Here is a 288,358-nt window from a genome sequence, read left to right on the forward strand (position 1 = left end):
TGTAGGGGAAGGGGACGGGACTGAGGATGGGGGGAAATGGAACTTTACTGTAATACTTGGTTTCTTTTTAATGAAAATAACACTTGAAGCAAATATGCCAGTTCCAGGTAATGGGTATATGGGTGTTATATTTGTCCATATACTTCTCTATATTTTTAAAGTTTGGCAAAAACCTTTTTTGAAGAATGGTGTGCTATGGAAATGGTTTTCAAACTCGACTGGAATTATATGTGGAACCTTAAAAATGTTAGAGATTCCTGGCCTGGGCACACCAAACCTATATTCAGCCCCCAGGAATGGGACCCAGAAATTGGGTTTTCTTTTTTTTTTTGAGACAGAGTCTTGCTCTGTTGCCCAGGCTAGAGCGCCGTGGCATCAGCCTAGCTCACAGCAACCTCAAACTCCTGTGCTCAAGCAATCCTACCGCCCCAGCCTCCTGAGTAGCTGGGACTACAGGCATGCACCACCATGCCTGGCTAATTTTTTCTATATATTTTTAGTTGTCCAGCTAATTGCTTTCTATTTTTAATAGAGATGGGGTCTCGCTCTTGCTCAGGCTGGTGTCGAACTCCTGAGCTGAAACGATCCACCCGCCTCGGCCTCCCAGAGTGCTAGGATTACAGGCGTGAGCCACCGCGCCTGGCCTCAGAAATTGGGTTTTCAAAAGAGCACCCACATGTTCCTCACATGCTGGCATTTGGACCAGCTTTGAAGCACTACTGCCTTCCAAGGTCATTAACTCTATACAACACCAAAAAGCCTGTTAGCTCCCTCCTGTGGAGATCCAATCCTTTCAACCCGGCACAAATAGTTACTACTATAACCACAACAAAAAGATCACCAGTCTTAACTCTCTGTATGTGTGAACTGGAACAAAACTCCTTTGACAACGTATGGACGAGGATCCTTTGTGCAGTTTTAAAGCTAAACTTTTTAGTTTTAATAGCTTAGATAACGAAATCAGTTAGTGGCATTTCAATAGAAATTGGATTTCCTCAGATAATGTGGCTCTCTGACTATGTTTCTTCTATCATATCCAATCAAAATTATTTTTTATATTTCAAAGGCAATGAGTCTAAGCCTACCATATGCACACTTAAACTGCTCACAGAAAAGCACTTCTTGGCACTGACGACCCAGTTGCACACTTGAAGCCTCTCACTTAGCCCTTGCTTCCTTTTTGTTGTTTTGCTATCACCCCGTCTTCCATCAGATGGTCAACAGGCAAATGAGAAGGCGAAATTAAATAGTCCTCTCTGCTGCCTGACAGCAGCTTCGTACCAGGTAGCTAACCGCAATACATAAAAACCAGGAAAATGTTACGACCACCTCCAGCTTTCTATCAAGTATATTGTATGGCTTGCTTTCATCATGACACCTAAGAATGGGCTGTATTTTTCTTCTTTTAAAACTTTAAGATCAATTCTGTACACAGGTCAGAACTTCCAAGCTTGAAAGGAGCCCTGTAGCCCCAGCTTTCGGGACCACATTCAGAACGAGTGTCAGTGAGGTCCTCTTGGGCAGGTTCTTGAGTCAACTCAGCAGTAGTCATCAGGTATTCCTGTCATGCCCCAGTGTCACATGTACATATTCCCAGGACACCTGTCATGTGTCCAACAGTGTCAAAATTTAGTAAATAGCCCAAATTGACAAGATCCCCCTTCTCGATTTAAAATCTCTTATGACATGTTTACAGCATCTTCGATATGGAAAGGCTTATCGTAAGAGCAGTGCCGGAGACCCAGTGGCTGCTGGTACTCCTGTGATGTGCCCCTTTTTGTCTGGCTCTAGTCCTTAAGGGCCACTGCAGCCCTTGCTGAGTCTTTCACTTTATAACGTGAGAAAAAAGAGAGCAAGTTCAAGTCTAAAGGAGCATTGCAATGGCAAAGAATCCAATCATTTTCAATGAAAATCAATTTGAACAAAGAAAAGTAACCAAAGTTGGATAATATTCCTTAAATTTGTGTATGCTCAAAATCTGAATAAAATATTAAATAAAAGAGTAAATATAATACAAGCAAGCCAACAACACAAACCAACCACTTTGGGTTGTATCAACCTATCCAGGTAACCGGCAATCCTAAACTTACCAATTTTTTCAATTTTAATTCTTAGATAAGAGATTTTATTGGTTGACTTTTTTTTAAACTGCGAGAGACCTTTTTAAACTGCATCAACTATCAAGAAAGCTGCCTTTTCTTACAAAAAGACAGAGTATGTCTGAAAAACCCCAGTACGGATATGCCTGACACTAGGGTTTCTCTGGACTGAATACAAATTACTTTACATGTGGTTAATTACAGTGACCTGGAGTGATGAGCTCTCCAGAGACCGAGTTGAGACTCAATCCCCCACATTCATATTAAGAGAGCGACTGGGACAGAATATAATTTAAGGCATTAGCAAAAGAACTTGAGTTTGAGAGAGACGTGCACTTCACACATGCAGACTCTGCTTCAGTTCTGATAGCCACCTTCACAGCTTTCTTCAGCCCCGTAACGTGTTTGCAGTATTATTCCTGACTGAGAAAGCAAAATGAACTTCTGATGAAGAGAACACTTCTTTTAGCAGAGACTAGAGTTTTTCCAAAGCAAATGAGAAAAATTCCTGCCTCGCAGACTTGACAAACGGCTACCAATATGCACAGTCTAAATTCAGCCATTTCCAAAAGCTATAAAGGAGGTGCATCTTTAATCAAAATCACCACGGTAGGGTTTAACATGAATGAACAAGCTTTTTATTTTTTAATGGGAGGAAAACATTCAGAGTTGAGACCAGACTTGAGAAGAACCATACACAGACTGCTTTCTTAAGGATAGGCATTGCCCCTTTGGGCGAAAACACAGAGCTCACAGGCCTGCCCTGTTTGGTGTTGTACTGAAGTCACCACTGGGGTCTGTGACACACTTTAAAGCTGCTGAGGAACCTGGATAGATTGGTGTTGAGTCAGGGTACATCCTGTCGTCACTTGAAAATATGAGCTTTCATTTTCTTTTCCTCCTGGGACCTGTGTTTTTTGAACAGCACATTAGCTTCTCATTGCAAATAGTGGCCACGAGAAATCCCTCATCTGAGCTACCGGAAATGTTTCAGTATAACTCTTTAATGTACTTATTTTCAAATGAGGTTCAAAATCAGAGCTATAAAAAAGTAAAAGGCATATTTCCATTTTCAAAGTTGTAATCCCACATCAAATTTGTTACAATAGCTGCTCAATGGGAGTTCACGCTAAATGCATTGCAAAGAACTACTGCAATTGATGTCTTACATGATTTAAAATATGGGATATTTTAGGCAGTTGTATTTCCTCTTCTAGACACAAAATATAACACTACATTTCAGACTTTATATATTCAAACGAAGTCAGAATACAAACCAACCTTGACTTTCTCCCCCATTCACTAGCCAAACTTAGAAGGCCAAGTTTTAAAAACTGTTTTTAAACCAACCTAATGTCAAACTTCAGTATTTAGTAAGAGATTCAAGTATGACATTATATGTTTTCTTTTGGTTCTAGCCTTTTATTTTCAGTTCATTCTTGACTTTAAAAAAAAAAGCATTTAAATGTAAAACTTCCAGAGTTAAACCAGCCTCCCTATAAGTTATTACTCTTCTTTCTTTACAGCCCCAAACTGATTTTGTAATGACTACTGCCCATTACATTGCAGCGTAGCAGAACGGCAATTAAAAGCTTAAATGTGGATTGAATATTGATAAATTACTACTCCAGCACCTGAAACTGTTAAGTGTCGCTCTTGGTTACAGTCTGCCTGCCTTCCAAAATAGGGTGTTATTTCCCCTGTAAGAATAAAGTATCTGCTAACATCAGTGTAAGAAGCATACTTCAAGTGCCTAATGCTAAACAATAACCCAAAATCCAGCTTATCTAGCACTTACCTTACTGAGTTACTAAAGCAAACTTCAGTGGCTATTAGAAAGGCAAACCTGTTAACATTTTAGTGCAAGTCTGAGCCTTTGGTTTTTGCTTTTCTATTAGTTAAAAATTCCACCTTGAAGCAACAGAGAAAGCAAACTACAACCTAACAGCTTGGTATTTAAAACCAACTTAATACTTTTAGCTTTTAAATCTCTTTAAGTATATTCATGGTCTTAATCTTTGACTAAGTCAGACTTCCTAAAGAAGGTACGTTTAACATTATGGTTTGGGAATCTGCATAAAGCCCATTTTGCTAGAAAAGATTCACAATAAATGCTTAAGACAACATCCTGAAAGCAGATGGCTGAAAGAATTACTAGTACTACTGATTAGTATTTTCCGTAGAGAAGGTACTAACTCGCCACATTTAAGGAGTCACTATGTAGGTTTCTGGTTTTAAATACAGCTTGAAAAATTTTCCTAATCACCCAACAGAACATGCTAGTTTTCATCAAGAAATATTATCAGGGACAAATCCCAAACATATAGACGCCTTAGGGAAATGGATTAGGAAAAGTCAACACACATTGTGTTCTAGATGTTGACCCATTTCCTTGGCCCCTTCCAAATGCTTCCTCTTGCTAATAGCCATCGTGCAGGCAGCATTTAGGTGGGTCAGAAGGGGAAGCAATTCTGAACCTCCATGAGGCAAATGCTTCCCTTCTCTGTGGTCCCACCTAAAGCACTGGATTTAAGGATTTAAGACCCGGCCCAAATTATCCTTACTTGTGAACTCCAAAGTGTACCCAATGTTCTAATGGGTGGGGAAGAACTAGATGAGAACACGACAAAAGTCATGGCAGTGATTTAAGATGATCTAAGTAACACAGCAACACTGTTAATACATTTCTATCCCTCATGCCAAGTGAATTGCTCCAAGAGACTCCACGAAAAAACTCTTTCCAAATGTCCAAAGTATCCATTTTGAATACTTTTTGACATCTATACAGTTGAAAATAGAAAAAGAATACAAATCTGTTTTGCAAGGTGGTCCCCACCAGGTTACCTTGCAGAAGGGAGGATAGCGGTGTGGCGCAAAGGCCAAGTAAGCCAGTTAGGTAGGGCGTGCTTTGCCAGGGCAGCTGAACAGTGCCGGGAAAGCCAGGAAGTCTGCTTGGTGACACAAAACTATCTCAACAGGACCAGTTATATAGGGCGCTTCATTAATAATTTGATGACTCCTCAAAGGTTCAATTCCATCAAGCCTTTTCTTCATAAACTTCTAAATTGGCCAGTTTTGTTAGCAACTACACATAAAAATAGGATTTCTAAATTCCACTAATAGAAAAATAAGCAATGTGAGAAAAGCCCACCACAATAAAAACCTTTTATTTCCAGATGTAGAAAGATTTTTGCCATGACATGGATTACTACCAGATGGGCTTTCCCACTTTTTAATACCCCTTAAAGTCAGTGATTTTGCTTACTGGTGCACCTTGTAACCAATGGCATCTTTGATTTGATGGAATATTTGAGAGAAATATACCCTCTCTAGTGTTAATGGAGCAGAATCAGACAACCAATTTTATTTCAGATAACGGGTAAAACGATTCATTGTTCTCTTGAATTTTACCCATTTAAATGGAATGCTTTTAAAATATCAACTGTTAAAAATACGGGTCTGAAATTTGTTGTACAAAGTTTCTTACTGTGGTTTAAGAACATTTCCCTTGAGATTCTGCATCCCTAAAGATAAGTTATTAAAACCTTTTATGTAACCCTAACTTTAGTAAGAAGTTTAAACTTTGGGGTATACAGATAAACTCAATTTTTTGCCCACCTGTAAATTATCTGATTACAATGAAGCAGTTTAAAACATTGGCAGCTATGTAGATTTTCAGTTAGGTATATTTGTGCAGCTAAAAATACTTAAAATCCAAATTGTCTAATTCAACTACAAGGAATTTTCTAAACTGCAGAAAACAGTTAAATACTAGTCTATTTAAAAAAAAATTATCAGCAGAACTAAATCTAATGAAAATTTGGGATATTTCTTTAGTAGTTCTTGAAGTAACCCAACTTTAGGAAAGCACCACAGGTTTCTGTGGAAGTCTTATTTCCTTGGAACATAACAGAGCTATTTTTTAGATACTAAAAACAGAGCAGATGGAATGTACTATAATTAGCTGAATATTTGCTTCTGTAACTCTCCTTAAAACATGACCCACTTTATTTCAGATTTACAGTAACTTTGAAACACCAGACTGTCGAATCTTGGCTTTAACTATTAAGACAGCAATTAGATCACAACTCAATTTTCCAACGTAGATGTGAATACACTTTGGATATACACAATGACGGCTGAATTTCTTTCATTAACATTTCCCTTTTAAAAATTCCCTATTACACCTCTACTTTATCTTCTGTTTAGAAATCTAAGTAAATAAAAGGGAAAACCAAAATTTAATTTATAAAGTTTTATTTTTGTATATGTGCTAAATCTTAGGAACTGTGAACAATCTTCATGTCAGTCTGTTGGCTTGTAAAAGGCTAAGAAGTGTGTGATTTGGGTGGTGAAATTTTCTTTTGGGAATCTGGATTTCAAAATAAAATTTCACTCATTTGCAACTTTAATATGTGGTACACCTTTCCCCCCCTTTTTTTATACCTACAAATTTGGAGGTTAAGTGCTACATTTATGCAAACATAAAATAATTGTTATAAATACAATCGGCAAGTTCTTAATACATTTAGCACTTTTATAGTGATTTACCACACTTAAAATCTTATTTTTAAATACTAAACACTCACGTAGGTGCACAACCAATTCTGGTTGAACTCTACCATGAAACCAGTACTGAATGGTTTATTTTCTTGGTAACACAAAAACTGGGGTGAGGGGAACATTGTTTTCCTTTATCGGCAGTATGTAGTACCTTTAAACTAGAACTCAAAACTGGGCACTTATAATGAAAAGGCAATTTTCTTAGCCAGTTATAATGCTAAATAAGGCAGGATATATCCACCAAATTAACCACAAAATTCAGCAAACTAGTAGTTCATGGGAGAACATAAGCTGGAAAAATACTAATAAAAAACTGAAGGACTACTTTGAAGTAGTCATTTGAATATTCACAGACTGTTGCTTTCATTTACAAATGTAATTCAAATAAAAAAGGCTCTTCATCTTTTTAACCACTACTAGGATTAAAGACTTAAGCTACCATTCACTAATAAAAGTTAATCATGAAAAAAATAGAAAACATTTTAATAATTCTAAATTTGTATACATAACAGCTAAAAGACACAAGGCTGGGAAATTATCACTGAGAGGAAAATCAAGGAAAAAATCCTAAGTACGATTATGTTCTTATTTCTGCCTCTACAATGACGAAAATGAAAAATCAGTTGGTGGAGGGCCTAGGAAACAGCAGCAATATGGTTTTTACCAAGTTGTGCACTGAAATACTTAGATCCAATACAGTTTTAGCAACTAAAATATCTTCAGTCTTTATGTTAACATATTGTATCGTCTTCTATAAAGTAATCATGCCACTTAGAATTCTGGTGGGTGTTTCTTTGAAAGGAAGACTAGTGATTCCGGAAACATTTTAAGTAGGAAATATATGGCTCAAAAAATTAGTTGAGGGAGAATCTAATCTTTAGGCACTTCGAAGACTTGAAATTTAAAATGTGCCATTTATGTTCAGAAAAAGACCTCAGAATCACCATTATGTTGCTCTTATAACACGCATCTTAAAACTTCTGGTTATACATTAATGCTTAAGAGTCAAATATAGAAAATAATTTGCACAAACAAAAATAACTCCGTTTACTTTCCCTTGCTCCTGGTCACAACACAGACTGTTCTTCCTCAAATGGAGGGACAAATGATCCAGAAGCCCTCATGTGGAATAAAGGGGCTTGTAAATTTAAACGAATCAAAGTTGGGATCTCCCTCCAAGGAGAAAAATTCACAGCCTTTTAAAATGTCAAGTTTTTTCTTATCTAGGAAGTCATTGAAGTTTTTAAATTAAGTACATTACATTTTGTTAAGGAGGAAATATAAAAAGTGCCCCTCAGATGGTGAGCTGGTGCATTTAACAGTAAGTAACTTGTCCAAATACAGTTAAACTATTTCACTCAATGAGGAAAACTTATAATCAAGGAACTTTTAAATGAAGACTACCAATTGGAATCGCAAGTATTGTGTATGACTTTCGTTCAAACTTAAATTCAGATGTAATATACTTAAAGTAAAAACAGAATCTATCTGGTGTCAGAATTTCCTAATATTACAGAAAATCTAGAAGCACAGATTGACTACAGAGTACTGCAAATAAGATACCCAAAGCTTTATCTTAAATACCTGCCCCTTTTAATCACAAAATAATGCAATGCTCAATTTTGTTTCTGCTTTGTTCAGTTCCAACTATAGCCTTTTGACAAAACATTTTCCTATTAACTGAATTGTAAAAAATACAACCAAGCTTGTGCTCATTAAATATACATGTATATAAAAAACATACAAAAAGTACAAGATTATGTTAGGAAACTTTTACAGTGTCAACATCCTGGTTTCTCTAAATCTTTAGTAAAGGGCCAAAGGTCAAATCCTTCTGTGCACAAAAACCGAATGCAACTGAAATCCTGAATTCAGTGTCATGCCTAGGCATGCTATGCACAGAATTAATTTTAATGTGCAGTCCTTAAAAAAAGAAAAGGACAAAAAAGTAACCAAAAAAACCAAAACACCACAGGACAAAAAGTTCTTCTTAAATCAAATTCTATTTGTGAATTCAGCAAAATAATTTCTATAAAATAAAACAGCAAAATATTTAAATAGAATAGGGTGGGCTGTATTTGTTTGTAGGGGTATTTGGTTTTTAGACAGTTCCAAAAAATTACACACATTCAAGTTACCAATTCTCTTTTAAATACAGTATTAACTGATGAGTTCCTTATTTTTAATCAAATGTTTATTCTGAAATTGTGATACCTCAATTATATCAACTAACCAGTAGTTTCTTTTTTAATTAGACCCTGCTTTGAATGTTAAACTTTTTGGAATAGTGGAAAGGAGCTAGGACAATTCTTGCTTTCAAGTAAAATTGTGACCGAACAGAAAGTCAGCCAGACATCTTGGTGCAGAGGTACTCCAAGTACTGTGGGATTCTGATGACTTCCATGTCCCTGGGATCCAGCAGAAGGAAAGTTTTAGAACATTAACCTAATAAGCTCTACCAAAGAAACAAAACAAGCACACCAAATACAATCTTCTATTATGCTCCAGCATCTTGGCATAACAAATTTTTGCATATTTGTTTTAAACCTTTTAAAATTCCCATTACTGATACTTAAGTGTTCTTTATCCCACCCAGAGATTGAACTGTCAAACATTATTAAGGAACATATGTGCAACTGAAAACAGCCTGTTTGTCACATTCCTCCCATTGTTTTATATTTTATATTCTAGGTTTGAGAAGGAAAAGCTCTGAGCAATACAGCTGTCACTTTGGGACAACTGCTGTCATTATGGTAATTTTTTCCTCATTGGCTACACTAACTTGGTGTGAAGCCATGCTAAATGTTACAGCGTAACTATAGCTTCAAAGTCATTAACCTAATATCAGAATAGAAAGGCAACGAAAAAGATCTAGAAACAATGTTACATCACCAATTTTCCACATCAACCAAATAATTTAAAGGTTACCAGCCTTACATTGCTCATAGTAAAATTGACTCCAGTGGCAAAGAATTAACATGAAACTATTGGTGTGGCTGACATGGATGGGCTCTGTTTTGTTGCTGTTGGTTTATTTTTTGTTTCTGTAAATGAGTTGATCCAACTGCCATGAGGCAGGCAACACTGGTTGCAGAGTGCAGTGGGTATAACAAGAAAATTAACTTTTGTAGTTTTTGTAGATCTGTGAGTCTCATCAAGAAAAAAGTTTCTTGCTTAAGAATTAACAGTCAAACATTAATATACTATATACACCTTTGCCATTTACACATTAGCATCAGGCCATTTATTACAAAACACTATACACTTTCCACTGCAGGCGGGTTATATATTGACAGCAAATTTCTGCAGATAAGACAGTGAATAAACTCTCCACTCCATGTTGATTAGGAATAGTTTTTTCTAGTTTTAAATATTAGCCAGACACAGAAAAAAGTTGGACTGTAAGGCCTGGGTGCACGGTCTTGATGGAACCAGTTAATTATGTGCATTTCACTGATCCTTGGTTTGAGGTGGGGATACTTCTTCACTGCCTTCATAATTTTCTTGTGCTCGTTGGCCAGTTCTCTGAGGGTTGTTCATGTGATGTGCTGCTGGGCCTGTATATGGCTGTCCATGCACATGGTTATTCTGGGAGGGGAGAAGAGATCTGCATGTTAAAACTTTTCACATAATAAACAACTTCAAAATCATGGGCTGAAGTCTGTAGAAATGTAAACTTTACTCTTTAAATACACTTGGATTAATACAGGAAAAAAAAGGGGGGGGGGGGCTTTAAAGAGAAAAACCTAGTGAACATGCAAACCTCAAAGCCCTAAATAAGAGCAGTGATTATTGTGTAGGTCTATAGAAATCTTTGGCCAAAGTGATTTTTTTTTTTTTTTTTTTGGAGACAAGAGTCTCACTCTGTTGCCCGGGCTAAAGTGCCATGGTATCAGCCTAGCTCACAGCAACCTCAAACTCCTGGGCTCAAGCAATCCTCCTGCCTCAGCCTCCCAAGTAGCTGGGACTACAGGCATGTGCCACCATGCCTGGCTAATTTTTCTATGTATATTTTAGCTGTCCATATAATTTCTTTCTATTTTTAGTAGAGACGGGGTCTCACTCTTGCTCAGGCTGGTCTCGAACTCTTGAGCTCAAACGATCCACCCGCCTCGGCCTCCCAGAGTGCTAGGATTACAGGCATGAGCCACCACGCTGGGCCCCAAAGTGATTTTTAGTGCCAAAAATTATTTAGACTCAAGTCCAGCAAATAAGGGATTAGCTCATTGCTGCTCATGGTCAAACATCTTCACAAAGAATGATCTGTGAGCTAGAACATATCATATCAATTCTGACTTCCATGTGATAAATTATGACTGACCATGATGTAAGATCTGCAGAAGCAATAACCCTGAACACAGAATAACGTGAATGAAAAACAAGACAATGTTCAAGATGATAAAGTAACCAGGCATGATTAACATGAACTTTCTCAGGGCTGAGGAAAGTTAACTTTCCTGCTCGTGATTTGCCTCCTTACCCTTTTAAAATGCCTGAACCCTACAGTGCTCTCATTTTTCTGCACGTGCCCACCAGCCAAGCCAAGATGATTTCAGGCTTTATTTTCTATAATTTGTATGATCAAAATTAACATGTTGAACATGCACTTCCTAACTATTCAGCATGCTTCTATCTATACCCTGAAATATAAGAAAGAATGCCTTAAATAATGTTTCTCAGTATGGTCCCCAGACCACTAGCTGTAGCAGCAGCATCTGGGAACTTGTCAGAAATACAGATTTTCCAGCCCCACGCAGACCTATGGACTCAGAGCCTCTGGGGTGGGAACGAGCACTCTGCTGCAATATGCCCTCCAGGGGACCCCAATGCCCATTCAAGTTTGAGTACCACTGTCTCAAAGGATCTGATTTAGTCACATCCAGGTTTTAGAAAGAAAAGTTCTCATGTTTCTTCATCTAATTTCTTTTGTTATTTATTTATTTACTTGTTTATTTACTTTACAGTTAGTCACCTATGGAAATGTGCTAAATCCGTTTTTTCCCAATAATTTTTACTGTCACTGAAAACTGTAGCTAAGTAATCAAGGATCTCTTACTTCACTGCCATATCTTGATGTCTTTGGAATCCATCTGCAGACTTAGCCTAACAGGAAACACCATCATAATCCTTTGCACTAAGCAACAATTATCATTTTATGTTGACATGAATTATCACACAGTTTTACTAACCGTAACTACTAGCACAAGAGGGACACCTACTTGACAAGGAAAACACCACAGAGGGGCAAGATCAAACATGCTGCACCAGGACCCCACTCCAACCACTCCTCTTCTGATTATGGCCCCAAAGCTAGTCTAGATAGTCCCTCTATTACTTTGTAGTTACAACAAAAAATTCAGCCATCCTCTCAAATCAAGCATAAAACTTGGTTCTAGGGGATAACCACCACAAACCGACTCCTGCTTACCTGTTGATACTGAGATCCAGGTGAATGGGGGTACAATGGGGCATCTTCAGGTGGAGGTGACTCATGCTCATCTGGGGCATCTTGGTCATCTGGCTCCTAATTTTTAATATTTAAAGATAAAGAATTATGTAGGAAATTCAAATTTATTTGTAACTTTCTACTTGACATACATCTTAAAAATACATAAAACTGACCCCTTGATAACTTTACTGCAGATAAAGTAATTTAAAAAAAAAACAAACCTGATTTGGATTCTCTCAGAAATATATTTCAAGCAATTTCACAGAAATTAATACATTTCAAGCAATTTCACAGAAATTTCTCCAGAAGAAGGCTCCCTCATTATCTTAAGATGACACATTGTAAACATTTTTAAAAAAACCCTTAAACATAATTTTTTAAATACTATCATTAATACATAAACACTGGCCTACAAAGTAAAGAATTATTTTGCTTTCTTCCATTTCTATCTGCTGCACACTGGTGGCTTTTTTTTTTTTTTTTTTTTTACCTCCTCTGGACAGAGTTCACAAGCTTTTGCAAGTGTCATCCTAGCACTATGTGACCTCTCCAAGAAGTAACCATTTGATGTTTCGTTGCTTTGCACTGGCGGAGACCAATTGTTGTAAGTGTACTGAGGATTGCCAGTATATGGTCTTCTTTCCAGTTCATCTCCAAGCCATTCCACCGCCCAGGTCCACTTTCTTTTAAGATCTCCATTGCCCTTCAAAAGAAAATAAAACCATATATGTAAGAAGATTTAGAATACTTTAAAGTTAACTTAAAACAACCACCTTGAATCCTCATGATTTCCTTCTTTTAAAACAGAATCCTCAATTCTGATTCAGATTCCTATAAAATTATAAAAATCCTCACCTGCAGGATTTGATAAGCAACAGGACAATTACTAAACAGAGCTACCATACATTTTATACACTGGTATGCTCTTTTTTGATAGTGATTTTTAGAGCGCTGGATTGTGTCAAACAGCCCATCTCGGTCATCTGGAATTCCTTTCAGTGCATTATGAATCCTGAAAGAGAACCAGATATAAAACAAAAATCTATAAAATATAACAGCAGCTAATATTTGAGTGCCCATTATGTGTCATTCAATAAATGTCTTTCATTTAGTCATTTAATCTAACACTAGATAGTAGGTACTATTATAAAACCCTTGAACAGAACAGAAAATGGCTACGGAGAATTGAACAGTGTGCCCCAGGTCACACAGATGCCTAGCAGTCTGACTCCAGTCTGTGCTCTTAATGACTTATTACCAATCCAAAATGATCTTGCTATATATATAATTTAAATACATTACCAGAAGTGAATTCAGGACAGAGTAATATAAACTTTAAAAAAGTTAACTAATAACTAAGTTTATGACTGCTGCAATTGAGAACAATTTATATTAGTTCCTTTAATAAAAACTGCATTGCTGAAGGTAAATTAGGATCCAGTGATATAATCTGGACGTACAGAATTAATCTGAATTCTGATAATGAGAATACGTGGCAGGCAAAGCAATTTTCACAGGCAATGGTACCACTTGGCTGATTTGCCAATAATATAGGATCTCATCTCAGCTCCTGCCGTACTACAACACAGTAACATATAGCCAACTATTTCCTGTTTTTTCCCCCAAAAGACTCAACTTAAAAAATGACTGTAGGGGTAAAAAAAATTGCCTTGTTTCTCTTGTGTTAAAAACATTACCTGCCAATAAATGAAATGTGGTAGGTATGTCCATACAATGGAATAGCATTTAGTCATAAAAAAGAATGAAGTACTGATAAATGCATGGATGAACCTTGACAAATTTAAGTGAAGTGAAAGAAGCCAGGCATAAAAGGACATATACTGTATGATTTCATTTCAGAATAGGCAAATCCATGGAGATTATAGAAAGCATATTAGTGCTTGCCAGGGCCTGAAAGGAACTGGGAGTGACTGCTTAACTGGCTAGGGGATTTCCTTTTGGGATAATGAAAATATTCTGGAATTAGACAGTGGTAATGGCTGCACAATATTATGCATATATTAAAAAGTCACTAAACTGTATACTTTAAAGTGGTTGAAATGGTCAATTTTATGTTATGTGAATTTTACCTCAATAAAAAAAACATAACCTAGATAAGTCAGAATTTAAAAATTCTTACGTACAACTATGTATTTTACTCAATAGAATGTTCCAATTCAAAAAGCAAAGATTTTTTCCCATTACATGCATTCATCAAATCTATTTTGCTTGGAAATCATTACTTCACCAATTTTGCAAAGTTTAATCATTTCAGAAAAATCAAATACAGAACTCTTGCTGTTTAATCTGAAATACTCCATGTCAATTTTGTTTTTATCTTGACTTTTGACAAGTGATAATGAAGTGTTAAATCTATTTCTCCCATATCACATTTTCTTTCCATTAGTATAAACTGGCTTCAAATGCCATTTTTATCAATGCTATCTTTGCTTGCCTTGTTACCGGATGCCTAGCAGTGCCGGGCACGTGGTAGATACTCCATAAATATCTGAACACTGTTGACTGAATGAACTAAAAGCTCACTATGACAAAATTATTTTCCAGCTTGGGACAGTGATTCATATAACACCACCTTACTAATCTGATTACACAAAAAGTCCATTTCCCACATTTAATCCAGCACGTCTTTGCCATTATCACTTGATCTAAAGAAAAAAGAGAGCTAAGATATGACTAAGTGGTTTAAAGTTATAAATGCTTATAGTATTTAAAAAAAGAAAATAGTGAAAGTTAGAGTTCATTAAGATCAACTTTGAAGAAAAGTTTTAAGTCCTTTGATTGCATTGAGAAGGGCAATGAATACTGCCTGAAATAAATGGCTATAGTTTGGAGCTACTAAATTTTGTCTCATGAAAATTGATTTTTGGCTTAATGCTATTTTTATAGTATTAATTTGTTTGAAATCTATAATAGTAAATTGGGAGATAATTTGAAAATACTAACCTATGAATTCTGATTCATGATTGCATTTGAAATCCCCACCGAAACGCCAGATTATAACTTCTGTCAGTATTTTGTTCTTGAGTTTCTGTTTTATTATATTGACAGATGGGAGGCAATCTGCTATATAGATTCTGAATTATTTCCCCAAATAAACTATTATACTATCTTCCATGTGGGAAGGGAAGTTATACAACCTGAGAGAGTTGTCGTCAAATTCCATAATTTATCAGCAACTATATAACTCTTGGAATTAAAGATAATATATTAAGCTTTTATTACAAAAAACCAAACAGAAGAATTCTGGGGGAAGCTTGAGGGCCAGTTAAACTGGATAACCTTAATTCCTAGGCGGAAAAAAGTTAACACACTAAAACTTCTCATATACTAAAAATCTAATTATAATTGAGCCTCATTATTTGCAAATTCTGTTATTTATGAATTTGCCTATTTCCTAACCTAAACTTTATTCATAATTGCAAAACTAATACTCAAGGTGCTTTCTTGGACATTTCTGGACACATGCAGAGCAGCAAAAAATTCAAGTTGTCCAATATGAATGTTCCTAGCTGAAGTTCAACAAAGTGACACTTTGTCTTGTTTCAGCTTAAGATGTAAAAAGTGTTCTTCTTTGTGGTCTATTTAGTGCCACATTTTCCACATAATTGTGCTTTTGTTGGTGATTTCATGTTTAAGATGGCCCCCAAGTGTGTAATGCCGAAGTGCCATCTAATGCTCCTAAGTATAAGGTGGCTGTGATGTACCACACAGAGATCGTGTGTTAATAAGCTTGGTTCAGGCTTAAGTTACAGAGCTGTTGGCTGTGAGCATAACGTTATCGAGTGAACAATATATATTAAATAAGATGACTTTAAACAAAAACACAAATAAAACAAGGTTATGTATTGATCGGTTGATAAAAATGCAAACAGAGGCTTGCAGAAACCTAACTCTGTATTTCCTCCTAGGAGTAATGGTTCACTATTTGCTAATTCATTGTTTGCGGTAACTTTATATAATATAACTACCATGAATAATGGGAATTGACTGTACTTTCCCAGGGACTATTTTTAGATAACCTTACTACTTAATATAACTAAAGACTACTTCGTGTTACTTCATGTGACTAATTCTAATGTAACTAATGTAATATAATCCCAAAATAATCCTAGGGAATCACTAACAAAATTCAAATACTTAACCAAAAGCCTATGCTAGTTTTCCCCAATTAAAAAAAAATCATCTGAAACAAAAAAAATATATAAGTATAAAACTCTGGCAATGAAAGAATAAAAAATGAAATAAATGTGAGGGAAGGGGAAAACTTATTATTCACATTGGTGCTAAGCCTTTAAAGATAAAACATTCACTAGAACTCCAGGAGGTTTAAAAAAAAAAAAAAAAAAAGTGTGGTGACTGTCAGTTTTAGTTAAACTTATCTAATACCTGGGTAAGTCTAATTATTTCTAGTAACAAAAAAAGAGTATCCACCTGTGAGTCTGCCAGGAGTCCTCAATCAGTAAGATTTGCAAAAGCAGATCCAAATAGGGCCGGAGTTCATAAGTATAAGAATATGCAACCTATAAACAGGTAAGACATTGTGAGTAACTTAAAGGAACAACCAATCAAATTATAGAGACATATAAATACTTATTTCCTTTAACCTGCCAGAGAAGTTCACTGAGGACAGTAGATGAGAACTGAGGATTCTCCCAGCAGCAAAAACGAAGCAATTTGACAGTTTCCTCTGAGTTACTGCAGTCTTCAATGATTTTCTTCACATAACTTGTTCTCACAAATAAAATGTCAGCCACATTCTGCTGAATTGGCATTATAGGTTGTGATAAATTAGGATCACCAAAAGGATTGGGAAGAGGAGGATTACCTAGAATACAGATTTGTCTTAAATGAAGAACGAATACATTTATCTACAATAAGAATACAAAGCTTTCACCATAGAAAATAGCCTATGAATTTTTTGTTTTAGGAAAAAAACATTTTAAAACAACTTTCCTAAGCACAATGAATAAAGTAATATTAGGCATTACAATGATCAGATACACCAAGATATCAAATGCAAAATTTAAATAGCAACACTGGCATTTAACTATATAAAAAGTTAATTTTTACACTACTTCATAAATATGGTGTCAATCTCAATAACAAGCAGACAGAAAAAAGATCCCCACTAAATGTGTGAAAAAGGTATTAGGACTCAAAATATAAAATATTCCAAAGCAGAAACCTTCCTTTAGACTCTTATTTTACATTTAAATATCTTCAGAATTACATTTAATCAAGTACTATATACGCCCACCAGTATTTTGAAAGAACGGAGCATTCAATTTTACCATTGATTGAAGACTGCATTCTTGATGAGACATTGCAACATCGGATCAGCTGTGACACTACTGAGTATAATTTGCCTAATTCAGCATACTGGTATTTGATTGGAGGACCTGGACCTTCATCTAAAGACACAAGCATAAAGGTAGCAGGTACATTCAATTTCAGAAGCTGTGTCTTCTCTGCCACACCTATAATGAAGAACCAAGAGGGGAGAAGCAGGGAGGAGGGAAAAAATACAAGAGGAAAACATTTAGGATGGCAAGGGCTTCTTGAGTAAAAAAAAAAAAAAAAAAAAAAAAACAAAACCAAAAAAAAGTAGTTATCCAAAATATGTCTATGATTTTTATGATCAGAGGGATAACACTTGTACTTAGCATTCAGAGAATTATTTAACTAGAATAGAAAACTAATCCATTGAGTATAATTAGATTTAAGTATTAAAATTGTTAAATAGTGACCATGACTGACATTCCAATATGTCATAGTCTATGGCCTGAAGAATGTAAAGGGACCAACCTAGACTACAATCCTCATTGTAAGGAGGACAAAACAAAAACAACTAAATTAAATGAGAAATAAGATTTTTTTTAATGAATTGCCTGCCTCTCTTTCCTCCACAGCCAAATTTCTTAAAAAAGATACCTATATTTGGTCTACTTTCTCATTTTCTATTCCTCAACCCATGCCAATTTGGTTTCTGTTCCACAGTTCTCAAGCCATAGCCACTTCCTTCTTGGATTCCTCTCATTTTTTCCTACCTCTTCTTCTTGGTCTTATTTGAGAGTCCTTCTTCCAGTGTCTCTTAAAAATTGATGTTTCTCAAAGTTCCCATGCCAGACTATCTTCTCACACTGTGTGCTTTCCCTAGACAATCGAGCCTACTCTCACTGCTTTAAGTTCTAGCTATTTCCATTCAGATGATTCCATAATTATTTCCAAGTATCTTCCATTCTACTGGTTTATCTCCATTTGGTTGTCACACAGGGGTCAAACTTAAGCTGCCAAAATTGAACTCATCTTTCTCCCCATACATGGTTATCCTGTGCTTCCCCTCAGTAAATGGCACCACTACACGCTCAGTTGTTCAAGTTGGAATCCTGGGCATAATGCTTCACATCTCTTCCTTGCCTCCTCTACTGAATATATAATTACCAAATCCACTGATTCTACCTCTTATAAAAAGCACATAATTTGTCCACTTATATCCCATCACTGCCAGTTCCCTAGTACAGGCCACAATGATCTTCTACCTAGAAATCATTTTAACAACCCTCTAGTGTTACTCCATTGTAATCTATTCCCACTATAGCCAGAGAGATCTTTCTAGAAGGTATGTCGGTTCAAAACCCTACAACAGCACATCAATGCCTCAGGGTAAAGTCCAGACTTGCTCACAAGGCTGCCCAGAACAATATGATCAGAGACTCCTGCCATCTCCATCTTATATCAATTCTAGTCAAACTGCATAACTTTCATTTTCTCCAAGGAGCCATGCCAAGTCTTTGCATTTGCTCTTTACTCTGGATAGAAAACTCAACTAACCAATTCCCACATCAAACTCACCACTAAGTCTTCTGGGCTTCCCAAATCTGTCAAGTCTAGCCCTCTAACCCCCCACTCCATGAACACTTCCACAGCACTTTGTATTTGTCCTACTATAGCCATTAACATACTTTATGGCAACCACCTTTTTGTTTGCTTCCATATCCCATTAGACAGTAGACTGTCTTATTGCCATTTTCCCAGAAGCATAATAAACACAGGTCTACAACCACTTGATTTCAAAAGCTCTTACTATAAAGTTTTTTCATAAAGTTGGTGTCATAATGTGTTTGGTGGGAAAACCTAGACTGAACTGACAAGAGGATATTTATAGTCTTTATTTCTCCCACCAGTGTGAATATTCATGTTTTACTGTAGAAATAGTAATGTATTTGATTATAAGGTGCTTAGACCTTGCTACAGAGATGTTGGTATATGCACTGCCCTACCTTTCTTTAAACAATTCTGAATCTCAATGCATATCTAGTCTTAAGGATTTCATATGAGGGTTTATAGACCTGTACAGTATTTGCTTTTTTTAGCAGGCAAATGTTACAAGTAGGACCAATGATGTATGCTTTACGAACAGGCAATATTTAAAAGAATTGAACAGCACAGGACTTTTGTGAATGCCTAAATGTGGCACTTCTAAGTTTGAAATGCAGATTCCACTTATGCTTGTTTGTGTAATACATATCCTCTTATTCCTCAGCTACAAATACCCAAATATCTCTGGTATGGAATAGTAAGGGAAAAGTAGACGAACTACAGAGACAAACGGAAAGCATAATGTTCCTTATGTTAAAAGTGATTAGTAAAGGTCACACAGAAAAAAACTGAAATGACGGAGATGCTTGGATATAGAACTTGATTCTGGATATAAGATATACATATTTTTACTTTTAAAATAGTTATTAAGGCTGGCCACAGTGGCTCATGCCTGTAATCCTAGCACTCAGGGAGGCCAAGGCGGGAGGATCACTCGAGGTCAGGAGTTTCAGACCAGCCTGAGCAAGAGGGAGATCCTGTCTCTACTAAAAATAGAAAACATTAGCTGGGCATGGTGGTGAACCTGTAGTCCCAGCTACTCAGGAGGCTGAGGCAGGAGGATCACTTGAGCCCAGGAGTTTGAGGTTGCTGTGAGCTAGGCTGACGCCACAGCACTCTAGCTGGGGCAACAAAAAAGTTATTAAAAACTATCTGCTTCTGCTGAGTCCATGAATCAGTTCCTAATCTGGCCTAATATATATTATTACCATTAAGATTTTAACTGGAATGCCTCAATAAATTAGTCATTTTAGGATCAGTGCACTAACACTTGATTGACTGATAGGGAATTTTTATAATTTCAATCACAGGAAATTTACTTCCCCCAAACCAACTTAAAAAACACCAAAACAACAATGGAAGAATTTTTGATGATATTCCTAACTATTCATCTACTCATTCAACAAACATTTACTGAGTGCTACTGTGGAAAGCTCTGATTTTTGTAATTTAGTTGGGGGGAAACAACACAAAAATCTGAATGCTATCAAAACACAACAGAATAAGTTTAAGACAGTGCAGTGTAATTTTTAGGTAAGTATTAGTAATCGCTGGAAAGAAATCATCAGATGATGTTAGCAAAAGCAGGCTACGTTGAGAAGGAGAGTGTTATGTTGTCATACAGAGGTGACATTATCAACAAGGTGATTTAGGTGCATCCCTAAGTGAATATTTTTAAGTGACTATTTATATTATCCTTAATTTTAGTTTACTTCAATAAAAACTTACGTATAGACTAAGGTCCTCTACCCAAATTTGGTATCACAACCACCTGAGGACTTTTTGAAAATATAAATTTCTTACACTACCTTTGGGAATTCTTCAATCAGTGTGAGATGGGGCCTAGGACAATCAGTTATTTTCAAAAAAGCAGCCAGATTTGGCACTACTGCTTTAGGAGATAAAAACATGATTAAGACCCAGATTCTGATCTGTGTCTACTGCAGAGATAAGACAAATGCATGAATAATTATATAGTACAAGGTGAAAGTGCCACGTTTGGATAAAATTCACAACAGGCTTTATGGGAAATTGTTATTTTAGTCCAGGTTATATTTTATCACTTGAACGAAATGACTTCACCATTTAATATTATACATTAAAACAGAATTATGAGAACTTAAAATTCTTACCTAAATTGGCATACATTACGAACAGGTTGAAATACTGCTGTAAATGACGCCCGTGCTCTGAAACTTCCCTTCTTAAGAGATTTAGTACTGCTCTTAGTAAGTGATCACTCAAGCTTAAGTTGTCATAAGCCTGTAAAAGATAAAACATTACCTGTGCTTCAGTAACAAGGTGCAAGTAAAATTCTATTTGCATAAAAAGGGTACATGCACATATATATGTTGAATACAGGCATAAATTTCTGGAAGGACTGACCACACAAACGATTAAAAAGGGTTGCTTCTTGGGAAAGGGAAAGAAGGTCTGAGGTGTATTTCATTATAAATTCTTCACACTAATTTATTAAAAATGCTCAGTCAATTAAAATTTTAAAATAAAAATCTACTTAACAGTAAGTTTATATTTAAGCTACTGAACGGGGAAAATTTCCTATTTTTTAAAGAGCCAATAATTACTATTCATTGCTATGCAGTAATTTTAATGGAACTCAGACATTAGATTGTAATTGTGTTAGGTAGATATCAAACAGATGCACATATGTGTGTGGTTTCAACTTTTAGGAAATGGAATTTATTTGTAAGCATTTAATCATTAGAAAGAAAGCTATGCAATTACCTGACTAGAAGGTCCAGGAGATGCAAAAGGTGAAGGACATGGCCCATCTTGCAAGGAAAAATGTGCAATAAAAACTATAAGTTTTGCAAATGCTCCCCTTACTTCTGCACTAGGGCATTCCAAAAGGTATTCGGAAAAGCGATTTGAAACATTAAAAAGGACATTATGAGCAAACCAAAAACGTACATTCTTGCTGTGACGAAGGAGAATACACAATGCATCATACCTAAAACAGAAGAAAAAAATCTATGAATATCAATTCAGTAACTGGTTTCCTATAGCAAAGGGATGGGTGTCTATGAACCAAAAAAGGGGCAAAGTACCTTTTACTGCTGGAGAGAGAACCAGCAATGGTTGCTTCCAGTACTAACATTAAAATGATAGATAAATACTATGATGGTTTATTCTCACAGTTACAAAATAGGTGAAAATTTGTATTGTCCTCTAAAAATCCATTACCAAACTCTTCCTAGGTTCAATGACAATATATGGCCCCCCTTCCCTTATCCTGACATGCTCTGAATGAATGTGTAAAAATTATTAAATCAAAGTATTATAATGTCCTCTATATTTTTATAACTAGAAACTTAAGAAAACCGTTTTAATTTTTTACCCTTTTAATCTATGTCAGAATTCAATCCAGGGAAGCTAAAGTCTAATAATTTCATGATTACATACCTAGACTTTTCAGTCTCATCTTGTAATCTTTGGTACAGGGATGTCAAAGATACGATACAAAGTAATAGAAACAGAAGGCAGCTTCTGAATAACAAAAGGCCATACATATTTAGACTAAATCACTATTTTAATATAATTTCTTCCGCTAACTGCTACCAGGATTTTCTTTTTTTTTTAATTCTGCATTCCAAATTTGAAACAAGAGTTTCATGGTTTGGAAAAAATAGTCTATTAAAGAACCAAATCAAATATTAGAAGGAATGAAAATCCAAAGCAACGTACCAATCACTGGCAGAGCCACGGACTATTTTCTTTGTGTGAAATCCTGTAGTAAAGAGGAACCTAGCAGCAAGCTGAATACTAATCATAGTGATTTCTTCTGCTTCAGGCAACAGGTGGTCTTGCCCTATAAATAATATGTAGAAATTAAAAGAAAAAAATCAAATTTCTATTTTCAAGCCCCATTTTTAAACAAGTCTCCACTGCTACTAATTGAGAAGTCTTTTCAAGTTACTTAAATAATTCTTACACCTGATTTTAGCAGCTCATATAGCACGTTTTCAAACTAATGCACGAGTTAAATTGCTAAAATAAATAAAAGTTCCTGTTTCTGAAGAGTATACTGCTCACAGTTAACAGTCATCTTAAATACGACTTTAAAATAATCAAAAGCAAAAATTTAGACCCTTTACAGTGAAAACATTAATTTTATGAACTTAAAACATTCGATGCCTACTAAAAAATCCTGTAAGAATTATTCTTTAATACTAAGCAGCTAAACTCTTGTACTTACCTGGAGGAGGGGTTAAGTAAACACCATTACATGTAAGCAGTTTTTTCATAAACTGAAAATACTCCAAACTGTACTGCATTCGGTTATGCATGAATTGTACATTCTGCTTCCGTACACTTCTCTCAATGGCTGATGGCATAATAATCCGATGGGGTCTTGTGGTGATAGCAAGCTCTGATATGTATCTTACCAACTCATCTTCTTGGTCTATTGTGTCCATGCGTTCATAAAAAAGTATATAGGCATTCCACCACCTTTTCTGGCGCCTGTATGACATGCGCTTCATCATGTGATCAAACACTTCTCCCATGTACTCTCCACCGAAACACTGGTTTTTCATTTCTTCATCATCATCCATTTTACACTCTGTTACATCTCCATCATCAAATTTATACCAGCGATTTCTCTCACCATCTCCACCATTCCTTTGGATGATGTACGAATAATAATGTCCCCCACTTGCTTGACCACTGTGTACAAGCACACCCACAAGTCTGTATTTTGTGCTTCCTGCTGTCTCACTTTCAGACTGCTCATTCTGTTGTATCAACTGACTCTCTGGGTTTACATTATCTCCTTCCAGCTTTGCAACACCCGCAACTGTGTAAGGTTCCATGTCTAGCTCTCGAGGAAATTCAAAATAGTCATTGAATTTGATTGCACATTCTCTTTCCCAGTCATAGTCAAATCGTTTTAATTGGATAGCAAGAACAGGAGGTAATTTTTTAATCAGCAAGCGCTTTACAGTATCAACCTAAAACAGAGAAAGTTACTAGATGTTTTCTTATAATTACTTAACTGCAAAAAAAAGAAAAAAAAAAAAAGCAAACAAAAAAAAACATAACCAAAAATACCCAAACTTTTTCCTTTTTTTTTTTTTTTTAATAGAGACGGTCACACTCTGCCACCCAGGTTGGAACTATAGGCACGAGCCACTGTGTTCTGATAATTTTTTTTTTTTTTTGGGGGGGGAGGGTGGTTAAAGATGGCGTCTCACTATGTTGCCATGGCTGGTCTCCAACTCCTGGCCTCAAATGAGCCTCCCACCTTAGCTTGGCCCTGCAAGCAAACTTTCAAATGATTTTATTAAATTATCTTAAGACTTATCTGGATTTTTAAGTATAAATACATGATAATGAACATAATCAAGGCAATTCAGTCATAGTTGATTTAAATTAACAAAAACTAATAATATGGAAATAGCCTATGCCATTTGCTATAAATGGCAACTTTTATCCCTGGTTTCTGTCATTGCTACCTAGCCATTATTAATTGTGTGATGTTTACTGTCATTCCAATGAAGGTGGTTTGCTGTGAGCAAACTGAAGAAATATAGTAACAACAATAAAAGCAGCTAATATTTCTTGGGCAATTAGATGCCAGGTAATATACTAAGCGCTACAGTAGTAGTAACATTTGATCCTTATAGTAACCTTTTCAAGCAGGTACGACTGAACCTTAAAGATGAGGATCAGGAGTCAGGTTAAGTAACTCGCCTCAAGTCTCAGAGCTGTGGGTGGCAGGCAATATGGTTTTCAGCCCACAATCTCAATCTCTAGACTTGAATACTTCAAAGTGGCGCATAAGGTCAAAACACCACAAGTGATTTGGAGGTGAGAGGGCCTGGGAGCTCAAAAAGATATACCTTATTTACTAGAGTGTGTGAATCATCTCTCCCAAAGAGCTGCTAATAAGTTCCCACAAATATAAATCAATCAAGTAGGTCTAAAAAGTTGATCTAAATGGTTTAATAACACAGGTGATAAAAGAAATCTTACATGGCTACATAAAGTAATTAACAGTTTCAGCAAATTGTTTGGCCTTGACAAGTAACCCTAGATATGAGAGGAGAAATGTTTTCTTCAATCAGCTCAGTGCCTTTGAGGAGTTCAATAGCAATGTGTTTCTTAGTAGAGAAAGTGTCTATATAACTTAAGAGAATGAGGTGTCAAGCTAGTATGGCTTCTGAAATTATTCATTTTATGTTTTCCCTAGCCCCTCTGGCATTACTTTTTAATCATTTTTCCCTGACAAAGCTTAATCAGTTTTATTGTCTTGACTACCTCTCTGCTACCACTATAACAAAGTAGGGAAGAGAATAAAAACAGGGTAAATTTTGAGGATGAACAAAACCAACCAATTTCTTCCAAATCCATTAAACGTAATCATATTTTAAATAAAACTGGGTAATCCGTACCTTTTTATTGCATTTTTCACAATGATATGCATTTGCACCTTCTAGTAAATCTCCTTTGACATACTGTTCCAAAGAATCAAGAAGATTTTGGTGGTTTCTAATGTCTACGTTTAGAGTCGTAAAAGATTCTTCACATTCGTACCTAAAGATATTATTTAAGAAACGATAAAGGATTTATTCCTTAGTTTTCTAAACATTTTATTTAGTTATGGACTTAGTGAAAACTACATTTGCAATATTTATTATATAATCCGAAACCCCTAAGTCATAGAATGTTAATGTTACCAATAAATGATAGTTAACTTGGTCAAGGTCATTACACGAAATGGTATTTAAAGATGGGCCTGTCTGGGCTCACAGTTTAAACTCTTTGTAGTCTGCCATGCTGCTTCCAGAGCTATCTGTTTAAGATAGTAATTCATGCCGAGGCCAAAGCATGAATTTATCAAGTTCTGATAAGGATATTTTAAACCATTAATGGGCTGAATTTTTAAATGTTCTTCCTTTCTGCAATGGAAATCTTACTAAAGCACAAGTCTGAATACACAAATGAGTAAGGGACAAGCAATCTGAGTAGGAGCCAGAATCCTAGATTATGGTAATTTTCTATCAAAGGAACTTTCAGATTTCTGATGAGATATATTCATAAATTCAGAACATGGGATGTGGGGAATATATTCTCAACCATTAAATTCATTCATTCAACAAATATATTGAGAGTGTCTTCCATATGTTAAGTAATGTGGGATATTCATGTTTAAGACAGTCCCTCATTTAAGGAATTTAAAATTTAGTTAGGAAAAAAAAATAGGCAAAGGCATTTATAAATGACATGAAGTATTAAGCAAATTGCTACTATATAACCAGGGAACAGCCCACAGAGGGAAAAAAACAAGTTAGATATTAGCTCTACCTAAAAAGTTGGATATTTGAAGACTAGAGGGCAGCAAAGTCTTTCTGTAAAGAACCAGATAGTAAATATTTTAGGTTTTACAGGTCTCTGTGGCAACTACAGATGTTCTGGTTTATGATGGGGTTACATCCCGATACTCTTATCATAAGGTGAAAATATTGTAAACCAAAAATGTATTTAATTCATCTAATGTACTGAACATCATAGCTTGGCCTAGCCTACCTTAAACGTGCTCAGAACACTTACATTAGCCTACAGTTAGGCAAGATCATCTAACACAAAGCCTCTTTTATAATAAAATGTTGACTATCTCATGTAATTTACTGACTACTATATTTTGGAAGGGAAAAATAGAATGGTTGAATGGGTACCTGAAGTAAGGTTTCTAATGAACGCATATTGCTTTTGTACCATCAGAAAAGAAAAAGACTGTAAACTGAACCATCATAAGTCAGGGCCATCTGTGCTCAATTCTGCTGTTGTAGCAAAAGTAGCCAGATAGTATGTAAACAAACGGGCATGTTCTCCAATAAAACTTTACAAAAACAGGCAATGGGCTTGATTTGGCTCATGGTATGGAGTTTATTGACCCCTGTTCTAGACAAACGATGCCCTATAACAGACTTGGGACTCTGTATGTAACTTTATGGCATGCAATAAGAACAAGACCAATTTAGTTGTTGATCAGGTATTAGGGATCTGACTTCAAAGACCATAATCTCTTGACATTTTCACTTGCCAAAGAAAACCAATAATTTCCAAGTAATTTGGAAAACCATCTAAAAGAAACTGAGAAGAACTGACAGGAACAGATGAGCAAAAAGTTGGCTATTTTACCAATAATTAAAAACAAGAGGTTAAAATTTTATTTTGTTTACCTAATGTAAAAAGGTCTTTTAAAAGGACCAAAAGTTGCCCAGGCTAAGTGAACAAGTATATATGTCCTAATTCTGAATGAGTGGTAAGATTGTAACTTGACAGAAATTTCTCATTTATATAGTATTACATCTCCCCCAATCATTCCCTCATAACCAAAAACAAAGCACTTCCACCAACCACTTACATACTCAAACTCATGGCTATATTTAATACAGTTTGGCTTGTAGAAAATAACTAACTATATTACTGTGATATTTTGGTGAGAAGGGATTGCAACCAACATCAAGTACCAAAACAAGTCTCAAGGTAAAACTTCCACGTGACAGGCATAAATGTGTGTTTACTTGTATGTAACGAACTGATTATTTTGCTATTTCCGACAGGAGCCCTTAATCTGTTTTAAGTCAAACAATTTGTCAACTCTTGCTATAAATGTTTTATATGCAAACATACCTTAAAGATAATGACAATACTGATGCTATTCTAAAAGTCAGTATTTCACTTGTATGGAAATATTATTCCAGGTCTCTCACCTTCTAAACTTAATGTATTTATAATATGATAATTACTCAAATTCTAAGATAAAGGGCAAAATTTAAAAGTAACACCTGTAGGTGTATGTAAAAAGCCATTTCCCCAGGAATAACAATATGTAAAAGAATGGAAGAATACAAAATAGTAAGACAATTAGGCAGAGCAAAAGAAAACAAAAGTTATTTGACAAAAAACTAAAAAAACCCCTAAGAGTAGTAAGGTATGCACAGTATATAATCCATTCAGTTTCAGGCATTTAGTAATCAGTGGCATACTCTACTTTTGTACGTAAGTACTACTAAAAACTTTATTTTTGTTAGTATATACATAGTACAACATACACTTTCAATATGTAATTAGCACTTACCTATGTGGGCAGCCTTGGCAAATCTTTTGATCAGCAAAGGAACCACCTAAGACTTTACTTAGCATAGCTGGATGTCCTAAGGCTTTTAAAGCTTCGTCTAAACTATCTACCAATGAATTAAAAAATTCTAAAGCATCATGTTGTTCACGTAGATTAACAGGCTCACCCCAAAGCCTAAGAAACAAATGGAATAAAACATGTAACATGTGACATTCACAAAGCAATATGTACACTGTATTTCTTAGGGGGGGAAAAAAGCAACACAATCACAAATCGCAGTATATAAACTGAATTCACTTTACATGTAGAGTGTAGTGGAGAGAGAGTGAGGCTCATAGTAAAACTGGTACTCCAATGGCAAAGAATTGCCACGAAACTACTGGCTATAAGACAGGTGGTTGTTTCAGGTAATGTAATACATGAGTGTATTTTGAATCCTGAGGATGCTATTAAGATGGGGTGGTGGATCTCACTCTCATGTGAATGTTGTAATTACAGTTCTCTTTCATTTGACTTAAATTTTGGATTACAGATAGTCAGAGATCAGATGTATTTACTTTTAATTGATTTTTCCAAGTGCAAAAAAAAAGGTTTGACTTGTTCTAGAGTTAATGTCTTTTGCATAATCTGAGAAAACAATCCATCACTTCTGTGTACTACAAAATGAGAGGTGATACTGCTAAAGCCCAAGCAATGCTGGAAACTGTCAATGACATCTGATTTTGTATTCACAGAGTAATAAACAGAGAATATAAGTGTATTTCTTCCAAGCAAGAAATACAACAAATATATTTTAAATATGTCAGAACTATCTTTTGATAAATACTTTTGCAAAATCTCCTCTATGTAGCAAATAATCTCAATTATATTTTAGATAAAAATTTGCATATAGTAAGTTTAAAATCAGATACATCATTTGTTAAAATCAATTTGTTTCATTATTGGAAATAATACCAGTTCATTCTATTTACTTTCAAATTGTATTCCACTCCCCATACTTTCAAATATGTAATCAACTTATTAATTACAAAAGGGAAAAGGTATCCTTTACAATGGAGAGATAAGACATCAAGGAATCAATGTTAATATCACTAATAGCTAAACAAACAAATACCATGTGCCTCCCAATGCAATGTAGCGAGAAGCACATAATATCACTTGCGTAGTTTTCTTGCCCTGCCCCCCCCAATGCCCTGTGTTTAACCTCAATCTTATGAAGAAACAATCACAAAAATCAAGACAGACATTCTATAAGACAACTGGTCTGAACTCCTAAAAAAAATGTCAGTGCCATCAGGCCACGCGAGGTGGCTCACACCTGTAATCCTAACACTCTGGGAGGCTGAGGTGGAAGGACTGCTTGAGGCCAAGACTTCAAGACCAGCCTGAGCAAGAGCGAGACATCCACCCCCCCCCCCATCTCTACAAAAAATAGAAAAATTAGCTGGATGTGGTGGTGCCTGCCTGTAGTCCCAGCCACTTGGGAGGCTGAGGCAGGAGGACTGCTTGAGCTCAAGAGTTTGAGGCTGCAGTGAGCTATGATAATGCCATTGCACTCTGCCCAGGGCAACTGAGACAGACTGTCTCCAAAATAAATAAAATAAAATAAAAAAATTAATTTCAGTGCCATGAAAGTCATGACAAGTTAGGGGGATTATTTTATATTGAGACTAAAGAGGTAACAACCAAATTCTTGATTCTTTCCTAGATACCAGATTGAGATTAAAAGTACTAGTCTACACAAAGTGTGAGCTCCACTAGCACAGGGAATAACTGAAAAGTCAAAAAAGCAATGGCATTATAAGAGAGAAAACTATAAATGACAAATTTTAAGATGAAAGCTTATAAAGTGTGAGAGTAATTCAGAGGAGCAGAAATAGAAATGCTAAAAGCCTATATGGCGGAGATGGAATAAGCTAGGGAAAGAAAAAGAACCAGAATAGTGAGAGAGGAGGGCGAGGGGTACGCTGGGTAATGGCACCAAAAGAGCAAAAGCACAGCTCAGAGGCAAAGTGGTGTATGCAAGCCACTAGTAGAGATGAATTTAGGGCCCTAGTTAGGGAATAAAAGGATTTATATGGTGAGTCAAGGGTGGTAGGGGTCACTGGACCATAAAACAGAGGTTTCAAAATGAATCTAAGTACTATAGTATACTTATACATAAAAAGGGAGCCACTCTGCCAGAAGGAGGGAAAGTGGACCAGACTGCCAGTGTCAGGTGACCGTTTGCTTCCCCTCTTCTCAGCTGGCTGGGAGGTACCTTGAAAGGATTCTAAGGAGCATTATTTAAAAATAAAACAAAAACCCACTGCTATGAAGGATTATAGCTCTATTCATATATAGTAAAGAGTTATGTGGTGGTACTGCAGTATTTTAGCACAGTGCATGACATGTTAAGTGTTGATTTAAAAAAAAAAATCAGTGAAATAAATGAAGTCAAAGAAACAAGATCAAGATGTAACTGAAGGTTTTTTGTTTAAAAAAACAAAAACCATTTATCCCACCTTTCCATAAAATCATACATTAGGGTAGCTAAATAGTTGGTGAGGGAAAGTTTATTCTAGCTAATAAATGAAAGAATAAAATTACAATACTGCTATTTTGTAACCCTAAAGAAATACTACATTAAGACAACAATGATCAATGGCTGTTAACATCATAGGAGAGACATTATGTGCTACTCTCCATGGAGATAAACATTACCACCTATGAAGTAGCCTTGCCTATCTATTCCACAGGAAGAAAAATAATACCTCAATCTGATAAAGCCTCTAGATCCCACTAGGCATTTGCAGGAAATGCAGGGGACCATAGGGATTCCATCAATAAAAATTCAGACTGCGAGAAAATTTACGGGTATACTACACTACCTGGTTCACGCCCCTTCCCTGCCCCAACAAATAACTGTAAAGGGGGAAAAAGAACTAAAAGAGACTCAAAAGTCACCATCAACCATTTGTGGTACATGGATCTTATTTGGATCCTAATTTTAAAAAATACCAGTAAAAAACAATTATGGGATAATTGGGTAAATTCAAATACTGACAGAGATATTTGGCATTAAGGAATTTTTAAAAAAAAAACAATAGTATCATGGTTGTTTTGAAACAGACATCAGAGAGACATACTGAAGTATTTATGGATGAAACTATAATATATATCTAGAATTTGCTTCAAAGCGATCTGGAAAGAAGTAGGTAGGAATATAGATTAAACAAAATTGGCAATGAGTTGACAACTTTTGAAGTCAGGTGATGAGTACATAAAGGTTCATACTGTTCTACTTCTGTATTAGATGTTTTCCTAATAAAAAAAAGTTATCTTAAGAGACTAAAAAACCCTGCCCCTCCTCCCTTACTATGACAGTTCCTACCTCCTCCTATGGCTACAATAAGAAAGAAAAAAACCTAAGAACAGTTTCAATATTATTACTGCTTAAATATTAAACCTAAATATGCCTTCCAACATATATTTTAGAGGTTTAAGGTTAGTATATTGAGACTCCTTATCATTATCCACCTATAGTTTACCTGAACTGTTTCCAAAATCCTCTGGGCACGTAGTATTGTAGTCGAGAAGCAGCTAAATGACCAAAGATGACCTGAAGGTGTCTTAGGACACCGATATTGTACTCTTTCCTATCTTCAGTTTTACTTAATGCTGGTTTATCTTCAAATTGTTGAGGATATCCAAATACATCATCCCTGGGATCAACATTGCTCTAGGAACCAAAAATTATCATTAATGAGCTAATGTAAGGTATAGTAAAATATGTGGATACAAATGCCAGTTAGTGAACAAATGATTTGTACTTTTAATTTTCAATTTATAAATTTAAATTTACAATATTAGTATTTATCCCCACCATTTCACATGAGTTATCATAACTGAATAACCCTTACTGTGTGTCAGAGAGGAAGATAATAATATAATATAGCAAAGTAGAATTAGTGTGGTGATCAAGGTAGACTGCACTGGACACAAATGCGGACTCTATCACTTATAAGCTACGTAACGTTGAGCAAGTAAAAGTTATTTAAACTTTTAAAGCTTCAGTTTCCTTGTGTGGCAATGGAGATAATACATTCTTCATGTAGATGTTGTGAGGATTGAGATAATGCATATAAAATGATCAGAACTGTTAACATTCTATAAAATACACATATTAAGTACAACCATGCTCTGCTTAACGATGGAGATACATTCTGAGAAATGTGTTGTTAGGTGATTTCATCGTGCAACCATCACAGAATATACACATACAAACCTAGATGGTACAGACTGTTACATACCTAGGTTGTATGGTATAGCCAGCCTATTTTTCCTAGGCTATAAATTTGTACAGCATGTTACTGTACTATATACTGTAGGCAAAAGTAACACAATGGTGAGTATTTGTGTACCTAAACATATACGAACATAGAAAAGGTACAGTAAAAATACAGTATTATAATCTTATTGGACAACCATCATGTATGTGGTCCATAGTTGACAAAAACGTTGCTATATGGCACATGACTGTAGCATTCTTCAACAAATGGTGCTGGGTAAACTGGATAGCCACATGCAAAAATATGAAGTTGGACTCTTATCTAACATTATATATACAAATTAAATAAAAATGGATCAAAATCCTAAATGTAAGAACCCAAATCACAAAACTCTTAAAACATGGTTAAAAGCAAAGGCACAGGCAACAAAAGAAGAAAACAGATAAACTGGACCTTAAGAAAACTAAAAACTTCTATACAAAGAGACTATCGACAGAGTAAAAAGGCAACCCCCAAAATGGGAGAAAATATCTGCAAATCACATTATCTGATAAGAGACTTAAATATTCAGAATATATAGAGAACCTCTAAAACTCAACAACAACAGGCTAGAAAGTGGTGGCTCACGCCTGTAATCCTAGCACTTTGGGAGGGTGAGGCAGGAGGATCACTTGAGGCCAGGAATTTGAGACCAGTTTGGGCAACACAGGGAGACCTCATCTCTAAAAAATAAATAAATAAAAATAAAAAAGAAAGAAAGAAAGACCGATCCAGCTACTCAGGGGCTGAGGCAGGAGGATCACATGAGCCCAGCAGTTTGAGGTTGCAGTGAGCTATGATGACCGCACTACACTCTAGCCTGGACAAAAGAGCAAGACTATGTCAAAGAAAAGAGAGGGGAGGGGAAGGGGGAGAGAGGAGGGGAAAGGGACAGAGGGGGCAGGGGCAGAGGTGGAAGAGAAAGAAAATGAAAGGAAAAGCAAAGCCAAGCCCCCAGGAACAACACAACTTGATTTAAAAATGGATAAAGGATTTGAAGAGATATTTCTAAAAAGAAGTGGCTAATAGGCCGGGCGCGGTGGCTCACGCCTGTAATCCTAGCACTCTGGGAGTCCGAGGCGGGTGGATCGCTTGAGGTCAGGAGTTCGAGACCAGCCTGAGCAAGAGTGAGACCCCCCATCTCTACTAAAAATAGAAAGAAATTATCTGGACAGCCAAAAACATATATAGAAAAAATTAGCCGGGCATGGTGGCGCATGCCTGTAGTCCCAGCTACTCGGGAGGCTGAGGCAGTAGGATCGATTAAGCCCAGGAGTTTGAGGTTGCTGTGAGCTAGGCTGATGCCATGGCACTCACTCTAGCCCGGGCAACAAAGCGAGACTTTGTCTCACAAAAAAAAAAAAGAAGTGGCTAATAAGTACAGGAAAAGATGCTCAAAATCACTAAACATTAGGGAAATACAAACAGAAAACACAATGAGATACTACTTCATATCCATTCAGGATGGCTACTATCAAAAGAATGCAACAAGCGTTCACATGAATGTGGAAAAATTGGAACCCTTGTGTACTGTTGCTGGGAATGTAAAATGGTGCAGTTGCTGTAGAAAACAGTTCCTCAAAAAATTAAAAATAGAATCACCATATGATCCAGCACTTTCACTTCTGGGCATGTACCTAAAAGAACTGAAAGCAGGGTCTCAAAGAAATATTTGTATATGCTTGTCATGACAGCCTGATTCACAACAGCGCAAATGGGGAAGCAACCCAAGTGCCCACTCACGAATGGATAAGCAAAATGTGGTATATACATACAATGAAATATTATTTGGTCTTTAAAAAGAGGAAATTCTGACACATGCTACAACATGGAACCTCAAGGACATTATGCTAAGTGAAATAAGCCAGCCATAAAAAGGCAAACACTGTATGATTCCACTTAAATGAGGTTACTTAGAGTAGTCAGAATCATAGAGACAGAAAGAATGGTGGTTGCCAGGGGCTGGGGGGAGGGGGAGATGGGGAGTTGTTTAATGGGTACAGAGTTTCAGTTTTGCAAGATGAAAAGTTCTGGAAGATGGACAGTAAGACTCTTACCATTACACAAACTCCAGATTACACTGAATACTCTATACAAAAAAGTCCATCAACTGTTGCTTTAAAGACATAAACTATCCTGAAAATTAACTGCAGTTTAAAGTCTGATAGATAGTGAACACTATACTACACCAACAGGCAGTATTCCATGCTGGGAGAAGTTCACCCTGACTTTCAAATATACTTTAACAAACCCGGTAAAAGTACAATGCTCCCTTAAGAGAGAAGAGTATCTGGTATCACAATTTCAAACAGAAAACAGAGATGATAATTAAAATTTACCTCATTGTCTTGCTTCTCATCCCCAGACATATCATCATCTATATCACTACCTGTGCCTTCAATTGCAAGAATACCATTCCTGATGGAGGGAATCATGTAGAGTTGCTGAATCACAGAATTCATGTAGCAAGTAGCACCAGCATTTTTCAGCCCCACAAATCCTTTTGGTGGGCGGGGTCCAACAGGTGGCAGGTATTCCCACTCAGTAAGTGCTTCACAAGCTGAGAAAGAAAAGATTCTTATAACATGAACACAACCATTGTTCTTCCAAGCTCTATTAAGCTCAAAAAGTAACACTAGCAACAATTCTACTAACCCTACAGCCACCTGAAGCAGTGCTCTAAGTTTAGATTTCATCTGCAAACAATCTGATATATTGCAACATGCACCACTGTGCAGATTCTTACCTGATCATTCACAAACTCATGTTTTATTTAATGTTGCTTCTATGGCAGTCTCAGAAATAGTCATACAAGATGGCATAATGCTAACATCTACATGCTAACTTAATTTTTATTGTTTAGTCATTAACTTTCTTAATATTTCATACTTTTGCATGTTTTAAAAAATGCCTTAAAACTCACTGTGGCATGAAGTGTTATATAAACATACCAACACATTATAGCTTGCTCAGTTTTAAATAATCCTAAGACCACCTGCATTCACACTCTGGTTCTAACGCTTACCAACTCTTTTTCCCCACCTTCAGGTGGGCTTCTGTTTCTGCCTAGTAAATGTAACAGTAGGAGTAATACTTGCTTTGCCTATATCCACAATGCTATTGTGAGGGGCAAACAAGATAGTGGATTTGCAAGTTCTGTGAGAATTGTAAATAACTGTACAGCTTCCCATCTCCCTCACCTAGTATAAACCTGGGAATAATGTAAATATCATCACTGTCTAGGGGACTGGTCAAATATCATGTTGAACTGAAAGGCATATAGTCAATAAATTAAATTAGATAAATATGTGTTGATAGGGAATAATGACAGATACATTTTTAAGTGGGAAACAAAGTGAAGAACATTGTACTATATTCCAATCTATGGTTAAAAGCTAAATAAAAAAAGATCTTGTATGTAGACCTTGTATACACACACATGCTGGGAAGAGACATGAACCGATGACAATGGTTGTAGCTATCAAAGTGAAATGGGGGAAGGGATGGGCGGAAACATACTTTTTAGTATGTTCCAAGTACCCTCTTTAGTAATGAAATTTTTACCACATCAATGTACTATTTAAAAACAAAAATAAGCAAACTAAAACCCATTAAGTTAAAAAAAAACCCAAAACAAAAAAACATCTCACTATATATAGATTTGGTAGAATACCCAAAGGTCTAATTGTTTAAGCAGTCAGTTTAACTAGAAATTCCTAAGATGTAAATAAAAACTTCCTTATATTCTGAAACACAATATATCAAAAAAGAATGACATGTTCTTAAAGATTTACTATAATCAGTTATATTCTTAAATGTTGCAGCTAAACAGTGGCTTTCTCTTAAAACATAATAGCCTCAGTTGTTTCAGTGATTTCTGCCTTTTCTGCTATTTTATATTGCCCACAGCCCTATTGAGCTTCAGTTCCTTATCTGTAAGATCTGGTGTCTGCAGTCTATTTCATGGGCTTGAGGTGGGAGAACATGAAGTTCACTACCATGGCTATCTTCGTACATTCTAATCTTCAAAAACCTAGATTTTCTTAGAATTCATATAAAAATAACATTAAAGAACTTCTAAGTGAGGGCCTGAAAGGTTTTCTAAAGTATGCAATTTAAAGCTTTAAGTTTGAACTCTATGGCATTTACTTCGGCTACTTATTACTCTACAGTTGGGTTTTATTTCAGATTTGATGACATGAAATTTATTTTGCCAAATACTTGAACCACTTACAGGAAGACATTTAACAAACATTTGAAAATTTTTCTATATAAAGGCTCTCTGCTTATAATGGTCTTAATTATACATTCATTTGCTAAGTGTTAAACTAGTTGGTGAAAGAACAAAAACATGAGTTGAAAATGTTTCTAAAATAAAAATAGGAAAATAGAATTTAAAACATTAGCATTATCAATTGTTAACTTTATGTTTTAAAATACTTACTAGTTATTGCTGTGCCAATGTAGTACATTTCAGTCAAACAATCTACTATCTGTTTCAGATTCCTCACACAGCCAACAGCTAACGCTACAAGTAATTCAAAACCAGCATTAATTGTAGCTGGTGAACTACAGACTGGAATAGCCTGTTCAGCTGGGAGCTCTCCATTTCTCATATACTGTAGGTAAACATTGGATGCAGGAAAGATGAAATCATCTATCAATTCCTAAAAAGTTGAAAAAGGGATTACGTATTACCAATGATGTATGTTTTTGGGAAAAGAAAGAAATGTCTCTTGTAAGGAAATAATTTTAAAATTGTATGTCAGAATTTAAAATCTTGTATCAGAAAATTTTCTTAGATTTTCTAACAAAAAGATCCTAGTTCAAAATACTATTTATAATTAACATACCTAATTTCCTAAATTAAAAAATCTTTAAGTATTAAAAACTAACTATAGTATTTAAAATTTACATTTAATAAGTTTACTCCTTTGATCAAATGTATACCAAAATAAACCCATTTTGAATAAAATGTACTAAAATGATACTTTCTGTTTACTTGACTTACCACTTACATGAAGAAACTCATTTAAACAAATTTAATATACAAGATGCATTCTTACAAAACAGAGGTTTCCTTCATTTAAATAGCCTGATGGAATGATTAAGATTTTCCAAATAGAAAAATTGGATACTATTTATTTAATACTAAAATTTTATTTACATACAAAATTTGGAAACATCTCTTGAATAAAACAGGCACAACTACAAATTTAAAAATTATTAGAACCTTGGTAGAAATTTTTAAAGAGGGCAAGATAACACACCAAAAACATAACTATAAATTAATCAGACAGATTTGATAACCATTTAGAAGGTAATGATATCTAGTTTAGGACCAAGAACATAGAACTTACTTTAATGAGATTAGCACCTCCTTTTTCACAACCAATATGAAACTTTTTCTCAGCAGTTTGAAAGGCCAGTAACTCCTTTGTCACCCCAAGATGGCCCTCCAAGATGGTCTCTTCAACACCCGTTTCACCTGTTCTTTTAACATCATCCTGCCAAAGAAAAAAAATATCAAATGCTTAATTTATAAAAGGGAGGTAGAGGGAGAGAGGAGCCAGAACAAGACAGAGCTGGAGGGACATGAGATAATTCCTCTAAAGCTTTCCATTCAAGTTAGTTTAAGTTTTCTTCTTCAAAACTTCCTAGAAATAGGCTTTATGAACTACTAAGAGAAATGCTAATTTGAAGGCTGAAAACCATAAATCTCTTCAGAAATAAATTGTCATACATTTCTGCCTAAGTAAAAAGTACAGGTATTATGAGCTTTTGCTAGTCTATCAGATTCATTTTTGATGGAAAACAATTGAAGAATACTTTCTTAAAAAATGAGAATTGGTAAAAATGTCCAAAATAATTAAAATGGAAGAAGCTAAACATCAGTATTCCAAGTTTCAAGTAAGCAAAACATTTACAAAACTAGTTATATATTCATTTTGTGAATCATGAGTTACTAACATCCACCAATGCAGAGTATATTCTTTGGTCCTTTTTGTTATTCTTTGGAGTTTTCCATTTAACCAAAACACTCCAAACTAAGCCATCTATTAATAAAGCACTCTATTTACTAATAATGGTAAACATAAACAATATTAACTGCAACTTACCCTAATTCTCTTAAGCCAATCAATTTCATTATTGAGAAGAACTTCAGCATTGGGTACATTAATATTACTATTATAAGCATAGTTAAGAAGGTGCCTCAAAAGAGTGAAATAGTCGCCTGAATGTTTAGCTCTCTCTCTGGCTGTGCTCTGAAAACAATGAAGAAGAATGTCAATTTACATGTCCATGCTCAGAATCCACTTTTTAAAAACCCAGAGTTAACTATAGGAAATGACTAAAATAATATGGGAAATTACTATAATTTATTAAATACAGACTGATTTAACATTAATGCTAGCTAAACCCATAGATTTCTGAATGTTCCTTGTTTAAAGAATGAATCACATTGATAAGCATACTAAAAAATGTCTCACCCCCAAAACGGTAAAGAGTAGAGTAATGAAGAAAAGAAGAGGCCGATGTCCCATGCAACATCTGGTGCACATTAAAAAGAACTGCTCCTGTGCCACCTGACGAACAGTTCTGAAATAAAAATGGTTCACATTTAATCTATCATTTTCATAAAAAAAAAAAAAAAGATTCTAACAACATTCTCTCCTGACAGGGAGAGTGTAAAGGGGGATAAATTAAGGACTCAAGCCAACAGCACGTAATAGGTGAACTTAAGCTGTATGTCTAGGACTATATCCTTAAATTGTCACTAAGAGTTTAAGGGACACCTTGTAAACATCTCTTCCTTGAAACAGGCTGGAAATGTTCCTCTAGATACAAAATGCTCTACAGTAAGCCTTATGCATCTTTGTGGCCTTCTACGGAATTTTCATTTAATTGTGTTTTGGAACAGCAGCTCTGTGGGAATTCTGCAGCAATCACAGTAAGGACATTGCAGCAGATGTCCATTATATCATACTAGTGATTCCAAAAGCACAGCCCCCAGAATCAACAACATCAGCATCATCTGGGAACCTGTCAGAAATGTTAATTCTCAGGCTCCACCCCAGACCTCCTGAATGAGAAATACTGGGGATGGGGCCCAGCAATGTGTTAATAAACCCTTCAGGTGATTCTGATGTGTACTAAAGATTGAGAACCACTGTATTATACAATATTCTCTATGATGACCCATGGGAAAAACTTGTCTCTGGGCCCATACTGAGAATTTTACCTGATCATTATGGATCTTTTAAAAAATTATATTATATATTACATGGATCTCACTAGAAAAAAATGCTTCCAGAGGGCAGAAACACCATCTATTTAGTTAACACCGTACCTCTAGAACCTACAATAGTGTCTGGCATATAGTAGGCACTCAAGAACCAGTTAACAAATACATAAATACTATTTGTTTACAAGATGGTGCTCTATCTCCATTAGAAAGTAAGTTCTTTCAGGGTAGAGGCTTTGCTCTGTTGATGACAGAGTTTCCTGGCACCTAGAAAAATGTCTGATGCATGGGAGATCCTCAACAAGTATCTCCTAAGCATTTATGTATCTTATAGACTCCATAAACTACATTTCATGAATATACGTTTCTGCCTTTGTGCCAGCTACTAGAGAGCTCAGAACCTAATTTATAGTTCAAGTGTAAATGATTTGACTACATACATTCTCTGTTACCACCATCCCTCTTGGACATTTTTTTTAGGAGATTTCTGAAAACAATCCACAAGGCCTATAAACCAGAGGGACTCAGAAGCCCCTAAAATTTTTGTGGGTAGAGTTGGGGTGTGTGGGGGGGCGGGAAATCCAAGTAAACTGAAGTCAGGAATACCTATTTTTGGGGGGAGTTCCATAACTTTTATCACATTTTCAAAGGTGTATGTCAGTCCCACTGCCTTGGTTTATTAATTTTTAAAGAGGTTAGGTATGCAACCCAAATAGAGCAGGGGTCCATAAAGAGTTGGTGCTTGTCAATTCCTGATCAAACTCCCCTGAGCATATGCAGACTTCCATAGTGCTTCAAAACAAACACATTTCTGTCAACGAATACTGTAGAATCTGATCATTTATTACCACTTCTACTACTGCCATACTTCCAGCCACTGTCATCTTTTATTTGAATTAATGAAATAGTCTAACTGCTTTTCCTTTTACTCTATGCCCTACTCTCAACCAGAATAAACTTACAATGTTAAGTCAAAGCACATCATTTCTCTGCTCAAAACCCTCCAATGGATTCCCATCTCATTTAGGGTCAAAGTTAATGTCTTCACAATGACCTATAAAATCCTTACAGGGCTAGGTACAGTGGCTCATGCCTGTAATCCTAGCACTTTGGGAGGCCAAGGTGGGAGGATCACTTGAGTCCAGGAGTTCCAGACCAGCCTGGGCAACATGGCGAGATCCTGCCTCTACAAAAAGTAAAACTAGTTGGGTGTGGTGGCAGGCATGCACCTGTGGTCCCAGCTACTAAGGAGGCTGAGGCAGTAGGATCACTTGAGTCCAGGATTTTGAGGCTGCAGTGAGCTATGATTGCACCACCAAACCCAGCCTGGGTGAACGCTGTCTCTTTTCTTAGGGGGGAAAAAAAAATTCTTACAAACTGTTTGTTACACGCTCCGACATTAGCCCCTACCATCCCCCCCACCCCACTCTGCTTCAGCCATACTGGTTTCCCTGCTGTTCTTTTATGTTTCAGGCATGTTCCTGCCTCAGGACATTTATCCCTGTTGTTCTTTCTGATTAAAACACACCTACCCCATTATTCACATAGATCATTACCTTACTCTTTCAGAGCTTTGTTTAGGTCACCTTCTTAGTGAAGCCTTCTCTTACTACCCTATATAAAACTGAACTCCACTGACCACCCACCCAACTCCTTATCCCCCTTTCCTGCTTTCTTTCTCTCCTTAGCATTTATTATTATCTATACCATATATAATATTTTCCTGTATTTCTTCCCTTCCCACACCCCCTTTGCCATGTAAGCTCCAAAAAGGCCAAGATTTTGTCCATTTGTTCCCAGTGGCTAGAATACAGTCTGATAAAATAGGTACCTGATCAATATTTACCAAATAAATAAGACTGTCTACCATATTGAAATCAGCATCCTAGGCCTTCTGTCAAACTGACTCCCACTAACCTCCTTTACAGTATTATCCATCCTTTACTCCTTTTCTACAAATCAAACCAGAATACTCAGCTGTACTATGAAAGCACTATCCCAGGACTGGCAAAGTCAAATACTTTTAAGGATCAGAGAGGTAACATAAATGAGTAGGCAGGGTATAAAGCAACAGGCCCTGAAGAGGGCTGGAAAAACATATATACCTAAGGGAACTGAAATTCAATTGCAACTAATTGCAATAAAATAAGGTGAGTGTTATGATGTGGAAGTAGACTAAGCTAACAGGAACAGAGGTCTAGGGAAACTTCCTAGCCTAGGGATAAGGAAAATTTATTGGAAAATGTGGCATTTAAGTTAATACTTCTGAGTGAGCAGAAGCAGAGACCAAATCATGGAGTGCTTATAAGCCAAATTTAAATGTTCAGACTTAATCCAAAAGGTAATGGGAAGACATGGAAAGTTTTTTAAGCAGGAAAGCAATACAATCACGTTTTGCAGAGATCATTCCACCTGCAGTGTGGTCAACAGATTAAAGGGGTACAACACTAGGGGATGGAAGGTCAAGGATACTGCACTTGTCCAGGCAATCAGTGCTGATCACTTAGATGAGGGTAGAAGCAGTATGAGAAGGATATGTATGAAGCCCAAAGATGCACTGAAGTAAAAACGACATAACTGGGAATGAGGGGAGAGTGAGGGGGAGCACAGGCAATGCACATCTTCCATTTTTATGCATGTATAAACCCTACCCAAACATGAGTTTGCATGGTACATCCTGCACAAAATTTTCACTCCTGCTACTTCCAGGGAGAAAGTAACTTACTCCTCTCTCCCAATTCCCCAAATACTTTACCATCTATGGCACCAATTTCTGTCTCAAAGTTCCCTGACTATAAGAACTGCCTTGTTTGACTTTTAATTGCCAAGCACACAGTGGGGACTCACATATTTGCTGGTGGATTATTAATTATACCCAGAGCCAAACTTGTGTGGCAGAAATAATTCAGAACTCAAGAGGAAGAAAACCTTGTTTGAATCTTATTGTGGGCAGTTAGTGATAGTATGACCTTGTCAGTCCTTTAATTTCAACAGTCTTAGTCTCTCCATCAACGAAGTCTACTTCCAAGTTGCTATAGGGACTGAGAAGTGCTTTGTAAATAGCTATGCTTAACCATTAGTATATGAGTATAACCTCCACCTGAGGAGCACACTCATGTATACAGGCTCACAAGCCCTTATCTGAAACCCCTGTGGGCTCCTATATATTTGGGAATTCAGATTTTAGAAAGTTAACGCCAACAACTAATGTTCAGGTCAGGTTTGCCGTCAAATTCTTACAAACTAGAAATAAGGGATTTTGAATCTACAGTAGGTACTCAGATATTTATAAAATGATTGAAAACCAAATGGCAGAGAGAATCTTGATACTAGAGAAAAAAATCAGATACCTAAAGCTCAAAAAGATCTTAATTTTGAACACCTCTTTTATTATTGCGGACAACACAGACATAATGAGATGGCATGCTTTCTATAGTACTTTACCCCATTGTGTGCAAGTTTCAGGAAGACAGAGGTGAAATGGTTCTAACTTATGTAAGGGGAATTTTCATAAAAGACAGAGGGCAGAAAACCTGTTAAACCAAGTTCCTTAATTCTTTTTAAAAATTAAAAAAAAAAATTAACACAGAATAAGAAACTTGCTACCTCCCTGTCTGACTTCATTAAAACTGTTGGCTAATCATCTTTCCTCTTCTCACTACCCCCACACAAATGCATTATTAAATGGAACTAGACTTATTCAACCTATTTATCTTTTTCAATGTGTACAGTTGTCCAATGACGAAGTCTTCTCAAGGAGGTAGCAACTCCAACCTGATTTGTGGGGAGCATGTTAAAGGAGTTTCTGGATAGGCTGGACTGGATGTCTTCAAGGAAATTACCTGAGGACCTACTTAAAATAGTAGACATTCCCACTTGAGACCCACTAAAACCACTTTACAGCATCCTCTGGAGTGGGCGAGTTGAACCTACCCCATTACATCATGTACATTTTTAAAACTTTATCACTAGGCTTCATTTGAGCAAATTACTTATTTTGACTTTACACTAACCTTTCATCAGTGAATTTTGCCACTGGTGAATGGTATGTGACAGAATGATAAGCAAAGTGAACATTTTCTGTCTTTTCACAAAATGCATATAAGATATATTAATCATATATATCGGTGACACTAACTTGAGCTCATGTTTAACGAATTACCTTATGGTCAGGATCAGATTGACATGAGAGGATGGAAATCAACGTTTTTTAAAAATCTGACTGACTAGCACAAAAATCCAGAAAAAATTTCATATCAAATTAATAATTTGATTTAAAAAACCCTGGTGTATAGGAATCCAAAGGTAAGAGGTTAATGTCCTATTTAATTTAAATCTTGCAAACTAAATTTTTAAAAACAGGCTAATATACATTCATCTCTTAGGTGAAGCTGAATTCTGAAATTTAAAAAAATTACTTAGTACTTTGAAAATACTGGCATTTTGCAGAGACTAAAACCAAACAAAGTTAGCTTAAGCAAAACACTTAAATAAAATTTTCCTCACCAGCAACATGCTATAGAGACAGTAAATACTTGATTTCTGGGACCTATTTTGCCAGCATAAATTAATTCATTTCTGTTGATAAAAATAAGATCAAGTTTCTTACAATTAAAAAAGACACTTACTTGCTGTGGCAATGCAATAGTAAGTCAATGATAAATGTCTGCCAAGCCTTTTCTTTACTAAGAGCATCTAAGGCTGTCGGAATCAAGGCAAAACATAATGTCATCACTTCCAATGCTTCACAGCAAACTTGTTCATCTTCCATGTCCGGCTCATTGCCTGCATTGGTCTGTAAAATTATAATTGGGAACAAATTACCTAGAGAAACATTTAAGAAAAATCTCACACAACTTCAAGTTAGTGCTAAAAACTTACATACTCACATGAGCCACTTCACCTCAGCCTCCCTAAGGCTGCATGCCACTCCCGAGGTCCCTCTGGCATAGTCTAGAAATGACTATAATAGAAAATGAAGTCTAATTCCAATATTCAGCTATATCCCAAGGAGGGCTGAAGGAGCACACTGAGCATACCACTTACTTTCGTTCTTCAGGCTCCTAGAGGCCTTTTGAGTTGTGTACTTCTACACCAACAACCATTCCTTTCTCAAGAACCACTCTGGCATGGCAGTTAGGCACTTTTAACTAGTTCCGTTATCTAGCTTACCTATTGAGCCATTGTATTCAAAATCATTGTCTTGGACAACTGTTCAGGAAGAGTTTGAAAGACTTTTACAGCCTAAAATATGCTTGGGGAGGTACCTAATCAATTCTAATCTGACTTTATTTATCAGAAAGTAATAACTATAGTAGTACATGCCTGAAGCAGAACAGTCAGTCAATTATTTGCTGAAAGAATACCCAGGACTGTACCAGACTGATACTATGAACACCAACATATATCCTGGACAAATCAGGGTTATGTTGGCCATAAAAGGGAAGCTCTAATGAGTTAGAGAAGTTTCTATAGCTCAATTTCTCATTCTAAATACACAGTAGTAACTATCAGGGGCAGGTACGTATGACAGGAAATCAAAGAGCCAATCACAGCCTCTCTTCTGTAGGTAATTTGCTTAATTCAACAGAAGGTCAAGAATGAGATGATACCTAAGTGGCTGATACTCTTCCTACATTTGACTGCTTTAAGAGAATTGAAAATACTTAAATGCCGTGATACCATAATTGACGGTTAGTTAAATAAAAATTTACACAGGACAGAAAAATGCAAGAAGAAAGAGAATGGGAGAAAGCAAATTCAATATGAAACAATTATATCTGACCCCAGTGAGAAGCATAAAAAGGCAGTTTCATTTAAAAAGCAGCCTCAATCATGGCAGGATTCCTAAGTACTTTATTTTAAAAGTAAAATTTTACTCCATTCTCAACTATAGTTATCAGTTAATTTTTAACCATTAAGATACAAGTGACTGGATTTTTTTTTTTTTTTTTTTTTTTTGAGACAGAGTCTCACTCTGTTGCCCAGGCTAGAGTGAGTGCCGTGGCGTTAGCCTAGCTCACAGCAACCTCAAACTCCTGAGCTCAAGCGATCGTCCTGTCTCAGCCTCCCGAGTAGCTGGGACTACAGGCATGTGCCACCATGCCCGGCTAATTTTTTCTATATATATATTTTTAGCTGTCCATATAATTTCTTTCTATTTTTAGTAGAGATGGGGTCTCGCTCTTGCTCAGGCTGGTCTCGAACTCCTGAGCTCAAACGATCCGCCCACCTCGGCCTCCCAGAGTGCTAGGATTACAGGCGTGAGCCACCGCGCCCGGCCTGGATTTTTAAAGATAGCAAACATAATAAAAATTTAGCCACACGCACAGGTAAGCAATATTTGTGTACAAGGAATATATTTCTGTGATAATTCTTACCTTCTCATAAATTTTAGTGATTTCTTCATTTGGGCTAAACACTAGCTGTAATGCCCCACATCCTGATGCCCAGATAATTTTCTGTATAGCTCTAATTACACAAATATCAGGCATGTATCTTGAAGCCTGCAAGATAATGAGTTAATTAAAACTGGTGACAGAATATGAGAGTGGAATAATCACTAGAAAAACAAAATTTTTTCTCTTTGTAAAGGAAATAGGAATCGCTGGAAAGTAGTACCATTGTCTTTAGGTTTCCAAGTATTCTTTGTCCTATTTTATTTTTTTTAAACAGCAATAACGAAAAGTATGTTCTCCAAGTTGGTATCTGGCCCTGTACTATTTTAAGACAACAAAGATGACAACCATTCCACTCTTAGTTTCTTATTCAAGAAAAATGAAAACCTACGTCCATACAAATAGTTGCACACAATGTTCACAGCAGCTTTAGTCATAGTCAAGAAAGGGAAACAAACCAAGCCTCCTTTGCCAAGTATATGGATAAACAAAATGTGGAATGGTCATAATGGGAAAATACTCAGCAGTAAAGAGGAATGAACTACTGATCCACACAATATAGATAATTCTCAAAGTCTTTATTCTTAGTGAATTAAGCCTGACACAAAAGAACACACACTGTATAATCGATCTGTATAAAATTACAGAAAATGAAAAATACTCTGGGGACAAAAAGATCAGTGGTTACCTGGGGCCAGGATGGAGGGAAGAAAAGACTGCAAAGGGGCATTAATGAAAGACTGATGGAAATACTCTGTGTCTTGATTATGGCAGTGCTTTCACAAATACATGCATCTGTAAAAATTCACTGAATCTGTATACTTTAAAAGAATGCTGCTTACTGTTCACAAAGTTGATTAAAAACAAAATACTAATAATAGATAAAAATGTTGTTAGAGAAACTTTCTCTAGACTGAGACAGTGATTAAAATGAGTGCCCAGGCAAATTAACATTATGTTAAGTGTCCTTATAATAAGCCTTATATATAGCATAATATCACATAAGTTACATATAATAATATATAACACTAACCTCATCAGATATCTGCTGAGCAAGACGAACTGACACATTTCTAAGCATGCACTCAGATGAGGGATTAGGAATGCTCTGAAGGGCACTTTGTAGCACCACTGCTTGATCATGAGTAACTTGGTTGATCTGAAAAAAGTTATCCATTTTATTTGGAATAAATAATTTGTACATACCCAAATCCAACAATTTGCTCCTCCATCCATCACTACTGCCTCACAATGACCTATATACACTATAGAACCTGTGGAAATCCACACTTAAAAAGCATTGCCAACAAGATGGGCTTCCTCACTTTCTCATGCATTGGAGTGCCATGATCTCTCTGCAAACCCCCGTCTAGATCAATCCAACTTGTGCCTCTGTATCTGGGCTTCAGTTTAACTTGCAGGGAATAATTACAAACTGAACAGACTGGTTCCAACTTCACCTAGAGACTCAGTAAAGTATTGCACATCTTTTACACACATGTCCCTGAGCACACCCTGCTTGTATTCCCCACTGTCATACAATTCTGCTTTGAAAAAAAGAAAAATTAAGGAATATTGAAAAAACACGAAGAGGACTAATATATGAAAGGTATCAGAGTTTTTACTTAGTAGTATAACAAGTTTTTAAATCCATGAGAAAAAGATTAATTTTATTAAGTAGCTGTTAGCAAAGCAATTCTGACTGCCTTCAAGTTGTAATTCCCTTTCTACATACCATAAATATCTCTACAACATTATTTAAGATATCTCTGTATTACGAACTTTTTGCATTTAACTCCCTACTGCGAGGTCCTTGAGAATATAGGCCATTATGTACCTTTACATCCACAGTGGCACATTCTCCAAATAAATACTGGAGAAAGGTAAAAAGGGAAGCATGTAATTGTTTTCTGTGTAATTCATTAAATGCCTGTATCAGGGATCATGATAAAAATCTGTTTCTACCCTAACAAGAATCTGTTTTTTTAACCTAATAAGAACTACTTTGTTTTTTATCCTAACAATGATGGGACCTGTAATACAAAACAATATAAAATTTAAGCCACTTTAATTTTTACAGAAAATTTCTAACATACATGAAAGAGGTGAGAATAATATAACGAATTTCCCTGTACCCATTATTTAGCTTCCGTAATTATCACCAGTGGACCAAATTGTTTGATGTCATTACCACCCCCACCCTTTGGCTTTCCATCCCTTCTCTAACTCCAGGACTATTTTCAAGCAAATCCTCGATATAACTTCATCTGTTAACAATTCTGCTATTATTTCAAATATATAGGGGCCCTTCCTTTTAAACATAAACATGATATTACACTTAAAAAATTATATGTGATATAATAATTATCAATGTTCCAACCTCCTGGATTAAGAACTAAGCCAAATTTAAAGAAGAAAATCTTTATCCTCTATCATTAATTTAGTAAAACTATCACTTATGAAGGATATAAAAGAAATAAAATTTTACATAGAATTAAATGCATAGTTTGACCTCTTATAAATTTTTGGTAGCATGGATCAAGTATGCCACCAAGGCAAAGAAAGAGTTAGAATAAGCTCAAAACTGGGGTTTAAGCCCAAGGTGGGAAGGGAAGCTGGCAACAGGCTAAATCAATTACATCTCTTATTACCACCTGTGTCTTTATATCTCTGCCAGGCACAAGTTAAGAGATTCATATGGGGTTTTTGTTAAGGTTTTATGTTTTGTTTTGTTTTATTCTTATTTCAGCATATTGTGGGGGTACAAAAGTTCAGGTTGTGTATATTGCCCTTCCCCCCCCCCCCCCCCCCCGAGTCAGAACTTCAAACGTGTCCATCCCCTAGACAGTGCGCATTGTACTCATTGTGTTTGTATACACCCATAGACTGGGCTCTCACTCTGTCACCCAGGCTACAGTGCAGTGGTGTAATTTTGGCTCACTGTAATCTCAAAGTCCTGGGCTCCCGAAATGGTGCGACTGTGCCCGGCATTTGTAGGTTAAGATAATCGAAAGTCAAGCAAGATTTAAGTGGGCAGAGAGGAACTGCTCTTCAAATTGGTAGCATAGTCAGTGAAGAGCATTTGTACTTTTAATACAAATATAATTTAATAGAGGAAAGCCTCTGAAATAAGATACTCTCAACTTATTTCTTTTTTTTTTAATTTCAGCATATTATGGCGCTACAAAAGTTTAGGTTACGTATATTGCCCTTGCCCCTGAATCAGAGCTTCAAGCGTGTCCATCCCCTAGACGGTGAGCATTGCACTCATGTATGTATATACCCATCCCCTCCCCTCTCAACTTTTTATTTCTTATTTCTTTTTTAAAATTTAATTTGTTTCCTCTGACCAGATACAAGACAAATACCCAGTGTGCCTGAGTTTTAAAAGGGTATTTCCTTTGCCACACTTGAATGACCAATAAAGACATAAGTCCAACTGACAAAGTGAAAAGGGGATAACTTTCAACTTTTTTTTTTTTTTTTTTTTTTGAGACAGAGTTTCACTCTGTTGCCCTGAGTAGAGTGCCGTGGCGTCAGCATAGCTCACAGCAACCTCAAATTCCTGGGCCCAAGCAATCCTCCTGCCTCAGCCTTCCAAGTAGCTTGGGACTACAGGCATATGCCACCATGCCCGGTTCATTTTTTTTTTTTTTCTCTATATATTTTTAGCTGTCCATATAATTTCTTTCTATTTTTAGTAGAGACGGGGTCTCGCTCTTGCTCAGGCTGGTCTCGAACTCCTGAGCTCAAACAATCTGCCCGCCTTGGCCTCCCAGAGTGCTAGGATTATAGGCGTGAGCCAGCGCGCCCGGCCGACTTTCAACATTTTGAGTCAACTTTGAACTTCACACTTAAAAGTTGCTGAGAATTTTAACTTTAAAAATTGCTACCTACTATTATATAAGGATTTTTAAAAAGTCTGTATTACCGATGTCATGGGATTCACCCCTTCTACACCTGGCTGACAAGCTTCTGCCACAGCTCGAACGTGGCCATAGCCAATGGCAGTTAGCAACAGTTTGGCTATTTTAAGAGCATTGAGGTAGGCACCCCTTCGAGTTTCCATATCTGCATTTGGTAGGAAGTTATTTCTGGTTAGCATACTCAGGACAAGGGGTAGGCCACCACTTTTCAAGAAGTGAAACTGAAAATCAGAGGAATCATCAGCCAGAGGTGCACCAGCAGGCATTAACAAGGCATAGACTACCTGGAAAAAAAAAAGAAGCGGAGAGGGGAATTGTTATTAAAAGGTTTTAAAAAAAAAGTTTAATAACTTTAATTTACCCTATTATGACTACTAAGAGATTCTTGACTATTTCAAAAATATTTCATTACAACTTACCCATGTTCTTTGCATTACCATAAAAAAGGTCAAGTTTAAATAACATGGAATAAATTCAAAAGGAAAAAACCAACCTCTGTTAGGTATAGCACTTGTGAGGCTGAAGGACCAAAGAAAAGTGAGTCAAGAGATGGACTAAGGCTGCTTTCTCCAAGTTTGGCGTGGTCTAAACAAATAGCTCTTAATTTTTCTATTGTTGTGCTATCTGTAAGAAAAAGAGACACGGTCTGAAGCAAAACAGTTCATATGTTCATAATATTTCACTCTTGGCAACTTGATGATCATTTTAATATGGAATAACAATCCATTCCATTGGGATACAGGCTTAAACTTCATAAGGCATAACCAGACCTGGATTAAAACAACGACGACAACAACAACAAAAACCCCGGGGCTCCTTAGTCAATCTAAACACAAAGGGAGCAGCATGCTACTCAGAGACCTCAAATCAACATGCCCTGTTCAGCCACTGGAGACTGGGGGAAAAAAAAAAACACTTTAAAAGAAGTAGCTCTGATTGGAAATAACAAAAAAGAAAAAAATTACAAGACCCTCCCTCCATTTCTGTATTGTTTATCCCCATAACACTATGTATTAACTAGCTCGCTTCACTCAAAGAGATTCTGTGGTACCTAATGAACCCTAAAAAGAAAACATAAAAACAAAACAAAACAAAAAAACCCTCCCAGGAATAGTGCTTCATGTTCACTTCAAAGCAAGCAGAACTTTGATTTTTTCTTTTGTCATTATATTAAAACATGAGTTTCTTTTAAATTACAGTTAAAAATTGCAGTGAAAAAAAAGATAATCCCACAATGCAATTAAGGATTAACTACCAAATACTCAAATTTCAGAATAGTCAATCAACTTTAGAAAGTACTTTGATAACCAAGTTATTTCTAAGGTAACTGCGCTATGATTAAAAAACTACTTAATAAAATTGCTTTTTTTAAAGTAAAAGCTTCCTTAGAAGAAATTATCTTTTCATTTCTATAATAATGAAAATTACTATAGTTTTCTTAGGGTAAACTAATTTTTATAGGCTTGGAAATAGCTGCCGTATCTTATCAAAAATTCTTCAATCTGTGTTGAAATTGTTAGTTCTCCCTATTCTAAAGGGATAGTGACATATAATGTAACGAACTGAAATAGTAAATTTTTCTAATAAAATATTTGTGAATACCATCCCATGTCATCAAATATTCATTTCCTACTTCATTTTATTGATGATTAAAATGAAAATGCCATTTTACCAGTTTAATCCCTATTATTTGGCATTTAGGTTTTTCCTTTTTCCTCCCCCTCCCATTTTACACTAAAGATCCTAGCAGCTGAATCTTTGTATTTCATTATGAAAAACCCTGCAAGCATAAAAAATTTGGACATAAATGTCCAAGACTTTGCCTATATTGCCAAATTATTACCAAAATCGAAACCAATTCATATGCTTAACTTTAACACTGTATCTGAGAATATCATGCTTGGTTTAAAAGTATTTTAAGGGAAGGATGCAGGCAAAAGGGAGTAGGAAAAAAGATACAAGAGCTCAAGAAAAGAAAGTAGTGAATTCTAAGTAAATCATTTAATGATGTTGGGTTAGTTTATTCATCTCAGGGGTCTGAATCAAATGATTGTTTAGTCATCACTCAAGCACTTGCATTTGTGAACCTAAACGATTTTAGGTCCCCGATTATATACATGCGTACTTTATATAATATGGAAGACAGAGAAAAATTTAAACCACTCATAATCCTGTCATCCAGAGATAGTTACAATTTTAGTTTCTTTCTTTCCAGGCTTTTAAAAAGATAACTAAATCTAAGTGCATTAACAGTACAAAACTTTTGAATACTAGAACTGCCATTTAAGCTATGTGTCCCAGATCAATTAACAATCTGTGTCTCAGTTTCCTCATCTTTAAAATATAGATGAGAACTGTAATCCCCTTACAGGGATGTTGTGAGGTAAAAGTGAGTTAATCAGCACAAAGAGCTTACAGACTTCAGTGTATTTTTTAAGATACTAGTTACACCAAACTCCTGTAAAAAGGAAGCTCTTAAGATGAAAAGCAACTCATTCTGCTCAGTAAAGCAGTATACATTTTAACCATTCAGTATGAAGCAATAGTCTGTTTCCCTGACATGTGTAGAGAAAGAACACAGGAGCTCTGAAGTATAGTCTAGGTTATCAGGAGATTAAATTACCTACAGGAAAAGACTGCAGAATGAACTGAGGTAAACTTAATGACTAGGAAAAAAGCTGCCGATTCTATCTCCCCACCCCCCAATACATGCACATGTACACAAACACTAAGCACTTAACCAAATGTTGTACAGCTAGAAACAGAATTTATAACCCCCTTCCTTTTCTTAGAGCTCCTGCTTCCTTTCTTATTCAAGAGTTTATGTATGTATGACAATCACAGAGAGTGGGTTAATGTTTGTTGAATAGTAAGTGCCTGTCACTAGGCTAGGGATTTATAATACATCACGTCATTTAATCTCCATGATCATACAAAAAAGTTATTAGCCCAGTTCTACAGATAAAGAAGCTCTGAAAAACTAAGAAAATCAAGGCCACAAAGTAGCAACTGAAATAAGCAACATTTGAACTCAAGTCCATTTGAGTCCAAAGCCTATGATTTTTACACTGCAATAGATCATTACTGTTTTTTTCAAAAGTTGGATGTTTCAAATTTAGGTACCATACTTTGATTATATAAAATATGAAACAAGCACCTTCTCAACTTTCCTGTCCAAAACACCTGGTAAGAGCTCACTGTCGCCATCTGGTGGCACTAAGCTCAAATCACAAGATCAAGGATTCAGAGATGGGTGTTTTAAAATACGTTGTGAGGTTGAATCTTTATATATACAGCAAAAACTATTACTGAGATCCTAGTAAATGATACAACACAAATTCTAAACAATTTAACAGATAAGGATTAAATAAAAATTTTGAGAGAAACCCTAGCTAAGAATCTACTATGTGAACTGATTTTGTTCCACAGCAATCAGAAAGCAAGATGAACAGGCCAATAAGGTGTTTACTTTAGAAAAAGGTGATAATAAAAGCACAGTACAGTTTAAGAAATTATCTGGGCCAATTAAATACAGTGTATTGAACTGTATTTATCAGCTATGCATTCCCAAACCCCACTAAAATGTGAATAAATATAAAAACATATAAACTCAAGAGGACATACAACAGAAGAGGAAGTAACACTAGAGAGCTGTCAACAAATTATTGAAGGTGTAGAGGGGATGAAAGACTAGATACTTGGGTTAGCTGAACCAAGAAGTGCCTATAAGAGGGAAGAGGAGAGGGTACCTATAAATTAGTGCCCCACTGAATCCTAGAAAAGCTAAGGATTTGAAAAAAACACACACTTGGGAAAGTATAGATGAATCAAAGGCCTAAAAACAGATGTTGAAGTCTATAAAGAAGCAAATTTGCAACCCTTCCAAATAGATTTATGAAGTTGGGAAGCAGATTTTTCACTGCTGTAGAGATATAAGCGTGGAATGGAAGAAGACTAGGAAGCTGGATTGGTACCAATACGAACCCATGTTTGTTCATTGCAGGATACAAAAATCAACATACAAAACTCAGTAGTATTTCTACAGCCAATAGCAAACTATCTGGGGGAAAAAAAAATCAAGAAAGCAATCCCATTTATAATAGCTACCAAAAATAAACCCACAAAGAAGCAAAAAACCTAGGAATAAATTTAACCAAGAAGGTAAAAGGTCTCTGCGATGAAAACTATAAAACATTGATGAAAGAAATTAAAGAAGGCATAAATAAATGGAAATATGTTCCATGTTCATGGACTGGAAGATTATTAAAATGTCCACACTTCCCAAGGCAATCTACAGATTCAATGCAATCCCCTACCAAAATAACAATTACATTCTTTACAGAAATAGAAAAAACAATCCTAAAATTCATATGGACCCCAAAAGACCAAAAATTGCCAAAACAATCTTGAGCAAAAGGAACAAAGCCAGAGACATCACAGTACCTAACTTGAAAACTTACTACAAAACTACAGTAATCAAATCAACATGATGCTGGCATAAAAAGACACATAGACTAATAGAATAAAACAGAGAATCCAGAAATACATTCATACATTTACAGGCACCTAATTTTCAATAAAGGTGCCAAGAACACACACTGGGGAAAGGACAATATCTCTGATAAAAATGGTGCTGGGAAAACTGAATATCCACATGTGGAAGAATGAAACTAGATATCTCTCACCACACACAAAAATCAACTCAAAATGGATTAAAGATCTGCGACTATGAAATTACTAGAATAAAATATAGAGAAAATGCTTCATAACACTGGTCTGGCCAAGGACTTTTTGGATAAGAACTCAAAAGCACAGGCAACAAAAGCAAAAATAGATAAATGGGCTTACATCAAACTAAAAAGCTTCTGCACAGCAAAGGAAACAATCAACAGAGTGAAGAGACAACCTACGGAATGGGAGAAGTATTTGCAAACCATGCATCTGACAAAGGGTTAATAACTCAACAGCAAAAAAGCAAATAATCCAACTACAAAATGAGCAAAGGACTCGAACAGGCATTTCTCAAAAGATATACAGATGGCCAACAGGTATATGAAAAAATGCTCATCATCACTAATCATCAAGGAAATGCAAATCAATGAGATATCACCTTACCATAATCAGAATGGCTATTATCATAAAGACAAAAAAATATCAAATGCTGGTGTGGATGTGAAGAAGGGAACCCTTGTACACTGTTGGTGGGAATGTAAATCGGTACAACCATTATGGTAAACAGTATGGAGGCTCCTCAGAAAACTAACAGTAGAACTACTATATGATCCAGCAATATCACTTCTGGATATTTATCCAAAGATAATAAAATCAGTATGTTGAAGAGATATCTGTACTCCCATGTTTGTCATCACTGCACTATTCACGTAGCCAAGATATGGAATCAACCTAAGTGTCTGTTATTGAGCAAATGGATAAAGAAAATGTGGTACATACACACAATGGAATACTATTCATCCATAAAAAGAATGCACCTGTCATTTGTGACAACATAGATGAACCCGGAGGACATTATGTTAAGTGAAATAACTCAGGCACAGAAAGACAAATACCACACGACCTCAGTCATCTGTGGAATCCAAAAAAGCCAATCCTACAAAAGTACAGAGTAGAATAGTGGTTATCAGAGGTTGGGGTGAGTGGGGGGGAGGCGATAATAAGGAAAGATTGATCAACAGGTACAAAATTACAGTTAGAAGAAATAATTTCTGGTGTTCTATAGCACAGTAGCATGACTACAAAAAATAATATTATAGTGTATATTTCAAAATAACTAGAAGAGACGATTCTGAATGTTCTTATCACAAAGAAATGATAAATATTTAAGGTGACATATATACTAAATACCATAATTTGATCATCACACAATGCATATGTGTATCAAAACATCACACTGTAGCCCCATAAATATGTACAATTATTATATGTCAAACTTTTTAAAAAGAAGAGAAATAGATATAGACGTATGTGTGTGTATTCCCTGCTAGGTCCAATGAAAGAATGGAGAAACAAGGACACCTCAGTAGTAATAAGCACAACTTAGCCCTTGGATTTTAATTTCTAAATACCAGCCCCCTCCCCCCTCACTAAAAGGAGAAATGGCTGATTCCAGAGCTAGGGCAGAGAAAGTACCTACTTAGATGAGCTTTAAACATCTTGTACCAGAAAGTAATAAAGTACTTAAAAAAAATTGAGGAGGTTATGTAAAAAAGACATTGGATCCACTTTATAGGGACTTCCACTGACCACACACACCTAGGACAACTGAGCATCAAAATAAATAATGATTATAATGGTTATAACCCAATGAATAAAATAAGAATCCATGAGTAAAGAGTACGTACCAAATAGGGTAGAAGACAAAACATTATCTTATAGGAGAATGTCAACTAATAAATGTATAAGGGATGATGAAGTTAAAACAAAATCACCATTTTGTAACCATTTTAATAAAAACTGATTTAGGCAATCAATAATCACAATAAATGATAAAATGAGTAAGTAAAAGTTTGATGAGGAAAAAGGTAGTTACAAAGTCTTAGAGTATCTGCCTATAAAAGAAAAATGACTTGAGAGAGGAGAAAAATGGCAGATTATCAACTAAGTGATCTGGGTTAATGTCGCCAAGAAAGGATCCAGCGACATATGTCCCCTGATGTGATTCCCTGAAAAAGACACATCACACAAGTAGCATTCTAGCAAAAAACCTACAACTTGTAAATATCCATCAGGAAACATGAAACCCAATGACAGATTCAATACGACAAATGATCTATGTTTATCAAAAAGACCAAAGTCATGAAAGACAAAGATGAGGAACTATTGCAGATTAAACACGACTAAAAAGACACACCAAGTAATTATGCAATGTATGAACTTGGATTAGATTCTCAACCAGAAAAATATTGTATAAAGGGAAAGTGGCAAAATATGAAGTAAGTCTTATAGTATTTTATCTGCTTAGATTATTAACCAAAATTTTCTGATTTTGGTTAATACTATGGTAATGTAAGAGAATGTCCTTGGTTTTAGAAGACACATAGTATTTATGGATGAAAAGAAACATCTACAACTTGCTCTCCAAAGCTTAGACCAAAAAAAATCATAGAGCAAATGACATAACTATGGCAAAATGTTAAAGAGCTCTTTGTACTATTCTTCATAAGTTTGAAATTACTTCATTTTTTTTTTTTTTTTTTTTTTTGAGACAGAGTCTCACTCTGTTGCCCAGGCTAGAATGAGTGCCGTGGTGTCAGCCTAGCTCACAGCAACCTCAAACTCCTGAGCTCAAGGAATCCTCCTGTCTCAGCCTCCCGAGTAGCTGGGACTACAGGCATGCACCACCATGCCCGGCTAATTTTTTCTATATATATTTTTAGCTGTCCATATAATTTCTTTCTATTTTTAGTAGAGATGGGGTCTCGCTCTTGCTCAGGCTGGTCTCGAACTCCTGAGCTCAAACGATCCGCCCACCTCGGCCTCCCAGAGTGCTAGGATTACAGGCATGAGCCACCGCGCCCGGCCGAAATTACTTCAATATAAGAAGTTTTTTTTAAAAAAAGGAACTCAAAGAAAACAAGAGACAATGCTGGGAACAGAAGAAAACAAATGAAACATCAGTAACAGCATAGAGTGAATTAATACAATCTATTATGCTATACCATGTGTTTCTACAACCCTAATTAGCTCCCATTGAACTGGCAAACACAATGTCAGTATGATGTGGAAAGTGAGTTTGTTCATATGTGATTTCTCCCAGGCTACAGGAGCCAGAAGAACAGAAAAACTGTTAATGTTCAACAACAAAAATTAAAATTAGCAAGCAAAAAAATCTCCTCAGCCTGGCAGCTACATAGGTAAGAAGTCTGTTAAATTCCTTAAGGAATATAAAAAGTGAACACTTGCACCCACGGCTCATCCTGGGAGGTGTACTCCCAGATTTTCATGACCCTTGGCAAATTTTACTTGCTCCTGTGCCCACCTTAACGCCCATCTGTCTCAGAGCTCCACGTCCATCTGTCAGCAGTGTCAAGTCAGCATTTCCTTTTTATTGGTTTCATGTCAAAAACAAAAAACAAAAAACAAACAAACAAAAACTCTTGCTCTGTCACCTCGCGTAGAGTGTCATCATGGCTCACTGCAACCTCAAACTCCTGGGCTCAAGCGATGCCCCCAATTAGCTGGGACTACAGTCCCGTCACTGTGCCCAGCTAATTTTTCTATTTTTAGTAGAGACAGGGTCTCACTCTTCCTCAGGCTGGTCTCAAACTCCTAAGCTCAAGCAATCCTCCCGCCTCAGCCTCCCAGAGTGGTAGGATTACAGGCATGAGCCACCAAGCCTGGCCGAATTTCATGTCTTTTTACCATCTCCTGAGGGAGCCTTCAGCCACACCGAACTACCTGCCTGGGCTGTCCAAGTTATCTTTGTATATACAAACTATTATTTTTATTAGTGCTGTGTTTAAACTCTGTGTGGAAGGGAAGGGGCAGTCCTATGTGGGGAGTTAGAGACCATGCAAAAGGAGGAGGGAGTCCACACAACGGGGTAGCTCAGAATAAAGATTCAACTCAAGCAGTGTGAGGAGGGTGTTCATGGGTTCCACTGAGGCCCAACATTGAGAAACAGAGTCCTTCTGCACAAAGGGGAGATTGTGGAGAGATGACTGAATACATGAGGAGGATTGGATAAATAGGAAAATATGTTAAAGGACAATGGAAGCCAAGTTTTTCACTGTTAGAGAAGGGAGTTATAAATATGGAAAGGGGAGAACTAAAATGAATTGATGATAGGCTGGAATTAGAGGAACTGGTATGATCCCTATGGTTTTTTTTTACAAACACACGTGAACACATATATTCATGTATGTATGTAGTAATATAGATATAAATGTGGATGTACATATATATATATTCCTTAGTTCTATTCACTGAGAGAGCCTGGGAGCAACAACACACCAATAGCAATGAACACAATTAGTGTCTAGATTTTGGTTTCTACTAAATACCATTCTCCAGGAAAAGGAACCAGGGCTCCTTGGAGAAATGGCCGATTCCAGGACTGGGGCAGAGTATACAAGTTGTTAGCCTGGAATATCTTAAGCCAAAAAGCACACAAATGCTCAACGAATAATGGGAACATGTGAAAATAACACAGAAACCAGCCTGAAGGGGCTCCAGCTGGCCAAATTAGAGATAATTTGAGTATCAAAATAAAACCATAATTTTATACAAAATGAATAAAAAGCCTGATGAGGAATAGTATAGTTTCAAAGTACCTTTGCACAAAATACTTAATTCCAAAGGGAAAAGAGTAATTTTATAATGGAGAAACAAGACAAAAACTCAAGTGATCACAGTGATCATAAGTAATGGGAAAAATTGAAATTACACACTGACAGGATGCCTTGAGAAGAACAAAATATCACTTCAGTGGTATTTCCACAAAAGATGCATAACCTGAATCTAATCATAATAAAACAGACAAATCTAAACTAAAGGATAGTCTACAAATTAACTGGCTATAATCTTCAGAAGAGTCAAGGTCATTAAAGTCAAAGACAGAATGAGGAACTATTCCAGAAGGAAACTATGTCAACTAAATGTACTACAGTTACTTCCTCAGTATCCATAGAGGATTGGTTCCAGGATTCCCCTCACAGATACCAAAATCCAAGGATGCTCAAAAGTCCCTTATGCAAAATGGTACAGTATTTCCCTACAACCTATGCATATCTTCCTGTATACTTTAAATCATCTCAAGATTAGTCACGTATCACACGACAATGGGAATATGGTCTGAGAAATGCATCGTTCTGTGAGTTTGTTGTTGTATGTACATCCTTCAGTATACTTACACAAACCTAGATGGTATAGCCTACTACACACCTAGGCTATATGGTATAGCCGACTGCTCCTACACCACAAACCTGTACAGCATGCTACTGTACTGAATACTGTGGGCAACTGTAACACAATGGTATGTATTCATACATTTAAACATAGGAAAGGTAAAGTAAAAATATGGTATTATAATCTTATGGAACCACCACTGTACATGCGATCTATTGACCAAAGCATCATTATACAGCACATGACTGTACTTATAATACCTAACAGAATGCCTACACATCATTTCATTTTTGTGGATTTAACATAGTACTTGGCCTGTGGCAAATTCAAGTTGTTTTTGTTTTGTTTGTTTGTTTGTTTTTTGAGACAGAATCTCACTCTGTCACCCTGGGTAGAGTGCAGTGGCGTCATCACAGCTCACTCCTGGGCTCAAGCAATCCTCCTGCTCCAGCATCCCCAGCATAGCTGGGACTACAGGTGCGTGCCCCTGTACCTGGCTGATTCTTGTGTTTTCAGTAGAGATGAGGTCTCACTCTTGTTCAGGCTGTTCTTGAACTCCTGAGCTCAAGCAATCCTCCTGCCTCAGCCTCCCAGAGTGCTAGGATTACAGGCATGAGCCATTGTGCCCAGCCGTAAATTCAAGTTTTGTTTTTGGAAGTTGGTTGAATTCACAGATGTGGGACCCATGGATACAGAGGGCTGACTGTATTTGATTTTGAACTAAATCTTCTTGCTTCTCAACAGAGAACACTGGATGGGGTCTGCTAAGTAATGAATCAATGTTAACTTTCTGGTAAAGATTGTTGTGTTTTGGTTATTATATAGACAAATATTCTTATTTGTAGCAAATACATGATAAAGTATTTGGGGGGTGATGGGACAACAGACCAGCAAATTACTCTCAAATTATTCCCCCCAAAAGTTCTTGAATTGTACTTTTAACATTTCTGCAAGCTTGCAAATATTTCCAAAAAATACACTGAAAAAATTTTTAAAGTTGTATAGGATTCAGTGATCTGCCCCAACTCTTTTCCCCGTAAGCCCTGGTATTTTTAGTGTAGAATTTTGCAGAACATTAGGTTTTAGAGGAACACACATATATTAGAGCAGAAACACAGGAATCTGCTCAGGAAAACCAAAATCCTCTGTATGGAAAAGGGTCACTAGGAGAAAGGTCTTGAAAATTTAACACTAGAATACCTTGGGGAAAAAAGTTAACAGAAGAGCCGGAAAGATTTAAGGAAATCATGCCAAAGGTGGAATAAAATTAATGAGAGAAAGGAAGAAAGAAAAGGCAAGAGGTCAGGCGTGGTGGCTCACGCCTGTAATCCTAGCACTCTGGGAGGCTGAGGCGGGAGGATCGTTCGAGGTCAGGAATTCAAGACCAGCCTGAGCAAGAGCAATACCCCGTCTCTACTAAAAATACAAAGAAATTAGTTGGACAACTAAAAATATATAGAAAAAAATTAGCGGGGCATGGTGGCGCATGCCTGTAGTACCAGCTACTCGGGAGGCTGAGGCAGAAGAATTGCCTGAGCCCAGGAGTTTGAGGTTGCTGTGAGCTAGGCTGCCGCCTCAAAAAATAAAAAAAAGAAAAGGCAAGAAAATCAGATCTAGTAGATTCAACAGCACATGTACAGATATTTCAAAGACAGACAAAAGGCAAAATGCTTGCAAGAAAACTATGAAACAATACAAATCTATCATAACTGAGGAAATCTCCAGGCCCACAGAATACTCAACACAATGCATACCATCATGAAATTTCAAAACTCAAGGATAAAACCAGCACTTCCAGAAACAAAGATCACATACAAAGGAATAGAAAATGAGATGACTTTGGTCTTTTCACCAGCTGGAAGGAGTAAATTTTCAACCTAGCGTTCTATACTCAAATTACTATCAAATATGAAGGTTTGACTGCATTCAGATAGGTAATGTTTCAAAAAACAACAACAACAACAACAAACAAACAAACAAAAAAACACCTCCCACAAGTCCTTTCAAACCATAGGAAAACGTACTTTAATAAAATGAGGGAGCACCTCAAGAATGGCCTAAGACATAGGAACCGGTGAATTTGGATCTGACATAGGAAAAGTTTTAGAAATAAGTCCCCCCAAAATAGCTGCGTAGCCAACAAAGAACAATTAGAGAAGAAAAAGTTCCAGGACAATAGTGGAGCTGATTGACTATATAATGCACATAATGGAAAATTATTTTGAGAGGTTATTAGAAAGTATGTGGTAAAAATAACTGAGAGGTATATAGAAAATCAAGAAAAAGGGAAAATTATTAAATCCAGGGTACAAGTTATCAATAATCTAGAGGTCCATAATTCAGAGTCTTGAAAAGGAAAATATTAAATATTTATTGATTTAAGCCAATATTAGGGGGATATGGGGTGTGCAGACGTTTTCCGCACAGTGGCTCATGCCTGTAATCCCAACACTCTGGGAGGCTGAAGGGGGAGGTTCGCTCAAGGTCAGGAATTCGAGACCAGCCTGAGCAAGAGGGAGACCCCATCTCTACTAAAAATAGAAAGAAATTAGCTGGACAACTAAAAATATATATAGAAAAAAATTAGCCGGGCATGGTGGCACATGTCTGTAGTTTCAGCTACTCAGGAGGACGAGGCAGAAGGATTGCTTAAGCCAAGGAGTCTGAGGTTGTTGTGAGCTAATGCTGATACCACTGCACGCTAGCCCGGGGGCAACAGAGTGAGACTGTCTCAAAAAAAAAAAAAAAAAAAAAAAGTTTTCATCTGTACAGTAGAAAATCAGTATATATCTAAAAGTAGCAGCTGTACAAGGATACTACTTACAGATATAATGGTACATATGTATATGAAAATAAAAGCTAAAAGTTGAAAGTGGCTGTCTCTAAGGAATAAAAAAGGAACAATGCTGTGGATGACACATGACCCATATTATAGTACAGGTGTAGGTAAACAACTTCTGTAAAGGGCCAGAGAGTAAGTATCTTAGGCTTGCAGGCCATATGGTCTCTGTCACAAATACTGAGCTCTGTTGTTTTAAGACAAAAGCAGCCATAGACAGTATATAAGTGAATGAGCATGGCTGCGTATTAATAAAACTTTGGTTATGAACACTAAAACTTAAGCTTCATATACTTTTTGTATGTCACAAAATCTTACTCTTTTGATTTGTTTTTTAAACCATTTAAAAACACAGAAACCATCCCTAGTTCTGGAGTTGTACAAAAATAGGCAGTAGGCTGGATTTGGCCTACAGGCTGTAATTTGCCAACCCTTGTTGTAGTCTATACTACAAAGCACGGTCCATTCAGAAACACAATTTGTCAATATCCGCCTTTATTGTCCAGCACATACTTTATTGTCATTAAAAAATTCTTACCTGGTGGCATAAGTTTCATAAGTACTCTTGCTCCATCTCTAAGAGGTGGCATATTTAGGCTGCTACCTAAGTCTGCAACTTGCCAAAGAAAAGAGATGTATCTGGGATGCAGTGACATTATCTAGAACATAAAATACACAAAATAATTACCTATAAATTAGCCCCCCACCAAAGATTGTTAATCTTCATACTTTTTGCTTATGTCATTTCTACTCTTTGAGATGGTCTCCCTTCCCCATCTTCTCATCTTTACAAATCCTTCATGATGCAGAGTGAATCCATCATCCAAGTCACCCGTAGTCATTTCTTTGTAACAGAGAAATAGTTTAAGAGAACAGTAAAGGAGCTGTTACAATTAAACTATTTCTTTCATACATAAAATTTAGCCTCTGAACATACAAAAGGCTGCCATGTCCACTAACAAATTCCTAATCCAATTGTTGTACGGAGTCAAATCCTTCTGATACTAGAGTGGTTGGTATTTAACTATTAAAATTCTTTGTGGGGTGGGGCGGTGAAAGAAGAGGGTAAGAATGAGGGGAGTCACTGTTTCTTTGGATATAGATTACTGACAATCTGATAAAGATTATAGATATTTTCCTACATAAATAGTTTTAAAAGACTGATCCACTTTGTGGTACAAATACAAAAAGACAGTGATACAGCTGACCCTTGAACAACACGGGCTTGAACTGTGCGGATCCATTTATATGAGGATTCCCGCCCCACCAACCAAATTGTGGATTGAACATACATTCCTGGGATGGAAAATCCAAGTATACCTGGGTTCCACAAGGTTGACTGCAGGACTCGAGTAATAAGCAATTTGGGTATACATGGAGGTCATGGAACCAATCCTACACATATACAGAGGGATGACTGCATTCTTCTAAATTTATATATCCAATAGTGTTAAAATTACTTTTCAGAGGGATCAATTCTGAAGTTGGTGGTTAACTGTAGTTATTTGTTATTTTGCCTCATTAAACTGTAAACTCAAGACAAAAAGAACTATATACTTCTTTATTCTAAAAGACTCTAGCATAATGCCTTGCATACAGTAGTTCAAAACTGTATCCACTCACCACTCCAGGCAAACAACTTTCCACTTCTGGATTTGGACCATCACTGTAATGATTACCATGGTTTCCAGGAGATCCAGTTGAGGAATCAGAGGAGCTATCAGGGCTTGAAGGCATATTGGAACTTATTTGTGTAAGTTTGGCTGTAATTAGCTAAAAATGATATACTATGTTAGTATCAAAGCAAAGAAAAAATACACAAAACACAGAACCAAAAAAATCTCCCCAAATCTACATGCTATTTTAGAAATACATTTTACAAGAATATAATTGCTTAACTAGTTTTGATTTTAGAAATCCTTTCTTCCATCATATTGTAAATGTCATGCCAGTTTTATTTAGTGTTATAAACTAAATACCTAACACAGAGCCCCACACATGACAAATGCTCAATTAACGAATGAATAATAGCCTCAGGTTTGATTTTATTGGAAAATTCGGTAACTACACATACGTACCGATTTATCTTTTAAGTTTAATTGTCCAATCAACTTTCTATCATCTGCAGGATCTATCAGCTCACCGCCCACAAACAGCTCAATTTTTGTATGGGCTATGTTGGCTTTAATACGATTGAGAATACATCGTCGTACTGAACCAATTGTGTCATTTGTATGAGACCATACCTCCAAGTCATCAACCTGTCTGCCCTGGTTTGGAAATCGAACTATAAAAGACAGGTGTTTACCGCGGAATGCTCTGGGATGGGGGAGGGAGGGTGGAAAAAAAGAAAAACATCATATTCAACAGACTTTCAAATCTTGTTGCCAAGAAAATAAAGCTGAGAGAATTCAACATTGGGTATTTTCTTATTAAACAAGAGGAAGTAAATTAAAGACACTTAATATAGGTTGAGTATCCCTTATCTGAAATGCATGAGACCAGAAGTATTTTGGATGTTTTCAGATTAGGGACACTCAACCTGTATTATTTTCAGTATCTTGAAAATAAAAATTTATTGCTCCTTTTAACTACAAATACAGGATGTCCCAACAGTCACCATACACAGGGAAAATGGAACACTGTAGCAAAATGAACCTTTATTCACAAAATATTCATTACAAAATTTTACAATATTCTTCCTTTGTATGGACACTTTTGGGACAGCCTGTATTATAAGTAATCAAAACACAATCATATTCCATTGCTTGTATCTATGGTTATAGAAAAATGAGGTGTCCACTTATAGGAAATTAAGAGACTTGAGTAACATTTATTTTTATGCTATAAAAGCCCAACTCAGTAAGGCTATTTTTAAAATGTAAAAGATAAATTCATTCAATAATTTCATGATTAACAAATAGAACTCTTAAAAAAAACCTGATGGCACTCACCTTAGAAACATTCCTAAACCATAAATACCATTTGAATTACTAAAGGGTGAGATCTTAAAAGAAATGTTACTAGACCATTTGAAAATATTATTTTTGCTATATTGACAATCTGTCAAGGTAGCTTTTAAGAGTTCTTTCCAGTTACTCTCCAACCTGACTATTGTATTATTTTTAACAATCTAAATGAATGACATCAAAATAATACTTCAACTGCAAAATATCACTGCAATACTTCATGGACAATAATGTCAATGGCAAAAAAATAAATAAGAGGAGGAAACTGGACTTAATGAGAATGCCGTTATCAAAAAACCAAAACAAAATAAAACCAGATTGGGAGGTGGTGAGAAAGTCAACTATTTAAAAAAATGTTCTGTAAGATGCAAATGTTTTTAATGGATAAGATACTAACATTTAAAAAAAAATCCTCACTCTCCTTTTACCTGTACATCATCATTAATTTAACAAGTGGCTAGGAAACTACCAAATAATTAGGAATTAGCACCAGATCAGTTATTCACAAACCTTGACATAGGTAGAATTGTTCTTTCCTCATGATAATCACTGTCACATTCATTTATATATTCCCTTAAAACAGTTAATACTCGAACCATTCTAACAGCTTCCTGTCTTGCACAATTAATGCTATCTTTGTCACCATCCAAAACACACAATGTATCATAGGAGGCTTTCAAACGATCAAAGCAAGACTGAATGAAGTCTTCATGGATCACCACCTACAAATAATGGGCCAAACAAAGATAATTCAAATTACTTTGAAATGCAAAAATTAACTATGTAACATTAATCCAATTAAAGATGGCAATGGCTAATTTAAATGAGTCATATTTAAGCAGAGTCAAAATTGATAATAAAATACGTTATGTTTCTTAAAAGGAAACTAGCATTGCATAAGTTAACAAATATAAACTAGTCAAAAACGAACTTCAGGATTACGTATTAGTCTCAACACAAATTTAGTATACTCTCTTTGCCATTTCACCATGTAATACTTATATTCAAAATAACCCCAGTCACTTCAAGATAATTATCAAGACAAGATTCATTTAGATAGTATTTTTTATAAGAGAAATATGGACTCAATTTTTTCCTCACCTGATTGACCTGTAGCCTTGGACCAAGGTTTGTGTATATCTCTTTAAGGAGATCTATAGCTCTGCTGGCAATATCATCATTACTCTGAATCACCACCTAGGGTCAAGAAGATTAAAGTGTTAATCCCTTTCAAGAAATATTTTTGTTGGGCATGTAAATTCAAACCATATCGCTGGCTATTTTTAATATATTATTCAATAATTGATGTTGCTGACATTGATAATCAAGTAAAATTAAGTGAGAAAAACAGATCAAATGAGAGGATAATAAATGCAAAGTACAAGTCTTTGAATAAAGCAATTTGCTTAAGAATGAAAGGCATATTTTACCGAGGATAAAATATGCTTTGACCAGTATTAGTTAACCCTCTAATTTAACATCTTGATAACAAAGTTACAAACTTGTGAGACATTCAAGGAAAAACTCAAATTAGTTGAAAAGAAATAAGAGATTATATGAAACACAGTTTAGCATAAAGGACCACCCTTCTCCTTCTCTACCCCCAGTTTTGAAAAATTTTTACTATTCATCTAATTACATTAGTGGTTTTCAAACTATGTTTAGAACTCTAGGGCTTTGAGGAAGTGTTTCAGGGCTGACCCCTATATAAAAGGGTTGGGGAAGGAAAGGGGGATGAAGCACGGGGAGACTGAACAAAACACAAGCTTTCCTTGTTCAATTAGGTTTACTTTTTGTAGTATTCTCTACATTGTGGTTTTTAAGATGGGTTTCTGCTGTTTAAAAATGTTGAAAATCCCAGCCTGAGCAAGATCGACACCCCCATCTCAACAAATAGGAAAAATTAGCTGGGGGTGGCGGTGTGCACCTGTAGTCCCAGCTACTTGGAAGGCTGAGACAAGAGGATCGCTCAAGTCCAAGAATTGCAGTGAGCTATGATGATGCCACTGCACTCTAGCCTGGGAGACGGAGCAAGACTCTGTCTCCAAAAAAATAAAAAGAAAGAAAACCACTTACCTAAATGAAAAGGTTTTAAATATTCAAAAACCACAGTAAACATCTTAGTCTATTTATGGTTTGCAGAAAAATGTTCCATAGAAATCAAAAAAATAATATAGATGGCTGTAAAATAGGTCAGACTTTTAAAGATAGAAATAATATATTGATACTATAAAGATGGAAAGATTAGCCTTAAGAAGATATTTTACTCCCCCAAGTATTTAAAAATATCACAAGTTAAACAGTGCCGATAAACACTCATAATCTCTTCTAAATAAAGGTCTTTTCTTCTGTCCTCTATTTATTTCAGTGTTAAACACTGAAGAGGAAACAGATCTACACTGAATGAAAATGGGGCCAGGGAGGCACATTAATTTCCATGGGGGAGGCATGAAAGATTTGTATGGTTAATGCATTTCTCAACACATCTGGAACACAAAGATTCTAAGACAAGACGATAAGAACATCAGTGACAGGGGAGTGTGGGAGAAGGAAAGAGAGAGAGAAGGAAAAACCCTGTGACAAATGACATAGTAATAAGATAAAGATGAACAATTAATAGCCCAGACTTTTGGGACAAGCATCAGAGAATACATAATTTATATGAAGATTGCAATTCCTTATTTGAAAAACTATATCAGACAGAGTTCCTACTTTTGACTTACCCTCCAAAGGTAATCTAATCCTATTAACTCCAAATCATCCATCATATAGGCTCTCCTTTTTGCTACTAGTTTTCCTTCTCGACAATTCACAGCTTTGAAGAATCGCTCAAAACATTTCATTCCATTTTCAGTTAATAGGGAAGGATCAAGCTGAAGCACATTACTTTCAAAGAAGTCCTTATTAATATCAGGATCTAAGTCTGGTTCATCCCCCATCAATTTGGAATACCACTTAAAACAGGCTTCACGATCACAAAGGTAAACTGCATTCTCAGCTAAGCATTTCCATATTTGTTTTGCCTGAGGAGCACATAGCCACAGTTGGCCATCCTTCAATAAAAATCTTGGAAAAACAAAAAAATTGGCAATTAGATTTATGTAATTTTTATCCTGAGAGGCAACCTATCTGTATATGTATGAAATAATACATTTATCACAATTTTATCTATAGATAAAAAGATGTTAGTTCTTTCAAAAAGCCTATTTCTCAACTTTCACCTATTAAAAAAATCCTAGAAATTCATTCATTCAACAAGCATATACTGGGCACCTACTATGTGCCTGGAACGAGGCTAGCCGATTATGAATAAAATACTCGTTCCCTGAACTCTAACCATTTAGTCTTTGAAACTAGTCATTCTTAAAACATTTTTAATAGGTTATTTGAGTTTAAAATAAAAAATTTAGCATTTTGTTTATATGGTAATATTGGAAAATGAAGTACTCAAGGGACTTTCATTCCGGTTCCACGTGTTGGTTGGGAAAAAATTTTTTTTTAATTAAGTGACTTTTACAGATAACTAATCCATTGATATTGATGAATTAAAATTGGTTGACTTTTCAGTTTTTTCATTTTTAAAAGATAGAAGAAATCTTTCTTCAAATGAAAATCCCATTTGGAAATCTGATGTATGAAATAAAGGCACAGCTGCTCTAATTGTTGGGAGGGGAAAAAGAAAGGAGAAATGAGTATAAAACTTCCCACTGCTTATTCAGAAATGTTCAAGGAACTTAGAAGCCCTACAGCTCTTAGGTAAGTTTGAAAAATTACTAGTCTAACAGGAACAGCATAGACTTAAGTCACATAGACCTAGCTGAGTAGTGCAATTCCATCACATACTGACTGTGAGATTTCAAACAAACTACTTTAAGTCATATGAATCTTGTTTTCTTATTGATCAAATGGGAATAACACCTGCCTCACTGCATTGTCATAAGGAGTAAATGTAAAGTGTTTGACACAGGCCGAATACACAGCAGGCATTGAAGTTAGGTTCCCTTCCCTTGAGTCAGTTGCTGTAATTCACACATATAGGTGCTAACAGAGTAGGGACTACAATAGGTCCTCTGACTCTAAACTTTAATATGGCAAAAGGGCTTGCAACCACTTTTCTGTTCTAGTAAACCTAAAGGGATGCAACATATGCTAATCAGTACAATGGCTCACTATGGCAGTGATTCTCAATGTTGAGAGGCCAGTCCTCCTATTCAGGTGGTTGAAAAACAAAACACGGGAAAAAAATATTTCACTTTAAAAACAAATGCCAAATTTCTTAAAATCTGGTGGATGGTGTTTTTCTCAAATTAAAATTATATAACTACTTACTTTTTTTCCATAAATAAGCATAGAGTTCAATAAACAAAAGCCTGTAATTAACAGAGCCCAGCAGAAAACTCCCTAGCACATGTATCAAAATGGAATAGATTTTATGAAGTATTCATAATCTGGGCACTTCTGTTAGAACACTTTTGATCGGAGTAAGCTCTTCTGCTAGCTATATGGTTTTTTAATTCATGAGAAACTTATCAAAAACTTTTAACAAAGGTATTTTCCAAATCTTTAAGTGTATATTTATTAGAAGCTAAACAGCACACAAGAAATTCCTGCCTTGGACTATATTTCGCTTTGATTTAATGGAATAAATCTCTTTCCCTCATGCCCATCAGAAATGATATTAACACACAACTTCAGGTTGCCTTTGTCAGCCATTGTTAGGATAAATAAGGCACCAGAGGACTCAAATCACTCTTTTGAGGTGCTGGTTCAAAAGCCTTTTGTCCCCATTTCCTTAGAGTCTATGATATCCTTAAAGTCAGTATAGTTCTCCATCTGGTTGTGTCAACATATGGAAATTTATCTTTTTAAATAAATATTTCCAGCATAAACAAATATGAAGAACTACCTAAAGTTTAAACCACCCTAAAGTTAAAAAATAAAAAGTGGGAAGCAAGGGGGAAAGTCCACCCAACAAAGACCTAACTTAGCTATACAGCACATTCACTCTGCATTCCTTATCTGTGTCTTAAAGAGAGCAACACTAATTGTAAAAAAACAAACCTAAGGAAGTTAAGCCGTTCTTGGACTTCTTGAACGTGACTATATCTACTTCCCAGCCTCACAGTTTGTGGGTCATAGTCTTCATGGTCTGCAAATTGAGAAAAATCATGCATTATACACACAGATACCCACATCACTGCTGACTTCAATCAAAGAAATTAAGTTAGTTAAAAAGTCATATTAATCCTTTATCATTAAAAGGCAACCTAAAATATGTTATTCTACATGGCCAGCTTACACCATTGTCACCATCACCATGTTAATGTCTAGAACATGTCAGAGTTCCCTTCAGCATTACTGATATTTCCATAACAGATCTTAGACCTTATGGTATGTATACCCTACTGTGAAAGAATTCCAATTATACGATCCCCTTTGGAAACAGTACAGGTAATCAAAGACTTCAAAAACATTGAGGTTTATTCTCTGAACAATCTTGACATGTTGTAAAGATGGGACATTTATAACACTTGAAAACATTTGTTTTTGATGTTTTGGTGAAGAAAGAAGCCCCACGTATTATGACCAACTGTTTTCTATTCTATGTATATTAGCACCTGCCAACAGTCCTAAATACATAGTCTACTTTCATGAAAATAAATTTCATCAGGGTTTAGGACTTGAAGCACTGCTATTTCTCAACAGGTTTTCTTAAGAAACTAGATAGAAAATCAAGTTTAAAAAAAAGAATTACCTTATAATCTTTGCCCATATTCACCAATTATTTACATTTTGCTTCATTTGTTTCATTAGTTGCCACATGTATAAATTTATAGTTTTTCTAAACCATTTGAGAGTTGGACACATGTCCCTTTACCCTTAAGTAACAAGGAAACTACACAATACTATTATCTAATCCAGAGCTTAGCAACTGCGCACTACTGACATTTGGGCCAGATGAGCCCTTGTCCTGCAAGACTGTCCTGTGCACTACAGATGTTTAGTAATGTCCCAGGCCTTTACCCAACTAGATTCCAGTAGTATCCTCTTCCCTGCCCCAACCACCAGCCCCAGTTAAGACAACCAGAAATAGCACCAGACATTATCAATATCCACCTCCACTCCCTTGGAGAACTACTGATTTAATTTATGGTCCATATTCAAGTATCATCAATTTCAATTTTTCTCCCAATGTCTTTTTACACCTTTTCCTCCAAGTCCAAGATTAAACACACATTGCACTTAATGGGCATGACTTTTTATTCCTCTTTAATCTGGAGAATTTATCATCCTTTGTGTTTCCTGACTTTTCTGAACTAGAAACCAGTTTTGCTCAATGTCACTCAATGTGGGCTTCTATGGTGCTTCCACGTGGTAAGATTCACGCTATGCATTTTGGCAAACAATAACACAGTTGTGACACTATGTCCTCCTCAGTATATCATTTTCAGGAGGCACATCTTGTCACTCCTGAATGCCTTGGCAATAGGCATAATGCTAACTTTATGTGGTCAAGGTGGTGTCCACCAGGTTTTGCAACTGAAAAGTTACTATTTTTCTTTTTAATTAATAATTTGTGGGGAAATACTTTGAGACTATGTAAATATCTTGCTTATCAAACCTTTATTCCCTAGTTTTAACAACCAACCAACCCTCCTTTTTTATTTATGTGCCAACACTTTATCAAGAACTGGCGCCCCAGACAAAGAGAACTTTGGAAATATTCAATGACAGCCAAACAATAAACAATAAATAAGAAGACCCCCCTCTATGCTAAATAGGAATGAAGAGGCCCTCTCACTACAGGGAAGCTTCCAGGCTGTCAAAACAAAAAACCCAACATGACTGGTAGTTTTCAGTGTAAACATCAATTCAAAACAGAAACCTAAATTTGTTAGCAGTTAAATGAGGATTATCCATTTTTATTCATGTTGTCTAGGTGACAGATATCCCACTGGAAACCGGAGGAATTAGATGACACTAAATTACCTCAGGTGTCTATCAAAATGGGTAGGAAGAGATAGTGAATCATGGGTGACACTAACACAAATTGGTTCTTGTCAGTATAAACAAGAAGTTTCCTAGGGTCTATTTCAGAACTCATTATAAAAAAGGAGGTTCGCTTAAAAAAAAGATCTTCACTGAGGACATCATTAAAATACCATAAAATCCACCCATTTAGAGCATACAATTTTTTTAACCAGAGTTGTGTAACTGCTACCACAATATGTCTACATTTTTCATCACTTCAAAAAGAAACCTTGTACAAATCATTCCCCATTCTCACCTGCCTCTAGCCCTTAAGTTTATTCAAGACATTTCATATAAATGGAATCATGGCCTTTTCTGAGTGGCTTTTCTCCCACTTAGCATGTTTTCAAGATTCATTCATATTGTAGCACCTATCATTCTTTTTATGCTAAATAGTATCTCATTGTATGGGTATACATTTTATTTATTCAATTAATAGATATTTGAGTTATTTCCATTTTTTGGCTATTATGAACATTCATGTACAAGTTTTATGCATGGCATTATGTTTCTATTTCACTTGGGTATGTAACTGGGAATGAGTCATATCGTAAATTCTATATTTAACATTCTGCAAAGTGGCTGCACCACTTTACAATCCCACAAAGATGTATGAAGGCTCCAATTCCTCCAAATTCTCACCACCGCTTGCTGTTCTCTTGTCATCCTAATAGGTGTGAAGCAGTGTATCTCACTGTAGTTTTGATTTGCATTTCCTTAATAATTAATGACAGTGAGCATCCTTTCAAGTGCTTTTTGGACATCTGTACACCATTCTGGAGGAATTTCTATTCAAATCTGTCGTGGGAGTTCTTTGTATATTCTGGATACAAGCCTCTCAACAGATATATAATGTGCAAATATTTTCTCCCATTCTTGTGTTGTCTCTTCACTTTCTTGATGGCATCATTTGTAGCAAACACATTTTAAATTTCGATATATTCCCACTTCCCCACTTTTATGGCCTGACTACATTACTTTCCCTAACCCAAGGTCATAAAGATTTATTCCTGTTTTCTACTTTTATACTTTTAGCTGTTACATTAAGGTCCAGGATCCATTTTGAGTTAATTTTTTTACATACAGTGTGAGGTAGCCGACCCAATTGCATTCCTTTAGATGTGGATATCCAGTTGTTCCAATAACAGTTGTGGAAAAGACCATTCATTTCCCACTGTATGTACTTGGCACCCTTGTAAAAATCAACTAATCATAAATGTAAGCATTTATTTATGGACTATCAGTTATATTCCATTAATATTGTACATCTATTTTTATACCAGGACCACACTGTCTTGATTACTGCTGCTTTGTAGTAAGTTTTGAAATGAAGAAGTATATGTCTGTCAACTTTGGTTTTCATCAAGATTGTTTTGGCTACTTGAGTCCTTTTTATTTCTACATCAGGTTTCTCAATTTCTGCAGGAAAAAAAAGATTGGGATTTTTATAGAATTGTGTTCAATCTGCGGATCAACTGGAGGAGTACTGTCACCTTAGCAATATTAAGTCTTCCACTCCATGGAGAACACAGAATGTCTTTGCATTTATTTAGACCTTTAATTTCTTTCAACAATATTTTGTAGTTTTCAATATACAAGTTTTGTGCTTCTTTTGTTCAATTCATTCCTAAGTACTTTATGCTTTTGGATGCTACTGTAAATGGAACTGTTTTCTTAACTTTATTTTTAGGTTGTTCATTGCTGGTATATAGAAATACAATTTATTTTTGTCTGTTAATTTTGTTTCCTGCAATTTAGCAGACATCATTCTTTATAATAGCTTTTTAGTGGATTCCTTAGGATTTTCTGAATACAAGATGGTGTTATCTGTGAATACAGTTTTAATTCTTCCTTTCCAATCTTGATGTCTTTTGTACTTCTGTTTCTTGCCTAGTTACCCTGGCTAGAACCTCAGGTAGAATGTTAAATAGAAATGGCTACAGTGAACAAACATCCTTGTCTCTTTCCTGATCCTAGGGGGAAGGCAATCGAACTGGTATTAAGTAGTATGACATTAGCTGTGGGTTTTTCAAGATGCCCTTGTTCAGGTTGAGGAAGTTCCCTTCTATTCCTAGTTTCTTCAGCATTTATATATTCAAAAGGCTTTGGATTTTGAGAAATGCTTTTTCTTCATCTATTGAGATGATCACAGTTTTGGTACTTTCTACTATTGTTGAGTGGAATGCTCTATAGATGTCTGTTAGGCCTAGTTGGTTTATAGCGTTCAAGTTTTCCAGTTCTTTTTTTTCCGGCAGATTTTAATCACTGTCTGATGTCACTTGCTTTTAGCCTAATTACTACTTCCATTAGGATTTTTGGTAAGACAAGTTTGATAGCAATGAATTCTCTCAGTTTTTTTTTTTATCTGAGAACATCTTTATTTCTCCTTCATTTCTGAAAAATAGTTTTGCTAAATGCAAGAATCTTGGTTGTCAGGTCTATCTCCCAACCATAGCACTTTGAGTATGTTGTCCTATTGCCTTCTGGCCTCCGGCATTTTTGATGAGAAGTCAGCTGTTAATTTTTACTGTGGTTTCCTTGTGCATGAGGAGTCACTTTCTCTTACTACCTTTAAGATTTTCTCCTCAGCTAAGACGTGTCCAAGTCTCGGTCTCTCTGCATTTATCCCACTTAGAATTCTTTAAACTTCTTGGACATATATGTTGGTGCACTTAATGGTGCCCCATATTTCCCTGAGAACCTATTCATTTTTCTTCCTTCTTTCTTCTGTTCTTCAGCTTGTATATCTCTACTGATTTGAGTTCACTGATTCTTCAGCCAGCTCAAAATGACTATTGAACCCATCTAGTGAATTGTTTTTAGTTATTATACTTTTCAAGTGCAGAATTTCTAAGTGGTTCTTTTTATCAAAAAATAATTTCACTCTGATATTTTCTATTTAAATTAGACATTGTAATCATACTTTAATTCTTTAGACATGGTTTCCTTCAGTTCTGAGTGTATTTGTCATTCAAGCTTTTGCTTTCTTTGCTTGCAAAGTCCACCATCTGGACCCCTTCAAAGGCAATTTGTCCGTCTACAGGTCATATATGTTTGCATGTCTCAATTTTGTCAAACTCTGGACATTTTAGGTATATTCCAGCAACTTGGATACTGATTCTGTTCCCCACTCCCGGCAGATGCTATCTGTTTGGTTGTTTAGTTAGACTGGGCTAACTCTTAAGTATATTTCCCCCACAGTGTACAGCCTCTGATAGCTCTACTCAGATTTTCCCCCCTTAATTTTGTCTTTTAACCTGGCTGCCTAGGGGTTGCCTCCTGGTCAGTATAAGCCCCTTATTGGTCAAAGGTTGTGCTTAAGCTTCCTTGAGTACACTTTCACACCCTTTACCACTAGATGTGTATATGGCTTGAAGGCTGCTATCACAGTTCAAAGAGTTTGTGTTTTTGTCCTATGTTCAGTCCAGGACTAGTAACTTGGATATTCCCTTTTCAATCACTCCAGTGAGGATGCAGTCTTGTGTATGCACATAGTCTTCCAGACTGCCAGGGATACATGCAATTTTTAAACCTGGACTCCTGGGAGTTGTCCCTGGGTCAGGGTAGCTTCTGTTTGGTCAGAAGCTGTATGTTAAAGTCCCCTATGCCAGTGAGGCTTTCATTCTTTGTTGATGGGTACATGTGCAGGTTGGGGAATGTTATTATCTTGCCCCATATCCTGCTCTGATTGCTTGTGAGTGGGGGCAGCCTAAGGCATACACACAGCATTCCTGATCCCCAGGACTGACTGTGATCACAGGAGGACTTGTCCTGGCTATCTCTTTATCCAGATCTATTAAACTTCTAGTTGCTCATCTGTTTAGCTTGTTGATACCAGTACAAGGGAGCCACAAGTACCCTCTCTCTCTTAATTGTTCTTCACCAAAATCTCCATTTTTTTAAAAACATAACATCCTTAGGTATGGCATGTTCTGATAAAAGTAAACCTAGTCCCTTTAAGTATGACTACTGAGCACTGTATCCTCACAGCTTCTCTATCCCTCTGGGAAGAACGTTAGTGCCCACTGTACAGGAGCTAGAGGTAGGACAGTGTCCAGCTTCTCCCAGAGTGATATCCCTGCCTTATAAACAAGTACTGGTGGTTTAGGGGAGGTAGAAGCCCCCTATATTCTCAGATTGCACCCTTGACATAGAACTTCCACACTATAAGCAAGCAAGGGTGGAGGTAATCAAGGCCCAGTATTTTCAGCCTGTCACGCCTGGAGTAAAGCTTCTGCCCCAAGACTAATGAGTGGGGTATGGGAGTCTCAGATCCCTTGGCCATGACTGCCTGGAATAGAGCTTCCTCAACAGAAGACTGAAGAAGGTAGGAAATGCTGGTAGCCTGCTTGTTCTGTGGTGAAACTGTAGCCCCAGACTGGCAGCTATGGGGAGAGAGAACCCCTGCTTCTTAGTCACACCTACCCAGAGTTGTTTCCACGTGACAAAACTGGAGCTAAACACAGGGAGAAGGGAGCAAGTTGTGGCTCAAATGCTACAGACCCTTGCTGGTTTTTTTCCCCTGAGATTTTTTTTGACATAGAATCTTACTCTATCACTCGGGCTGGAGTGCAGTGGTCTCACCCAGCAACCTCAAACTCCTGGGCTTAAGCGATTCTCCTGCCTCAGCCTCTTGAGCAGCTGGAATTACAGGTAAGCGCCCCTATGCCAGGCTAACTTTTCTATTTTTCATAGAGACGGGGTATCACTCTTGCTCAGGCTGGTCTTCAACTCCTAAGCTCAAGTGATCCTACCGCCTTGGCATCCCAGGCATGAGCCATGCCCGGCCTTCCCCTGAGATTTAATATTTAGGTCATTAAATATGAAATGTATGATTTCAAATCAAAAGTGTAGCTTATTATCTCAAACAAGAAGTAGTACAAAGTATGCACCTAAACTATTGACACAGCTCTGCCATCTTAACGGTAGCTTGTTTATGCCAGCAATGAAGAAGCTTGGAGAACCAGTGGCGATGAAATCACGAAAGGTGTTTTCCACAGCTTGTTGAGAATCGAGTATTTTTCCTTACAAGAAGTGGTCCAAACCCTGGAAGAAGTGGTAGTCAGTTGGCGCAACGTCTGGTGAATATGGTGGATAACAGTTTCCAAGTCTAGCTTCTGTAGTTTGAGCAGCCTTGGTTGTGTGACGCATGGTTGAGCACTGCAAGAGGATTGGCCTGTCTCTATTGACCAATCTCGGCTGCTTCATGGCAAGCATCCTCATCATTTCATCCAATTGGTTGCAGCAGACATCCGCTGTAATCGAATGACTAGGTTTCATGAAGCTGTAGTGGACTGATACCAGCGCTGGACCAGACACCATTAGCTTTTATTCATGAATATTCGGTTTTGGCCTGTGTTCTGGCACTTCATCTTTATCCAACCATTGTGCCCAATGCTTGTGACTGTCAAACAGAATATATTTTTCATCACACATAACAATACGGTGTAGAACTGGTTCGCCTTCATATCATGACAGCAAAGAAAGGCAAGCTTCAAGATGATTTCCCTTGTGACGCTCGTTTAATTCATTCGGAACCCATCTATCCAACTTCTTTATCTTACCGATTTGTTTCAAACAGTTTAGTATTATTCAAATAGTAATGTCAAACCTTACTGCTAATTCACATGTAGGTTGAGATGGATTTGCTTCCACTACAGCTTTCAGCTCATCATTACCCATCTTGGTCTCAGGTGGCACACGTGGCTGACATTCAAGATTAAAATCACCAGAACGGAACTTCTCAAACCACTGACACACTGTGCATTCATTAGCCACATCCTTCCCAAACAACTTCTTTGGCATTTCTGAGTTGTCTGTGATGCACTGGTTCCACAATGGAATTCATATTTGAAAATAACACCAATTTTTGACTTATCCATAGTTTCACAAAAATTGCTCTAATCACTTCTCAGCTTTTTCGCTAAGATCGAATGTAGTAAAAATTGCTCTAAAAAAATGTGAGAGATATTCACAAGCTGAAACGCACATTTGAAAGACTGAGGATGTACCTTCACAATAAATATGAAACAAGAAGTGTCAAAGTAAAATGTCAGAGATATCAACTGTCAAACTTAGTATTTCAGGAAATTGGACGTTTCATACTTACTTTTCTCTAATAAGTGTTTCCTCATTTGCTATACCCACTTAAGAAAATTTCTAGACACTTTAAATGATTATTTTCTGTATTTTTCTCCAGTTAAATGGTTGTTTTATTAAGATCTGGTGGGCATTTTACTGCATCATTCCAGAAGTTAAATCCCTCATTCCTTGGTTTATTTTCATCATATGACCTACATTTGTTAGTTGGTGTTTTCCTTTTTATCAGTATATCCATATTTTATTCAGCGAACCTACTATTTTCATCATTTGACTCAGTTATGGCCAGTGACAGCCAACTCCTGTATCCTTCTGACATGTCAATGTACTTCTATGAGAACTTTCTTATTTTCTGGAATGAGATATTCAAGGATCATCATCTACTTTCCCTGCTTCAGGCTTGGAAACAGCTATTTCTCCAGAGAGGTATAAACAATTTATAAAATAGATAATAGTAGCTTAATTTTTTTTTTTTAAATTACAGAGAACCCACAGAGACTTAATAGTACTTCATGGCTTATGTATAGGTTGAGTCAGAACTACTGAGAGAGTCTAGGCCAGGATCTGCATTCTAACAAAGCTCTGTTGGTGAATGACACTCACGAAGAAATCTTTGTGGAAAATATTCCTAAAAACTGTCAGCGCTGGTTGGAAGAGACTGGGGAGAAGTAATGGAAAGTAGCAGTCCTTAGAAAACAGAATGCAAAAATGTGACCTACAATAAAGATAAGGTATCCAACTCCATCCACAAACAAGGAGGAAATAATAAACTTTCAGTAAGTATTCAAAGTCACTACAGTGACTGGCCTATCAATGAGGTAAAACCTGAGTGAAAACTGAAAGGTGGTTTATACTTTGCTGCATGCATTTGAAAAACTTTTAAAGAATGATTTGATAAGTACCAATGCATGAAGACACACTGAGAACATAAATAAATACTAGAGATAATTTCAATAAGTTTATTCCTTTATCTAAATAACATTTGCAAGAGGTAGAATTAGCTAACCATGCTACTGAAGACACGATTTTTTCCCTCAAAGCTAAAGATGCTAGTAAAGATGAAATATGGACAGGACAAATAATACTGATAAAATGGTTGTAAGAAATTGAGAATATCAGTGAACTGTGCAAACCTGATGTTGTCTAAATGAATATTTCTCATATTTAATGGGATTCATGCAACATTTTTATTATAGAGAGGTAAAAACTATAATTTACTTTAGAACTGCAAATTCAGAAATAATGGTGGATTATGTTACCACAGAAGTGATTTAATGTTGTGAAAAGTTTATTTTAATAGAATTTTAGTAACTTTAAAAATTACTTTTACCCCCCATATTTTAGTATCTACAAACTGATCAGTACCAAAAGAGTAGTGTAATAAATTAGAGGAGGAAAAGGTATCAAGGTCAGGAGAAACGGAGGGTACAATGTTGATGAGGGAAATACCAATAGCAAAAAAATCAAGGGTTTACTATGTGCCAGGCATTGTTCTAGAATAACTCGCCCAAGGTCCTAACAGCTAATCTCTTAGTTTGTGGATATATCAGACAATATAAGCAGGAGAATTGAAGAATGTAAACATTCTTGTGACCAGGAAACGGAGATGAGGCAGTAACTCATGTAGAATTTGACTAATAAGGAACAGAAAGCTCTAGTGAGGCTGAACTGCACATGCACCATCTCCTAAGCACCCTGAGAGTAGAGTTCCCAACCACTGAAATTAAACACCACATGCAAATGAGGTAAATGAAAATTAGCACTGCAGCACATATGATTTGTATGGCTCCACTTTGGGGAAAGGCCTGCACTGGCAACTATGAGGACTTTGTACCGCCAGGAAGAGATGACATCAAAACAAAAACTCTAATTTATGTTAAACTGAACTGAAATGCTTGGGTATACTGGATACAAACCTCTTATTTCTCTCATTGCTTTTGGTTGCCTCTGATAAAGAACATAAATCATATAGTTGCATGCCTATGTTGCCTTGACTGTTCTATCAGGCTGCTTAAAAGGAACCTGGTACTGAAATGATAAAAGATCACTATCTGATGCTTAGACTGCTTGTTTAACTCTACAATTCTATTGCCTAGAAGGGCTCAGCTGGCCCAAAATCAGCAGGGGTGTATCTGCTTAATTTTTATCTGAATTTTATAAGCGTTAAGCAAAAAACCTAGTAATTTATAAGCATCCTAATTTTTAATATACACTGTTAGTTTCTGCAGATCCTACTATAACATGTTAAATGAGTGATATGTTAAGTAACTACACGTTCAGTTCTATCTCTAACACTGGTAATATAAAGTTTTCTTATTTATGGCTCTGGGAACAAACTTGAGCCTACAAGGCATCTATGTTTTTTCGGGGAGAGTGGGGCTATGAATTTGGCATAAGACAGAGGAGGAATATGTACTAAGAAGTCAGCTATACTCTAGCACACAGACTCTGACACAACTCTCAGAGGGCAAAAGAGCACTGAATATAGCAGGCACTTAAAATTGGTCTGTTGAACTCCCAGGAAACTTGACCCCAACACGTTCAAACAGTTTCACACCCTGAAAGTCAATGTAAACATTTGGATTATAGCCTCCTGTCTTTACTCTTGTGATTTTTTTAATTCATAACATCAGAAGCACTTAGAATTACAAAAGAACCATAATATATGCAAGAACAGATTTAGACGAAACAAGTTTTCCCGAAAAGCTAAAGGTGGTGGTAAAGGAAATAAAGGTTGAAAATGAGTCAAGTACATACCTAAGACGACAACAACCAATTGTAGTACAGGCAGGCAGGGAAGAAAAAGAAATCTATTTAACAAGGAAGAGTATGGAAGGCAAGCACTTAGTGAAGAGCCTTGAAATGCTGGCCTGGATTTTAGGTTGTAAAAGATTTGGGAGTAAAAGTGGATCATAAGCCCATAAAGGAACACAATTTATAAAACAACCAATTACCTTGTATCTTTTAAAATAAATTTGTCATTTCTAAGGTAACTAATAGAAAAAAACAAAAAAACAAAAAAAACACCATTGTTATTTCCCACAGTCCATTTGAACTTACCATACATACCTCTAGCATACAGTCTCATGCTCTCCATGTAAGTTGCAAGGTTTTCTGCTACCAAAGTAACTAGGGCATGATTGTGCTGAAGTTGATTGATTAAGTCATGGCGATAAAATACATGGGGACTTCGCTGAGTTTGACTGAAACGAGAAGAACTTAACAATATAATTAGGCAATTAAACTCTGTTGTAATCAAAAGAGTCTATACTAATCTAAATTCCTAGCTACTAATTTTAAAATTTAAAAATTTTACTTCTGTCTATTTATTTCCTTTAATGACTATATCAACCAACTTAAAAGAAAATAATTGCTAAAAAATAAGACATTTGTTCCGCTATTCTTATTATACATGAAAAGCATGCATGAGTATTCTTCAACTTCACCACATGGGAGTCTACTTCAATAACTAATTTCTATTCTTATACTCTAGTATTCCAAAGGACTTGTAATTAAGTAAATAATTATTTCTGTAACTATAAAATAGAAATATTCCTTGCAAGACTAGCATCACAAAATTTATGCTATAATTGTAGTGAGGAATTTAACCAAAGAAAATGCTTTTAGTAAAATTTTATTTATTAGCAATTCAAGGAACATTCTGGGATACTTGCTTATAGCCAAGTTTGCCCATAGCTGTCACCAGAAAGACATCTAGTTCCTTTCCACTCTTGTTTTGCAACCTTCATTGTTTCAATCTACTTTCACAGCCATTACTACTATTCTAGTGTCACTGTTCCTTAGGAGACATGTGAACTACTATGTCTATCTCCAACAGACAGACGCATTTGAGACAGGCCAAAAGGCATATGTACAGTAGGCCAAACATACTCAAAATAAAGCCTTGAAATAAATATTACTGTTAAGACATATGCCTAGATTTTATCCAGTTTATAGTTTTTCCAATTTCATATTATTTTTTCCAGTCTTGGGAGTTAAAAAAATGAGACAAAGTTCAACTGATAAAATAAAAACATATATATGACCTTTTCTACTTCTGTCTTAAGGCATAATCATAGTAATCTAGAGCTATTAAGGATATTGGCAATTACTGAATTTTATACATAAGGAAAATATAATTCTTTTAACAAGATTAAATTAATAGTTTGATACAAGGTTTATACCTAGGAATCCTGACTCCACTGTGAACAATATTCTTTCTACTATACCTTGCTCTCTTTCTCTCCACATAAATTTTTCTTTTCCTGTTATCAGTTCCAACTCTATTACCAGAAAATACAAATTATTTCAGTAACCAGAATTTGGCATCTAAGATAACATATTTAAAGATAGCTATTAAAAATAAATTTAGCTAAAATTTAAAAAATATTTAAACTCTATCATCTAAAATATTTAAACTCTATCATCTTGTCATCTTTCATCATTTAAATGTCCTTGCAATCTAATCTTTAAAATTAACTTTAAGAATTAATTATTAAAAAAGAGGAACATTTTGAAAACTATTCTATAGTATGTTTCAAAGTTAGTAAGGCAAGAAGGATAAGATTGAATAATGAGATTAATTTCCTGGCATACCTGCTGGAAATATAATTATATAATATATAAAAATTCCAAACCAAGAACCCAAAGGTAATATTATCATCTTGATTTCATACATATTACTTAATTGTGGCTTACTTTCTTATCAGTAAAACAAAGGAGGTATATATAATAGATTCTTTTTTTTTTTTTCCCAAACAAACCCTTCCTAGTCATCTTCTCACCCCACTAATTTTTGGGCTTTAAAGTTTGCTTTTACTAATAATTGACATGCTGGGTTTTTTTTTTTCTTTTCAATAAAATACATAAATAAAAATGTTGAAATTTTCTATGTCTTACCTCAAATTTTGAGGTGCTTCACCAAACAAACTACAAATTTCTCTAATTTGTTTCAGTGCGGGAATAACCCATTTGTCATTTGTGCGGAGTTCTTCTATAAAGCGATCTATCCACTGGATCTTTTGTGTGTCACGGTCCTTAAACAAACCATTTCATTGTTTTATATAGATTGATACTTAGGAGAATTCTACCTTCAAATTATTTTGAAAATTATAAAAGCTTTCTTTTAAGATTAGCATCACAAACATTATGCTGTAATTATAATAAGGAGTTTCATTTTTTTAAAAAAAAGCTTTAAATACATTCACATTTACTACCGGAAGTCCAAAAAACTAAGCACTACAATAAAAGCTCAGTATTACATGGACTCAAATATATCTATACAAAACCATAGATCCTATGTATTAGGCACAGTGACATAAAGTTTGATTTTAAAAGTTTGCCAAAAGGTAGGTATTTTTATCCAATGTTTTGAGAGATTCCACCATATCATAAAAGCTATAATTAGCATGTAACACCCCAGTTGTTACACTGAAAATTTATATTATACCAAGAAAATAATGGTATAGCCACTAAGTTAGTCTAAAAACAATTACCAAAATCAAACTAAAGACATATCCACATACATACAAGGAGAGAAAAGGGATAGAGACAGGCACAAGCAGTTAAAAATTAACAATGTTATAAACTCAAAAATTATTTCAATATGTAATTCCTTCCCAAGTCAACAGCAATCAGAAGTGCAGGTTTGTGTACCTAACAATTGTGTAAGTTTGGATTATATTACTTTTGCATGTGTATATAAGGAAAGGAAAACAAACTTGTGTGTTTTTTTAACACCTAATGTTTGGGGTTATTTTTGTAATACATAAATATTCCTTTTTTGGTAACAAAATTATGATCATACTCTAAGTGTTACGCATTAAACATTTTTTACAACCGTAAAAGTCTTTCTGAATCTATTGACCATTTTTAACGGCTGCACAATACAAAACTATTAGTAATCATTCAGGAGGCTTCCAAGAGTTCATGCCTATAGACACCAATGACATCCTTGGATGTGCCTCTCTTTATGTCCTTTTCCAATCACTTCTAAGAAATTTCTAGAAGTAGAATTACTGGGTTTAATAGTGTGTACATTTTTAAGGCCACAAAAACATTTGTACATGATCAAATGTATCATGCACTTGAAAGCAGGTTTTTGTTTTGTTTCGTTTTTTTGGCAAGTGAAGAAGACAAGGTGGGAGTTGGAGAACGACTTTAAAAATTTTTTTTTCCAAACAACAAATAAAAGTTAAAGTTGAAAAAGGTAACACTCTACTTAAGTCAGTGAAATCCAGTAACTACTTATGAATTAATGTGCCAGGCACTGATACTAATAGTTAATTAAACAAGAAACTACCAGTTAAATCCTTGCTAGCAAATGTACTACTTTAATTCAAGATTCCTCATAAGGCCTCTAGGTTTAATGAAATAATTTAAACCCAAGGCCCTTATTACTATTTAATAAGCTAAATACTTAAGGAACTGTCACAAGCAAGCATAGTAAAACTAATTAGTATCTGCATTAGATGCACCTACTTGAGCTTCTTTTCCTAGCTCTTATCTTAAGAGTTCATCAGCGTAGCAAATACAGGGCTCCCCAAAAGTCACCATACATAGGAAAAATGGAAAATTATAGCTAAATATATTATTTTTATATTATTTACAAAATATTTTATAAAATTTTTCCTTTGTATGGAGACTTTTGGGACACCCTGTAGTTTTATTAACATGTTGAGAAATTATTCAGCAATGGTCATTTCTATCACGTGTAAAAAATATGCATGCTGTAAGTTAAAATGCAGGGAAGTAGTTGTATGATTTGCTCATTGTGAAGGCCTTACATGTTTTAGTAATTAGGAAATTCTATTAATTTTTATTAACTTCTCTGTGAGCAAAGAAAACCTAATTATTCTTACCTCTAAAGTCCCTAAATTAGCTTTAATATTTTATTATCTATTTGCAATTGGTATTTCAGAACCATACATTTGAAAACAATACCACTATATAACCTGTTTTTGTTTAAACTGTCTTTCTCCCAAGGAGACTAAAATGCTTTTCAGAGGATTCACAAAACCTTGATAGAGAGACCTAAGTAAAAAGGAAGGCAGACTTACATGAACGAACCCAGTCAATTCTTGAAGATCATTTAAAAAATAAACTGGGAGCTACCCTGCAACTGAGTCATTCTAGCAGTGAAAGAGAATGGTCACAAAAAGTGAGCAAAGCAACACATCCTTACCTGGGAACAACTATAATCTAGAATTTTTATGTGGGCACTGAGAGCCAGGTCCATGATATCTACAGGTACATCATCACTGTGGGCCAGATTCCACAAAAGGTTCAATACTTTGTGTGCCATCACACCATCTTTATCGTCTTCTGCAAGACGACGTATCAGCTCAAGTAGCTTTTCACGCTGCTTTTTACTTGCATTTGTCCAACTGGCCTAGAAGAAAAAAAAATAAATGACATGAAAACAACATATATTTGGTCATTGCTTCTTAAGTGACACCAAGTTAACTATATTCAATTCATCAGAAAAACAGCATAGGCGAGCACAGAATTATTCAAGTGACATCTGAAAAATAACTCCAGGAGAAAAGAAAAACTATTTACAGTTAAATAGCTTAGACCAGGGTTTCCCAATCTCAGTATTACTGATATTTTGGGCTGGAAACTTCTTTGTTGGCTGTCCAGTGCATTACAGGATATTCAGCCACATCCCTGGCCTCTACGTAGGAAAAGCCAGTAGCAACCCCTCCCTCCAGTTGTGACAACTGAAAATGTCTCCAGACATTGCCAAATATCTCTGTGGGACAGAATCATTTCTCATTTATATGCCTTAGATTCAGTCTGTTACTTGTGACTTAAGCTGATTACACAGCAATGTACATTATACATTTTAAAACAAAATGGAGTCTGTGACAACATCTGTTATTAACCAAGAAAAATAAAAATAATCTCTAACTTAAATAGTAATGACACAATGTTATTTTGATTTAGAAGAAAGAAAGAATACTCACTTAAAAACTCTAAAATAAATTTAAAGAAAAACAACCAAACCTCTAAAAATGGTATTTTAGTACAACATGCTTATCACAACTTGGGGAGTGTTACTGGTGGCATTTAGTGGGTAGATGATGGGGATACCGTTAAAACAGTATGGGAAAAACTTAATGTATAAAGTTTCTGCTATGGTTTGAATGTACCATCCAAAACTCATGTTGAAATTTAACTGCCATGTGACAGTATTAAGAGGCAATTAGGTCATGAGGGTTTTGCCCTCATGGTCTTTATAAATTACCCAGTCTATGGTGTTCTATTATAGCAGCAGAAAATGGACTAAGACAGTTGTTAATCAACGTTTACTGGAAAATATGCTGAAATGAACCTCATGTCAAACGGGAAGAATGATTAGACAAGATCCTTTCAATGGAATTATTACACAGACATTTACAATGATAAATATGGTATGTCTTTGAAGACTTGAATGCATGGTTCTAATTAATCCTAGCCTGTTCAAAACAGCAAAGGGAATATGAAAACTATTAATACTATAAGACTGAAATATTAGATTACATTACAATTAAGAACATCTGGCTAACATTACAGGATGAGAGACAACTAGGTATTCCTCAAGGAGAACTAATCACCACGTATGTGTACTCTATTAAAGGAAAAAGAAAATCAAACTTCTGTATGAAACTGTTGATATACACCAAGGCAACAGTTTCTTCAACATATTGGAAGGAAAGAAAAAGGATAGAGAGAGAAACTAGTTTCAAAGAGACTTATAAGACATATGCAACCAATTACAATGTATAGAACATCCCAGGATCCTGATTTAAACACACCTCTAAAATAAAGTATGATCAGAGACAACTGGAAGTTTTAACACTATTCGATGATATTAAGGAATTATTAACTTTTTAGGTAGACAATGGTATTGTGAACTTTCTCATGTACTCATCTTTTAGAGATTCAGACTAAATTAATTGTATATGAAAAGGAGAAATCAAGAACATATGTTCATCCAAAGCAACCATAAAGTAAGTAAAACAGATAACCACAAACTGGGAGAAATTATTTGTAACTCCTGAACTGATGAGGACTAACACATTCAAATATGTCAAAAACTCCTACAAATTAGTATGAAAAAAATACAAATAATGCCATAGGGGGAGAAAAATAGGCAAAAAACTTGAACAGCCATTCACAAAAAAACAAATAGCTCAAAAATATATGAAAAGATGTTAAATCTCATTATCAATCAAGGATATTAAAAACTAGGTCAGGCACTGTGGCTCACACCTATAATCCCAGCACTGTGGGAGACTGAGGTGGGAGGATCGCTTAAGGCCAGGAGTTCGAGGCTACAGTGAGCTATGACTGAGCCACTGCACTCCACCCTGGGCAACAGAGATCATGTTTCTTAAAAAACAAAAAACTAACACCATGATGAGGTAACAGTTAACACACTATGTAGATTATCAAAAATTAGTAATCCTGACAAAAACAAGTGTTGACAAGGATATGAAACTCTTGATGAGACTGTAAATTGATATAACCACTTCAGAAAACAAAGACTTACTTAGAACTCAAACATTTAAAAACTAGACTCTGGACCAAGTATATAAAGTCAAGTCTAACCAAGAAGGTTGGGATCATTTGGTTGCAATCTGTAAAGAACTACAAAAATACTCAGAATTCATGCTTCCTTTTTTAAAATCATCTTTAGTAGAAACTTTCAAGACACAATTCATAAGAACTGCTAGATTTACCAACACTTCAAAAAAAAAAAAAAAAATAGTGTTTGTTGGGCCAGGCAGGGTGGCTCACACCTATAATCCTAGCACTTTTGGGAGACCGAAGCAGGAGGATCACTTGGGCCCAGGAGGCCTGAGCAACATAGCAACACCCTGTCTCTACAAAAAAATTTAAAAAAGAAAAAAAAATTAGCAGGGCATGGTGGTGTGAGCCTGTAGTCCTAGCTACTTGGGAGGCTGAGGCAGGAGAATTGCTTAAGCCCAGGAGTCTGAGGCTATAGTAAGCTATGATTGTGCCACTGTACTCCAGCCTGAGCAACAGAGTAAGACCATGTCTCAAAAAAAAAAAAAAAAAAAAAAGGCTTGTTACCAAATGACAACTGCTTAATAAACATTTGTTAAGCCAAAGGGGGAAAAACACAAAGGAATTTATTATTATATTTAGACGATCCTGAGGAGGATCCAGGAGATCTAATAATAATTGATCCCTTTCTTTCCTTCTCCTGTCATGGCCATCATTGGTCATGCACCACCATTTCAGAAGTCATCATAAGATTAAAAATGAATGGCAATTAACTTTAGAGTACTCATGATATCTGATTCTATTATTTCCTCAGCTGCCTTTGATGCCCTTTAATGGATTTTAAAAAATACATAGAAGTTTTACTTTTACATGCATAACATGTTTAAAAATAAAATATATAAAAAGCACCAAAGATTCACTCAGTACTTTGTTTCCTCCAAAGTAAATTTTCCATCAGGCTGTGATTTTTCCATAAAGCTTAACTTTACTGTGTTTAAGATTCATCTGAGAAATCTGCTTAAAATACAGACTCCCAGGCTTCATTCACACCTAGAGATTCTGAGTTAGCATGTCCAGGATGGAAGCCGGTAAATGTATTTTTTCCCCTTCTATTGTGAAATACACACCTAGAAAGGTGCACACATATGCCATTATTACAGTACATAATGTAAACACCTGGTAACTATTACCCAGGTCAAAAATACCACATGGTCAGCAGCACCCCAAAAGCCAGCTGGGCCCACTTTTCAAATTTATGTTAATGTGATCAAGGTATATGAATTCCTTTCTTCAACTTTCTATTAGACTCACTCATGTGGTTGAACTGCTATAATTTGCTTTCATCGATTGCTGTGTTCTATTATATGAACATTCCACAATTTATCCATTCTACATGGCAGTTTTTTGCTATTACAAATAATTCTGCCACAGGTGTTGTTGAATGAATGTGTATTTGGGTGCACATAAGCATGAGTTTCTCCCAAGTGTATATTCAGAAGTCAAACTGATGAGTCATGACAACTGTACACTTTACCAGAAATACCAAACTATTTTCCAAAGTGATCACAGTAACTTACGTTCCCAGGAGTCAGTATAATTGTTATATTTAACAAAAAACCTTGGTGATCTAATGATCTATGTTCTTTTTTTTTTTTTTTTTTTTTGAGACAGAGTCTCTCTCTATTGCCCAGGCTAGAGTGAGTGCCGTGGCGTCAGCCTAGCTCACAGCAACCTCAAACTCCTGAGCTCAAGGGATCCTCCTGTCTCAGCCTCCCAAGTAGCTGGGACTACAGGCATGTGCCACCATGCCCGGCTAATTTTTTCTATATATATTTTTAGCTGTCCATATAATTTCTTTCTATTTTTAGTAGAGATGAGGTCTCGCTCTTGCTCAGGCTGGTCTCGAACTCCTGAGCTCAAACGATCCGCCCAACTCGGCCTCCCAGAGTGCTAGGATTACAGGCGTGAGCCACCGCGCCCGGCCGATCTATGTTCTTAATCCACAAATTTACTCAACCATTTGAGCTTTTACAAACCCAGCCCTAACAACTTAAGAAAGATGCTACGCAATATGGCCTTAAAAAGCATATGATGGCACCAATGCAGATATGACTGCAGGGGCTCTTGGGCTACATTATGAATTACATTTCCACTGAGTCATGTTTTACCTGTGCATATAACCCCAGAATACCAAGGTATTGGTATTCTCTTGCTGTCATCTGTTTATTGGAACCAATCATCCTTCCCTTCAGTCCTAGAGTTTTGCTTAAACCTATAAAAAAAATACAAACTGCCAGGGGAAAGAAATCCAAAGCAATAACACGAGTTTTGGGGGGGAAAAAAAATTTCTTATTTATGAGGGCTATTAGAAAAACAAACAAAGTTCTTAGGCCAGGCGTGGTGGCTCACGCCTGTAATCCTAGCACTCTGGGAGGCTGAGGAGAGAGGATCGCTCGAGGTCAGGAGTTTGAGACCAGCCTGAGCAAGAGTGAGACCCCGTCTCTACTAAAAAATAGAAATTGACTGGACAACTAAAAATATACAGAAAAAATTAGCTGGGCATGGTGGTGCATGCCTATAGTCCCAGCTACTCGGGAGGCTGAGGCAGCAGGATTGCTTGAGCCCAAGAGTTTGAGGTTGCTGTGAGCGAGGCTGATGTCATGGCACTCTAGCCCGGGCAACAGAGTGAGACTCTGTCTCAAAAAAAAAAAAAAAGAAAAAGAAAACAAACCCCACAAAAACTTATTGGAAAAGAAAACAATTGCCAATTCCTTCACACCAGAGATTGTTTAATGAGATTTCTATTTAAGTATTTGTTGACTAAGAACAACTCACAGATCTAATGAATCAACTCTATTTAAAATAAAATGGTAATGCTTTACTTTGTTAACAATTACCTTAAAACAATCAAAAAGATGATCAAGCTGTTCAGGAGAAAAGTCCCACGCTAATTTTGCCAGTAGATCATGTACATTCTTCACAATGGCTTCATGTTTCCCCGCCTATTGAAAAACAAAAACAAGCTCAAAGCACACCAGAAATTTTAATGATAAGCAGTGTATACTGTTTGCTGACAACCATTAATAAAGTATCCTCATCTTTTTCAATTAACTGTGGTAACATAAGAAAATTTCTAACATTATAAAATGCTTTAGAACTTTCATTCAAAACCTGGCAACTCAATTTCTTGATATACACAGCTAATGTGTACTTTGGCAATGCACATGAACATTCATTACAGTTCATTGAATTTAACATGCCAATTTTAATATTGTAAGTAGGAGAAAAATAAGGCACACTAATGATATTGTTTCAAAACTGGAACCATAAGCAATCAAAGGTAAAACTATTTTCTTGGTTTCTGTAGACAAAAAAAAAAACAACCCCCCAAAGCCTTATAACCTAGAACTCAACAATGTTTTCCAGGCAATCCATAAGTAGAAAACTGTCATTAAGATAATCAAAGAAATTATACAGTTTCCAGCTCTGAAACCAAAAAGGTTATTAATCCTTCTGAAAGTTATAAATCCTTTGGAATTATATATTATGTATATATAATTAATCATTACAGGTCTTTATAAATAATCAAGTGATTTAACTTTCCTGACACTGAAGGTTTTTTCTATTAAGTCTATGAAGAAACCAATTATGGATGTCTTATATTCTTTCAATAGACACTGCTTATTATTTTTTTGCTGTTTGCCTCTTATTTAAAACCATCTACAAATTGCCAGCCTTTACCAAATATAGTAGATAATAGAATATTTTTATTTTTAAAATATCACTGGCTATTTCAAAAAGATTACTGGCAGGATTTCTGTAAATATAACAAGCATTTAAATGTACTAAAAGTCAAGTAATATAAGCCTGCCTCCCATTTCATAGCAGCTACTGTATTTCTTCAGTTTTTAGTATCTTTCTTTTAAAAACTAAGTAATCACTCTCTTAAATTCCTTACCTGTGCTGCCCAGATATTATCAAGATCCTGTAAGGTCAGAGCTTTTTCCTTGATGACAAAGCGAAGAATCTTCTCTAGCTTTTCTACATACTGTGGTTGATGCAGACTATCTCGCAAGACTATAGATAAGATATTGTTCTGCTGTATCCATTCCTAAATTTAATTCAAAAACTTGTTTCAAAGCAGAAAAACACAGAAGTTTTCTTATAAAAATACTCAGCTATAAGAAATAACGGTGATACGACATCTCTTTGGTTCTCCTGGAGAGAGTTGGAACCCATTATATTAAGTGAAGTATCCCAAGAATGGAAAAACAAGCATCACGTGTACTCACCAGAAAATTGGTTTCCCTGATCATCACCTAAATACACATCTGGGAACGATACCAATCGGATATCAGACTGAGGTGGGGATGGGGGTATAACTACATGATAAGTGCGATGCGCACTGTCTGGGGAATGGGTACGTTTGGAGCTCTGACTTGGGGGGGATGGGCGGTACATGGGGAACGTATGTAACCTGAACTTTTGTACCCCCATAAGCAGCTGGGGGGGAAAAAAAAAAAAAACCATGAAAAGCGTACGAGATGCAGGTAAAAAAAATATATATATTATTCACATTACTAAATGATATAAGTAGGAATTCAAAAACACATTTACAAAATATACTAATATGATTATGTACTGTTTTAATGGAAAATTATGAGAAAAATCACAATCTCATAGCACTTTAATTTTGCACACACAGAAATGCTCCTGTAAATTATCAATACTGAAATTATTAAAAAGATTCTACACTCCAGCATTTACTCAGGAAATTAATAATCACCATGGTTTTGGGGGGAGGGGTACAGGACCAATTTTAAAATCTCTTGATCCTTTATACCAGTTCTGCCACAGAATTATGTTTTGACCTTGGGTAAAAAGGCACTCTTTATTCTTGCCTTTATTTATTACCCGATTACCAAGTGCTAGCTAGACACTATTACTGCTTATCCATCAGCTCTTTAATCTTCCAAACAATCCTAGTAAAGGATTATCCTATTACAGAAAAGTAAACATGGTCGTAGTTGTTGGAACTGGAATCTGAATCAAGTCTGCATGCTTCCACGGTCTGTTTCTGTAACACTATGTCCGGATGCTTAACTAGCACTTATTTAATATCTATAGCAATAAAGTGCTAGCACATGATACAAAAAGGTAGTAACACACATTGTATGATTTTAAAGTATTCTGCTTGAAAATACAAAGTAGTTAGGCTCAAAATGTGCTAGAGAAGTACACTTCTCTGCTGATAAACAGTTTCTTACGTCTAATATGTTGCAGATATTTTTTGCAAAATACGGTAAAAATACAGCAATGTCAAATTTTGACAGAAGTTTCTAAACAATTAATGCCATTTTCTGTACTATGTAGGACTGGTAACAGTTCAAGAACCAGCACCAGTCCTCAGATCACACTTTGAGTAGTTTCTATGCTGGACTTTCGACAAGGCAGACAGGCACATCACATGGGCAAAACCCGATGTCTGCCACCTGACTCCCTAACCGGGGCCAATGTCTATGCCTTCTCCACATATCTTTTATCACACTCTAATCACTGTCTCTTCTTATTAACCTGAAGACTCCTTAAAGGCAAGGACAGTTCTTCTACAGGTATCTCCCTAGTAGTGTCATATAATCACTCAAAAAATACTGGTTCCATAACTTAAATGGCATGCTTATTCATTTAAAAACTACACTGTATGTGAAATATGTAAGGTTAAAATAGTTTCCTAAAATTTCAATGTCAAAATGATATAAGTGCTTTAAAACTGAAATTCTCAAAATCATGACAAAAACACTAATTTGTATAGATCTTATTGCAGTAATTTTATTTCCCATTTTAAAACCTTGAATTGGCAATGGTCAAACAGGCCACTTCATTCTTTAGGTACCAGACACTATCTGATCCATTCCCCAGATCACCTCTATCTATTCCATTTCAACCAACTCCCCACCCCTCAACAAGCTAATAATTACTTTGGAATATCACATTCAACAATAAGTTTATCAAAGATGTGCTAAGCTATCCATATCACAACCAAATAATAAACTATGTTATTATAAAAAGTTCTCAGGATTAACAGAGTCGTAAATCAAAACACTTCCCAATTTCAGGGTTTACTTTAAAATCTTATTACTAATTTTAACTAGAGCTATTCTAATTTTTGTCTTAAGTAGATTCTAATTCACACACACACAAAAAAAAGAACGAAAAGACTTACTGCCATTCGTTCAGCTGTGAGCCACTCTTCCTCCTCAGGATTACCATGTCGATGGGTATAGTATGACACACTAGATATCACCTTATTAACTTCATTCAGTGCATTCATCTTCCCATTGAAAGAAGAAATTTGCAATAATCTGTAAGAAAAATTCAGTGGTAAGTATGATTCTAAAAATTCACATAAATAATTAAAATTATTTCAAGAGATAAGTATCTTACCTAAGTATCATTTTTAACCTAAATATTTCTAAGTTTTTTACAGTTTCTTCTTGTCCTGGAACCCTTGAAGCTAAATTTTTCAAAGATTTAATAATCATTGAAAGAGCATCATTTTTGGCTTCATTCTTTGCTTCTTTTTTCAGTTCTTCATCAGTTAAGTTTTCTAAAAACTGTGGAACCATTTCTATTATTGGAAGAAAGTACTTTTTCACTGTATGAAGAGTGAGAAACTCATAGCATTGTCCAAATGGTCTGAAATAAGAAAGATACAAAACTCCTGTAATACTTAATTTCTCAAAATCAATTAGGACTAAATTATCAGACTATATCATACTTTTAAAAACCCAAGTAATAAGTTTAAGAGGAAATCACACTTGAAAAACTCAATTTTTATTACGCAAATAAAATAGCAATTTCTATAGTGTACTGAACATTGAATTTAAAATGTAACTTACTTAATAAGGGCTGCAATTATTTGAACATTTAATGCTGATCCATTAATAAAACGATCATGCAAAATCTGGAACCCATTTAAAGTGCCAAATTTGTTGAGAAGATCCACTAGCCAACCCTGCAATACAAATTAATGAAAAAAGTTAACTTCAATACTTTTTTTTTGGGGGGGGAGTACTATCTTGATTGAAACATACTAAAAATAATAAAATCAATAAAACAAATTAGTCAAATCATCTTTCAAAAGAGCACAAAATATTATGGCTTGTTCACAATAATCCCATCAGTGAGATAGAAGCAGCGTAAGTAGCAAGTATAGATTAGCTCACCAGGGCACAGCAGTTTCTCATACCAATATAGCTGGTGAACAGGAATCAGAAGCCATGCTTCTATTCTAGCAATACCACCATATGAGAATAAATACCTTCTAATTATCTAAAATTATTTTGTATTAAAATAACTTCAAGGAGGTGGAAAGACTATTCCAAAAAGTAAATTAGGAAAATTTGGTAACCTCATAATGAATTCTGAACCCATTTCTTGTTATAGTTGTAAATAATTAAAATTTCCATATAAATGCACTTATCTTAAAGCCTAAACATGAACCGTCAATTATAATAAAAACTAACCCCTGGTATTAGTTTCTGTTGTTCCTAACTAGAATATGCTAAAAATGCTCCTAACTAGAATAGGTTGATACTTTTGCTAACCTATATGAATGCCCCCAGTTCTCCTCATCTTAGAAGTAGCACCATGCAACCAGTATGGATTATCTTTCAACCTCCTCTTTAAGAAAAAGCAGTAACTCAAAGTACACTGCAGCTGGGACAGGCAATAGTTGTAATAGCTAAAAGCATGTCTATATGTAAAAACTTGAATTGAAAGGTTATACAGATAAAAGAGTCAAATATATCTAGGAATTAAGACAACCTTTTATACCTAGCCTTCTAAAAGGCCTCATTTTAGGAGCCACCGAGGTGAAAATAAGGGGGAGAAGAGGCAATTTCTCTAAGAAGTCTTAAGCAAAAATAATTTCTACAACTTGTAAAAAAAATGTCCAGGAAGAAGGGGAAATGCTCAATAAATGCTTTTAATGTTTGTTTAAAGAGAATATATGGTAGCTAATGGTAGCTTTGATATGGTTTTATGAGAATCAAAATTAACTAAACTCTCTAATAAGTCTTATTACCATATTTCAATACGGTCATTATAGTATTTTCCTACCTTTTTATTTGGTCTTAAAAGGCTAATTGAAAGTCATTAAGATTCTGAGTAGTTAACTCACCAGATCCCTTTTGAAATTCAGCAATTTTCAGAAAGTACATGCTTATTATTTAATACATTTTTATTCCTTCAGTAACTGAGATGAGATTATTGGACCCATAGATATACTCATTATGTATAATATATAAAATAGCATGTGTGAACACAGTAAAGAACGAGTCTAAAGTTAATCTTTCCATATTTCTTCTGGCGCTACATATGTTTAAACAATTAGGAATACTCAGAGTACTTCAAATTGAGGTGTAGTTAATAGACTAGCTTTAGCAGCTGCAAATTAAGAACCTTCCTTATCTGGCTCAAAGCTGTCAAGACTGGCAGAGAAAGACCAGCCACCCTAGAAAGAAAAATTCAAAATGATCACATGGCCTAGAATTTATCATAGTCTTTAAATGTAGTTTTACCTGTACTACATTTCATTATATCATGGTGTCTGCATCCAACTAGGAACATGGTTGAAAATTATGCCAAATATATCATTTTTTAATCACCTTTTTAAAAGTTTATAGAAGACTTACTTAGCAGTATGACAAAACATAAAATTTTCTCCGACTTCAGTAGGAAATAAATGACTAGGTAACTCCAGTGAATGATTCTCCTTGATTCACAACCAAAATTTGGGCTGTATTTTTAAAAACTATATTTTCAAAGGCTCTGAAAGACTAAGTACCTTTACGGTTGCCATATTTTATAAGTTTAACAGCAAGAAGAACTAGGCTTCAAAGATACAAAAATATCTTCAACCAGCAGTCTAAGAGTCTGTATTTAGCCATGTTAAATCAAGTTCTTCCTTGTGCGTCTCTTAAGTTACAGGTTATTATTGACACACAAAGCAAAAAATAAATAAAAAGGCAATATGGGTATAGATAAAAATTTTGATTTTGAAGATTGCCATTATTTAGATATTAATACGATCTACTAAAGCAAAAATAAGCCACCTAGTGGTAACAATATGAACTGAAAAGTATCAGAAAATCTGAGCTATAAGTTCAATACATTTTGATGATTTCAATTTCTAACAGAATAAATCAAGCATTGTATATATAACTTCAAATTTTTCTGGCTGGCTAGAAAGGAAAATTAAAAAAAAAAGAAAAAGGAAAATTTGTATAAGATCCACAATATTAAAAATGTCTCCCTAAATTCTGAAATTTAAAAGCTATGTAGTTCATTTAATACTTATTAAAAGAAGCATAGTTTAGGGGTATATTTTTTTAAATGTATGGTCTGTTTACATTGATATAGAAAACTTACATTTATATACAGAATATACATATTTAAGTGAGATTTGAAAGATATACTATTTTCCTTTCATTTACAGTTCCTGTAATTTTACTTTTATAATACACTACTAGGCATTTTTATGACACACTTGATTTTGGAGTCAAAATCTTATTTCAATAATGATCATGGCCTTACAGATCAACACTAGAGTCCCTGGTCAAAGGAAAAATATGGCTGGTTTCATACTAAACCAAATTATAACTATTTCCCAAAAAGTTGGGCAGGAGACAATGAGGACTGACTATACACGGAGAAAGCTTAAAAAAAAAAAAAAAAAAAGATAGCCATAAGCACTGAATTAAAATGACATGAAAAAGGCTCCCAGTTCTATATATTTTCATTTAAAGTCTGAAAAGCCAATTTCATTGTTAGACTTTAAATATTTAAACACAGAAAAACTTAACAGTAGAAACAAGACAAAACACAGCTTTGGTACAAAAATAAAGAATCCAAAAACAGAAATAAGGCAAAATCCCTTTAACAGTAATATGAAATTACTCTTCTCCCTTGTTAGGAGGTTCAGATCATGGCAGGTTCTGTGGCAGAGACAGTTTAATATTTAATTTTGAAATAACAAACCAACACACTTTTGGTGATCGAGGGTCTGGAGAACGAGCAAAGAGTTCATCTTCAGGCAACTGAACACTTGAGGATACTGATTCACATGGACGTGTACCATTGTAGATATGGAATTTGCAATGAGGATTTAAGGCCATGGCAAGAAGTTCTAGAAGTGGAAACCAGTCTTCGGACAACTTGGCCACACATAGCTCCACCAGGCGATGAGTATTGTTAATAATACATCTCTGTTATATAAGGGCAAAAGGTGACTTGAGATCAAAACATTCCAATTTCAAACAGAACTATGTTCCCATCTTAATTAGTCATACCCTAACTAATGATCTTTCAATTTTTCTATACTAATCATTTGAATTATATTGAATTTCACTAATGGGATCAAACTGATTATCAAAAGACAAACTAGCATTTATTTACTTCATAATTTATATGGTATGGCTTACAAAATGAAATGGGCACCATAATTTATCTATGCCTGCTCTATGTCCAAAGATGGCAAATTACATTTTTTGCCTCTTCGGAATTTGTATACTAGAGGTAGCAATTCTAAAATCTAAACAATAGGTCAATTATCCAGGATGGAGTAGATCTGCTATCTAAACCTCAATGCAAAACTCTGTCACCACTTCCTAAAGTTTGCATTTTGAAACCTATAAAACTACATACCAAATCAGAAGATGCTAGGATTGTTACGCTATGGTCATATTTGGGAAATAGTTTGCAGACCACAAAAATAGTTGCTTTACAACTTATGACCATTTCCATAGTATAAACAAGGAACAGAGAGTTAATTACAGAATGTTATCAGTCTAAGACACATTTTTTTTTTTTTTTTGCTTTAAGATCCCTGGAATCTGATTCTATCTTATAATCAATGAATGAATTACTATTTTCCTAAACTGAAGGTGTAGAAAGGATTTGTGTTTGCCTCTGCTAGTCACTTGGGGACACTACTGACCTGAGAATACTTTAAATTCTCATTTACCTCTACATTGACCCTTTGTTGTCCCAGATATATGAGATTCTCCATCTTAGGTGTTTTTCTTTCCTTAATGGTCCATAAAATAGTGGTACATCTTACAATGGATAGCCTCATATTTTCAATGAAGTGGTGTGACTTGCCTAGGTCACAGGCCACTAGAGAACCCAGGAGATAGAGTAAACCAAAGTTTTCTAACTCCAAATATCATGTTCATTCTAAATGACCATGCTGCCTTCAACAGAGACCATAATTTACAAAAATTATTTTTAAAAGTTTTTCATTTTTAGACTCTTTAATTAATGAACCAAATGTATACCCAAATATACTACACACACACCCCCACCCATAGGCATCACTATGTAAGTCTGATTTTTTAAAGTCAAATGCAAGACTCACATGAATTTCAAACTTCCAGCCACTCACTGCTTCATCTGTAAGGATTTTAGTGAATGATATTGTTAGCCCATCTCGAAAAAATCGCTGACATGCTTCACTTTTAACATCAAGGCCTAAGACAAGGGGAGAAAAATCAGTGTAAACTAATATTTCTCTGATTGTCTTACAATGTCCAATATATGATAAAAGTTAATAAATAATTGGAAACTGTTCACTGACAGCTAAACAAATGCAGAATAGCTTTGGAAAAAACCAGAATTATGGTAACAGGTCAAAAAAGTAACTTGATTCAGAAAGAAAAGAATCATCATCTTAATAAATTTTCAAAAACACTTAATTGTATAAAAGTACATTAAACCTAGTAACATTAAGACTAATTAAAAATGTTACAAATTATGACAATGGACCTCAAACACAAAATGGTTACCAGATAGATATGGAATCTAAATACGTCATAATAAATTACTCCCTAAAAATAAGCCTTAAAACTTAAAAACATTTCATGACTATTTTAAAAATCATCTGTTCATAAGTCATCCATTTAGCAGCAATGTATACTATAAGTGTTTGATCAAATAAGATGAATTCTGTCTTGTCTTTCCTATTAGTTTCTTTCAATGTCTCAGTATCTATTTCTTTACATTTTTGCTTAGTTTCGTATTTCAAAAAGGCAACAGAACCATGTGCCTCCAAACACAAAGAATATCCTTTTGTCTGAATGACAAGACAAAAAACTATTCAATTTGTATAAAAGTATTACTGCATTCTGATTGTACAAGAGATGACATTTAAATTTTTAAAAATTTGAACCTTGTCTAAAATAACTATTGTCTCAGAAAATATAGGGGAAGAAAGGATACACATCCACGGAATGTCAGTGCTATTAAATGAAATACCATTATCTGTTTTTACCTATCATTTTACAGTCAGGACTTAACATGCCTAGAACAAAGTTTTCACAAATTTGCTGAATTGGTGAATAAATGTGTAAATGAACAAAAGACACTGGAGTGGTGGAAAATAACTGTAATCTGATAATGTATTTTCATAGTTTATTAGATATTTTTACAAGATTAATAAGCCATAAGGACATGTTCTTTAAACAAAAGAGAGGTAATTACTGTAAGATAAATGAAATTTTCCCTTGCCATAGAGTTAGACAGACTTAAGGTACTGAACATGTTAATCTTGACAATAATCAATTTCAATTGTGATAGTGCCTATTGTTAGTTTGACACATCCATGGCTACCCTATTTCTGAAAATGAAATGTTACTGCTTCTTACTTTAATCTCCAATGCCTTAAAAAAAATGAATTGAGAGTTATTACAATAGTAGTTCTCTGCTAAGAGAATTCAACTGCACCTAAAGTAGACCAAAATCACTGAAAACAAAAAAAAATTCCAATATTAAGCTTTACTTCTGGATAACTGAGTAAAACCACCAGATTTCTTTTTACTGGCTTAAAAAAAAAAAAAACGAACCTTATCTTTCTAGTCTTTCATTTAGAGAAAAAATCATAATTTTCTGTTTATCAACAAAACAAACATATATAAGCCAGACAGTTTATTTTTAAAACATATTATTAATAAAATGGTAATTTTCATCCAAAGGGATGATAGAAGAAGATTCTACTAGGCACAAAGATCCACATGTCCTGCTTCACTGTCGTTTCAATAAAGCAGTCAAAGGGCAAGTATAAATGATTTGTAGATTTACATACAACATATGGCTCAAGGTAAATATCAAAGGGGGGAAGTAGGGGGCAGATATATCTGAGGTCCACCCATCACCTATAAAGCACTTACTTGTAAAATATTCTTTCATGTATTTATTTTCTGTAACAGATCAGACCCTAGGTTAAAAATGTTTTTTGACCTTTCAGTGACAACTCCTTTGCAAATGTGACTAAACAATGGATCTTCTCCTTAGAAATATGAATATAATAAATTTTATGTCTAACTTCCGAGAGTTCACTAACACCCTTGAAGGCTGTCCTAAGGATATCACAGCCCTGCTTGTAAGCCATAGCAAGTGTTTATAATGGAGGAAACAAACCCACTTCATCCACTTCAGAGATAAAGTGAAAGCATATCTAGCAGAATACATTATGGAAAGCATCAACAACTTCTAAGCTTACCTTTTTTACTAAGATCAATAGCAGCTTCTAAAAGCACTTCTAATTCCCCTTTCGGCAAAACTGGAACCACCCATCGAGGCCTAAGAGTTTTAATAAAATAAAAAGATGCTTATTGGTTGTGCACTGAAACAAGGACTATAAGTGAGTTAACTAATAATTATAATTACTTACCTCTATGAAAATATTAAATATTAATTATTAAAACATCATCAGGCCGGGCGCGGTGGCTCACGCCTGTAATCCTAGCACTCTGGGAGGCCGAGGCGGGTGGATCGCTCAAGGTCAGGAGTTCGAGACCAGCCTGAGCAAGAGCGAGACCCCGTTTCTACTAAAAATAGAAAAAAATTATATGGACAACTAAAAATATATATATAGAAAAATTAGCCGGGCATAGTGGCGCATGCCTGTAGTCCCAGCTACTCGGGAGGCTGAGGCAGGAGGATCGCTTGAGCCCAGGAGTTTGAGGTTGCTGTGAGCTAGGCTGACGCCACGGCACTCACTCTAGCCTGGGCAACAAAGTGAGACTCTGTCTCAAAAAAAAAAAAAAAAAAAAAAAATCATCAAAATATTAAAACAAGGTTGGCAGAATATCTGCTTTGTGGGTTTTAAGCACCATCTGTTGTCTCTACAAACAGAATTTTTAAAAAATACTATCTAAAGATACAGAAATGAGAGAGAGAAGAAAACAAAATTATTTTAATAACTAAGAATATAAAACTATTATAATAATCAAATATTAATTAGGTATCATGGATACTTATTGTTAACGTTCATGGGAAAGTGACCTTTCAGGATTCAGATTAGAAGAGAGACTATGATGAACCTCTTAGTTGCCTTGAATTTCCTCACAAAGAAGTAAAAACTTAGGAAGCAAAGGACTGATTTCTGCCTCAGTTCATCATAACTCATCAACTTTTAGTGAAGGGTAAGGGAGCCTTGGGTCTCTAAGTCTCCACAGGTGCCCTCCACAGGTGCCCTCCACATTCAAACAGGACGCAGCAACCACCCAGGTGGTGCTTTCTCTGGTCCCAGTGGCAGCTCCACCATCTAGGCATCCATTTTTTTCTAGCCCTTCTTCCTTACCACCACCCAACTCACGCAATGCTCCCCAGAAGAGTGAGCCTTCTTCTAATATCCCTTAAACTCTATATTAAGAGCTGGCAAAATCCCCAAATATCCAGCCATGTTTTGATAAAGACACTCCATTACCAGATAACCTATTAGAAACAAATGTATAACACCTTTGTCATTCTTTTTACTTACGTTAAAAAAAAACATCATTTGTATCCCCCCCACCACCGCTGAGGACTTGCTAATATACAACTTTAGTCCTTTAGTCAGCCTAAAAAGTACTTTACCAACAATCACCAACCACCTGACAAAAATCAAAAAGCAACAATACAACCTTTGGGTGTGATATTTCTGCTCAACTCTATACAATTTTTGTTTGACTGTAAGTCACTGTACACCATTACTATTGGCCAGAATCACACTTATATATTTTCAAGAGACAGGGTCTTGCTATGTTGTCCAGGCTGTGCTCAAACAATCCTCCTGCCTTAGCTGAGACCACCGCGCCCAGCTTTATATTCTTTTAAGTACACCATTAAAAATAATAAATATATTAATAAGGAAAACACTCAAGATGAAGAAAGCAAGTTACAAAATTATAGTAAGAATCCATATTTGTAGAAAAATCAATACATATATGATAGTAAACACAAAGATAATCTGGAAGAATGTACTTATGATTGCTTACAGTAATTTTTGGTTAGAACATATGCACGTAAGGAGGAAATTTATAGAGAAATTTGCCTACGTATTTCTATGTTTAACAATGCATACGTATTACTTATGTATTCAGATTTTTTTATGCAAAGCATTTCTATATCCCCTGACATTATGCACTTCTTAACAGTGCATAATGCACTTAACAGTACTGACTTATTTTTAGAAAGTGAAATACAACAAAATAAACTCAGTAAGGCAAGTGCCTATAAAAGTGTGTGTTTTTGTTACTCTCCTTTTCAGGAGTGAGGGGGAAATGTGTCATACTTCCCTAGCACTCACTTGTTGAGCCCACAGCCTGGTGAAGACCACAGCTATATGAATGGGGTTTCCTTGACATGCTCTTCCTTTAGCCTCTTGGAATTTTTTTCTTCCTCTGCAAAGAACCTTAAAGCTTCACTCTCTTAGAGTCTTACTCTAAATAACTGAAGCGTGCAAGGGTGAGATGGGGATAGGGGAGAAGGATTATTTGTACTACAACTATGAAAAATTATACTGTGAATCGCTCCCTGAGATGAAAGTCAATAAAAACAAATAGCTAAGATAGTTAAATGGCTCAGACTAGTCAAGAGTTCACAAGGGGCAGCCTCTGCGGAACTCAATCTCCTCATGATTTGGTTTACCTCAGGGTATTCCAAAATTATTAAAGTCATCCAACAACCAACATACCAATGACAAAAAAGTTTCATAAATTCTCAAAAAGGGAAACTGAATGTATAGTTTTACTTCAGAAACACACCAGCTAGGGTCATCATCATTATTAATCTGAAAATTTAATTAACATTGTCACTCCCTTTCATTTATTAAATCCATTAAGAACTATGGGTTACAAAGTACTCTGCAGTTACCAAGATATGAAGACTCTTAAGGAGGCAGTGGGGTTACTGTGCCATTTCTGTCCACTCTTTCTTTCTTCTTATCCACTACCAGAAACAATACTGAGAAACTTGGTTGGTTTTCATGTGATACACACATTAAAAAAACAAAACAAAACCAACTTACCTGTTGATCATGTCATCCAATTTTGCCAGGTCAGTATGTGGAAATGCAGGTTCCTCATCTTCAAGCTGCGGTGGAGCATCACCTTGACCTTGTTCATCTGGGGGAGTTGCCGGGGAATTTTCATTGGAAGAATCAGGCGATGAAGTCTTAATTAAAAATTAAATATTACAGATTTAAGTTTCTATAACATATATACAAGAATTTAGTAATTCAAAACCAAAGATGAGTGTTATAATTTTTTTTAATTTTGTAAATACAGTTGGCTCTCTGTATGCATGAGTTCCGCACCCATGGATTCAACCAACTTCAGATGGAAAATATTTGGAAAAAAATTTCATCTGTACCAAACATGCACAGACTTCTTTGCTTATAATTACTCCCCTAAGTGATACAACATAAAAACTATTTACATAGAAGTTACATTGTATTAGGTATAAGTAATCTAGAGATGACAAAGTATATAGGAGGATGTGTGTAGGTTATATGCAAATACTACACCATTTTATACCAGGGACTTGAGTATCTGCTTATTTTCCTATTGCAGAGAGGCTCCTGGAACCCATCCCCCAGGGATACCAAGTTTTATAAAAACTTTCATAATTTTTTGGCCAGGTGCGTGGCTCACGCCTGTAATCCTAGCACTCTGGGAGGCCAAGGCGGGAGGATCGTTTGAGCTCAGGAGTTCAAGACCAGCCTGAGCAAGTGCAAGACCCCATCTCTACTAAAAAAAATAGAAAGAAATTAGCTGGACAACTAAAAATATATACATAAAAAAAAAAAATCAGCCGGGCATGGTGACGCATGCCTGTAGTCCCAGCTACTCAGGAGGATCACGTGAGCCGAGAAGTTTGAGGTTGCTGTGAGCGAGGCTGATGCCAGGCACTCTAGCCCAGGCAACAGAGTGAGACTCTGTCTCAAACAAACAAACAAAAAACTTTTTGTAAGTTTTTACAGAAGATAAAAGTATTGAAAGTTTATGTTGTTTCAGACAATCTCTGTGCTATTGTGCTTTAAAATAATTTAATCCTCAACAACCTAATTAAGTTTCTGCCATTTTAAAAGATGAGAAAACAAACTCAGACAGTAAGTAGTCCAAGGTCACACAGATTAAACTCTGTAGTAAGGATTTGAAACCAAGTCTATGCTAAAGTTTGTGACAACTAAATGGTGAACTTTTACCTGAGATGGAGAACACTGTGCAGGTGCCCACAGAGCTAGTCTCAAGGCAAAGGAATCTACAGAATTCAAGTGTCACAAGTCAAATGGAAATATCTGATTTGAATTATGTAACTTTGAAAGCCTGCCCCTGCCCCCGCCCCCCCACCTTTTTTTTTTGGAGACAGTCTTGCTCTGTCGCCCTGGGTAGCATGCAGTGGCGTCATCATAGCTCAGTTCAACCTCAAAGGATTCTCCTGCCTCAGCCTCCTGAGTGGCTGGGACTATTAGCCTCATGCCACAATGCCTGGTTAATTTTTCTATTTTTAGTAGAGATGGGGCCTCCCTCTTCCTCAGGCTGGTCTCGAACTCCTGAGCTCAAGCAATCCTCCCGTCTCAGCTTCCCAGAATGCCAGGATTATAGGTATGAGCCATGGCGCCTGGCCCCTGTCTTATTGTTTTTTAAACTCCCCTTCCTCTAGTATATATTATTTTACACATGCTCATAAAAATAAAGACAAAAATAAAATTCAAAATACCTGTAATACCATACCAACAGATAAGCACCACCACTGACATTTCCTTGCAATCTTTATTTTATGAGCCAAATAAAAACTGTCCATATATACATACAAATTTTCAATAAATTGGGATTATACCCGCATGTGCTCTTTTCCATTCAATATCTGAGTATTCAATTTTTTAAATTAAGTATCTTAAAGAAAAAAAGTCAATGGCCAGATACCATTACACAAATTAAAATTAAGGGACTTTGAGTGTTTTGTAATTTTTACTGCTAACAAACATAAAATATGGCTGTAATGAATCTTTTCATATATAAATCTTGGAGTTGCAGTTCAATTTTTCCTTAGGATAGGATCTTGGAAATATAATTACTAGAACAGTACAAACAATTTCTTTTAAGGCCACTGACGTACATATTGCCAAATTCCATTCCAGAAAATTTGCACCCTCCCACCAACCGCATCCAAGAGTGTTCAACCCACAGTGCCTTTGCTAAGGCTGTTTCACTTAGCATTGAGTTCTACTACATAATAGAGCCCAAAATTCTCTATGGGAGCACACTTTTTAAAAAATTAAGGGAAAAATCTGATTTTAGAAATTCTCTTTATGCCAACATGTAAAAAGCATATCCAAAAAGTGATTCACTTTGGTTGCTTCTTGGTCCAACAGTGTCAGATCTTGTAAAGTAACTAAAACCCTAACATTGCAAAGTAGAGAACAAAGTAATTTGTTTTCTTCCTTTGTTGTTTTAAATTACTAATCATCTTCAAAAACATAAAGAACTTGCAGAAGAATATAGGGTAGATATATAATATTAGGTTGTATATCACAAACCCAAGAGCTCTAAAACTCAAGTACACCTTAAAATAAGGTAAAAGAAAAGGTTTAATTTTCATCTAAAGATATGTAAGCCACAAACATTGCAAAAGTTCCATGCACAAGACAGGTATAAAATGGAAAAGAGACAGAGAAAGATACTGGAACTCTAGTTACTAGCTCCTGGTTTAAAATTAGAACTCTCTGGCAGCCAGCACAAACCTTTGACTACACTATGCTTTAAAGACACCTAAATATTGGCTAACAAATTTATGACACAGGGAAGACTTACCTCTGCCCTAGACCTGTAACCACACTTTAGTATTTTATGTCTTAAAAGTGAAAACTAGGGAAGAAAAAGAATTAATAAAGCTGACATATTTATTTGGGGGAGGAAAAAACCCTGACTTGCTCACTTCTCTAAATGGCACAGGGAGAAGGGAGGAGTAGCTCTTTTCTACCATACTTGTGAGATGGATAGAATCTAATCCATAACAGCTGGAAAATAAGAACTTATCCCCAAATAACAACTATAAGTATTCTTTTGCACTTAAAGTATACCTTAAAGTGTACTTCAGTACACTTTTGCCTAAAAACTTATCCATATAGGTTCTACATAAACACATACTTAACTGTAAGCAGCATGTTTGTGATTTACATAAACACACCTCAGCTATATTTACCCTTATGCACTGTTTGAGCTGCATATCACAAGTTTTAATGTTTGTCTTATTCAGTTTAATGTTTCCTAATACAAAACTGATATATTAGACAAGAAGGCCGAAATCAATTATCTAAACTTCCATTTCAAAAAATAAGGAGAACAGAAAACCCAATCCTAAGGAAGTAAAAGGAACAAAGAGACAAGGGTAAAAGCATACAAATGGGGAAGAAGGGAGAAATCAAAGCCAAACAAGCTGTTTTTTTTTTTAACAAGGTTTAATGAAATTGATAAATCCCTAGAAAGACAGATAAGGAGAGAACACAAATTAGCAGTATCAGAAATGAACAATGGGATATTAACCACAGACCTTATGACACTAAAAAGATTTAAAAATAAAAGATATTATAAACAATTTTACCTCAATAAATTTGACAATCTAGATGAAATGGACAAATTCCTTGAAAAACACTCACCAATAAACACTAAAAATCAGAAAATTCCCCTATTAAAAAAAAATGTTCCATCTGTAATTAAAACCTTTCTACAAATAAAATCCTAGGCCAGATGGTTCCACCAGTAGTCTTCCAAACGATTAATGAAGAAATAACAGAAACCTTACATAAATTCAGCCAGAGAACAGAAAAAGAATATTACCCTATCAGTTGTGGCCAGCATAAAACCTTGGTAACAAAATCTACATTAGGCCCTTTGCAAACAGTATTTCAACTGATTCTCGTAACAATTCAATGAAGTAGTTATACTATTATCCCCACTGTACAGATAAAGAAACTGAGGTCTAGAAGTTATATAACTCATCCAGAGTCATAAAGGTAACGTGCCATATTAGTATGAAGCTGAAATTTGAACATTAGCAACATGACTTGAGTTCATGCTTTTAAAAATTTTACTGTAAATTGATAATTTTATAATTATGTATGTTTATGGAATACAAAGTAATGTTATAGTTTCTGATGGGTCCATGCTCTTAACCATAGACTGAATAATTTAATGCTTTCCCTCAGAACTGACACAAGGCTTACATACTTAATTTTAATAAATGGCAGTATAAAACAAACACCAGAAAAAGATGGGCTACATAATCAAGGATCACTGTCTACAGCACTTGAGTTTTCTTATTACTGTGCAAGACCTATGTTCACTTTTCTTAAACAAAACTTAAAATAACAGTTTTATGGATGCTTCACAAATTATTGAGAACATGCTCCATCATTTAGTATCCCATAACAGACATATCCTAATGTAGCTAATTAGTATCTTCAAGGTCCTACCTGATTCTGTTGGAGGGGGGGCTGAGACTGTCCATCAGGAGCCTGGCCCTGGTTGTCATTCCCTCCGACTGGAGAGCCACGAGTCGTGGCTGTCATACTCGACACAGGGCAGATCTTTGCAATTTTGTCTGCTTATGTAGTTGTCTTGAGAAAAGAAATTATAGTCCACTTATAGAAGATGAAGTACCAGCATTTGTCAGTCTTAAAAAGCTCCAATTCAAGAATAAACCATCTTGCAGAGACCATTGCATAACCTATAAGTAGAAGGGAAAAAAGTACATTTGTTTTAGATATAAAAAACATGAATTAAGGAACTGTTCAAATTTAGTGTGACCAGTGAATCTAGTCCAGAGAAAGTGACTATATGAGAGGGGAAAAGTAAAAAGCTAAAGTTTCATTAATACTACATTCAACTTAAACTGATAACAGTACACCAGCCATTATGCCAAGAAAACATTCAAGTATAGCCTTATTGTGTATATAATATTTCAGTTTTCTCCTGGAACTGACTCCAAAGACAATTTATCAAGGCACTTACTTAGTTGTCATTTTGATTAAATTGTAGAATTGTGAAAGTCTTCAATTTGCTAATGCCTTAAACACAATGTTAAAACGTACATACTCAAGACATAAAAAACAAACTGCCAACACTTTGACATTGGACTTCCAGCCTCCACAATTGTGAGAAAACAAATGTCTGTGGTTTAAACCATCCCCACCCCACCCCCAAAAAAAACGAAAACCCAGAAGACTTCTTTCGGGGAGTTTTTCTTTGGAAAGGGTTCAAATTATATACTACTACTCCAATATAACCAAATTTGTCAAGCGATCTCAGCCCTCTATTTTGGCAAAGTTTGGAGCACAGGCACTCCTGGAGTCATGACAGGGCTACAAGCCACAACTGTTTAAGAATGGGAATTCTTCTTTGCAACCTGATTAGCAAAAGTGTATAGGAGAAGGCCACCAAATCCTCAATTCTATATTCATCAGACCTGTGGGCCTCATCTTTAGCTGCACAGTAACATCACCTGAAGTACTTTTAAGAACACTGGTGTCCAGGCTCCTCTTCAAATGGAATAAATTATAATGCTGAGTAAGGCCTGGGCATCAGTTCTTTTCAAAAATTCTCCCCCAGTGGTTGATTCTAATGTGCCACCAGATTAAAAAACTTAACTGATTGGTTATAGGTATTTAGTTACAAGTAGGGCAATGACCCCTTTCATTTTGCCCCAAAAGTTCATGTTTACCTAAAATTTAATCACTTAACCCACAGACAGGGTTCTAACTCATTGGCTCTCAGAGACTGAGATTTTCCACAAGCATTGCAAAGTTTCATTTCTAAGTTTTCTAATCATAACCTAGTTTAAGGCATTCAAGATCAAATTTACAAGGTAGTATTTAAAGTATACCTAGGGCTCATTTGCTTCAGTTAATATTAACACCCAAGTATTTATCACCAGATGCTCAGGTGAGCAAAGCATCACAAGAAGTTTCCAAGTGCTTTGCCAACAACTCATTTGATTCTCATACCCAGTCTATGCACTACATTCCCCGTTTTACGGAATCAAAAAAAAAGAGCCAGCAGAGGCTTGCCCAAGTTATGCAGAGACTACTCTAATTCAGATCTGACTCTAAGACTTCTTCCTCTTCAAGCTCTTTATATTTTCAAAAAGTAAAATGTACCTTTAACCACAGAAAAATAAATTATAAGTAGATTAATGAGGAAAATGCAAACACAACTATAGAAAGTATTGGAGGAATATGTTTAGAACTTGATTAAAACACATACACACACACTAATTTTAAGATACACCCTCTAGGCAAAATTCAGAGGCATGAGAGAGAAGCCTGACAGATTTGTCTACGTAAAAAATGAAAGGCAGAGAAGAAAATATCTGCACTATGTATGTCTAAAACATTGTAAAATAAGAAAAAGGAAATACTTCAGTAGAAAAACAGGCAAAGGATACAAACAGGAAAAGCCTCAGAACAATAAATGTAAGTGACCAATAAATATATTAAATAATATCTAGTTTTAAAAGAGAGCTTTTCACATGTTAGGCACTGTTTGAAGCACTTTAATCCTCAAAAATGTATGCAGTAGGAACTGTTATCATCCCTCCTTACAGATAAAGGAGGTAAAGAGCAAAAGTAAATTACCTGTATATCTGTACTAAGTGGCGAAATGGGATTCTAACCTAGGGAGTCCACAGCTCTTAAGGGCTAACAGTATTCTGCCTCTCAACCTCATTAGTAATTGCAAAAATGCAAAATACGAAGCCAAGATTTTGTTTCACTGACCAAACTGGAAAAATAAAAACAAAAAACTTAAGACTGATAACAAGTACTGGTGAGGCTAAGAATGAACATAGAAGCTCTTTAAGACATAAAGTGAAAAAACAATGAAAAGATATGATTAAGCAAGCAGCTCTTACTTTTGTTTTCCGTTTTATACACCTTAAATTACAAAAACTGTTATATGAAGTAGACAATTTTAAAAACCTCAAGAAATCTGTCGATCATTTTCCTTAGCCACTTAGGGTCTGCTGACAAATTATTTGAAATTTTTTTTTCCCTTAGCACTCAAAACATCAGCTAACCAACCATCAACTTCACTCTTCTCTGCTTCAAATTCTTTCCCATTTCTTCCTCTGGCCCAACCCCTCCCTCCCAACCTGTGCTGATGATCCCATTGTATACCCTCTCCAATAGATGTTTTATTTTATTTATCATCATCCTCCTCCCTCAATCTTTTCCTGGATGCCTTTCCCTAGACTATGCTTGAAAATCACCAATCTCTGCCCTTCCTTTTTCCCAAGTCTTAAGAATGTCTCCACCTCCCCGTTCACTTCAATCTCTCTCATGACCTGTGTCCAAACTACTAAAAAATTGCTGTAAGCCAGGAGGTTTTGAGGTTTATGGATAGATGTGAATAAGCTCTAGTGTCTAGTCCACAAATCAGTGCTCTGCTGACAAATCAAATGACTGCTTCTCAGTATTCATCCAGCTGCCCTCTTCTTAGCATTAGACACAGTTCCTACCCGCCCCCACTTCTTTAAACTCTGAACTTCCTTGGCTTATACAATCCTGGACTCCGGGTTTCCTTTCCACTTCTTTTCCAAGGGGAGGGGTAAGGTGACAGGTAGTAGAGATGATGGTGATGAGCACTGAAACTGAAGAGAAAACACCCACTGAAGAGTTGACTCTAAAAGTCTGGAATTCAGGCAAAACTTGAGGGTCTTGAACACAGAGCTAATTATTCACAAAAGGGTAGGAGGAAGCCAGATTCATTAGCATCACCCCAGGAGTCTTTTTGTAAAATCTCCACCTCCTCCTGAGAGTGAGGGGAGAAGCAGCACACTATATTCCCAAGTGTGGGGCAAGTTGGGGGGTGCTGAGGCACATAAAAATTAAAGTGGTATTCTTTAGGTAAATCTTTACAGTTTACACAGAATTTGTGGTATTTCTCTATAAATTAAAAAACCGATCACCTTGTCCACTAAACCAATGCTATATCCCCTTTAAAAGTCTTTCCAGGAAGTGTCCATCCATGAGGACATTATGCTAAGTGAAATAAGGCAGTCACAAAAGGACAATATTGCATGCTTCCACTTATTTGGGTACCTAGAGTAGTCACCCTCATAGAGACAGAAAATAGAATGGTGGTTGCCAGGAGCTAGGGGGACAAGCACCTGGGTAGTTACTGTTTAAGAGGTACAGAGTTTCAGTTTGTGAAGATGAAAAAGTTATGGAAATGGATGGTGGTAAGAAGTACACAATGCGAATGTACTTAATGCCATTGAACCACACACTTAAAAATGGGCAAAATGGTAAGTTTTATACACATTTTCTCACAGTAATATTTTATATATATATAGCAGTGACTGCTCCTGTACCTTGTTTTTTAGCACTTGGAGATCATTTGAGCTAACATCTTTTTTTTTTTTTTTGAGACAGAGTCTCACTCTGTTGCCCAGGCTAGAGTGAGTGCCGTGGCGTCAGCCTAGCTCACAGCAACCTCAAACTCCTGAGCTCAAGCGATCCTCCTGTCTCAGCCTCCCGAGTAGCTGGGACTACAGGCATGCGCCACCATGCCCGGCTAATTTTTTCTATATATATTTTTAGCTGTCCATATAATTTCTTTCTATTTTTAGTAGAGGTGGGGTCTCGCTCTTGCTCAGGCTGGTCTTGAACTCCTGAGCTCAAACGATCCGCCCACCTCGGCCTCCCAGAGTGCTAGGATTACAGGCGTGAGCCACCGCGCCCGGCCCTAACATCTTAAAATTATATTTTTTATGCACAATATCCTTCCATCTGTATGTATTCAAACAACCATCTATCTACAGACATATCAAAAATATCTGGCAGAAGTCAGGGGATAGATTATTCTAGGCAAAATAACTTTAGGATAAATGGAATCAGTGGCAGTGTGAAACCTCTGTCTCAAACAAAACACCTTTCTCTCCTACCACAAAACTAAATTATCTTCTGCTTCTTACAGGATATTCGATCAGCAAAGGCTCAAGCTGCTTGCCATCCCTATCTCACATAGCCTCACCTTTCTAGCTCTTGGTTTCTCTGCTGCTTCTACCTTTGCCAGGTTCTCCTCATTTCTAAATTTCCAGTATTGCTGAGCAGGTATGTCAAGTCTCCACATAGTATACTTTGCTCTTTTCTGCTATTTTTAACAGCCATCTCTAGCACATAAGAATTTCATACCTTTCCCTCAGCATGCTGGGATGGGAGATAAAGAGCAAGAAATAGGTAAGGAGCAATTAAAAATAATTTCTGGATTCAAACAGAACTCTTGTTCAAAATCCCACCTCTGCCACTTACAATCTGCCTATCTTAAATTTAGGCCAGCAACAATCTCTCTCACTCTTTTTCCAGGTCTTTAAAATTGAGATGGTCCCCTCAAAGAATGTCATGAGAACTACTTTAATAAAAGGCAAATACCTCTCAAATAATACAAATAATTCTCAAAAACTGTAATTTTCTTTTCCCTTTTTATAATTTACTGTGCAGAGTTCTCAAATATTTGAAGAATAAATGTGAAAATATTGTTTTCAGATATAATTTGGAAAGGTTTGAGCAGGGTGGAAAACATCACAGACATGTTACAACTATGTTATCCAAGAATAACTCTGCTACCTTTCTTAACATAAATCCCATTCAATACAAGTGGGGAAAACAGCTGGGAAATCACACTACTTTATTTGATTTCAAGCAGCAGTCTCACAGCTCTAACAGAGCTTTTGTTCTACATCACAGGGATTTAGGCATACCTAGCAGGGCTAAGAACAAGCTTTCTATGCAAAGTCAAAGCAGCAGTATCCTGAAACCAACTGAGCAACTCTAATTATTCAAGTCATTTAAAATTTGACACAGTAACAATCATTTCCTATAGGAATGCTCAAATTAAAATCACAATGTGAAAATTTACCACATGAAGTTTTAAGCTTTATTTCATAAAAACAAAATACTGTATGAACAGAATGTATCTTGAATTTTCTGCAATGCAAAATACAACCAAAATGGCAATTAGATTGCCTCTGTGACACACAGCATTTTTTCATATTCAAACTTAGCATTCCAACATCCTCCATAATGGGAAAAGCATCACCTTTACTTAGAAAGGTTGGACTATATTCTCTTAAATAATCTACTCCTCCATAAGCTGCAAACCACTCACATTTATTTTCAGCTTTGCAGACCTTAATTTTCCCAGCAGCTTTCAAGTTAGAGGGCCTTACTCCAGAGAAACCCTTCTGGACAAAGAATGGTCCTTTTTAACCCAGTCATGATTCCATCTCTGCTCAAACTTTCCCTATATCCCAGAGTCTCTCTCTCTCCTTTCATACAGCACACTGAAATCCTCTACAATTCTACACATGATCCTAGTATACTTTAAGATTTCCTTTTTTCCCCCTAAATTTCTCTCTTCATCCAAATAATAAAAAGATGTTTAAATAAAAATGCAAAGTTTAGTCATTCAAGAAATATGTACTGAGCATCTACAATGGGCAACATATTATTCTAAGCATAGGGGAATACAGAAGTACAAAGTACATCAAATATCTCTGCTCTTGTGGAACTAACATTACAGACTTAGGATAGAGACCATAAACAAGCAACACCCTACCAAATTATTTCCTTTACTGGACCTCAAAATGACTTGTGTTTTTCTTAGGAAACAATTTGACAAATCATCTTTAAACTCATACGTGGAAACTGACTTGTGAATTCTACGTATTCTGGCTTTATATGCCAAAATCAAGAATTACTTTTCTTCCTTCCAAATGTCTTTCTATGTTTAACTGACACCTATAACCCTTGTTTTTCCATCCTTAAGATACTTGACTCACCAGAGGCAAGAGACATCACTGTACAACACAAGCTGTACTTAGCCTTCACCATACACTACACCTCACTACTTTTAACATTTTAAACTTTAATTACAACTGTCTTAGGCAAACTCTGTAAATTATCTTGCAATTAATACATATAGAGGAAAGAAGGCAGAACTTAAATTACATCTGACCCTAGAACACGGGGGGGGGGGGGGGGGGGGAGGGGGTTGGCGCTCAGTAGGTACCAACCCCACTACCCAGTCAAAAAATTCCAGGTATACTTTTTGACTCTCCAAAAAACTTAACTACTGATAGCCCTACTGCTGACAGGAAGCCTTACTGGTAACAGCTGATTAACATTTGTTAATGTATATGTATTATGTAATATACACTGTATTCTTACAATAAAGCTAGAGAAAAGAAAATATTAGTTAAGTCATAAGGGGAACAAAATACATTTACAGCACTGTACTGCATTTATCTGTATGGTAAGTTTGCATCATCTGTTTACAAGATGAATTGTCTGAAGTGGTGGGCAACCACAGCTGCAGACCTCAATCTACGGTACACATCAAGCAATTCACCTTTTTCTTGTAATGTCGTGAATTTTTTCTGCTTCTTGGGAACACTTCCAGTAGCACTAGCAGCACTTTTGTATGGGTCCCATGGTGTTATTCAAAGGATTGTACAAAATACACGAGGACTGTGAGAGATCAGTTTTTACTTCAATATGCAATCTACTGGAGAGAGAAACTGCAACGCAGAGAGGATTAGCATCACATGGCATTTTAAGAGGATACTCACAATACTTGAGCTCACCACAATAACAGGAGACAGCTATGAAACTATTACAACAGTACAGTATGTACTAGTTAATTTTATGCAGTTACGATTTAATACTGCATCTTTATATTTGTTTACATTTCTCTTGACTGCAAATGGCACCATGTACTGTCTGTGTAAGTTTTGATAAATTTTAACCTTTTATAATAGATTTGTATATACTCTATGGTAGCAAATGATAAAATAGACTAGTATCTACATGTATTTTATGCATATTAATGACATACCTAACTTTACATTTTTTTTTTTTTTTTTTTTTTTTTTGGAGACAGAGTCTCACTCTGTTGCCCAGGCTAGAGTGAGTGCCGTGGCGTCAGCCTAGCTCACAGCAACCTCAAACTCCTGAGCTCAAGCGATCCTCCTGTCTCAGCCTCCCGAGTAGCTGGGACTACAGGCATGCACCACCATGCCCGGCTAATTTTTTCTATATATATTTTTAGCTGTCTATATAATTTCTTTCTATTTTTAGTAGAGATGGGGTCTCGCTCTTGCTCAGGCTGGTCTCGAACTCCTGAGCTCAAACGATCCGCCCACCTCGGCCTCCCAGAGTGCTAGGATTACAGGCGTGAGCCACCGCGCCCGGCCCCTAACTTTACATTTTTTTGCTATTTCTAGGCTATGTGGTTTGTCTGAGTTTTTTCAAATTGTCAAAATCTCCAAAACACTTTCCGATATATTTATTTAAAAAAAAAAAAATCCATGGATAAGTGGACCATACAGTTTGAACCCATGTTGTTCAAGGGTCAACAGTATACTGCTTTCAAATTTAAATGTATAAATAATTTCATCCTTATTATAATCCAATAAGAAACATCTTTTAAGTGACTACATTTTCTTTCAAAATAACTACCAAGTTAGAAAGTACGAAAATATTTTTAAACCAAGAGTACTTTGACCTTTTTAAATTTTTAATTGGAGCTTCCACTGCTATGGCAGATTCAATACACTTTTAAAGGCAAACATCTTCTGCATTGTTGTCTGGAAGAAAAAGTGTCCCATACAGCAGTAGTTTATCTACTATGACATGAGAAAGGACACTCAGGGTATTGCAGGCTTGACACACTTTTATGGATACATAGAGAAATTGTCAAAACCCAAGGAATGAATGAAGCAGAACACAAAATAAAAATAAATATTAATAGTTATTATGTGCAGTTAATTACCTAACAGCTAGACTTTAAGGTTTTTGTACCTTGTAAGAAAACATACTGAAATGTGAGTGAAAATAATTACTATGGGAATAATCTTGACTTTAGTTTTTCAGAAACTTCATTTGCAAACACTGCTATTAATTTTAACTATTTAACTACTTATTACTTATGACACACCCCACAATCAATTAAATTCAGACATAAAGGTCCATAACCACTCTTGTGGGCAAGGCAAAACAGGTCTCAGTATTTACACTAAGAAAGTTTTTCTTCTGTGGACTTGGTGCCATTCCATTCAAAGGTTCTCTGTGGCTCTTTGCCAGTTCTATCTTAATTTGAATGCTACTCTAGAAAAGTTATAAGCATTTGTGTACCAGGTACAATAGTAGGTGCTTTATTTGTATATCCTCATTTAATCATGATGATACCTATCCCATATAGCCATCAGTTCAATTTCACAAACATAAACAGAAGCCCAGAGATTAAGTAACCTGAACTTGTTCAAGATCACAGCAACATCTGTTAAAGCTCTTGGCTCTTCACTATACCATGAAGGTTCTCTATAGATCCCAAGATACTGATGTTCTCTTTAAATTCAAAGGGGGAGAATTAAGAGGAAAAAAAGGGGGGCAAGGCATCAAGCTTTCTCTTAAAAGCATGGTTAACGTCAGGCCTGCATCCCTACCTCCAATTATGTTTTATCTTTTTGGCATTAGAAATCATTACTATAAGTATTAATATTGCTGAAATGCAAAATATACCATATGTCACAGCACTGCTTAAAAAAATCTTCGAAGACCTGGATGAAGATCAAAATATTTCTCTAATGACCTACAAGGCCCTCAAACACCCAAGTCCAGCCTCATCTTGCAGCTACTCCACCCAAAGGTTATACAATATCTAGTTCAATTTGCCTTCTTGTTGCTCCTTCAAAAGGGGCTCCCTCATGCCATCTCTGGGACCTCTGCACAAGCAGTCTGCTTAGTTTTGGCCATACTGACTCACTAGCTCTCAATGCTCCTGACTCAGGATTCATCCTAGGCTCTCAGAGCCAGCTGCACGTTTCTTTTACAGCACTTGTGTAATCCTTCTCCCTACTGTAACATAAAAGCTCCACTAGAGCAGAAGCTGTGTGAGCTCTGCTCATCACTGAATCCCAAGGATTCACCGGCACATGGTGTTTGTCTTAGTCCGTGCAAGACATTGTTAACAAAAATACCATAGACTGAGTAGCTCAATTACATTTATTTCTCACAGTTCTGGCTGGCAGATTAAGTGTCTGGTGAAGGCCCACTTCCTGGTTGATAGACAGGGGCCTTCTCGCTGTATCCTCATATGGCCGAAGGAGCAAGGGAGCTCTCTGGGGTCTCTTTATAAGGGCACTAATACCACTCATGAGGGCTCCACTCTCATGACCCAATCGCCTCCCAAAGGTCCCACACCTCCTAATACCATCAATGGAGGTTAGGTTTCAACATATGAGTTTGGGGGTGGGACACAAACATTCAGTCTACAGCAGTGCTTAATACTAAAATGGTGGGTTATAAGGAAATTTAGTAAAAACAAAGTCAAACCTCTTCCTTTCCATCAATTCTTCTTTTATGATATGGAAATTTTCTCTTTCCACTCCCACTCATACCATTCTAGCCTAGACTCCTATTTTAACAGCATCCTAGTCTCCACATTACCATACCAATCTGTTCAGTATATTAATGGTAAATTAATCAACACTTTCAATCTCTGAAATCTTTAATGGCTTCTCCTCTCCACTTATTACATATACAAGGTCATTCACAATCAGCCTTTATTTTTCCAACTTTGTCTCTCATTCCCCAATTTCAATACTATTGCAGCCAGGATGACATATCTCAAATTTTAAATAAAGTTGTTCTTATTAATAGTGATAACAGCAGGTAACATTTGAGTGTTTGTGTCAGACACTACTCTAAGCAAGTTTTTTGTTTGTTTTTGTTTTGAGATAGGGTCTTGCTCTGTTGCTCAGACTGGAGTGCAACGGCACAATCATAGCTCACTGCAGCCTCAAACTCCTAGGCTCAAGGGATCCTCCTGCCTCAGTCTCCCAAGTAGCTGGGACTACAGGCACACACCAAAATGTCTCTAAGTAAGTTATTTAATCCTCAGAACAACATCATTATCAGCTCCACTTCATAAGTAAAGAAACTGGAGCAGAGAAAGCAGGCTGTCAAAGTTGTAGATCCAGAATTCAATCCCAGGCAGTACAAGCTCCAATGCCCTTTAGTTGTAACGATCATATCATACATCAATAATGTCAGAAAATAAGGGGAAAAACTTACCATTAATCTCACATTATCTTTTTTTTTTTTTTTTTTTTTTTTTTTTTGAGACAGAGTCTCACTCTGTTGCCCAGGCTAGAGTGAGTGCCGTGGCGTCAGCCTAGCTCACAGCAACCTCAAACTCCTGAGCTCAAGCGATCCTCCTGTCTCAGCCTCCCGAGTAGCTGGGACTACAGGCATGCGCCACCATGCCCGGCTAATTTTTTCTATATATATTTTTAGCTGTCCATATAATTTCTTTCTATTTTTAGTAGAGATGGGGTCTCGCTCTTGCTCAGGCTGGTCTCGAACTCCTGAGCTCAAACGATCCACCCACCTCGGCCTCCCAGAGTGCTAGGATTACAGGCATGAGCCACCGCGCCCGGCCAATCTCACATTATCTTTACCCAAGAAAAACTGCATCAAAACGTTTTCAATGCAGAAACATGTTTTACAAAATTGGATTTTTCACTTAATCCATAATTCCAAGTATTCTTCTGCATCATCATTAATGGCTACATATACCAAGGGATTTTCTAAGACACAATTAGCTACATACTTAAGAAATATGGCACAATCAAAAATCATGTTATAAAAATTAGTGGTGGCGTGAGCCTGTACTCCCAGCTCCTTGGGAAGCTGAGGCAGGAGGACTGCTTGAGCCTAGGGGTTCAAGGCCAGCCAGGGTAACATAGCAAGACCCCATCTCTTGGGGAAAATATTATTATTCAATGGGGAAAGTTCATGTTAAGGAGCTTGAAATACACCAAGTTATTTTTAAGAGCTGAGTCCACAGCTATAAACCTAAACATCCCTAAAGCAATTTTAAAAATGTAGCCTTTGCTCAAGGGTAAAGGCTTTTATTTTCCTAGCTCCACCAGCACTGCCATCATTAGCACGAACTTATCATTCTCATCACACATCATTATGATAAATTATATGCAAAGCCAGTCAAGGCAACTACATTAAGCACAGGCTCCCGCCCCCCCTTGATGCTAGCTCTAGATAGCTTTATATCCAATCAATAATTCAGGTCAATGCAAATGAAGATGTCCAAGTAATCTTTGTTAAATTCAAATATGGTACATTAGCTAAATGCTCATATTTTATTTTCAACACTATTAACATACACACACTCCCACAGACCCCTAATTTTTCACTAAATCATTATGTACATCGATGGCTACTTCCTGTAAATAACTTCCTAGAAGTCATCACAACAGAAGTGCATCCTGCATTCAAAATTCTTTGTAGCAGCAGAAATTTATTCGTTTAGAAATGCTCCATAATTGGCCAAACTCTCTTATTCAAATTTTCTCTATGTACACAATTATGGTACTGGAAGCTTTTATATGTACATAAAAGCTTCAGTAAACTTCAGTATCCTTTCCAAAGCATTCTCAAACATGAATATATTCTTTTCTTTCTTTTTTTTTTTTTTTGAGACAGAGTCTTATTCTGTCGCCCGGGCTAGAGTACAGTGGCATTATCATAGCTCACTGCAACCTCCAACTCCTGGGGGCTTAAGTGATCCTCTTGCCTCAGCCTCCTGGCGTAGCTGGGACTATAGGCACACACCACCACACCCAGCTACTTTTTTCTATTTTTAGTAGAAATGGGGCCTCACTCTTGCTCAGGCTGGTCTAGAACTCCTGAGCTCAAGCAATCCTCCCACCTCTGCCTACCAAAGTGCTAGGATTACAGGCGTGAGCCACCGGGGTGCCCAGTCTTATACACGAATTTTTAAGTGGCTGTGGGCAATTTGAGTGATTTTAAATTAAAAATGACTTCTGGAATGGTGCCCATCAGAAGCTCTGTAGATGTTCTCCCCAATGAAACAACCATAACTGGTGAAAATTATTTTTAACAAAAGCAAAAACACTTAAAGCTTCTGGAAATTGTCCTAAGGGCATGTAGCAAATGAAGAAACATTTATTCAAGAAAATCAGTAAGAATAGCCTGTGGCATCTGAGCCAGCTCAGCAGGAGAGGTTCCATTCCAGGTAAATACAGCCAAGAACACACCTCCCCTAACCCCCACCCAGCTTCCACAGTTGATAATATTTCCCCAGAAGGGGAAGGCAGCCAGTGTGGCTCATCACCCTCAACCCCCAAGTTCCAGTTGCAGAGGCTCTATCTATTGGCACTAGTGGCTAAGAAGTCTGGGGCTCTTTCCTTCCATCTAGGCCCCACTTATGGGGCAGAAACTCAAACCAAGGTGCCGCAGGCCAAGAATAGTGCAGTCCTAATGGCCCTCACCCCACCTCCCTCACAGGGTCAAGGTTCCAGGACAGGAGAAACAAGATGAGAAGAACAGAGGCTGCTGCCCCCACCCAGCACCCTGCTCAAGGAGGGGTGTCACTCAGAGAAGTGAGCCACTGCCCCACCCAGTTCTGAAGCAGTGCTGTCAATGTTTTACCCAGGGGGAAAGACAGGCCCTAAGAACAGAGAACACTAATGTTCTCTTAAAGTGAACAGACTTTATGTGCAACAGAATATGGGGAAGTTTGAGCCTGAGGGTGTGTTAGAAAACAATGGAGACCAGGAGAGACCAAGGCAATAAAAAAGAGGCTGGAACTCCCAGAAACAAGTTAAACCATTCGGCTAGTAGTTTACCAGAAAGAACCAGGGAAAGAGCTAAGAAGAACCTGACTGGGGTCAGAACAAACCTCAGATACTGGCCTCAAAGATTACCCCTGGAAAGCATGAGAATTTAATTGGATCAGACTGTGGGGCAATTTATATCCCAAGGCATCATCTAAAACAACAGAGCACTCAGCCAGCAATTAGTAGAAGCTAACATTTGCATGTGATACCAACTGAGAGAGCATACTTAAAAGGGAGAGCATAAAAACTCACAAAGCCTAGCTAAAACCACTGTTATCCCAGGGTGACTGTGTGCATGACTAAGGCTATGCCCTCTGAAGAGCAACACTGGGGGCGGGGAAGGCAAACAGACTTCACTGAAACAGTTCAGCCAGTCAGATAAATAAGCAAATAACAATAAAGCCACTAGGGGTGTGGGGTGGGTGAGGAATCAGTATCTAAAGTTACTACATTATATGAAAGGTCCAGTTTTAACCAAAAAATTACCAAGATGTGTAAAGATACAGGAATGTGTAACCCACATACAAGAAAAAAGTAGACAAAAGAAACTGGCTTTAATAAGGTCCAGATAACAGACATAGCACAGACCTCAAAACAGCTATGTTCAAAAAACTAAAGGAAACGATGCTTAAAGAAGTAAAGGGGCCGAGCATCATGGCTAGTGCTTGTAATCCAGCACTTTGGGATGCTGAGGCTGGAGGATAAAGGCAGGAGGATGACCCCACCCCAGGAGTTCAAGTTGCAGTGAGCTATGATCACACCACTGCACTCCAGCCCGGGCAACAGAATGAGACCCTGTCTCAAAAAAACAAACAAAAACCCATCAATAAAGAGATAAAAGAGACAGAAATTAACAAAAAAAGAACCAAATAGAAATTCTGGAGTTGAAAAGTACAATAACAAAAGAAAAATTCACTAAAGTGGTTCAACAGCAGATGAGCTGTCAGAACAAAGAATCAGCAAAATTGAAGACAGACTGTTAGATTAAGCAATCTGAAGAATACAGAGAAAAAGGTGAACAAAGCTGCTGAGAAATATGTGACACAAACAAGCATACCAACATATATGTAATGAGAGTCCCAGGAGGAGAGAGAAAGGAAAAGATATTTGAAGAAATTACGGTCTAAAAACTGACCCCAAATTCAATGAAAAACATTATTCCACACAGCCAAGAAGCTCAACAAACTCCAAGTAGGATAAATGTAGAGACCCAGACTGAGAAACATCATAATCAAACTGTCAAAAGCCAAATATAAAGAAAATCTTGAGAATAGCAAGAAGCAAACCACATACAAAGGATCTTCAATAAGACTAACAGCTGATTCGCATCAGAAAACATGGGAGGCCAGAAGACACTGGGATAGCATATTCAAAGTGCTGAAAGTGGGGGGTGGGGGGTGGGGAGGGGTGTCAACCAAACTCTTTCTGAAATGAAGTCAGAAATCAACTTCCGGCATGACAGCATGAGAAGTTTGGCAGACATGATCCCCAGTGAAAGAGCACTGGTAAATGCAAATATGTAACTATAAAAAAGAGTATGAATGCATATTTCTTCTCCTTTCTTAACTGATCTAAAATGCATTGTATAACACAATATGTATATAACGCATTGTCAGGCCTATTACATACAGAAATAAGCTTCCAAGTTAACAGCATGAATTAACTAAAAATGGATCAAAGGTAAGGTCAAAAGCTACAGAATTCACACAAGAAAGTGGGCAAATCTTAATGAACTATGACTTGGCAGTGGATTCTTATAACACCAAAAGCAGGAGCAACAAAAGAAATTGGACTTTATCAAAATTAACAACTTTTGTGCTTCAAGGGGTACTATGAACACAATGAAAAGACAACTCACAAAACAGAAGAAAAAATTTACAAATCATGTTATCTAATAAGGGACTTGAATCTAGAACATACAAAGAATTCATTCAATCCAAAAATCAAAAGATAAACCAACTAAAAAAGCAGTAAAGGATATGAATAAGCCTTTCTTTTTTTTTTTTTTTTTTTGAGACAGAGTCTCACTCTGTTGCCCAGGCTAGAGTGAGTGCCGTGGCGTCAGCCTAGCTCACAGCAACCTCAAACTCCTGAGCTCAAGCGATCCTCCTGTCTCAGCCTCCCGAGTAGCTGGGACTACAGGCATGCACCACCATGCCCGGCTAATTTTTTCTATATATATTTTTAGCTGTCCATATAATTTCTTTCTATTTTTAGTAGAGATGGGGTCTCGCTCTTGCTCAGGCTGGTCTCGAACTCCTGAGCTCAAACGATCCGCCCACCTCGGCCTCCCAGAGTGCTAGGATTACAGGCGTGAGCCACCGCGCCCGGCCATGAATAAGCCTTTCTCCAAAGATATGCAAATGGCCAATAATCAATATCACTAGCTGTCAGGGAAATGCAAATAAAAACCACAATGAATTACCACTTCACAACTACTAGGAGGGATATAATCAAAAAGGCAGAAAATATCAAGTGCTGCTGGGCATGCTGGCGTGCACCTGTATGTAGTTCCAGCTACTCTGGAGGCTGAGGCAGGAGGATCACTTGGGTCCAAGGAGTTCTGGGCTGTAGTGTGCTATGTCCATTGGGTACGAACTCACTTGGGCATCCTCCCACCTCAGCATCCCAAAGTGCTAGAATTACAGGTGTGAGCCCCTTTCCTTCTTTAAAGGTCGTTTCCTTTAGTTTTTTGAACACAGCTACTTTGAGGTCTTTGCTATGTCTCATATCTGGTCCACAACTTAAGGACCACCAGGTTGCTTAAGGAGGGGAGAACTGGCCCAAATTGGAAATGAAGCAGGTTGAAACTGTGCTGATCAGCAGTGGGATCGTGCCTAGGAACAGCCACTGTACTCCAGCCTGGGCAACATAGCAAGATCCCGTGTCTTTAAAAAAAAAAAAACACACACACACAAAGAAAGAAAATAACAAGTGTCCACAAGGATGGGGAGAAATTGGGACCCTTGTGCACTGCTGGTGGGAATGTAAAATGGTGCAGCTGTTGTGGAAAATGGTATGGAGATTCCTCAAAAATTTAACCATAGAATTTATCACATGATACAACAATTCCACTTCTGGGCATATACCCCAAAGAACCGAAAAAAGAGACTTGAACAAATATTTGCACACACAAGTTCATAAGCAGCATCATTCACAATAGCCAAAATGTGAAAGCAACTCAAATTTCCACTGACAAATGAATGGGTAAATAAAATGTGGTATACACAAACAACAGAATATTATTCAGCTTTAAAAAGAAATTCTGACATGCTACAACATGGATGAACCTTGAGGGCACTATGTTAACTGACATAAACCAGTAACAAACGGACAAACACTGTATGATTCCACATATATGAGGTACCTAGAGTCGTCAAATTTATAGAAAGTAGAACAGTGGTTGCCAGTTTTCCTCCAACACATTAACGTTTTGCACCCACAAGCAACAGAAGTTTAATACAGCATGGGGGTCGGGAGGGTTACAGATCTGGACCAGATGCCCATCACCCCCACATTATTCTTCTTGGCTTAGTCTGGCCAAATGCTCTATCTCAGAAGTATTTACGCAGTTCCACCTGATCTTTATGTATTGAAGCCTTGTCTGCTTAACTCAGTAACCTCAACCCTTCCTAATACCTTTCCCCTTCCATCAGGTTACCTTTTTTCAAGTCCTATATTTACTACAGTTTGTCAGGAATTTAGGATCTTTTTAACATGTTTATTTTACTAGAATTTCATTGTTTTGTTAATGCTCTAATTACAAAGTAGCATACTTGAGTGGTAAATTTGCTCTCAATCCCATTTTCCCTATAAATTGTTATTTTTTGGTACATGACTTTGTAAGAACATGAGGTTTTTCAACAATGCATGTACCACAATATAACTGGTTGACAACAGATGATGTCCAATTTCCCAAGTATCATTTTTTTCCCTCTCAAAATGGCTAATACCTCCAGAGATTGTTGGGAAGCTTTAATGGGAGAATGTATGTGAAGTGTCAGACACACAGAAAGGACCCAGTAAATAGTAGGTGTTTTAACAAGTGCTTGCCATTTCTTTTTTGAAATTCTGATTAGATTATTACTCATTCTTGACAATTCTTATTTTGAACTTTCAGGGGCTCCCTATGAATATGATCTCCAGACTAACCTAGAGGAAAATTATTCTTCCAACTATAAATTACCAGAATTTTCTGCTTCTGATATACACATCACATTGCTCAGAATGATTTTTAAAATAAACAAACAGCCTCAGTTTTACTGATATAGCTGTTTTTATTATTCTATTGCATTAACACAGAATCCTACCATATTTTAAAATTATTTTGTCCTACTTTTTAAAAAGTATGTTTCAAGTCGAAATCTTTTACCCTCTGTAAGACAATTCATAGCACAGTATCCCTATCAGAATTTGTGCTGCTCTAAAGAAAATGTGACAGATGAGACTAGTAACAAGATGATAAAATTGTGTGGTGCTCACATAACTTACTGAGTGAAAGAATGAACAAATGAAATACCCTTTTAAGTAGAAATTGTAAGTATCTCTCCTGTTTAATAAAGAGAAAAATAACCTAGTAAACGTGGAACTACAATCCCAGTTCCAGTTATCTGACTCCAAGTACCAGGTTTCTATCAACAATACTAATCTAGCTCAAGCTTGATAATTCTGGTTCTATCTTAATAGAATTTTTTAAAAAAACTAAGTACCTTCTATTTTAATGTTGCTTAAATATATGTAGAAATGAAATTAGGATTAAACTCCTTATGCTTATTGCTCTTATATAACTATAAAACCAAAATAAGTTTATAAACTAAATACAAATTAAACTACTGTTAGTATGTAACAGACGGCAGGGTATTACCAAATCTTGAGGTATGGGTTCCTTTGAGTTTTCCACGGCTATACCACTACCATCACATGCTATGTGAGGAGGCTTCGCTCTCCTACTTGAATTATTACACCACTCTGGACACATAGTGTGCTGTGACATCGCTTGCCCTTGGCACCAATAGATCATTCATGTGTTAAGTATGCATCTGTTGTTCTCATTATCTCACAAATCAAATGGTACAACTGAGCACCAAGACTAGAACCTTGCAGGGAAAGGAGGAGTGGGTGCTCAAAGAATATTAATAATTGGAAATTAACTGCTCCAAATGTAGGAAATGCAACATCTAATCTCTTGGATATTTTGTTACAACTTTGGGAAGCCCACTGCTGTCAGCAGAAAGGTCTTTTTCTTTTTTCTACTAAGTCAAAAATCTATTTCCCTTGTTAGTAATATCTACTGGTTATGGTTCTGCCTCTTGGAACAAAAGGTTAGTACTCACCATCTACTATATTTTAAGCCTTCAAACTACTGAAATTTATGGTGTTCATAACCCCCAAGTCCTTTTTAAGAGAAAAATATACTTTTGCTTAAGTATCTATTTATTAAATCCTTACAAAAGGTGTGAAGTCCCAGTAAATTCCAGTCCCCAAACAAATCAGCCAGTAAGTGAACAATGTTGATTTAAAATATTAGATTCAAGTCACATATCAAATGTCACAGAAGGTACGCCTACTTATCAGTTTACTCTTTGTTGAAATAACAGGTTAAGATAAACTCAAAGTTACCTGTTAGGAGCTTTTATCAATCTTTGCCAAAATTATTTAGAAGTTACTAATCCCATCACGAAATGCTGATCCAACAGTAAAAACAAAGACTTCATTTCATTTAGTCAACATTTTAGGCATGTAAATTATTAAAAATTAACTTTTTTAAGGAGACAGGGTCTTCCTCTGTCTCCCTGGCTAGAGTGCAGTGGCAGCATCGTGACAGGTTGAGCTCACTGCAACCTCAAACTCCTGGGCTTAAGTGACCCTCCCACCTCAGCCTCCAAAAGTGCTAGGATTACGGGCATGAGCCTAATTAACATTTTTTATGTGCCTCCAGTGGGTGCTCTTTTTGCCTGGATCTTCCACAACTAGATTGGTTAAATCACAAATGCAGGAGTAAAGAATCTGAAAAAAGAAACCAAAGAATTTCAAATTCCTTTTAGTCAATGAGATTATCTAAACTATATTTTAAATTATATGCAATGGTTTTTTATATAATAGCCTTGAGATCTAATTCACATGACATACAAATAGTCCATTTAAAGTGTACAGTTCAATGGTTTTTAGTATATTCACAGTTGTACAATTATCACCACAATCAATTTCACATTTTCCTTACCCCCAAAAGACACCCTATGCCCATTAATAGCAGTCACTCCCCATCCCCTCCACCCTCCCCTCAGCCCCAAGCTAATCTATTTTCAATCTCTATAGATTTGCCTATTTGGGACATTTCGTATAAATGGTATCACACAGGATGAAGTCTTTGGTTTCTTCCACTAAAGCATGTTTTCAAAGTCCATTCAAGTTGTAGCGTATATCAGTACTTCATTTCTTTCTACTGGCAAATAATTTTCCAATGTATGGTCTACATCTTATTTATGCATTCATCACTTGATGGACATTTGGGTTGTTTCTGTAATAGAATTTTATACACATAAATTTCATTAAGAGAGATCGAAGAGAAAAAGGATCCTGTAAAGTCTTTGTCTTTGTACAATAAATCCTAAAGGCTCAAACACTCAACACCATGAAGGCTCATACTCAAATCAAAAAAGAAAAATCAAAAGTGGAAGCTATACCATGTCTCTAAAAATGAATTTTTTAAAGAATGCAACGTTGAAGCAAAAATGAAAACTGAACATTAAAATTTTTAAGTGTAGTGTACAAAATAAAAAAATTTAAATTCAATTGTGGTACTTTCTCCCCCTATTATATTACACACAGACTATTATTGTTAGAGAGACCAGAAGTCAGCAAATTATTTTTGACAGACTATCACACATGAAATTAGAAGCAGAAAAGCTAAAGGCGTGGGATCCTCATCTTTTAAATGGGAGACTTGCATGCCAAGGGCCGTTCTAGCCATGTTTTATGAAAGAGCAAATAATGCCTGTGTGCCATTGGCAAATGCAAGGCAAAAGGAGGAAAAATTAATAAGGAAGAAAATGCAGAACAAACTAAGACACAAAGAGAAAAGATCGAAAGAGCTTGTACGTAGTACAGAGCTTATTCACTCAAGACATTATATAGTGTAGTGGTTAAGAATAAAGATTGAAAATAAACTGCCTTAGTTCGAATTCCTGCTCTGTCACTTAACTAGGTATACAAGCTACACAAGTTTCTCATCATCTGTGCCTTGGTTTCCTTATACATAAAATGGAGATAGTAGTATCTACCTTTTAGGATTGTTGTGAGAATATAAAGAATTTATACATGTGAAGCAATTTAATAGCTCCTCACACATAGGTGCTAAATATTAGCTATTGTTATCTGTAAGAGGTTTACAAAGTAGCATAAGAGAATTATCTAAGAAGTAAATTATTAATAAAAACCTATAATTTACAACAGGGGAACACAATGTGAGTACCAAGGAAAAAAACATCTAAATTAGGTTGGGATCTACTGGAATATTTAAGATGAAATGCTGTCTGGGATTTGCTTCAAAATGAAAGGGGTAGGTAAAAACGATTAGCCATGAGTTGAAGCTGGCTGATGGGCATATGAAGTTTACCTACATCAATGTATGCTTGATTTTTCCTTAATGAAAAGCTTGGAGAGCTGGGAGCAGTGGTTCACGCCTGTAATCCTAGCACTCTGCGAGGCCGAGGTGGGGGGAATTACTTGAACACAGGAGTTTGAGACCAGCCTGAGCAAGAGTGAGACCTCATCTCTACTAAACACAGAAAAATGCGCATGGTGGTACGCACCTGTAGTCCCTGCTACTTGGGAGGCTGAGGCAGGAGGGTGGCTTGAGCCCAGGAGTTTGAGGTTGCAGTGAGCTCTGATGACACCACTGCACTCTACCTAGGGCAACAGAGACTAGGTCTAAAAAAAAAAAAAAAAAAAAAAGCTTGGAAAAGGGTAAAATAAATTAGATAAGGGTGTACAGAGTATTTATTAAAGGCTTTTCAGAAGATGTAACATTTGAGCTGTATCTTGCAAAACAAGTAGTAGGCCAAGTAAATGTGTGTAGGGAATAGAGGAGAGAAAAGATGTAAGGAACAGTATGGAACAGCCTAATGCAATCAATGGAACAGTAGTTCCACACAGCTGTATCAAAAGACCAACACCAATCACCTCAAGTACCACTGACTGGCATATATAACCTGGTTTCTCCTATCTCTGCCCCTACATGTTACATTTTAAACAAAGAAAATTTGGCTTATACAAAAAGTTCACTGATAACTAAAACATGCAATCATTTTAAAACAAATCAAATATTCTTAAGGGTATTGAATGATATCTCTATTCTTACCCATTCCTTAAAACATTTACACAGGTAAAATCTGGCTAAGTAATTAGAGATTGTGGTGGGGAAAAAAAGATGAAAGAGATAATTTGTCTTGGTGACATTATTTAATACCCACTCTGTGCCAAGCTCTGAAAAGATAGAACAGTAAACAAGACTCAGTTTCTGCCCTTAAGAAATTTACAAACTAGGGTTTCCCCAAAAGAGCAGTATATCAAGTAAATTCTTTAAGATGCATTCCGCAAGTATAAATTTCACACAAAAAAGAATAATAGTTTAGACATTTACTGGGATGCAGAAAAAAGTTCTGAACAGTGGAACAGATGCAGAATTAAATAATTTCTACAAGGCCTTGTTTTAGTTTGAAGTATTGAATCTCTCAATAACAAAGATCTTCTCAAACATATCCTAAAGCTAAACATGCATAATTTTTTAAATTATCCTGAATTTTTAACCCCCTTGTCACTAATAAATCAATTAAGTTCATTTTTAAAAGTCTCTGGTTTCAGAGAATTCCCTCAACTAGTGATGCTGAGCTACAAGGGACTTTAAGCTGACTACTGGCCAAGCTTCAAATTTTGTACGTAAGTAAGGGTTAAACAGCCACATGACCAATAGGCATACGAAAATGTTCTGAACATCTTAAGATAGAGGCAAATACAAATTTAAGCCATCATTAGATATCCCTAATCCACCACCAAAATGGCTAAAATTAAAAGGACTGACAATACTTAGTGTCAATAAAGAGCGACACAATCTACATCGCCAGTAGGAGTTTAAACTGGTACAACTCATTACTTGGGAAATCTGTTTGGCACTATCTACTAAAGCTAAACACATATATACACTATAAATCAGCAATTCCACTCCTGGGTATGCACCAAAAGACCACAAAAATACATGTGCAAAAATATTCATGGCAATACTCTACATTGTTGAAAACACTGTGAACAATCTGTCTACCAATAGAATGGATAAATAAATCATGCTAAATTTCACACAACGTAATACTACACAGTAATAAAGAAATCAGTGAAATCATGTAGTGAGCAAAAGCAGACAGACACAAGAGTACATAGTATACTACTCCATTTATATGAAGTTCAAAATCGGGCATAACTAATTCATCGAAAGACAGTGGACAGAATATTTGTGTGGGGCAGGGAATGTTCCAGGTGCTGGAAATGTTCTATATCCTGATCTGAGTGGTGACCTGATAGATGTATATATGGGTTATACATCTAAGATTTGTGTATTTTACATATGCAAGTTATACATCACAAAGTAAAATACACAGCAGATAAGCCACTCCAAAGATGTCAAACTTGTCTTAGTAGTCTAAAACACTGGTTCTCAAAGTGTAGTTCAGAGACTCCTGGAGTCCCTGAGACCCTTTCAAGAAGTCACAGAGGTCAAAAACTGGGTGCAGTGGCTAGGACCTGTAATCCCAACTACTCTGGAGGCTGAGGTGGGAGGATGGCTTGAAGCCAGGAGTTTGAGACCAGCCTGGCAACATCATGAAACCCTTTCTCTAAAAAATATAAATAAATAAAATAATTAGCCAGGCATGGTGGCACATGCCTCTACTCCCAGCTACTTGGGAGGATGGCTTGAGGCCAGGAGCTAGAGATCAGCTTGGACAATAAAGCGAGACATCTCAAAAAGTCAAAGAGGTCAAAATTATTTTCATAATAGATGTGATTTGCCACTTTCACTGTCATTCTCTCAGGTATATGGTGGAGTTCTTCTAGAGATTACATCATACATTGTATCACAAGAGATTGAAGGCAGAAGCAGATAGAGAATCCGACTGTCTTATAAACATATTTACACTGACATGCAACGGGTTTTGTTACTTTTAAATCCATATTCTTAAAATGTCTCAGTTTTAATTTCTAGTACAGTAAATATCAATGTAACCCCACATAAACAAAAGCTCTCTGGGGTCTTCAATAATTTAAGAGTATAGAAAGGTCTCGAAACCAAAAAGTTGGAGAATGACTGGCCTAACAAATACAACAAAAAAAATAAGCTTCTTTCCCTAGTTCTCTTACAGTAATGAGAAACAAAGTATCAACATTTTCTCTGAAACCATCTGTGCCAGACAAAAATCACTGCTACTATATTTATCTGTGTACTTTCATCTTCAATTCAGAAAAACTAATTTCCCCCTAAATATTATTTTCCCAGGCAGGCTACATCACTTCTTAGCAGCAATGTTCTTAAAGCTTAAAGCAGACTTCAAATGAAAACTTAACCAAACTTTACACTGCTCTGCCAACAAAGAAATTATACCCTTGGCTACCAAGTCTACGGTCCCTAAATTCACACTAGGAGCTGTTGACCAAGAGCAATCAACCCAAAGGATTCTAAATAAAATAAGGCCTTCCAGACACCACCACCCACCCACACACACACACACAGAAACAAGGGGGAGATGTTCAAGTTGTTATATTAATTCCTCCATTTACTTCTCAATCCAACAACTCCTAAACCATTAACCCCTTTTTACCTTTCTATTTTCCTTTACTTGAAAAATTGTTTCTAGATTACAGTTTTTTCCCTATCTTGACAGATGAAGATAAAATTTAAGAACTTCAAAGAAAAGATAGCTTAAGTCATCTCTTGTCCAACACCTTGGTTTTATAGATAAGAATCATGAGGTCCCAAGGTTAGTTAAGTGATTTAACAGACTGGAATAACTGAAACTAAAATGCAGCCCTTCTGACTCCAGATCTAGTACCCTTCTGCTGACTAGCCCATTCTCACTTAAAATATGAACACTGCTTTTAAAACAAACCAAACCACCTCCAAAATATTAATAGGAAGCAATGAAATTACTGCAACTATTTAAACAGTAAGAATATGCACCTATTTTTGTGTATCAAACGATCCCCCCCCCCCCCCCCCCGACAGAGTCTCACTCTGCTGCCTGGGCTAGAGTGCTGTGGCATCAGCCTAGCTCACAACAACCTCAAACTCCTGGGCTCAAGCAATCCTCCTGCCTCAGCCTCCCGAGTAGCTGGGACTACAGGCATGTGCAACCATGCCCGGCTCATTTTTTCTATATATTTTTAGTTGTCTAGCTAATTTCAATTTTTAATAGAGACGGGGTCTCGCTCTTGCTCAGGCTGGTGTCGAACTCCTGAGCTCAAAGGATCCACCCACCTCAGCCTCCCAGAGTGCTAGGATTACAGGCGCGAGTCACCCTGTCCGGCCTCAAATGATTTTAAAAGTTGCAGGCCGGGCGCGGTGGCTCATGCCTGTAATCCTAGCACTCTGGGAGGCCGAGGTGGGTGGATGGTTTGAGCTCAGGAGTTCGAGACCAGCCTGAGCAAGAGCGAGACCCCATCTCTACTGAAAATAGAAAGAAATTATATGGACAGCTAAAAATATATATAGAAAAAATTAGCCGGGCATGGTGGTGCATGCCTGTAGTCCCAGCTACTCGGGAGGCTGAGACAGGAGGATCCCTTGAGCTCAGGAGTTTGAGGTTGCTGTGAGCTAGGCTGACGCCACGGCACTCACTCTAGCCTGGGCAACAGAGTGAGACTCTGTCTCAAAAAAAAAAAAAAAAGTTGCAAGATAACACCTACACAAACCAAAGAGAACCTACAGTTATCCCTCTCTGGATGCCAGATTCTAGTCCCTACACTAGAGGAGGGGGGGTGAGAAACATATGCTTTGATAATCCACTGTTTAAGTAAAGGAGAGTACAGTCATTCTATAACCCGATTCCTTTCTCTCCATGACCTTTCAATAGATCTCAACAGGCAGCAGCTCTCAGTAAGGAGCGGAATTGGGGTAGAAGAAAGATGAAAAACAGAGGTGTTTTGCTTTTTAGCTCAGTACTCCATTCTGTGACAGTCAAATTAGCAGCACTTCCTTCATACAATGAATGGGAGCCCCATGGACCTCATTCCTTTATTCCATTCCCTAAATCATTATTTATCATCTCTCTGCACAATTGTTAAAATACTGTCTCAATATCCCTATTACCCAACTCTCCTCCAACAGATCCACCATGATGCCATGAGAATTATCTTTCAAAAACAAACAAATCTAATGTTTCACTTAAACTTGAAGGCCCAGCTCATTATCCTAACAAGTGCCCTAACATGGCACTCAAGGTCACTCCTTGCGATCTCAGACTACCTTACCTTGTTAGGCTCATCTCCCATAAGTGTCGTGCCCCCCCCCCCCCAATATCTCCAGTGTTCCTTCCATTCTACTACTAGTTTTTCCTCTAAAAACACTGTACTTTCACACTTCCATTGCTCCATTTCAAGTTAATGATTCTCAATTTTTCCCCCAGGGCACATTTGGCAATGTCTGAAGACAAATTTAGTTGTCACAAGGAGGGGTGTATTACTGGTATCTTGTGGGTAGAGGCTAGGGATAACTAGGATAGCACTCTACAACAAAGAATTACCTGGCCAGTATCTTGTGCAGTGGCAGGCACCTATAATCCCAGCTACTTGGGAGGCTGAATTGGGGAGGATTGCTTGTCCCCAGGAATTCGAGACCAGCCTGGGCAATATAGCTAGATCTCCATATCTCAATAACTTAAGGAAAAAAAAAAAAAAAAAGGAAGAGGAAGAAGAAGAAAGAATTATCTGGCTAAAACTTTCAATAGTGTTTAGGTTAAGAAATCCAGAAGTCCCTGCTCTAATTAATAGAGCCATCAAAATAGTACAATTTTGAACACCAGCAAACCTCAACCAATCCCAAAATAAATGATTTCTTCATCTCTTCTACTACTACATTTTTCACACCTCTATTTAATACTGCTCTTATTGCAATGTATAATTGTCTTGCCCACTAGACCTCAGAGCCTTGAAAGCAGAGATTAATCATCCTTATATCCCCCACTCCATGCCTAAAATGGTACAGGTTGAGCTTCCCTAATCCAAAAATCTGGAATCCAAAATACTCCAATATCTGAAATTTTTTAAGTGCCAATATGATGTTCCAAGGAATTGCTCACTGGAGCATTGTGGATTTCAGATTAGGAACACTTAACCAGTAAGTATTCCAAATATTTCAAAATTCAAAAAATATCCAAAATCTCAAATACTTCTGGTCCTGATCATTCCCAATAAGAGATACTCAACCTGTATTGAATGATTCAACTCAATCATTATAGTAGGATAGCAATCACCCAGTCCTTCATTTTATAATTTCATCAAGGTTAAGGCACTTGTTCCCTAGTTGGTAGAATAGCTGTAACTATGATCTTTTGGCTGAGATTAGAGTTCTTTACTATCCAATACACTCTCTCAATCAGGCTGAGGGAAGTTATGACCACCAACAAAGGACAGTTCAGATGTAAAAACCATCAACCGAGCCTCAAGAAACTTCCCAGAGCCACCTTCCCAAGGGCTGTTTCTAAAGAAACAAAAAGTAGTAGAGAGTGTTAAGGCTGGCCAAAAGAGAAGCACAAGAAAAATGCTACCCAAAGTTCAGAAGAGGTAAAAACCACTTCCAACTGAAGAGAATCAGAAAATAACTTCATTAAGATGACATGTGAGCTAGGCATTGTAGTAGGCTAGACAAAAGGGGAGATGGTGCTCCAAGAGTAAAGCCACCAAAATAGGAAAGGCTGAAAACACCCATGTTGACTATGGATAGTTTAATTAGGTGGCAGAGTAAGAAATAACCTTGCAAAAGTAGACTGGACTATGTCAAAATGACCTCATAGTGGCAGAACTGGCATGGTTAAGAGTTTTGAGCAGTATTTGGGGAGAGCAGAAAGAGATAGGGATATACACTTGAGGAACGTGATTCTTGTGGCTCTGTAGCTAAATGGAAGCCAAGGAATCTTCCCATGATTCTCCTTTCACTGACATGATTCCCCTTCCCATGATGCACTGAGGGTAACTAAAGTAATCCTCAGCTGACATTTATATAGGTCAGATAAGGACATGCACTGACGTCAGACAAGAACTACACCTGTAGGCGCTACGTTAAGTTCCTCCTCTAGCCCTCGATTTGGCCCCACAATCCCTCTTGCCCCAGCTCAGCAAGCTGCAAGCCAGTAACTCTTAATTCTGGATAATCAATTAACATACATCTACAAAGGACACGATAAAGATAAATACACACACACACACACTCTGATTAAATGAGATAGTCATTTTCATGTGTCCGGACAAATGCTATATATAGCCAGTATCCTTTCATACATAAGGCATTCCTGAAAATGTGACCAAAGTAAAAACATTTCATGTGAGATACTTCAAAGTCAAATAGAGTCACATGTTTTTAGGGGTCTTTTCCGCACTCCCAGAGTGCAGGCAGATATTATAAAAACCCTAATTACCCTCACCTTTCAAATATAAATTTTTTTTTTTTTTTTTTTGAGACAGAGTCTCACCCTGTTGCCCGGGCTAGAGTGCCATGGGGTCAGCCTAGCTCACAGCAACCTCAAACTCCTGGGCTCAAGCGATGTTTCTGTCTCAGCCTCCCGAGTAGCTGGGATTACAGGCATGTGCCACCATGGCTGGTTATATATATTTTTAGTTGTTCAGCTAATTTCTTCCTATTTTTAGTAGAGACAGGGTCTTGCTTTTGCTCGGGCTGGTCTCTAACTCCTGAGCTCAAAGGATCCACCCGCCTTGGCCTCCCAGAGTGTTAGGATTACAGGCGTGAGCCACTGCACCTGGCCTCAAATATAAACTTTATTACACATTTATCGTACTTAATTTCCTATTTCATTTATCAATGAAAAAAGTCAACAAACATAACCAATATGCATAACTTAATCCAGTAAAGTTTAAGATCCACAGCCCTAATCAGTTCCTTCTGTCTCAAGGATATTAAGTTCTCCAAGTGATGCACATTTACTTTTTTGTTTTCCACTCATTTTTATAAAAGGGCAAAATACATCTGAACCTGCACATAAACACATAAGATACTATTGTGCAAATAAGCAAAGCTGTTCTCAGACTAGCAAGACCACCTTGCAATTAAAAAAACAATTTCCATCAGCTAATGCTACAGAAGTCTGAACTTAAGGAAGGTAGGTTCAGAGTTGTTAACATAGTTTATAAAAGTGTGGCTGGCGCTGTGGCTCAGCAATACCAGCACTTTGGGACGCTGAAGGAAGAGGATCACTTGAGGCCAGAAATTTGAGACCAGTCTGAGCAACATAGCAAGACCCCATCTCCACAAAAAATTAGCCAGGCACAGTAACACGTACCTGTAGTCCCATCTACTCTGGAGGCTAAGGCAGGAGGATTCCTTGAGCCCTGGAGTTTGAGGCTGCAGTGAGCTATGACAACATCACTGCACTCTAGCCCTGACAACAGACAGAGAGAGAGAGAGAGAGAGAGAGAGACACCTTGTCTCCAAAAAAATATAAAAAAAGAAAGAAACCATTGCCTATTAGGACTGGAATCATAACTCTGAGAAGGTACTTGGGGACAGTGAACAAATATGAGATATATGTAATTGCATGTACACATATATATAATATATAACATGTGCGGGGGGGGGGGGGGGGGGGAGAATCCCGGGCTCTTTTACCTGTTAATCTAGTGTTTGAACTTTTCACGACCATGTTTGTTTGACTTTTCACATGTTTTGGCAGTGTGACTAACAGAACTAAACTCAAGCAAGGATATTGTTGCCTAATAGGACACAAAATACAAAGGGTCTCAGCATCTCTTTCCCTAAAATGAACTGAAAAATTCCCTAGTTACACATCAGATTCACCTATAGAATTTTTTTTCTTTTAATGGCCAGTTCCTGGAGCAAACCTACTCAATTACAATCTCCAGAGAATAAGATGTAGACAAATATATTTTGAAAAAGCTCTACAGATGATTCTAATACACAGATGAGGTAGATAATCACTGTTAGGCAGTCACTAAGAATAAAATGGAAACCCATTTACTGCCTAATATATGTATATGGTACATGTGTATATATGTTGAAGCCCACCAGACTTACCATGGGTATGTCTGAAGAATAAATTTTAGGTAAAATGTCTCATCCTAACAATATGCTTTGTCACACCTTATTCCTTAAAAGTATATTACTATCGTCATCACTAATTTTTTTTTATTTTTTAAAGAGTCGGGGTCTCACTGTGTTGCCCAGGTAGGCTGGTCTAGAACTCCTGTGCTCAAGGGATTCTCCCTCCTCAGCCTCCTGAATAGCTGGGACTTCAGACACGCCCCGTTAATGGTCATCATTTTATAATCCACAGTAATAACCGAATGATAAATTCAAGCCCCGATATACATAAGTGTCAGAAGTTTCATGAAGTTTTTCTTTATAATAGTTACATACACTTTAATGATCACTGAAGTCCAATTTTCCATGATATAATTTAACAAAAAGATCTTTGAGGAATCTTGTGCCTCATTAAGAATGCTCATTGATCCTACTACACTAGTATAGGCTTCCCCGACACCCCATACAGAAATTTAGCCCAATGGACCAAGGGGATTAAGAGACAGAAACACCAAATGTCTGTTATTGCTGTTTCATTCATTCTATAAAACAATTACCAAGCAATGCCACAAAAATGCAAAATTCAAAACCCTTAGTGTTGAAAAGTTTTTGTGAAAATTAAACTGATTTTAACCTGAGTCAAATAAAACTGAATTCTCAAATTGAGCTAGATCACGACACTAAATATTCATTTATGGGATGACAAATTACCGGGAGACAAATGCCTGGCTTTTACATCTTTTAGGAAAGTTGCTTAACATTATTTTAGTCATAAACAAACCTATCACCCTTAACATGTTGGGAGACATATGGAAGGGAAAGGAATCTATTCGCTACAAAGTTTCAACATCTCCCTTGGATGAACAAGACAGTTCACAAATTGCAGACTATTTTGATTGCCTTAAAAACTAAACTAAATCTAAAGCTAATCTGGTACAAGAAACAAACCAAAGTTCTAAATGCTTTTTAAAAAATAGTCATCAGTGTCATTTCATTAACATGGCACAGTACTGAAGCAAGCACCACTGGTTGAGCCTGACAGACCTCAGTCCCTCATCTGTATAATGGAAATAATACCATTTACATAAGGTAGTAAATGGAAAATGCTTAACAGCACTGACATATAATTACGATCAATAAATAATTATGCTGATAATTGAAAACAAGAAAAAATCCATTTTCTTATTTATCCACTTGAAAATTCTAATAACATGCTAAAACAATAGCCCAGTGGTTTTCAACTCAGCGCGTGAGAATCATTCACAATGCTTTTAAAATATACCTTTGCCCAGGCCCCATATCAGACCAATTTACCAGTCTGTAGGGGATGGAAACCAGGGATCAGTATTATTTTTAAAAAAAAAAAAAACTACTCCAAGTGATTCTAATGTGCAGCGAGGGTTGAGGTCCAATGCATTAACTCTTTCCCAAATACTGTTAGACTCTATGTTAAAATAATACAAGAACTTAGCAATAAATACGATGGCTTTCAAGATACGGCTCCTAAAAGAACCAAACAGAAACTGAAATCCTGTTTCTCAGTTTTTCAGGAAAAAAAAATTTCAAGATTCAGAAAACAGACCAACAAGAGAGGAAATATAATACAGGCTATCATAAAAGTATTACATTCTTTTAGAATAAAAATCAATTCAATAACCACAAGATCCACCCTCCAGTTTCTTGCCCAAAAGATTTACAAGAGGATTAATCCTTTACCACACACTCCGATATATTTCAAATAATTTTCTTTAATCTGCCTTAAACAAGATTGGTTTCAATTTTAAAATTCTGAAACTAAAAAGACATTGAAATTGAAATTAAAAAGTAAGCTGAAAGAAAGTTGTGTGTGTCCAGCTAATAATCAAGAACTGAATGACTGGCAAATTCACGACAAACATCCACTTTCAAAACTATAAGCAGCATTACTAATACCATGTCAAAGAAAAATCATCTCTGAGGAGATGTTCAAGAAATCTCTCATCTTAGGATATCAGAAAATGTATTTAGAGATTCTGGAAGAAAAAAGATCCAAAGTAAATCCTACTCGAGCATTCCATAGATAAAACAAGAACTACGGAACACCAACAACAGATCCCAATAATTTGGCGAAACGTAAAATCTGCCCTTCAAAGCTACTTTCTGAGGTAAGATTCTCACATATACTGTTCCTGCTGTTATTATTCCCTCCAGAAATTTTCTCAGAAACTACCAAGGTCAGCAAACAAAAGAAACAGCATGAGAACGTTAAGAAATACAACAGTTAAATGTTCATGCAAAAAATATAAGGGCCAGAGAGAGAAAATTCATGCAGTCCAAAAACCTTATTTTTAAATTAGAGAAAGCAAAACATACTAAAATGTCAAAAATATTTTGAGTTCACTCCTGAAACACCAATTCTAAATACTTCGGGGTTTCACTCTTTCCAAACATTGGAACAATAAAGTTTAAAGGGTTAAAGTTACAAGTATGACAAAGCACGAGTTTAAAAATTGAGAAAAATGTTGACATCTTTGTATATTTAATAAACCTTTAAGAATTTGGAAGGCATTTGCTGAAACCAAAATGGCAGCCCAGTGAATCAGTAGAACAGTGAGATCTAAAGGAGAGTTTGCAGTCTCTATTTTAAGTTCAAGTGTACTGGTGGTTAAGAAAGCCAAGCTAGTCATGATCAAGGAGTCCTTATCACAGGGGTAGACAATGAGCTCCGAGAGGGTTAAGTACCTGCTGGAAAGTTTCCTAACCAACGCACCCCAAATTAGTCTTCCTCAAAAGTGAAAGTACACAAACGTTATGTAGAGTTAAAGGACTTATGAGTTTCCATATAAAAGAACGCTACAAAGATTTCTCTCTTCCCAAAATAAAGCATAAATATTTAGCCCACACTTACAACTCATTTAAATTCAAAAACGACCTGAAGCCATTGTACACACCTGTAAACTGCACCATGCAAAATTCAACTAACGTTATAACTACGGAACTTCCAAAAAAAAATAGCATGCTAAATTTCAGCAGATTCTACTGGAAATCTTAAAAATTCCCATGTAAGTTCCGGTCGCTACAGAAACCCTTACAAATAATAAAAACATACACACCTGCTCCGTAACTCTTTTAACTTAATATTTCACAATGAATGAAAAAGTAGCCATTTGCCAAACCTGAAGCCTCACATTACACGAATCTGAAGACTGTGTCACTAACAAACTCGCACATGTTAATATTTTTTGCAGAAACAGTTAAAAATAGAAAGGTGGTAGGTCCAAGCTAGCTTGGAAGCGATTTCTGCATTCAAAACATCTTTCGCGGCATTGGCCCTCAGCAAATTAAGGGGGGCGAAGGAGGTGTGGGAGGTCGATAACCGGGCTCAGACTCCCAGAGCAGAGGGCCGAGGAGAAACTGCGGGTTATCGCGGGAGGGTGGGGGGAGGCGGACAAGTCCTCAGGCCCGATAGCCAGGCGTAGCCGAGGCCTAGCTCTACAGCTCCAAATCACTCCACCTCAGTAATGGCGTTTGGTGTCAAGTGGAACGAGACTGAGGAGAGCGGCTGCGAGTCGGCGGAGTGCGGGGCTGCAAGGCCCGGTGCCGGGGGCGGTTTGCCCCCACCACTGACCCGGCCCCCGGTGCGGAGGGGGGCCCGCACGCCGCGCCCGGAGACTCCATCCTCCCACTCGGCCCCAGACAGGACGGGAAGGGGGAGGAGGGGGAGGGACGGAGCAGTCAGCCATTTTCCCTTACAGTCCAAAACACACAGACACGCTCTCGGGACGCCGGCTCCACACAGAACAGAGCCTCGCGCGCCCGCCCAACCCGCAGCAGAGGAAGGGGAGCAGGGAAGCCCCGGGCCCGACCGGCAGCCACCGAGGGAGGCACCTCATACACACCCCCCTCACCCTCCTCCCCTCACCCACATCCAGCTGTTGGCCCCGGAAAGGCGCGTCGCCCCGGCGCAGCCGGCTACTCACCGCACGACACAGGCGTCTTCTCAGAACCAGGGCACGCGGAGGCGGGAGGCAGCAGGCGACAAGGCTCCGTCCGGATACAAGGCCTACCCTGGGTGCATCCCAGGCCGGGCAGTGACGGGCGACGAAGTATATCGAGAGGCTGCAGTGGCTGGGCTCGGGGCTGAGGGCGTAAAAACGAAAGGGCTACACACGGGCGACGGAATTCGCTCCTCGCCGCACCCGCCTCCTCCTCCTCCTCCTCCTCCTCGGCCGGCGGCGGCCCTCTTCCCCCTTCTCCCCTCGGGCTGGGGCTCTTGCTAAGCTCAGACAGGCTCCGGGCGGTGCGTTTCTCCTGCGTCACCTCCTCCTGCTCCTCCTCCTGCAGCGGCGGCTTCACCTTCCCCTAGTCGCCGCCTCTGTCCCCGGTCCGGGCCTGGTCGCTTTGCAGCAACTCGCTCCTCGCTCCCGGCGCCGAACCGAGCACCGGGCGCTAAAGCGGCCGCCTCCCGGGAGAGAGGCGGCAGCAGCGGATTCCCGCGAGGCCCGTGAGCTGTGCAAAGCGGGGAGGGGCTCAGAGCGGCAGAGGCCCGGACGAGCCGGGTGCGGAGAGGTTGCGGCTCCGGCGGCGGCGGAGACTAGCTTCCGCAGCCGCGGATGCCCGTCCTCGTCAATATGGCGGATCCGGCAAACGAAAAAAAAAAAAAAAAAAAAAACCGCTCGGCCAGTGGCGGCGGCGGTAGCGGCGGCGGCAGCAGCAGACTCCCACTAGCCCCTGTGCCGCCCGAGGCCCGAGGTTCGAGGTTCTCCGCCCCCGCCAGGCCCCGCCCCTTACAAGCCCCTCCTCTCGGCCCTCCCCCGGCTCCTGCCCAGCCCCCTCCCGCTCAACTGCCCCCTCTTCTCCCCCTCCACCTCGGGTCCAGGAGGGAGGAAGAGCGGCGTGAGCCGCCCGGGGGATCGGGCGCCAGACGCCTGGAACCCCAAGAGCGGGGGTGGGGGAGGGGAAGACAATGCGGTAAAGATTGTTCACGCAGTACCGTTTCTTCCGGCCGGCCCCTTCAGGGTCATGCTACGGCCAGAAACTGTTCCCTGCCCCTCGGCTCGGCGCCAGGGCAGAGGTGGCACGAGAACGGACCTAAGTGGGGGAAGGGAGGCCCAAGGTCTGGCGTACCACGCCGGAGAAGGGGCTGGGCGGTGAGGACTGGCAAGGTGTGTGGCCAGGACAGGGTTAATCGCGTGAGCCGCAGCCGCGTCGCTCTTAGAGTTTGACTTGGGCCGCTTGTTTTTGTTCCATTGTGAACCGTGGCCCCGCCGACGAGTGCCCGGATGATGACGTCACTGCCCTCCCCCTTTTCCGGGATGGGAGGGTGGCGGAAAGATGAGAACTCGAGACCACGCGCTGGGCGGTCGTAGCCGCGGTGCCTGGGGGTCCCGGCGGCGCAGCTGACCCGCGTCACATGGCGCGCGAGCGGGCTGGGCCACGGGGTGGGGGCGGCGGTGCGAGGTCCCGAGGGGCCTGGCCACCTGCTCCGCGCCGATAGGGGGAAGGTGTGGCTATCTCATGCGGCGGGAGGAGGGGAGTTGGAAGTGAGGGCCTTCTCCCCACCCCATGAGGGAGGTGCTCTGAGAAACTAATTCACACGATCCTGCAGCATCAGTGCATGAAAGCATTAAGGCTTCCTCACAGTCAACCACCCTTTGGCTATAGGAACCCTTAAAACAGACCAGCAAAGAAAAAAATTATATAGTGCCCCAGATGGCATAGTGACTAGGCCGTACGCAATGTAGAAAGATTAGCTTCTGTTGCCAAATCATCTGCACGACTTGGAACCCGGAAGGGCCTTGGGAACCCATCAGCTTATGTCATGGACTACTTTCTACATGTTTATAATTCCAAAGTGCAGGCCGAACAGGCTAATCTCAAATAAATGGGGTGCTTGGAACAATTCTCTACAGTCTACCAAGGCTACCCAAATGAAGAAGAGGAAATAAATGCAGTTCCTAATTTACCACAGATTTCCTTTTGACTTAAAAATGTCCATGGATACCAAAGTGCATGCAAAAATCACAGTAAAACCCTATGAAACAAGATCTATTATATTTTGGGTAGAACAGGGTTGAATTTCGTTATGCTATAATTACATTAATTTGTAATAAGGGATTGTCAAAATGGAATCCAAACTAAGGACACAGAGCACGTTACTGATGTCTTTTTTTTTTTTAATTTTTAAACCATTCTGTATACAGTACTAGACTGCTTACAAAGTTTTCACCACAAAATTAATAGGGTGTCCAAGACACATCATTCATAGCCCTACTAATTCTTAGCACATGTTATCTTGTTTTTATAATTATTTCCATGAATTGTTTGCCTCCCCCACTAGTTTATGGGCTCCTAGAGAGTAGACACTACCACCCATGTACACTGTAGGCTTGCTCAAGGCATGGTGGTTTTACTTAATCTTCAAAACCCTGTGAAGTAGCCAGACATATATTGCTATCTTTGATTTTAGAAAAGGAAACAAGAGTACATAATTTGCCCAAAATCACCTGACAGGATTAGTGTCAATCTTTTAACCCTATAAAAAGTGCACCATTAACAAGGATGTCCGCTGTCACCAATTCTATTCAACATTGTACTTGTGGTTCTAGCCAGGGCCAGAAAAAGAAATAAAAGGCATCCAGATAAGAAAGGCACAATTAAACTATCTCTACTTGCACATGACATGATCTTATATATAGAAAATTCAGGGGAATCCACTATAAAAAGAAAAGCTATTAGAGCTAATAAGCGAGTTTAACAATGTTGCAGGATGTAAGAATAATATTTTTAAATCAATTATATTTTTATACACTAGCAATAAACAATCTGAAAATGAAATTAAGAAAATTCCATTTAAAATAACATCAAAAAGAATAAAATACTTAGGAATAAATTTAACAAAAAAATGCAAGATTTATACACTGAAAACCACAAACCGTTGAAAGAAATTAAAGGCCAAAATAAGTGAAAAAAATCCCATATTCGAGGATTAAAAGACTTAATACTATTAAGATAGCAATGCTCCTCAAATTGATCTATAGAGTCAATGCAAGCCCTTTCAGTATCCCAGCAGGCATTTTTTTTTTTTTTTTTTGCAGAAATTGACAAGATGGTGCTAAAATTTATATGGATAATCAAGAGACTCTCAAATAGCCAAAACAATCTTGAAAAAGGAGAACAAAGTTGGAGGGCTCCTACATACTAAATTTCAAAACTTACTACGAAGCTACACTGCATAAAGAGAGGTATATATACACCAATGGAATAGAATAGAGAGCCCAGAAATAACCCTTAACATATATGGTCAATTGATTTTCAACAAGGGTGCCAAAACCATTCAATGGGGAAAGGACAGTCTTTTCAACAAATGGTGCTGGGAAAACTGGATATATATATGTGTGTGTATATACATATATACTTGTATGTATATGTATATATGTGTGCAAAACAATGAAGTTGGACCTTTACCTCACATCACATATAAAACATAAGAGGTAAAATTATAAAATTCTTAAAACAGAGGGGAAAAGCTTCACTACATTGTATTTGGCAATAATTTCTTGGATATGACAATAATAGCACAGGTGACAAAAAAATAGATAAATTGGACTTCAACAAAATTAAAAACTTTCGTGCATCAAAAGACACTATCAACAGAGTGAAAAGGCAACCTACAGAATGGGAGGAAATATTTGCAAATAATATATCTGATAAAGGATTACTATCCAGAATATATAGAGTACTCCTACAACTCAACAACAGCAAAACAAAAAACCCCATTCAAAAACAGAAAAACAAAACAAACAAAAAAAAAAAAAAAAACAGGCAAAGGACTTCAATAGACAGACATTTCTCCAAAGAAGATATACAAATGGCAATAAGCACATGAAAAGATGCTTAACATCACTAGCTTGTTAGGGAAATGCAAATCAAAACCACAATGGGGTACCACTTCACACCCATTAAAAAGGCTATTAACAAAAAAAAAGGAAAATAGTAAGTGTTGCCCAGGATGTCAGAGAAATTGGAGCCCTCCTACATTGCTAGTGGGAAGGTAAAATGGTGCAGCTGCTGTGGAAAACAAGTGGCAGTTCCTCAAAAAGCTAAACATAAAATTACCATATGACCCAGCAATTCCACTCCTAGGTACATGCCCCAAGCACTGAAAACCGGGACTCTAACAGACACTTGTATACCACTGTTCATAGAATTATTCTGCAATAGCCAAAATGTGGAAACAACCCAAATGTCCATCAACAAATGAATGGATAAACAAAATTTGGTATACACAACCAATGAAATACTGTTCAGCCTTGGAAAGGAATGAAACTCTAATACGTGGATGAAACTTGAAAACATTATGCTAAATGAAAGGAAGCCAGGCACAAAAGGTCACATATTGTATGATTCCACTTACATGAGGTACTTAGAGTAGTCAAACTCATAGAGACAGAAAGAAGAATGGAGGCCACTAGGGGTCAGGGGAAAGGGTAATGGGAGTTATTGTTTAATGGGTGCAGAGTTTCTGTTTGGGATGATGAAGAAGTTCTGGAAATGGAAAGTGGTGATGGCTGCACAACATTGTGAATGTACTTAATGCCACTGAATGGTACTCTCAAAAACGGTTAAAATGGCAAATTCTATGTTATGTATATTTTACCAGAATAAAAAAATGAAGAAAATCCAGCCAAATACTGGCAATTGCATGTTGTTTAGTCTATAAATTACACTTTTACCAGCAGTTTTAGTCTCAACTCTCAAGTAAAGCTCACCAGCAACTCACTCCTTCTTATGCTCTGTGGAGCTACCCAGAGTGTGCACCTCAACTCCAGGGTGGACGTGGTCTACAGGACTGCCCCCTTTTGAGACATTCCACTCAGTTACTGGGATAAGAAATGAACAGTTCTGAGTTAAAAGAATAGGTTCAGGGGAAGCTGGGGGGTGAGAGGTGGAGAATAAATTCAATGGCACAGTATAAGTCCTTAAATTAAAATTCATATAGTCCACGCCTTTCTTCTTACTTCCTTTGTTTGGGTTTCTCTTTTCTAACACCTGTCCTTTAGTTTTAAAACTGTAATTTTTCACTTCCTGGTTCAGCCTCATTAGGGAAAAACCTTATTATATTACATTTCCTCATAAAATTTCCCATTGCACTTTCTTCCCCCTCCCTTGCCCCAGAAATATCTGGTAAGTATACTCATTGTTTACTAGGACACTTATCTTAAAGAATAGACAGAATTTCCTGGATAAATTGATATTATTTAATACTTTCAGGGCTCCAAATTTCAAAGAAGTTCTATAGGCAAGGGGTTAAATGCTTCATACCTGTGGAAGTAGCTTTCTGGGCTAATGGCCAAATATAGAAGAGGAGGAAGCTTTGGTAGTATGTCCCCTAGAGAAGGCTTTGTGATTGAATGGAATGAGGGAAGTCCACAATGACTTACTATTTTTAATATAAAAATATCATAACTAAGAATCTAAGTAGGTGGTCTCATTTCATCTTCCTTCCTGACAACAGACAGAGGACGCGACTAGGGAGAATGAGGGACAATATAAATTATCACAGTTCGCCAATGCCTAACAACAAGCTTAGAAATAGTCTGTCCATCCTGTTCTGTGAGAACCTCTCTGAAACTGACATATTCCCAGCCAAGGACTTGGATGCAGAGTCCTGCAAGGACACCAGGAATAGCTCCAGCCTTGAATCATCCCTGTGTTCTGGAGACATAAAAGGTTCTACAGCAAAAGTGTCCTATACTTGCCTATTCAAGGGTGACCAGCTACTTGTTTTTAGTCATGACACATGGGGCTCAGTCACCAGTCAATATCATTGCCATTATAGGGAGAACATCAAGGACAAGCTAGTTATGAGTGTTATCCAAGTCAGAGAATATTTAACATTAGTAACTGCACAAAAGTCTTAAAAACTTACAGCTTATATATGAAAGAAACTTGATAGTTGTCTCAAATTTGATAATCTTAAAACACACTTGATATTACTAAGTTGTGAAGCTGAAAAAATTTTCTAAATTATTAATAAGAAAAACATTTTTGATCAACCATGATTTTTTTTCTGGCTTTTGTGCTGTTTAATTTGTTGGCTTTTTAAAATTTGCAATTTGTGGTGATTACTTTTCTCATTGTAAATGTTCCCTTTGTACCTAATTTTGCACTTGTAATTTTGAAATTTTTTTTTTTAAAGAAGCTTCTCAAAATTGTATAAGCATCAGGCTTCATAAAGCCTAGGTTTGTCCCTGTTAAGAAGGATAAGGTGATAATAAATAATAAAATGACAAACCCTGAAGGTGTCCATAGTGTCATTGGAGAAAGTCTGCGTATATTTTCTGTTAGTTTCTCTGGTTAAAAAACCAAAAAGAACAAAACCCCCAGCAAGTTTAAAATGCCAAGAAAAACAAAAGAAAGAAAAATATATGTAACAAGATCAAATCCTTTTTATCCTGATTTTCAAAAATACGTTGAGAAGCCCAGGAGGTGGAAGCTGAGCCCCTAGGGCCTGGGCACCAAACTGGATAGCTCTACAGGAAACTCAAAGAAGAAATCTGGGGAAGGAGCTAAAGGGAGGAAGGGTCACTGAGGGGGCAGGGAGGGAGAGAGGAGCCAGCCAGGAATCTGGAGGCTGGGCCTCCTGAGGTAAGAAACCACAGAGAAGCCCAGGGAATGGACAGCTATTTTACTAAAAAATGGCTTTCAAAAAAATTTTCTTTTAAAGAGACCAGGTCTCACTATGTTGCCCAGGCTAGAGTGCAGTGGCTACTACTGATTAGCACCGGAGTTTTGACCTGCTCCAACCTGGACCTGTTCACCCCTCCTTAGGCAACTTAGTGGTCCCCCGGTCTCAGGAGGTCACCCATATTCATGCCTAACTTAGTGGGGACACCTGATCAGCATAGCACACTACAGCCCAAAACTCTTGGACTCAAGCAATCCTCCTGCCTCCACCTCCCAAGTATCTGGGACACCAGGCACACACCAGCACCCCAGCTCCAAAATTTTGATACTGTGTAGCAGGTACCCTGGACATTAGGACCCCAATATTCCTGTTACTGAGAAGGGACATCTCTTCAGAATGAACACATTCCCATTGTGATCTATGTATCTGGATTTGGCTAGCATGAGGTTATCACCACAGACTGGTCATCTCTGAGCATTAAAGATTTGAGGAATGAGACTTAAAAAATGCTGGCTGGACCCCAGAGCTGATCCCAGGACAACCTGCCTCCCACCTTACCCCCTTCCCCACAGGATGCATCACTGTCAATATTTCACCAATGAGTGTAATGGCCAGTATTTTAGGTATTATTTCATTCCTTTTGCTCAAGAGTTTTTGGATCTTTTGGAATTTAAAATTTGAAAGGGTTCTTTTTTACATATTTTATGTAAACCACCACAGTACAAAATAATTTGATTCTTTTGTTTTTACTAGCACAGTGTTGCTTATTTCATCTAAGCCTAAGAAGTACATATTTTCCCAGTTGGAGATATCACCAGTTTATGGCACAGATTACCCCTCACTCCTGACCCTATGCTAGTTCTAGTAAGGGAGCCCCAGGTGGGCTCCTTAACAGTGGTATAGCTCAGATCTGTCCATGTACGTGTCTAGAAAATTCCAAATTCTCCAGGTCTTACCTGGCTAAAATATAAGCCTCATGATTTAAACATGGATGACAAAGTTAACCTTTGGTTTTCTCAACCATTTTCACAATCAAAACTGCACTGCAGTTACCCAGAGCAACCATTTGCTAATTCAAATCAGACATCAAGGCAAATTCTTGCTAGATTTTCTTTACATGATTGTAGCCTGGGGAAGCTTCAGCTCCACCTTGTTTTCTGCCTTAGCAAGCATCCCTATGTCTTCTTGGCCAGCCTGGAAGTTTTGTAAAAAGGCAAATTTTCAACCAGCTTCCTTTTGCTAGAGTTTCTTCAAAGTCTATTCTAATTTGGAAATACTGCTTATCTCAGAAAAAAGTAAACACTTTTAAGCTCGTAACCAAATATGCTCATTTGCTACTAATTCATGTATTACAACATCATTAATTTGGATCTCACTCAATTAGAACATGATACTCTAAGACCTGCAGTTCCCAACCCCCAGGCTGTGGACTGGTACAGGTCCACGGCCTGTTAGGAACTGGTCCGCACAGCAGGAGGTGAGTGGCCAGGCAAGGGAACAAAGCTTCATCTGTATTTACAGCCTCCCCCCCAGCCCCCCACCCCCGGAAAAATTGTCTTCCATGAAACCAGTCCCTGGTGCCAACAAGGTTGGGGACCAGTGCTCTAGACAGCAACAGTCTTAAATTTTATGTTTGCCCTATCATTGAGGGAAAGAAAAAAAAAGAAGACATATTCAAACCAATAGTATAACAAAATTATAAGAGAATTACTTACAATCTACTCTCTATTATAGAGTTGTTTTGGACATTTTAGAAAAATCTATTAAAATACTAAACTCCTAAATCGTTCTTAGTAACTAAAGTAGTTTCTCTAAAGCATCTGGAATCAGCATAATAATAACCTGAGAGCTCTGTTTTGCACAGAGCTTTCCAGAATCAAGAGAGGCAGAGCCAAGGGTCCAAGTTAAAGAGGTACCCCCAGTGACTCTACTGCAGGCTACTAAAGTTTAAGATCTACTTCCTTCAGGACTTCTAAGGCAGAATTCATCTTCAAAGAGTGTCTGTCTATATGTGTACCTCAGAAAATATATATAGTAATAAAGTGCTGTTTTTCTAAAGATACTCTGCAATTCAAACTTTTCACTAATTCAAAGAGGCTTTCTTTCAACCAAAATTGGTGAGATTTTTGGGTTTTGCTTATTTATCTTTTTATTCTAAACACTACATTTTTGACTGCTAGAAAGAAACAATTTTCTTGGCTCTTAGGTATATTTTCCCCTCTCATTCTTTTAGGTAAAAATTACTCCTTTTAGAAAAAATGCAAATGATGATTTGTCAACTATCTAGCATCAATTCTCTCCCTTCTTTATATTTTTGGGTTCGTTTCAGGACTTCTTCCTTCTTTGGGAGTTGACCTAGGTACAGAGGACATCAGAGCTCTGCTCTTGCGTTTGCCTACTAGAGTAGTTGTTTGCAGAAGGTGCTGCTGTTTGTGGCCGTATTGTTCATTCACAGTTTGCTTAAGAACTGCAGAAAAATGATAGTTTCCAAATCAGCTGACCTTTTCTGTTTCCTCAAGTCCTTCCACCAACATGGGATTGCATATTGAAATAGTGGTGTATGATAGCTTTTAAACTTGTGCTAGAAATAGTAGTGGAATGGGTAGTATAACCAACTGAAGCAGGCCTGGTAGGTACAAGCAACATTTTGTAAAAGGGCTTTTTGGTTAGTTTGTCTAATCTGAACAGAGGCTTAAACTACACAAAACCTGCATATATGTCAAACACAAAAAACATTATTATAAATGTAACATGGCGACATTATAAAATATCTGGCAAACAGGAAACATTTTCCTTAATTCCATCACCAAAACCAATGAACACCGTCATTTTTGTATTTTTCCTTCCAGATTTATTTGTATGAACAGTTCTTTTGAAAAAATAATTATAGAAATGATGTAACTATTAATAAATTAAGAAAGTTTGGAAAATCGAGAAACAAATAAAAATATCCCCCATAATGCTAAAATGTGATTGCTATAATTTTGGTGTATTTTCCACTAATCTTTTAAAACTGCATTTTTAAAATTTATTCTGATTAATTATAGGTATGTATGCATACCTCTTTTTCAAATAAACATTCATTTCACAGAACACTCAGCAAATGTTAGCATGCTCTATTTTTTGCACCTTGCATTTTTTTCACTGAAAATATCTCACAGATCATTCCATATCAGGATATTTAGAGCTGACTTTTTTGATTGCATAGTATTCCAGTGGGTGGATGCAGCATAATCTGGATAGCCAGTCATTCACTGATACACATTTGGCATGTTTTTAACCTTTTGCTATTATAAGAAAATGCTGACTTCCAGTTTCTGGTCCAGCATGTAAGGAGCTTGGAAGTCCTCTCTCAACCTCACAATAAGAAAAAAGCCAAACAAACTGAAAATCAACTCCTCTTAGATCCACCAGAAAATTGAGGTCATAGGGCTAACTGCTGCCCCCCAAAATTGGAGACAACAGGTGAATACATAAAATCACAGCTTACCAGAGGAGAAGCCTTGGAATAGAAGCCTGCAGCTGGAGCCAGTGCCAGGGTAGGAAAACTTACTGTAACTAATGAATTGCTTAAACAAGCTTGAGAGTTAAAAACTCCAGGGAGGGACCTAGTGTTCTCAGGATGTAGATGAGAGAAAAATCTGCTTCTCTGTAGGGGAAAGGGGAAAGTAACCATTTTGAAACATGACCAAAGAGTGTTCTGTTCTCCTTAACAAAAGCATGCTCTCAAGGGAAGCTATTTTACAGGTGCCTTTTTTTTTCCCTTGGGTGTCATTAGCCTTCCACCGGAGAGTAGGGAAATACCTCCAGCCCCCTGTAGCCTTCCAGTCTCATCTAAAGGGGGCTGGGTGAGCAGGGATGAGAAGCACTTGTGAAGTTCACAACCCAGCGAGCTGCACAGGCTCACTCCCCACCACATTACCGCCACATCACTAAAGACCCATTTGCCACAGTTCTTTTTACCCAGTGCAACATGTGCACCTTTCAACAAAAAATGAAAAGGCATACTAAAAGACAAAAAAAACAGTTTGAAGAGATGGAGCAAGTATCGGAACCAGACTCAAATATGTTGTAGTTATCAGACTAGGAATTTATAACAACTATGGTTAATATGCTAAGAGTTCTAGTGGGGGGGTGAGGAAAAAAATTAAAGAATGAAAAAGACTGCACAGGATATCCAAGAACTGTGGGACGACTACAAAAGTTGTAACATACCTATAATGGGAATTCCAGAAAGAGAAAAGAGAGAGAAAGGAACAGAAGAAATATCTGAAGTAATAATGGCTGAGAATTTTCCAATATTAATGACAGACACCAAACTACAGATTTAGGGAGCTCAGAAAACACTAAGTAGGATAAATAACAAAAAAAAATCGACATCTAGGCATCTCATATTTACTGTAGAAAATCAAAAACAGAGAAAATCTTGAAAAAAGCCAGATAGAAAAACACAGCTTACCTATAGAGGAGCTAGGATAAGAATTACATTGGACTTCTCTGCAGAACCCATGCAAACAGACAAGAAGAGAGTGGAGTAAAATATTTAAAGTATTGAAAGAAAAAAACCCCATCAACCTAGAATTCTGTATCCAGCCAAATTATCCTTCACATGTGAAGGGGAAATAAAGACTTTCTCAGACAAAAAGGGAATTTGAGGGAATTCGTTGCCAGTAGACCTGCCTTGAAAGAAATGTTAAAAGAAGTGCTTCAGAAAGGAGGAGAAGTATATAGGTCAGAAAGTTAGATCTACATTAAGAAAGGAAGAGGACAGAAGAAATAAATGAAAGTAAAATAAAATCTTTTCTTATTCTTAATTCACCTAACAGATAATAGTTTATTCAAAATATTATAATAATAGCAACAATATGGTTATAGCTTATGGATAACTGAAATAAATGACAGCAATGTTATAAGGGGTGAGAGAGAAGAATTAAGAATACTCTCTTATAAGGTACTTGTAATACCCATGAAGCAGTATAGTGTCACTTGAAAGTGAACTTGAATTAGGTGTCAATGTATATTGTAAACTCTAGGGCAACGTCTAAAGAAAGAAGTATAATTGATAGGCTAAGAGAGGAGAGAAAATGGAATCATATAAAATCTTCAATTAACACCAGAGAAGGCAGAAAAAAGACTGGAAGATTAAAAAAAAAAAAAAAAAAAAAAAACAGGCCGGGCGCGGTGGCTCACGCCTGTAATCCTAGCACTCTGGGAGGCCGAGGTGGGCGGATCGTTTGAGCTCAGGAGTTCGAGACCAGCCTGAGCAAGAGCGAGACCCCATCTCTACTAAAAATAGAAAGAAATTATATGGACAGCTAAAAATATATATAGAAAAAATTAGCCAGGCATGGTGGTGCATGCCTGTAGTCCCAGCTACTCGGGAGGCTGAGACAGGAGGATCGCTTGAGCCCAGGAGTTTGAGGTTGCTGTGAGCTAGGCTGACGCCACGGCACTCACTCTAGCCCGGGCAACAGAGTGAGACTCTGTCTCAAAAAAAAAAAAAAAAAAAAAAAACCAAGGACAATGAATAGAAAACAGTAACAAACATGGTAGACATTAATCCAGCTATATCAATAGTCACCTTAAACATCAATGGTCTAATTAAAAGACAGAAACTGTCAAAGGGGATTAAAAAAAAAAAGACCCAACTAGTCATTGCCTATGAGAAACCCACTTTAAATATAAAGACACAGATAGATTAAAGTAAAAGGATAGAGAAAGATATACCATGCTAACACTAATCAAAAGAAAGCTGGAGTAACTATATTAATTTCAGACAAAAATGCTTCAATGAACATCACTGTACACATATTTTTTTTTCTTATTTAGCAGACAGATCTCTTTTTATCAAAACCTGTTTTGATTTGCTCTTCTGTTTTATGAGGTATAAAATACATGCAGTAATATAGATAAAATGCACTAAAAAGTATAGGTAATAAATTTTTGCATGCATACATACGTTTTCACATATTGTAATACTAATAATATCAAATCATTTTAGCACTTGTCATGTGCTAAGCACTTCACATGTATTAATTCCTTTAATCCTCATAATAAACTTATAAATTTGGTACTACAATCATCCCATTTTAGATAAGGAAACTACGGTACAGAAAGATTAAACATTTGGTCAGAATCATGTGATTAGTAAGCCAGAGCTAGAATTCAGACAAACCCAAGCAGTCAGACCCCAGTGTCTGTGTCCTTAGCCTTTCCATAACATATTAATAACTACATTTAAAGATAATCGTGGAAGGGGCTTAGCACAGTGTCTGATGCACAACATTAAGTGCTCAATATTATCATCATTTTCCTATTACTACCATGTTTCATTGAATCTGAGGTGCCATCAACTGTAAAATACATCATTATTTTAAATGCCACTAAGAAAGAAAGAAAACACTGCCAATCACAATAAGACTCTATTAAGTGTTGTAAGATGCATTCCAATTGCAAAGATGTGACAACATGTACTCTGTAGAATGAATGAGATTCAGTATTATTGTATATACAGCTTTGCATTTAGTGTCCAATGCCTTTAAATACCATTCATGTCCTGAGGGCCCTCAAATTTATATTTTCAGTACCAACTATTCATTTGAACCACAGATTTGCATATCCAACTGCTTATTTGAGGTCTCCATGTGGATGCTCACAGGCATCTCAAAAATCATATGCTCAAAATTGAGTTCTCAATAGTTTTTACAATCTTGGTATATGGCAACTTCATTCTTCCAATTATTCAGGCCAAAAACCTTGGAGTCAACAAATTCTGATGTCTCTGTCTTCGATATAAATCCAGAATTCGGCCACATCTCACTACCCCCACTGCCAATACACTATTTCCCAGCACCTGTGGCAGAGATTGCTAGCTGCTCCCCTGGTCCATGCTTTCCTCTTCTTCCTGGGCACACATTTCCCAGCCTCCCTTGCAGTTACTTGTAGCCATATGATGAAATGATAAGCAATGGAATATGAGAACAAATTTCATGTGCCACTTTCAGCTTGCTCTTAATAAAACTCCCAAGTTTATTCCTATGTGCTTTTCTCCCCTCCCAGGTTGCTGCAATGGGATGACTCTGCACCATACCTGTGAAAATGACCTTGGCAGCCATGTGTTGAAGACAGTAGAGCCCCTGTCGCCTGGGTTTCTGAATGACTGCATGGAGGAGGGCTGCCCCATTGACCTGTTCACCCACCCAGTAACTGTAAAATGAGTAATAACAAAATTTCTGTTGTGTTTGAGCTAGTGGGCAGTGAGGAAACTGATACTGGAGGATAGAAAGTTGGAGTGCCATGTTAGAAAGCAGCAAAATTCTTGATTGAAATGTCACCTGTGATAAACTGGAAGTCAGACCAAGTGCCACCTGAGCCTGTAACTTTAGGGAAAGAGGTTGGAAAGCAATGCTAGGTGTATATCGATGGTTACTTTCTGTGTTTAGCAAGGTATTACAAGAAAGAGAAAAAGTCAGGCAAGAATTGGCTGGTTCAAGAGCAGAAATGAAAAGAAATAAGAGGTGGGAAATCTGGAGGAGCAGAGTTAGAAAAGCTGACTGCTACTATATCCCAAATAATGAGAGAAGAGACTGAAAAAGGCTTTGTGTAACAAAGCGTAAGGGAACATCTCCATCGTGACATGCTAGTGACCTTGCAAGTCTTCATGTGGCCACACGAACAAGTCTTGACTGTAGTCTGACTGTGTCTTGGCAGAATGCCTGTGATTCCTCCTGGAACAAGGGAGCTGCTGCAAGGCAGTTTCTTGTTCCTATCTTATGGGAGACTGCCACGTGGCTGTTTCTCATTCATCTCACTGGTTTTAGGGAGGGCAACCCTTTCCACCATCCCCACTTCCCAGCCAGGGTACAGCTGCAGACTTGTGTGGCACTCCATAAAACTGCTCGGCTGTAGTTTATAACTAGCCTCTCCACAGCAGAGCAACCTACCACTTGGGTTGGTTTGTCATTTGGCTCCTCGGGTTCCATGTCATTCTGTGGGACTAGGGACACAGAAAGCTGACACCATGCTGATCTTGCTTATGTTGTCTCCGTAAGTAATATACTATCTAAATCCATTTGGCCTCATTATATGTTACCAGTCAAATCTACAGAAGTGTGGCAAGCCAGCCTAAGAGCTGCAACAACATCAGCCACCACACTGCTGCTTAGGGACTGCTTGACCACTTGACACAATGGCCCATTATGACCCCTCAGTTAAACAGACAGACCCTGCCCCGAAGCAAAAAGCAGATTAAGAGTGGTGGTGTCCTTCTCTTCTAAGCCTGTTGTTTGAGATGACATCAAGGTAACCACCATTAATTTGAAAGTGAGAGAAGCATGAGAGTGAGGGAGCAAATACTACATAAAGGAGACTGGACAACTGTAACTAGGAAAGAACTTTGGGTATGGTTACAGCACATGGGACTGTCTAGAAGCAAATAGATCTTAGGCCTTCTATGATTTTGAAGAAATTAAATTATCAAAGAAACCAAGAGCCTGGTCTGAAAAGGCTGCGAGGTTTAAAACCACCTTTGGGCAGGAAGTGATCTGGGAAAGCTGAGGTAGTCTTCAAGCTCATCTTTTCTCTCTGACTTCATTTCCTACTTTCCCCCCTCACTTCCTACGTTCCAACCAGCCTCCTTACCATTCCTTTAACACAATAAACACACTTCCACCTTTGCCTTTGCTGTTTGTTCTGCCTGAAAAAACTTTTTTCAGATAGTCACATGCCAAAGGACACCGTAGATCCCAGCCCCAGACATGTTTAGGGGTAATTGAAAGAAACTGTCTAGCCTTCCTTCTGCAGCTGCCACTCCCACAGGCATCCAGGTCCACTGGTGGTGGCATAAAACAAAAGCCAGTTGTAACCTAATTGCCCTGTCACACGACAAAATGCACCTAATTATTTCCAGGAGTTGCTAGGGGTTGTCGCATGTACTCAGGAACAAATCCACTCCCACAGTCTCTGTGAGACTCTGCTCTCAGCCAGATACCACAGATACTGCTGCCACTGAGGGCTCTGTTAGGGTACTGGTTTCTCCTACAGAATCCTGTAGTTCTGTCCTGGTGGCCCCTTGGACAGTAGGATGCTGCAGAAGGTGCGTGGGGTGTGGGTGGTTGTAATGAGCAGCTCCTCCTTCCCTGTGTTAACTTCTGCTAAAGGAGCCCAGAGCAGCGCCAGATGGGAAATGGAGGCTCCAGCAGTTATGGGAACTCCTGTAGTAAGAAGGATACCAGCAATCTCCTAGTACACTTGTAAATTGGAAGTACATTTTAGAGGACACATTTTTTTTTCTTTTCTTTTCTTTTCTTTTCTTTTTTTAGAGATGGGGTCTCACTATGTCACCCAGGCCGGAGTGCAATAGCTATTCACAGTGCACTACGGCCTCAAGCGATCCCCCCACCTCAGCCTCCCGAGTAGCTGGGACCATAGGCATGCACCACCGTGCCCTGCTAGAGAACACATTTTTAACCTCTAATGCAATTTTTAAAATATGTTGACCCAACCAACATTTCTACTGTTCTGTATCTACCCTAGCGACACACCCTTAAACAGATACAAAGACACAGGGACACAGATACTAATCATACAATTTTGTTAACAGTGAACATAGGGCAACAGTGAAATAAACCATGGCATACACATACTGGGGGATATTATGCAGCAGTTATAAAGAATGAGACGGATCTATGAGTCATCATATGGCATAGTCGACTTCTAAGACAAACTTTAGTGAATAAAGCAAATTGCAAGAAAACACATATGCTATGAAATAAAATCCAAAAACCTACAAAATAACGCCATATATATTTCAATGAGCACATATATGTATAAAAGCACATATAAACGATAACTGAGGCTGGGCATTGCGGCTCACGTCTGTAACCCTAGCAGTCTGGAAGGTTGAGCCGGGCAGATCGCTTGAGCTCAGGAGTTCGAGACCAGCCTGAGCAAGAGCGAGACCCCCGTCTCTACTAAAAATAGAAAGAAATTATATGGACAGCTAAAAATATATATAGAAAAAATTAGCCGGGCATGGTGGCGCGTGCCTGTAGTCCCAGCTACTCGGGAGGCTGAGGCAGGAGGATTGCTTGAGCCCAGGAGTCTGAGGTTGCTGTGAGCTAGGCTGACGCCACGGCACTCTAGCCCGGGTGACAGAGCGAGGCTCTGTCTCAAAAAAAATAAAATTAAAATTAAAAAATAAAAAATAAAAAAAGATAACTGACAGTGGTTACCTCTGTCTGAGGAGAAATGAAGCCAAGGATTGGAGATGGTGATTGAGAGGACTTTAGCTTTATGCTTAACATTAATAACAAAATGTCTTTCAAAGATAATGAATGCTTGTGTAATTAGAAATTAATTTTTTAAAAAGGCCATTTGGCTGTGTAGCAAACACTGTCATGTCTGCCACCCTTGTCTCCTCTTTCTTGCCAATTTAGCACACACTGGCCCAACTTCCAACCGCTCCCTCCTGCATTACGTTGCCCGAGGGCTTTCTCTTGCCACCGGAGCCTGCTTTGCCACGGGAGACAACTTTGCCACCCACGTAACAGACTGGAAATGCGAGGGCATTAACGCCCCTGGGAAGCAGCCTTCACCAATGACCGATGGGCGTCAGGAGACCGAAGCCACATTAGGGGATTTTTGTTTGTTTGGTTTTTCTGACACAGAGTCTCACTCCGTCGCCCGCCCGGGCTACAGCGCCGTGGCGACACTTAGCTCACTGCAACCTCGATCTCCTGGGCCCAAGGGATCCTTTCGCCTCAGCCTCCCGAGTAGCGGGGACTACAGGCGCGGGCCACCATGCCTGGTTGATTTTTCTATTTTGTGTGGAGACGGGGTCTCGCTCTTGCTCAGGCTGGTCTCGAACTCCTGAGCTCAAGCGATCCTCCCGCCTCGGCCTCTCAGATAGTTAGGATGACAGGGGTGAGCCACTGGCCCCCCACCCCCACCCACATTCGTTATTTGAACAGTATTTAATACAAAAAAATGTTCACTAGACATAAAATTGTTAAGTAAGTAACTCAAGGGACAAAAGGTGAACCGGAAGGTTTCACGGAACGAAGAGCTGAGGGAATGAAGGAAAAAGGATGGAATTTTTACAGTTCAGAAGCTTGCAAGAGGGGGCTCCACAGGACCGGGACCCAGACCCCTGAGGAGGAGGAGCTCCTTACCTCATGATGGTGTTTCTGAGGCAGGTGCCGCGAAGCTGGTTCCGTGAATGTTGGAGAACGGCAAACAGGGTTCAACTGTCGTCCCGTCCCGGGGAAGGCGCTGCCGGTGAAGAAATAGTGCCGCGGGGGAGGATGGGGGATGGGGGATGGGGGATGGGGGATGGGGGTGGGGGGTGGGGGCGGGGGGGGTGGTGTAGAGGGTGGGCGGGGCGACGGACCAGAAGCTAGCAGAAAGGAATGAAGAACAGAAAGGAGTTTAAGTTCCTTCCACTTCCTCCAGCTTCGCGGTCTCCCTCGATCGTCCCCTATAGGTAGCGCCTAACAGGCACTGGCAAAACAGAAATGTGGCTTGTAGACGCCCATCCTCGGGATCAAAAAGTAGAATATAGAAGGGTGGGTTGAAGCTTAATAACTTAATACCGGGGAATATTATGCAGCGGTTTATTACTAGCTTCATAACATACACAAAAATCAAGAGAACAGTTTAGTGAGTCCAAGTTGATCCATCACTCAGCTTCAACAATTATTACCACTTTGCTTTTCTTGCTTCGTTTAGTCCCCTCCATATATTTCCTCTAGAATACTTTAAATCAAATCACATAATTTCATTTACAAGTACTTAAGTATTTAACAGATACAGACTTGAAGAACACAATACCATTATCACACCTAATAAAATTAAGACTGATTTCTTAATATCATCTAATTTGTGATCTGTGTTCCAATTTTCCTGATTGTCTCAAAAATGGCTTTTTATTAATACAATAGGTTTGTTTGAATCAGGATCCAAATAATGTCCACATATTGTTTTGGTTAATATGTCTCTTAAGTCTCTTTTAACCTATAACCCTTCTGCTGTGGTTTAAATATGTCCCCCAAAAAGCATGTGATGGAAATTTAATCCCTAATGCCACAGTTTGGGGAGGTGGGGCCTAAGAAGGGAGGATTGGGCCATGGGGGTTCTGTCTTCATGACTGGATTAACGCTGTTATCTCAGGAGTGAATTCCTTATAAAAGGACGAGTTAGGCCCCCTTTTCTCTCTTGCCCTTCTGCCTTTTGCCATGCAGTGAAGCAGCACGAAGGCCCTTACCAGATGCTGGTGCCTTGATCTTGGACTTCCTAGTCTCCAGAACTGTGAGAAATATAATTCTGTTCATTATAAGTTACCCAGTCTCAGGTATTCCATTATAGCAGCACAAAAATGAGCGAAGACACCACCTTCCTTCCCCCTTCCTTTTTCTTTTATGTCATTTACTCACTGAATAAACCATGTCATTTGCCCTGTAGAATGTCCTATTTTTAAATTCATCTGGTTATAGCCTGTTGGTATCATTTAATATGTTATTCTGTTCCCTTTATTTCCTGTAAACTGGTAGTTACATTTGGAGGCTTGATTAGATTCAGGTTCAGTTTTTTTTGGCAAGGATATTTCATAGGGTGTTGTGTACTTCTTCATTGGAAGGCACAATTATGGCTCATTGGAAGGCACAATGGTGATTTTTAAAAATTGAGGTATAATTTTAAAATTGAGGTAAAATGATTAAATTAAGGTTGAATTTAATTAAATTTACCTACAGTAAAATGTACAAATAATAAGTGAACAGCTTGATGAATATTTACATATTATCCAACCATGTAACCACCACTTAGATTAAGATATAAAGCATTTCCATAACCCAGACTATCCTTCATGAAATGGTGATTTTATAATTCTGTCATTCTTTCTGAGCTTGAATTATTTTATAATGAAGAACTTTCCCATCAATTCTGAATGCTCTAAAATACAGTTTGCACAGGAAATCCATAATAAATGCTCAATTCTTTTCCTTTATTTGCCAGTTTTACAATTAGTAAGTTGGTATCCCAGCAGCCTCCAAAAAGTGAAAACTCCAATGAAGTTTTATTTACTTATTTTTTGGTATCATTATGAACTCATGGCATTTAAAAATATTTGATGTATAAATATATACAGCACTTTGCAGTTATTATGCTTTTTGATGCTCAAATTGTCCTATCTTGGGCCAATGAGAGCCCTTAAAAAGTTGGTTCCTTAGTCCTTTAATATGACCCTTGTAGTCCTTAATTTCTTCCTTAATTTCTAGTAAGACAGGATATTCCAGGTTCGTTTCTTACATTTCCGGCCTCAGAATTGGAATTAACCATTTCCCATCTGCACGTTTGTTTGTTTTAAATTCTATTTAATCACCACGATCTGGAACCTGGATATTTATTGCTATTATGTTGCCATTTCTTTCAGGGCTTTTCTAAGAAAGATATATATTTTAGAAAAAGAAAAATAAATTATGAATCCTATTTCCAATCTAAAAGATTAAAGGGTTTTTACTTAATTTGTTTTATCTTGTGTTTTCTTTTATATTTCATGTTTGTGTATCTCTTCTCTCATGTGTAAAATCTTGGTTCTTAATGATATTAACATAATGACGTCTTTGTTTTATTCCACTGTATAGATAGAATAGTTCCAGGATAACAATACCAATGTTATTACTAACAATCAGATCACGGAATGCCATTTAAGATTTATTCACAGTTATTTTTGTCCTTAGGATCTAATCCACTAGGGATGTACAGTAAAAACACTGTGTTTGCAAGTCATTTGAAATAATTATTATCTGTGTAGGTTTGCCACCAACCTGATATATATTTAGGTCCATTTGTTTCAGTTTGTCTTCAATTTTTAAAGATTGCCTCTTTTTTCTTTTTGATTACATTCAGTATTTAAATTATTTAAAACAATCTTAGTGTTCTAATATATATTAGTGCTCTATTGCTGCATAACAAATTATACCAAACTTAGTGGCTTAAAATAACCAACATTTATTATCTTACAGTTTCTAAGGGTCAGGAATCTGGAGCAGTTTAGCTGGGTGGTTCTGGCTCAAGATCTCTCACCAAATGCAGTTAAGATGTCAGCCCGGGTGCAGTCATCTCAAGGCTTGACTGGTCCTGGAGGATTAGCTTCCACCATGGCTCACTCACGTGGCTGTTCTTGGGCTTTGGAAAACAAGTGATGAGAGAGAAAGAGAGAGAGAGAGAGAGAGAAAGAAAATAAAAAGGAAACCACATTGTCTTTTAGAACCTAATCTTAGAAGTTACATACCATCACTTCTGCCAAATTCTGTTGGTCACACAGATCAACGCTGGTACAGTGTCAGAGGGGACATCACCAGGGCATAAATACCAGGAGGTGGAGATTCTTGGGGGCCATCTTTTACACAAAGCAAAAACATAAACCAAGATACATTCAGAAAGGTCTAATTTCCATCTTTGTGCCTTCCACATTCCCTACCTCCACCTTTAGGAAACCACTTCTGTTAGCTCTTGTTTTATCTTTCCATTGTTTTGTTTTGAAAAACATCAGAAAATATGTACATACATTTGTAGTCCCAAAAGTTAACTTACTATACAACTGTTCTGCACCTTGTATTTTTCAGTTAACACTGTATCCAACAGATCACCTAAGCAACATACAGAGATCTTCCTTATTCCATTTTACAGCTTCATTAAACTGCATTACATAGCTATACAGTAGTTTAAATAATGCTTTAATGGCATCATCATTTATTAATTCTCCAATTTTTGGACATCTAAGTTTCTTATAATTTTCATCATTATAAATAATGCTGCAACAAATATCTTTGTGTATAAAGGTTTTTCTGAATGTAGGATTATTATCTTAAACTACTAAACTCACAGATATAGATTTATTAAGTCAAAGATACGAACAATTTCTATGCTCTGTTTATGTATTGCTGAATTGGTTCATAAAAGAGTTACACTGCATTACATTTCCATCTACTGTGTAGAGAGGTTCATTTTCTATGTGTTCCGATCTGATCTAATTATTTTTAATCTTTTACTATTTTGACAGATATACCTAAGTATATTCTTATAGTGGCCATATATTTTCACATCATGCTTTAGTACTTTAGTTTACTTTATGACTATGTATTTCAATAATAACTTATTACTTTAAAGACTATATTATATATGTAATACCACTTTTTACTCTTTTATTTTTTATTTATTTATTTATTTATGTATTTTTTTTGTTGTTGTTGTTGTTGTTTTTTTTTTGAGACAGAGTCTCGCTTTGTTGCCCGGGCTAGAGTGAGTGCCGTGGCATCAGCCTAGCTCACAGCAACCTCAAACTCCTGGGCTCAAGCGATCCTCCTGCCTCAGCCTCCCGAGTAGCTGGGACTACAGGCATGTGCCACCATGCCCGGCTAATTTTTTCTATATATATTTTTTAGTTGGCCAGATAATTTCTTTCTATTTTTAGTAGAGACGGGGGTCTCACTCTTGCTCAGGCTGGTCTCGAACTCCTGAGCTCAAACGATCCACCCGCCTCGGCCTCCCAGAGTGCTAGGATTATAGGCGTGAGCCGCCGCGCCCGGCCCGTACTCTTTTAATTTATTTTTCTATTTAACCTGAAGTACATGTGGACTTATAGAATATTTTTCTGAGCTAGTAGATATTTAGTACTTACATACAAGACTATGATGTGTGCAAAAAGTATAAAGTGCATCAATGATTATACATGTCATATAATGTTCCATAAAAATTATTCCAGAAATTTTTAGTGCAATATATTCATATATTTAGAGATAGTAGCCGGGCGCGGTGGCTCACGCCTGTAATCCTAGCACTCTGGGAGGCCGAGGAGGGTGGATTGCTCAAGGTCAGGAGTTCGAGACCAGCCTGAGCAAGAGCGAGACCCCGTCTCTACTAAAAATAGAAAGAAATTATCTGGCCAACTAAAAATAAATAAATTAATTAATTAATTAAAAAAAATAGAGATAGTAAAATATTCAAGTTATTTTGTTGCATAGGTAGCATTATGATTTTATTTTGGATATAATAATAGCTATTAACCCTTTTTCACTAAGAAAATATAAACTGCAGTTAGAGATCTATTATTCATGAACCACATAGTCAGTAAATGTTTTCAAAACAGCACCGCCGTGTTTTCTGTTAAGATAGCTATGGCATATGTTTCTAAGTTCATGTGTCATCATTCTTCATTAGATTAGCAAAATGATTTTTTCTCTTTTTTTTTTTTGCCTTTCAGGGTTATATTTTAAAAAATATTTTTGGTACTTATTGGACATACAGAGTGTAATTTATAAGTCATAAAATAATTATTTATGTAATAAAGTACTTTTGCATAGATCTGCTGCTGCTACTGTGAATACTAATTGTGAATATGTATTTAGGTACTGGTAATACCTGTTTTCCTGAAATGTAAGGAGACTCAACAGCAGAGCCTGGGGGTAGAGGTGAGGGTATGTAACACCAAGACCACCTGCTAACCATCAATTTCATTGTTATCAATAAACAGTTCTAACAAACTGGGTCAAAATTTGAAATTCCTGGGGCCCATGGTTAAAAGGAAAAATTAGTATGTCTCATGCCTTGAAACAACTCAGGCCCACTGGAATTAACCCTCAGAGCACGAAAGTTTAACATTGACTACATCTTAATACTTTTCCAAAAAGCTAAAACAGCCCAAAGCACATTTTTTTATTACAATGCAAAATTAGCAAATATGGCCAATAAAAATCAATACAAAATGAGAATTAAGACAAGGTACCTTTTAAAAATATATAAAACTGCTGAAAATTAACAAGAATGTTAATACTATCCAGTGTAAGGACCTAGTAAGGAAAGAAAAAGCCTCTTCTTTCACTCACTGCTGGGGAAAACAAATTTGCAGAGCCTCTTTAAAGGACTTCTTGATAATCTGCATCAAAATTCTCTGAAAGGTACATTCCCTGTGCCTAACAATTACATGTTTAGCGTTTCAAAATAATGGAGGAATGGGCAGAGAAAAATTACTAGGATGTTTATTGCAGCACAGTGGATAGTAGCAAAAGTTGGAGACAACCAAATGTCCAGCAATATGGAGACTATTTCAGTAAGTTAAATCCATATGCAATTATTCAAAATAATTTTGTAGAAGTCTGTATTGTTGCTGGCCCTGTTAGTTGCACGTCTAATATACTTTACGCTCTTCTTCTGTGCTAACAGAGGCCAGATATTGTTCAGGACAGCAAAGTTCACTGCTCCAGGCACAAAATCATGGCAATCCTGATTCTACTTTCTCAGCTTCCCTTGCACCTAGGGGTAGACATTTTAGTTCTGGCCAATGAAATGTAAGGAGAAGTCTACTGGGGACTTGTCAGAAAGATTTTGCTTTCTTGATAAAAGGGACAGATATCATTGATGGCAGCGAACACCTACTGCAGACCTGTTATGCAAGAGTAACTCCTATTATATTCAGAAGGGCTGGTGTGGTTTTCTGCTCTTCGGAGTCAGTAGTGTCTCTTAACTACGGTGGATTCTGTAATGGGCTGCTCCGATCCCTCTTCAGACTCCCAGCTATTGGGAGTGCTACACAGGCTGACAGCTTTCATCAGCCAGATGTCTCTGGGAATTGTACTCAAGTTGAGGTCAGCTGCCTCGCCCAATGTCACCGCCATTCCTTCCCCTGGGCCGCCCACATCAACCAACAGGGGAGTCTAAAGGCCCAGCCTTCTATCTTGAATTTGGGACAATGTTGCAGGGGCCTCTAAGCTACAGAGCTGGAGCTCTGTTGCTACTGCCCCATTGCCTCACTTCTCCTATCTAATCCTACTTTATCCCCTCTTCCCATACATGTTGATCCTGAAAGTATTCTCTGATACACTTCCTGCACACAGATCTCTGTCTCAGAGTCGGTTTCCTGGGAAACCCCACCCACAACACTACTGATACATTTATTCAAATGAAAAGATGTTCAAAATATATTGCTAAATGACAGAACAACAGGTTATAAAGCAGTATGCATGATGTCATCCTGTTTTCTTGTTATACAGGTTATATATCTGCATAGAAAAATATCTAGGAGATAATATAAGAATATCTTTCTGATATTGTGATGGGAAAATTTCTTAAATAAGACATAAAAAATACAAACCATAAAGAAAAGCTTATACATTTGAATACATTTAAATTTAAAACTTATGTTAATGAAAGGACACTATAAAGCAAAACCATAAGCCACAAACTAGAGACAATATTTTTATATTTTCGACATGATAACTGACAAAGGATTGTATCCAGAATATATAATCAATTAGAAAAAGTCAAATCCAATGGAGAAGAGGGTAAAGAATATGAAAAGGCAATTCACAAAAGAAAAATCATATGTAGTCAATAAAACATTAAGAGACTCTCAACCTCATCAACTCTCAGGAAAATGCAAAACATTTTTCACCCATCAGATAGACAAAAATGAAAAAGATTGATGGTGCCCAGTGTTGGCGAGAGTGTGGGGAATCAGGCATTGAGACACAATATTAAAAACAGTCATTTTGTAGGTAATTCGGCTCAGGTTTCTTGGAGACTAATTTTTAATAGCAAGAACTTTAAGCAACCTAGATTTCTATGGGGAAATGGATAAACTATGGGACACTCTATGGGGTAGTACGTACAAGTTAAAAAGAAAGAAACCGATGCAGATATGCTGATGTGGAAAAATCTCCAAGACAAAATGCCAAGTAAAAAAAGCAAGTTACTCAGTATGTGAATAGTATAATCTATTTATTTATCCATCCTTCTATCTATCCATTAATCTTATTTTAATGCATTTTTAAGTAGATTATAGACATCAGTACTCATCTCCCTAAATACTTCAGCAGACAGATAGTTAAGAGTTAAATTTTTTTTTATAGTTTTTCTTTTTTTTTTTTTGAGACAGAGTCTCACTCTGTTGCCCAGGCTAGAGTGAGTGCCGTGGCGTCAGCCTAGCTCACAGCAACCTCAAACTCCTGGGCTCAAGCGATCCTACTGCCTCAGCCTCCCGAGTAGCTGGGACTATAGGCATGCGCCACCATGCCCAGCTAATTTTTTTTGTATATATATTTTTTAGTTGTCCATATAATTTCTTTCTATTTTTAGTAGAGGCGGGGTCTCACTCTTGCTCAGGCTGGTCTTGAACTCCTGACCTCGAGCGATCCACCCGCCTCGGCCTCCCAGAGTGCTAGGATTACAGGCGTGAGCCACCGCGCCCGGCCTTATAGTTTTTCTTGATATAAAATTAACTTACATGAGAGACACAAATTTTAAGAGTACATTTGCTGAGTTTTGACAAGTTCTATGTGATCCAAACCTCTATGAAGATACAGAACACTTCTATCACTCGTGAAAATTTCCTCATTTTCTTTCCCGGGCATTACCCAATCCCATCTACCAGAGGCAACCACTGTTCTGATGTTTCCTTTATAGATTAGTTTTGTTCATTCTGGAATTTCAGATAAATGCAATCATACATGCAGTCTGTATGCTGTTGTGTGTAACACTTCTTCCACTCAGCATTATGGTTTTGAGATTCTTCATGTGGTTGTATATATCAGTAGGTCATTCCCTCTGGTATGTATTCCATTGTATTGAAGGAGTTCAGAACACGTCACCCCAAAATATGTCACTGTGGCCTATTGATTATTTTGAGTTAAAGGCACTTGAAAAATGGCAGATACAAGAAGTACACTCTGATCTTCTTTCTTTTTCTGAAAAATAGGAGATGAAATTCCCATGTGAGAGCTGCCCTCCCTATACCAGGAGAAAAGAAAGATTCTTATCATCAAGAAGTTGAGACTGAGAGAATTCTGTACAGTCCTTGTTAAAATCATTTTTATCTGCCTTTAACCTTGCCATATATTTAGTTACTTTTCCACAATTGCCTCTCTTTGTTCAACCCAGTACAAAAACATTTAGGTTTTGCCAATTTCCTTGGGTCTTTATTTCCTTATTAGGAGGTCACCTGGTGTCACATAAAACTTACATTAAATAAATTTGAATGCTTTTCTCTTGTTACTCTATCTTATGCCAAATTAATTTGCAGGCCCAGCTGGAGACCCAAAGTGGGTAGAGGTAAAATTTTGCCTCCCCTACAGTGTGAATATATGAGAGCTTGTTTATCCACTCTGCTATTGAAGAACAACTCAGCTGTTTCCTGGGTTGGCTATTATGAATATACCTGCAATGAACATTCATATTCAGGTCTTTGTGTAGACATATGTTTTCATTTCTTTTGGGTAAATACCTAGGAATGGAATTACTGGGTCACAAAGTAGTAAACGTTTAGTTTTATAAGAAACCTTTATAGTATCTTTTTCCAAAGTAGTTACACAATGATACATTTTTCACCATCAGGGTTTGAGAGTTTCCGTTGCTTTACATCCTCACCAACATGTGGGGAGGTGAGTCATTTTAATTTATTCATTCTAATAGGTGTGTAGTGCTATCTCATTATGGTTTAAATTTGTATTTCTCTAATGACTAATAACCTTGATTACTTTTTCATGTGCTTATTGTTCAGTTGTTCATTTTCTTTTAGGAAGTATCTGTTCAGGGGTGGGGGCAGGGGAGCTGCCAGCCCGCCAAGCCCCAGACCTGGGAGGGGAGGGCCCTCCTGTTAGCCCAGAGGGAAAGAAAGAACTGGGGCGATCTGGTAGGTAAAGGAGGGAACCCTCATTCATCTACCTTTAGGGCTCCTCTTCTGCCGGAAGGTAGAAAGGGAGATTTTCCTTTTCCCTCCCTCAAACTAAAGAACATGTGCAAATCCTTATTTTTCCTGGTGAGGCATGGGAGGCCATAGCCACAATGCTTAACTGCATGCGTCTAATGTGGGGCTGGTTTTAACCTCAGTGCTCTGACGCAAACTGCTCAGCTCCCGGAAATTCCAAGGAACCCGGTGGCCTTAGTCCTTCAAGTGAAATAGTGTGCAACATGGGAAAGAAAACCAAGGGGACAGCCGACAGTTCTTCAAAGGATGAGGAGGAGTACGTTGTGGACAAGGTGTTAGGCACATGGTTGAGGGGCAAGTGGCATATCTACTGAAGGGGAAAGGCTTTTCTGAGGAGCACAATACTTGGGAACCTGAGAAAAACTTGGATTGCCCTTAGCTAATTTTCTTTCTTTCTTTCTTTTTATGAAAAAGCATGTAAGAAGACGAAGGAGGACGAAAATAACAAACCAAGGGAGCAGTTATTAAGCAACAAAGAGGAAATCCAATTTTTCAAACTGTGCTGATGATATGAAATCCAAAAAAAAGAGAGAGCAATGATATCTCTCGAGGCTTTAAGAGAGGACTGGAACCAGAAAAGATCACTAGGGCGCCAGATTCCTGTGGCGATTTAATGTTCCTAGTGAAGTGGAAAGACACAGATGAAGCCGACCTGGTTCTTGCAAAAGAAGCTAATTGTGAAATGTCCACAAATTGTGATAGCATTTTACGAAGAGAGACTGACATGGCATGCATACCCTAGGGATGCGTGGAACACAGAAAGAAACAGCAAAGTGCTAAAGGCGGGGGTGGGAGGGGGTGGGGGGGTGGTCTGTGTCATTTCTTTGTACGTAATGCATTCACCCCACCCCACCCCTACCCCCCTCCTCTCCCTTCTACCCACCCCCCTTCTATCCTAAACACATCCATAAAAAATGTGCTTATCACTGTGCTCCACACACAAAAAAGTATCTGCTCAAATCTTTTGCCCATTTTAAATTGAGCTGTTTATCTGTTTATTACTGAGTTACAGAGTTCTTTATATTTCCTGCATAGCAGTCCTTTATCAAATATATATTCTGTGAATATTTTCCCCAGTCTGTGGCTTACCGTTCAATGATCTTTTTTATTTTAATTATTTTTTTAAAGAGACAGGGTCTCGCTCTGTCACCTGGGCTGGAGTGCAGTGATACGATCATAACTCACTACAGCCTCAAACTCTTGGGCTTAAGCAATCCTCTGGCCTTGACCTCCAAAAGTGCTGGAATTACAGGCATGAGCCATCGTGCCTGGCCTTCTAGCTATCTATTCTATTTGTCAATTTTTATGCCATATTCTCTTGATTATTATAGTTTTGCAATAATCCTTGAAGTCAGGTAGTGTAAGTTCTCAAATTTTGTTCTTCTTTTTTCAAATTTTTTGGATATTCTAGGTGCTTTACATTTCCATATAAACGTTAGAACTAGAATTTTAATATCTATAAAAATAACTCCTGGTATTTGGATATGGATTGCATTGAATCTGTAGATCAATTTAGGGAGAATTGATATATTAACATTATCCAGTCTTCCAATTCACGGACATGATCGTTTTATCTATTTAGTTCTTTCCTTTCTCTCAAAAATGTTTTGTAGTATAGAGGTCTTGTACATGTTAAATTTATTCTTAAGTATTTTTAGTTTTTTATGCTATTATACATGAAATTCATTTTTAATTTTATTTTCCAGTTTTTTGCTGGTAGCATATGAAAATACAATTGAATTTTTAAAATATTACCTTTGTATTCTGTGACATTGAAAAACTAGTTAGCAGTTGTTGGGTATATTCCTTTAGGTTTTCTAAATAAACAATCATGTCATCTGCAAATAGGGACAGTTTTACTGTTTTCTTTCTGGTCTGCGTGCCATTTATTTTTCTTGTTTTGTTCCACTGGGTAAGACTTCTAGTACAATGTTCAATAGAAGCGAGAAGAATGGACATTCTTGCCTTGTTCTTAATGTTAAGGAAAAAATGTTCAATATTTCACCATTAACTACAACACTAGCTGTAGGGTTTTGTGGGTGCCCTTTATCATTCTGGAGAAGAAAAAAACATAGTGAACTTGAAGGCATGGTAGTGTTACAGCAAGTGTTACAGCGGGTGGTCCCAAGGACAAACCTAGCGGCACACGGAGAGTCGGAGAATCAAGGTTTATTCGCCGGCGGGCTCAGAGGGGCCTCGCCACCAAATTCTGAGCACTGTCTACCCGATTTTTCACACTTTTATTAAATTGGGGTGGTCCGAAGGATAGGGTCTCAGGTGGGTTAGGTAATAGGTTAGTTGATGTGTTAGCTAATAGGTTAGTATTATGTTGATGCACCAGGTAATAGGTTAGTGTTACGCTGATGCGGGTCTTCCATGAGGTGTGGGAGTCTCAGGTGGCTAATGGGAGTTTTCCTTATCAGTAGTAGAAATGATCTAAAATTAAACACATAGAAAAAAGGAATTAAAAAAATTAAAAGAGCATGAGTGAGATGTTTGACAACTTCAAGTGGTCTAATATATGGTAATTGGAGCCCCTGAAAGGGGGAGGGAGGACAGAAAAAGACATTTGAAGAAATAATGGCCAAAATATTCAACACTTGATGAAAATTATAAACTCGCAAATCCTAGAAACTCAACAAACCCCAAACACAAGAAACATGAAGAAAATTAGAATTTTACAACCAGGAAACATATTTTTCATAAACTAAGGCAATATAAAGATATTTTCAGACATACAAAAGCTAAAAGAATTCATCACTAGCACATCTGCAGTATAAGAAATGTTAAAGGAAGTTCTTCAGGCAGAAAGCAAATGATACCAGATGGAAACATGAATCTATACACGGGATTGAAGAGATCAGAAATAGTTAACTACATGGGTAAATATAAGATTTTTTAAAAAGATTTTTTTCTTATGCAAATCTCTTCAAAATATAATCAACTATTTAAACAAAAATAATCACAATATATTAGAGATTTATAACAAATATAAAAGTTAAGTGCATAGCAACAACAGCACAAAGGCCAGGAGGAGAGAAATGGAGGTATACTATTGTAAGGTTCTTTTTTTTTGAGATAGAGTCTAGCTCTGTTACCCAGGCTGGAGTTCAGTGGCACAATCATGGCTCACTGCAACCTGACATAAAATTCACCATCTTATCCATTTTTAAGTGTACAGTTCAATAGTGTTAAGCATATTCACACTGTTGTTCAATCAACCTCCAGAACTCTTTTTATCTTGGAAAACTGAAACTCTATATCCATTAAACAACAACTTGCCACTCCCCTTTTCCTCCAGCCCCTGGTAGCTTCTATTCTACTTTCTGTCTCTCTGAATTTGATGACTCTAGGTACCTAGTATAAGTGGAATCATATAGTATATTTTGTGACTAACTTATTTCACTTAGCATAATGTTTTTAAGGTTCAACCCAAATGTCCATCAACAGGTGACAAGATAAACAAATCATAGTGTAGCTATACAATGAAATACTACTTAGTAATAAAAGGGATGAATTATTGACATATGCAACAACATAGACGAATTGCAAACTAATTATGTTATATGAAAGAACACAGACTGAGTACATTTGTATGAAATTCTAGAAAATACAAAATGATTTATAGTGACAGAAAGCAGATCGGTGGTTGCCTTGGGTGGGGAGGGGTTGGAGGGAGGAATTATGAGAGGTAGCAGGAAAATTTTTGAGGGTAATAGATACGTTCACTGTTTTGACTGCAATTATGATTTCATGGATATATATATATGTCAAATTATATATTTTTAATATACACAATTTCTTATATATCAATTATACCTCAATAAAAACATGCCAGAAAAAACCCCAAACTTGAGTTCATTACCTCCTTCCCAAAATGGTGGATCTGTTGTCTTACATAATCTTGACAGCAGGGAGACAGAAAAATTTTGCCAAGGGCTTATCTTTTCAAGTTTGTTCTTTTTTTAAACTCAATAATTCATTTTCTAAGACTGTTCCCCATTCAAACATATAGTAGTAGAAAAGGCCCACCAAACCCAAATATAGAGCAGTGGAGTAATACTTTCTTGGCTGTGGCAAAATATCAAAAGGCAGCCTTTGGGACTTCTGCTTCTGGGAAGATGGAGTGAATGTACCTTTCCCTATTCTTCCTGCTAAGTACAGCGAAAAGCCCTAGATTTTATATGTAAAATAAGCATAAGAAGACCCTGAAAGGTGGAGAGAAAAAGGTAGACCCACTAGGGGCCTTGGGATCTGAGGAACAACATGGCTTCAAATTCCCAGAGTTTTCTTTTTGTCTCATGTCTTCCAGACTGGGAGCTGGAGGAGCCAGCAACCCAGAAACATCAATAGGTACAGACAAAAAAACAAAACAAAACTGAAACAAAAAACCTCCAAGAAAAGTCTGCTCTTTCTATCCAAAGGATGAGGAAAAGGACAACCTAGCAAGACAGAAAACTTTTAGGCAATAGTAGCTCTACTCCAGCCAAACATCACAGAAAAAAAAAACTGTGGCCCCACCCTGCCAGCAAAGGCCAAATGGGGAGCCTAGACTTTCACCCTTGCCAGAGTGTAAGGAGGTGCCCCAAACCATCCCTTCCCCCCACCCAAGCGGTAACAGAGAAGGCTTAGCGGGAAGGTGGGACTAATATCCCTGCTGGGTAGTAGCCCCTCATTCCTATGTTAATGGAAAGCATACGGGGAGCCTGGACTTTCACCCCTAACAGGCCATAACAAGGTACTCCTCCCCCTCCTCTCTGGGGTGGTGTCATAGGAGACCTAGTGGAGAGTTTGAACTTTCACCACCACTCAGTGTTAATGAGGTCACCCACCACAATGGCATCAAGAGAGGCCAATGATGAAGCACCTTCAACCCTCCCAGCCAGGGTGGTATCAGAAGCTTAGTGGGGAGCCTGAACTCCCACACTACCCGGCAAGAACAAGGAACACCCCCAACTACCCCCATCCCCCCACATGTCAACAAAAGCTGAGTGCAGAACTTGGACTTTGACCTTCACCTGGCAATAGTAAGTCAGTGTCCCCACTTCCTCTGCCTGAGCAGCGTCAGGGAAGGTCTGCTAAAACACAAGATTTAAATAATATTTGGAATCTTAGAACATCATGTCCAAAACGTCCTGGTTTCAATAAGAAAAAAAAAAAAATCACTCATCATACCAAGAACCAGGAAGACCTCAACTTGAATGAGAAAAGACAATTAACCAAGATGACAGAATTGTTGGAATTATCTGACAAGGATTTTAAAGCAGCCATCATAAAAAATGCTTTGGTGAACAATTACAAACATGTTTGAAACAAATGGAAAAAAAAACAAACCAGAAATTCTCAGTAAAGAAATAAAAGATACAAGGAAGAACCAAATGGAAATTTTTTTGTTGTTTTCAACAAAAAATTGCAATTAACTGAAAGAAAAAACTCAATGCATAGACTTGACAGCAGTGTATAAAAGACAGAGGAAAGAAAGAATTTGAGGATAGAATAGAATTTCGCCAATCTGAACAACAGAGAGAAAATAGACTGGGGGAAAAAATGAACAGAGCTTCAGGGACATGTGAGACTATAACAAAAAATCTAATACTTGGATCATGGGAGTTCCAGGAGAGGAAAAAAGAGGTGGAACTGAAGAAATAATGGCCAAAAGTTGCTGAAATTTGGCAAGAGACATAAACCTACAGGTCAAGAAGCTGGGAAAATCCCAAACAGGATAAATCTAAAGAAATCCATGCCAAGACTCACCCTAGTCAAACTTCTGAAAATTAAGACAAATTTAAAAATCCTGAAAGCAGCCAGAGAGAAATGACTTGTTACCTCTAGGGGAAAAACAATTCGAATAACAGTAAATTTCTTCTCATCAGAAACCATGAAGGCAATGACACAACAGTTTTCAAGTTGGTGGAAAGAACTTTCAATGTAGAATTGTTTTTTTTTGTTGTTGTTGTTGAGACAGAGTCTCACTTTGTTGCCCAGGCTAGAGTGAGTGCCGTGGCGTCAGCTTAGCTCACAGCAACCTCAGACTCCTCGGCTTAAGCGATCCTCCTGCCTCAGCCTCCCGAGTAGCTGGGACTACAGGCATGCGCCACTATGCCCGGCTAATTTTTTCTATATAGATGTTTAGTTGTCCATATAATGTCTTTCTGTTTTTAGTAGAGACGGGGTCTCGCTCTTGCTCAGGCTGGTCTCGAACTCCTGACCTCGAGCGATCCACCCACCTCGGCCTCCCAGAGTGCTAGGATTACAGGCGTGAGCCACCGCGCCCAGCCTCAATGTAGAATTGTATGGCATAAATATCCTTCAGAAATGAAGAGGAAATCAAAATATTTTAAGAGAATTTGTTGCCAGCAGACCTACCCTAATGAATAGCTAAACGAAATTCTCTAAACAGGAAGAAAAAATAAGATAAGATAAAAGAAGAAATCTTGGCCCATCAGGAAGGAGGAAAGAATGATAGAGCAAAAATATGGGTAAATACAATAGCATTTTGTTGTCTTTTTGAGTTTACTAAATTATGTTTGACAATTGAAATAGAATTATAACACTGGCTTATGTAGTTTTCAATGTATGGAGAGGAAATATTTAAGACTATTATAATGGGGGAGAGTTAAGAGTTATAAAAGGAGGTAAGGTTTCAACACTCACTCAAACTGGTAAAATGTTGACACTAGTAGACTGATAAGTAATGTTTATATAATGTAATACTTACAGAAACCCTTAAGGAGATATACCCAAAGAACACTAAAGCTAAATCAAAACAGAATTCTAAAAAATGTTTAAGCAACCCACAGGAAGGAGAAAAAAGGTTATTCTTGTGACAAATGAGAGGCTGATGGGGGTGGGGGAGGCAGTGGAGACATCTCCACCTCTATGCCAGGGTTACTCCAGAGCTCACCTAGACCCTTTTGCTCAAGACAGTATAGTCCATCCTGCTGAGTGGGGTGCATTAAGGATGGGGATAGGGAGAGGAACCTGCCAGGCTCTTCCACAGAGCTTTGCCTTGGTAGATTGGTTTATACTGGTGGTTTATACTGATACTGTTGATACTGATACTAAAAGAAGGCTCTGCCATCATTCCAGAAGGGGCTCCTGGCAAAGGCTTGGACTTGGCTAACTTCAGCACTGTAACCGATTCCTCCTAGGGCAGGATGGTACCTTTGTGTGCTAATTACAAATGCCCAAAGCACCACTTTGCGTGTGACCCACACTGCTGGTAAAAGGAAATTAAGATGGCTTTGAAAAAGGCTTGATGCAACTTTGGCAAGGGAGAGAAGCAAGCTCAGTACATTTGGATCTGTGCCCTAAATGCTTAAGCAATATTTGGGTTCAAAATCAGACAACCTTGGCAAACTTTCCCTACCAGATATAAAGATTTATTTTAACAGGCATCTTCAGTCTTTGAACGATTCAGAAGAAAATGAACACTGAGTTCCAGAGTAGTTCAATTTGCCTTTCATTTTATTAGGGGCAGGAGTTCTGTTTCCTTCCCGGTAGGTTCTGAGCCTCTCTTGTAGTAGACCACCTCCCAGCACCTGCTGGCCTTGTGTTCCTGGCCCCTCCAATCCTGAGTCTCCCAGAAGAATACCTCTGAAGTCTTTTCATTAGAGTTATTTATAATGTTTATACTTTAAAAAAAAAGAAAAACAGTGACTAAAGGCTATTTATACATTACATGCCATTCATTATTCCAAATGCCATTTGAATCAGGTCAACATAACAGCATCTTAATATTCTCAATAATGGCACTGATAACTTCAAATATTAAAATCCATATTCAGGAAAAAGAATAAGTTAGTCAATCCCCCCTTATAGACACAATATATAGATGATTAAATATAGTAAATTTGTGGACAACTGATGTTTTTGCAATATAAAGTCTTCCAGTTTACGTTTCCTTGCATTCTATTAATAATATTAACAGTATTTTATAGCTTTCTCTGTAGAGTTCTTGCATAATTATGGTAGATTTATTTTAAGTATGTGGTGTTTTTGATGCTATTGTAAATGATTTCTCTTAAAATTTCATTTCCTAGTTTTTTTTTGATGGCATAGAGAAATGCAACTGATTTTGTTCATTAAAATCTTATCCTGCCCCTTGCTGACCTTCCACGTATACAACTTGCCGTATACATAATCTTGCTGCTAACAAAGAATGACAGTCTTATTTCTTCCTTGCTAGACATGGTGCATTCTTATTTATTCTTTCTCGCCTTACTGTACTTGCTAGGAGCTACATTAGAATGGTGATTAAATGGTGTGAGTGGACCACCTTGGCTTGTTTTTGTTTTGATTTCAGAGCTTTCGATATTTTATCACTGTGTGTGATGCTTGTGGTAGGTGTCATTTGAAGGAAGCCCATCTCTATTTGGAGCTTTCTAAGAATTTTTAATCATGAATGGATGTTGTATCAAATGCTTTTATTGCATTTTGAGAAACTTATAATTTGTTCCTTTATTCTACGCTGAATAACATTTATTTTCAAATTGTTCACCAATCCTGTGTTTCTGAAATAAACATATCCTTTTTCATAAAAATAAAAGGCAGTCTTCGCTACTTCTACTAAGACTGTGTCATGATGACTCATGGGTGGCAGCCCTCTAGAGCTTTGAATATTTTTGTTGTTATGTGCTGGAATTTTCTGGAAAATGCATTCTCTAAGAATGCGGTCCCCAACCCCCGGGGCCGAGGACCGGTACCTGTTTACGGTCCTGTTAGGGACCAGGCCACAGAGCTCTGCCACCCACCCCCATCCATGGAAAGATTGTCTTCCATGAAACCAGTTCCTGGGGCCAAAAAGGTTGGGGACTGCTGCTCTAAGAGATAATCTGAATTGGGAAAATCTTTAAAAAGATTTACTGGTTGGGTTCTTGAATGAGTGTGTATGTGTGTTTGTTTTAAAACCAGATTCATAATTATCTATCCTTTTGGTATTAATGTAGTTATATATTTCGGTTATGCATTGCTATATACACACACATATATATATAGCCTCTGTGATCTGTATTATGTGCCGTCTTTTATTCCTGATATTGGTAATTTGTGCCTTCTCTGTTTTCTTCTTGATCAGTCTAGCTAGAGGTTTATCAATTTTATTGATATTTTCAAAGAACAAGCTTTTGATTTCATTGATCTTTTTATTGTTTGTCCATTTTCTATTTTGTTGATTTCTGCTCCTATCTTTACTTTTTCCTTCCCTTGGGTTTAATATGTGCTTCTTTTTCTAGCATATTAAGGTGGAAGCTTAGGTCATTGGTTTTCGACATTTCTTCTTTCTAGTATAAGTACTTTAAGTTATAAAATTTCCTCTAAGGTCTAAGCACTGCTTTGGCCGCAACTTGCAAATTTTGATACGTTGTATTTTCATTTTCTTCCCATTAGAAATATTGTATTAATTCCTTTGTGATTTCTTCTTTGAACTATAGGTTAGTTAGAAGTGTGGTGTTTAATTTCCAAATATGTAGGCATTTTCCAGATATTTTTCTTTTATTGATTTGCAGTTTAATTCTGTTGTGGTCAAGGAGCATGCTCTGTATACTTACAGTCCTCTTACATTTATTATGACTTGTTTTATGGCAAAGTATATGGCCTGTTTGGTGAATGTTCCATGTACACCTGAAAAGAATGTGTATTCTGTAGTTGTGGGGAGTATTTTTTAAATTTTATTTTTTAATTGATACATAATAGATGTACATATTTTGGGGGTACATGTGGTGATTTAATACATTCATATAATTTATAAAGATCAAATCAGTGTAATTCGATATCCATCACTTTAAATTTGTCTTTTCTTTATATTAGAAACATTCAAATTATTCTGTTTTAGCTATTTTGAAATATACAATAGATTATTGTGAACTATAGTCACCCTACTGATCTATCAAACACCAGGTCTTCTTTCTCCTACCAAACTGTATATTTATACTCATTAATCAACCTCTCTTCATCGCTGCCTCCTGCTTCCCTTCCCAGCCTCTGGTCACCACCAATTTATTCGCTATTTTCATGCGATCCACTTTTTTAGCTCCCACATCTAAGTGAAAACATGTGATATTTGTCTTTCTGTGCCTGGCTTATTTCACTTAACATAATGACCTCCAATTCCATCCACATTGCTGCAAATAACAGGATTTCATTCTTTTTATGGCTGAATAATATTCCATTGTGTATATAGACCACATTTTCTTTATCCATTCATCTGTTGATGGACACTTAGGTAGATTCCATATCTTGGTTATTGTGAATAGTGCTGCAATAAACATGGGAGTGTAGCTATCTCTTCAATATATTGGTTTCCTTTCTTGTGGATATATACCCAGCAGTGGAATTTCTGGATTACATGGTAGTTTCATTTTTAGTTTTGAAGAACCTCCATAGTGGCTGTACTAATTTACATTCCCACCAATACCGTATAAGGGATCCCCTTTCTGTATATCGTCGCCAGTACCCATTATTCCCTGTCTTTTTGATAAAAGGCATTTTAACTGGGGTGAGATGATATCTCATTGTGGTTTTGATTTACATTTCTGTGATGATTAGTGACGTTGAGCATTTTTTTTCATATACCCATTGGTCATTTGTATATCTTCTTTTGAGAAACGTCTAATCAGATCTTTTGTCCATTTTTTAAATTGGATTTTTTTCACTATTGAGTTGTTTGAGCGCCTTATATATTCTGGTTCTTGATTCCTTGTCAGATGAGTAGTTTGCAAATATTTTCTCCCATTCTTTGGGTTGTCTCTTCACTTTGTTGACTGTTTCCTTTGCTGTGCAGAAGGTTTTTAGGTTGATGTAATCTCACTTGTCTGTGCTTTGGTTGCCTGTGCTTTTGAGGTCTTACACAAATCTTTGCTCAGCCTAAGTCTTTAATCCATTTTGATTTTATTTTTGTATATGGTGAGAGATAGGGATCTAGTTTCATTCATTTGTATGTGTTTATCCAGTTTTCCCAGTACTATTTACTGAAGAGACTGTCCTTTCCCCATTGTATGTTCTTGGCACCTTTGTTGAAAATGAGTGGTCTGTAAATGCATGGATTTATACCTGAGTTCTCTATTCTGTTTTATTGGTCTATGTGTCTGTTTTTATGCCAGTACCATGCTGATTTGGTTACAATAGCTTTCTTGTATATTTTGAAGTCATATAGTGTGATATTAATACTTTGTGTGTAGTATTTTTAAAATGTCAATTGGGTCAAGTTGAATGATTGTGTTGTTTAAGTGTTCTTTACTCCTATTGATTTTCTGCCTGCTTGTTCTATCAATTACTATGAGAATTATGTTGAAATCTCCAACTATAATTTTGGTTTTATCTTTCAATCCTATCAATTTTTGCTTTTTGTAGATAGCATATAGTTGGGTTTTGCTTGCTTTTCTCTTTTTTTCTTTAATTCCCTAATTTCTGCCTTTTAATTGGAGCATTTTAACCATTTACATTTAATGTATCAGTATGGTTAGCTTTAAATCTAACATTTTCTCTTTTTTTTATTATGTATCCATCTATTCTTTGCTCCCTTTTTCCTCTTTTCCTGACTCCTTCTGAATTGAGGACTTTTGTATTCTCTTTTATCTCTACTATTAGCTAAGTATCTATACTTCTTTACTTGTTTGGTTTGAGATGGTTTTGCTAGGGTTTACAAACTGCTTCTTAATCACAGTTTGTTTTCAAATAATATACCACTTCACATATTGTGTAAGAACCCTATAACAATGTGCTTCTTCCTCCTCCACTGGCCTTTGTGTTAATTTGCCATACATTTTACTTCTACATATGTTATAAACCCCACAGTACATTGTTACTGTTTTTGAATTGGACAATTATCTTGTAAAAGAATTAGAAAATTTAAAAAATAAATTTTATATTTAACCACATATTTACCATTTCAGCACTCCTCATTCGTTTGTGTAGATCCAAGTTCCTTTCTGGTATCATACTTCTCTGCTGGAAAAACTTCTTTTTAATATTTCCTGTAGTGTAGCTGTGCTGGTGCCAAATCCTTCCAGTTTTTGTTTGTCTGAAAACTTTTTTCACATTCATTCAAAAACAATTTTTTTTAGAGATAGGGTCTTGCGCTGTCACTTGGGCTGGAGTACAGTGTCGTGATCATAGCTCACTACAGTCTCAAACTTCTGGGCTCAAGCAATCCTCCTGCCTCAGCCTCCCGAGTGGCTAGGACTACAGGTGCGTGCCACCATGCCTGGTTAATTTTTTTTTTTAATTTTTTGCAGAGATGGATCTCACTATGTTGCCCAGGCTGGTCTTGAACTCATGGCCTCAAGCATTTACATTTAATGTATCAGTATGGTTAGCTTTAAATCTAACATTTTCTTCTGCCATGGCCTCCCAAAGTGTTGGGATTACAGGCATGAGCAACCACACTCAGCCTCACTTTCATTCTTGACGGATATGTTTTCCGGATAGAAAATTCTAAGTAGACACTTTTTTTTTTCCAGCTCTATAAAGAGCTGTTTTTATGTCTTTCATAGTTTCTGAAGAGAAGTCTACAGTGATTCTTACCTTTACACACCTGTATGTAATATACCTTTCTCCTCTAGATGCTTTTAAGATTTTCTCTTTATCATTGGTTTTTAACAGTTTGACTTTGATGTAACTTGACATGGTTTTCTTTGTGCTTCATGTTTGGGGTTTGTTGCACTATTTAGATCTGTGGGTTTTTAGGATTTTTTTGTTGTTGTTGAGACAGAGCCTCACTTTGTCGCCCTGGCTAGAGTGCAGTGGCATCATCATAGTTCACTGCAGCCTCCAACTCCTGGGTTCAAGTGATCCTCCTGCCTCAGCCTCCCAAGTAGCTGGGACTACAAATGTGTGCCACCACACCCAGCTAATTTTTTTCTATTTTTTGTAGAGACGGGGGTCTCGCTCTTGCTCAAGCTAGTCTGGAACTCCTGAGCTCAAGTGATCCTCCCGCCTCAGCCTCCCAGAGTGTTAGGATTACAGGCGTGAGCCACTGCACCTGGCTGGTTTTCAGGATTTTTAAAATAAAATTAGCTGAGATGGAGGATTGCTTGAAGCCAGGAGTTTGAGACTAGCTTGGGTGATATAGCGAGACCCTGTCTCTAAAAGCATAAAAATTTTAAAAAATCACATCAAATTTGGAAAAATTTTGGCCATTATTTCCTCATATTTCTGTATCTCCTTTCTTTTTCCTCTCTTGGGATTCTGATTGCACATATGTCAAGTCATTTGATATTGTCTTATAGATCACTGAGGTTCTGCGTATTATTTCTTAGTAATTTTTCTCTTTGTGCTTCATTTTGGATAGTTTCTGTTGCTGTGTTTTCAAGATCTCTGGTCTCTTCATCTGTGGTGGCTGATCTGCTATTAACTCTATCTAATGAAATTTTAAATTTAGGTATTGTGTTTTTCACATCTAGAATTTCCATTTGGTTCTTTTTTTAAAAAAACAATCTTCCATTTCTATTTTCATGTTTTTATTTTCTTTTACTATACTTCTTATTTTTACTTGACTGTATTGAGAATATTTATAATAGGTATTTTATCATCCTTGTCTCTTAATCCCATCATTCTGTAATTCCTGTGTCTGTTTCTTTCTTTCTTTTTTTTTTTTTTTTTGAGACAGAGTCTTGCTCTGTTACCCGGGCTAGAGTGCCGTGGCGTCAGCCAAGCTCACAGCAACCTCAAACTCCTGGGCTCAAGCAATCCTTCTGCCTCAGCCTCCCGAGTAGCTGGGACTATAGGCATGTGCCACCATGCCTGGCTAATTTTTTATATATATATTTTTAGCTGTCCAAATCATTTCTTTCTAGTTTTTAGTAGAGAGGGGGGTCTCGCTCTTGCTCAGGCTGGTCTCGAACTCCTGACCTCAAGCGATCCTCCCGCCTTGGCGTCCTGAGTGCTAGGATTACAGGCGTGAGCCACCGCGCCCGGCCTGTGTCTGTTTCTATTGACTAATTTTTTTTCCTAGTTATGAGTCATATTTTCTGTTTCTTTGCATGCTACGTAATTTCTGATTGGATTTCAGGCATATAAATTTTACATTGTTTAGTTCTAGACTTTGTCATACTACTTTAAATACTGTTGGACTTTGTTCTGACAGACAATTTATGTTACTTACACATCAGCTTGATCCCTTCTAGACTTGCTTTTAAGAATGTTTAGAGTAGGTCCAAGGTAGCCTTTCCTTTAGGGCTAGGTTAGCTACGCTCTTAAGGTGTGACATTTCTGGGGTCTCTACGAAGTGCCCCATCTATTCAACAAGGTTTCTGTACTCAGGCTGGTAGGTACTTAAAGATCTCTTGTCCTGTGTGAACTCTAGGAATTGTTTGAATACAACTTCCTGGTAGTTCTTTCTTCTGAAGTTGTTCTTTGCCCAGCCACATAGAGTTTCATTCTATGTATGTGAGACTCAGTGCAGATTTCTGGAACTCCTAGAATTCTGCCAATTGTATTACGGTATTGACCCACAAATTTTATTTTGCAGCTTGGTGACCTGAGAAACAGTGAAGGTGAAAATCTGTAAGTGTTCTAAATTATTTAATAAATTGTTCTTTTTTTTTTTTTGAGAAAATTCAACATTTATTAGGGCATATTTTCTCCTTCCTTACTTCTTTTTTTATTTTTAATTATTGTGGGTACATAATAGTTATATGTCTTTATAGAGTACATGGGATGTTTTAATACAGACATATAATGTGAATTACTCAAATCAAGGTAATTGAGGTATCCATCGCCTCAGGCATTTAACATTTCTTTGTGTTAGGAACATTCTAATTCCACTCTTTTAGTTATTTTAAAGTATACCATAACTTATTGTTTTTTTGGGGGGGGGTTGAGACAGAGTCTCACTCTGTTGCCCAGGCTACAGTGCCGTGGTGTCAGCCTAGCTCACAGCAACCTCAGACTCCTGGGCTCAAGCAATCCTTCTGCCTCAGCCTCCTGAGTAGCTGGGACTACAGGCATGTACCACCATGCTCGGCTAATTTTTTCTATATATATTTTTAGTTGTCCAGATAATTTCTTTCTATTTTTTAGTAGAGATGGGGTCTCGCTCTTGCTCAGGCTGGTCTCGAACTCCTGACCTCAAGCGATCCTCCCACCTCGGCCTCCCAGAGGGCTAGGATTACAGGCATGAGCCACAACGCCTGGCCCCATAACTTATTGTTGATCATAGTTACTTTGTTGTGCCATCAAATATTGTTCATTTTATCTAACTATTTAACTATATTTTTGCACATATTAACCATCCCCACTTTATGCCCCCCTCCCTGCTACCCTTACCACCCTCTTGTAACCATCATTCTACTCTCTGTTTCCATGAGATTGTTCGGTTTGTTTTGCAGTTTCATTTAGGCCTAACGTTCTAACCATTACTAGATCAAATTATATAGTATAATTAAAATAATGGGCACACACAAACATGTAATTGGTTTTGCTACCAGCCCCTGAGTGGAGGTTTTTCCAAGTTATTGGTGTTCATTGGGAAAATAATTTCAGGATGCATCATGTAAGCCAAGCAAGCAACAGCTTTTTATTGAAAGTGAAAAGACTCTCAGGGAGAAGAGCAGGCAGGCTCAAAAGAGAGCAGCTACTCTGGGAGGAAGTGGTTTTAGATCTTTTGCAATCTTACTAATTGGGGGGAGGAATATTCAAAGCCAAGGAGTTGGCTGTTACTAAGAATTTGGGTAATAATTCCTAGAATTGGGTTCCCTCCCATTTTCTTTTTTTTTTTTTTTTTTTTTGAGGCAGAGTCTCGCTTTGTTGCCCGGGCTAGAGTGAGTGCCGTGGCGTCAGCCTAGCTCACAGCAACCTCAAACTCCTGGGCTTAAGCGATCCTACCGCCTCAGCCTCCCAAGTAGCTGGGACTACAGGCATGCACCACCATGCCCGGCTAATTTTTTCTATATATATTTTAGTTGGCCAGATAATTTCTTTCTATTTTTTTTAGTGGAGATGGGGTCTCACTCTTGCTCAGGCTGGTCTTGAACTCCTGACCTTGAGCGATCCACCCGCCTCGGCCTCCCAAAGTGCTAGGATTACAGGCGTGAGCCACCGCGCCCGGCCCCCCTCCCATTTTCATACTTTGGAACTCTCATGGTGATTTCAAGGGCAGAGACATTTTAAAACCACCATGTAAATGATATTGTAATTAGCCGAGATCATGTAAGGTGGCAGAGATAGCTGACGAGCCAGTCAAGGCTGGTTCTTGTCTGTGGTTATCAGCCTATCTAGTTAGCTTCTGCTTCAGGGTAGTTTATTTTAGCACCTGCCATCTGATCTTCAAGCCCCTGTATCTGGTCGCAGCCCTATTTCCTAGTCCCCTACTCTAACAGTATCACATTAGGTCACTTTATTGATGAAATTATCTTGAATAATTCAGAATCTCCATTTCACCAAAGAGTACACTTGTTACATGTGTTACTACTGCCCGGGTTGCTAGAATGGAACAGAGCTTGTATGTGCACAGAGAGTCTACCTACAGCTCACTGGTGTGTCAAGAGCGTTTCCCAGAGCTTTCTAAACTTGCTGGCTTTTCAGTCTAAAGGATTCTGAAGCCTTTGATGGTAAGATAAAGATATAGCCTTGTGGCAGAGGTGGATTAATAATTGACCCTTTCTTAGCTGCAAGTATGAGGAAGTCAGTTGGAATTCAATATTATAAAACATATTATATACTAATAGATAAAAGATTATCTTCAAACATGCATGATAATTTTTTTTCTTATTATCTGCATGGATGACTCCTTTAGTTAATATGCTAGCAAAATTTAGCGATACTTTAAAAATATTTGTTCTGCCTGGATGATAGCACCATAATTTTGACTCATTTTTTAGGGGAAGGGATTATAGTTTACTATTTTTAATCATGTAATTGATAGAGCAAGTACCTGGCTATACACATAATTTTAAGGTAAGAACAATTGTTGACTTATTTGCATTTCTTACTCCAAATTTTCCGAATGCATAAAGATGCTACTATGAAAAATGCTGAAAAGGTACCAAGGAACATTTGAAATTTAACAGAATCATTGCCAATGAAATGATAGCTTTATGTTAAACTATTAAAAATTCAACCAGAAAAATTTAAAATTATTTGTGATTTTGGTGAGTGGAATAGAGACTTTTCTGAAGTGCATTATCTATGTTTTTGACAGTTACTATCCCCGATTATGATATTGGATGTTCCATAAATATTTGTTTTCCTCTATATTGGAAATAATTAAAACTATCGAGAAAACATTGAATGGTTAATAGCATTAGCACTTAGTAGAGAATCTCAGGCTGCTGAAAAAATAGAAGTTAGAAACAAATGAAAAAATTTAATAACGCTAAATCACAATGATCATTCTAAAATGCTTATGTTTTCTTTAGATTTTATATGTTAAGTTTGTTTATATTGTAATTTTTTTCGTTTTTACCAAAAAGAATACAATGATATAGTGATGCTTTTGGAGCCAAAATACCTGGGCTCAAAATTCCGAGTCTACCACTTTTTACCTATGTGACTTTGGGCAAGTCACATAATCCCTCTAACTCAGTTTTCTCATCTTAACCTCTACACGTGGCCCAGTAGCATCAGTACCACCTGGGAAGTTTTTTTTTTTTTTTTTTTTTTGAGACAGAGTCTCACTTTGTTGCCCAGGCTAGAGTGAGTGCCGTGGCGTCAGCCTAGCTCACAGCAACCTCAAACTCCTGGGCTCAAGCGATCCTCCTGCCTCAGCCTCCCGAGTAGCTGGGACTACAGGCATGCGCCACTATGCCCGGCTAATTTTTCTATATATATATTTTTAGTTGTCCATATAATTTTTTTCTATTTTTAGTAGAGACGGGGGTCTCGCTCTTGCTCAGGCTGGCCTCGAACTCCTGACCTTGAGTGATCCACCCACCTCGGCCTCCCAGAGTGCTAGGATTACAGGCGTGAGCCACCGCGCCCGGCCACCTGGGAAGTTTTTAAAAGTGCAAATTCTTGGTCCCATCCCAGACCTACTGAATCAGAAGCTCTGAGTGGGCGGCCCAGCACTCTGCATCCACAGCCCTCCCCCCTGCTGTACGCTAAAGTTTGAGAACCACTGTTCTCGGCTACTGTGATGCCTTCCATGGCTTCTGTTCATCTCTGTGAAGGTCATTATAGCTGATCTACTTCCTGGCATTGTCTCTAAAAATTGACATCTTAAGCCCTCCATTATAAGTGTATGTTGCCAACCAGTAACCGATAGATTATAGATATTCAGAGAAAACTTTAAGCAGACTAAATTTTACAAGAGTCACAGAAAACCCTCCAGTAAGGGATGCACATTTTCAACAGTGGACTTGCTCCCAGTGTCCAGCATGTCTGGTTTCGGGCAATGGGATGGGACAGACTGGGAAGGGCTGGGCTGCACTTTGGACTTTGTACCCTAGTTCTAGGCACAAAGACAAAATTCATTTCAGCAGGTGTGACAGAATATGGAAGTAATAATAGCAATAGTACTAAAGAGTGCCAGGGAACAACAAATAAAATGGTCAGCATGAGGGACCAAACATAGGAGTGGAACAATGGGGTTTCTCAACAAGAGAGCAGAACATGGCCACCAAAACTTGAGGGGAAGGCAACATTCAGAGCCTCAGGTGGGCAGACAGCTAGCTGGGGGAGTCTGTACAGAGAACCTCTGCTAGCAGATGCAAGAACTGCAGCCTCTGGAACAAGTACGGACAAAAGCCTGGCAGGACCCAGTCCCACAGGGGCGAATTACCCACGCTGAGACTTGGATACCTGGAACAAGGCAGACTGACCACATGGCAGGAACAATGTGGGCATTCTCTTACTGGTCCTCAGAGTTGAACAGCAGCTGGGCCAACTTGATTCTGAGTTCCAGGGTGGCGCTAGGGGTCTCCTATAGCCTTCTTATCCAAGGGGGGCTCATTTATCCCAGGACGGAGGTCAAGCTGAGCCTGGATGTGGGTCAAAATGGCTGGAGCTATGGGAAGAGGTTACAGGCAAGGTCACGTAAGTCAGAGAAGTGACTTTGATGGAGAAAATTTCAGGTCAGCAAGGAGCAAAAGGATAGTAATACAGCTACCTGGTCAGACATCTCCACAGTCTATAGGCAACTGTGCTTTAAAAGGAAATAGATAAGTAAAAATGTATATATTGACATTTTAAACATTTAAAAATTTGAATAAGTAATGCATTCACATAGTTCTAAATTCAAAGTGTAAAAGAGTGTATAGTGGAAAAGTCTTCTCATCCCTGTTGCCCCAAACACACAGTTTTCCTTCCCACAGCAATATTATTTGTTTTTCTGTGTGTGTGTGTGTGTGTGTATGTGTGTATATTCCTTTACACATGCATATTTCTCTTTTGTGTTTTTGCATATATGTATCTAATGTCCCCCTTTTACTTAAATGACAGCATTCTACATTGTTCTGCTCCTTGCTTTTTCCCATTAACAATATACCTTGGATATATTTCCATATTACTACACAGAGGGCTTCCTCATTTTTTCTTCACAGTTGCATGGTATTCCATGAATGTGCCACAACTTATGTAATTAGTCTCCTACTGAAGGACATTTAGATTGTTTTCAATCTTTGGTGTTCAAAATAGCCTTGTACATGCATTATTTCACATGTGGGTAAATGTTTCTGCAGGGTAAATCTCTAGATGTGGAATCATTGGATCAAAAGATTTATGTATTTGTAATTGTGATAAATTTTGCAAAATTAACCTCTGGGGTTATACCCATTGACACTCTGCTGGCAATTTATAAGAACACCTAGCAACTGAACATTTTCACTATGTATCTATCTTATCTGTGTAAAAAGGCTGATGCTATGACTACAGAAAATCATTTCATGGGAATGGTTCCTGTAAATCTAGGTCACCAGGTAAGGCTGAACCCGGGCAGATCACGTCTTTCATGAAGTTGTGGAAAGCTGTTACTTAATCTATGAAGCTCATTAAATAATCTTACAATTTAGAATATTACATTTCTTGCATTTTATAAAGCTGAAATGTGCACCATAAGGACAATAACCAAACTAAATATGCTGCTTTATAGTTTACAAAGTGTTTTCCCACATATAGATTTTTAAACCTACCTTTCTATGAATCTAAATTCTAGGTTTAAAATGACATACTGAGGCCGGGCGCAGTGGCTCACGCCTGTAATCCTAGCACTCTGGGAGGCCGAGGTGGGTGGATCGCTCGAGGTCAGGAGTTCGAGACCAGCCTGAGCAAGAGTGAGACCCCCGTCCCTACTAAAAATAGAAAGAAATTATATGGACAACTAAAATATATATATACAAAAAATTAGCCGGGGATGGTGGCACATGCCTGTAGTCCCAGCTACTCGGGAGGCTGAGGCAGTAGGATCGCTTAAGCCCAGGAGTTTGAGGTTGCTGTGAGCTAGACTGACGCCACGGCACTCACTCTAGCCCGGGCAACAGAGTGAGACTCTGTCTCAAAAAAAAAAAAAAAAAAAAAAAAAAAATGACATACTGAATTTTAAGAACTTTGCTTAAGAAATACTAGAAAAAGCCGGGTGTGGTAGCTTACGCCCCTAATCCCAGCTACTTAGGAGGCTGAAGTGGGAGGACTGCTTGAACCCAGGAATTCAAGACCAGCCTGGGCAACATAGTGCGATCCTGTCTCTTAAAAGAAAAGAAAAGAAAAGAAAAAAGAAATACTAGAAAAGTCAGAAGTAAACTAAAGCAAGAAATCATTTGTCAAATTTATACCAGCATGTTCCTCATGTCTACTGGCCCAGTTCAGTTCTACACTTCAAAGCAGTTATTTTTCTCTTTAGTAGTGTTCAGAACTCCTAGTGGCTCTTGACCCCAGGCCTATGTATTAGAAATGAATGACAACACCATATTAATAAGGCTGATTCCCGCTTTCATCATTCTTGCAAAACCTCTTTGCATTCCAAGACAATGAAAAATGCAAAAAGCTGTTAGAAACAGCTGAGTCAAGATCTAATTCTCCAGTATGCTCATTCTTAATAAGTTCTACATAACCTATTGGCAAATGAGATTGAATAACACATTCTGGCAGAGATGAAAATTACTGACAAACAGCTACATGGTACTAGATGCAAAGGCATGACAAGAATCTTTCTATGGAATCTTTTACCCACCCATTTATTTAGCACAGGTCATGTGACCATCATTGCAGCTTGTGGGAGAGGAATAGAATTTGCTTGTGCAGTGCAGCAAGCCTTAAAGAAGTTTATTTTTTCCTCTGCAAAGTCCCTGGTCATGAGAATCTTGAAAAGCTTAACAGCAGGAGGTAATGCTATTCATTTGGAAAATAACCAAAGCCCATTTTTCACTAGTAATTTGACCACAGATGTTTCATAAAATTGATGGATCAATATGTCAATCATATAATCCTAGCACTGCAAAAGATATATTTTTAAAGACCTTTTTAATAGAAGATTCTCATGTCTGTATTTAATAATATTAGTTGTCTAGACAGCCTTCATTTATACTCTGCTGGGGTTGGCCTCATTTTGTTCTTGTTTTTCTTCAACAGCTGTGGATAAGAACTTACCAATGACTTCCAATTAAGAACCATTCATCCACCTCACTAGTTTTAGAAGAAAATATGGGTGAAATTCTCTAGAATAGTGCTTCTCAAATTTTAAAGTGCAAATTAATCATCTGGGGGAAACTTATTAAATGCACTCTGCTTCAATAGGTCTGGGTGAGACCTGAAATTCTACATTCCTAACAGAATACAGGTGATGCCATGTTGCTGATCTGAGGATCAGATGTATGTAGCAAAACCGCCCTATAACCTGGAAGAGGAGAAAACTTTTACAACTATGACTCAAAATGCAAAAGCAATAAGGAAAAAATAGATAAATTTGGTTACACTAAAATAACTCATTGCATGCAAAAACAAACAAAACCACCTTAGAATAAAAAGATAAATGACAAAAGGGGGAAAATAGTTGCAACTTGTATGACAAGAGTTATTATTCCTAATATATGAAAAGCTTTTAAATACTAACAATTCTAGGAGATCGGCTAAAGGTATGGGAAATAAATGCAAATGGCATCTACACAATGAGGTTCTATTTAAGTATAAAGGGGAATAAAGAATATTTCTATACACTGCTATGAATTATTATCCAGGATATAATGTTAAGTAAAAAAAAAAGCAAGGTAGAAAAATAAAAGGGCATGGTTTACTACAGTTTACCTAAGAAAGGGGGATGGATACAAATATATATATGTATGTATGTAGTTATATTTTTTAAAAGACAATGTAAGGATAGACCATAAAATAAATAAAATGGTTACCTATGGAAGGAGGAAGGAAATAAAGGGACAGAACCTAGATTTTTCTGAAGATACTTTGAATTATAAATTTAACTTTAGAAGCTTGTCACTATTTTACATAATTATAAAGCAAAATTAAATCAAAATTTAAAAATGCGATATCTAAAAATCAAAAGCAAAATGAAACGAATGGATCTTTGTACTGAGTTGCTGACTTAATCACATGGAGACAAATCATTTCATGTGAACTTTAAAAGATAGTAATTTGATTCTAACTTTCTAATGGGCTATACCCTAAGGATAGAAAAGAAATACAAAAAACAAGTTAAACTGATAGTAATATTATTTTGTTTTTCTGATAATATGATATATATAGATAAAGTGTATAATGAATTGTGTTACTGTCGTTAAGAACCAAGATTTTCAGCACAGAAGAGAAAAATATAACATTAAACTCTTCAATCCTATGAATAGGTACTACCAGAATGAATTTATGACGTATTTTCTCTTTTAAATAATATGTATTTCCTATCCACATCCAATGGAAATCCATAGAAATAATGACCAACTCAGTAGCATTGAGCACTTGTATCATTCTGGGTCCAATGAAGAGAAACCACACAATAATTTGAACAGGGAAAGTTTAATATAAAGAGTTACTCACTACAAAAGAGGGATTGGAGTAACAAGGGATTGGCTAGTCAAAAATAACGAGAACTCTAAATATAGAAATAGCAATGACTACCCATAGGGCTGAGATGGAGCACCCAGTGAAGAGACCACTTTCCACCTCCAAGGCTGAGATCCATACTGTTTTGGAGAGGTCATGGGCATGGCTTACTGAATGGCAGAAAGTTGTTGAGGTGGTGTCCTAGTGGTGGAACTTGCTGGAAATCTGCCCTCTGGGATGTCTGGGAAAGCCCTTCATTGGACTGGGTCCTGCTTGGCCACCACTGCACACTGCATGAGAGGGGCACTGGAGAATCTGCCAGTGCCACAGGAGCCTACTGGGAGACCAAACTGGAACCCAGAAGCAACACGCTTTCCTCCTGCAGTCTCTTCAGTGCCCTGCTGCTGACAAAGATTCAGTGCCAATTGGCAAAGGAAAAAAGATTTAAAGGGCCCAGATTCATTTTCACAGACCCGTTTAGATGGATAAATTTGAATCTGAGAGACAATAAATTGATAACTGGCATGCAGATTATGGTCTTGGATACCATTTTCTGTTAAAAGAAACCAGAGCTCTTTAGAGAAATGATTGATTCCAGATCTGAGTCAGGAAAGATATAGTAGGACCGTGGAACATCTTGTCATACAAGAAGGCAAGAAAGCTGTCTATTACTACTGGGGTCATGTCAAAAGGACTCAGTAGCCAATGTGAAGTGGCTCCCATTAGCAAATGATGGAACAATTTAAGTATTGATAAAAATAATAATCGCGATGGTTTGAAACACATTGAATACGTTAAAATCCATAAGTTCATAACAAAGCAAACTAACAAAAAAATTCTCATTAATCATCTTTGGAGGATGCCCTTTAAAAATAAACAAAAACAACTGATAAATAAAAGGAAGAAATCGAGAAGTTAACTGCCTTTCTTGTACAAACTGACCTCAGGGTAACCACATAGTGAATGAGGGAAATTTTCTCTCTTCGGAAGTATTCCAATTTGAAAATGAAGAAGGAATGATAGAATGAGAACAATGGTTCTCAAATCCAGTGGCTCCTGGCTTCTTTCGGGGATCCATGAGGTCAAACTATTTTCACAATAATACTAAGATGTTATTTACCTCTTTCACTAGGTTGACATCGCATTGAAGGTGCAAAAGCAACAGTAGCTAAAACTAACTGTTGGTGCCTCAGTATGAATCAAGGCAGCGGTACTGACTGCACGAATAGTCACTATTTTCTTTCTTTCTTTTTTTTTTTTTTTTTAGACAGAGTCTCACTCTGTCATCCTAGCTAGAGTGCAGTGAGTGGCATCATCATAGCTCACTGCAACCTCAAACTCCTGGGCTCAAGCCATCTTCCTGCCTCAGCTAGGACTATAGGCAGTCGCCACCACGCCCAGCTAATTTTTCTGTTTTTAGTAAAGACATGATCTCACTCTTGCTTAGGCTGGTCTCGAACTCCTGAGCCCAAGCGATCCTCCTGCCTCGGCCTCCCAGAGTGCTCACAATAGTCTTTGTTTACTGCCACATTCACAGTGAAGAAAATTGCTAGTTTCACCTAAAAATGTCCTTGTTGAAGGGTGAGGTGGCTCACGCCTGTAATGCCAGCGTTTTGGGAGGCTGAGGCAGGAATATCACTTACGGCCAGGAGTTCAAGACCAGCCTGGGCAACATAGCGAGACCTTGTCCCTACAAAAAATAAAAGCTGAGTGAGACCTCACCCCTAAAAGAAATTATTAATTTTATTAAATCACAACCTTTGACTACATGTGTTTATAATACTCTGTATGATGAAATGGGAAATTTGCATGAAGCACTTCAGCTGCACTCTGAGGAATGATGGCTATCTGGAGGAAAAGCAATTTGCAATTGTTTGAATTGAGAGCTGAACTAGCCACTTTTTTCTGGGAACAGCATTTTTACTTGAAAGAACCACTGAAAGGCAAACTATGGTTATTCAGACAACACTATGTGGCAGACATTTTCTTGAAAATTAAGAAGTGAGCCTTGTTACTTCAAGGAAAACAACTTGACAATATTTGTTGCCAATGATGAAATTCAAGCTTTCAAATGAATATTGGAATCTTGGAAAACTTGTATCCACCACTGTGAGTTTAATATCTTATCAATATTTAAAGACTTTTCTGAAGAGATTGGTGGTGATATTAACAAATGTGATTTTTAGATATCGTATAATGAAATGTGTCAACATTTGTAATACCTTCATAACTCAGTGAACCAAGATTTTTGAAATGACTAATGCACAGTGTTACAAAATCATGGATGTGTAAAAGATCCATTCAAAGTACAAAAGAGATTTTGATGAAAGAATAAAAAGAGTACATTGATGTGGTTTCAGATTCTACAACACAATTAACCTTTAAGAAACTACCACTTCTTTCTAAATAGAATATCCATAATTATCTGTATAGGCTATTAAAATGCTCCTCTGTTTTCCAACTACATATCTGCGTGTGGCTGGATATTTTTCATATATGTCAATCAAAGCAACATATCACAACAGATTGAGTATAGAAGACATAAGGATACAGCTATATTCTATTAAGGTAGATATTAAAGAGATTTACACAAATGTGCAGTGTCACTTTTCTCATTAATTTTTTTTTGTTTTCAGAAATATGGTTATTTTTCATTAAATATGTTACGCTTATTATTGTTACTTTTATTTATTTATTTATTTATTTTTGAGACAGAGTCTCACTCTGTTGCCCGGGCTAGAGTGCCATGGCGTCAGCCTAGCTCACAGCAACCTCAAACTCCTGGGTTCAAGCAATCCTTCTGCCTCAGCCTCCCGAGTAGCTGGGACTACAGGCATGTGCCACTATGCCCGGCTAATTTTTTCTATATATTTTTAGTTGTCCAGCTAATTTCTTTCTATTTTTTTTAGTAGAGATGGGGTCTCACTCTTGCTCAGGCTGGTCTTGAACTCCTGACCTTGAACGATCCTCCTGCCTCGGCCTCCCAGAGTGCTAGGATTACAGGCATGAGCCACCACGCCCGGCCTTATTATTGTTACTTTTAAATGAGCGAATACATTAAAAATTTCTCAGTTTTAATATTAAGTATGGTAAATATGAATAGATATAACCAATATAAACAAAAGCTCTTTGGGGTCCTCAGTAATTATTAAGAACATAGAAGAATTCTAAATTCAAAAAGTTTGAGAACCTTTGAGTTAGAATATCATTATTTTCCAAATCATTAATGAAGTAATAGAACTAGGCATTATTCATCAATGGCCACTATGTGACAAAAAAGGAACTACAGTTCCTGACAGAGGTTTACAACACTATCTATGAAGTATTATTGCTAAAAAAGAAAATCAAACCTGACTTTGATAAGGCTTCTAGATTCACCTACCAGTTTATGTGAAATAAAGGGGCAAGAGGAACCTGTTAAAGACACTTTTGCAACAAGCAAAATCCAGAAGAACAGGTCATTCAATAGGACAAATCACCCCAGTTCTTCAATGAATAAACTGCAAAGAAAAAAAAAAAAAAGAGGGAGGAGCAACTCATGCATTTCTGTCTCCATTGTTTGAAATGCTTTGCCCTGCTTTTTCATTTGGTGAACTCTTCCTCATTTTTCAAGTCAAAGCTCAAATGTTACCTCCTCAGTGAAGCCTTTCCTGCCTTCCCTAGGCAGAACCCATTACTCTCTCTTTTATACTCCAATGTCATTTGATAAAGACCTTTAGTTTAGTCCTCACCATACTGTATTATAGTGTCTGTTTACATGTTTATTCCTCCCTGAGTACCAACACCATCTTCTCCATGCTTGTATATTTCCCAAGGCTCAACATCTCAGTTCTGGCTCATAGTAGGCATTCCACAAATGTTTGTTAAATGAATGGATGGGATGGCGGTTGTGTCCCTGCTCAAAGCCCATGAATCTACTCTTCATTCCTTTTCTGATGAATCCCGCTGCCTTTGTCCCTCCTACATCTTCAGGGTCTTCACCACTTTCCTTTAGACAGGAAACCAGACTGGACACAATGTCCTAGGGTTCTGATCAGGACTAATATTGACCAGAGACAAGTTTAATGATAAGCAAAAATGGTTATCGAGTGCCCACTCTATGGCAGGCACTGCTCGAGGTGCAGGATGGTCTGAGGGTTAAGCAATCAGGGGCCTGTGGTCCTATGCTTGCATCCTATTTGGGAGACAGCCAACAATCAAATGAATCCATAAAAATAATTCCAGCTATGGTAGGTGCTCTGAAGAAAATAGACTAGCTATTGTGATGGAGAATCAGGGTGTGTGTATGTGTGGGAGAGTAGAGGATACTCTAACCAGAGTGGTAACGAAAGAGGTGATATTTAAGCTGAGATTCAAGGGAGACAGCTATGCATGGAAATGGGGGAAGAACTTGACTTACAGGCCTGGGGAACAGTTTAAGTGCAAAGGACTTGAGGCAAGGAAGAGCTTGGTTTGTTCTAATTGTCGGAAGGCTCAGGTGACTTGGGAGTAGTGAGTGCAGATGAGAGGAATGCGAGATGAGAGCAGAAAGGTATAAAAGTATGCAGGGCCCTGTGGCTTTAGATTTCATTCAAAGAGCAATGGGAACTCTGAAGGGTTTCAGGCAGGTAAACGACATGGTCTGATTCATGTTTTCTGGCTGCTGTGTGGCCAGTGGAATTTAGGGTGGGCAAGAGTGGAGCACAGAGATCAGTTAGGAGGTTCTTACAGGAATCCAGGCAGGAGATGATGGTGGCACCGGAGAATGAGAGAAGTGGACCTATTGGAGATCTATTTGGAAGGTCAAGAGAACTTGCTGATGGATTGCATGGGAGTGGGGTCCCCATACAGTGCAATGTTACTGCATCCTTGCAGCCCAGGGCTCCTAACCTGGGATCCAGGTGTCCCAGAGATCCATACATGCACCTCAGGAGTCCAGTCCACAAACTCCCTGAAAAGGTTTGCACAACTGTGGATCTGAGCATTGTCTTAGCAGGGGTTGGGGACAGTGTTCAAGGTTTTCATCATGTTGTCAAAAGTAACATAAATACTGACAAATGTTAAAGGCTACTGAAGCCGGGTGAGGGGCACATGGGAGTTTGTCCTGCTCTTTCCTTTTGTGTTTGTTTGGAAACTTTCATCATAAACAGTTATAAATTGTGCCAAGTGCAAACAATGCAATAAAGACAAAGAATTACTGTTGTGGGCAGACCTTCTTTTCAAAGCTACATTGCTACATTTGTTGCTACATTTTACAGCTCATGGTCAGTCTGTTCTCCGTTAAGATCTCTAAGTGTTCCTGCCAGATCTGCACAGCCCATGCCCTCCCCTGTGTTGCTGTGGTGGACACTTCGTTTCTTCTCCAACTGGGCTACCGTCTATTGAATTTCATTTTCTGAATTTCAGAAATACGGAGTATATCAGAGTCACTTTAAATAGGTGTTGGGGTCTGAGGGCCTGGACTTGGAAACACGGTTTCCCTAGTAACTAGCGCAACCTCGGAAAATAACGTTAACCCTCTGAGCCTTGAATTCCTCTATGTAAAAGGAAATCAATCCCCTTTACTTGTAGGTTGATCAGTATTTAAATAAGAAGATATGTGTAAAGTACATTTCAGGACTGCGGAAATCAATGTGAACCTGGCACTCAGCCCCTCTTTGAGTTGTGAGAAAATCATGCAAAACCGGAGAGCAAGGTTTTCTTTTCTGTCACTGAATAAGTCAAGGTAAAATTTTCGTATGATTGTAAGGAGAGGACTGAGCCCCGTGGAAAGCCATTTGTTACCCTGAATACTCTTGCCCCCGCCCAGCTAGCTAGAACCATCCCCAAGGTCAAGCCGCTCTTTCTAGTTGGGCTGACTCACTGATTTCCCCTGGCTCTGCCGAAATACCTGCAGAGTGTCTTTGAGGCATAGTTATATCTCTAATTAGTTCAGTTCTACCTTTGAGAAAATATTCATATCACCAGCTTGCAAGGGGAGCGGGGGTGGGGGAAGAAACCAGAGGCGTTTGCATGGTGGCCTGTGGGCAGCTTGCCCAGAGCCCGCCCCCTTCCTGGCCTCCCCACCTCGGTCCTCTTCCCTCTGGTGATGTCATGGGCTGCTCTTGGGGAATTTTCCTGCCTCTCCTCTGCTTCTCCAGGCAGGCCAGCCTCTGATTCCCTGCTTCGTCCTTTGTTTGCAGCTCGGCTTCCCTCTCCTCTCTCTCTCTCGCAGTAAGTTCCCCCCAAAGTAACTGGCCAGTGTCCTCAATGCCCCCTTTCCTGTGGTCCCTGAAGACAATCTGGCTGTCTGTTTTGGTTTGAAGGGTTTCAAAGGATGCCAAGGGCAGCATCCCCTTTGCCATCTTGTCTCTTACAGGTACCTCAGTCATACAAAGGCTCTGAGGTGCTGGGGCAGCTGCACAGGGTGGCCCCCCACCTACTAACTCAGTGACCTTGGCTAAGTCATTTAACCTCTCTTGATCACCATTTTTTTTTTTCCGAATCAAAAATAGGGAAAAGGCCGGGCGCGGTGGCTCATGCCTGTAATCCTAACACTCTGGGAGGCCGAGGCGGGTGGATCGCTCGAGGTCAGGAGTTCGAGACCAGCCTGAGCAAGAGCGAGACCCCGTCTCTACTAAAAAATAGAAAGAAATTATCTGGCCAACTAAAAATATATAGAAAAAATTAGCCGGACATGGTGGCACATGCCTGTAGTCCCAGCTACCTGGGAGGCTGAGGCAGGAGGATCGCTTGAGCCCAGGAGTTTGAGGTTGCTGTGAGCTAGGCTGACGCCACGGCACTCACTCTAGCCCAGGCAATAGAGTGAGATTCTGTCTCCAAAATAAATAAATAAATAAATAAAAATTTAAAAATAGGGAAAAGACCATGTACCTTCAAGGCTTGTGAGGGTTCAGTGATGTGATATACAGCATAGAAGCGTTCAATTAACGAAGAAAATCCTGGTCCCTCAGGTCGTGCTAGATAGTTCCTGTTGTCCCTTCAGAGCCACTCTGCATTCTTCGCCCTGCTCTCTGGCCCTCTGGCTTCTGCTTGGGTTTGGCCAAGGGGGAGCTCCAGCAAGAAATTATAAGAAGGGGCTAGAGTGAAGCCAGGGATCTGTTTCCCTGGCTTTCTCCCTGCAGGTCACCTAAGTGTGGCTGTGTCCCTCGCCAGAAGGGCATAGCTCTTCTCAAGGCAGCCCTTTGTATGGGACTTTCCCCTTCTCGGTTCCAATCACCACTTTATCTCGTGGACTTTGGACCCAGGAGTGATAACAGCCTCAGGGTACTGCGCTGACCCTGACTGGCACAGCTGGAAGCTTCCAGACTGACCCTCTTCTTGGCGGGCTCCTTCCTTCTCAAAGGCTTGGGCCTTTAGGGCATCTCTCCTCACAAGGACTTTAGGAAATAATCAGTTAAATCCTGTCTAGAGTATACTTTGTTCACAATAAAGCAGTGTATGAGTACAAGGGTTTTTTGTTACTGCTATCAGTTGACTGAGCCCTAGTGGGTGAAAAATGACTACAAGAGTCATACAGGAAAATCATCTGGTGACCTGTGACATTTATTTTAGATCTCTCCTCCAACTTAGGTACTCAGATTATAATTTCAAAACACAATATAACAAAATGATGTCCAGCTATCACGGAGAACCTGAGAAAAGAGTATTTTTAGACATCTGTGTTTTAGGCAAAGGGCCCCTTTGGTGGCCTCTTGTCTTTTCTACCACATGACCTGCGGAATTAGAGGACTATGTCTTCTTTAGGCTGTGGCCCTACAGTCTCATTCAGGACCCCACTTGCTCTGTTTTGGTCACCAACACATCTGTCTTAGCAAAAGGTGAGGAACTTTGATCTGTAAGCTATATCTTCTGGGTCTATGAATTACAGGAGCTTTGCCTCGTCCCCAAAAACAGTTTGACACAAACTTAACATGCACATCAGATTTTCATTTCTGACCTCTTTTTCCCTCAGGCTGCCTGACTAGCTTTTAGAGCTGGTGGGTAGTGACATCTCACCCTTTTTGGCACTGGCTCCAGGCCAGAATTAAACTTTTGGCAGCCGTGTCCCTGGAGCTAGCAGCTTCTCTGAATTTCACACTCAGACATCTCCAAGTAAGATCAGTGTCTCTGCAGGCTCTTCTCTTAACTAAATTCCACCCACCTCTTCTTGATTGTCTTGGCCAACTTCCTTCCCACTTGTATTAATATACGTCCCCTCTGGTCTGACTCTTGAAAGACTCCATGTTCTTCTCTTCTCTTCCTCTCCCAAGTACCATTCCTGAGGACATGCTTCCACCCTGCTGTCCTGCAGCCTTGCAGCCATTATATGTCATTGTTACCATGACATCCCAGCTCATCTTAGTTACGATGGAGGCATAAGAACAATTTGCATAATGAATGAAGAGTCCTTCATCACAGTGTGGGTAGATCAAGTTACCTTGTGTCTGCAGCCATAGAATTTGGCTGAATAAACTCTGAAGTGCCACACATGCGTGGGAAGTGTGGGTCCTACTTAAAGCCAATTTTTATTATTCATCCATGTTTTCCCCAAATCAGTTCAATTGAACAGTTACTGACTGCCTACTAGGGACTGCTTCTTGATTTAGTAGAACTGTACGGAACATCAGCAGAGAGAAACTCTCAACCATTTTCTTTAATTGATACCCAAGGGTGGCCCCTTCCTCTCTAAACATAATGACCTTTCATTACATTCTGGTGGCTGCCGTCCTCCTGCAGTCCTGTGATTCCATAGCCATCTCTCCCCCAAAATAAAATGTTTGTTCGTGTTAAGGTCAGCATTAAAAAGAGAACCAAACTGGGCTCAAGATAATGGCAGAAATGTGCTTTAAAAGAAAGAAGGTAACAAGCTGAAATCGTCTACATGGTCATTGTGAACCCTGACTGTCTGCTGACAGTTATGGTCAGGCAGAGAGAGCTGGAATGATCCAGAAACCTGAAGGACATAAGTGAATGCCAGAGTGCTGAAACCAGCACTGCACTCTGGTGACATCCTAAAACCACTCAAAAACAGGGTCAGGAATTCAGCCGGACCCCCAAGGATGTCCAACCACCTGGTTTGACACAATTAGTTTTGTTAGAGTTGGCACCAGCACCCCAGCACTAGCAATAAGCTGCCTTTTAAAGGACAGGAAACATACTGGCTTAAAAATACTATTTATCGAAGTGTAACACAGATACAGCAAAGTGCACAAATCTTAAGTGTGCAGCTCGCCAAACTTTTACAAACCGAGCATGCCCATGTAGCCAGTAGATCAAGAAACAAAAAATGCCCAGTGGCCCTTAGAAAGATCCTCTTGCAGCCCCTGCCAGTCACTATCCAACCCCTCTTCCCTGCTTCATTTTTCCCTGCTTAGCACTTCTATCTAGCACATCATATATTGTAATTATTTATCTAATTTATAATCTACCTCCCTCACCAGAGGGCAGGGACTTTTGCTCTGTTTTACCAAGCTCTGTACCTTCAGCTCCTTGAGCCATGCCCAGGGCGTAGTCATCATTCAGGAAATATGTGGGAAATGAATGAAACTCCACAATAAGGAATGCTCAAAAAGAAATGTAACCATCAACAGATGAATGGGCAGAGAAAATGTGCTATATCCCTACAATGGAATATTATTCAAGCATACAAAGCAATGAAGTACCGACAACTGCTACAATGTGGATGAAACTTGAAACCATTATTCTAAGTAAAAGAAGTCAGACACAAAGCCACATATTGCATGATTCCATTTGTATGAAATGTCTAGAATAGGCAAATCTACAGAGACAGAAAATAGATTAGTGGTTGCCTAGGAATGAGGGTAGGGGAAAATGGGGAGTCACTGCTTCCTGGGTGTAGGTTTTCTTCTGGGTTGAAGAAAACGTTTTGGAACTAGATAGAGGTGGTGGCTGTACAACATTGTGAATGTATTAAATGCCACCGAATCGTACACTTTAAGATGGTTTGTTTTATGCTATGTGAATTTCACCTTCATAAAACAAAATTCTTAAACCTAAAAGGTACAAAACTTATCAAAGACCTTTCCCTTCATGACCAAATAGAATGTGTTCTGGTAACTGGAGGAGCCTTGGCTTGAGGAGGGTGATGGATACGTAACTGGGCCAGGCTAAAAGGCTCTGCGTAGGAAGGGAAGAGGGGATTTCTAGATACAGGAGCGGGAGGACTAGAGCCGGCAAAGTCAGGTGAAGGTGGAAGAGGACAGAAGAGAAGATGTGGAGACTGAAGGGCTGAGAGAAAAAACTCAGGATGAACCCCTTGAATGGGACTCCTGAGCAAAGTGCAACCCTTTGTGGTGTGGAGGATCATTTCTGAAGACAATAGACAATGTTAATGAGCACAACACTGTGGAGACAGGTTTGAAAACTCTTTATAAAGACAGGTTTGAAAACTCTTTATAAAGACTGGGAAAGAAACACTTCTGAGTCCAGAGAGACTAGGTCTTGTAGTGGGTTGAATGGTGGCCCCCAAAGGATGTGTCAACATCCCAACTCTGGAATCTGTGGATGTGACCTTATTTGGCAAAAAGGCCTTTGCAAATGTGATTAAGTTAAGGATCTCAAGATGAGGAGATCACCCTGGATTATCTGAGTGAGCCCTAAATTCTAACAAGTGTCTTTTTTTTTTTTTTAGCAGAGTCTTGCTCTGTCACTCAGACTGGAGTGCAGTGGTGTGGTCACAGCTCACTGCAACCTCCAATTCCTGGACTTAAGTGATCCTCCCTGCTCAGCGTCCTGAGTAGCTGGGACTAGGGTGTGTGCCACCACACCCAGCTAATTTTTAAAAAGTTTTTAAATTTTTTGTAGAGAGAAGGTCTCACTACGTTGCCCAGGCTGGTCTCAAACTCCTGGGCTCAAGTGATCCTCCTGCCTCAGCCTCCCACAGTGCTGGGATTATAGGCGTGAGCCACCACACCCAGTGACTAATGTCTTATAAGAGAAAGGCAGAGAGAGATTCGACACAGAAAAGAAGACACAGACAGAGGTGTGACGACAGAGGCAGAGACTGCAGTGACGCAGACACAAGCCAAGGAATTCCAAGGATTGCTGGCAACCACCAGCAGTGAGAAGGAGTACAGCCCTGTGGGAACCTAGAGTTTGGACGTCCAGCCTCCAGAAGTGTGAGAGAATAAATTTCTGTTGTTTGAAGCCACCAAGTTTGTGGTAATTTGTTAGGGCAGCCCTGGAGACCTAGGACTCCAGAGGTAGACCCAGCAAGTTGGAAGTTAGACCACAGGCAGACCCAAGAGTTTGGGTTCCTGGGCAGTCCCAGGAGTGGAGAAGATCTCTTCTTTGTGTCTATGAGGATGGGCTGGTGGCTGTCTGGCTTGCACCGTGGCTCCCGTGTGTGCTCCCATGACTAGTGGCACAGGAGGAATCCACAGGCTAAGGACTGGCCCACAAGCATTTCATCCCCTTTGGCCACTGTCAGCATTAGTGCTGCAAGAATCAGTGGATGCTCTAGACAAAAATGAGAGTGAGAAGACTTTTAAAAAGCAGCCAAGGAGGAAGCAATCTATATTTACTTGGTGGAAATAAAATTTTACTGCTATGTGAGCCAGGCTTATTAATTCAGTGAAAGGAAATTGGCAAAGTCAGCCACCTTTTATTTGATAAAGTGACCAGCCATCTGAGGTGGGCACGTTTTAAAGACACTGAGTGAAAATGCTCATTGCAAGAGGATGCGAGACCGAGAGAGACAAGCAAGTATGAATTTTTTTTTTTCTTTCTTTTAAGAGATGGGGTCTCCCTCTGTCACCCAGGCTGGAGTGCAGTGGCAGAATCATAGTTCACTGTAAGCTCGAACTCCTGGGCTCAGAAGATCCCTCCGCCTCAGCCTCCTGAGTAGCTGGGACTACCGGTATGTGTCACCATGCCTGGCTAATTTAAAAATTTTTTTTGTAGAGACAGGTCTCGCTATGTTGCCAAGGCTGGTCTTGACTCCTGGCCTTGAGTGATCCTCCCACCTCAGTCTCCCAAAGTGCTGGGACTACAGGTGTGACCCACAGCGCCTGGCCACAAGTATGACTTTGAAAGAACAATGCCACGGAATGTTCACATACCTACAGTATCCTTTGAAAAAAAAGTTAAGTTTCAAAATTCTTCTCCATTGGAAACTTTTAAAGCTTCTTTGTTCTATTGCAAAGAGAAATAGATATGATAAGGAGGAGAAAGGAAAGGATCTCTGACACAGTTATTAACATTAAAGCCTTCACTATACGCCTTAGCAATAGCCGGGTGGATAACCACCTGTCGGGTTTTAAAATGTTTAAGAATCCTTACACGTTGTCTTTACTCCTGTTCATATGTAATTTCATACTTTATGTTTAAAGAACTAGATTTCCTAGGTAAGAATCACTCCCTTCTCTTCCAATTCATAGTAGATAGTTACTTAGAGTTGCAGTCCCCAATCCCTGGACTGAGGATCGGTACCAGTCCGTAGCCTATTAGGAACTGGGCCGCATAGCAGGTGAGCAGCAGGCAAGCGAGTGAAGCTTCATTTGTATTTACAGCCGCTCCCCATCGCTCGCATCACCGCCTGAGCTCCACCTCCTATCAGATCAGGCTGCATTAGATTATCATAGGGGCTTGAACCCTAAGGTAAATTTCGAATACGAGGGATCTAGGTTGCGCGTTCCTTATGAGAATCTAATGCCTGATGATCTGAGGTGGAGCTGGACTGGTGATGCTGGCGCTGGGGAGTGGCTGCAAATACAGATTATCATTAGCAGAGAGGTTTCACTGTACAGAGACCATAATAAATCAATTGCTTGCAGACTCATACCAAAACCCTATCAGTGAGTGCCAAGTGACAATTAAGCTGCATCTGGTAGCAGGCTTTACAGTGGCAAGTGAGCATCTTACTTCAATTGTAAAGCTGCATCTGGTGGCAGCCTTTATGGTGGCAAGGGAGTTGAGGTATGTCTATTGTACAGCTGCATCTGGTGGCAGGCTGTAAGTCAGAATCCGACACTTACTGTAGTCTGCGCGTGGCCTGTCCTTTATTTTATTTACCACTTCCGTCCGCACCTCTTTCCTGCATGGCGCACTTGTCTCAGTCACAGTTTTGGTAAGCCCACAAGCTAACCTTAGCAAAAATGAGTAAAAAACAAGTGTTTGAAAAGGGGGAAAGACTCAATGATGAGACAGCAGAAGACCAAGACTGCCAACACAATGAAAGCTGCATTTAAAAGAAAATACCAAGAGTCCTACTTAAATTATGGGTTCATTGTAACAGGTGATTCACATTCTCCAAGGCTGCTTTGTATAATATGTGGCGACCGGGTATACAACAAAGCCATGAAACCTTCAAAACTGCTTCGCCACATGGAGACCAAGCGCCCTGCATTAAAAGACAAGCTTTTGGAGTTTTTCAAAAGAACAAAACGTGAACACGAAGAACGGAAGCAATTAGTGAAGGCCACCACCTCATCAAATGTGTCCGCACTGAGAGCATCATTCTTAGTGGCTAAGCACATTGCTAAAGCTAAGAAGCCCCTTACTATTGGTGAGGAGTTGACCCTGCCTGCTGCTAAGGACATTTGCCGTGAACTTTTAGGAGAGGCTGCAGTTCAAAAGGTGGCACGTGTTCCTCTTTTGGCTAGCACCGTAACTAGACAAATTGATCCAATTGCAGAGGATACTGAGGCACAATTGTTAGAGAGGATTAATGAGTCACCGTGGTACACAATCCAGGTTGACAAGTCTACCGATGTTGACAACAAGGCAACAATGCTTGTTTTTGTGGGATATATTTTTCAGGACGATGTGCACGAGGATATCTTACGTGCACTTTTGTTGCCAACCAACACCACAGCTGCAGAACTATTCAAGTCTTTGAATGATGACATATCAGGAAAATGGAATGGGTCGTTTTGTGTCTGTATATGCACAGATGGGACTGCTGCCGTGACTGGACGGCTTTCTGGTTTCACTACTCGGGTCAAGGACGTTGCTTCTGAGTGTGAGTCTACGCACTGTGTCCTCCATAGAGAAATGCTGGCTAGCCAAAAAATGTCACCTGAACTAAACAATGTTTTGCAGGATGTGATTAAAATTATCGACCACATTAAAGTACATGCCCTTAACTCACGTGTGTTCACGCAGCTCTGTGAGGAGATGGACGCAGAGCACACACGTCTTCTCTTACACACAGAAGTGAGATGGCTTTCTAAAGGTAGATCACTGGCCAGAGTTTTTGAGTCACGAGAGGCATTCCAGAGATTTCTTTTAGAACAACAGTCACCACTGGCAGCACATTTCAGTGACACAGAATGGGTCACAAAACTTGTTTACTTGTGTGACATATTCAACCTGCTCAACAAACTCAATCTGTCGCTTCAGGGGAGAACGACAACTGTGTTCAAGTCAGCAGATAAAGTGGATGCATTCAAAGCCAAATGGGAATTATTGGGGCGAGGAGTGAACACTGGGATTTTTGACATGTCTCAAACATTGGCAGAGATTTTGAAAGAGACTGAGCCAGGGCCTTCTTTCTCCCAGCTGGTGCATGATCACCTGTCTCAGCTTTCAAAAGGGTTTGAGCATTACTTCCCAACCACAAAAGACCCCCGAGACCCATTTGTGAATAAGCCAGGTGAATAGACTTTTTTTTTTGTGCTAGGAGAAGATCAACTGCTTGAGATTGCAAATGACAGTGACCTTAAAAGTATGTTTGAGGCAACTTCAAATCTCCATACATTCTGGATTAAAGTCAAGGCGGAATATCCTGAGATTTCCACAAAAGCACCGAAAAGCCTGCTTCCATTTCCAACAGCCTATCTTTGTGAAGCAGGGTTTCCTGCAGTGACAGCAACCAAAAGAGATTATGGAGTAGACTGGACATCAGCAACACACTTTGGGTGTCACTGTCTCCCATCACCCCCAGGTGGGACCGTCTAGTTGCAGGAAAACAAGCTCAGGGCTCCTACTGATTCTGCATTATGGTAAGTTGTATAATCGTTTCATTATATATTACAATTTAATAATAATAATAGAAATAAAGTGCACAATAAATGCAATGCGCTTGAATCATCCTGAAACCATCCTCCCCACCCCTGGTCTGTGGAAAAATTGTCTTCCATGAAACTGATCCCTGGTGCCCAAAAGGTTGGGGACTGCTGACTTAGAGGATAGAGACTGGACTGATTGTTTTCTTTGGCTAAGTCCTAAGGAATTATGGTAAAACTTGATTGAAAATTTCCAAAGACTACAAAAATGGCTTCACTACCAATTCCTTCCCCTCTTCCATCTTTTTATCTTATAAAAACAATATAAAGAAGGTTCTATCTTTTCAGTTATTCCTTTCTCATCTCTTTTTCCCAATTTGGTATACATGGAAGGCATTTATTATTCATCCTCCACTTGTTCATTTAACAATCTCCTTACCTTAGTTCCCACATATCCAGTCTATAAATCAGGCATATGGGATATTAGATTTTAAATATCAGGCGGGATTCTGCCTTACAATCCAGAACAATTCTTTTCTTCTGCTATTTTTCACTTAAAGTAAAGCAAAATCTGTTAAGTATTGTTTATCATTCAGCATTTAACCAGAGAAGCAGAGCCACTGTGAGTATTCTAGGAATAAAATCTTTCACAGATGTGGCAAGAGCTGGGGAAGGGAATGTCTGGAAGGAGGAGTCACTAGCTGCTGCCGGAAGCGCTGGTGAGGTTGGACAAATCAGAGCTTGCAGGAAAATTCCAGAAGCCAAGCAAGCACATCCAGCCACCGAAGCAGGGCTGCAGAGGGGGGAGTTCTTGGAGAGGTTTATGGGAAGCTGTGGCCTCTATGTAGCTCCTGGCTGTGTGGGGGGACAGCCAAGCCCCGGGTGGTGGGCCCGAGGCAGCTGTTGGTGAGCAGAGCCAAGAGTCGGAAACATGAGCTGGGCGTGGGGCAGAGACCAGCCGGATAAGCCGGGAGCTGCAGGGCCCACAGGGCCCCTCTGTTTCTGTCCATCACTCTATCTGACGGGAAACCTGCCAAGGGCTGCTCGCCTTCCGCCCTACCATTCTCACACAAATTGCTCTTTTGGCCAACTCTACCCCGGAATCATGCAAGGGCGGGGCTTCTAGGAAATGGAGTTCCCAGCCTTAATCAAGTTGCCCTAGCACAATTCAGCACTGCAGCCACCGCCGTGATAACAGAAATGACATCACGAACTAAGCAGAAGCCATTTTCATATAACTTCTCCGTTCTGCTGTCACTCAGCTCAGAAGTCAGAATGCCTGTGTATGTTGTCCTTATCATGGCCAAATAAACCCGCTTTCGGTGGTGGCAGAGCTGGCAGGGTACTGTGTACAGTGGGAGTAGCATGTGCTGAGAAGCTCAGAGGATTCTTCGCCTTGGCTCTGACTCATGAGTAATGTGTAAACTTGGGCAAATCTCTCCCCCTGTGCCTCGGGTTTCCTCGCCTGTAAAATGGGCAGGATTGTGCTCCGCTGGGTTCGGTATGGTCTAAATGAGAAAATGGAAGTGAAAGCACCTTGTAAAGTGCTAAATGCCAGGATGGTTGTAAATTCCTTTATTTCAAAGAATATTCTTCAGATTGGCAAATGTTTAGAGCTTATGTACAAAATATTATACATACTCAAAAGTAATTATGAAGGGAATTAATTCATGAATGAACATGACTTGGCATCATGGAAAAAACATTTAAGGTGATGGTGGGGACATAATTTCGGATATGGAAGCTACCAGAAGAGCATCTTTTCTCCCAGAAGTCAGCCCACCCCATCATCAGTGGCATGATAACTCAGAAGTTTCCCTGCCCCTAGAGAGGTCTCTTTATTTTCTAGTTAGCAAAAAGTAAGGGGGACATTATCATCATCATTATTTGCTTGAAGGCCCAGAATACACTGCCTCGGAGCACGCCACTGATGGAAGAGGAATGAGTTTTGACCTCTGGAGGGTAATTTGGGTGCAGCTCACAACCTACTAATTCCACTTCTGGGAGTTTTATCCAAAGGATGTGCTCTAAAAGGTGCACATGTGTGACTGCCGGGCTTTAGCATTCGAGGGGTGAGCAGACTTTATCTCAGAGCTGGCTGTGTCTTGCGCTGAGGAAAGCACCTGCAGGAACTTCGATGGTACGTTCTATTTGGGGAGAACCCGGACCTTCCATAAGGTAGACTAAGAGAGTTAGCAAGAATTTGTGGAGTTCCTTCTGTATCCATTTCTCCCGCCAGATAATGGGTAGATAGCAATAAACAAAAAAAACCAAGTTCCTGTCCTCATGGGGGAGGGAGGAAATACAAAAAGGAACGATATCACCAAATGCCAGATTAAATACCATGAGGGAAAATAAAGCAGTGTCAAGGCTTAGAGAGTGATGCAGGTGCCATTTTTAGGTAGGGTAGTCAAGGAAGGCTTCTTGAATGAATGGAGGCAGGAAACTGTGCTGGTGTCTGAGGGTGGAACATTTCAGGAGGTGGAACAACAAATGCATGGGCCGCAAGATGAAACGAACTTCTTTATCCAGGGGATGGCAGGGAGAACAATGAGGCTGGAGCACATGGAGAAGGGGGGAAGGTGGTAGCAGCTGAGGTTGGAGAGAGAGCCAGGGGACAGACCACATTGGCTTTTGATTTGGGTCAAGTCAGATGGGAAGCCACCGCGGAAGGTGTTGAACCAGAGCATGACTTTTGCTGGCTTGAATATTGAAAGGATATCCATGGAGAGTATATTATATCTAGGCAAGAGTGGAAGCAAAGAGAACAATGAGAACCTATTGCAGTTGTCCACCAGGGAGGCTGCCGGGAAGCTGGGAGCAGGGCAGGGCAGTGGCGGGGGAGGTGAGAAGTGGTCAGAACAAGAATACACTTTGAAAGCAGAGCTGACAGGATTTGCCACAAGGTCACATGTGAGGTGTGACAGAAAGACAGGAGTCAAGGATGACTCCAAGGTTTTTGGCCTGAGCAAGTGGAAGAATGGAGCTCCATTTACTGAGAAGGGGAATGCCAGGCAGGAGCAGGTTTGGGGGTAATACACATGCCTGTAGAACCAGCTACTCGGGAGCCTGAGGTAGGAGGATCACTTGAGCCCACGAGTTCGAGGCTGCAGTGAGCTATGATCGTGCCACTGCACTCCAGCCTGGGTGACAGCGTGAGACCCTGTATCTAAAACAAACAAAAAATAAAGCCATCAGACTGGATGAGATCATCCAGGAGTGAGTAAAAATGGAAAAGAGGTTTAAAGTCTGAGTCCCGAGACACCCCAATGCTTAGAGGTCAGGATGAAGAGACTGAGCCAGCAAAGGAGTGGCCAGTGAGGAAGGAAGAAAACCAGAAGAATGTAGTGTTCTCGAAGCCAAATGAAGAAAATATTTCAAGCAGTTGCTTGACATGTGGGAAGGATTAAATGATAAAGCAGGAGGCATTTGGAATTTTCAGGGCTACTCGAGTGAGGAGATAAAGAGTTTGGGTACAAAGAAAAGAGAGAAGGTACAAGGGGGTCAGTGGAGAGAGCCGAAGGTCACAGAAGCATGGCAGGTCCATGAAGGAACGTCATCAATGAGAAGTCCCCATGTGGCAGGAATGGTCAGCAACTTTCTAGGAAGAGTAATAGGTGGTGTGAATTTGATTACTTCCTGCCTTGTGTTGTGATTGTCTTTCATTTTCCCCAAACCTCAGTGAAAATCAGCTACCTATGGCTGCCATGCATTAGTGGTGCTTTGGACAGATGAAAGAAGGGCAAAGTCGTGTTGAAAGCGGGCAGCTGCCCAAGAGAATGACAGGTTGCAGGGATGGCCAGGAAAACAGCGAGAAGTGACCAAGAGAAACGGAACCCCCCAAGACCTCATGGAGACCTTGGGGAAGGTGCTGGACTTCCCTTAGTTAGGGGGATGGAAACGTCAGCATTTTAGTTAGATATTAAAGGAAAAGGCAAATTGTGCAGGCTGGAAGACCTGGGGTCACCTGGGTAACAAAAATAAATTTAAAAGTGTGTAAGGGTATATGTGTGGACATATTCTTAGCAGCGTTTTTTTACACTAACAAATACTGGGAGGCAGTTTGGACAGATGTCTGGTAGTAGGGGAGTGATTAAGTACGTTTTAATGCTTTTTTTTCCTTTTTTTTTTTTTAGCGACAGGGTCTCACTCTGCTGCCCACACTGGAATGCAGTGGCGCAATCACAGCTTGCTGCAGCCTTGAACTCCTGGCCTCAAGCCATCCTCCCGCCTCAGCTTCCTGCCTAGCTGGGATCTGGGACTACAGGCGCATGTCACTATGCTTGGCTAATTAAAAAAAAATTTTTTTTTAAACATGGGCTCTTGCTCTGTTGCCCAGGCGGGTCTTGCACTTCTGGCCTCAAGCGATCCTCCTGCCTTGGCCTCCCAAAATGCTGGGATTACAGGTGTGAGCGACTGTGCCTGGCTGATGCTTCTTTTTAATGCAGCAATTAGAAATGATAACAAGGGCACATATTCTGTTGAATGAGAGAAGCAGGTTTCAAAACAGTATACATTGTGGGATCCCAGTTTTGTAGAGGTACGATGTATGTATATATGTGTGCAAGGAGCGATAACTAAACCATTTTAGCCAATATATTTGACATGGTGGTCCTTGAGTGGTGGAATTAGGGGTAACTTATTTTTTCTCCCTTGTATCTCCTGTATTTTCTAAGTTTTTTTTACAGTAAATATTTATTACTTTTATGATTAGAGAAAGTCAAAAATGTTTAAAAGCTAACTCATTTATGTATGACTTAGATGTCACTTCCTATCATTTATATGTTTTATTAGGAAAACATTTTGGAGATAGAAGATAAAGTTATTTTTATGTTAACAGTGTAGCTTAACTACACTGGAATTTTAGGATAACACAGCCTTCTGAGTCCTTGAATCCCCTTATAGGTCAAACGACTTGCAGGATGAGAAGGGCCTCTAAGGACTTAGAAGATTAACCCTCTTTGCATGGGGGTTCAACCTCTTCAACCGTCCAGTATTTATATTTCTGATAATATTCTGATACTTCACCCTGAAATAATTTTTTGTGTATGGTGTCAGGTAGAGGTCAAGTTTAGTTTTCTTCCTACTCTGATAATGTTTGAGGAAGTCAATAGAAATGATTTCTATGTCTTTGCCTTCGCAACAATTCCTTGCCAAAGCAGGACATAAGTTGAGAGATAGCTCCTAGAGAACTAACCACTTATAAACCTGTGATCCTCCAACCCCCGATTCCTGCCAATACGCAGCAGCGTTGTTCATCATTTTCCATTACTGAGTGACTTGGCTTCTCTTAGGGGACTGAGTACTCTGCTGCCTGTGAAACATTTTCACAAAGCCAGGTCTTAAAAATGAGTTTTTAAACCCCAGAAGATATAACACAGTGACCTGCATAGGGAAGCTGTCTTACTCTGCTTTGTACAGCTATACCACAGAATGGGTAATTTATAAGGAACCGAAGTTTATCGGCTCACAGTTCTGAAGGCTGGGAAGTCCAATATCGAGGTGCCAGCATCTGGCGAGGGCCTTCTTGCTGAGTCATAACATGGCAGAAGGCATCACAAGGAAGGGCAAAGAGAAAGGGGGGGGGGCAAGCCCACTCCCACGATAATGGACCCACTTCCCTGATAATCACATTAGTCCATTCATCAGGGGCAGAGCCCTCATGACCTAAACCCCTCTTAAAGGTCTCACCTCTTAATACTGTTACAATGGCAATTAAATTTCAACATGAGTTTTGGAGGGGACAAATATTCAAACCATAGCAGAAACTATTTTCATCTTGTCTAACAGATTTGTTTCACCCAATAGAAGAAGAGTCACTTCAAGTTCCCTGGGCTGGTTGGTAGCTTTGCCCACTCAAGAGTAATAAACTGGGAGTCTTTGGATAATTCAGTTAATTATTTGGTTTTTCTAGTCCCACATCAACAAAACAGAGATAATGGTAATGCCCTTATGCACCTCACTGGTACACACTGTGCTCACAAATATGTTTTCCAGCCTCCTTTGTTGTTAAATTGCAATCACATCAGTGAGTTATCAAAAGGTGAATGAAAGTGATTTGTTGGCTGGGCACAGTGAGGAGGCTGAGGCAGGAGGATTGCTTGAGGCCAGGAGTTTGAGACCAGCCTGAGTGAGACCCTGTCTGTACCAAAAATAGAAAAATTAGCCGGGCATGGTGGCGTGTGCCTGTAGTCCCAGCTACTCGGGAGGCTGAGGCAGGAGGATCGCTTGAGCCCAGGAGTTTGAGGTTGCTGTGAGGTATGATGGTGCCACTGCACTCTAGCTGGGGCAACAGAGAGAGACCTTGTCTCAAAAAAAAAAAAGTGTTGTGTTACTTCTATAAGAGCAGATGTGAGTCCCCTATACCCTCTTTCTTATTTTCTTTTATTCGTGAAGCAGGAAACAAACTTCAAGATGGCTAAGTTGCAAAATGAAAGCAACCCAGATCCCTTAGTCACTAAGTGGAGATCTGTCTGATCCACATAAAGTAAGTGAGAAATAAACCTTTGTTGTGCTAAGCCACTGACATGTCAGGGTTTATTTACTACTGCTGCCAAACCTCGTCTCACCAAGACTACTTTATTGTGTCATTTAAATCAGTTACATCCAAGGAACATTTATTAAGCGGCCTGGCGATAGAATGAGACCCTATCTCAGAAAATAAACAAACAAATAAATACATAAGCAAGCAAGCAATTTGGCAATATATATCAAAAGCTTTAAAATGTTTGTACTTTTTGAGCCAGTAATTTCACGTCTGGGTATTTATCCCCCTTAAGATACGTATTAAGAAGATTATCAGCATGTTATCATATGTCAGACCATGAGCTAGGTGCTGAAAACACAAACCAGATGAATAGTGATGGCCCTTACTTTACTTTCTTATTTTTATTTATTTATTTAATTTCTTTATTTAAATTGACAAGTGATGACCCATATTTTAAAGTAGCTCATAGTCCCAGTGGGGAGACAGAAGTGCATGTGAGAATATGAAAGAGCTTTGAAAAGTGGAAGGTTCTTATCATCATTCAAATTACTTGTCTTTTGTGCCGATCAATGCAAATTTTAAATTACCTTGTAATAAACTCACATTATTCAAAATCTAAAAGGTACAAAAAGGGTATACAGTGAAATTTTTTCCTCTGTCCCCTGTGCCTGGCTACTAAGTTTTTCTCCCTGGAAACAATTAATACTGCCAGTCTCTTGCATATTCTTCCACAGATATACTATGCAAATACGAGATAAGCAAATATATTTCCTTTTTTAATACAACAAAGGACATAATACATATTTCCATGTAGTTTACACTACTAATAGACTCATTCACATGATTCTTCAATTGTTTTTTTTTTCACTTAGCAATATATTTTGCACATCACTCCATATCACTGAATAAGGCTATTTTCTTTTAACATGGTCACTTTGCATCTACTTTATTCTTTTTTTGCTTTTTTTATTATATATTTTTTATTTCAGCATATTATGGGGGTACAAAAGTTTAGGTTATGTATATTGCCCTTGTCCCCCACCCCTCGAGCCAGAGCTTCAAGCGTGTTCATCCCCCAGAGGGTGTGCATTGGCACATAATAATATTATTGTACAGATTTATGGGGTACAGTGTGGTATTTTGATACATGTATACAATGAGTAATGATCAAATCAGGGTAATTAGCATACCCATCACCTGAAACATTTATCATTTCTTTGTATTGGGAACATTCAACATCCCCTCTTCTAGTTATTTGAAAATATACAATAAATTGCTATTAATTATAGTCACCCTATAGTGCTATAGAAGACGAACTTTTTTCTCCTACCTAGCTGTACTTTGTGTCCATTAACCAACTTCACCCTTCCCTCTCCCCTTCCCTACCTCTAGTAACCACTTTTCTACTCTCTACCTCTTTGAGATGAACTTTTTTAGCTTCCACATATGAATGAGAACATTTGGTATTTGTCTTTCTGTGTCTGGCTTATTTCACTTGACATAATGCCCTCCAGGCTCATCCATGTTGCTGTGAATGATGAAGTTTTATTCTTTTTTATGGCTAAACTGAAGTCCATTGTGTATACACAGCACATTCTCTTTATCCACTCCTGTGTTGATGGATACGTAGGTTGATTCCATATATTGACTATAGTGAATAGTGCTGCAATAAGCATGGGAGAGCAGATACCGCTTCTACACAGTGATTTCCTTTCCTTTGGATGTATACCAGTAGTAGGATTGCTGGATCATATGGTAGCTCTATTTCTAGTTTTTTGAGGAACCTCCATACTGTTTTCCATAATGACTGTACTAATTTATACTCCCACCAACAACAAGTGTATAAAAGTTCCCCTTTCTCCACATCTTTGCCAGCATTTGTTATCTTTTGTCTTTTTAATAGTAGCCATTCTAACTGGGGTGAGATGATACCTCACTGTGACTTTGATTTGCATTTAGCTAATGATTAGTGATGCTGAGCATTTTTTCAGATACCTGTTGGCCATTTGCATGTCTTCTTTTGAGAAGGCTTTATTCAGATCCTTTGCCCACTTTTTAATGGGATTATTTGTTTTTTGCTGTTGAGTTCCTCGTATATTCTGGATATTAGTCCCTTATCAGATGAATACTTTGCAGAGATTTTCTTCTATTCTATAGGCTGTCTCTTCACTCTGTTGATTGTTTCCTTTGCTGTGCAGAAGCTTTTTAGTTTGATAGAATCCCATTTGTCTATTTTTGCTTTTGTTGTCTGTACTTTGAGATCTTTTCCACAAAATCTTTGGCAAGACCAATGTCCTGAAGTGTTTCCCCTATGCTTTCTTCTAGTGGTTTCATAATTTCAGATCGTACATATCAGGTCAGACATTTAAGTCTTTAATCCATTTCTTTTTTTTTTTTTTTTTGAGACAGAGTCTCGCTCTTTCACCCCAGCTTGAGTGCAGTGGCATCAGCCTAGCTCACAGCAACCTCAAACTCCTGGGCTGAAGTGATCCTCTTGTCTCAGCCTCCCGAGTAGCTGGGACTACAGGCATGCACCACTATGCCTGGCTAATTTTTTAATTTTTTTTTGGAGACAGGGTCTCGATCTGGCTCAGGATGATCTTGAACTCCTGGCTTTAAGCAATCCTCCCACCTCGGCCTCCCAGAGTGCTAGGATTACAGGCATGAGCCAGCGCACCTAGACTATTTTTTTTAAATAATTTTTATTTTTAATTATTATGGGCACATAATAGTTGTTTGTATTTATAGGGTACATGTGATGTTTTGTTATAGGCATACAATGTAAATTAATCAAATCAGGGCAATTGGGGTATCCATCACCTCAGGTATTTATCATTTCTTTGTGTTAGGGACATTTCAATTCCACTCTTTTAGTTATTTCTTGTTCTTTTTAATAGCCAAATAATATTCTTTTTAATGGATATCCACAATTTATTTAACCAGACCCATCTTGTTGGGAATTTAGGTTGTTTCCAATAATTTTGAGGGTACTTTTTTTTAGATTCATTTTTCATTAAATGCTTAATGTATACTTATTATGTTTATAAAGAGAGCTTAAAAGATTTATTGGGGTGGGATTATGGAAAGGCAGAAATATCAGGGATTTGGATTTCATGCGTTGGCAATGGTGAATTACTGAAACATCAATACAGGCACATCTTCGGAGAGAGAGTCTAATCATAGATATCTTTCTACTTAAATATTGTTTATTGGTTTTCACAAGTATAAAAATAAAACATGCTCATCATAGAAAATGTGCAACATACATATAATGAACTATTGTTTATAAATATTTCTAATGTTTACATAGCATTCCATCAAACGGCTGTTCCAAAGTGAACTTAACCATTCTCTTATTGTGTTGGTTTGAAATTCCTCAATATTTTGGATTTTATTTTTAGATCCATTTGTTTTCTAAGTTACAAAGCATGAGCAGGGCACACTTCCACTTTAGTGAAGTGGTAAGAAGCTCATTTAATGGAGCTGTTTTTTCAGTTTAGTGCCTGTCCCTTTTCATGAACATCATTTCCTCCAAGTGTTTGCTTTGAAGAATATGTCTCTCTGCTTTTGGAGACCATCGCCTTCCTAATACTTACCTTAAGTGACACTAACACAGACTAGACTTTATCGAGTACACATTAAGTAACTGCAAACAAGTTCAAAGAGGTCCAAGGTTCAAAATTTGCCTGTGGATGACACAGACACATATAAGTGCGATGATTCTGAAGCACTTGGATGTGTTCTGAGCTCTTGTGGTAGATCAGATCTAGGAGGAAATGTTATTGCCAAGACAGTGATCTTAATGTCCCCAGGTTGCCACTTGTTATTTTCTGGTCTGGCACTCTAAGATCAAAGGACCGTAGGAAACTTACTGGTTCACTCTGGAGTGTGGAGAAGACAAATGGGTGATTGGACAATGCATACTTCACACAGGTGAGCATGCCAGCTGCCTCCTTGGCTGTGTAGCCCAGAATATGGACATTCCTGCTCCTTTCATCTCCTTCAGATCTTGGCTGGACAGTTAGTTCCCTTTAGGTGCATATCATCAACCTTGATGTTTGTGCTAAACGATCCTGACCAGCTGGTATAACATGGTTCATTGCTCCAGGTGTACACAACAAAATCATCAATCATCAACATAAAAAACCTTCTGAGGGCCACATTCCCAGGTGTTGGAAGGCTTGATCATGGTTCTAGGGTCTCTTGGAGAAGTGCAGGGAATGAGCAACCAGATACACTGTGTGTCTCTTTCCTACCCTCCTTTTTTCCAGCTTTGCACCAGGCAGAGGCAGTGACTTAGTCTCTCTGATTCCCAAGTTCAACAGCCCCAAGGAAAAGCTTTGATTGTCCATCTTGGGTCAAGTGCTCACTTCTGAGTCAATCAACAAGAGAGATGGTGTGTGTGTCTGTGTGTCTGTGTGTGTGCCATTACAACTATACAGGATTTCCTAGAAGATGATACTTTTGGGGGAGTTAAGATGAAGCTGCTTGTTGTAGGTTGGGTTCTTCAAGAAGCTGATTCTGAGATGGAGTTTAATGTGCAAGATGTTTATTAGAAAGTGCTCTCAGGATCAATATTCGTGGAAGGTAGGAGAATGAAGCAGGATTAGACAGAGGGAGAAGCCAAGCTTCAATGCAGGCTTGATGACAGAATCAGCGGACCCTATAGGGAGCTCTGGAGTTAGAATAGCCCTTCAGAGTTGTCCAAAGCTGAGTGGAAATGGCCAGACCTTTATACCATTGACCAGTCACTGAGGTGTGACTGCTACCCTGGTAGCTCTCTGCAGCTGAGGCAGACCTTGAGGGGCTGACAGCTGAGGGCTATCTGCTGATCACATCCTTGAAGTTAGACAAGAAGTCTTTCATTGAAGGGAATCTGGTAGTGCATCACAGCATCCACCACGATGCCCACTTAGAGGGACACACACATTCTAGGATATCTGAAACATAATGCCACATTGTACTCCAGAAATGTTGTATGGATTCGTATTAAATTTCAACCTGGAAGAACTTTTACACCTCAGTATTAAAAAGACAAACAACTCCATTAAAAATGTGCAAAGGATTCGAACAGCCATTTCACCAAAGATGACATACAAATGGCTAATGCGCAAGAAAAGATGCTCAACATCATTGTCATTAGGGAAATGCAAATCAAAACCACAATGAGATAATTCACATCCCACTATGATGACTAGAATCAAAAAGATACACAGTAACATATGCTGGCATAACTGTAGAGAAATGGAAATCCTCATATACTGCTGGTAGGTATGAAAAAATGGAAAATAGTCTGGCAGTTTCTTAAGAAGTTAAACATACGTTTATCATATGACCCAGCAAGTCTACTCCTAGGTATCTACACAAGAGAAATCAAAGCATGTGTCCACACAAAGACTTGTATGCAGATGTCATAGCAGCAGTATTCACAATAGCCAAAAGGTGGAAACAACCCAAACATTCACCCACTGATGAATGGATAAACAAAATGTGGTATATCCATACAGTGGAGTATTATTAATATTTTGCCATAAAAAGGAATGAAGTACTGATACATGCTACTACATGAATGAATGAATGAATAACCTTCATCGAGAGGTCTTCCCTAATCTCCTCTGGACCCCTCTAGCACTTCATCTGTAATCTTATGCAATATAACACCTCATATTCTGGATTTTGTTTTTAGAAAATGTCTTATCTTCTTGATTCTATTTGTGAGCAGCGGGAGGGCAAAATCTATTTTTTTCTCAAATATGCAACTGCCTGTTTGATATTTCTTACACATGGCAAAGTTGCCTCAAAGGTAATACCCAAATCTGAAGTCATCATTCTTTTCAAGTAAATGTGATCTTCTTCCCTTGTTCTCTGTTTCAATGAATGGCAGTGTGGCAGGGCAGGTACCTCAGGAAACAGACTGTGAGATTTACATATAGGAAATTTATTGGAGGGTTCTCTGGATAGCAACACCTTTCAGGAGTGAAGGAAGCTGGATCGGGCAGAGGGAAAAGTTGAGTTTTGATGTGGTGGTAACAAAAGCCTCAGTGGATCTCACGAGGAACTGTGGAGCTGGGATAAGCCTGCTGTGATACCCTGAATTGGAGTGAGTGGGCTGGGTCTATATACTCCCCAGGTGGACCAGTAATTAGATGTGGACTTTGCATTTTGGCAAGGGGGGACAGATGCTACGCAATAAATATAATAAAAAATTAAGCTATAGAGTATGTTAAAAGGTGAGAGGCATAATGGAAAAGGTGAAAAGGGAGAAAAAAAGGATCTGGACTTCAGAGGGTATAGATTGCAATTTATAACAGAGGGGTCAGTGTAGGCCTCACTGATTAGGCGACATTTGAACAAAGATTTGAATGGGAGAGAGTTATGCAGATATATAGGGGAAAAGAGGTCCAAGCAGCATTGTTTAAGTGCTTTACAATGAGCATTTATTATTTTTGTTAATAACACCCTCCAAGAGATGATCATTATTCTGATTTCCATCACAATTGATCAGTGTTGCCTGTTCTTGAACTTTATATAAATGGAATCACACAGTATGGACTTTTTTGTGTCTGGCTTCTTTTATTCATACGATCTGTGATATTCATTCATGTTATTGTGTGTAGCAGTAATTTGTTCTTTTTTATGGCTGTGTATTATTCTATTATATGAATATACCACCAATGTATTTATCCATTCTATCGTCGATGGACATTGGGTTGTTTCCATTGTTGATTAGGATGGATTATGCTGCTATAGATATTCTTACACATGCATTTTGGTGGACACATGCATTCATTTCTCTTGGGTGTATATTTAGCAGTGAGATTGCTAGATCATAAGGTAGGCATATGTTTAACTTTGTAGATACTGTAAAACTGTTTTCTGAACTGGTTATATCAATTTTCACTCCAACTAACAGTGTATGAAAGTTCCAATTGCTCTACATTCTTTGGATGGTGGTTACCAGAATATATATATGAACATTTGTGACTAGTGTACTTTACATACTTTAAGGTATGTATGTTATACCCCGATTTTAAAAAGTTGATTCAGAAAAGTGGGGTTCTGAATGTGAAGAAGGTTTAGGAATACACTCACCAGTGTATTGTTTAAATTTTCTTTTTTTATGTACATCCCAAAGTGATATGTGATAAGAACAAATGTCTAGATAAGTCTAAAATAATTCTTTTAGTAAATATAAAATAAAAATTCTAAGTGATCAGAAACACTTATTTGCGTCCACACATATCAGATGATCACCCATTTCTCAGAAAGACAGAAAAATGCCCACCCAGTTCATTAGAATCCATCCCAGAGTGTACAATGCTGAAGCTTCATCTGCGGAGCCTTTAAGGCACTGTCCAGAGAGAGGCTGGCAGGTGGCTGGCTGGGCCTGTAAAGGCTGACCAAGGCCACTGACAAAGACTTGGTGAAGGTCATTGGTCAAGTTATCTTGACCAGCTCCTAACCTATTTTTGGGTAGAGACAGGGTCTCGCTGTTGCCCAGACTGGTCTCGAACTCCTGGCCTCAGGCGATCCTCCCTCCTTGGCCTCCCAAAGTGCTAGGATTACAGGCATGAGCCACCATGCCTGGCCAGTTCCTACTCTAGCTCATTTCTAGGCTTCAGGCTCCTGGCTCCACCCTGCAAGAGCCTCTGTTATGACTTTCTGGCAATGCTCAAATGCAACCCTGCCCCCTGCCCGTGCCCCATCCACAGGATCTGGGGCAGCCTGGTGCTCTGTGTCACCCTCCCACCACCAACCAGCACCAGCCCCCAGACTGTCTTCCTGCCATGTTCTGCCTTTCTTCAAGTGTACTGAATCAGATGCCTCAGGAAACTCTCTTGAAAACAGTTAAAAGAGTGACCATATTTCACAAACTTGGGGCCCAATGGGGCCCAAACTTGGTCAGGATCTAATAAGACAGTCTTACTTCTAGAGCTCAAAGACAGGGCATTGATATGGAATTCAATTCTAGCTGGCCCCCCACAACTGGATTGTGCAGACTTAAGCTTAATTTGATCAACCTTTCCTTTGTATATTTTTTTAAAATAAAAAATAAAGTTAATTCAATTTTACAACAGCAATAGGGACCTTTCCTGCATTTTTTATTCAATTCTCAAAACTGTTATTGGACTTTAAATTGGATTCACAGATATCCTGTTTGAAGATTTTTTTTTCCTCGCTGAGATTTAGTACATTTGTTTCTGACCCATGTGATTCCCAGGTATCTAAAATGTGTAAATTATTTATGATCCAGATGGTGATCTGATACTATCTGCATCTCTAAATATTCTGTGCTTTTGCTTCATGCACAGGCACTCAATTATAAAATTCAGATTGGTCTTTAGGTATCAGCCTAATAGCTCAAGGCATTCTTTTTTTTTTTTTTTTTCCTTGATCACAAAGAAATACTCCAGATTCCAGTAGCCTTTTTTCTTTGGCTTTCATTGCTTAGAATTAAAACCCATTCTTCTGTGGGAGCTACCAAGTTAAGGAAGAGAAAAGGGGGGACAGTTCCATTTTTTTTCTCTTGCCATAGGGGGGAATTGTTTTTCTTGGCCAAATTGAAAATTGCTAAGTTTTAAAACGAGAGGCTGTGGATAGACTGCTAATTGTTTCCCCCAAAACCCTTTTTGTTCTTTTTTGGTATTAATAGAAACTCTGAATTTTTGTTTTCAGAAACACAGTCCTGCTCTGTCACCCAGGCTGGAGTGCAGTAGCATGATCATAGCTTACTGCAGCCTGGAATCCCTGAGCTCAGGTGATCCTCCTGCCTCAGCCTCCTGAGTAGCTGGAACTACAGGCACCTGCCACCATGCCCAGCTATTTTTCCTTATTTTATTTTTTTTTGGGTGTGTGTCTAGAGATGGGGTCTTGCTATGTTGTCCAGGCTGGTCTCAAACTCCTGGCCTCAAGTGATCCTCCTGCCTCAGCCTCCCAGAGTGTTGGGATTACAGGTGCGAGCCACCACTCCTGGCCAAATGCTGAATTTAAGAAGGTAAAATGGGCTGGGGGTGATGGCTCACACCTGTAATCCTATCACTCTGGGAGGTCGAGGCGGGAGGATTGCTCGAGCCCAGGAGTTTGAGACCAGCCGGGACAACATGGGGTTGCTGTGAGCTAGGCTGACGCCATGGCACTCTAGCCTGGGTAACAGAGTGAGACTCTGTCTTGGAAAAAAAAAAAAGTTAGGAAGTGTCCTAAAGTCATTAGGAAGAGTTTTAGATACATCAGGAAAGGACTCAGACAAGAACGGTCTCAAGTACACCAGGAAGGGTCTCAAACATGTCAGTAAAGGTCTTAAGCAGTCAGAGATTCAAATACTTAAGAAAGGGTCACAAAGTTGTAAGGACAAGTTTTAATGATCTTTGAAAGGGTCTTACACAGACAGGAAGAGGCTCTAATATGTCAGAAAGGGTCTGTGAAACATCATGAAGGGTCTCCAACATGTCAGGAAGGTTCTGAAACAAGTCGGAAAGTATCACACACACACACATCAGGAGGTGTCTCAACATCATTAGAAAGTCTCAAATAATCAGGAATGGCCCCCAAATAGGTCAGAAAGTATCTCAAACAGATCAGCCAGCATCTGAAATATGTCAGGAGAAGTCTCACACAAATAAAAACTGGTTTCAAGTGCACCAGGAAGGGTTTCAAATAGCTTAGCAAGGGTCTCCAATTCACCAGGAACGATTTCAAACAGAAAGAAAGAGTCTCAAAGTTGAGAAGCTTTTGAAACAAGTCAGTAAGGGTCTTAAACAAATTGGAATGTTTCACAAACATGTCAGGAAGGGTCCCAGAGAAAGAGAAAGTGTCTTAAATACACCACGAGCTACTTCACTTAGGAAAATGGTCTCCAGTATCCCAGGAATGGAAAAACAAACACCACATGTTCTCACTTATAAGTGGGAGCTAAACGAGGGATATATATGGTCATGAAGTGGTGTAATGGACATTGGAAACTCAGAAGGGGAGAAGGTAAGAGGAGGGGTGAGAGATAAAAATTCAACTGTCAGGTACTATGTACACTATTCTGGTGACGGGTACACTGAAAGCCCTGACTTCAGCATGATACAATTCATCCATGTAACAAAAACCAGTTGTACCCCATACATTTTTTGGGATTAAAAAAAAAAAGTCTCAAATATGTCAGGCATCTCCAACATGCCATGAAGAGTATCAAACAAGTCAGAAAAGGTCTCAAACGTGACAAGAAGGATCTCAGAGTCATCAGGAAGAGTCTCACGCACATCAAGGTGGGCTTCAAATGCATCAGGAAGCGTCTCATATATGTCCAGAAGAGCCTCAAATATGTCAGGAAAAGTATTTAGTACGACAAATGAGGAAGGGTCTAAATGTTCTGAGGAAGAATCTTGCTGGGTCAGAATGGGTCTCAAACATTTCAGAAAGGGTCGTAAGCAAGTAAGAATGAGTCTTGAACAACTCAGGAGGGGTGTAAAACATGGCAGGAAGGGTCTCAAAGTCATCAGGAAGAGACTCAAATAGGAAGGGTCTCAGATAAGTCAGAAAGTCTCAAATAACCAGCAGGAGAATTTAAGACATCGGGAAAAGTCTTAAATTAGGAAATGTTTCAACCATTTGAATAAAGATCTCAAGTCTGGAAGAGTCTCAGTCAAGTTAGGAAGGGTCTCAAACAGTCAGGAAAGGTCCAAAAATATCTCAACATGCTAGTCAAGGTTGAAAACACTCAGAAAGGGTGTCAAAGAACCAGGAAGAGACATTTATGTTGCAGGAAGCACCTCAGTCAGCCTGGCTTCTACAGGAAAGGCAAGGCAGGGCAAGGTGAACAGTTTAGGATTGGCTAGTATGAATAATTTTAGAGGGCTTTGAGCTATAGGGGTGGTACCTAGTTGCCTGGCACCTGGCCGTGGGGTGATCAAGGCTGAGGAGTATTGCCTCCTGTGGTGTTTGGACCAGATAGAGGAGGTGTGGCTCTAGATTGGTTAGTTTGCATATCAAAGACATGCTCCTGGCTGGGCCCTTTGTTATCATTTAGCAGTCAGTCTCTCCTCAGCTAGGAAGGTTTTTCAAAATGTCAAAATATCATAATATACAGAAAATTAAAAATATATATACACACAATACAGCTGGAAATTTGCTGATTTTGGAGGGGAGGGGTCTATATTTATAAGGATATTGGTTTGTAAATTTCTTTTCTTATGATGTCTTTATCTGGTTTTGGTATCAGGGTAATACAGGCCTCATAGAATGAGCTGGAAAGTATTCCCTCCTCTTCTATTTTTTGGAAGAGTTGGTGAAGAATTGGTATTAATTCTTTATTTTTATTTTAGTTTTTTTGAGGCAGGGTCTTGCTCTGTCACCCGGGCTAGAGTGCAGTGGTATCATCATAGCTCACTGGAACCTCAAACTCCTGGGCTCAAGCCAGCCTCCGGCCTCAGCCTCCCAAGTAGCTGGGACTACAGGCATCCACCACCATGCCCAGCTAATTTTTTCTATTTTTAGTAAAGACAGGGTCTCGTTCTTGCTCACTGCAACCTCAAACTCCTGAGCTCAAGCAATCCTCCTGCCTTGGCCTCCCAGAGTGCTAGGATTACAGGCAGGAGCCCCCAGCGGAGAGTTCTTTATGTATTCTAAATACCAGGCTTTTGTTGGGTATGCGGTTTACAAATTACAGCATACCAGGCTTTTGTTGGATATGTGGTTTACAAATTACAGTGCCTGGCTGTACTTCTTTAAATGTTTGGTAGAATTCACAAGTGAAGCCATCTGGCCTGAGCTTGTCTTTGTGGATAGTTTTTTGATTACTAATTCATCTCTTTATTTGTTATAAGTCTATTCTTATTTTCTATTTCTTCTTGAGTCAGTTTTTAGTAATTTATATCCTAGGAATTTGTCTATTTCATATAAGTTATCTAATTTGTTGCCATATAATTGTTCATAGTATTTCTTTATAATCCTTTTTATTTCTGTAAGGTTGATAGTGATGTCCCCTCTTTCCTTTCTGTTTTTAGTAATTTGAGTCTTCCTTATTTCTTGGTCAATTTAGCTAAAGGTGTGTCAATTCTGTTGATTTCTTCAAAGAACCAACTTTTGATTTTGTTGATTTTTCTCTGTTGTTTTTCTATTCTCTATTTCATTAAGTTCTGCTATAATTTTTATTGTTTCCTTTCTCTTGTTTGCTTTAGGTTTAGTTTGCTTTATTTATTTCCGGTGTCTTAAGATAGAAGATTATGTTATTGATTTGATATCTTTCTTCTTTTACAATGTAGGCATTTACAGCGATTCCTTTCCTTCTGTGAACTGCTTTAGCCACATCCCAAAAGTTTTGATATATTGTGTTTTCATTTTCATTCATGTCAAAGTTTTTTCTAATTTCCCTCTTGATTTCTTCTTTGACACACTTGTTATTTAAGAGTGTGCTGTTTAGTTTTCTCATATTTGTGAGTTTTTCAAATTTCTTTTCATTTTAATTTTTCTTTGAATTGTAATATCATTCCATTGTGGTTGAAGAACATTTTTTTTTTATTGTTTCAGTCCTTTTAAATTGAGTAAGGTTTGTTTTATGGCCTAACACATGGTCTAATTTGAGGAATGTTTCATGTGCACTTGACAAGAATTTATAATCTGCTGTTTTGGGGTGGAGTATTCTATAGCTGTCTGTTTAGTCTAGTTGGTTTATAGTGCTGTCCAAGTTTTCTATTTCCTTGTTGATTTTCTGCCAGTTAGAACCTTTGCCTAATTGTCCTATTCATTATTGAAAGGGGGCTATTGAAATCTCCAACCATTATTGTTGACTTGCCTATTTCTTCCTTAATTTCTGTCCATTTTGTCTTCATGAATTTTGGTTTGTTAGGTGCCTATGTTTTTAATTGTTATATCTTCTTTATGTATTAACATTTTTATCATTATAAAATGTACCTTTTAATCTCTAGTAAGTTTTTTGGTTCAAAGTCTATTTTATTTGATATTAGTATAGCCACTCCAGCTTTCTTGTGGTTGCTTGGATTTTTTCCCATCCTTTCACTTTCATTCCATTTGGATCTTTGAATCTAAAGTGTGTTTCTTTAGACGGCGTATAGTTGGATCTTGTATTTTTATACAGTCTTTTACTGGATTGTTTAATCCAATCACATTTAATGTTATTGTTGATATAGTTGGAATTATGGCTTCCCTTTTTGTTTTCTATGTCTCATGTCTGTTTGTTCCTCTGTTCCTCATTTACTGCTTCTTTTTGCACTAAGGGAATATTTTCTAATGTACCATCTTCATTACTTCAATGATTTTTTTTCACTATTTTTTGGAATTATTTCTTATTGGTTGCCCAAAGGCTTAAAATATATATCTTATCATAATTTACTTCAGATTTATACTAATTCAATTCTAGTGAGATATAGAAATGTTACTCCTATATAGTTCTATTTCATTTTACTTTTTTGTGCTATTATTGCTATATATATTACATCTTATATATGTTACAAACCCAACAATAGATTGCTATAAGTATCACTTTATATAATTTTATGTTTTTTACAGAAGCCAAGAGAAGAAAGGAAAACAATTATATATTTATGGCATTTGATTTATTAACCTAATTTACCATTTCGGATTTTCTTCATCTATTCCTATGGATTCCTGTTACCATCTCGTGTCATTTCCTTTGTCTAATACAGCTTAGCTCCCACTCATCTCCTTTGTGCTGTTACTGGCAAATATATTACATTTCTATATGTTATAGGCCCAACAATATAACTACATACATATTGCTTTATATGTTTGTTTTTAAATCAGTTAAGAGAAGAAGGGAGAAGAAATATGCACTTATACTATCTTTTATAACTACATAATTACCTGTAGTGGTACCCTTTGTTTTTTCATGTTGATTCGAATGACTGTCTGGGGTCACTTAATTTCAGCCTGAAGAATTTTCATTAGTATGTTCTGTAAGGTAAGTATGCTAGCAACAAATTCTCAGATTTTTTTTTATCTGGCATGTCTTTATTTCATATTCATTTTTGAAAGATAGTTTTGCTAGATGTAGGATTCTTGATAGTATTTTTCTTTCAGCAATTTTGAATATGTCATCTCACTGCCTTCTGGTCTCTGTTATTTCTTTTGCAAAGTCAGCTGTTAATCTTATTTGGGTTCCCTTGTAAGTGATAAGTCATTTTTTTTTTAATTTGCTGCCTTCAAGATTTTTTCCTTGCCTTTGGCTTTCATCATTTTTATTATTATATGTCTGTTTGTGGATATCTTTGCGTTTATCCTATTTGGAGTTTGTTGGGTTCCCTGGATGTACAGGGTTTTCATCAAATTTAGGGATTTTTCAGCCATTATTTTTTAAAAAATATTTTTCTTCTCCTTTCTTTATTTCCACTCCTTCTTGTATTCCCATTACATTGATTTGGTGTGCTTAATGATGGACCACATTTCTGAGGCTCTGTTCATTTTTCTTCATTCTATTTTTCTCTTTGTTCTTTGGATTGCATAATCTCCATTCATCTATCTTTAAGTTCACTGATTCTTTCTTCTCCCAGTCCAAATCTACTTTTGAGCCCCTCTAGTGAATTTTTCATTTCAATTATTGTATTTTTCAATTCCAGAATTTCTATTTTTTATTTTTCATAAATTCTATCTATTTATTTATATTTTTATTTGATGAGACACTATTATCATACCTTAATTTTTAAAGCATAGTTTCCTTTAGTTCTTTATATTTATAATGGCTACTTTGAAGTCTCTGTTCATTAAATCTGACATCTGGTTATTCTCACAGGAAGTTTGTGTTTCCTGCTTTTTTTCTGGTGTATGAATCACACTTTCCTGTGTCTTTTCATGTTTTGTAATTTTTTGTTGAAAACTGGACATTTTATATAATATATTGTAGCTACTCTGAGTACTAGTCCTCTTGCTCCCACGGCTTGTTATTGTTGTTTGCTCCTTTAGTTGCTTAGTGACTGGCTGGATTATTTTAATGAAGTCTATTTCCCCTGCAGTGTGAAGCCTCTGATGTTGCTGCTCAGCAAAGTCCTGGGCATGAGCAGTCACACTGCGATAAAAATGGTTTTAGCAAGGCTCTCTTTGACTGTCTTGTTCCCTGATCACACCCAGCTATTAAGCTCCACTAATTACTGGCTGATGGCTCTATTGCTTTCAACAATGGAATGGGGCCTAAATTGCTCCACAGACTGATCCTACTAAGTTTAGGCTCCTTTGCAATGATAGCTTTGGAGGGCAGTGTTTGAAGTTTGTTCTGACCCTAGCAGGTCTTTTCTTAGCTTTCACTTTGCCTGATTCTATCTTTTAAACTAGCTGGCTTATAGTTTAGCTTATATCTTTAGTGACGCTATTAGTCTCGTCTTAATTGCTTTCCACCAAAACCTACATTGTTTTTGAGAGCTTTCTTAGGCTTTAACTTTTCCACATTATGTTTCGAATAAAGTTAGTTCCTTTGGGAAGAGCTTCAGAACTCTCTATTTTATAGCATAGCTGTCCCTTTGGGCAAAATTTCTGAGCTATGGCTCCAGAGCTGGGAGTAGGCAGAGTGGTGTGCTTATCTTTGAGTGACACTTCTGCTTTAGGAGGTGGGCACTAAGCAGAGGGTGGTAGCTGCTGGTATTTTTGGCTTCCCTCTTCCTGCACGGAACCTCTGCCCTACTAACAAGCTGAGGTCAGAGTAATTAGGGCCTCAGTATTCTTTGTTTACCACACCTGAGGTAGAGCCTCTAACCAAGGAATGGGAGCTGTAAGAAAGACAGGAGCCTTTGACTCTCAACCTTACTCACTTGGAATGGAGCCTCTGCAACAGGTACCTAGGGGGTTGAATGATAAATGCTGAAGTTCTGTCCCTTTTAGGAAGACATAGTAGCCTTGATTTGGAGACTGGGGTAAGGAAGCCCTGAGTTCTTGGCTGCACCTGCCTGGAATAGAGTTTCCAAAACACTGAGCTGGGAAGGGGAGGAAGGAAGCAGGTTGTGCTTCAAATGCCACAGGCTGTCATTGTTCTTTACTGAGTTTTAGTAGATTTTCTTGAATGAATGTTTCTTTTTTTGCTCTATGCTCTTAGGACCATTTCCAGATACTTTAAAGGGTGGTTTTAAAAATAAATGTCACAGTTTCAAGGGGAAGAAGGTCTGCAAAGCTCCTCATGATGCTATTCCAGAAATGGACTTCCCCCAAAGAGTTTTAATTATCTCAGACAGGGTCTCAAACAGACAACAAGGGTCTCCAGTCTGTCAATAACAGTCTCAAACAACTTGGGAAATGTCTAAAACATGTCAGGGGAGGTTTAATATTTGTCAGGAAGAATATTAAATAGGTCAGGAAGAGTCTTAAACACACAGGAAGACTCTAGAATACTTCAGAAATGTGACAAACAAGTCAGGAACAGTTTTGAAGACACCCAGAGGAGTCTGAAATGCATCAGGAAGAGTTTCAACTACTTGAACAAGGGTCTCAACTCAGGAAAGGTCTCAAACATGTCAGGAATGGTTTCAAAGAGTCAGCAAGGGCTTCAAATATGTTGGGTCTCAAATATGTCAGAAATCTTTACTGAGGGGCTTTGTGTGTAAAATAATAATAATAAAAAAAAGAACAAAAGATTCAAATGTCAGAAATCTCTCAAACAGACAGGAAAAAAACTCCAATACATTAAGAAGCATCTCAAACAAGTCAAGAAGGATTTCAGGATACTTAGAAATAATTTTAAATTTGTCAGTAAGTTTCTCAAACAGATAAAAAGGGTCTCAAATATGTCAGAACGATTTTAAACATGTCAGAAAGGGTCTCAGGGTCTCAAACAAGTCAGAAAGAATTTCTTTTTAAAATTTTTTATTTTTAATTATATGGGTACATAATAGTATATATTTATAGAGTACATGTGATGTTTTGATACAGGCATACAAAGTGAATTAATCAAATCAGGGTAATTGAGGTACCCATCACTTCAGGCATTTATCATTTCTTTCTGTTAGGGACATTCCAATTCCACTTTGTTAGTTATTTTTATACCCTAACTTATTATTGATTATAGTCACTTTATTGCACTCAGAAAGAGTTTCAAGCAAGTCACAAAGGGTCCCAAATATGTCAGGAAGAGTCTTGATCAGTCAGGAAGAGTCTCATTCAAAAAGAATCTAATACAAATCATAGAATGTCGCAAACAGAAAGAGTCTATTTTGTCAGTGTTTTAATATGTCTAATAGGGTCTCATATAGACAGAATCTCATGTTGAGAAGAGTCTCAAAAAAGGAAAGATTTCAAATATGTCAAGAAGGGTCTCAATATGTCAAGAAGGGTCTCATTATGTCAAGAAAGGTCTTGAATATGTCAGAAAGGGTCTCAAACATAAGGAAAAACTCAAATAGGTCAGTAAGGGTTTCAGATAACTCAGGAAGAGTCTCAAACATGTGAGAAAATATCTCAAATATATAAAGAGAGTCCCATGTACATTGGGTAGCTTCCAAACAAGTCAAGAAGGTCCTCAAAGCAGTCAGGAAGAGCTTTAAATGAGTCAGTAAGGGCCTCAAACAGAGGAAGAGTCCCCAAAAAGTTGGAAAGGGTCTCAAGCAAGACATAAAGCTCTGAAATGTGTCAAGAAGAGCCTCAAATAGTCAGAAAAGGTCTCAGGCATGTTAGGAAGGGTCTCAACAAACTACGGAGTATCTTGAACAAGTCAAGAAGAGTCTCAAATATATCACAAAGAGCCTCAAATTGAATGGAAATGCCTCTAATAGTCAGGAAAGTTCTCTAATCTGTTAGGAAGGGTCGCAACAACATAAAGGTCTCACATGTGTTAGGAATTGCAAACAATTCAGGAAAAGCCTCAAATACATTAGGCATGGTCTCAACCAGAGAGGCAGAGTTTCAAAGTGGCAGGGAAAGTCTCAAAATGTCAGAAAGAGTCTCAAACAAGTCACCAAATATCTCAACCATGTCAGGGAGAGTCTCAAACAAGTTACTAAGAATCTCAAAGAGAAAGGAAAAGTCTCAAATATTCAGAAAAGATCTCAAACACATCAGAAAAATTCTCCAACAAGTCAGGAGGGTCCCAAACATGACAAGATGTGCTCAAAATGGTCTGGAGGTATCTGAAGTGGTTTAGAATATTATTTAATATATCAGAAAGAGTCTCCATGTCACAAACGTGTTCTTAAAGGTCTTAAAAAGTCAGGATAGGTCTCAAATATGTCAGGAAGAATCTCAAAGTTGAAAGTCATCAGGAAGAGGTTTTTTTGTAGTAGAATTTTTATTGATATGTAATTCACATATAGTAAAGTTTACTTCTTTAAAGCATACAATTCAGTTATTTCTTGAATATATACAAGGTTGTACAACCATCAACACTATCTAATTTCAGAATATTTTCATCATCCTAAAAAGAAACCCCATATGCATTAGCTGTTACTCTCCATTCTTCCCTACCCCCAGCCAGTGGCAACAACTAATCTACTTTTTGTCTGTATCGAATTGCCTACTTTGGACACTTCATATAAATAGAATCATACAACATGTGGCCTTTTTTGACTGGCTCCTTTTTCTTAGTGTAATGTTTTCAAGATACATCTATGTTGTACTATGTATCAGTAGTTCATTCCTTTTTTATGGTTGAATAATAATCCATAATAAGAATATATCACATTTTATTTACCCATTTATCAGTTGATGGACATTTGGGTTGTTTCCACTTTTTGGCTGTCATGAATAATGCTGCTATGAATATTTAAGTGAAAGTTTTTGTGTGAACATAACTTTTCATTTCTCTTGGGAAATTTCACCTAGGAGTGGAATTGCTGGATCATGTGGTAAGGAAGAGCATTAATTACCTCAGGAAAGAACACAGGTAAAACAAGAAAGATACCGATTATACAGGAAGGATTCAAACACATCAGGAAGTGTCTCAAACATGCCATAAGCACTCTCAATGAGAGAAGCAGTGTCTCAAATACATTATAAATAGTTTCAAACAAGTCAGCAATGGTCTCAATGCAGTCAGGAAGATTTCAAAATATGTCAGTAAGGGCTCTAAACTGAGATGAACATCTTAAATATGTCATAAAAGGGTCTCAAACTTAAGAAATCTGTATCAAAAACAGAAAAGCTCACAAAACTCTTAAGAAGGGTCTCAGAAAATATCAGAAAGGTCACAAATAGTTAGGAAAGGTAGCAATAAGCCAGAAAGAGTCTCAAATATATCAGGAGTCATCTTACCCAGACAGGAAGAGTCTCAGATAGTCTGGACGAGTATCTAACATGACAGTAGGAGATTAAACAAGTCAGTAAGGGTCTGAAATTGGTAATGAAAGGTCTCAAATTCATCAGGCAGAATTTAAGATGTGTCTCTAATGGTTCTAAATAGACAGGCAAAATTAGGAAGAGTCTCAAATATATCAGGAGGGTCTCAAAACTATCAAGAAGAGTCTCAAACATATCAGAAAGGGTCACAAGTAGAGAGAAAGTGTCTCAAATCCATCACAAATTATCTTAAACAAGTCAGGAACAAATTCAAAGTAGTCAGGAAGTTTTGAGTAGGTCAGGAAGTGTCTCAAACTAAGAGGAACAATCTCAAATAGTCAGGAAAGGTCATGAATACATCAAGAAGTCTGAAACTGGTCAGGAAGAATCTCAGAAAATAAGTACAGGTCTCAAACATGTCAGGAAGGGTCTTAAACAAGTCAAGAAAAGGCTCATGCAAGTCAGAAAAAGTTTCAACCATCGTTCCAGGAGGGCCTCAGCATCTTCAGGAAGAGGGTAAAATACACCAGGAAGAGTCCCATCATGTCAGGATGTATATCAAACATTACAGGAAGTGTCGAAAAGAGAGAGGAAGGATCTGTCATACATCAAAAATTCTCTCAATGCAGACTGGAAGGTTCTCAAAGTAGTAACAAAGAGCTTTCAAATCTGTCAGTAAGGGATACAAACAAGTAGGAAAGTGTCTCAAGGGCATCAGAAAAGGTCTCTAATATATTATGAAGAGTCTCAAAAAGTCATGAAGGCTCTCAAGCCCATCAGCAAGAGCGTTAAATATGTCAGGAAGGTTCTCTAAAACATTTAAAAGGTCTCGAACATGTCAGAAGGGAGTCTAAAACATGACAGGAAAGGACTCAAGCTTGTCAGATAATATCCAGAACAGAGAGGAAGAGTTTCATATACATGAGAAAGCATCACAAACAAGTCTAGAGGTTTTTCAAAGTAGTAAGGAAAAGTTACAGATAAGTCCATTGGTGTCTTAAACAGAAATGGAGTGTCTTCGATACAACCCAGAGTGTCAACATGTCAGGAATGGTCTCAAACTATCAGAAGGAGTCTCAAATACATCAGAAAGAGTGGCAAACATGTCGGGAAGTGTTGCAAACAGAGAGGAAGGGTCTCACATACATCAGGAATCTTCTCAACAAGTCTGGAAGGCCTCAAAGTAGCCAGGAAGAGCATTAAGTATGTAAATAAAGGGCCTCAAAGACAGAAAGGAACTTAAATACCTCTGGAAGAGTTTCAACTTTTCAGGAGAAAGATTTCAAGTAAGTTGGGAAGGGTCTCAAGTGAGTTAGAAAAGATTCCTAATATGGTAGCAGGAGTCACAAAAAAGTCATGGATGCTCTAAAGCATATCAGGAAAAGATTTCAGTACATCAGAAAGGTTCTCAGATATGTAAGGAAGAGTTCTAAACATGATAAGAAGGGTCTCAAACTTCCTAGGAACTGTCCAGAACAGAAAGGAAGAGACTCAAATACATAAAGAAGCATCTCAGACAACTCAGGAATGTTCTCAAGATGGTATGGATGGGCCATAAATAAGTCAATATGATTTACCAACCAAAGGAAGAATCTCAAATTCACTGGTGAGAGTCTCAAGCATACCAGGAAGGTTCTCAAACAAGTCAGGAAGGGTCTCAAGCAAGTTAGAAAAGGTATCGTGTATGTCAGGAAGAGTTTAAAAAACCATTATGAAGAGTCTCAAATATATCAGGAAGAATCTCAAATAGGAAAGGAAGGTTTTCAAAACCATTAGGAATGATTACGAAGAGACAAGAAGAGTCTCAACTATGTCATAATGGTCTCAGTCAGGAAATGTCTCAAAGGCATCAAGAAGTTTCTCGAATATATCAGAAAGAATAGCAAACATATCAAGAACAATCTCAAACATGGGAAAAGTCTCAAAACAATTAGGAATGGTCTCAAACATGTCTGGAAGTATCTCCAACAAGCCAGGATGTGTCTCAAACAGAGAAGCATCTCAGATACTTCAGGAATGGTCACATACATGTCAGGAAGAGTCTCGCTCTATTGCCCGGTCTAGAGTGGCATGGCATCAGCCTAGCTCACAGCAGCCTCAAACTCCTGGGCTCAAGCGATCCTCCTGCCTCAGCCTCCCAAGTAGCTGGGACTAGAGGCATGCGCCACCATGCCCGGCCAATTTTTTTCTATATATATTTTTAGCTGTCCAGATCATTTCTTTCTATTTTTAGTAGAGACGGGGTCTCGCTCTTGCTCAGGCTGGTCTTGAACTCCTCACCTTGAGCGATCCGCCCACCTCGGCCTCCCAGAGTGCTATGAAATATGTTTTAAATACATCAAGGAAGTTCTCAGATAAATCAGAATGAGTATTTGACAGGAAGTGTCATGAAAGAAAATGTCTCAAACTTCTCAGGAACTGTCTAGAACATAGAGGAAGGTTCTCAAATACATCAGGAAGCATCTCAAATAAGTTAGGAGGGTTCTCAAAGTAGTAAGCATGAGATGTTAATAATTCTATAAGGTGTCTCAAGAAGATGGAAGGGCATCTGAGAGCATCTCAAACATGTCAGGAAGGGTCTGAAACATGTGAGGAAGAGTCTTAAGTCAGTAAGAAGTTTCCCAAATCCATCAAAAATGGTCTCAAAAAGATAAGAAAAATCTCAAAGATGTCAAAAACAGTCTCAAGTTCAAGAAATATATCAAATACATCAGAAAGAGTAGCAAACATGTCAGAAATGGTCTCAAACATGTCATGAAAGGTCACAAACAGTCAGGAAGAGTTGCAAACAAGTCAGGAAAGGCTTCAAATATTTCAGAATGTGTCAAAAAATCAGGAAGGGTCTCATACAAGTCAGCAAGGGTCTTAACCTTGTTGGGAAGGGTCTGAAACACATCAAAAATCCTCTCAAACCAGATTAGAAGGATCTCAAAGATGTCAGGAAGACCTTTAAATTTGTTACTAAGGGTCTCAAACAAAGAGAAGAGCCCCAAATAAATCTGGAAGGGTTTCAGTATGGGACTCAAACTAGTTGAGAAGTGTCTGAAGCATTAGTCTCAAACAAGCCATGAAGGCTCTCAAACATGTCTGGAAGAGTCTTACATACACGAGGAGGGTTCTCACATGTGGCAGGAAGGGGTTCAGACATGTCAGGAAGGATCTTAAACTTGTCAGGAAGTTATCTAAAACAGAGACGAAGACTCTCAAATACAAGAGGAAACATTTCAAACCAGTCAAGAAGGTTCTCAAAGTAATTGAGAAGAGTTATAATAAAGTCAATAAGGGTCTCAAACCAAAAGGAAGTGTTTCAGATATAACTGAGAGAGTGTCACCATGTCAGAGATATTCACAGTTAGGAAGAGTCTCAAATACATCAGGGGGAATCTCAAACCCATCAGGCAGATTAGCAAACATGTCAGGAGGTGTTGCAAACAGAGGGAAAGAGTCTCAAATACATCAGGAATCTCGTCAGACAAGTCTGGAAGATTCTCAAAGCAGTCAGAAAGAGCTCTAAATAAGTCAGTAAGCATCTCAAACTGAGAAAAAAATACCCATATACCTCCAGATGGGTCTCAAACATGTCAGGGAAGGTTTCGAATAAGTTGGGAAAGGCCTCAAGAAAATCGGAAAAGGTGTCACAAAGAATCTCAAACAAGTCATAAGGCTCTCAATGTGTCTGGAAAAGTCTTAAATACATGAAGTAGGTTCTCAAATGTGGCAGGAAGGGTTCAGGAGGCGTCTCGAACTTGTCAGGAAGTGTCCAGAACAGAGAGGAAGAGTCTCAAATACATCAGGAAACATCTCAAACAAGTCAGAAACCTCAAACTAGTAAGAACAAGCTATAAATAAGTCATTAAGGTGTTTCAAAGAACAAGAAGTATCTCAAATACATCTCAGATGTATAAAACATGTCAAGAAGGGTCTCAAACAAGTTCAGAAAGGACTCAAGAAAGTCAGAAAAGGTCTCATGTACATCTGGAAGAGTCTCAGAAAATGTTTGAAGTCTCTCAAACATATCAGCAAGAGTGTTAAATAGGTAAGAGAAGTTCTCAAATCCATCAGGAATGATCTCAAAGAGACAGGAAGAGTCTCAGATATGCCAGGAATGGTCTCCAGCAGTTGGAAAATATTGCAAAAAAATAGGGAAGGTTCAGAAATATGTCAGCAAGGGTAGTAAACATGGAGGAGTCTCAAATATACCAGGATCTCAAATATTGCAGGTAGCATCTCAAGCAAGTCACAAAGGACCATACCATCTGGAAAAGTCTTAAATATGTAAGGAATTTTCTCAAATACATCAGGAAGTGTCCTAAATGTGTCAGAAGTGTCTCGATCAGAAACTGTTGAACAAATCAAGAAAAACCTCAAAGTTATTAAAAGTATCTTAACCAGTCCAGAAGGGACACAGAATAGTCAGGTAGAGTCTTAAACTTGTAAGGGAGTATCTCAAACAGAGAAGAAGGGTCTCAGATATGTCAAGAAGTGTCACTTCTAAAATAAGGAAGTATCTGGATATAGTCAAAAAGAGTTTTATAGGACAGGTGCAGTAGCTTACATCTGTAATCCTAGCACTTTGGGAGGCTGAGGTAGGAGGATGGCTTGAGCTCAGGAGTTTGAGACCAGCCTGGACAATAGCCAGGTGTGGTGGCATGCACCTAGAGTCCCAGCTACTCAGGAGGCTCAGGCAGGAGGACTGCTTGAGCCCAGGAATTTGAGGTTGCAGTGAGCTATGATGATGCCATTGCACTCTAGCCTGGGTGACAGAGAAAGACCTTGTCTCAAAAAAAAAAAAAAGAGTTTTACACACACTGGGAATGGTCTCAGAGATAAGAAGAATCTCAAATACTTTAGGAATGGTCTCAAACATGTCAGAAAGTGTCACAAACAGAAAGCAAGAGTCTCAAGTGTGTCAAAGTGGTTTAGAATACATACATCAGGAAGAGTCTCAATTAAGAAAAGATTTCAGACTCATTAGGAAGGATCTCAAATTTGTCAGGTGGAGTTTAAAATATGTTTGTAAGGGTCTCAGAGTCTTAAATATGTCAGGGAGGGTCTCAAATAAGTCAGGATGAGTATCAATGGCCTCAGAAAGGGTTTGAAATACATCAAGAAGTCTCTTAATACACCAGGAAGAATCTCAAATATGTTAGAAAGGGTTTCAAATAAGGGTGGAAGTGCATCAAGCCTGTCTGCAAGAGTCTTAACTATATAGGAATGGTTCAAATGCATCACTAAAGATCTCAGACAACTCAGGGAGGTTCTCAAACATGACAGAAAGGGGCTCAAGTATTCAGGAAATGTTTCAAAGCCCCTTAGGAAGGGTCTCAAATATGTCAGTCTCAAACAAGTGTGGACAGTCTCAAATAGTCATAAAGAGCTTTAAGGCCGGGCGCGGTGGCTCACGCCTGTAATCCTAGCACTCTGGGAGGCCGAGGTGGGCGGATCGTTTGAGCTCAGGAGTTCGAGACCAGCCTGAGCAAGAGCGAGACCCCATCTCTACTAAAAATAGAAAGAAATTATATGGACAGCTAAAAATATATATAGAAAAAATTAGCCGGGCATGGTGGCACATGCCTGTAGTCCCAGCTACTCGGGAGGCTGAGACAGGAGGATCCCTTGAGCTCAGGAGTTTGAGGTTGCTGTGAGCTAGGCTGACGCCACGGCACTCACTCTAGCCTGGGCAACAGAGTGAGACTCTGTCTCAAAAAAAAAAAAAAAAAGCGCTTTAAATATGTCAGAAAGTATCTCAAACTGAGAGGGACAGTCCCAAGTATGTCAGGAAAGGTCTCAAACAAGTCAGTAATAGTCTCATATATGTGAGAAAAGTTCTCAAATACGTCAGGAAGGGTCTCAAACATGTGTGGAAGGCTTTCAAAGGGTCAGAAAGGCTGTGAAACATTTCAAGAAGGGTCCCAAAATCATCAGGAAGAGTCTCCGTCAGGAAGGGTCTCAAAAATGTCAGGTAGGGGCTCCAACTTGTAAGGAAGTTTTTCAAACAAGACAGGAAGGGTCTCAAATATGTCAGAAAGTGTCTCCCAAAAAAGTCAGTAACTGAATGTAGTTAGGAAGCCTTTTTAAATAAGGGTCTTGGAGCCACGAAGAATGTCAAATACCTCAGGAATGGTCTCAGACATGTCAGGAAAGATCTCAAACAGCCCAGGAAGAGTTTCAAACAAGTCAGAAAGGTTGTCAGATACATCAGGGAGAGTCTTGAGCAAGTAGGGAAAGGTCTCAAACTTGTCAGGAAGCATCTCAAATTCCTCAGGCAGATTTTTAAAAGGCATCTGGAGGGGTCACACGTAGAGTCAAAAAATGTCAAAAAGTATTTCAAACAAGTCAGGATGAGTCTCAAATATATCAGGAAGGGTTTCACATCAATCAAGGAGTTTCTCAAGAGGTCAGGAAGAGTCTCAGATAAGACTGAAAACGTCTCCAGAAAAGTTCTCGATCATATAGGAATTGTTCAGATATATCAGTAAGGGTCTCAAAAAACTCATGAAGGGTCTCAAGCGTGACAGGAAGTGGCTCAAACAATCAAGAAGAGTTTAAAATATGTTAGGAAGTGTCTCAAAACAACTCAGGAACAGTCTTAAAGTAGTCAAGGATGGTCTCAAACAAATCAAGGGAACTTGGAAAAATGTCAGGAGTAGCTCTAAGTGAATCTGGAAGGGTCTCAAACTGAAAGGAAGAGTCTCAAATAGTCAGAAAAGTTATCAAACCTGTTGGCGTTCTTAAACATCTCAGACACCATCTCAAATAGTCAGGAAAGGACACAAAGAAGTCAAAAAGGGTCTCAGATATGTCAGGGAGGATCTCATATTCATTAGGCAGAGATGATAAGTCAGGAAGGGTCTCAAACAGGCAAGAAGAATCTAATATACATCAGGAAGTGACTAAAACAACTCAGGAATGGTGTCAAACAGTCATAAAGGCTGTCAATCAAGTCAAGAAGTATCTCAAAGTCATCAGGAAGAGTCTTAAACAGTCAGGAAGGGTCTCAAATATGTCAGGAAGCATCTCAAGTAAGGAAGGATCTCTGAGTAGGCAGAAAGACTTTTAGATATGTCAATAAGGCTCTCGAAGAGTTTCAAATGCTTCAGGTATGGTCTCAAACAAACCAGAAAAGGTGTCAAAGTCATCAGTTCAAGTCTCAAATATATCTGGAAGGGTCTCAGTAATACAGGAGGAGTCTCAGATCCATCAGAAAGGGTTTCAAACACACAGGAAGGGATTAATTACATCAGTCAGTATTTCTGACACCCTAAGAAGTGTCTCAGGCATGTCAGAAAGAGACTCAAATAGTCAGAAATGGTCTCAACCAAGCCAGGAAGGGGTCAGATATACTAGGAAGTGTCTCAAACTAGCCAGAAATGGTCTCAAACATGGCAGGAAGGATTTGTCAGGAGGAGTTTTTATTATCTCAGAGAGAGTCTCAAGCAGACAGGAAGGACCTCTGTCAGGAAGAGTCACCCACAAGTCACCAGGAGTTTGAAACCTGTCAGGAAGAGTCTTAAATACATCAGGAAGTTTCTTACATAGATCAAGCAGGGTCTCAAACAACCTAGGAAGGGTCTCAAACGTGTCAAGAAGCTTCTCACATGGTCAGAAAGGCCATCAACCAAGTCATGAAGGGTCTCAAACAAGTCAGGAGGAAAAAACAAACAAACAAACAAACAAACAAAACATGTCAGGAAGGATCTGAAACATGTCAGGTAAGGTCTCAAACAGGTCAGGAATCATCTCAAACAAATTAGCAAGTGTCTAAAATAGTCCAGAAGAGTTTAAAATATGTAAGAATCTCAAACAGATGGGAATAGTCTCAATACATCAGGAATGGTCTTAAGCATGCCAGGAAAGGTCTTCTCAGACAAGTCTGGAAGAGTCTCAAACAAGTCAGAATGGGTCTCCAAAGTTGTCAGACAGAGTTGTAAATATGTCTGGAAGAATCCCAAATAGACAGGAAGAGTCTCAAAAATGTTGGGAACTGTCTCAAATGTGTCAGAAGTATGTCAAAGTCCTCAGAACCAGTCTCAAATACATCAGGAAGGTCTCAAACATCTTAGGAAGGGTTCCAAACAAGTCAGGAAGGGTCGCAAATAGGTCAAGAAGAGTCTCAAACAATTAGGAAGTCTCAAACAAGTCAGGAAGTGTCTCAAATCCATCAGGAAGTATCTCAATCAAGTCAGGAACTGTCTCAACTATGTCAGGAAGGGTATCTCACATGAAAGGATGTGTCTGAAACAAGTTAGGAATGGTCTCAAACATGTCAAGAAGGGTCTCAAATAAGTTAGGAAGGGTCCCACACACATCAGAAAGTGTATCTAATTCATTGGACAGGGTCTGAAACAAGTCAGAAAGGGCTTAAATAAGTCAGAGAGTCTCAAACAAGTCTGAAATCTTCTCAAATATATGAGTAAGTGTCTTAACTTAGACAAGGACAGTTCATTTCTGAGGAAATGCTTTTGACCATTCTTTCATCAGCATGAAAGAATGGGCCTTTAGCCATATGCTCTGATGCATTCCGAATTTCAGAAAGGACCAGAAATATTTGGCCATTCATTCCCCCATCCTCCCTCCCTTCATCTGCCCCTATATTTGCTTTGCAGCCAAGTGAATAGAATGCCAAACTCTTTTGACACAACTTCCAGGTCATGGTCAAAGACCTGGTGTTTATTTCCTTCCCTGTGGGTTTATATCACACCTTTCAGCTGAGATCTTCTCAACAGCAAAATGAATCCAAGGTTAGAAGCACCTAAGGTGTTTTTTTATAAGACCTTTTCTTGATAGCCTGTCTTAAGATTAATAGCAATTAAGAATTCTACACAAAGAAATTCAGTGAGCAAAAATGATTGCCATCTTTTTTTTTTTTTTAATAGAAAACCAGGAAGGGGTCTTGTCATATGGAAATTAAACTGTGGCATGCCTGTGCTTAGCAATTTACATCCTCTTTCGGTGGAAAATAAACACAGTGTTCAGCATGGCTGGTTCTCTACTTCCTTGTTTACAGAGGTGTCTGGGTGTCTTTATCAATCATTTGTTTACTGTAAATGCTCTAATTAGACATTGCCCAAGCTTGCCACTAACTTTGCATTTTTGAGCTCTAGGAAATGTTTCTTACCCAAAACAGAGGCCTTTGTGTTTGTATAATGCACATTTAAGAAAAAAAAAAAAAGGAGAGAGAAAGAAAAAAACCTCCCCTAGACTGTGTTTTAGATAATGTCAGAGAAAATGTGAGAGTCAGCAATTGTTGGTTAAAGAGTAAGAGAAGGAAATATTCAGAAAGCTGTGTGCCTCAAAAGTAAAGAATTAAGGGAATAATGCCTTGGAAGAGAACACTAACAGTTCCTCAAGTCTCAAGAATTATTGCATGTGAGAGCAGTATTGAATTACAATTTGTCAAATTAATAACCACAATAATTAAAAATAGATGACCTAATTTGGTCTCATAAATTATTTTTTAGAACCACTGACTCATGCCAAGGTGTTTCTGCAGTGAAGACTTAGTCCTGCCCTGGTTTGTCCTTTCATCCAGCCTCAGGGTGGGGAGCTAGGGACTGCTCCCAACATGCCCCACCCCCCAGGCCCTGGCTCAGACAGCTGAGCAGCAGGAAGAACGGCAGCCAGGGTGGTCCATGGCAAATATCTTCCAGAGATATATATTGAGTACTTTTTTGGTGTTTCTTTGAAATCCATATCTTTATCTATGGACCAAGTACTGGGGAAACAGGGATACTCAATATGGTGGATAAAAGAAGGCTACAAATTCTTTGACCCTCTTCCCATTAAGAAGTGAAGTTTATTTCTCCTCCCATTGTATCTGGGCAGGTCTTGTGACTCTTCAACCAAGAGAATGTGACAGAAATGACACTATGCCAGTTCCAGGCTCTGAGAACTGGCAGCTTCCAATTCCTCATTTTTGGAACATTTGTTCTTGGGGTAACTCCCTCTTGGAACCCTGCTACCATATAATGAGCCCAAGTGTCCTGGAGAGGACATATGTAGCTTCTATGGAAAACAGCCCTAGCTGAGCTCCCAGCTAACAGTCAGCATCAACTGCCTGCCATGTGCATGAGTCATTTTGGTTGTTCCAGTCCAAATGACTAGACCAAATGACTGTAGCCCCAGTTGACAGTGGATAGAGTAGAAGAACCTCCTAGCTGAGCCTAGTCAATCCACAATAGATAAGTGGAACAATTAAAAATTAGCTGCCTCTAATACTTATAGAGGACTGCCAAGCACTGTGCCAACTCCTTTGTGTTCTATATCTTATCTAATTCCTCAAACAACGCTAAGAGATAGGAACTATTATTACTATGCCTGCTTGACCACCGAGGAAATTGAGCTTCAGAGAGGTTATCTGACAAAATCAGTGAATAATGGTGCTAGATCTCAAACCCAGGGCTGACTTCAAAGCTTCGCCTTGCTAGTATGCCTCTGTGCCCTCCAAACAATCTGCTTTAGTCAGATTAGGCAACAGGGAAATCCCATACACTTTACCAGGCAAAAAAATATATCAATTTATATGGAAAAACATATTCAGGGCTCAACTAAATGTTCTAAATAAACCTTTAAGAAAACTTTTTACTGTGGAACATTTCTAAACATACATATTAGTAGTACAATATATGAACTACCATGCATCTGTTACCTGGTTTCAACAATTATGAATACATGGCCAATCTTGTTTCATCCATATTCCCAGATACTTCTCTCACCCTACCATGAGATTATCTTAAAGCAAGTCCTAGACGTTATATCTTTTCATCTGTAAATATTTAAGTATGTATCTCTAAAAGATGAAAACTCTTTATCACAACTAAATAATATTGACAACAACTTTTAAATATCAGTTATATCCAATCAGTGTCCAAAATCTTCCACATTGTCTCAATTTTTTTTTTTTTTACAGTTGGTTTCTTCAAACTAGGAACCAGACAAGGTCCCTCATTGCATGTGGTTAATATATCTCTTACATCTATTTGATAGGTTAACCCTCCCTCTAGTATGCTGGCCATTTGTTTGCTGAAAAAATTGGGGCATTTGCCCTGGAAAATTTCCTACAGTCAGTATTTTGCTTATTTCATCCATCTCTCCAGTGTCATTTAATATAGTCCTTTAAGCCCTGTATTTCCTATAAATTGGTAGTTAGATTTAGAGGCTTGATCAAATTCAGGTTTGATTTTATTAGCAAGAATACTTTGTAGATGGTACTGTGTACTTTCTACTGTATCCCATCAGGAGGCCCATAAGGTGTGGCTGTCCCATTTTTAGTGATGTTAAGATTAATCACTGGGTTTAGGTGTTTTTAACCCCCCGCCTTAAAGTTCCCACCAACCTTTTACATAATGGAAAGCATTACGTAGATCCATTATTTCATTAGGGCTTGCAAATTTGTAAGATTCTAATGCTGTCATTTCTTTTGCCTTTATTAGCTGGAATTTTTCTATAATAAAGAACTTTCTCGGCCGGGCATGGTGGCTCACGCCTGTAATCCTAGCACTCTGGGAGGCCGAGGTGGGAGGATCGCTCGAGGCCAGGAGTTCAAGACCAGCCTGAGCAAGAGTGAGACCCCCGTCTCTACTAAAAATAGAAAGAAATGATCTGGACAGCTAAAAATATATATAGAAAAAAATTAGCCGGGCATGGTGGCACATGCCTGTAATCCCAGCTACTTGGGAGGCTGAGGCAGAAGGATTGCTTGAACCCAGGAGTTTGAGGTTGCTGTGAGCTAGGCTGATGCCACGGCACTCTAGCCCAGGCAACAGAGTGAGACTCTGTCTCAAAAAAAAAAAAAAAAAAAAAAAAGAATTTTCTCTAATTAACTATTTGAATACCCCAAAGTATAGTTCATATAGGAAAGGCAGAATAAGTGCTTGATTCCTTACCTTTACTCACCAATTTTCAGAAAAATGAGTTGGTTCCTTAGCATTGTCTAAAGATGACCAAAGAGCTTTCTAAAAATCATTATGAGCCCATGGATTTTAGCATATTTGATACATTTCAATCCATTAGATTCATTATTTATTTTTAAATTTCTCATCTTTTAATAATTTCATGGAGATTTAATTCACATACCATACAATTCATCCATTTAAAGTACATAATTCAATGGATTTTGTATATTTACAGACTTGCACAACTATTACCATAATCTAATTTTAGAACATTTTCATCATGCCAAAAAGAAACCCCATAGCCATTGGCAGTCACTCCCCATTCCCCCAACGCCCCCACAGCCCTGGGCAACCATTGATCTACTTTCTGTCCCTATCAATTTGCATATTCTGGACATTTTACCTAAATGGAATTACATAACATATGGCCTTTGTCTATCTTCTTTCCCTTAGTATGTTTTCAAAGTTCATCCATGTTGTAGCATGTGTCAGTACTTTATTCCTTTTTGTTGCCAAATATTATCTCATTGTAAGGATGAACAATATTTTGTCTGTCCATTCATCTGTTGATGGCCATTTGGGGTTGTAGTGGGTTGAATGGTGGCCTCCAAAAAGATATGTCAATCTCTTAACCCTGGAACCTGTGAATGTGACTTTATTTGGAAAAAGATTCTTTGCAGATATAATTAAATTAAGGATCTCAAGATGAGATCATCCTGGATTATCCAGGTGGGCCTTAAATCCAGTGACAAATGTTCTTATAAGAGATATACACAGGAGAGACAGAAGGAGAGGAGGAGAAGGCCATGTAAAGATGGAGGCAAAGACTGGAGTTAACGCGGCCACAACAAGCCAAGGAATACCTGGAGCCACCAGAAGCTGGAAGAGGCTGGAAGGATTCTTTCCTAGAATCTTTAGAGGGAACATGGCCTTACCAATACTTGGATTTCAGACTTCTGGCCTCCAGAACTATGATAGAATAAATTTCTATTGTTTTAAGCCACCTAGTTTGTGGCAATTTGTTACAGCAGCCCTAGGAAACTATTATACTACAGGGTCATTTCCAGTTTTTGGCTATTATGAATAATTTCGCAATGAACATTCATGTGCAAGTTTTTGTGTAGACATATGTTTTCATTTCTCTTGTGTATATACCTAGAAGTGGAATTGCTGGGTCATATGGTAATTTTGTGTTTAACACTTTGAGGAACTGCTAAACTGCTTTCCAAAGCGGCTGCACCATTTTATTTTATTATTTTTTTATTTTATTTATTTTTTTTTTTGAGACAGAGTCTCACTTTGTTGCCCAGGCTAGAGTGAGTGCCGTGGCGTCAGCCTAGCTCACAGCAACCTCAAACTCCTGGGCTCAAGCGATCCTCCTGCCTCAGCCTCCCGAGTAGCTGGGACTACAGGCATGCGCCACTATGCCCGGCTAATTTTTCTATATATATATTTTTAGTTGTCCATATAATTTCTTTCTATTTTTAGTAGAGACGGGGTCTCGCTCTTGCTCAGGCTGGTCTCGAACTCCTGACCTCGAGCGATCCACCCGCCTCGGCCTCCCAGAGTGCTAGGATTACAGGCGTGAGCCACCGCGCCCGGCCGGCTGCACCATTTTATATTCCCACCAGCAGGGTATGAGGATTCCAATTTCTCCACTCCTCACCAGCTCATGTTATCATGTGTCTTTTTGATGATAGCCATCCTAGTGGGTGGAAAGTGGTATCTCACTGTAGTTTTGATTTGTATTTCCCTAATGACTAATGCAATCGAGTATCTTTTCATGTTTTTATTGGCATGTGCACATCTTCTTTGGAGAAAAGTCTATTCAGATCCTTTGCCCGTTTTTAAATTGAGTTGTCTTTTGATTATTGAGTTATGAGAGTGGTTTTTTTTTTTTTTTTTTACATATTCTGGATATATATCCCTTCTTAAATATATGATGTGGAAATATTTTCTCCCATCCTTTGGTTGCTGTCTCACTTTCTTGATGGTATTGCTTGCAGCAGAACAGTTTTTAATTTTGATGTAGTCCAATTTATCTATTTTTTCTATGTTGCTTATGCTTTTGGTGTCATATCTCAGAACTCATTGCGTAACCCAAGGCTATGAAGATTTATACCTATATTTTTTTCTAAGAGTTTTATAGATATTACCCTTACATTTTGATCTTTGATTCATTTGAATTCATTTTTATGTATGTTGTGGGATAAGAGGTTAACCGCATTCTTTTGCAAGTGGATATCTAGTTGTCCCAGTCCCATTTGTTGAAAAGACTATTCTTTCATCATTAAATGGTCATAGCACCCTTGTGGAAAAATCATTTGACCATAAATGAATGGGTTTATTTTTGGACTCTCAATTCTATTCCATTGGTCTATATCTCTGTCTTTATGCCATTACCACACTGTCTTGAATATTGTAGTTTTGAGGTAAGTTTTGAAAATGGGAAACGTGAGTCTTCCACCTTTGTTCTTCTTTTTCAAGATTGTTTTGGCTCCTGTAAGTCTCTTGCATTTCCATATGAATTTTAGGATCAGCTTGTCAATTACTGCAAAATAGCAAGCTGGGAATATGATAGACATTGCATTGAATCTATAAATCACTTTGGGGAGTATTGCTATCTTAATAATATTAGATCTTCTGACCCATTAACATGATATATTTCCATTTAATTTCTTTCAAAAATGTTCTGTAATTTTCAGCATATAAGTTTTGCACTTCTTTTGTTAAATTTATTTGTAAGTTATTTTATTTTTTGATGCTACTGTAAATGGAATTGTTTTAAATTAAATTTTATTTTCATATTGTTCATTAATACTGTATAAAAATACAATTGATTTTTTATATTGGTCTCATATCCTGCAAATTTGCTGAACTTGTTTACTAGTTCTAATAGGTTTTTTAGTGGATTCCTGAGCATTTTCTATTTACAAGATCATGTCACCTGCAAACAGAGATAATTTTACTTCTTCCTTTCCCATGTGGATTTCTTATATTTCTTTTTCTTGCCTAATTGCCCTGGCTAGAACCTATAGTACAAAGTTGAATAGAAGTGGTGAGAACTGACATCCTTGTTTTGTTCCTCACTTTAGGATAATTCTTCTTCTTCTTCCTTTTCTTCTCCTTCTCCTTCTCCTCTTTCTCCTCCTCCTCCTCCTCCCATCCTCCTCCTCCCCTCCTCCTCCTCTTTCTTTTTAAGAGAGGGTCTTGCTCTTTTGCCCAGGCTAGAGTGCAGTGGTATCGTCATAGCTCACTGCAACCTCAAACTCCTGAGCTCAAGTGATCCTCCCACCTCAGCTTCCCTAGTAGCTGTGAGTACAGGTGCGCTCCACCACGCCTGGCTAATTTTTCTATTTTTTTGTGGAGCGGGGGTGGGGATTGGGGTAGAGAGTCAAGGGGAGGGGGAGTCTCTTGTTCAGGCTGGTCTCAAACTCCTGGCCTCCTCTGGCCTCAGTCTCCCAGAGTGCTAGGATTATAGGCGTGAGCCACTGTGCCTGGCCTGATTCTTCTTGATGTTCACATTGTCCCATCTTTAGCAAGTAGAGCCTCTTAAAATTGGTTACTGTGTCTTTCTGATATGACATCAATAGTATTTGATAGCTTCCATGTTTTCTGCTGTAATAGCTTATACATAATGTATGGTTTTTGCCCCGTATCTGAACTTAGCTTTTTCTCCAGGGAGTCCTTGTTCCTTTCAGTGGGTAAATGCATTGAGAAACCACAGTCTGGGTACTAGGAGTACTCATTATTAATTACTGGGTTGATCATTACCTTTTCAGTTGGCAGAGCTGGGAAGTTTGTACTTTTTAGAAAGATAAAAATAATTTATAAATTCATATTGGTATCTCCAATTCAAAATTAAGAGTACATGGCTCTTACATAATTTTGTTGAATTTATATTTGTGTCTCCTTTCCCTTAGGTTGAAAATATTAGGTCCTAATGACATTAATATAGTTAATTATTTGCTTTATCCTCATATATGTGTGTATGAGCCATGTATCCATATGGATATATATGCACATATATATCCATATGTATGTGTGTTTATATGTGTGTGAATGCATTAAACACATTAATAGTTTCAAAAGAGAAATAATAGAATCATCATTAACAGTTTAAGATTTTTTTTGTTATTTCCTTTTGGCCATAAGATATATCTCACAAAAGATTACAATCAATACCATGTGTTTAAAGTTATTTGAAATAATTTCTTTCTGTGTTGTTAAGCCACCAATTTGAGATACAAGTTAATTTGTTTGACTTTTCTTTTGTTATTCAGTGATCGATTTTTTATCCTTTTGATTTCAATTTGTTTTTATAATCATGTGAAAATATTTTTATGTTTCCCAAACAAGGTACATTCAGAAAAGTCAATCCTTGTCCCCTCCACTCTGTTTCCTCTCTCAGAGAATAAGAGAATCAGCCTGAGCAAGAGCAAGACCCCGTCTCTACTAAAAAAAAAAAATAGAAAGAAATTATCTGGCCAACTAAAAATATATATAGAAAAAATTAGCCGGGCATGATGGCACATGCCTGTAGTCCCAGCTACTCGGGAGGCTGAGGAAGAAGGATTGCTTAAGCCCAGGAGTTTGAGGTTGCTGTGATCTAGGCTGATGCCACAGCACTCACTCTAGCCCGGGCAACAGAGCGAGACTCTGTCTCAAAAAAATAAATAAATAAATAAATGAAATAAAAAAATAAAAAGAATAAGAGAATAACTTTTAATTTTTTTAAATTCATTTTTGTTTCTCCTTTCATTGCTTTTTACCCCAAAAGGACATGATTCCAGCACATACAACATCTATTGACTTAATGTGCCCCAATATATATAGCTCAGGCACAACAGGCAAAACATTAAGTCCAAGCCCTTCGAGACTGTCTGCGTGCTCTCACACCAAAGCCCCAGCACAGCAAAGGTGTAGCTGCAGATAACCCAGCACAACAAATTTGCTCACATGGAAATTTTCTTTGTTAAAAGACACAATTATTGGCTGAGGTAAAGTTACTCTTTTCAGTATATATTGGGTAATGATTTTGAATTTAAGTGGCCTAATCGAAACCTTACGAAACCCGACATTTCCAGTATTTTTCTTTAGGATGGTTCAAATGCAAAGTTTAAAATTTCCCATACATAATATATTTCCTTTATGATCCTTGGTCAACATATCAGTTAGGATTAGGTTCCACAGCATGTAACAGAAACCCAAATTACAGTGGCTTAAACGTGATGGGGTTTATTTTTTTGTCCTGTAAAAGGAGTTCAAGGATGGGCATCATCTAGGACACAGCCTTTTTCTTTCTTCTTCCCCATCAGCAAGGTTACTTCCTAGTCCCTGATGACTGCTGCAACTCAGACATTATATAAACATTCTAGGAAACAGACAGGAGGAAGGGGTACGGGCAGAAGGTTAAATCACTCATATTCATCAGTTTCCTTTACAAAACTTTCTCAGAAGCCTCACGCAATAACTTTTGCTTTTTCACCTTATTGGTCACCAATATCTGTGGGGAAAGCTGGAAATGTATTGTTTTAAAGCTGGACACATTGCCACCCTCAACAATGTAAGGTTTCTATTAGTAACAGTAGGCAGGGAACTAGCAATGCCTTCCACAAATCTGTAAATCTCAATAGTGGTAATTTTGTGAATTGTTTGTAGCACATATTGAGCACTGCTACTTTAAGATAACAGACATCATTCTGAGGGCTAAGGATGGAGGACCCTCACAGCAGACAGCTATCCATAGCACTTTGTCCAAGGCTATTCTGGATGCTTTTTGTTTTCTGCTGTCTTGTGTCTTTGCGAACACTGTGACACCACTGCCTCTTACACACCAGTTCTCTCGCCTGGATTTGGTGACTCACACATTGATGCCCCCATCTGTTTCCACCCTAATCTCCTGATTGTGCCCACTCAACCTGATCACCTACCTACATCCCCTCATGTCCAACCTTAACCCCTACCCTGTTTTCAAACTTTCCCATTCCCAGGTTGTCCCTGATCCCCTGAAAGGGTCCATTCTTCCATAAGGAATAAATTCCAGTTCTAATGGCTGACAGTTACCATCTTGTTCTATGTGCTTATCTGTTAAATTGTAGCCCCAAATGTCATGGAATATTTAATAACCAAAGGTAAACTGCTTAGTGGAAAGACCACCAAACTAGCAAGCAGAAAACATGGGTTCTGCACCGATATTCATTTATTCTAATAGTACTTTGAACACCTACTTTGTGTGAGTCACTGGCCCAGCTCTGCTACTAATTAGCTGTGGGAGCTAGGGCATGTCACTTCACCTCTCTGTACATCTTTTTCCTGGATTAGATGAACTTGAAGGCTATTTTAGTTTGTGTTCTTCTAGAAGCAAACCCTGAGACGGGGATTTGAGTCAGTAGTTATTGGGAGATGAAGAAACAGAGATAGAAAATGGGGAAGTGAGACGGGGGAGGGAAGGCAGCCAATAAAGAACGTGCTACCAAGCAAATAATCACTGAGGGCAACTGGGCTTTAATCCTGCTGGGGATCTACAGGAGACAGCGCGGACACACACCACAGAGTTGTCCCACCTGAGGGGCAGGCAGCTTGGGTACTTAAATACCACCTCTGGCTAATCATTGGTTAAGGCCTGCTAGGCTAGGGAGATTAATTTTCTGGTATTTCCACCTGAATAATTTTCTGGTATTTCCACATTCCACCACATGAAATGTCTGATTCCGAATCAAAAGTGCAGTTTATTATCTCTTAAACAAGAAGCAGGACAATTAATCAATGTATGTGCCTAAACTATTGATACAGTTTTGCCATCTTTATGGTACCTTGTTTATGACAGCAGTGAAGACTCCTAGAGAGTGAGTGGCAATGAAATCACCAAAGGCGTTTTCCACAGCTTATTGAGAATTGAATATTTCTCCTTGCAAGAGGTGGTCCAAAGCCTGGGAGAAGTGGCAGTCAGTTGGTGCAAGGTCTGGTGAATATGGTGGATGACAGAGAGTTTCCAGGTCCAGCTTCTATAGTTCGAGCAGCATTGTTTGTGCGACGTGTGGTTGAGCATTGTCTTGCAAGAGGATTGGCCTGTCTCTATGGACCAATCTCAGCTGCTTCATCGCAAGTATCCTCATCATTTCATCCAATTGGTTGCAGTAGACACTTACTGTAAGCAACTGACCAGGTTTCATGAAGCTGTAGTGTATAATACCAGAGCTGGACCACCAGACACCGTTGGCTTTTTTTTGATGAATATTTGGTTTTGGACTGTGTTTTGGCATGTCATCTTTATCCAACCATTGTGCCAAATGCTTGTGATTGTCAAAAAGAATTCATTTTTCATCACACATAACAATACAGTGTAGAAATGGTTTGCCTTTATGTCGTGACAGCAAAGAAAGGCAAGCTTCAAGACGATTTCTCTTCTGACACTCATTTAATTCATGCAGTACCCATCTGTCCAGCTTCTTTACCCTGCCAATTTGTTTCAAATGGTTCAATATTGTTGGAATAGTAACATCAAACCTTGCTGCTAATTCACACGCAGGGTGAGATGGATTCGCTTCCACTATAGCTTTCAGCTCATCATTATCCACCTTGGTCTCAGGTCACCCATGTGGCTCATTTTCAATATTAAAATCACCAGAACAGAACTTCTCAAACCATCTATGTACTATATGTTCATTAGTCACATCCTTCCCAAACACTTCATTGATATTTCGAGCTGTCTGCACTGCATTAGTTCCACAACAGAGTTCATATTTGAAAATAACATGAATTTTTGACTTATCCATGGTTTCACAAAAATTGCTCTAAAAAAATCTGAAAGATAATCACAAGCCAAAATGTACGTTTGAAAGAATGAGGTTGTACCTTCACAATAAAAACAAAAGCAAAAACAAACCACCAAGAAGTGTCAAAGTGAAATGTCAGAGATACCAACTGTCAAACTGAGTACTTAAGGAAATAAGACATTCCATATTTAATAACCTATAGCTCTGATGTTCTAAGATATGAATTTATTTTGTAAATGAAGAAAACTGTGACATTGGATAAGTTTCTCTTTTAAGACATGAACATCTTCATGGGCATGGCTGCCTATAACAGCTTCTGTAGGATATGGGGAATTGTTAGAGTCAGTAAAATGAAAACTTCCGTCATTGCATTAAAAGACATTACTTAGCAAACAAAACTATGGGATGTTTAGAGTTCGCCTTTTTTTTATTGGACTGTAAGCTTCTTGAGGGCTGAGATGAATTTTCACCAATATATGGGTCCCTTACAAATGCCACAGTTGCTGATACAAAAACAGGTACTCATTAAAGACTTGAAGTAATTATTAATGAACTAATTAATCTCCGAAGAATGTAATACATTTTTTGTTTTACAGTTTAAATAAATTTTTTTATTTTAGAATAGTTTTAGATTTACCTGAAAGTTGTGAAGATAGTATAGAGGGTTCCCATGTACCCCACACTCACTTTCCCCCATTGCTAACACCTTATATTGCAATGGCACATTTGCCACAATTAATGAGCCAATATTGACACATTATTCTTAATTAAAGTCCATACATTATTCATATTTCCTTAACTTTTTCCCTAATTGTCCTTTTTTTGGTCCCAGGATATATTACATTGAGTTATCATGTTTCCCTGGGTTCCTCTTTCCTGTGATGTTTCTCAGACTTTCCTTGTTTTTGACAACCTCAACAGTTTTGAGGACAACTGGTCAAATAGTCTGTAGAATATCATTCCACAGGGATTTTTCTGATGTTTTTCTCATGATTAGGCTGAGGTTATGAGTTTTGGGGAGGAAGACCACAGAAGTAAAGTGTCATTTCATCACATCATATCAAGGGTACATACTACCCACATGACTGATCACTGTTGATGTTGACCTTGATCACCTGGCTGAGGTAGTGCTTGTCACGTTTCTCTACCATAAAGATACTCATTTTTTCCCATTTCTGTACTGCCCTCTTTGGAAGGAAGTCCCTATGTACCATTCACGCTTAAAAAGTGGGGAGTTATGCTCTACTTCCTTGAGGGTGGAGTATCTACATAAAGTATTTGGAATTCTGCACTGGACATTTGTTTCTTCTTTCCCATTTATTTATTTATTCATTCAATCATTTATATCAGTATGGACTCATGGATATTTGGGTTATAATCCAATACTACTTTATTTATTTATTTTTGCTCAAATTGTTTCAGCTTTGGCCACTGGGAGCTCTTTCAGTTGACTCCTGTGTACTTGTGACATACCCCCATAGTTGTGTATGTGTTTAGCACTTCCTTACCTTCTGGATTACAAGATGCTATAGGCTCATTTTGTATATTCCCTGCCCCAGCTCTTGAATCAGTCATTTCTCCAAGGGGCCTGGGTTCCTTTTTTATTAGAAAATGGTTTTTTATCAGAAATCAAGATCTAGGCATGAGGTGTGCTCATTGCTACTGCCCTATCATTGCTTCTAGGCACTCTCAGCTGATGGAGGAAGGAGATATATATGTGTATACTAACCAGTGTATATCTACATATCTGTAAGTATTTCTATGTGTATCCATCTACACTTATATTAAGCTAAACATATAGTCATACTGATGTCTCAAACTCTAATCCAGCACCACATGGATCATTGCCTTCTTCCCTTGCTTGTCTGTAACCTCCTACTTCAACAGTGAGAAACCTGGTTTCCATCATTTGCCATCCATTAATTGTTCACTTCCAATATATATTTATAGCAGGATTAGAATTGTGAACATGTACCCTTGTGGGAAACAACTTTAACAACTAGAGTGTCTATGTACAGCTCCTTTTGTCTTTGGTCTTATAGTACCATTCATTTCCAAAGTTACTTAGGTCAGCACCTTTCCCCCCATGCCCCTTCAGTAAAATTATTTCATAGATTTGTAATCCAGTTAAATTCTTTTGTCATATTCTGCATTCCATCTTGGGATCACCTAACCTCCTAAATGACGTTTTAAAAAATTACATACATTAAGGTTCACTCTTTGTGTTATAAAGTACTATGGGTTTTGCAAAAGTGCATGATGTCATGTAGCCACCATTATAGATCATACAGAATAGTTTCACTGCCCTAAAAATCCCTGTGCTTCACTTTTCTACCCTTCCCCTTTCCCAACCCCTGATCCATTTATTATCTCTAGTTTTGCCTTTTAGATAGATATAGACTATCACATAAGGTGGAATCATACAGTATGTAGCCTTTTCCGATCGGCTACTTTCACTTAGCAATGGGCGTTTAAGATTCATCTGTGTTTTTGCATGGCTTGATAGCATATTCCTTTTTATCACTGAACGATATCCCATTGTATGACTGTACCACAGTTAGTTTATACATTCCGCTATTGAGAGGCCTCTTGGTTGTTTACAGTTTTTGGCGATTATGAATAAAGCCGCTATAAACATTCATGTGCAGGTTTTTGTGTGGACATAACTTTCAAATCACTTGGTTAAATACCTAGGAGCACAATTGCTGGATTGTATGGTAAGACTACGTTTAGCTTTGTAAGAAACTGCCAAATGGTCTTCCAAAGTGGCTGTACCATTTTTGCATTCCCATCGGCAATGAGTGAAAATTCCTGTTGTTTCACATCCTCTCTAGCAATTGGTATTGTCAGGTTTTTGGATTTTAGAATTCTAATAGGTGTGTGTTGGTATCTCATTATTGTTAAATACAATCTTTGGTAGACCAGTTTCTCTTGCTCTGACGTTTTATGCTACCTTCCCCTTGGAGACTTATGTCTGGGCTTTTTGGTGTCATTTATGTAATAATGTCTTCACCTTCTCCAGATTTCTTGGTGAGAAGAGAGCTGGCTGCAACCTTGGATACAGCTTTAGGTGCACTGTGCATTGCTGATAAGGATGCTACAGCATTTCTCTGTAATGAAACGAGGTCTCTAGAACTAAGACTTCCTCACTCCCAGCCCCGGAACACCACAGTATTGAAGGTGCAATTTCAAGTTTTTGCTGGCAATTGGCTGGCCTGAGCTATGATGCCCAAAGAACTAAATTCCTCCAGGAACTAAAGATGATGAATTGGTTCCCTGACATCCTTCAAGGTGGTTAATTTTTAAATATTACTGTGAATTTAAAAATTTAAACATACCTTGTGGGTTTTAATTTATTGTAGTATTTAGCGTGCTAAAATGTAAGAGTACATAACATAAATTTATCATTTGAATCATTTTCAAGCGTACAGTTCTGTGGCATTAAGTATCCATTGCCTTTTAATACTTATTGAAGATCTGTTCCATTTTTAAAAATCTGTTCTGTTTTTTTAAATCTTTAAGTATTTCCTAGTCCAGAGCCCTTTGAATGAAATTAGGAGAACCCCATTCCCTCATTTTCTTTCCCCTTACATCCCTACTTTCCAATCAGCACAAGCAAACATGAGCCAAAGTGAGAAGTGAAACACCCCACCTCCCAGATGCTGTCTGCGATGTCACAAGTTATGACTCACGTTTAACCCAGACGTTGTCGCCAGAGTCAGGAGGAGGAGGCAGGCTCTGTAAGTGTGGCAGGGCTGAGGTTTTTAAGTTAATACAGTTTAACCATTAACTATGTTTAAATCAGAGCTGAATTCCTTCTACCCTGCTTATATGCTTTATTAAAACTCACTACTGGATTTTAATGTATGAAAATATTTGAGTTTCAAATACTTTACCATTTTTTTTTAAATTGGAAAATATGTGCATGGAGAGCTTTGTCTTTGAACTTTAACCCAGACTTGGGCAGCTGAGCAGACAGCTGCAGAAAACTTGCACAATACAGTTGAATGGACAAGTTGTTCTAACCTTTATTCATTACTCCCCTTTTGAGTCAGTTGATTCCCTACATTTATTTCCTCTCATCTTCCTTCTGGGCTTACCCACTCAGTTGGACAAATAGTTGGGAATCCAACCTACAAGTATACATGGAAGCATTACAAGTTTTTTTCTAAAGTCTACAGGAAAAAATTTCATAAAGAAATCAAAGCCCAAATGTAAATTAATTTCAGAAAAGTAGGACCAATATTCATAAAAGCCAATGTGTAACTCTTTTGTAAGGAAGCCCTGTATCATTAGGCACCATCCCAGAATGCTTTTTTTTAGAGAGACGAGGTCTTGCTCTGTCACCCAGGCTGGAGTGCGGTGACACAATCACACTAACTGCAGCTTCGAACTTCTGGACTTAAGCAATCCTCCCTCCTCAGCCTCTTGAGTAGCTGGGACTACAGGTACACACCACCATGCCTGGCTAATTTTTCAAAAAATTTTTGTAGAGATGGGGTCTCACTATGTTGCCCAGGCTGATCTTGAACTCCTGGCTTCAAGTGATCCTTCCGCCTCAGCCTCCCAAAGTGCTGGGATTACAGGCATGAGCCAACGTGCACAGCCTCAGAATGCTTTAAAAAGTATGATACACCCACGTACCCCAGTGCTGTGATACCACTATCTTAACAAGTATAGTGGGGCAGGTAGGGGAAAGCTTACTTAGAGTAACGATAGGAGATTGCTGGCCATGTCAAATGAAATGGTATTTTTAAGCCTATCCACTGAAAACAAAGAATAAATAATGATTCATTTCTTCATTTAACAAATATTTCTGAAGTGCCCATTATATACCAAGCCCTGTTCCCAGCACTGGTAGGTCCTCCTGGATCCAGTAGTTGAGAAGGGGAAGCTGACTAGTGTCAAAAACTGTGAAGGGTCTGAGATTTTACCCTACTTGCAAGCTAATAAATTATCTTGCCACAGTTTCATGGAGGCTGGCAGAAGACATGAAACTCCTGGGTCAAAGGCAAAGGATTTTATTACTCATGACACAGCAAGTAGCATGAGCTTGAACATATTTGCCTCAGTTCTCCTTGGCCCCCAGTTCTGATTAAGGCAACGTGGAGGGGCTCAGATGGGTGCCTGCACACATAGTGGATTGCATTAGAGGAGAAAAACACAAAAGTTAGGGAACCTGAACCTTTTATAATAGGTGGCAAGCATGCTTGTCCTTTACTCTGGAGGGAGACACTATCTCTATCTTCCAAGCCTGTTAGCTATACAAACATCCTTAAAAAGACTGTCCAGAACCAGCCAATGCCAGTCCAGATTAGTCGATAGGCAACCACTCCTAGTCATGTGCATGAGCCCAGCCAAGGTGAGCAGGGCTGCCTGGCTGGCCTCCAGTTGACCCCAGACATGTAAGCAATAAACACTGTTGTTTATCACTGAGGTTTTGTGGTTGTTAAATGACATTTATTGTTATTGAACTGTACACTTACACATTATCAGTTGTTTATTGTAGCAATAAACAACAAATACCATCACAAATGGCTTCTTAATTCCAAAATCTAATTTATCTTTTCCATTGTAACCAGAGCTCTCTTTCTGAAATACAGATCTTATCAGATCACTTTACTGTCTAAAAGCCTTCAGCTATAGACTGCAACCCAAACATGAAATCCAAAATCCTTGGTGGTCTGATCCTCATTTTCTTTTTATTTCCTTTCTTTACTTTTAATTGACAAATAAAAATTGTATATATTTATGATGTACAACATGATGTTTTGCTCATTTTGTTTTTCAACTTCACCTTTCCCCTCTCTTCCCTCCCATTCTATTTCACTCCCATTCTCTTTCTTGCTTCTGGCATTCCACGCACATAGACCACATAAATTTCTCTGCACTTAAAAAAAGAAAAACAAAGTCTTTAGAATACTTTTTAAGATTATGAAAGTTTCTTATTCATTTCAGTAAATCTGGAAAGTACGAAAATGTACAAAGAGCATCACCCAGGACAACCTTCCCTTGAGACTTTTGTCCCCCCAAGTCTTTGCGTGTATGGCGTTTGCTAATAACAGACGCTTTTCTTTATCATCAGTAGGTGTGAAGGTTTTTTCTATTAGAAAATTTGGAAGAAAAGAAACACCACTAATAATATCAAAAGTATCAAAAGACAAGTGAACACTTAAGAAAAATAATTGCAGTATCTGTGATAGACAATGGGTTAATAGCTTTACATATACATAGTTCATACAAATCAATTAAAAAGTATACAGTCGGCCCTCCCTACCCGCAGGTTCCACATCTACAGATTCAACCAATTGTAAGTCGAAAATATTTGAGGAAGAAAACCAATAAAAAATAAGAATACAACAATAAAAATAATACCAATAAAAAACAATATAGTATAACAACTATTTATGTAGTATTGACATTGTATTAGGTATTATAAGTTACCTGTACATTATTTAAAGTATATGGGAGAACATGCATAGGTTATATGCAAATACTATGCCATTTTCTATCAGGGACATGAGCATCTGCGGAGCTCTGGAACCAATCTCCGGTTGGATACCGAGGGATGATTCCATATGCATTCTTAAAAAAAGGCATGGCCAGGAGTAGTTGCTCACGCCTGTAATCCTAGCACTTTGGGAGGTAGAGGCAGGAGGATCGCTTGAGCTCAGGAGTTCGAGACCAGCCTGAGCAAGAGCAAGACCCCATCTCTACAAAAAATATTAATAGAAAAATTAGCTGGGCATGGTGGCCTGGAGCCTGTAGTTCTAGCTACTCAGGAGGCTGAGGCAGGAGGATCGCTTGAGCCTAGGAGTTTGAGGTTGCTGTGAGCTATGATGATGCCACTGAACTCTAGCCTGGGCGACAGAGCGAGACCCTGTCTCAAAAAATAAATAAATAAATACATATAAATCAAAAAGGTAAAGAACAAGAACAGGCAACTCCCAAATAACTACAAATGACCAAAAAAACAAAACAAAAACCTGTTCAACTTTAAAAATGCAAATTACACAGTACATAATTTTTTTTCTTATAAGATAAGCCAAGTTAAAAAACAAGAAAGTGGTATGTTAGCAAGAGTCCTCTCATATACTGCTGGTGTACATGTAAATTGTCATAACCTTTCTGGAGGGCAGTGTAGCGCTGTCTGTTGAAAGACCTATAAAGTTCAGACCCTTTGATCATATAATTCTACTTCTAGGAATTTATCAGAAAGAAATAATCAGATTTGTGTGCACAGAGGTATGTTCACTGCAAGGCTGTGTAATAGAGAGCAAGTAGAAATGAGAAAATTCCCAAGAAATTGAATGATTTAAATACGGTACAATCGATAGGTTACTTTGTGACCATTAAAATAATAATGTAGAGCTATATTTATTGACATGGAAAGATCTACAAATATATTGTTAAGTGAGGAAAGTGGGATATAAAATTGAATGTTTTGCATGGTTACCCCTATATATACCTATATAGTATTTCTTTAAAGAATTTCTAATACTGATATAATATTTCTTTAAAGAATACACCAAGCTATATTGCATGATCTCACATATGTGGACTCTAAAAAAGTTGAACTCATAGAAGCAGAGAGCAGAGTGGTGGTTACTAGAGGCTGAGGGGTAGGGGTTCATGGGGAAAGGGGAGATGTTAGTCAAAGGGTAAAACGTTTGGTTAAATAGGAGGAACGAGTTCTGACGATCTATCACTCAGCATGGTGACTATAGTCAATAATAATGTACTATATATTTCAAAATTGCTAAAAGAGTAGATTTTAAATGGTTTCACCACAAAATAATGATAAGTATGTGAGGTGATGGGTGCATTAATTAGCCTGATTTGCTCATGCCGCAATGTATACATGTATCAGAACATCATATCCGTACCCCATAAACATATATAATTATTATTTGTCCATTACAAATGAAAGTAACAAACAAACAAAAGGAATACACCAAGCTATTATGAGTGGTTATTTCTGGGTGGTGAGATTATGGTAGCTTTTAAATTTTTTTCTGAATTTTTACTTTTTAATTTGTCTAAAATCAAGTACGGATTACTTGTATATTTAATTAGGAAAAATGAAGGATTGGTTGATTTTTCCTTTTAGTTGTTTTTTATCATATTTTCTTACATTTGTGATATGCACTTATAGCAAAAATAGCAGGAAATGAGTTCCGAATGTTGTTGACTGTGCTTTTGATGGGCTTCAGACAACAGGCCACTTCCTATTACTCTCAAGTTGCGAATCTTCCTCTGCTCCAAGTTTTGGGGTGGCAGCCTGAGTCGGGGAGCCCTGGATCCCTGTGAGGGGCTTTCAACACCCCCACCTAGAGCACCTGTTCAGAGATTCCCAATTTGACCTGAATCAAGCATAGTTCATTTGACAAGATTTAGGAACTAGCTAATTTAAGCGGGACACATTTAAATACACGGAGGTATGGATCCCAACGGCTGAAATAGGATTCACCATGGGGAAATTCTGACGTCCTAGAAAGCACTCTTTACCTTCTTACAGACTTCCTGTATTAGTTATGTATTACTGCATAACAAATTCTTCCAAAACGTAGTGGCTTAAAATAACAATAATCATTCATTATCGCTTATGGTTTCTGTGAGTCAGGGATTCAGACAGGGGACAGCAGAGACAGCTTGTTTCTGCTCCATGGTGTCTGGGCCTCAGCTGGGAAGACTGTGACTGTGAGCTGGAATCATCTGAAGGCTCAATCACTCATGTATCTGGCAGCTGACGCTGGCTGTCAGCCAGTACATCTACACGTTGTGGCCTTCTCCACGTGGTCCAGGCAGCGCGGTGGCTGGATCCAAGAGCAAGTATCCTGAGGGAGTGTGCAGTGGCCGCTGTAGCCTTTGTACGACCCAGCCTCGGCAGGAAGTCACGTTAGCATCATTCCACTATGCTCCATTGGCCGGAGCACTCACGAGCCTCCGCCCAGGTTCCAGAGAAGGGAATGCAGACCCCACTCCTCGGTGGAAGGGGTGTCAGTGTCACATTGAAAGAAGAGCACGTGGGATGGGACACATATATTGATGCAGCTATACTGGGCAAATACGATCTGGCGCACTTCCCAAATTTCTACAAGAACGCACTAAACATCTTGGATCTATATTTTTAAAAAAGAAATCAAAATCGAAGAGGATTTTCTTTCTTCTCTCTCTTCTTTCCCTCCACCTCTGTCTCCCTCCCTCCCTCCCTCCCTGTCATCCTTCCTTCCTTTCAGTTATAAACAGCACAACCATCAGCGAGTTATTGTTTCGCAGTGTGAAATCTTGCCAGCAGGGTCATTTTGATGGTCTGCCTGGCAGCTCCCTGAATGTTTTATTTTTGCCATGTTTACATTTTATTTTCCACATTGTCATATCCTTTATGCTATAGAGACAAGAAGGCTATCTTTCTAAACAGTCCTTTGTTATATCTTACCTAATTAGTTCCAAGATTTTATAACATTAAAAACATTAGAATTGGAACAATGTTTTTATTTAACAAACACTTTAGGGTGCTCACTATGTGCTGGGCACTGTTCCAAGCATGCCCTTTCCAAATATTAACTAGCTTAATCTTCATAATGTTATTCTCAATATGCAGATGAGAAAACTGAGGCACAGAGAAGTTAAGTAACTTGCCTGAGGTCACAAAACACAAAGCTATCACATGGCAGAGACAGGTATCAAACTCAGGGCATCTGGCATCTGGCTCCCAAATACATATTCTTTTTTTTTTTTTTTTTTCGAGACAGAGTCTCACTCTGTCACCCCAGCTAGAATGCAGTGGTGTCATCATAGCTCACTGCAACCTCTAACTCCTGGGCTCAAGTGATCCTCCTGCCTCAGCCTCCTGAGTAGCTGGGACTACAGGCGCGCACCACCACGCCCAGCTAGTTTTTCTATATTTTTGTGGAGATGGGGTCTTGCTCTTGCTCAGGCTGGTCTCGAACTCCCGGCCTCAAGCAGTCCTCCCGCCTCAGCCTCCCCCAAATTCATATTCTTAACCACCATGTCATGCTGCCTCTCTATCATTGTTCTTCTCCCTTGACCTCGTATTAACTTGAGCATCAAAGAATATACAGCCACTGGGAAAACATGAGCTCCCAGATGTATAAAATAATGGGTAGCCAGGGAAATGTTCCCGGCTGCCTGGGACAGGCCTGGGAGGGAGGGGTTTATACCAGCCCCAATCCTGCCCCAGCCCCAGTAGGTTCACAAAGAGCAGTGCCCCTGCCCTCTGGCTGGCCGAACCACACCTATCAGTTCTCTAACCCCAGAGTGAGGGACTGGGATGAGGGACAGTGTTACAGCAAGTGTTACAGCGCGTGGTCCCGAGGACAAACCGAGCGGCACACGGAGAGTCGGAGAGTCGGAGAATCAAGGTTTATTTGCTGGCGGGCTCAGGGGGGTCTTGCCACCAAAGTCTGAGCCCCGTCTACCTGATTTTTCCCACTTTTATTAAGTTGGAGTGGTCCGAGGGGTGGGGGTCTCAGGTGGCTGATGCCCGCCAGGTAATAGGGTAGTTGCTGCGCCAGGTAATAGATTAGTTGATGGGCCAGGTAATAGGTTAGTGTTATGCTGATGGGGGTCGTATGTGAAGGGTGGGGGTCTCAGGTGGCTGATGGGGGTTTTCCTTATCAACAGTAGTTTGCCAGATCTAATGTGGTGAAACATATAAGAAGTTGAAAGCATTTTGTTGATATTTTGTAATATTTTTCTTACAGAGTTCCTGTAATAGGGTATTGCTGCCTCCGTATTGCAGTTGGAAAGAGACAGAGAGACTTCCCCGTATTATACAAAGGACTTCTGAGAAGTGAACAAAGTTCTGCAGACATGAGGCCTCTGACTTTTACTGCTGCAAAATAATCTCCCCGAACAGCTTCTCCCAACAGTATCAGGTTTCCTTGACTGAGTATTTAGGAGGCTGCTGGCGAATCTAATCACTTGGGACATCTTAATATCTGAAGTCACATTTGAGAGAAAAACTCATAAACAGGCTGTGTGTGATTGAGGGCATCTGGTCAGAAGTCTGGCTCGGAACATGCGTGATGCGACATATTTGGAATTCTGTGACAAGAATGCAGAAATATTTCATTAAAAGTATCACAGGGGTTTATCTGATTCTTCTAATCCAGTGTTTTCAAAGAAGAAACAAGTGTTATCAAAGAAGGAACAAGTTCTCCAGTAGCTGAAAAGCACCATTTATCCGAAACAGTAAATGAAGTATTTGTTATTGGCGTAAACGGAGACATAATGTGGATCCGGAGGCAGACTTTCAGGAAGCCGGGGCAAAGGGGAGAAAGGAAAGAAGAACTAAAGGAGAGAAGGCTTAGATTAGAAAAATATGCAGTTTGGTCTTGGACATTTGCCAGGAAAAGCTGGGTAATGAAGCATTAAAACCAAAACGAAATGGAAAGGAAAGAAGGGTAAGGAAAGGGCCATCAGGAATAAAGAGCGGGCAGTGTGGTCAATATAAATGACAAGATCCAAATCTTGTCGTGGGTGGGGGTGTGGGCACGGGGCATGAAGCAGCAGGCCAAGGTCAAACTCAGGGTAAAAAAAAAAAAAAACACCTCAAAAAAACAGTAAGTAAATGAGCAGAGGAGAAAAGATGAATAAGGAGCTAGAATAGAAAGAGAAAAGAATGCGCTTTGAACAGGAAACCAACCGACCAAAATAGATACATACAGTGTCTTCTGAAGGGAAAGAGGGGAAGAGGCCATCGCCACTATGCAAGCAGGGAATTCTTTCATAAGAGAGGTGATTTTAAATATTACAAAACAGAGGCCCTTCAAATGACTTGCAAATTCCATCCCTGTGAATTACAGGTGACGGAGACTCTGGGTGTTGTTACAGGAATGGTTGGTTCTTATGATTTTCCATGCCAGAAGTTAGTCACCTTTCAAGGCCAGTGGGCAGGAATGTAATCACTTTTTTTAGGTGCGCCAAAGGCGGAGGGTGGCAGTCAGTGGGGCAGGGGGATGTGGAGATGTGTAAGGCCGTGAAGAAGGCATGGGGATGGATGAGTGGGTTGGCTGACAAGAACCTCTGACCTCCTGGCTGCAGACATCACAGTAGGGGGCCAGGCCTTGCCTGACTCCTGGTCTCAAAGAACTTCATCCTCCTACTGCTAGGGCCACTTGATGTCCTTCTGGTGGTGCAGCCTTCTCAGAGCTCTAGGACAAATTGTGGCCTTAGCTGGACTATCTCAGGAGCCCCAGCCCCATATGCTGGGACCCAGAAGCAGGGCATTCTTGCTGCTTATGTTGTCTTGACCTTGGGCTTTTGTCTCCCTAACTAGAAGCTGCAGTTCTACATGTTCTTAGCCACAGTCCTACTTTTGACCCTCTCTTGGTCTTGGATTTGTTCCTTGTATTTAAGGCCCCTCCTTGGGTCCCTGTCTGCTTCCTAACTCTGTGTATGGCTGGGCATCCTGACTCAGTCTTGGCAGGCTCCCTTCCGTAACCCAGAGTCCTGCCAAAACCTCTTCCTAGTGATTGGCTCCAACTACTGGAGACAGATGACTCTGTCACCCATTGCCCGTCTGTCCTCTTGGCTCTCTAAGCACTGCCTATGCCTGGATTCCCATCCGATGCTCTGAGCACCTTCAGAGACATTGTGTTCACCCAACATTGACCTTCCTAATGCTGCCTGTATCACACGGTTAACCGGCCTTTGCCATAGCTGTCTGATGCCATGGGTCATCTGCTATATTAGACTACTCTTAGCCCAGAAACTGGGCCCGTGCTCCAAGTCCCTTCAGCTGTGCCCATCTCACTAGCAGCTGTGCCATTCTGGGAGGGGGCGCAATTTGAGGTGTCAACCATTCCCAGCCTGCGCCATCTTACTGCAACCAACTTGGTCATTCCCAGGTGACTTCTTGGATTTAAAACCCTAAAAATAAGAAAATAGTTTGTTTCAGTACCATCGAAAATATTTTAATAGTAGGGTTATATATTTAACTACACTGGAGCCAAAAAGAGACTAGGAGAAACATATTTAGAATTCAGAGATGTGGCAGACACTAACATTGACCCACTCATATCCCCTTGGGACTCATTCTTCCAGGACAAGACTGAGGCTTCCTACTGCAAGCACCTGTGACTCTCAGCCTGTCCACTTTCCCTCAGCTGTGGACAGGACAGGCGGAAAGTGCCAGAGAGGGAACACCCTCTGGAGAGGAGTTTAGGATAAATACCCCACCTTCCTTTCTTCAGTGTGTATGGGGGGATGTATGACTAGACAATCCCAAAGTGTGTTCTATACTATCTCCCAGAGTTCCCCAGTGGGATGGAGGCTTGGTTGCCCATAACTGTAACATGCTCAATAACTCACCCTTTTTAGCTTCCTACTCTTCCTTGTCTGTCTTTCTCACTCCCCTACTGGTGTTTCCTGAGATCACCTCTGCTCTTACCCCCCAAATTTGTGCTCATATCCTTGTCTTGTGGTTTGCTTCTGGGAGAACCCAAAGTAAGCCCAACAGGCCTCATATTCAAGGTTAAAGATTTAATCATTTTCCTGAGAAGGCACACTTGCTTTGAACACTAGCATAATACTTTCATAGACTTTCTATAATGCATTATGAGAGAGAGAAAAATACTAAAGTCCCCTGTGAACAGCACTTCCTACCTGGGTCACATGGACTCTCCTGACTTATAAGATGTTCATTGGGGTTATGAGATTTTGGGGTCAGATAAGCTTAGTTTAAAAAATTAAGCAGGTTTCTTCAGTTCAGTGCTCCTGTAGTTTTCAGGAGATCAACGGGCTTTGCAAATTTCAAGAAATGTAGGCTGGAGGCTTCCTCCATTCAATGGATCTTACTATCCCTTTTCCTCAAGAAATCCTGTTAACATCTTGCAGGAGGTTGGCATTTCAGGGGATACAGCGGAGAAAGGCCTTGGTGCTCAGGCTACAGAATTAAAACATAATACTGAGAAGCACATGAGGCAAGTTTTTCTGGTGGTGGTGTCAGGTTTTGGTCTGAAATGTCGGTGCTTAGTGCGCTCATGGCCAAAGAATGACCAGACACGCCCAAGTAAGGCAAGCAGGAAAATGAGGTTTATTGAGGAGAGAAAGATAGGATTATAGAGCAAGGGCAAGATATAGGTTTACAGAGCAAGATACATAGGCCACAGATGACAACCGGGCCCATTGCTACAGCAGGAAAAGAGAGTTTGGTTATGGTCTGTGACTTGTTTTATAGTGTCTCGATTGGGACCTCTCTAGTGGCTCAGACGTTACCATGGAACCACTTTGATTGGACAGTTGGGAGTTGCATTACTACCATACAGGTTGTTCTAGGTCAATTTCTCAATCTATGGTACCTATGCTGCTTGGCCCGTGGGCTAGAGAGTCCTCTGCATTCTTTTGCAGCTGCCACACTAAGTTACTTATAATTGGCAGATTCATAGGGTATTTCCTCCTCCCCCAGGTATGGAGAGCATTAGGGCTGGGCAATTGCAAAGCACCTACTTTTGTCCCTAGGAGATCCAGAATCCCTCACTATCTACCTAACTGTGAATGCTGCATTTCAGGGCACTCATGTCTTCTTTCATGTCTCAGCCAACTAGAGGGCCAGTCTTCTATGGACGGAGCTCAGTTGTTAATGTTTCTTTTATGCAGAAAGCCAGTTATTTAATTGGTTTGATTTGAGTGTTCATTGAGAAGAGAGGCAGAGACACTTTTTCCTCAAAGTGTGGTCTGTAGGCCAGCAGCATCAGCTTGTTAAAAATGCTGAGTCTCAGACCCCACTCTAGACCTACTAAATCAGAATTTGCACCTTAACAGGATCCCCAGGTAATTTTTAGGCACATGAATATATGAGAATCCCTGGCATAGAGGTCAGCTCATCTAAACTTCCATATAGTACAAAAATCTCTGCAGTCTGACCCTGGAGAGTGATGTGTCACCCAACCTCCTCTTGAATATTCCCAGTGGCTGGGAACTCACTACCTCATTGCATTAGAAGTCCGAAAGGTCTAATTGTTAGAAAATGGGTCCTTCTATTGACCAAAACTTGTTTCTCTGATGTTTGTTCTAGCTTTATCCTTGAGAGGGAATGCTATAAAACAAATTGAACCCTTCTTCTACAAAATAACCCCTTGGATATTCAAAGGTGACTATCTGGTCTACTCTAAGTTTTGTCTTTTCTGGCTAAATGCTTATTCATTTTTCAAATATTTGTAGACCATCAATTATGTGCCAGATACTGTGTTAAGAGCTGAGGATACAGCAACGAGCAGGATAGAAATGATCCTTGCCAACACAGAGCTCACAGTCTAAGAAGAGAAACAGAATTAATCAAAACTTATTTGACTTCTGCTTCTAGAAAGATGGAGTAGAAGTAGCTCTCCCCATTCCTCCCACTAAATACAGCTAAAACATCTGAATATTGTATGTTAGAACAAACATAAGAAGACCCTGAAAGGTGGAGAGAAGGCAGACTGGCTAGGGCCCTTGGGACTTGAAGAATGACATGGTGGTGAGCTCCCTGGGTTTTCTTTTTGCTTCATATATCCCATTCTGGGTAATGGAGAAGCTGACAACTCAGAAATGCCAACCTTCACCAGGCTGAAATGAGGGGCTCTGAGCCTCCATCAGAGGATGTCAGAGAAGGTCAAGTGGGGAGCCAGGACTTTTATCCCCAGTGGATGGGAAGGAAGCCCCCCACCTGGTGTCAGTGGAAACCACTTGGAGAGCCTACATGCCCATCCCTACTCATCAGTAACAGAGTGGCCCCTCCCCCTCCTTGCTGGGGTGGTATCAGAGGGAGTCTAAAAGAGTTAGGACTTCAACCACTGCTCAGCGGTAAAGAGGCCACCCCCCACTGGTGACAGCAGAGGCAACGTGGGAAGCAGTAATGAGGTCTCCTTCCTCCTCCCAGCCAGGAGAGTATCAGCAGAGGCCTAATGGGGAGCCACAACTCACAGCTCCACCCAGTAGTAACAATGGGTCCCTCTTTGCTGTTTTTCCAGTGTCAACATAGACTGAGTGGAGAACATGGATTTCAATGCTTATCTTGCAATAATGAGGCAATGTGGTACCAGAGGAGGCCTGTTAAAACACACAATTTAAATAAAATGCCAAGTCTCATAACATAAGGTTTCAACAGAAAATCACTCATCTTACCAAGAAGCAGGAAGATCTCAGCTTGAGAAAGATAATCAATAGATGCCACCACTGAGATGACAAAGATGTTAAAATGATCTGACAAGGATTTTGAAGCAGCCATCATAAAAATGGTTCCATGAGTAATTATGAACATGCTTGAAAGAAATGAAAAAATAGAAAGTCTCAACAAAGAAATACAAGATATAAAGAATAACCAAATGGAGATTTTTAGTACTGAAAAATACAAACTGAAACAAAAAACCGCAATGAATGGGCTCACAGAAGAATGAAAAGGACAGAAGAAAGAATTAATGACCTTGAAAATATAAAATATAAAGTACCCAATCAGAACAACAGAGAGAAAATGGACAAAGAAAGAAAGAACAGAGTCTCAGGGATACGAAGGATTACAACAAAATATTTTGTCATCAGGGTCCCAAAAGGAGAGAGGAAAAATGTGAGCCTGGAAACTTCCCAAATTTGGCAAAAGTCATAAACCTACAGATTCAAAAGTTGAGTGAACCTCAAACAGGATAAATCTAGAGAAATATATGCCAGGGTACGTCCTAGTGCAACTCTTGAGAACTGAAGACAAATTCTTTTTTTTTTTTTTTTGGCTTGGCCCTTTTACTAAAGCGTGTTGATTTATTGATTTAGAGTACAGTCATGTGTCACTTAACAATGAGCATAGATTCTGAGGAACGTGTCTTCAGGCGATTTTGTTGTGTGAGTGAACATCATAGAGTGAACTTACACAAACCTAGACGGTATAGCCTATTAGACACCTGGGCTATATGGTATAGCCTGCTGCTCCTAGGCTACAAATCTGTGCAGCTTGTTACTGTATTGAATACCATAGGCCATTATAACACAATGATATTTGTATATCTAAACATAGAAAAGTTACAGTAAAAATATGGCATTAAAATCTTATGGAACCACCATCATATATGTGGTCTATGGTTGAGACCAAAACGTCATTATTTGGTGTGTGACTGTATAGTAAAGTGTTTAATGATTTCTAGTAAAAATGAGTGGGCTTATTTCAACCTGGCTCATTCTAATCTGTTAAAGTCTACATGTTGCCAAAATGTCTTGTCTTGTCTTTTTATTTATTTATTTATTTATTTATTTTTTGGTGGGAGGCAGGTGGTGAGAGGAATAGAAAGGAGTGTTTAAATGACCTGGGTTTATTTTAAATTTTACAACAGCTTAGTTGTAAAAAAAAAAAAAAAAAAAAAAAATCTTAGTGAATACCTCCTATTAAGGAAGACGTTATATGGATTCCTGATTCTTCTAGCGCAGTCAAGACTTATGTTCTAAGTATTTTATTAATATTTTACATATTAAAATTTAATGTTTATATTTTTTCTTTAATTTTAACAGAATTTCTTACTAATTTAACATCTCTTTTATGTCTATTTTCTACTTCAAAGTTTAAATGAAATTTTGAAATAAGTAGTAGTTGAATGTTCCAATCCTGATAAGGAAAACCCCCATCTGTTACTTAGCACAGCAGCCACCTGAGACCCCCACCCCTCACGGAAGACCCACATCAGCATAATACTAACCTAACACCTGGCACATTAGCATAATACTAACCTAACACCTAGCACATCAGCATAACACTAAACCTATTACCTGGTGCAGCAACTAACCTAACCTATTACCTGGTGGGCATTAGACACCTGAGACCCCTCTCCTTGAATCACCCCAACTTAATAAAAATGGGAAAAATTGGGTAGACGGGGCTCAGAATTTGGTGGCGAGACCCCCTCTGAGCCCGCCGGCGAATAAACCTTGATTCTCGGACTCTCCGTGTGCCACTCGGTTTGTCCTGGGGACCACCCGCTGTAACACTTGCTGTAACAATCCATGAAATAGGAGCTCTGCTAATTTAGATCTTTGCTAATTTTTTTTCAACAGAGTTTTAAAATTTTCAAAATAAAATAAAATTTTCAGTGTATGGGCCTTGGATGCCTTTTGTTAAATATTTTTCTAAGTATTTCATGTGTGTGTTTTATGGCTACTGTGAATGGAATTTTTATTTTTTATTTTTATTTTTTTATAATTTTTTTTATTTCAGCATATTATGGGGGTAAAAAAGTTTAGGTTACGTATATTGCCCTTGTGCCCCCTTCCCCCCTCCCCGAAAAGTTCTTGAAAGCAGCTAGAGAGAAGTGATACATTATCTATAGGGGAAAAACAAGTTGAATGAGTGCGGGTTTTTCATCAGAAACCACAGAGGCCAGAAAGAAGTGGCACAGCATCTTCAAGTGCTGAGGGGCTGCCAGCCCTGCATTCTATAAGCAACGAAAAATATACCTGGGGAATGAAGGGGAAAAACAAAACACTCTCAGATGCAGGAAACTCAAGAGAATTTATTACCCGGAGATGGGTCCTAAGGAATTGCTAAAGGAAGTTCCCTAACACAAAGGGAATCTTGAGATAAAAGAAGGAATCTTGGAATACCAGGAATGAAGAACAAAGAGCAAAATTAAGGGTAAATACAATCGATTTTCCTTCTCCTCTTGAGTTTTACAAATTATCTTTTTTTTCCCTTTTTGCCATCAGAGAAGTTGGTATAAATTATCTTTGGTGGTTGATGCAAAAATTATAATACTGTCTTATATGGTTCTAAATGTATGGAGAGGAAATATTTAAGACAATTATGAATTGGGGAAGGTAAAGAGATGCAAAGGGTGATAAGGTTTTGTTGTAGGGGCCAATGCTCTTGGCCCCCCAACGTTCACTGAAAAATCATCTCAAAAAAGGCTGATTAATTGGAGAAAAGGCACACAGATTTATTTAATGTGTATACGCGAGAGCCCTCAGTATGAAGACCCAACCCCACAATTATATACCATCTTGAGGTTACAGAAAGAATGCAGGCTCAGAGCATAGCCAAAAACAGGTTATGAAGGTAAATCAGGTTTTAGTGGCAAGACAGGTTATGGGAGGGGGAGAAGAGGAGGCTCAGCTAGCCCGTGTGCTTTTGTTATGTAGATGAAGCTCACAGGTAGCAGCCCTAGCTGCTGAATAGAGAGTAATTGTTTCTTTCAGATCTTTAAGTCTCAGACTGAGTTAATCCTTCCTATATCCAAAGAAAGGCCTAGCTGCATGGATGCAAATTCTCTAGAGATGCAAATTTCCCCCACAAAAGACACATTTGCAGGGCCACTTCTGCTTGCTAGCATTCTGGCAGCCATCTCAAAATATGTCAAAGAAATATATTGGGGTAAAATATTTTGATTTCCTTCAGTTTCTACACTTAAACTGGTGACATGATAACACCAGTAGACCGTGACGATGACAGCAGTAGACTGTGGTAAGTTATATACAGTCATGCGTTGCTTAACGAGAAATGCATCGTTAGGGGATTTTGTCACTGTGCAAACACCACCAAACCTAGATGGTATGGTCTACTACACACCTAGGCTGTATGGTACAGGCTATGGCTCCTAGGCTGCAAAGTTGTACAGCATGTCACTGTATTGAATACTGTAGGCAGTTGTAACAAAATGGTAATTATTTGTGTATTTAAACATAGAAAAGGTACAGTAAAAATATGGTATAAAAGAGTTAAAAAACGGTACATCTGTATAGGGCACTTAACCATAAATGGAGCTTGCAGGACTGGAAGTTGCTCTGAGTGAGTAGTAGGTGAGTGAGTGGTGGGTTTGTAATAACACTTAGCTTAAAACACAAACACATTGTACTGCAGTACAAAAATATTTTCTTTCTTTATATTCCTATTCTATAAGCTTTTTTGTGTTTTTAAAATTTATATTTCTTAAAAAATTTTTTAAATATTTACAGATTTAGGGGGTACATGTGCAGATTTGTTACATGGATATATTGTATAGTGGTGAAGTCAACTTTTTGTGTAACCCTCACCCAATTAGTGTACATAGTACCCATTAGGTAATTTCTCATCCCACATCTCTCTCCCACCCTTCCTGGTATCTATTATTCCACACTCTATGTCCAGGTGTACTCATTATTTAGCTCCCACTTATAAGTAAGAACATGTGGTATTTGACTTTCTGTTTCTGAGATATTTCACTTAAGATAATGGCCTCCAGTTCCATTTATGTTGCTGCAGAAGACATGATTTCATTCTTTTTTTATAGCTAAGTAGTATTCCATGGTATGTGTATGTGTATACATACACTATATTTTCTGGATATTAGTTCTTTGTCAGATACATAGTTTGCAAATATTTTCTCCCATTCCATAGGTTGTCTATTTACTCTGCTGATTATTTCTTTTGCTGTGCAGGAGCTTTTTAGTTTAATTAAGTCCTATTTGTCTATTTTTGTTTTTGTTGCATTTGCTTTTGAGGTCTTAGTGATAAATTCTTTGCCTAGACCAATGTCCAGAAGAATTTTTCCTAGGTTTTCTTCTAGAGTTTTTATAGCTTCAGGTCTTACATTTAAGTCTTTAACCCACCTTCAGTTAATTTTTGTATATAGTGAGAGATATAGGTCCGGTTTCATTCTTTTTTTTTTACTTTAAAATTTTTTTTTGTTAAAAACGAAGACACAAATACACACACAGTAGCCTAGGCCTAACACAGGGTCAGGATCATCAATATCACTGTCTTCTACCTCCACATCTTGCCCCACTAGAAAGTCTTCATGGGCAATAACACCCATGGAACTGTCATCTCCTGCAATGACAATGCCTTCTTCTGGAATACATCCTGAAGGACCCACCTGAGGTTCTTGTACAGTTAACTTTTTTTTTTAATAATTAAAAGGAGTATACTCTAAAATACATAACCAGTAACATTGTTGTTTATTATCATTATCAAGTATTATGTACCATGTATAATTGTATGTGCTCTACTTTCATATGACTAGCAGAACAGTAGGTTTATTTATACCAGCATCACCACAAACACTTGAGCAATGCATTGTGCTAAGACATTAAGACAGCTACAACATCACTAGGCGATAGGAATTTTTCAGTCCATTGTAATTTTATGGGACCACTGTCGTATATATGGTCTGTCATTAATTAAAACATTGTTATATGGTACATGACTGTATATACATTATATGTACATAATATATATAATGCATCACCTAGAAAAACCAATAAGAAAACTATACAAGGAGATACACTAAATAATACTATAGATAAATCAAAATAGAATTCTAAAAAATATTTGAGTAACCCACTGGAAGGCAGGAAAAAGAAAACAGAGATGGAAAGCAGAGAGTAAACAGAAAACAAAAAATAAAATGGAAACTTAAGCTTTACATATCAATAGTTGTATTAAATTTAAATGGTCTAAATATACCAATTACAAGACAGAGATTGGCAGAAGGGATAAAAAAACATGATCTAAATATATGTTGTCTAAAAGAAATACATTTCTTTTTTTGTCATGTTTAATTTTCTTTTTTTTAAATTTCAAAATACTAAGGGGGAACAAATGTTTTTGTTACATGGCTTGAGTCAGGGTTATAAATGTGCCCATCACCCAAATAGTGTTCATTGTACTAGTTGGGTGGGTTTTTGCCCCTCCCCTCCCCCTCTTCCCCCAGCTTGATTTCCAGTGATTTTTTACTTCCCTCTATGCATGTGTGTGCCCACTGTTTAGTATCAGAGAGTACATGTGGTGTTTGTTTTTCCATTCTTGACATACAAGAAACACATTTCAAATATAATGATATAGGTAGGTTGAAAACAAAAACACAGGAAAGCTATATAATTCAAACATTAATCAAAAGAAAGCAGGAGTGGCTATATAAACATCAGATAAAGTAGACTGCAGAGAAAAGAAAATTACCAGGGACATAGAGTGACAGTACATAATGATAAAAGTGTCACTATACCAAAAAGACATAGATTGTTATGTGTGTATGCACCAAATAACAGAGCAGTTAAATATGTGAGTCAAAAACCTATAGAACTAAAAGGAAAAACCGACAAAACCACAATTATGGTTGGAGACTTCAACACTCCTCTCTGGACATTTAATGAACATTTAGAGAGAAAATCAGTAGGGATATGGAAGAACATATCAACCAACAGGATGGAAGCAATATTTATAGAACACTCCACCTAACAAGCAGAATACATTCTTTTCAAGTGTGCATGGAACATATACCAAAATAGACCATATCCTAGGCCATAAAATAAACTTGAATAAATTAAAAAGAATTGAAATCATATAGCGTGTTCTCTGACCACAATGTAAACAAACTAGAAATCAATAACAGAGAGATAACACTTGGAAACTAAACAAAACACTTCCAAATAATCCACGTGTCAAAGAGAAAGTCTCAGGTGACATTAAAAAATACCTTAAACTGAATGAAAATGAAAATGCATCCTATCAAAATTTGTGGTACACAGCAGCGATGAGAGGGAAATTTAAAGCACTAAATGCTTACATTACAAAAGAAGAAAAATCTCAAATCAATAATTTAAGTTCCAACCTCAAGAACCTAGAAAAATAAGAGCAAAATAAACCCAAAGCAAGCAGAAGGAAGGAAATAGTAAAGACAAGTGCAGAAATCAATGACTTTGAAAACAGAAAAAAAAAATAGAGAAAATCAATGAAACAAAAAGCTGGTTCTTTGAAAAGATCAATAAAACCTGTGGTGGTGGATGCACAAATATACACATGTGACAAAATGGCATGGAACTACACAAACATTGTGCCAATGTCAATTTCCTGGTTTGGATACTGTGCTATAATTATCTAAGATGTAATCATTGAGGAAAACGAGATAAAGGGCTCATGGGACCTCTCTGTGCTATCTTTGCAACTTCCTGTGAATCTATAATAATTTCAAAACAAAAATTTAAAGAAATTCAAAAACATCTGTACAAATAAAATGTTATTTACTTTACAGTGTTATATGAATTCTTCACTGGAAAACTACAGGGTGCTAGTATTACATGGTTTTTAATATTTTGTGGTTCCTTGACCTTCCAAGAACCTGGTTACCTTTCTCTGAATGGTGTCTAATTTATCACTCTCCTTATGTAGTGATGCCCAGAAGGGAACACCCTGCTTCAGATGGGATATTACCTCTCTCGTTCCAGACAGAATACCTTTATTAATGCGTCCACACAATTCTTTGGCCCTTTAAGTAGCCATAGCACACATTCTTGCATCATTTTTAGTTTTGTAGTCAAAACTTTCAGATCCTTGCATATGAATAGAAAAATATTTTCACCATCAGTACTTGTATAATTGGTTATCATGAACCTAAATGGAAGATCTTTCATTAATCCTGTGGGATTTCATCTTGTTGAATTCAGTCCAGCTCTGCCCCAGCCCTCAAGATAGTTTTCGAAATCAGTTTAGTTGTCTATAATGAGGACTATCTTCATATTGTGAGTTAGCAACAGACATATCAGTATCTAATTCTATGCCTTCATCTCGGTCACTGCTACTGAAAATGTTGAGCAGCACAAAGTTCAGTAGCCATGGAGGTGTGCTGCTCTGATCTTCAAGAAGGAATTTACCATTCAGCTGCCAGGAGTAAAGTTACCTAATAGCCTTCAGCTGTTAACGGCTTCAGGCAATGCCTCAGCTTTGTATTTTTTTCTAATTGTGGTAAAAAGACACATAATCTGAAATCTACTCTCTTAATAAATTTTTAAGTGTATAGTACAGTATTGTTAACTGTAAGCACAATGCTGTGCAGCAGATCTCTGGCACTTTTTCATCTTTTGATTGAAACTTTATGCCCATTCCCATGGAAGAGCAACTCTCCTACTTCCCACTCCCCCATTCCTTGGTGACTACCGTTCTACTTACTGCTTCAATGAGTCTGACTTCTTTAGATACTTTATATAAGTGGAATCATGTGGTATTTGTCCTTATTGTGACTGGATTATTTCACTTAGCTTAATGTCCTCCTGGTCCATCCATGTTGTGGCATGTGATAGGATTTTCTTCATTTTTAGGGCTGAATAATACACCACTGTATATTTGCATATTGTACCACATTTCCTTTATCCATTCATCTTGGCTATTGTGAATAATGCTGCAATGAATACAGGAGTGCAAACATCTCTTCGAGATCTTGATTTCAATTCTTTGGATAATACTCAGAAGTGGGATTGCTGGATCATATGTTAGTTCTATATTTAATTTTTTGAGGAACCTCCATACCGTTTTCCATAACGACTGCACCATTTTACATTCCCACCAACAGTGCACAAGGGTTCCAATTTCTCCACATCCTCACCAACACTGTAAAGTTATGTTTAATTGTGGTTTTCATTTGTATTTTCTGGATGATTAGTGATGTTGAGCATCTTTTCATATACCTGTTGGCCATTTGTATGCCTCCTTTCCAGAAATGTCTATTCAAGTCTTTTGCCTATTTTAAAATTGAGTTATTTGGTTTTTGCTACTAAGTTGTTAATATTTTGGACATTAACCTCTTATCACATAAATGGTTTGAAAATATTTTCTCCCATTCCATAGGTTGCCTTTTCACTCTGTTGATTATTTCCTTTGCTGTGTAGAAGTTTTTAGTTTGATACAGTCCTACTTGTCTATTTTTGGTTTTGTTACCTATGATTTTGGTGTCATATCCAAGAAATCATTGCTAAGATCAATGTCATGAAGCTTTTCCCCTATCTTTCCTTCTAGGAATATTACAGTTTCAGGTTTTATATTTAAGTCTTTAATCTGTTTTGAGTTGACTTTTGTGTACAGTGTAAGATAAAGGTCAAATTTATTCTTTTGTATGTAGATATCTGGTTTTCCCAACACCATTTGTTGAAGAGATTGTCCTTTCTCCATTGTATATTCTTGGTACCCTTGTGAAATATCAGTTGACATATATGCATGGGTTTATTTCTGAGCTCTCTATTCTGTTCCATTGGTCTATATGTATGTTTTCATGCCAGTATCATACTGTTCTGATTATTATAGCTTTGCAATATGTTTTGAAATAAGGAAATATGAGGCCTCCAGCTTTGCTCTTCTTACTCAAGATTGTTTTGGCTATTTGGGATCCTTTGTGAGTACATATGAATTTTGGCATTTTTTTCCTATTTCTGCAAAAAAATGCCACTGGGATATTGATAGGGATTGCATTGCATCTGCAGATTGCTTTGGGTAGTATGGGCATTTTAACTATTAAGTCTTCTAATCGATGAACACCGAATGTCTTTCCATTATTTTTTGTGTCTTTAATTTCTTTCAGCAATGTTTTGGAGTTTTCAATGCACAAGTCTTTCACCTCCTTGGCTAAGTTTATGCCTAAGTGTTTTATTCTTTTTGATGCTATTATAAATGGGATTATTTTCTTAATTTCCTTTAAGGATTGTTCATTGCTATTGTATAGAAACACAACTAATTTTTGTATGTTGATTTTGTATCCTGCAACTTTACTGTATTCATTTATTAGTTTTAATAGGCTTTTTTGTGGAATTTTGTGGGTTTGCTATATCTAAGATCATGTCATCTGCAAACAGATAATTTTAGTAGTTCTTTTCTGATTTGGATGCTTTTTATTTCTTTTTCTTGCTTAATTGTTCTGGCTAGAACTTCCAGTACCACATTGAATATAAGTGGCAAAAGTGGGCATCCTTCCCTTGTTTCTAATCTTACAGAAAAAGCTTTCAGTTTTTTACTGTTGAATATGAGCTGTGGGTTTTATATATATGGCCTTTATGTTGTTGAGGTAACTTCCTTCTATTTCTAGTTTATTGAGTGTTTTTATCATGAGAAGGTGTTAAATTTTGTGAAATGCTTTTCTGCATCTATTGAGATGATCATGCAATTTTTATCCTTTGTTGTGTTAATGTGGTGTGTGACATTGATTGATTTTTGTATGTTGAACCATTCTTGCATCCCAGGGATAAATCCCACTTGGTTATGGTGTATGATTGTTTTAACAGTGCTGTTGAATTTGGTTTGCTAATATTTTGTTGAGGATTTTTCCATCTATATTCATCAGAGATGTTGGCCTGTAGTATTCTTTTCTTGTAGTGTCTTTTTATGGCTTTGGTATCAGGGTAGTGCTGGCTTCATAAAATGAGTTTGGAAGTGTTCTTGCTTCTTCAATTTTTGTGGAAGAATTTGAAAAGAATTGGTGTTAATTCTTCTTTAAATATTTGGTAGAATTCACCAGTGAAGCCATCTGTTCCTAAGCTTTACTTTTTGTTGGGAGGTTTTGATTACTCATTCAATGTCCTTAATAGTTATAGGTCTATTCAGATTTTCTATTTCTTCATGATTCAGTTGGTAGGTTACATATTTCTAGGAACTTATTTTCTAGGTTATCCAGTTTGTTGGGATACAATTAGTCATAGTAGTCTCTTATAATCTTTTTTATTTCTCTGGCATCAGTTGTTATGTCTCTTCTTTCATTTCCAATTTTGTTCATTTGCACTTTCTCTTGTTTTTTCTTAGTTAGTCTAGCTAAGGTTTGTCAATTTTGCTTATCTTTTCAAAAAACCAACTCTTAGTTTTGTTGATTTTTCCTGTTATTTATTCCCTATTTAGTTTATTTCTGTTCTAATCTTTATTATTTCCTTCCTTCTGCCAACTTAGGGCTTAATTTGTTCTTCTTTTTCTAGTTCCTTGTGGTGTAGAGTCAGGTTGTTTATTTGAGATCTTTCGTCTTTTAATGTAAGCATTTATTACAATAAACTTCCCTCTTAGAATTAATTGCTTTTGCTTCACCCCATAAATTTTGGTATGTTGTGTTTTTATTTTCATTTGTCTCAAGATGTTTTCTGATTTTCCTTTTGATTTCTTCTTTGACTCATTGGTTGTTCAAGAGTGTGTTGTTTAAATTTTACATATTTGTGAATTTTCCAGTATTCTTTCTGTTATTGGTTTCTAGTTTCATTCCATTGTGGACAGAAAAGACACTTGCTATGATTCAATCTTCTTAAGTTTGTTAAGACTTGTTGTTTTGTTGATCTAACATGTGATCTATCCTGGAGAGTGTTCTGTGTATGCTTGAGAAGAATGTGTATTATGTTGCTGTTAGTTGGAATGTTCTGTACGTATATGTTAGGTACATTTGGTCTATAGTGTTGTTCAAGTCCTCTATTTCCTTATTGATCTTCTATTTGGATGTTATTTAAAATGGCACATTGAAATTATCATGTTGCTGTCAATTTCTCCCTTATGTCAATGTTTTTTAGGTGCTCTGATATTATATGCATAAATATTTATAATTGTTATATCTTCTTGGAAAATTGACCTTTTTATCATAAGTCCTTTGTTTCTTGTGACAGTTTTTGACTTAAAGTCTATTTTGTTTGTTATAAGTATGGCCACCACTGCTCTCTCTTAGTTACCATTTGCATAGAATATCTTTTTCCATCCTTTCACTTTCAGCCTATGTGTGTCCATAAGTCTAAAGTCAGTCTCTTGTAGATGGAATATAGTTGGATCTTTTTTTATTTATGTATTTTTTTTGAGACAGAGTGTCACTCTGTTGCCCGGGCTAGAGTGCCATGGCATCAGCCTAGCTCACAGCAACCTCAAACTCCTGGGCTCAAGCAATCCTCCTGCCTCAGCCTCCCAAGTAGCTGGGACTACAGGCATGTGCCACCATGCCCGGCTAATTTTTTTTTCTATATATATGTTTTTAGCTGTCCATATAATTTCTTTCTATTTTTAGTAGAAGAGAGGTCTCACTCTTGCTCAGGCTGGTCTCGAACTCCTGAGCTCAAATGATCCGCCCACCTCGGCCTCCCAGAGTGCTAGGATTACAGGCGTGAGCCACCGCGCCCGGCCTGGATCTTTTTTAAAAGTGTCATCCACTCCCTTCTGAACTGCAAGATTTCTCCTGAGAAATCTACTGAAAATCTCATGGAGGTTCCAGTGAATGTTATGTGGTGTTTTTTTGGTTTTTTGTCCTTTGACTTTTGACAGTTTGAATATAATGTGTCCTATTTGGGGTCCACTGGGCTTCTTGAATCTTGATGTCCATTTTCTTTGCCATATTTGAGTAGTTTTCAGCCATTGTTTCCCTAAATAAGCTTTCTGTCCTTTTTCTTTCTCTCCTCCTCCTTCTGAAACTCCCATAATGTGTATATTGGTCCACTTGATGGTGTCCCATAAGTCCCTTAGGCTTTCTTCACTCTTTCATTCTTTTTTCTTTTCTTTTTTTTTTTTTTTTTGAGACGGGGTCTCACTGTGCTCAGGCTGGTGTCGAACCGCTGAGCTGCAGCTATCCTCCCTGCCTCAGCCTCCCAAGAAGCTGGGACTACAGGCGTGAGCCACCGCACCCAGACCATTCTTTTTTCTTTTTGTCCCTCTGACTGGATAATTTTAAATGACTTATATTTTAATTCACTGTTCCTTTCTTCTGCTTGATCAAGTCTCCTGCTGAATCCCTCTAGTGAGTTTTCCAGTTCAGTATTTGTATTCTTCAGCTCCAAAATTTCTGTTTGGTTCTTTTTTATACTTTCTATCTCTTTGTTGAAATTCTCATTTTCTTCATGCATCATTTTCCTGAGCTCTTGAGCATCATAACGATGGTTATTTTGAATTCTTTGTCAGATAATTTATATAATTCTGTTTCTTTAGCATTGGTTTCTGGAGATTTATTTTGTTCCTTTGATTGGGGTATTTTCCTCTTTCTTTGTGTTCCTTATAACTTTGTGTTGATATCCATGCATTTAAAGAACAGCCACCTCTCCTAGTCTTTATGGGACTGATTTCGTACAGGGAAAGACCTTCACCATTCAGCCTGGCTAGAGATTCTGGGAAACTCTTAAACATTATCTGTGAATGTGTCTTCTCTGGATTGTGCATATAGATTCCTAATTAGAGTGATTTGGTGTTTTTATTCAGGAGCTTGTAATCTCTCATTCTGTCTGGTGTATTTCTGCTATACCATGGGCCCTCCGGAGCAGCAGCATGCCACACTACTCATTTTTGTTCTTGCCTAGGCAGCCCCTAGGCATCTAGAGTATGGCGAGTCCTGTCCATGCTCTGAGACAGGCAAACAGAAACCAGGCCCTTGAGTAGCTTCCTGAAAAGCTGGAACATTGGACATATGGTCCACTCTTCCCTTTCCCCACAGAAGGAGAAGCCACTGAGCGGTTTCAGCCTCTGTCTGCTGTATTGTGGGTCCTCTGGAGCAGTAGCATGCCACTCAGCTCTTTTTTATTCTCAGTAGCTCCCAGGCATCTAGAGTATGCCATGTCCTGTCAGCAGTCTGAGATAGGTGGGACAAAAACCAGTCTTTTGGGCAGCCCCTGAAAAAGCATAATGTTGAACACATACTCCATTCTTCTCTTTCCCCCTTAGGAGAGGCTGCCTAGCTGCATTTGCCTCTGTCTGTTGTGATGGGGGGTGGGGTCCTCTAGAGCAACAGCACACTGCCTAGCTCTTTTTTGTTCTCAGCAGCCCCTAGGCATCTAGGATACGCTGGATCAGTGCTCTGAGACAGGTAAAACAGAAGCCAGTACCTCAGGAATTGCCCTCCCTTCCCTGAAAAGTCAGAATATTGGATGAATAGGTATTAGATTTATTCTCCATCTCCATCACCATCTGGAAGTAATATCAGAGTGCTCATTACCACAAGGCTCCACTAACAGAAGTACTTGAGTTTGTGAAGCCCATGACAGGCTCACTTGAGAGAAACCCAACTCCTTGCGGCACCTGCCAATGAATGCTAAGCCTCCTATTGCTCTGCAGTGATGGCACTGGTTATGAAAATTGAAAATATTATTTATCTTCTTTGGGAATGAGTGACTTGTATCCCTCTGATCTAACCTGTCCCAAATTTTCAGTGAAGTTCAAAATGGCTTAATTAGTAATGCCATTCCAGAGGCATTGATACTATAGAAGAACACTATTTATGGCATGTGTGATGATCCATCATCTACCCCTAGATCCATGACATTTACCATCTAACCTCTGCTGCATCTCCTTGTGCTGGCATAAGCAACATTCTATAGTATAAACTCTACAGTGATGGGCAACAAGATGACAGAGGTTAATAACCAGCCTAAACTTTACCTGGAATGGCACCAGCATTCTTGCCTTTGTTCTGCTGTTATGACTACTGTTAGCTCAATTTAAAATTTCATTTTCTTTCATGAGCCATTTCAAAGTGAGCTACACATTGGCAAATGTTTGGCTACTTCAAATCTTCTTTTATTATTTTACTTTTAAAATTATCATATAGTAAAATGGACTTTTTTCTTTGGTGTACAATTCTATGAATTTTAAACCATATGTATATTTGTGTGGCTACCAGCACAATAAGGATATTGAGCAATTCCATCACCACAAAAAACTCCCTCCTGCTGTCCCTTTATGGTCACATCCCCTTACCCTAAACACCATCCATCTGGTTCTGTCTTTTAATTTTGTATTTTTGAGAATGTCATATAAGTAGAATTATATAGTATATACCCTTTTGAGACTGGCTTCTTTTTTTTGCTCAACATAATGCCTCTGAGATTCATCTAAGTTGTTGTGTGTTATCGACAGTTTATTCCTTTTTATTGCTGAGTAGAATTCCATTATTATGGATATATCACAGTTTGTTTATCCATTCACCAACTGAAAGACATTTGGGTCGCTTCCAGTTTTGGGCAAAAACAATAGAGGGGATATAAAAATTCATGTTGAGGCTTTTGGTTTGTTTGTTTGTTTGTTTGTTTTTTGAGGCAAGGTCTCCCTCTTTTGCCTAAGATAGAGTTCGGTGGCATTGATAAGGAAAACCCCCATCTATTACTTGGCACAGCAGCCACCTGAGAGCCTCACCCCTCACGGAAGACCCGCATCAACATAATACTAACCTAACACCTGGCCCATCAACTAACCTATTACCTGGTGCATCAGCATAACATTAAACCTATCACCTGGAGCATCAACAAACTACTAACCTATTACCTGACACATCAACTAACCTATTACCTGGAAGGCATTAGTCACCTGAGACCCCACCCCTCGGACCACCCCCAACTTAATAAAAGTGGGAAAAATTGGGTAGACGGGGCTCAGAATTTGGTGGCAAGACCCTTCTGAGCCCGCCAGCAAATAAACCTTGATTCTCCGACTCTCCGACTCTCCGTGTGCCGCTTGGTTTATCTTTGGGACCACCCGCTGTAACACTTGCTGTAACAGCATCATCATAGCTCACTGCAGCCTCAAACTCCTGGGTTTAAGCAATTCTTCCTACCTCAAACTTCCAAGTAGCTAGGACTACAGGCATACACCACCATGCCTGGCTAATTTTTCTTATTTTTTGTAGAGACTGGGTCTTGCTATGTTGCTCAGGCTGCTCACAAACTCCTGGGCTCAAGTGATCCTCCTGCCTTGGCCTTCCAAAGTGCTGGGATTACAGGCATGAGTCACCATGTCTGGCCTTGTTTGTGTGAACATAAATTTTCATTTTTCTAGGGCAGAGGTTGGAAAACTTTTTCTGTAAAGGGCCAGATAGTAAACATTTTAGGCTTTGTGGGCCACATATAGTCTCTTGTCACATACTTTTTTTAAAAAACAATCCTTTAAAAATGTAAAAAGCATTCTTAGCCTGCAGGTTATTTATACAAAAGCAGATCATTGGTCTGATTTGGCCTGCTTGCCTTAGTTTTGTGACCCCTGCTCTAGGGTAAATACCTAGAAGTGGTATTATTAGGACATACGGTAAGTATATGTTTAACTTTATAAGAAACTGCCGCCTAGTTTTCCAGAGTGGCTGTACAATTTTGCATTCCTACCAGCAGTGTGTGAGATATCCAGTTGCTCTACATCCTTGACAGCATTTGGTATTGTCAGTGCTTGTTTGCTTTGTTTTTTGTAGACATTTTAATAGGTGTATGGTAGTATCTCATTGGGATTTTGTTGTGCATTTCCCTAATAGCTAATGATATTGAGCATCTTTTGATATGACTATTTGCAATCTATATATCTTCTTCAGTGAAATCTGTTTATGTCTTTTGCCCATTTTCTAACTGATTTTTGTTTTTTACTTTTGAGTATTGAGGGTTCTTTATATATTCTAGATATGAATCTTTTATCAGATATGTTGTTTGCAAATACTTTCTCCTAGGTTAGAGCTTGTCTTTTTGTCTTTTCATCTTCTTAACAGGCTCTTTCATAGAGAAAATTTTAAAAATTTTGATGAGGTCCAATTTATCAGTTTTTCCTTTTATGGATTATGCATTTGTTGTTAAGTCTAAAAATTATTTTCCTAGCTCTAAGTTCTGAAGATTTTCTCCTACTTTTTCCTCAATGTTTTATAGTTTTGTTTTCCATTTAAGTCCATGTTCCATTTTGAGTTAATTTTTGTGTGAGATGCAAGGTTTAGGTTGAGATTATTTTTCCCTTAAGGATGTACAATTGCTTTGGCATCATGTTGAATTTCTTTTGCACCTTTGTGAAAAATCAGTTGTACATATTTCTGTGGATCTATTTTGGGGCTATTTTTGTCCCCTTGATCTATGTATCTATTAATCTACATGTCTATCCCACTGCAACATACCACATAGTTTTGATTACTATAGCTATATAGTAAGTCTTAAAATCAAGTAGCATGTTTCCTCCAACTTTATTCTTCTTTTTCAGAATTGTTTTCACTATTCTAGTTACTTTGCCTTTCCACTTATATTTTAGAATCAGTTTGTTTATATCTAAAAAAATTCTGCTGGGATTTTGATTGGAATTGTGTTATATCTACAGATCATTTTGGGGAATTGATGTCTTTTCTATGTTGAGTCCTCCAGTTCATGAAGACAGTATGTCTTGCCATTTATTTATGTCTTTGACTTATTCTATCAGCTTTTAGCATACAGATCTATCAGTTTTTACCATACAGATCCTATACATGATTTGTTAGATTCATACCTAGATATTTCATTTTTTAGAGCTATGTAAATGGTATTTTAATGAATTTTGGGTTCCAAATTGCTATTATATATAAACTTGATTGCCAAATTGTTAGTATATAGAAATATTGGGTGTTGATCTTGTATCCTGCAATCTTGCTTAACTTCCTTATTAGTTCAGGAATTTTTTGTGTATGGATTTCTTGGAATTTTATCCATAGACAACTATGTTGCCTGTGAATAAAGACAGTTTTATTTCTTCCTTTTTCATATATACAGCTTTTATTTGTTTTTCTTGCCTTATTGCACTGTCTAGGACTTCTAGTGTGAAATTGAATAGAAGTAGTGAGAGTGTATTTCCTTGCCTTGCTCGCAATCTTAGAAGGAAAGCATTCAAACTTTCATCATTAACAATGATGTTTGCTGTAGGTTTTTAAATAGATGACTTTTTGGGGGTTGAGAAAATTTCTTTCTATTCTTAGTTTGCTGAGAGATTTTTGTTTTTTCATGGATAGATGTTGACTTTTGACAAATGCTTTTCCTTCATCATTTGATATAATCATGTAATTTTTCTTCAATAGCCTGTTGATATGATGGATTACATTGATTTTTGCACATTAAATGAGACTCACATTCATGGAATAAATTCCACTTGGTTATGGGGTATTATCGTCTTTATATATTGCTGGATCGATTTACTAATGTTTTGTATCCATGGTCAAAAGGGATATTATATGTTATTTTCTTTCTTGTAATGTGTATATCTGGTGTTGGTGTTGTGGTAATTCTGCCCTCATAAAATGAACTGGGAAGTATTCTCTTCTATTTTCTAGAACAGATTGTGTAGAATTAGTGTTATTTATTCTTTAAATGCTTGGTAAAATTTGCCAGTGAAATTATCTGGACCTGGAGCTTTCCTTTCTGAAAGGTATTTGACTACAAATTTAGTTTCTTTAATAGTTATTGGACTAGTGATAATAATAAAAAGCTTACATTCAGTGAAAGCTTGTTATGTGCCCAGCACAGTACCTAGAACTGAGATTTACATCATTTAATCCTCTTGGCAAACACTCTGGGGTAAGTATTATTATCCCATAACTATGGACTAAAGTGGTTTCATAACTTATTTAAGATCAAATAGCTAGTGAATGGTAGAGTCTGGATTCAAACACAGGTCTGTCCTATTCCAAAGAATATATTCTTAATTATCATTGTGTTGTCCTTTCTGTAATTAACCAGATACAACAAGGAGGATGAGAAACAGAAACAGAAACTACACCTTCAGTAAGGGTCGGAGGCAGCCATAACCTGAAATCACAATGAATACGGAAGAGCTGCTTAGTGCAGTGATGATGAAGTAGGGATCAGGGAGGATCAGAAAGGATGCCTGCTCTTTTGATGCCAGGTACATCAGTAGGTGAGAGTAGTAGGTGGGAATCCTCTAGGGTATGTGGCACATTACTGTGGGCAAAATCAGTAACACCTGACTTGCCCCAGTGTGATACAGGTGCATAGGTTGGCTGAAGAAGCAGTAGCAAAAGTGAGCTGGGCCAGGAATTGATGATAAGCCATCTTTGCAAGAAGTAGTCTATTGCTATAGTAGGGGAAAAAGGACACTGAGATTGGTGACCAGACTGGCACCTGTCTACCATTATTGGTTGGGGAGAAGAAAAGACTAAACCAATACACTGTCACATATTATCTCTTACCTTGAGAGGCTCCACACTCTGAACCAAGGAAACGTTTTGCTGCTCCAGGGCTCAACTTGGTCCCCTTCTGCCTTCCAAAGAGCAGGTCTAGGAAAATCAATTATCATTGAAATATTAGTAATAATAAAAAGAGGCTGACATAGGAACTATACAAAAATATCCTCAAGAATATCCCCAAGAGAAGGCCAAAGAACACACATCAGAAATATTTTGCCATGGAAAAAAATGAAAATCATAACAAATATTCATACAGAATGAAAAAAAAGCTTGATAAAAAGAAAATCTGTAAATCAGGAGCTTAAATAGAGATATACAAGCTCAAGAAAGAAATGATAAGATAAAGGAGATTTTTAAATGAACTGAAGAAATGGAGAAGACATAGAAATAAAGGAGAATTGAAGGCCTTATTAGAAACAGCAAAAAGGAAAATAGAT

General features: G+C 38.0%; 1 protein-coding gene, 1 non-coding gene and 1 pseudogene across 3 annotated transcripts; 1 reads left to right on the forward strand and 2 right to left on the reverse strand.

Moving 5' to 3' along the window:
• Positions 1-6,391: 6,391 nt before the first annotated feature.
• USP9X (ubiquitin specific peptidase 9 X-linked) lies at positions 6,392-143,284 on the reverse strand. 2 transcript variants are annotated; one of them, XM_069463831.1, is made up of 45 exons: positions 142,626-143,284; positions 109,111-109,364; positions 104,662-104,807; positions 101,872-101,951; positions 99,733-99,845; positions 98,363-98,581; positions 95,213-95,328; positions 94,758-95,009; positions 94,537-94,675; positions 92,272-92,424; positions 91,211-91,315; positions 85,984-86,190; positions 83,700-83,836; positions 81,870-82,003; positions 70,731-70,818; positions 68,393-68,735; positions 66,771-66,866; positions 66,180-66,391; positions 64,779-65,019; positions 64,324-64,473; positions 63,239-63,359; positions 50,491-50,621; positions 50,003-50,281; positions 47,105-47,230; positions 46,054-46,179; positions 44,302-44,468; positions 38,919-39,027; positions 38,547-38,693; positions 37,788-37,934; positions 36,872-37,094; positions 34,767-34,987; positions 31,648-31,838; positions 28,118-28,291; positions 25,425-25,566; positions 23,228-23,981; positions 22,717-22,840; positions 21,757-21,982; positions 21,144-21,273; positions 17,424-17,609; positions 16,737-16,957; positions 16,564-16,652; positions 12,967-13,123; positions 12,602-12,814; positions 12,091-12,186; positions 6,392-10,250 (listed from the first exon to the last, which is right to left on the reverse strand). In XM_069463831.1, the coding sequence occupies exons 2-45, from the start codon at positions 109,204-109,206 to the stop codon at positions 10,113-10,115; spliced, it is 7,665 nt and encodes a 2,554-aa protein (XP_069319932.1). In that variant the 5' UTR covers positions 109,207-109,364; positions 142,626-143,284; the 3' UTR covers positions 6,392-10,112. The 2 variants fall into 2 exon arrangements, with proteins under 2 accessions (XP_069319932.1, XP_069319931.1); XM_069463830.1 differs by having other exon boundaries at positions 81,870-82,018.
• Positions 49,406-49,532, reverse strand: LOC138379347 (small nucleolar RNA SNORA27). The gene has a single exon (XR_011232113.1). It is a non-coding gene; the product is annotated as a small nucleolar RNA SNORA27 (small nucleolar RNA).
• Positions 143,285-170,296: 27,012 nt separating the features above from the next.
• LOC138379018 (chromobox protein homolog 5 pseudogene) lies at positions 170,297-174,446 on the forward strand (annotated as a pseudogene).
• Positions 174,447-288,358: the final 113,912 nt, after the last annotated feature.

The sequence above is a fragment of the Eulemur rufifrons genome, chromosome 30 (assembly GCF_041146395.1).
Source record: "Eulemur rufifrons isolate Redbay chromosome 30, OSU_ERuf_1, whole genome shotgun sequence".
NCBI classification, from domain to species: domain Eukaryota; kingdom Metazoa; phylum Chordata; class Mammalia; order Primates; family Lemuridae; genus Eulemur; species Eulemur rufifrons.

Excerpts from the sequence above, each read along its gene's own strand:
- USP9X (XM_069463830.1), bottom strand. The coding sequence starts at position 109,206 with ATGACAGCCACGACTCGTGGCTCTCCAGTCGGAGGGAATGACAACCAG. Across the intron at positions 66,867-68,392 it reads GATTAGATTACCTTTGGAGG|GTGGTGATTCAGAGTAATGA; the intron begins GTAAGTCAAAAG and ends TCTTGACCCTAG. Across the intron at positions 21,274-21,756 it reads CTCCTGGACCTTCTAGTCAG|GCTTATGACAACTTAAGCTT; the intron begins GTAATTGCATAG and ends TATCTTTTACAG.